General features: G+C 43.3%; 4 protein-coding genes and 1 pseudogene across 5 annotated transcripts; 2 read left to right on the top strand and 3 right to left on the bottom strand.

Annotated features, from left to right (window-relative positions):
- Positions 1-6,093: 6,093 nt before the first annotated feature.
- LOC308464768 (vomeronasal type-2 receptor 26-like) lies at positions 6,094-148,135 on the bottom strand (the record flags this gene model as incomplete). Its single annotated transcript, XM_080984360.1, has 8 exons — positions 6,094-6,995; positions 7,928-8,054; positions 8,615-8,842; positions 9,224-10,090; positions 145,150-145,253; positions 145,575-145,743; positions 146,089-146,316; positions 147,593-148,135. 8 exons carry the CDS (start codon positions 148,133-148,135, stop codon positions 6,094-6,096), a joined length of 3,168 nt encoding a protein of 1,055 aa, XP_080840486.1.
- Positions 24,643-31,500, top strand: LOC308464771 (vomeronasal type-2 receptor 26-like; annotated as a pseudogene). Its single transcript has 6 exons — positions 24,643-24,875; positions 25,796-26,084; positions 26,631-27,497; positions 28,217-28,444; positions 29,751-29,811; positions 30,603-31,500. The product of its transcript is annotated as a vomeronasal type-2 receptor 26-like (transcript).
- LOC308464770 (vomeronasal type-2 receptor 26-like) lies at positions 96,821-97,916 on the top strand (the record flags this gene model as incomplete). The annotated part of the gene is made up of 2 exons (XM_080984362.1): positions 96,821-96,874; positions 97,015-97,916. Exon 2 carries the CDS (start codon positions 97,017-97,019, stop codon positions 97,914-97,916), a length of 900 nt encoding a protein of 299 aa, XP_080840488.1. The 5' UTR covers positions 96,821-96,874; positions 97,015-97,016.
- On the bottom strand, positions 110,114-117,902 carry LOC308464769 (vomeronasal type-2 receptor 26-like; the record flags this gene model as incomplete). Its single annotated transcript, XM_080984361.1, has 6 exons — positions 110,114-111,015; positions 111,988-112,114; positions 112,913-113,140; positions 115,138-116,004; positions 116,505-116,796; positions 117,670-117,902. 6 exons carry the CDS (start codon positions 117,900-117,902, stop codon positions 110,114-110,116), a joined length of 2,649 nt encoding a protein of 882 aa, XP_080840487.1.
- A 35,345-nt stretch (positions 148,136-183,480) lies between the features above and the next one.
- LOC308464767 (vomeronasal type-2 receptor 26-like) lies at positions 183,481-207,474 on the bottom strand (the record flags this gene model as incomplete). Its single annotated transcript, XM_080984359.1, has 9 exons — positions 183,481-184,382; positions 190,018-190,391; positions 192,689-192,904; positions 200,973-201,108; positions 202,058-202,169; positions 203,730-203,957; positions 204,644-205,498; positions 205,828-206,119; positions 207,242-207,474. The coding sequence occupies 9 exons, from the start codon at positions 207,472-207,474 to the stop codon at positions 183,481-183,483; spliced, it is 3,348 nt and encodes a 1,115-aa protein (XP_080840485.1).
- Between the last annotated feature and the right edge of the window lie 2,096 nt (positions 207,475-209,570).

Here is a 209,570-nt window from a genome sequence, read left to right as displayed (position 1 = left end):
GCAGGTGAAAGTCTGTTCCCAGACGTCCTGGATGAAAACATCCTCTTTGTGCCAGAAGGGTCTTATCATCTGAATGAACTTCTGGAACCCTAATGGCTGACTTGAGTGGACTGTGAAGGATAGAGTACCATGGAACATCTGTATTTCCCAGTCTTTCTGAATAGACAGTGATGCAAAATCCCAGTGAGATGTAGCAACCCACACTTTACCCAGAGGTGGCCATCCCATTACAGGTACTATAAATGACAAGACTCTCAAAAACAGAAAGGATGGAGGTTCCCCATAAACCACAAATACATTAGCTTTTGTCTCAAATGCAATTGCATAACTTTCCCAGTGCTGGTAAGCCAAGCGTATCATCTCATCCAGATAGTTCCATTTTTCCAATCTTACTATGAAATCATAGCAGATGCCATGCTCAAAGAATAGCGGTAAAATTGTCTGGAGAAACTGGTCCCCTTTGTCATTATCCACAGCACAAACTACAATCCATGTCCATTTGAAATGTTGAAGTAATCGCACAATTCCTGTGTGCTGTTTGGCTTCATTTGGGACCATCTGGTATAAAAATGGGAATAGCATGTTTGCATCCTGTATCGCCAGAAAGGATCCATATGTGATCTAAAATAGAGTGTACGAGATGTTTTGTTTTGTTTCTGATGGATTACGAGAGAATGCAAAACTATAGATTTCACAGGTACTTCAGAGGCATAGCTATCCCAATAAATGTCTGCATAGCGTCTTCTAGAAGAAAACTTCAAGTAAGGGAAGACAATGTGGAAGAATAGCCAGTAATCTGCTTCATTATTGATAATTTCTTAATGTTTCTCCTAATATTTTAAAAATATCTAGTCCAGTCCTATAGAGCAGCAGAGAACAAGTATTTCCCTTCTTCTATGTAACAGCCATTAAGGTATTTTAGAGAACTATATTAACCTCCTTAGTCTGTTCCTCTCTGGACTAAAGTTACACATTTCTGTCAGCCATTGATTGCATTATGTGTTTTCAGTTGTGTATTAGGTACAAAAGAAAAAGAAAAAACCATAAAAACTCAAATCCTTTACATCCTAGACACATTCATACCTGTCCACTTCAATTTACAGATACTCCAGTTTTGTGTACAATTGGCTCTCAGCACTGCTTGGTTAATCCTAATCCAAACTTCCCTCTTGAATAAAACTTTGCAGGAACCTTGTCACAACGTTATCAAAATCAAGATAGTACGACCCATAAACCCATGCTCCCGATTTACCTGTGGAATCTTGTGGGTTGCTGAAATGGTGGCCATATTGGCAGAGATTTCGGAGATGCATCCTCCAACGAGAGCTATCAGATTGTTCCACTTGTGACACTTGAAGTTGGGGACAAATCCATGCTGTGTGGAAAGCAGGTTGAGCGTGGCCTTGTAGGTCATCCTTGCAGTGTAGTAGCTGTTGAGGACGCGGAACCCTAGAGAGATGTTGGATAAGACTTTGGGATTCTCATTGATTTCTTTGACAGCAAATGCCAAGGCCAGGATGTGCTGGTAGTTCTTTGGCACGGAGCTGTAATAAAATTACAACACAATGGACTGAAATGAGGAAAAAGAAGAAGAGGAGGAAGAAGAAGAAGAAGAAGAAGAAGAAGAAGAAGAAGAAGAAGAAGAAGAAGAATAAGAAATGCTCCCTGCATTTAAGGGAGTTACTCTTTGTACCAATAAAAACTAGTAGTTGAAAGTCAATAGGTGTGGCCTTGCCAACACAGTGTCCATAGGTGCAAGGAAGCCATAGAGAACATCACCTGAGGCCACAGAACCTCCGATCGCTTCCCTTGCTGGCTGCTTACTTCACCATGAGATGTTGTAAGTGGTTATGCCTCCCAGAAGTACATATAACTAAATAATGGAATGGGAAGAGCAAAGCTCTTTGCTCTGTATACTTTTCCAGCCTCTTATCTTCAACCTAGCAATTGAACAGAAAATGGAGCACTCAGAGGACAGAAGTGGAGCAATCTGAGGGAAAAGCAAGGGGAGAAAGTGATGCGCTGCAAAAGAGAGGAGAGACAGAAATGAGCAGGAATTGTGTTCCACAGAGAAAGAGTTGGAAGGTCCACATGTAAATGCATTCACATCCCTCAAGGTTGAGAAGGAATGAAGTGTGGACAGAACAGAAATAGCGGGGCAGTGACAAGGCATGATCCACCATGTGAAATTCTGTAGAAGGCTTACTAAATAACAAAAAGAAGCACAGAACTATTTATTTCAGTGGGCCTTGCAAAGGAAAACTTAGTAGCAGTACAAACAGTTACAGTAATAAGACAAACAGATACAGTAAGCCCACAATCTGTATTCAGCTTTACATGCCTGACAAAGGAAAAAGAATTGAATCCAAAGGGGTTGGGTGTCTGGGGGGAAAGACTTTGGGAATCCCCTCTGCCATTGAACCCAATTTGTTTTCGCCATACACAACGTTGGCTTTCAGCGTGATTCCCGGAACGTGACCCTCGTGTAAATTGGGGGTTTACTGTCTCTGCGTCTCTGTCCACCCATATCCACCCTTGCCCCTCATCTTGCCATGCTGAGCTTAAGTACCTCATACCTCTTCCATGAAACTGAAGAATGCTTCACCCCACCATTACAGTGTTACTGGGTTTCCATAAAGAATTACATCAAAATATAAATCACGGTACTGCTTAATGATGCATTTTCAATCATTGCGGTCTGACTATTTTAGACTCAGTAAGAAGGGGAATAAACAATGCCTTACATCGGTTCATCAATCAGTATCTGTGAAGGCTGTTCCCTGAAGGACTGGATATTAGACAAGTATATGACTTGGGAAACCATCTCTCCAATTACAAGGTCTCCTGTCTGGTAAAATTCGTGAGCAATAGGAAGAGGGTCATCATAAATGCTGCAGTTAATAGAATGTGCCTTACATATAGTGTGAAGCAGAAGTAACAGCAGAAACAGCACCAGCAGGATCCTGCTGAGAAATCTTCCCCTCCCAATGTAGATTCCCATGTTTCCACTACAGCCTTATAGGCAGTTGTTATCAGTTTGGCTAAAGTATCCTTTGAATAGGAGGCTGTTAGGTAGTCTATGCACCAGCGCTTTGGTCTTTTAGTTAGCCAACATATTTTCTTTTTCTTCACACATTATTCCCAGGAATGACTGGAGGTTGCTGGGATACAAATAATAACATTGTAGCTATTATTACTTCTTTTTAAAACAACCAACTGCAGCTGTTTAGTTATAAATTTCACTTTTCCTTGGTTTACAAAGAAAATAACTATACCCATGACTGTTACCCAAGAGAACATAAGGTACATTGTGGTGAGGCAGCGTTTCAGTTAAACAATATGCTAAACTATGTGCTAAACCATGTGCTAAACCATGCCTAGTCAAGGAAGTTCACATTTCACAAAAAGAATGTTCCTTGAAATTGATGACTGCATGGAATCATATCCAAACATGTAAAAGAAGAATGATGACACAAAAGACTGGCAGAACCCTGGCTGTGCCTAGATGTAGCCGTGAACAATAGGAAGCTGTTATGCCTTTTTAAAGATGCTATTGTTTTTTAATCCAAACAGAATGTGTGTATCTATTATGTAAGAGGATGGAAGCCAGCAATTTTGACAATGATGGAAATAATTCCTCAGTGTGTTCTTCGTATTCGCAGATCCATCATGCCTGACCAAATTGCTAAAGCCTCTCCCCCCTGAATTGTATGACTATTATTGTCTTCCTTGAGAGATAATAAGTAGGCAGCATTGCTTAGTCCTGAGCAAGAGTTCAGTTTTCCCAGAGATCATTCTTAGTTGGCAGAAAATGAAGGTCTGGGTTTGAACGTAGAGTCAAGTCCGAGAGTCCGTGAGATTCAGTCCCATCCCATCCTGCCCCCCACCTTGAAGATGGGTTCATCTCCTTCAGCACATCCCTTCCCAGTATTGTTTGCCCCCATGTTGCTATCAATATCAAATTGATATTAGGGGTGCCATATTTCTAAAAGTAAAGACCAGGACACCCCAAATGTTGTTGAGCTTTTTTTTTTATGCACTACAGTGGTACCTTGGTTTACAAACTTAATCCATTCCGGAAGTCCATTCTTAAACCAAAGCGTTCTTAAACCAAGGTTTGCTTTCCCATACAGCGGGAGTTTCCATTTACAAATGGAACACACTCAACAGAAAGTGGAACATGTTCTGCTTCCAAGGCAAAGTGAACAAACCAAAACACCTACTTCTGGGTTTGCAACGTTCTTAATCCAAGTTGTTCAGAAACTTAGCTGTTCTTAAACCAAAGAACCACTGTACTATCATTCTGCAGCGTCCAAACCTAGCAATTAGGAACAGAGCCTAGCCCAAGTAGCTCACAGTCAGAATTGGACTTCTGTACATGTCTGGGAAAAGTAAAAACCAGGACGCCCCAAGACTTTACATTACAGTCATACCTTGGTTCTTGTATGCCTTGGTACTCGTACGTTTTGACTCCCAAATGCTCAAAAGCTGGAGTAAGTGTTCCGGTTTTCGAACGTTCTTTGGAAGTCCAACGTCCGACATGGCTTCCACAATTGAGTGCAGGAAGCTCCTGCAGGCAATTGGAAACTATGCCTTGGTTTTCGAATGGTTCTGGGAGCCGAATGGACTCCCGGAATGGATTAAGTTTGACAACCAAGGTACCACAGTCCTATCATTCTGCAGCATGCATCATTAGCAATTTGAAAAAATCTAGCCCAAGTTGCTTACAGTCAGAATTTGACTTCTGTGTACATGTCTGGGAACAAGGAAGAGGCTGATTTTCTGAGGTCACAAAAAATACGTATTTGGGGCCCCTGTAATTCAGTCCGGTTGCCAATGGCTCTCTTGGCTTTTCAAGAATGGGCCTTTGCTGTGGTGGCTCCCCTTCTGCGGAATACTCTTCCCAGAGAGGCTCGTCTGGCACCATCATTACATGTCTTTATTTCGTTTAACATCTGTTTACTGAAGGCAGAAATTTTGCATGCACTGTGTGATGTAAGAGTTGGAGAGACAAAATCAGCCTCTAAGTGTGATCCAGCTCTGGAGTTGAGTGATATTTCATTTTAGTGGGCAGACATGTCTGCTCAGCTTTGTCAGTCAAAAACAAACCCTTGGAAAGAGGTTGGTTTATTCAGTTGAAACCTTGTGATAATCTGGATCGTCTTACATCTCTGTCAACTTCCATTCATCTTAGTGAACAAGAAGAGGGCCTAATTTCCCAGTATGAGAAGATAAATACATTTACCTACAGTAACTCAAGATGGGGGAAAGGCATTTAAGATGGACAGAATCCATACCCTCATTTTTTAAAAAGGAAAAGCACCTCTTTGAATATTTCCCATAATCTGACCCATTCAACCACTCAGTGTCTCAAAACCTCTGAGATGGGAAGAGATGATCATAATTTGCGTGGCCCACTCAATCTAGTTAATTTTGTTTTTGCCCCTCAGCCTTCTCAAAATCTGAGCCATAGGGTGGTGCTGTGGTCCAAACCACAGAGCCTAGGTCTTGCTGATCAGAAGCTTGGTGGTTCAAATCTCCGTGACGGGGTGAGGTCCCATTGCTCGGTCCCTGCTCCTGCCAACCTAGCACTTCAAAAGTACATCAAAGTGCAAGCAGATAAAAAGGTACCACTCCAGCGGGAAGGTAAACGGCGTTTCCGTGCGCTGCTTTGGTTTGCAGGAAGCGGCTTAGTCATGCTGGCCACATGACCCGGAAGCTGTACGCCAGCTCCCTCGGCTAGTAAAGTTAGATGAGCACTACAAACCCAGAGTCATCCGCTACTGGACCTAATGGTCAGGGTCACTTTACATTTACCTATGATGGTCCTATAGGATCAGGCACTGTTGGGAATTAGTTCACATAACAAATGTTTTAGTTTTATACAATAAAATGGTTTGTTGAAATAAATCTTCAAAAAGAAGTCGTGCCTCATTCTTTATGTGAGTACAAGGCCAACATGAGATGGGGTCAACTGAATTTGGGGAGGGAATGCATCAAACACTCATATGGGAATTCCAATGACATTTCTATTGCCGTCATATCTGATGAAATATGTGTAAGAGTTAAATAAAGAGATTGATCTGCATTATTTTATTCTTTCTTCCTTATCATTTGTTCCCTGCTGTTCAGCTCAGGCCTTAGCACCATAATGTAGCATTTGGGGGTAAAGATGCAACCCAGTAATCCAGCACTGGAGGCCAAGATGGAGAAGATCTCCACAGCCACCATGTATTTCCCTTTGGTGCTCAAGTAGGTTGGCACAAAGGACAACCAAACACTGCAAAACACCAACATGCTGAAAGTGATAAATTTGGCTTCATTGAAACTGTCAGGGAGTTTCCTGGAAAAGAAAGCTACTATGAAGCTGGCGGTGGCCAGGGAGCCCATGTAGCCCAAGACAGAGTAAAACATGGAAGCTGAACCCTCGTTACATTCAAGTATGATTTCCCCAATCACTGAATGCGTGTCCTTATCTGGAAACGGTGGAGAAGTACTTAACCAAAGAGCACAAATGGCAGCTTGGATGAAGCAGCAGAAGAAGACAATCGAATTGGTCAGGCCTTTCCCCACCCATTTCCTTATGCGGGATCCCGGTTTGGTGGCCATAAATGCCACAACCACAGTGACCGTCTTTGCCAACACAGTGGAAATGGCCAAAGAGAAGACCAGGCCAAAAGCCATTTGTCGGAGAAGACAGATCACCCTTCCAGGCTGTCCAATGAAAAGCAAGGAGCACAGGAAGCAAAGGAGGAGGGAGATGAGAAGGATGTAGGTGAGGGTCCGGTTGTTGGCTTTGACTATGGGAGTATCCTTGTGCTTCAGGAAAATGCCAAGTACTAAAGTTGTGATGAGAGAGAGAGAAATAGCAAACACCACTAAGATGATCCCCAGATTTTCTTTGTAGGAGAGGAAGCTCACAATCCTGGGAACACAATGAATTTGGTCCTTGTTGGGATATTGGTCCTCTGGACAATTGACGCAAGCGTCTATATCTGAAAAAGGGAAGAGGTGCTTAAGTATTTCAGAATGTTGACCAGCATCTATCTAAACACAAACAGCTATTTAAACATTCCTTTACACTAGGTAACACCAATCAAAAGCAATCAGCCACAAGAAGGTTTGAGCTTTCTATTTTTTTGTTCTTGCAGTTCTTTGACAAAATCCAGGAGAAGTGAATCTCATAGAAAGATTGTACAGAAAGTAGCCCACAGTACAAGTTCAAACTCACCTTAGTTGCTCCCTCCACTTTTGCCTCAGGACCCACCAACTATTCCTAGAAGGTTGCACAGAACAGGATGAGGCCCTGAGGATGCAAAAGGATTCTCACCCTGGCTTTAGAGTTGGCTGGAACAAGGAAAGGACCTCCTCATTGCTTGGGAAATTGTTGGCAACCGATGGGCACTTTGCTCATTTTTCCATCTCAGATAGGCGTCTAATCTTTCATTCATTCCTTCATCCATCTACATCTAGCTTTACATTTACTACATTTCTATCCAAGGAACTACAAGTGGCATACTTCATTCCCTCCACTTTATCCTCATAATGTCTCATGAGCTGCAAAATTGTGATCAGTCAAATGTAAGACTGCCTTACGTCCGGGTTTTCCCTAACACATCTGCGCATCGGGCTGCCAAATGGCGTCCAGGCAAATTGTTGCTGAATCAACAAAATGTCTGGGAAAACCTGAATGTATGGCAAGTGGGGGAGTTGTAGTTGTTGTTTTAAAAATCCTATAAAACCCCAATAACTTTGACCAATATTTTAAACAACTCAACCACAAGATGATTGTTTCTGAAAATTCCTTTAGTATTAGACTCCTCTGCATTCACCAGCATTCTCCAAATGTAATAAATAGCACGCACGCACACACACACACACATATATATATCCCATAAATTAGGTCATGGGAATTCCTGCCTCCCACCTTTCTGACTAGAGATCATTCCTTCTGGACACGGAGCACAATCATAGCAGCAAAACTTCTCTCCTTCCTTCTTTTTCCTACTGAAGCCAGGGTTGCAGTTGTCATTGCACACAGAAAGGGGCAGCGCCTGTGCAAAATCATATAGATGAGGAACAACAGATTAGCCCTTTTCAGTCCTTCACCTCCATGTGATTAGACTCATGCGAGGGCCAGAGAGACCCATTTGTTAGCGATTCCCAACTTCATCTCTTGGTTTGATCAGTCTAAGACTCAGCCTGAAAGCGGATCATATGAAAGACAATGCCATCTCCAGAGCTCCCAAAATATGAAGTGCTAGAAATAAGATAAAGATATCTTGAAGATAAGAGCAATGTCCATCTTTTTCCCTTCCAGAAATCATTACATGAAGTGATGATATTCTGTGACATTTTAGCAAAATAAAATATTTTATTTTCCAATGCTTTGTAACTGGCTTATGTGACAACACATTTTCACAAATCAATTAAATGGCACAGATGGCCAAAAGGACTCCTTGCTTTAATTTAAGGTTTGAGATCAATTTATGAGGTCAAGGATCATAAAGCATTAAATTTACAATAAGGCCCCTAAAGAACTTAGGGAATGGTGAGCTGCCCAGAAGGGAACATTCCCCTTTTATAAAGTCAAGAGTTTGAAGTTATAATTCACCTGATTAAAACTTGGATGCCACACAATTTGCTCATCATTGATGGTTAACTCTTTGCCTGCTGGAGCCTGAGGCTCCAGTCGTCCAACTTTCAATCTAGTCAGTGAGCCATTGGGGAAAGTGATCCAATTGGTAACATCAAAACCTTCAACCAGTTCTCCATGTTCATCAAAGTGCACCATATCTCCAGTGCTGCTGTTGAATACAAGGCTCTTCAGAAAGTGATGGACCTGGAATAGTGAAATATTAACATGAAATTAATGATATGAATAACTGTTCTTAACGCAGTATATATGGTGATGAAGTATTTCCACTTGTCTTTTATTATCATTAATATGAAATTAATTACATAAAGAACGGTCTTTACAGGGGACACACTGATTAAAAATGTCTAGCAAACCAGATCAGTAGTTGGGTTTCTATGGTGGGTATTTGGCAAGCTAGCATGAAAGTGATGTTGACTCTGAGTAAATGTGCACCAGGTCAGGCAGGCTAATATCTGTGGCTCTTGCCACCAGACACGGCTGGAGCTCATTGGGACTGGTGAGGTGAAAAGCCAGGAGATCAGTGGCAGCTGAAGGCAAAGCAAAGAAGTTCTGAGTTGTCATTACCTGCCACGGTTGCACATTCAGAAAGGCAAATCTCTCTCCTCTTGCCAATCTGCTATGTTTGGAGCTGGATTTGTATATGGAGATCAAAGCATGTGCCACAGCATAGACAGCTTTGTAGACATTGTAGCTGTGACCAGTCATGTGTTTTTCATACAAAATCCCAGGAAGGTTCTCCAGTTTCTCTTCCAAAGTGCAGGGTTCTTTCTGCTCAGCATCCACCTCCTGTCCATGAGATCCTTTCAGGGAGCAGGTGAAAGTCTGTTCCCAGACGTCCTGGATGAAAACATCCTCTTTGTTCCAGAAGGGTCTTATCGTCTGAATGAACTTCTGGAACCCTAATGGCTGACTTGAGTGGACTGTGAAGGATAGAGTACCATGGAACATCTGTATTTCCCAGTCTTTCTGAATAGACAGTGAATCAAAATCCCAGTGCGATGTAGCAACCCACACTTTACCCAGAGGTGGCCATCCCATTATTGGTCCTACAAATAACATTACTCTCAAAACCTGGAAGGATGGAGGTTCCCCATAAACCACAAATACATTAGCTTTTGTCTCAAATGCAATTGCATAACTTTCCCGATTCTGTAACGACAAGCGTATCATCTCATCCAGATAATTCCATTTTTCCAACTTTAGTATGAAGTCATAGCAGATGCCATGCTCAAAGAGTAGAGGCAAAATTGTCTGTAGAAACTGGTCCCCTTTGTCATTATCCACAGTACAAAGTACAATCCATGTCCATTTGAAATGCTGAAGTAAATGCACAAGTCCTATGTGCTGTTTGGCTTCATTTGGGACCATCTGGTATAAAAATGGGAATAGCATGTTTGCATCCTGTATCGCCAAAAAGGATCCATATGTGAGCTAAAATAGAGAGTATGAGGGTTTTGTTTTTGTTTCTGATGGATTATGAGAGATTGTAAAACTATAGATTTCACAGGTACTTCAGAGGCATAGCTTTCCCAATAAATGTCTGCACAGCATCTTCTAGAAGAAAACTTCAAGTAAGGGAAAACAGTGTGGAAGAATACCCAGTAATCTGCTTCATTATTGATAATTTCTTAGTGTTTCTCCTATTTTTTTAAGAATATCTACAGATACTCAAGTTTTCTGGACAATTGGCTCTCAGCACTTCTTGGTTAATCCTAATCCAAACTGCCCTCTTCAAAAAAACTTTGCAGGAACCTTGTCACAACGTTATCAAAATCAAGATAGTACGACCCATAAACCCATGCTCCCGATTTACCTGTGGAATCTTGTGGGTTCCTGAAATGGTGGCCATATTGGCAGAGATTTCAGAGATGCATCCTCCAATGAGAGCTATCAGATTGTTCCACTTGTGACACTTGAAGTTGGGGACAAATCTATGCTGTGTGGAAAGCAGGTTGAGCGTGGCCTTGTAGGTCATCCTTGCAGTGTAGTAGCTATTGAGGACGTGGAACCCTAGAGAGATGTTGGATAAGACTTTGGGATTCTCATTGATTTCTTTGACAGCAAATGCTAAGGCCAGGATGTGTTGGTAGTTCTTTGGCACGGAGCTGTAATAAAATTACAACACAATGGACTGAAATGAAGATGAAGAGGAAGAAGAGGACGAAGAGGAAGAAATGCTCCCTGCATTTAAGGGAGTTACTCTTTGTACCAATAAAAAATAGTAGTATAAAGTCAATAGGTGTGGCCTTGCCAACACAGTGCCCATAGGTGCAAGAAAGCCATAGAGACCATCACCTGAGGCCACAGAGCCTCTGATCCCTTCCCTTGCTGGCTGCTTACTTCACCATGAGATGTTGTGAGTGGTTATGCCTCCCAGAAGTACATATATATGAATAATGACATGGGAAGAGCAAAGCTCTTTGCTCTGGATACTTTTCCAGGCTCTGATCTTCAATTGAGTGATTGAACAGAAAATGGAGCACTATGAAGGCAGAAGTGGAGCAATCTGAGGGAAAAGCAAGTGGAGAAAGTGCTGCATTGCAAGAGTGAGGAGAGACAGAACAGATCCAGAATTGTGTTATACAGTGGTACCTTGGGTTACATACGCTTCAGGTTACAGACTCCGCTAAACCAGAAATAGTACCTCGGGTTAAGAACTTTGCTTCAGAATGAGAACAGAAATCGTGCACCAGTGGTGCAGCAGCAGCAGGAGGCCCCATTAACTAAAGTGGTGCTTCAGGTTAAGAACAGTTTCAGGTTAAGAACGGACCTCCGAAACGAATCAAGTTCTTAACCCGAGGTACCACTGTACACAGAAAGAGTCAGAAGGTGGACATGGACATAAACTCACATCCCTCAAGGTTGAGAAGGAACGAGGTATGGAGAGAACAGAAATAGTGGGGCAGTGACAAGGCATGATCCACCATGTGAAATTCTGTAGAAGGCTTACTAAATAACAAAAAGAAGCACAGAACTGTTTATATTAGTGGGGCTTGCAAAGGAAAACATAGTAGCAGTACAAACCGTTACAGTAATCAGAGGAATTAATACATTAAGCCCACAATCTGTATTCAGCTTTACATGGCTGGCAAAACAATAAAAATTGAATCCAAAGGGGATGGGTGTCTGGGGAAAAAGACTTTGAGAATCCCATTTGCCATTGAACCCAATTTGTTTTGGCCATACACAATGTTGGCTTTCAGCCTGATTCCCGGAACGTGACCCTCGTGTAAATTGGGGGCTTCCTGTCTCTGTCTCTCTGTCTACCCATATCCACCCTTGCCCATCACTGTCATGCTGAGGTTGAGTACTTCATACCTCTTCCATAATACTGAATTTTACAATTTACAATTTTATTGGGTTTCCATGAAAAAGTACATCAAAATATAAATCACGGTACTGCTTAATGATGCATTTTCAATCATTGTGGTCTACTATATTAGATCGGAAAGAAGGGGAATAAATAATGTCTTACATAGGTTCATCAATCAATATCTGTGAAGGCTGTTCCATAAAAGACTGGATATTAGACATGTATATGACTTGCGAAACCATCTCACCAATTACAAGGTCTCCTGGCTGGTAAAATTCGTGAGCAATAGGAAGAGGGTCATCATAAATGCTGCAGTTAATAGAATGTGCCTTACATATAGTGTGAAGCAGAAGCAACAGCAGAAACAGCACCAGCAGGATCCTGCTGAGAAATCTTCCCCTCCCAATGTAGATTCCCATGTTTCCACTACAGCCTTATATGCAGATGTTATCAGTTTGGCTAACGTATCCTTTGAATAGTGGGCTGTTAGGTAGTCTATGCACCAGCGCTTTGGTCTTTTAGTTAGCCAACATATTTTCTTTTTCTTCACACATTATTCCCAGGAATGACTGGAGGTTGCTGGGATACAAATAATAACATTGTAGCTATTATTACTTCTTTTTAAAACAACCAACTGCAGCTGTTTAGTTATAAATTTCACTTTTCCTTGGTTTACAAAGAAAATAACTATACCCACGACTGTTACCCAAGAGAACATAAGGTACATTGTGGCGAGGCAGCGTTTCAGTTAAACAATATGCTAAACTATGTGCTAAACCATGTGCTAAACCATGCCTAGTCAAGGAAGTTCACATTTCACAAAAAGAATGTTCCTTGAAATTGATGACTGCATGGAATCATATCCAAACATGTAAAAGAAGAATGATGACACAAAAGACTGGCAGAACCCTGGCTGTGCCTAGATGTAGCCGTGAACAATAGGAAGCTGTTATGCCTTTTTAAAGATGCTATTGTTTTTTAATCCAAACAGAATGTGTATATCTACTATGTAAGAGGATGGAAGCCAGCAATTTTGACAATGATGGAGATGATTCCTCAGTGTGTTCTTCGTATTTGCAGTTGCATCATGCCTGACCAAATGGCTAAAGCCTCTCCCCCCTGAATTGTACGACTATTATTGTCTTCCTTGAGAGATAATAAGTAGGCAGCGTTGCTTAGTCCTGAGCAAGAGTTCAGTTTTCCCAGAGATCATTCTTAGTTGGCAGAAAATGAAGGCCTGGGTTTGAACGTAGAGTCAAGTCCGAGAGTCCGTGAGATTCAGTCCCATCCCATCCTGTCCCCCACCCTGAAGATGGGTTCATCTCCTTCATTACTTGACTTCCCAGTATTGTTTGCCCCCTGGTGCTACCAACAACAAATTACTATCAGGGGTGCCATATTTCTCAAAGTAAAGACCAGGACATCCCGAAAGTTGTTGCGCTTTTTTTTTTTTTTTTTCTTCTTATGCAGTACAGTGGTACCTTGGTTTACAAACTTAATCCATTATGGAAGTCCGTTCTTGAACCAAAGCATTCTTAAATCAAGGCTTGCTTTCCCATACAGCGGGAGACTCAATTTACAAATGGAACACACTCAACAGAAAGCGGAACATGTTCTGCTTCCAAGGCAAAGTGAACAAACCAAAACACCTACTTTTGGGTTTGCAGCGTTCTTAATACAAGTTGTTCATAAATTAAGCTGTTCTTAAACCAAAGTACCACTGTACTATCATTCTGCAGCGTCCAAACCTAGCAATTAGGAACAGAGCCTAGCCCAAGTAGCTCACAGTCAGAATTTGTCATCTGTGTACATGTCTGGGAACAAGGAAGAGGCTGATTTTCTGAGGTCACCGAAAATACATATTTGGGGCCCCTGTAATTCAGTCCAGTTGCCAATGGCTCTCTTAGCTTTTCAAGAATGGGCCTTTGCTGTGGTGGCTCCCCTACTGTGGAATACTCTTCCCAGAGCGGCTCGCCTGGGACCATCATTACATGTCTTTATTTCATTTGACATCTGTTTACTGAAGGCAGAAATTTGGCATGCATTCTGTGATGTAAGAGTTGGAGAGACAAAATCAGCCTCTAAGCGTGATCCAGCTCTGGAGTTGAGTGATATTTCATTTAATAATTATAATAGTGAGGCTACAGGGAACCAGACAGAGGGCCTTCTCAGTAGTGGCGCCCGCCCTGTGGAACGCCCTCCCATCAGATGTCAAAGAGATAAATAATTACCTGACATTCAGAAGACATCTTAAGGCAGCCCTGTTCAGGGAAGTTTTTAATATGTAACGCTGTACTGTTTTTAACACTGATTGGGAGCCGCCCAGGGTGGCTGGGGAAACTCAGCCAGATGGGTGGGGTATAAATAATAAATAATAAATTATTATTATTATTATTATTATTATTATTATTATTATTATTATTTATACCCCGCCCTCCCCAGCCAAGGCCGGGCTCAGAGCGGCTTACAAGCAATAATAAAAACAAGTTGAATGATTACAACTCAAAAACAAAATTAAAATATTGAAAATATTTAAAATATTGAAACATTAAAATATTAAAATGTAGCCTCATCGCAGAAGGAGAAGGAAAGCAAAAAAGAAAGAAAGGGAGGGAGGGAGGGAATCAAATTGGCTCCACGCCAGAGGCCAGGTGGAACAACTCTGTCTTACAGGCCCTGCGGAAAGAAATCAGATCCTGCAGGGCCCTGGTCTCATGAGGCAGAGCGTTCCATCAGGCCGGAGCCAGAGTTGAAAAGGCCCTGGCTCTGGTTGAAGCTAATCTTACTTCCTTAGGATCCGGGACCTCTAGGGTGTTGCTATTTATGGACCTTAAGGTCCTACGTGGGGCATACCAGGAGAGGCGGTCCCGTAGGTACGAGGGTCCTAGGCAGTGAAGGACTTTAAAGGTCAAAAGCAGCACCTTAAATCTGACCTTGTACTCTACCGGGAGCCAGTGCAGCTTGAAAAGCACTGGGTGAATATGCTCCCATGGCAGAGACCCGGTGAGGAGCCTCGCTGCAGCATTCTGCACCCGCTGGAGTTTCTGGGTCAGCTTCAAGGGCAGCCCCGCGTAGAGCGAATTACAGTAGTCAAGCCTGGAGGTGACAGTAGTCAAGTCTGGATCACTGTGGCCAGGTCGGGGTGGGAAAGGTAAGGGATCAACTGCTTGATGCGGCGAAGGTGGAAAAATGTCGCCTTGGCTGTTGCTGTAACTTGCGCCTCCATGGAAAGGGAGGCATCAAGGATTACACCCAAACTCTTAACGGAAGGCAATGGCACTAATTGGGCCCCCGCAAGAGAAGGGAGTTGGTCCCTCATCCCCATGCCATCCCGACCCAGCCATAGGACCTCTGTCTTTGAAGGATTTAGTTTCAATCGGCTCCCACGAAACCATCCAGCCACAGCTTCCCAGCATCTGGTCAGTGTGTTCGGGGCCGAGTCAGTGTGGCCATCCATCAGCAGATAGAGCTGAGTGTCATCAGCATATTGGTGACAGCCCAGCCCAAAGCTCCGGATAATCTGGGCAAGGGGGCGCATAAAGATGTTAAAAAGCATCGGGGAGAGAATTGCGCCCTGCGGCACTCCACACACCAAGGAATGGCGCAACGACATTTCCCTCCCTAGTGCCACCCTCTGTCCCCGACCAGAGATAAAAGAGCACAGCCAGTTACGGGCTATGCCCTGTATCCCCACGTCTGCGAGGTGGTGGTCCAGAAGATCATGATTGACCATGTCAAAGGCTGCTGACAAAACTAAAAGGATCAGCAGTCCTGACCTGCCTCGATCCAGTTGTCTACGGAGATCATCTGTTAGGGCAACCAGAGCCATCTCAGTCCCAAAACCAGGACGGAAACCGGACTGAAATGGATCTAAAGCCGATGTTTCCTCCAGAAAACCTACCAAGCTGTTCTGCAACCGCTCTCTCATTTACCTTACCCAGATATGGAAGATTTGAAACTGGGCGGTAATTGGATAGGTCTAAGGGATCTAATGAAGTTTTCTTTAAGAGTGGACACACCAGTGCTTCCTTCAGTTCCCCTGGGAATGTCCCCGTGTCAAGAGACAAGTTGATGATTTCAACCAGGGGGGTCCGCGCGACATCTGGACACTCCCTAATCAGTCAAGATGGGCACGGATCAAGGAGGCAGGTGGTGGGCCTACCAACTTGGATCTATCCACATCAGCAGGGAGTATCCAATCGAAATGGTCCAACACTGGACCTGAAGTCAGTCGAGGGGCCTCTAGTTCAGTCACTGTATCTAAATTGGCAGGGAGGTCACGGCGGAGCAACAGGACTTTCTCCGCAAAAAAGCTCGCGAATGCCTCACAGCTGTGGGTCAAATTTGTGCTTAAATTTGGTTGTCCTCCTAAGGACGTTATTGACCTAATTATTCTAAAAAGTTGTGCCGGGCGAGAGCTAGCGGATGCAATGGAAGCTGCAAAGTAAGATTTCTTAGCAGCTTTCATAGCCATCTCATAGGCTTTCATAAGCGTCCTATAAGATGTTCTTGAGGCTCCGTCACGAGTCCTTCGCCATACTCGCTCTAGCCGTCTGAGATCCCGCTTTATTTTCCGGAGCTCCTCAGTAAACCAAGGGGCCCGGTTTCGATGGGGTCGCAGAGGGCGCTTAGGCGCGATCTCATCAATGGCTGCCAAGAGCCGGTTATTCCAGTCCTCAACAAGGTCATCTAATGAGTCGCCAGGAGGAGCAGGGTCCCGCAAGGCTTGTCGGAATCTATCAGGATCCATCTGTTTTCGCGGACGAGCCCAAATAGGTTCGCCACCCAAGCAGGGGAGGAGCGGGAAGTCAATCTTGGCTTTCAGAGCGTAGTGATCAGACCATGGCACTTCCACAGGGGGGAGCATGATCACATCTATGCCAGCCCCAAAGATCAGATTCAGCGTGTGGCCTGCTTGATGAGTGGGGCCCAAAACAATTAGTGGGCAGACATGTCTGCTCAGCTTTTTCAGTCAAAAACAAACCCTTGGAAAGAGGTTGGTTTATTCAGTTGATGATTTGTGATAATGTGGATCTTCTTACATCTCCGTCAACTTGCATTCAGCTTAGTGAACAAGAAGAGGACCTAATTTTCCAGGATGAGAACATAAATATATTTACCTACAGTAACACAAGATGGGGGGAAGGCATTTAAGATGGACAGAATCCATACCCTCATTTTAAAAATAAAAATAAAACAAAAGCACCTCTGAATAGTTCCCATAATCTGACCCATTCAACCACTCAGTGTCTCAAAACCTCTGTGCTGGGAAGAGATGATCATACTTCTCTTGGCAAAGTCAATCTAGTTAATTTTGTTTTTGCCCCTCAGCTTGCTCAAAATTTGCGGCATAGGTATGATGCTCCTATAGGATCAGGCACTGTTGGGAATTAGTTCACATAACAGATGTTTTAATTTTATACAATAAAATTGTTTGTTCAATTAAATCCTCCAAAATTAAGCCATGTCTCATTGTTTATGTGAGTACAAGGCCAACATGAGATGGGGTCAACTTAATTTGGCACCATCATTGCATGTCTTTAGGCACCTGGCAAAAATATTCCTCTTTGTCCAGGCCTTTGCCCATTAAATGATCTATTTCTTATTAAAGCTGTGCAGAGGGGGCTGTTATTATTGTATTATTATACTGTCTGTTGTTACTCTTTTTATTATGTGTAGTGGTTCAAGGGGTTGCTCGTGCGTAAGCCGGTGCAAACACCTGGCTGGGTTGCCTGAGTGAACCTTTTCTGTCCGGACAGCCACTCACCCGTGGCTGTCTCAATCGCTGGCAGTATCCGTCAGTGGGCGTTTCTTAAACTTCTTCCAGCAAAGAAGCTCTTTGACGCCTAGTCTCCTCCTACTCTCTCTGCGCGAAAGCCTTCTGCACAAGGAGGGCATAGGCAGCGGAGGACCCCTACTCTCCCCGCTGGTCCCTGGCAAGGAGTCATGGGACCGCCTCGCCGCTTCCCCCATCTGCCCCCCTTCTCCACTGGTGCTACGCTGATTCTCTTCCCCAGAAGATGGGCTGCCTCTCCCAATCCCGGGACGCTCTCTGGAATCCCTCTGGATCTTGCTCTCTCCCTCCGGCACTGATGGCAGTTCCCTGACATTATGTTTTTATTACTGATGCTCCATAAAATGTGTTCTTAATGTTGTACACTGCCGTGGGATATTTGGATAAAAGTCAGTATGTAAATCAAATAACAAACAAACAAACAAACAAACAAACAAACAAACAAACCAAAACACTCTCCCACCATCCGCTGGTGTGCCCTTCATTCCTCTTTTCTGTAGGGTTCGGGTGCATCATCTCGTTCTCCCTGGGAACTCACTGGCACATCTGAACCAAACAGATTGAATGCCTTGCACATCAGCTGGTGCAGTGTGTGTGCGTGTGTGTGTGATGCTTTCTGCAGCCAGTTGCGTGCTGAGGTCCACCAAAACACCCTGACCCTAATAACTCACACATCACACGGAATTTTTGTTTGAGGTTTTTGGCATAATTTTGGCCACAACTTTATTAACATACATAGATGTGAGTAGTTGCTTAGGCTTGGTTATGACTATCTGTCCCCCCACCTTGGGGACAGAACTGACTCCTGGATTCCAGTGAAAGTCAGTGAGGGGAAACAATATTGGGGAGAACTGGAGCTGCTACACAGGCCCTCAGCTTCTCCCCACATGCGCCCAGGGGCTTACACGACCCAAACCCGACAAAGGGGTTGGACAAAGGGATGGTAAGCCCCTGAATTCCTTTAACGGAATTCCCTTGCAACAGCAGCATTGGAGGGGCAGGCCCAGCCAATCCTTACCCCTCCACCAACCAATTTTAACCAATGCCTAACCGCCAAGCTTACAAGTTGTGACGATTTGCTACGCAGTAGGCAAAAACCAAATGGCACCAGCCAAACAGCCAGATGGACAAAATTCCTACCAGGCCCCTGCCCCAATGGCAGACGACCCCATGACAGGCATAGCAATATCAAAGCACAAGCCCAAACAAGGGAGGCTGGGCGGGTGATCCGGTGCCCACAGCGAAAGAGAAAGCAGATTGCTGTGTGCACAGCTTAAATAATCTCAGTTCCCACCCCCAAACAATTTTACCCCAGCAACTCGGGCAACCAGTCCTTGCCAGGCCCATTTAAACAAACTGCCTGGCAACAGCAGGGTGTCTTGCCTGGCCCCAACCGCAACACGTGCTCTCTATTAATGAGAACACGCTTTCCCAGGAGGGACTCACTGGCACCCCAAAACCAAGCAGGGTTGCAACCTCCCCCATCAGGTAATGCATGCAGAGTTTAATCTTATTTTCTGCCGTGGTTGGCCATGGCAGCCAGTTCTCAGAAGAAACAGGGGGCATGACATAACCAAGTACAATGAAACTCCCTGCAAGTCAGCTGATGTTGGTGTGGGAAGGAGAGCTCCCCCACCTCCTCCAACCTAACTTCCTACAGTTCTCTCCTCCTGTTCCAACTAAGCCTGCCCATCCAAGCTGAATCCTGTCACACACACCAATTGCCCTGATTTGAACAGGACATCACTGATTGACAGAAACCGCCCTGGCTACTTATGCCAGGAGGAGTATTCCAGGAGGAGGTGGGGAGAAAGCCCAGAAAGCAAAGTTGAATGAATGAATGAATGAATCAATCAATCAATCAATCAATCAATCTTTATTTGCATCAGCCATCGGCCATAGCAGTAAAACAACAATATGATGTGCAAAGAATAGAAATAAAAAGTCAATTATGTAAAATACAGTTTAGGGTTTTGAATCAATAGTCAAATAGTGGATCTTATTCTGATTGCCCCAGCTAAAAACCTTGCAGCCTTTGCTGTCACCTGCTCATCTTGATCTGCCAAGAGAAAGGACACTGTGGTAATGGCTGGGCGACCCAGAATGGGCAATAAAAGAGTGCAAGCCAGAAGGACATGCGCCAATAAAAGAGTGCAAGCCAGAAGGACATGCGCCACCGATTTGGTACTGCCATCTCCACAGGGACATAAGCGTTTTTCATGTGGAATCTGTTGGAATTGTCCCTCAAGTCCAGCCGAGGGCATGACATTCAAACTTGTGAGAGTAAAAGCGCGTCTATATTTTAGAATTGCTAGATAATGCCAGAAAGTTGAAATGGGAAGGTGGAAACTAGTCATGCCATGGGCAAAAGTAAAGACAGTGGAGGGGTGATGGTGGTTCAGAGTGGGGGGGTCAGTGGCGTGGTGGTGGTTCAGAGTGTCCCAGAGTGTCCGTTCTGCAGGGCTCATCACACAACCCTCCAATGGTAGACAAGCCAGAGGGATAAGTGAGTGGAACAGTGGATGTGACTTTTACCTTTGTATAGTAAGCCAGTTCCTACAAACACCCCTCTCTATTGTCCATCCAGACAAGGAAGAGGCATGATCAGAACTCAAGTATACATCTAATGCTATCTAATGCTATCAGATGCAGGTATCTAATGCTAGCAGGTCTGCTTAGCCCCACTGATATTAATGCACTCACCACAATCGTGCTCATTTATTTGACTGGGTTTACTTTGAGTACAACTATCAACGGATACAGCCTGTGAATCAGGGCCCATGGGGTCTGTGGCCTGGGACCAGAGAGAGTCCAGTTCGGACCCTGGGGCTGTGTTCACCCTTGACCTGATGCATTAAAGGGACAGAATTAAACATTTCATGGCACATGACTTTGGACTTGGGCACATAAACAGGAGTGGCCTAGCTGGATTGCAAGAGACATTGAACTACGTTGGCAACCTTTCATAAAACTTTCTGATCTGCGTTAAATCAGCCCTCTAAAGTTCACATCTGCCTTGGTATGGGCACTAGTGTAAACCTGTATAACTGAATGCTGTTCTTGTCATTTGGAGCGAACTCTCCAGGGGCATCTCCCAACGGCAAACGCTGTGTCAAGACCCTGCAATTAGAGATAATTGATGGAGAGCCCTTACAGCCATCGCATATGCTACATACGGGTGCAATTTTCACAGATCATCATTATTCCTGATTATTCAGTATTACAACTAACCTTAAAATAGCATTTGCTATACAGTTTTCTGTGCTGCATTGTAAACAGCGCTTTGACTTTTACGTGGTATTAACTGTGACCTGTGTTTACCTGGACGCTGTGCTTTCCACCTTGTGCCAAGTCCCAAAAGGGCAGCAAACCAAGATAAGGCTCTGCAATTAGCTGTAATTTTCACAGTGGAAAGCCCAATTAAACTTGTCAGCCAGGATTCTAATTATGAAGCAAACTTCAGCAAGCAGCTGACAATCAGGAAGAAAGAGAGAAACCTGCTTTTTTCTCTCATCTGCTGTCTGCCACACTTTAGTTTAATCATATCAACAAGCAAATATCTAACTGGGCCCAGAAACACTCAGGCAGAGCTGATCAACACACACAAACTGTCTCTCACTTAACAAGGCAAATATCCTATGTGAATCCCATCACAATGAAATGCTTATAATTTGAACACTAGGTTTGGACTCATCCATGAATGTGGGTCTGTCTCTGAAAAGTATTGGGAAACTTCTTCTAGGCTGGGATACTGCGGCCAGGCTGTTGCCCAGTGCCAGTGATCTGAAGAATGTGGCTCTGCCATTCAAACTATTTTACTGGCTGCCAGGACATTTGCACACACAATTCAAAGTATCCATAAGCCCCGCTCCGTGCCCAGCAGCTCTGTGGCCCATAGAGTGCAGCAAAATACTGGGCAAGGTTTTCCCCAGTATCTTCTCTGTGTGGTGGGCTAATGGGGAAAAAGTTGTCCCATAAGCCCTTGCTGCAGAGGGGAGGGCAGGCCTATATACGGCTGTTTCCCCTGGAGCTTTCAGAGCTTCCCTCCTACCCACCCTCAGGTTAGAGCCTTCACTGGGCAATTTTGGGTCATTGGTTGACAGGGCCAAAAAGATAACAACAACAACAACAACAACAACAACAACAACAACAACAATTTATACCCCGCCCATCTGGCTGGCTTTCTCCAGCCACTCTGGGCGGCTTCCAACAAAATACTAAAATACAATAACATATAAAACATTAAAAGCTTCCCTAAACAGGGCTGCCCTCAGATGTCTTCTAAAAGTTTGGTTGTTATTTTTCTCTTTGACATCTGGTGGGAAGGCGTTCCACAGAGCGGGTGCCACTACCAAGAAGGCCCTCTGCCTGGTTCCCTGTAACTTGGCTTCTTGCAGCGAGGGAACTACCAGAAGGCCCTCGGAGCTGGACCTCAGTGTCTGGGTAGAATGATGGGGGTGGAGACGCTCCTTCAGGTATGCTGGACCAAGGCCATTTAGGGCTTTAAAGGTCAGCACCAACACTTTGAATTGTGCTCGGAAATGTACTGGGGATTTTCTTTTCTCCAAACGTGATTGGCTTCCCCCCCTCCTTTTGCTTTCCCTCAGTGAAATTATGCCTTTCCTTTGATAGGCGGAAGAACATTCTTTGCATGAGGGTGGAAATGGCATTGGTCAGCATCAACCTAGTATAGAGGGTCCCCCATCAGGGTCCTGAGGGGCGGATTGACCATGGCAAACCCAAGCATGGTTTCGGTATCTGCCTGGCTGGAACCTGCACCCTGGTCCCCAAGGGAGACCTTGCTGGCTTGGCCTGCACCACGGCAAGGTTCAACACTGGCCGACTCCCGTTTGGAGTGATCCAAACCTAGCAGATCCATTCCATCAACATGGGGCTTGTGGAATGATGAACTGATCCTGGGACCCAGTGCCATGCCAACCCTTGCCCTGCCTGCTGCTGCCAACAAAGATTTGTCCTGATTTTATCCCATCCCTATTGTACAGTCTGGTTATTTTGTTGCTTTCACAGGCAACATAATGGGCCTGCCTGGGCAATGATATTTAATGTTCTAAGCAGCATGGGACAGGGATTTTTGAAGGACCACCTCCTCCTAGATCAACCTAGTTGCACAATCACACCCTTTTGACACCATGACTGCAAGGTGGTTTTAAGAAGTTAACACTCTGTGCTATGTGGTCTTGAGTACACAACTGCAATTTATCTAGGTCATCATCGCTGAACATCTGTGTTCCTTGCAAGAAAGCTCTTTGGGATGAGGCACAGATTTACACACCATCACCTAGTAGTATTACCATCTTTTTTTTTCTTCTGTGCCCCATGTCCTCTTCTTTTAGCTGTATCTTGACCTTCAAGTATTGCAGGTGACAATGTTCATGAAAAATTTCACCTGCTGATTTATATATAGCACACACAACCCTTAATATCACAGAAGCATAGGAGCCAACTCTACGAGTTTGAGGACACCTCAGCTCGTACCCCAAATATATTGGGATGGGACTGAGACCCCTGCCATCTTGAGGGGCCGGGCCTTGGCAGGACTACCAGTGGCAGGCCCCATTATATCTTTCTGTGGCAGCAACAGGTCCTGTTGGGTCTCACTGGGCCTACTCACAGTCTTGTACTCGGTCCTCGGTGTCTTCTAATTTTTTAAGTTTAAAACCAGCACCAGCAAAAGTCAATATATCTCTATAAGTGCCCCATTTCCTTTCCATATTAATTTTCTTTAGGGCATTTGCTTTGGTGGGGGATAGCCATAACAGTGTTTTTCTTTCCAACAAATTCTTACATCTCACCCAAACACCATACAGACTCTTTCTTATTCTCTTGACCAGTGGTGCAGTGGTGAATTCTGAAGTTCAGGAGTTCATTGTGACAGCCCCCAAAGACACACCCCAAAGGGGCAAAACCCAGCCCCTTCCCAGGGAGACCATTCTCCCGCTGAGGGGTAACAGTGAAAACTCAAGAAGGATCTTATATATTATGTACCCCACCCTATAAAAAGGTAAATATTGGAACTTAACCTTCAGTCACTCTGTCAATTGCATGACCTTACTGCCCTTTCCCTTCCCACATGCCACAACCACATGTATTGTATGTTTCAAGTTGTACCACTGCATTTAAGCCTCCATTGTCACCTCCTGGGTCCCTCACATTGCTCTCCAACTCTAAGATAACAAAAGGAAATTCTCCACTTCCATATGCATTGATCTATATTTTTTATATACAGTAGCAAGTCAGTTTCTGCTGTTAGCCCATGTAATATAGGATTTCTGAATCCTCCCCTCCCTCCCTTTAACTGGTGTACAGGAAACATCCCTGAAAATCCTGAAAATCATGTCTTCATTGGTGAGACATGTACACTTGGGGGAAATGGAGCAGGTGTGATTGAGGAAGAGTGTTGGGAAATCCAGGAAGCTCCCTTCAGATCAACAGTTTGCAGCTGGGCTGCTTGCTTGCCTGGGGCACTCGCAATTGCAAGAGAACTACTCAATAACAAATGTGCATTATTATTTTGATCTTACTGTAAGTCACAGTGCTCATTCCTCTAAAGAGATAACTTTGGAACCAGTAATTATCTCAAACTGCTGGGTTTTATCATCAGTCTTGCGAAATCCCATGTACACTTTATCAGGCCACGAACACAATCAATGTCAGAGTGTGGAAGTGTATATAAAATAAATCCTGTGTCATTCAGATCCCTGATGAGAAATTCTGCACATGCAGATTTTCATAGATCAGATCTTTGGCTTTTCCCTTTATCAAAACAATCTAGAGTCATTAAATGAATGTTCCTGTAATGCAGTTTATGGTAGATGAGATAGAAATCTGACTTTCGGCATCCCTGTTGGCCCCAAGATGGTCAGAACATTTCTGCTGCTGATCTTTCTCTTCCTGTGGCTGCAGTTGCCTCCAACTGAGAGCAAGGAACCCTCTGCTAGATGCACCATGATGGAGCCTTTCCAGCTTCCATACCAGAGTTATCAGAGAGGGGACCTAGTCATTGGAGGAATTGTTTCTTATTTTGGCTTTGTATTTGAAGAAATTGATTTCCATGAGCACCCAAACACAAAGCTTACAGATGAACTCTTGTAAGTAAAAATCTCTATCCTTCATTGTGGTGACCTCATGTATGCTACAATTACACCAAACATGCGATGGCCTCCTCAGAAGAGATTTCCATGTGACTTTTGTCAAGTAGGAATGTTAAATATCTATTTTCTTCTCTTTACATTGTCATCTGGTCTTCTTCTTCTTTGTTGCTTGATTCCATTTCTTGAGGTTTCTATCTTCTGCCTGTTCTGCTTTCTCATCACCTGATCCCATGGCTCTCACCACTTTCTCCCAACTTCTTCCTCATCCTCCCTCTTTGTTTCCTTTCACACCATTAATGTCTGGTTTTCTTTGCAGCAAAGCTTGATCCTCACATTCACAATCACTATCCTTTAATGTGACCATCACAGAAGCTGTGACACCTGAATACCATAGATTTCGGAATCTATTCTCTGCTGTGCAATGTAAACCATATTGGATAATAAAAAGATCAGTTGCAAACTTGATTTTGCAAAACAAAGTATCTATCTGGCTTATTTCCAGAGTAGACCCACTGAGATTAATACAACTAACTTAGTCTGATCTATTAATCATAATAGGCCTTCTCAGAGTATGACTTACATTGGCTACAGTATTTTTGGTACAGCCATAATTTTATTTAAAGGAGGGAGAGATAGAAACTCCATTACCATGAACTAATAGGTTCTGTTCCATCTGATGTGCTCTGATTTCTACTCCCGACCTACACCAAACACTTACTATCTGAGAGGCACCAGTCAGAATTTTTGACTTGGCAACGTCTCATCCAATGGGTGTCCGTTGGTTGCTGAAAGGAAATAAGGAGTTAATGGAAGGATGTGACAACTTATATACGTGCATGTGAGCCAGGAAGTTACCTATGTGCTTAAGAGGGAAAGGAGGAGAATACCTCTGACATATAGTATAACTCTTTTATTAGTGACACACCAAAGTACTACCAGAATACCCTCTCCCTGGTGTTTGCTGTGAAAGAAATAAACAAGAACCCTAATATTGTACCGAATATGACCTTTGGGTTCCACGTCTACGATAGCTACTTAAATGCAAGGATGACTTATCAGAACACCCTGAAACTTTTGTCCATCAGAGAAAGGATTGTCCCCAACTTCAAATGTGAGAAGAAAAATAAGATAGCTGTTATTGGGGGACTTGACTCTGACATCTCCCTCCACATGGCTACTGTCTTAAGCATCTACAAGATTCCACAGGTATAGTAAAACTGGGGACTGTCAAGCTCTTCTGCCTCTGGTACAATAGTTATCTTCTGGGTTCTCAATACTTTCTTTTGCTTTGGTTCATCTTTCTGAAAAAGGAAATGAGAAAGAAAAAATATATAAATGATACAAAAGTCTGTGGCTTTGCTTTTTTTTTTAGTAATATTTCAGTGTCCATGTTTGACAGGGAGCTATGCCGTAGTGGTTGGAGGAGAGGGGCTTTGGTGCTTGCCTGACTTTGTCTCCCATGTGTCACTGGGAAGCAGCAGGGAGCTTGGAACTGGGCAAATGCAGCAGCAGGAGTCTTCCTCCTGCTCCCAGGAAGCTGCACAAGGCCAGTTGCAAGAGGTCAGAGAAACCTGCTCCTCCTCCCCACCAACAGCACCTGGAGATATGCATAATGTTCTTGTGAGACCAACATGCATCCATAAATGGAGTCGAGAAATTCACATGGGTTTGTTCCTCAAGCAGATACTTGGGATGAACCATAACCGTTTGATCTAACTCTCCAATTCTTGTGGGGTTAATTTCTTCCTCCAGATTGCTTACTGTGTATTAGCTCCAGGGAGAAGCCCGGAGTTGCAGCCCCAGACCTTCTACCGAACGGTGCCCAATGAGAAATATCAATATGCAGGGATTGTCATGCTACTTCTATATTTCCAGTGGACATGGGTAGGAATTGTGGCATCCGATGATGAAAATGGAGAGACCTTTATGCAAAGCTTAGTGCCAATGTTTTCCCGGCATGGAGTCTGTACAGCTTTCAGTGAAAAACTACCAGCCATTTCTCAGGGTCTAGATAATTTCAGTTCCTTGGAAGTCATTCGGGCCAAGTCCTCTTTCCTGGTGGCCTCAGAATTCAACATAGTGGTTCTATGCGCAGAACCTGAGACCATTACAGTTGTGAAATGGATGCAATATTTCTTTTCATTAGCTGAAGATGTTGCAGAAAAGTCTACAGGCACTGTGTGGATTTTGACAGCCCAGTGGGCTTTCTCTTCAGAAACAATGCAAAGGTATTACAATATACAAGTCTTTGATGGTGCCTTGTCTTTTGCAATTCACACAGAGGAAGTCCAGGGATTTAAAGAATTCCTTCAGACCCTGAACCCCAACTCTCCAAATGGAGATGGGTTCCTCCAGGCTTTTTGGCAACGGGCATTCAGTTGTTTGTTTTCTGCTTCCAATGGGCACAAGGAAAACACAAAGACCTGCACTGGCCATGAGAGTCTGGAGAGCCTTCCTGGGCATATTTTTGAAATGACCATGACTGGCCAAAGTTACAGTATCTATAATGCAGTTTATGCCATTGCACATACTTTACATCAGATGCACTCATCCAGGTCAAAACGCAGAATGATGGCAGGCAGAGGTGGGCTCAATCCTCCAAAACTGCAACCTTGGCAGGTAAGATTTCCTATTCAGAGTAAACCTTTGCTGGGGGCTAATCTAATGGGCGATGACACACAGTCCATAGAATTAATACAGACGAACACAGAGACATATATATAAACACACAACCTCTTACAGCTTTTACCTTTCCTCTACAACAATCCCCACATTCTTTTCAATCCTTAACTGTTTCCCCTTTCCTTCAAGCTGAAGGAGCCACAATCAAGATAGGACCTGTACTTCCCTCCCTTCCATTTGCAGGAGTAGTTGAAGGAGTTATGGCACTCTGTACCCTTTCCCTGCCTCTCTAGGAACATTGGCTGTCAAGATGTGAATGCATCTCTTTCTGAGGAAAAGTAAATAAAGACAGAGACAGAAAGAGAGAGAGAGAGAGAGAGAGAGAGAGAGAGAGAGAGAGAGAGAGAGAGCAGGCTAAACCCACCATGAGCTGCTCTCCACTTTGTTTTCCCTCTCTCCCTGCACACCCTCCTTGCAGGAGGGGTAGTTCCAGGGCTTCCTGACATGGCACCATTTTGCCTTTGCACACGGACCCCAGAGCTGAACCCTCAGGCAAGGGGCAGGCCAGCTGTACTTGCTAGAAATACTTCAAATGTTGTAGGCTGCACGGTTTTTACTACTTTCCAGTGTGTGGAATATATTGATAAATATTTCTCCTTTGTAAAATCAATAAAACTCTCCTTTTTTAAACTTTGCCTTTGTTTTCTTCTGTCTAGCTGCACTCGTTCTTGAGGAGTATCTCCTTCAACAACAGTGCTGGTGACTTAGTGTCCTTTGATGAGAAGGGGGAGTTAGCAGGTGGATTTGATATTATTAACTGGGTTACTTTTCCAAACCAAACCTTCTCCCGAGTGAAAGTAGGAAAGATAGTTCCACAAGATTCACAAAACATAGACTTCAGCATGGATGAGGAAGCCATCACATGGCACAGATCCTTTAATCAGGTGGGACCATCGGATTTTTTAAAATGTGATATTGTGTGGCGAGTTCCCGCCTCCCTGCAAAGAAATAAAGACACAGGACACAAGAATTCAGGTTAATGGGTCAAATTAGGCCACAACTTTATTAATTACAGGAATTGAGCGGTATTGGCCTTAGGCATTGGTCCTAACTACTAAGCGGCTAAAGCCAGAAGGGTTAATCACCAGTGGGAGGAGTCCTGCTGAGGCACGTCAACTAGGACCTCCCCCAGGTGTAACCGCATGGGGGCGTGCCGTGGGCCCACACCTCCCCCTCCGGAATCCTTTACCGGACTACCCTTGTTTGGGGGAAGGTGATGGCGCTCCTTCCCCCTTCATTTGCATAACAATAGGACTGTAACCCCCACCAATGCCTAACCTCCAATACCGAAGAGTTGTGACAGTTTGCTACGAGGTAGGAGAAAACCAAATGACTGGTGCCAATCTGCCATTTGGGAAAATTCCTACCAGGCCCCTTGACAGCCACCAACCGTAGTTCATAGCAACGTCAGTGAACCTAGCCTAAAGGGTGGGATGGGAGGGGAAAAACCGTGTCAGCTGTAAGGAAGGAAAGAGGAGGGGTCTCGGTTGCAGCCGGGTTAAATAGCGGGGGGCGGGGCCTGGTATGAGGTGGACGGGGATTCCCTTGTTATCGTGGGGGCTGGAGCCAGCCCCGACGCGTGTGGGGGAGGAGCGTGAAGCCCGTAACCCCACCTCCTTGCCAGCACGGAAGTGGCTTTGTAGGAGTAAATTATACTGACCCAAGTGAGATTTACAGCTCAGAAGACAAGGGGAGGCTAAATTACCCATTAGTTTTAAAAGAAAATTTATTGTCCTGCGGTGCTTCTCTGAGCCTAATGTATGTGCTTCCTATTTTACCTTCCTTGTCAACTCCCTGTATTTCAAAGGCTGTTGTTTTCCCTGTCCTCTCTCCATTCAATTCAATATCCCTTCTCATTCACTCCCAATATTTACATTACAGTTTCTTTACACATACAACACACCGTTCTGGAATAATGTCAACCAGTCTTTGGTTAGAACTGTGTTGTTTACAAGGCACGAGAGAGCTACATCTTCTCCTCTTTTTATGGCTAGGTGCTGCCCCTTGCCTTGTGTAATGATCGCTGCCAGCCAGGCTACAGCAGGAAAAAGAAGGAGGGGTTGCCATTTTGTTGCTATGATTGTGCTTCGTGTCCACATGGGATGATTTCAAATCAAACAGGTAGGAGACATCATCTGCTATTTTGTATAATGCTTCCTAATATCTATTTCAACTCTTTCCCTCTATTAGCAGTTCAGTACCCCTAAACAGAAGAGCAGCTGCACTGATATCTGGAAGAAAAAAAGAGATAGTTGGGGAAACTAGATCCAGAACTTTTACAAGTGAGATCTGAGGAAATAGTTGTGGAATATGTCTGCTGTTATCTGCCTCTTCCCACATGCTACATTGATAGGAATGGATAGTTTTAGGTGTGTGAGCCAGAAAAAAGCATGAAATGATCTCCTTACCCAGAACTGTCCTCAGCCCAGTGGCGTAGCGTGGGTTGTCAGCACCCGGGGCAAGGCAAGTAATTTGTGCCCCCTAACCCGATAGTCCCTCACTCTCTCTCCGCACCGCACCGCATGCCTGGCACCCCCCCCCTCCACAGTGGGCAGCGACCCGGCAGCTCGGATCGGATTCGCACAGCCAGCACTGCAGTGAGAGAGAGTGAGTGAGCCAGGTAGGGGCAGAGAGTTGTGAGTCCGAGCGCACGCCCCCCCCCAGATATTGCGCCCGGTGCGGCCGGCCCCCCCTGCAACCCCACGCTACACCACTGCCTCAGCCCAGCCTCTGAGTCCAAAGTGGCTGTTCTCAAGAAGCCTCCATCACCATGAAGATCTCTCTGGGTGTGACCAACTTTAGCTAAGGGTGCAACCAAAGGCCGTGTTTCTGATCACTAACTGCAGATGAAGGACAGAGTAGATGAAAAACCCATGCACCTTAGCCCCATCAAAACATAGAGCCTATTGCAGATTATGCATAATGACAGGAGATTGTACCAACTGGTTTTAATATTCACTTATCTCTGATACTTAATCCAACTAATTAATGTCTTATTTGTGGGAACTCATATATCACTCATTTCATTTTCATTTTTTTCAGATATGGATTATTGTTTCCAATGCCAAGATGACCAATTTCCAAACAAGGACAGAGATCAATGCCTCCCCAAACGCCAACATTTTCTTTCCTACGCAGAACCTTTAGGGTTCGTTTTAGCTTCCTTAGCTCTGGTCTTTTCACTGGTCACAGCTTGGATACTTGGCGTCTTCTCTAGGAATGGGGACACTCCCATTGTCAAAGCCAACAACCGGGACCTCACCTACACTCTGCTCCTTGCCCTCTTGCTCTGCTTCCTCTGCTCCTTGCTCTTCATTGGCCAGCCTCACCCAGCTGCTCTTTACGACAAGCTGCTTTTGGCATCATCTTCTCCATTGCTGTGTCTTGTGTCTTGGCCAAAACCATCACGGTGGTTCTGGCTTTCATGGCCACCAAACCAGGATCCAGGATGAGGAAATGGGTGGGGAAATCTCTCTCAAACTCTGTTCTTCTTGGTTGCTGCTCCGTTCAAACCAGCATTTGTGCTGCTTGGCTCTGTATGGCTCCTCCATTCCCAGATGTGGACATGAGCTCTCTGGTGGAGGAAATCATTGTGGAATGCAATGAAGGTTCTGTCGCGATGTTTTATTCTGTCCTGGGTTATCTGGGACTCCTGGCCATGGTCAGCTTCACTATGGCTTTCCTGGCCAAGAGGTTGCCGGACAGTTTCAACGAAGCCAAGTTCATCACCTTCAGCATGTTGGTGTTCTGCAGCGTTTGGCTGTCCTTTGTTCCCTCTTATCTGAGCACCAGAGGAAAGCAGATGGTGGCTGTGGAGGTCTTTTGCATCTTGGCCTCCAGCGCAGGTTTGCTGGGTTGTATCTTTTCCCCCAAATTGTACATCATTCTTCTGAGGCCTGACTTGAACAGCAAAGACCACTTAATTCTGAGGAGCAAATAGGAATCAGCTTGCGTTGATGGTTTTAATTCTGCATTAATGCTTTTAATTTATGCATTGTTTGCTGGCATTTATTGGAAGAACACCAGACAAAGTCATTCCTTGTCTTTCTCAACTCTTATCCTTTTAACCTTTTCCATTCCCAGAAATAGCCTCCAACCTACATCTGTAATCAATAAAGCTGAGACCAATTTTTAACCCCATAAAGTTGTTCTGTCACTTTGTTATCCTGTCAATACACTGATCTTCCATTCGTAGGGTGCTAAAGGTATATCCCTTCATGGGGACACATCATTGGTGGGAAACACGTAACTTCTGCCAAGGCTATACTTTATATATTTAGGTAAAAGCTATATTGTATTTATTTATATGTAATCAGGAAAGGCTGCTGATCTCACGGTGTATTGTAGCTGTAAAAGCCTGTATAACATGGCAGAACATCATGGACAATTAAGATGCTGAATGACATTTGTTACCCACTGGTTCTCCTCTGCCTACAAATGAGACCCAGATTCTCTGAATTTATCTTCTCCACATAGAACAGATACAGAGTGGCTGGACTGAAGAGCATTTCAGCTGTCAGGAGAACCTACAAAACCCCGTGCAAAGGGCTTTACAAGTGCTGATGATGTTCTGATAGTTCAGGCTTGCAAAGCTGTGTTCATGAAGCCATGGAAACCCCAACAACCAGCTCTTGGGGGGCCTTGCATAGCTCCATATGCAGCACTATGAGGCCCCAAAGATCAGCTGATAGCAGGGGCTTGCAGAGCACCATGTTTGCTGAGCTTCAGGCCCAATGAGCAGCTGATCATTCATGTGGGGAAAATGGGTTCTCTGATGTCTCTGTGATATCGGATGATGGAGAGGTTTGCTGCCCCATCCCCATGTCACCTATGGCCCACGGGGGATGTGGGAGATGAGGATCCAGGTCACCTCTCAGATCAAGTGCCCCATAAGATCACCAGATCAACCATGTTGTTTACAATAAAACTTTAGGCCTCAAAAATTGATGGAGGTCAGTTTAGCTAAAAAAAACCACAGCCTGCAATTTTTAGCACAAGAAAGTAGAATTAAAAGTATTCATGATATGAAGAATACTATAGCACACTATAGCATTTCCCCTTTGGACATAACTTGGTCAGAATTGATTGCTATAGTAGTGTTTTAAGCATTTTAAAACTCATAGAGAAAGATTCTAATATACCATGGTTCTCCTCCTCCCATGTCATCCTCACAACAACGCTCTGAGGGAGGTTAGGCTCAGAGGCTGTGATCTTCCCAAGGTCACCCAGTGACCTTCATGGCTAAGTGGGGAACCCAGATCTCCCATGTCCTAGTCCAACACTCTAACCATTACATCAGACTGGCTCTCCACTGAAATTTATGGTCTGGCCATATGGTGTTTGTGAAACAGACTTGATTTAAAGGTTGTGCAAAGGTTCTTTTTACCTCTTTGAACATTTTGCTGCAAAACAGTTATTCTTTTATAATATATTTTCTTCTTATGTAGTTTTCTGGGTAACCTTTTTTCTCTCTTTTTGCTGACTCTCCATAAACTCTAATTGCTCTCCCTCCTAAGGAGGACCAGCTGAGACTTTGGCTGTGATGTGATAAACATGCTTCCCACCCCTGAATCACTGAGAAGCTGAGAAGTCTCCTGTAATTATCAAAGTAATCATGATCATTTCTTTGACTCTCTGGGGAGTTCCAGTAGCTGCATGAAAACTACGAATCAAAAGTTGCAGATACTATTAATAATCTCCTGTGATGTTCAGACTTTGGCCTTACACCAAGGCTCTGTCAGACTGATCACTGATTCATTTCCCTGCAAAAATCTGGCTTTCATAACCATCCCAGTGAGATGAGACTTTGCTCCTCAGTATGACTCAGATGACAATGTGCAAAGAGATGAATTGTCACCTACAAAATTCCCTGCAACATGGTAATATTTGCAGTCTTGGTATTTGTGCTGCTGCCTCAGACTGTGTGCAAGTTTCCTCTTGCTCCTACAATAGGATGGTACTTTCCATGATGTTAACATCAGTGCTGCTTCCTCCGGATGAGTGCAAGGCTGCTGTTGCTCCGTGTTCCATCAGTGACCCTCTTCCTATTCTTCACAAATATTTCCAGTCTGGAGATGTTGTTATTGCCGGCATTATGTCTCAAATCTATATAACTTCAAGCATAGCCTTCAATGAACGTCCTACACCTGAACTCTTTGATGACATTCTGTAAGGAAGTGTGTGTGTGTGTGTGTGTGTGTGTGTGTGTGTGTGTGTGTACTTAAAAACTGTATCATATATCTGTAATGAATATATTTCTGCATTTGACACATGATGAAGGTGATTGTCATAACACTAGTGGTCAAAATTGTGGAAAACTTCAGAAAAAGCTGTATTTCTAAGGTTTGATAGCTCATAAGAGCAGTATACCATTAGATTGAACATCTACAATATATCATTAGAAAGATAAGAGTATTTGCTTTGGAAGACAACATGATCTGTCCAATGAAGTTGATGATGAAGAATCATTGCTTCAACACTGGTGATCTTTGCTTCTTCCTGTACACTGGCATTAGTTTGTGTGTCTTCCCAAGTGATGTGTAAAATTTTTCAGAGACACCCTTGCGGGAATATTTCAAGGAGTTGGAGATGGTGTTTATCAGCGGTCCATGTTTCAGAAGCATACAGTAAGGTTGGTAGTACGATAGCTTTGTAAACAAGCATTTTGGTTTCCCTGCAAATGTCCCAGTCCTCAGACAGTCTGCACTTCAACCAAGAGAAAGCTGCACTCGCAGAGCTCAAGCGATGCTGGATTTTGGTATCAAATGTTGGCCCTTCTGGAAAGGTAGGAGAAGTTATCAACACTTTCCAGCCTTACACCACTGAGTTGGATTTGTGGCACAGCAGACGGGTTGTTTTGTGCTTGTTGGTGCAGCACTTTGGTTTTTTGGATCTTGAGCGATAGGCCAAGCTTTTCATAATCTTCTACAGAGATATTTAGCATGGTTTTGAGGTCATACAGACATATGTCCAAAATGTTTTCACAATATTGGCCACTAGTGTATGATGATTACTGCCGCTCTTTTCCTACCACGTATTTCGGGTGTTTATGAGACATGGGGGCAGATCTGATATCTCAAACCCACTTCTGCAGTGTGTGAGAACATATTTCCTTTTATATGGTAGGGTTATACCAGTGTTCAGTTTTTTAAAAAATGTTTGCAAGGCAGCATAAAAAGTAACATCCCCATTCACTTTTTAAGGCTTTCTGCTCATTTACCATGGTGAGCGAAGGATTCCTTATTTAATATTTGACTTTAATCAAAGCCAAGTGGTAATTCATTCAGAGTTAGAGGTGTTTTTATTATAAGCTTTTGGTAGCCAGACTTTTCTCCTCCCCCCCCCCCTTCTCCTCCTCCATAGAACAGAACTAGTAGCAAAGGGGCCAGCCCAGCTGTGAGGCAAATTGAAGCAGCTGCCTTGGGCCAGGGAATTCCTGCAGCTGCCATTGTACAGCTGCCACAGTGGTGTTTAGTGAGAACTCCTAAGATCAGAGTTTATCACCAGAAGACACCACCACTGTGCAGCCCCAGGAGGCCAGGCATTGGTAGGGGTGGGGGTGGGGGTGGGGTAGGGGGTCAAGTGGGGCAGAGGCACCTCCCTGTGAGATGTGGCCTCATGTGCATGTATCTGGACAGGGATAATTGTATTTAGCAGGACTGAAAGCCATGCTAGGAGTTAGATGTTCAAGGAAGCAAAACATCCAGGTTCGTGTTTCAATATATCCACACATTTTGGTGAAGGTGAACTGTTACGCACTATGTCACTCTCCATACAGGCCAGTGACACAACTGTACCAGCATATCCTGTCTTTGACATTTGCTGTAAAAGAGATAAATGAAAATCCCCAAATATTGCCCAATATGTCTCTGGGTTTCCATATCTATAACAGCCATTTCAGTCCAAGCTGGACCTACCAAGCCTCCATGGAACTTCTCTCTAGCCAAGAAAGACTCCTCCCCAACTACAAGTGTGATGTTCAGGAGACTCCAAAGGTGGCCATTGGGGGGCCAAACTCCGATTTATGTCTCTACATGTCAACCATCCTGTCTACGTACAAGATGCCCAGAGTAAGAGGTCTGCATGGAACATGGGTCATCATGAAAGCCATTTACAGTTGCCCTTCACTAAGTCTCATTGGGTTGTATGCTGCTAATTGAAGAACAAAATATCAAGGGAATGGCAAATAGTGGGTATAGGTTGGTATTTTTCAATCAAAAATTTAGGTTGTGGAAAATGTGTCTGCTTCAGTTCTACACCTCCTTAAAAACTCAGGTGAAAGAATTCCTCACTGAATTCCTCACTTTACTCCTGTGCAGGACTGCAACGAAATATCTGCTGCTTGTGGTAGCACAACTGTATGTTTGCTGTGCCGGCTAAAAAATCACTTATCTATTTCCCAATATAACTTTAACATTCCAAATCAACAGAAATAAGTGATATTTGAATCCTGCTGAAGTAGATTCCCCCTCTGCAAAACTATGGGTTATCTAGCGTGTGTGAGGTAAAGGTCAACTTCAGGCAGAAGCTGAACAAATAAGAAAGATTTATTTTGCAGAATAAAGTTAGTAAAAACAAAAGACATATCAGGTGATAAAATTATTTCAAGAAACAGTTAACTTATTAATTATTACATTAAATTTAGTTGATGTTACAGGCTTCAGAACAAGGTGGTAAACATATATCGTCTTTTTAATGTCATTTGCTTCTTTTCAGCTTGATGTTACAATTGGTAAACAATCAGCTCATTTCCATTTTTCATTACTTCAGTTTCTTAAACCTAATTGCATAGGTGTTACAATTTCAGACTTTGGTTCTTATACAAGGTAGTATTTCTGTCAGTTTCCCCACCTTCTATCACTCCCACTCCTGAGCTTCTCCAAATAGCACAACAGCCCCAGGGGATCACCCAGCCCTCTTAAGGCTTTGGGTGTCTTCTCTTTCTAGGAGATCTCTCCCCTCCTGACTGGAAGGAGACCCAAGCAGACGGGATCCTGCAGAGGATTGAGGGGGCCCATGTGCAGTGCAGCATGACATCATGACATCATGCACATGATGTCACACGGCACCCTGACGTCATGCGTGTGATGCCCCGAGGAGCTGGATGCCCCTTGAATATTGAGGGGGCTCAGCCCCCCCCCAAAGTACATTGGTGGGGAGGAAACTTCCTCGGCCCCTAGGAGTTGGTGTGCCTGGTATCCTCACAACTCTACTTCTCCTTCATCAAACTTAGCCCTCCAGTTAACTCTTGACTGAAAACTCTTACAGTACTCTACACAATGCCATGCTATCTAAGCTTAGGGGCTCCTTTCTCTAGCTATAAACATTTTCCTCAGGTGCTCCACCGCCTTGCTGACTGGCTATCTTGGTAGCCATTTACCTGTTATTTCCTTTATCCTCCTTTACATATGAAAGACAGCAAATTCTGCCGTAAACGTAACTGCATAATTGTTCTATTTGATGAAAAGACATTAATCTCCAAGTATTTCCTGAAAGAGCAGATTCTAAATTAAGAGAAATTCATTGGTACCTGGGGTTACAAACTTAATTCTTTCCGGAGTTCCATTCTTAACCCAAAACTGTTCTTAACCTGAGGGGCGCTTTCGCTAATGGGGCCTTCCACTGCACACGAGCCTCTGGCTCGCAACTTCCGCTTGCATCCGGGGGGGGGAGTTCATTACCCAATGTACTATTTCCGGGTTAGCCAAGTTTGTAACCCAAAGCGTTTGAAACCCGAGGTACCACTGTAAACAAAAAGTTGAATCCCCCTGGTTAATATATTGAAATCTGGTTTTGGTGGTTTGAGATCATCATTTGTTATCACCTTTCCTCCCTTGATTTTAACAATGACCCTCTTCAGCTCATCTATGGATCTTCTCCTGTGACGAATGATGACATGCAAGCCCTTTTCACCCACTGGATATTCCCAGATGGGGCTCAGCAATACGAGGGAATCCTCCAGTTACTGCTGCATTTCCGTTGGGTGTGGATCGGTGTGCTTTTTGTCCACGGTGACCCTGGAGAGAGATTTGTACAAAATATTCTCCCCATGTTTGCCCAGAAGGGTATCTGCTTTGATTTTATAGAAAGTTTCCCTAGGTTTACCTCTTCTGGAGAGTTTGATGAAATGGTGGAAGAAGGTTCGAAAACAATCAGCATTATTGTGGGAAGCACTGCCAATGTTGTAGTTGTGCATGGTGAAATTGAAACAATTATGGTAATGAGAACGATACCCAAACTTGCAGAAACAAATGATGTGCCAATACAAGGAAATAGAAAAATCTGGATTATGACAGCCCAGATGGATTTCACATCATTACCCATTCAAAGAGGTTGGGACATCACATTCTTCCATGGGGCTCTATCCTTTGCAGTTCACTCTAAGGATCTTTCAGGGTTCCATAAATTTATTCAGATGAGAAACCCTACCTTGGAAAAAGAAGATGGCTTTCTCAGGGTTTTCTGGGAAGAGGCATTTAATTGTGGTTTCCCTGACCCTGCTTCAGAGAAGAAAGATGGCAAATTCTGCACTGGGGAGGAGAATATTGAGAGCCTTCCTGGGTCTGTTTTTGAAACGAGCATGATAGCCCACAGCTACAGCATCTACAATGCAATCTATATTTTGGCACATGCTTTGTACACCATGCAGTCCACCAAGTTAAATTGCAGAGCAATGGCAGGTGGAGCAAGGTGGGAATTTACAGATCAACAGCCGTGGCAGGTAATGTTGTCTTCCAGTTAATACAGATATCTGTAATCAACTCTGGAGCTCAGCCAAAGGGGGGACATTTCTTGAATACCTCTGTCAGTAGGGGAAACTCATTGCGTTTCAAGGCCCTGAGCCCTCGCCCAGTTGTTGAATAATAAAACACATGGACACCAGTGTTTTAGATTAATTGGTGAATTAAGGCCACAACAAGTGCCTGAAAAGAGGGAGATCCGAGGAAACAGGAAACCAAGAAGGTGATTCCCAGCCACACAGCCACTTAAATGCAGCAAGTCATGCCCCACGGCTGACTGGATTGGTCGCCAGGTGTGACGCGGCCGGGACTCCGCTATGACGTGGGGGTAGTGGCTTTCCCCTTTCCTCTCAGGGAGGAAATGACTATCCATTAATCGTTAGGATAACATAATAGATGAAGTTACAGGTAGGTAGCCGTGTTGGTCTGCCATAGTCAAAATAAAAAAATTCCTTCCAGTAGCACCTTAAAGACCAACTAAGTTAGTTCTTGGTATGAGCTTTCTTGTGCATGCACACTTCTTCAGATACACTGAAACAGAAGTTGCCAGATCCTTATATAGACCAAGGTGAAAGCTGGACTATTTGGGACATATAGACTTAAGAAACAGAGCTGGAGCTCCACCTTTAAACAAGTAGGCCTGGCTGAAAGAAACATGGTCAGTATTGAGAAGGTACCTCTTCGAGTTTGGGTGTTAAGCATAAGAGACTTCCAAAGAAGCCGGCTGAAAGGGACTGAGAGAGATTTGAGAGCCTCGGATGTAAGGTCACCAGGCTAAAAAGATGGACTGGTTGGACTTTGGTTTGGGGTTTAAACCGGGGGAAGAAGGGTGGGGTTTAGAAGTCCAAAAGGGGCCTGATTTTTATTTTGTAGTGTAAAAATTTTATGTTCTTTATTATTACAAGAATAGGGAATCCGTGGATGGGAACTAGAGACAACCTTAGGAAAGGTATCTTTTTCTCTTGCTTCTTTATCTCTCTTTTTTCTTTTTTTCCCTTATACATGATTAAGGTATATATTTTTAAAGTTGCTGAATAAACTGAACTAAGCATAATAATGAACTGAGGGTTAAACCTATTACAAAGAAGTATATTAACAAATTATGGCTAAGTAAATTAACAAATTACGGTTAAGACACTAAGGATAAAAACTTGTTTGAACAAATAATTGGAGCTGGAATACAAGAAGGGGAGGCGCGGGGAAGTCATGAAAAGAAGTTATTGAAAATGAGACTTAAAAGGTAGAACCTTTTTTGTTGTTTTTTGTGTGTGTTTTTGTTTTTCTGTTTTGTTTTTTGTACCTTTTGAAACTTTAATAAAGATTATTTTTTTAAAAAAAAAGGCAGTGCTGTTTTCCTGGAAACTTTCCAGGAAAGTGATGAACAGCTTATCTACACAGCTTATCCTCCTATCTCGGGGATTGGCAAGGTTTATCGGCCATGGGACTGGCACAGCGCGATGCCGGAAATCTCGTCTGCGCATGTCCATGGTGCCAGAAACCGCTTCTGCACATGCCCAGATGCTGAAAATTATGCCTGCGCAGAAGCAATTTTCAGAGTCTGGACATGCGCAGACGCAATTTCCGGTATCTGCGCGTGCGCAGACACGATTTCCGGCACCGCTCAGTGAGTCCCCACACCACGCTGTCCTGTTTTAGCGCAGCGCACAGGGGACTCACCGAGTGGGCGGCTTAGTTCGGGGGCAGTTCGTGGGCTGGTAAAACAGTCTTCATGGGCCGCACATTGCCAACCCCTGACCTATCTAAAGGAACGTCCTGTCTAATATTTGTGGTCTAAGTTCTATGAAATTTAGGTCAAGACTTACTGTAATTCTTAAAAGAACCACATCTTACCTCCACAATAAACATTACTGCAATTGAAATTATCCTTCCCAAACATTTAAATGAATATTGTGTTCCACAATGTTGCTCTTTTGTATCTGCTCATGAGCAGGACTTTTTTCAGCCAGAACTCGCTGGAACTCAGTTCTCTCCCCTCTCAGGGGGGCGCCATAGCCATTCCAAGGGAACGAGGGAGGTGTTTGTGGTGAGTTCCAACACCTCTTTTTCTAGAAAGCAGCACTGCTCATTAATTCCTTTTTCCTTTTTAGCTCCATCCATTTTTGAAGAAGAACCTCATTAAAAACAGAGAAATAAAGACACTAGCATATATCTTTTAAAGAGACCATGAACTATACCTCTTAAATGCTGAAGATAAGCACTCTGTTCGTACCAATATTACTAATATTTAATCATTTTTGGCAACTTCATTAATTGTTTTTTTCCTCTTCAAACTTAGCTCCACCACTTTCTGGGAAGTGTTTCATTTAATAATAGTGCTGGGGAAGAAGTTTTCTTTGACCAAACTGCGAAATTAGTAGCTGGATTGGATGTAATAAATTGGGTCACATTCCCAAATCAGTCATTTCTGAGAGTCAAAGTTGGAACAATGGACCCACAAGCTCCCCCAGAAAAGAGGTTAACCATTCATGATGATGGTATCATGTGGCCCAGCTGGTTCAACCAGGTAAGAATTTATTCAGGATTTTCTCTAGTTTTTTGCTCAGTGTCCCAAAACTGTCTCATTGCAACACATTGAATCATCAATTATCAGAATCAGACTCGATCTGTGAAGGAAATATCAGGCTGTAGCACTAATAAAAGGAAAGCTATCTTGTTTCTAGGTTTATTATCTATTCAATATGGCCAAAAGTAGAAAAACTTAATCTGGCTTGGAACCCACTGGTGAAGAAGACCCCTGCAGCCAGCAGGATTGGACCCTCTACTCAGGAGCTGGTGAATGGAGAGCTCAATCCTGTTCAATTTGACTGCACTCATGTGTCCCCCTGCTTGGAGCAGACACACATATCCACAGTGCAGTGTGGGGCTATTTGAAAGCTCTGTTGCAAAGAGCTCTGTGCTGCTCTTTGCAGATACTGCCTGCCTTTCCTTCAGAATCAGCCCGATTCAGTTTCAGATTTAACCGAATCTGTTCCACAGCCCTAATTTGTACCCCACAATTACTGCAGGCAGAGTCAAATCAATATTTAAACATTATCATTGGTTTGCAGCATTATGGTAAGCATACAAAACACTTTCCCTTACATTGGCTGCTGAGCTAAATGATTAACAGTGAAAGTTAAAAGGGGTTTCTTGAGTGTCACGTTGCTGTATGTTAGCCATATTTCTAAGTCAGGAGAATGGTCCAAGAAGATAAGACAAGAGATCAACGCCCTTCACAAAAAAGATACAAGTATACAAAACAAAAGCAAAGGTACTGAATGTTGCCAGAGAAACCATTGGAAGCATAGTTTGAAAGTTCCAAGTTAAAGAAACAGTGGTTAGACTACCTGGACAGGGCAGAATTTCAATAATTTCTATTGCAACTGTGAGTCAAAAACACTTGAGCAATTTCTATATTCATGAGATAGTGACCCAATAAGCTTTCACCTGAACATTTTCTAATTTGAGAAGATATTGCCATGTTAATCTCCGAAGACGTTTGAAAACATACCAATATGGTTTTCATAAAGGCAAAGGTATCCCTGAAGGAGCGTCTCCACCCCCATCATTCTGCCCGGACGCTGAGGTCCAGCGCCGAGGGCCTTCTGGCGGTTCCCTCATTGCGAGAAGCAAAGCTACAGGGAACCAGGCAGAGGGCCTTCTCGGTAGTGGCGCCCGCCCTGTGGAATGCCCTTCCAGCAGATGTCAAAGCGATAACCAACTACCTGACATTCAGGAGACATCTTAAGGCAGCCCTGTTCAGGGAAGTTTTTAACGTGTGATATTTTATTGTATTTTTGGTTTTTATGGAAGCCGCCCAGAGTGGCTGGGGAGGCCCAGCCAGATGGGCGGGGTATAAATAATAAATTATTATTATTATTATTATTATTATTATTATTATTATTATTACTGGAGTAATGGTAGAAGTTCCAATGCTACAATTAGAGCAAGATTTAAAATCTATTGCTTAACTCTCGTGTTTAATATTAGAAGATACGTCAGTGAGATGCAAACACCCAAACGATTTCCTTCTTTCATTTATGAACAGGCACAACCCACTTCTCTGTGTAATGAAAATTGTCATGTAGGTTATAGAAAGAACAAGAAGGAAGGAAAGCCATTCTGCTGCTACGATTGCCTTCCGTGTCCAGAAGGGAAGATCTCAAACAAGGAGGGTAAGGAATACATCACACGCTTTAATTTTACCTGTGCATCAGAAGCTCCTTTCTCTAGTGGGAAAACAGTATGGAAGTAGCACATATATATTCTGGCATCTCTTAGATGCACTGTGCCAATTTGGGGAAAGAAGACCTTTTAAAAAAATAAGATTTGTTTCTTCCTTTTTCATTTTCAGACATGAATGACTGTTTAGAATGCCCTGGAGATCAATATGCAAACAATGAACAGGATGGCTGCCTCCCCAAAGACAAAACATTCTTGTCTTATGGAGAACCATTAGGGATCAGTTTGGCCACGTTCGCCCTCTTCTTTTCCTGCATCACAGCTTTGGTGCTTCAAATATTCACAAAGCACAGAGATACTCCCATAGTTAAAGCCAACAACCGCAACCTCACTTATATTCTCCTCCTTTTCCTCCTGCTCTCCTTCCTTTGTGCTCTGCTCTTCATTGGCCAGCCTGAGGAAGTGACCTGTCTCCTTCGACAAACTGCTTTTGGCATGATCTTCTCAGTGGCAATTTCTTGCATATTGTCCAAAACCACCATTGTGGTTCTGGCTTTCATGGCCACCAAGCCAGGGTCCCGAATGAGGAAGTGGGTAGGGAAGCCATTGGGCACCCCAATTGTTCTTTCCTGCTCCCTTATTCAAGCCACAATCTGTAGCATATGGCTGGCCACTTCTCCTCCTTTCCCAGACGTTGACATGCACTCAATGACTGAAGAAATAATACTAGAATGTAATGAAGGCTCCACTGTCATGTTTTATTGTGTCCTGGGATTCATGGGTTGGCTGGCCATGGTGAGCTTCGCGGTGGCTTTCCTAGCTAGAAAGTTGCCTGACAGTTTCAATGAAGCCAAATTCATCACCTTCAGCATGTTGGTCTTTTGCAGTGTGTGGCTCTCCTTTGTTCCAACCTACCTGAGCACCAAGGGGAAATACATGGTGGCTGTGGAGATCTTCTCCATCTTGGCCTCCAGTTTTGGGTTACTGGGCTGCATCTTTTCCCCCAAATGCTATGTTATTTTACTGAGGCCTGAGCTGAACAGCAGGGAGCAGTTAATAAGAAGACAGTTTTAAATAATCCAGAAGTCTGAATCATGCTCGTAATTCTGGATGTCTGTTCTTGCTATTTTATTTACATGTATATCATTAGAAATCTGGGATACTCATGTTCCTAGAAATTAAGGAATCAACAAGTAAACAAATAATTAAAGAATTAACAAGTAAACAATAAAAAGATCTGGAGCAACCCCAAAGAGCTCCTTTAGGAGAAACTGAGAGGATACAATCAGGACAGCAGTGAATTGCTTAATTATTTCCATCACTGCCACTGATGTGGATCTTTACTGATTCTGTGGCAATGCCTTTGAGCACAACTGGTTTGGCACATTACCTGGATTGCAACAAAAAATGGGATGAATCCATCAACCATCTACAAATCCCCCTAACAGTGCCCTCATTCCACTCAGAAGATGGGGGGGAGGGGAGAGACTTTGTCCAAAGCCTTACTGAAATAAAGATACAACACTACACTAACCTTTTCTGTAAGGAAATGTCAAAATAAAAAAATTCCTTCCAGTAGCACCTTAAAGACCAACTAAGTTAGTTCTTGGTATGAGCTTTCGTGTGCATGCACACTTCTTCAGATACACAGACCAACTGACTTCAGATACACAGACCAACTGACTATGGCAGACCAACACGGCTACCTATCTGTAACTGTAAGGAAATGTAACACTCTTTATTGCACCTGCAACTGGATCCTGCATTATTTTAAATGTATTTCCTCTCTCTCCTTAACTGGTATACAAGGAAACACCCCTGTGGTACAAAATCCTGAAAATCATGTCTTCATTGGTGACACATGTACAGCTGGGGGGAAAATGGTGCAGGTGTGATTGAGGAAGAGTGTTGGGGAAACTAGGAAGTTCCCTTCAGATCAACAGTTTGCAGCTGGACTGCTTCCTTGCCTGTGACACTCACAATTACAAGAGAACTACTCAATAACAAATATGCTTCATTATTTTGATTTTACCAGAAGTCACAGAGCTCAATGCTCTAAGGAGATAACTTTGGAACTGGTAATTATCTCAAATTGCTGGGATTTATCATTCATCTTCCCAAATCCCCTGTACACTTTTTCAGGCCATGAACACAATCAATGTCAGAATATGAAAGTGTATATAAAATAAATTCTGTGTCATTCAGAGCCCACATGAGACATTCTGAACATGCAGGTTTTCAGATCTTTGGCTTTTTCCCTTTATCAAAATAATCCAAAAGTCATTCAGTGAGATTTCTTGTAATGCAGTTTATGGTAGATGAGATAGAAATCTGACTTTCGGCATCCCTGTTGGCCCCAAGATGGTCAGAACATTTCTGCTGCTGATCCTTCTCTTCCTGTGGCTGCAGTTGCCTCCAGCTGAGAGCAAGGAACCCTCTGCTAGATGCACCATGATGGAGCCTTTCCAGCTTCCATACCAGAATTATCAGAGAGGGGACCTAGTCATTGGAGGAATTGTTACCTATTTCGCCTTTTTATCTGAAGAAATGGATTTCCATCAGCACCCAAACACAAAGCTTACAGATGAAGTTTTGTAAGTAAAAAAAAACCTATCCTTCATAGCGTACTCTTGGTGAGCTCATGTATGCTACAATTACACCAAACATACAATGGCATCCTCAGAACACGTTTCCACGTGATTTCCCCCCCAGTAGGAATGTTAAATATATATTTTCTTCTCTTTACATTGTGATCTTGGCCTCTTCATTGCTTTATTCCGCTTCTTGAGGTTTCTATCTTCTGCCTGTTCTGCTTTCTCATCACCTGATCCCATGGCTCTCACCACTTTCTCCCAACTTCATCCTCATCCTCCCTCTGTGTTTCCTTTCACACCATTAACATCTGTTTTCCTTTGCAGCAAAGCTTGATCCTCACACTCACAATCTGAATCACTTAATCTGACAGTCACATATGCTGTGAAACGTGAATATCATAGATTTTAGATTATATTCTCTGCTTTGCAATGTAAACCATATTTGATAATAAAAAGAGAACTTGCAAACTTGTTTTTACAAAACAAAGTAGTATCTATCTGGCTTATTTGCAGAGTAGACCCACTGAAATTAATAAACCTAAGTTAGTCTGATCTATTAATCATAATAGGTCTTCTCAGAGTATGAATAACATTGACTACAGTATTTCTGATACAACTCCAATCTTATTTGAAGGAGGGAAAGATGGAAATTCTGTTACTAAGAAAGAATATATCCTGTTCCACCTGATGTGGAACCTACACCACCTACACCAAACTCTAACTATCTGAGAGGCTCCAGTCAAAATTTCTGACTTGGCAACTTCTCATCCAGTGAGTGTCTGTTGGTTGCTGAAAGGAAAGAAGGAGTTAAGAGAAGGATGTGGCAATCGAGTCCCCCTTTGCAACATTAGCACAGGAGGAATGGCCACCTGTGAGGCAAGCCGCCTGTTAGCCGCCTGTGACGACCCATAATTTTAGGCAGCAGTGGTAAACCTGCAGATAAGAGATTAATTTACATACAGTATGTGTCTTTCAGGATATGAATGTTCTGCACAAAATTAAACACTTTTCAGATGCAATATTCTTAAAGCTGACTGAATATTGTTCCTGGGTTTCAGCTATGAACTGTCAAGAGTCACAATGCATATATGGTTTGCTTGTCTGTTTTTTGCTTATTTGTTCTATTTAATCTTTTGGGATTTGCCAGAGAAAGCCAGAAAGTTACCTATTTGCTTAAGAGGGAGTGGATGAGAATACCTCTGACACAAAGTATAACTCTTTTATTAGAGAAATACTGAAGAACTACCAGAATACTCTCTCCCTGGTGTTTGCTGTCAAAGAAATAAACAAGAACCCAAATATCCTACCAAATATGAGCTTTGGGTTTCACGTCTATGATAGCTATGTAAATGCAAGGATGACTTATCAGAACACCTTGAAACTTCTATCCATCACAGAAAGGATTGTCCCCAACTTCAAATGTGACAAGAAAGAACAAAAGATAGCTGTTATTGGGGGACTTGACTTTGACATCTCTCTCCACATGGCTACTGTCTTAGGCATCTACAAGATTCCACAGGTATAGTAAGTGTGGGGGCTGTGAAGCTCTTCTGCCTCTGGTACAATAGTTATCTTCTGGGTTCTCAATACTTTCTTTTGCTTTGGTTCATTCTTATGATAAAGTGAAATTAAAAAAACTGATTAAAAACATCTGGGGGAGTTTTGCAGTGGTGGTTGGAGGAGAGGGGCTTTGGTACATGCCTGACTTTGTCTCCCATGTGTCACTGGGAAGCAGCAGGGAGGTTGGAACTGGACAAATGCAGCAGCAGGAGTCTTCCTCCTGCTCCCAGAAAACTGCACAAGGCCAGCTGCAAGAGGTCAGAGAAACCTGCTCCTCCTCCCCACCAACAGCACCTGGAGATATGCGTAATGTTCTTGTGAAATCAACATGCATCCATAAATGGAGTCGACTAATTCTCATGAGTTTTTCTCTGTAAGCAGATACTTGGGATGAACCGTAACCATTTGTTCTAACTCTCCAATTCTTGTGGAATTGATTTCTTCCTCCAGATTACTTACTGTGTATTAGCTCCAGTGACAAGCCCAGAGTTGCAGCCCCAGACATTCTACCGAACGGTGCCCAATGAGAAATATCAATATGCAGGGATTGTCCTGCTGCTTCTACATTTCCAGTGGACATGGGTAGGAATTGTGGCATCCAATGATGAAAATGGAGAGACCTTTATGCAAAGCTTAGTGCCAATGTTTTCCCGGCATGGAGTCTGTACAGCTTTCAGTGAAAAACTACCAGCCATTTCTCAGGGTATAGATAATTTTAGTTTCTTGGAACGCATTCGGGCCAAGTCCTCATTCCTGATGGCCTCAGACGTTAACATATTGGTTCTGTGTGCAGAACCTCAGACCATTTCAGTTGTGAAATGGATGCAATATTTCTTTTCATTAGCAGAAGATGTTGCAGAGAATTCTACAGGCACTGTGTGGATTTTGACAGCCCAGTGGGCTTTCTCTTCAGAAACAATTCAAAGGTATTATGATATACAAGTCTTTGATAGTGCCTTGTCTTTTGCAATTCACACAGAGAAAGTCCAGGGATTTAAAGAATTCCTTCAGACCCTGAACCCCAACTCTCCAAATGGAGATGGGTTCCTCCAGGCTTTTTGGCAACGGGCATTCAATTGTTTATTTTCTGCTTCCAATGAGAGCAATGAAAACACAAAGACCTGCACTGGCCATGAGAGTCTGGAGAGCCTTCCTGGGCATATTTTTGAAATGACCATGACTGGCCAAAGTTACAGTATCTATAATGCGGTTTATGCCATTGCACATACTTTACATCAGATGCACTCATCCAGGTCAAAATGCAGAATGATGGCAGGCAGAGGTGGGCTCGATCCTCCAAAACTGCAACCTTGGCAGGTAAGATTTCCTATTCAGAGTAAACCTTTGCTGGGGGCTAATCTAATGGGCGATGACACACAGTCCATAGAATGAATACACACAAACACAGAGACATAGATATAAACACACAACCTCTTACAGCTTTTACCTTTCCTCTACAACAATCCCCACATTCTTTTCAATGCTTAACTGTTTCCCCTTTCCTTCAAGCTGAAGGAGCCACAATCAAGATAGGACCTGTACTTCCCTTCCATTTGCAGGAGTAGTTGAAGGAGTTATGGCACTCTGTACCCTTTCCCTGCCTCTCTAGGAACATGGGCTGTCAAGATGTGAATGCATCTCTTTCTGAGGAAAAGTAAATAAAGACAGAGATATAAAGAGAGAGAGAGAGGGAGAGAGAGAGAGAGAGAGAGAGAGAGAGAGAGAGAGAGAGCAGGCTAAACCCACCATGAGCTGCTCTCCATTTTGTTTTCCCTCTCTCCCTGCACACCCACCTTGCAGGAGGGGCAGTTCCAGGGCTTCCTGACATGGCACCATTTTGCCTTTGCACACGGACCCCATAGCTGAACCCTCACGCAAGGGGCAGGCCAGATGTACTTGCTAGAAATACTTAGGTGCTCCAAATGTTGTAGACTGCACAGTTTTGGACTACTTTCCATTGTGTGAAATATATGGATTGATACTTTCTCCTTTCTATAATCCACAAAAGCTCTCCTTTTTAAAACTGCCTTTGTTTTCTTCCGCCTAGCTGCACTCGTTCTTGAGGAGTATCTCCTTCAACAACAGTGCTGGTGACTTAGTGTCCTTTGATGAGAATGGGGAGTTAGCAGGTGGATTTGATATTATTAACTGGGTTACTTTTCCAAACCAAACCTTCTCCCAAGTAAAAGTAGGAAAGATAGTTCCACAAGATTCACAAAATGTACACTTCAGCATGGATCAGGAAGCCATCACATGGCACAGCTTTTTTAATCAGGTGGGACCAATGGTTTTTTAAAAAATTAGATATTGTTATTAAAAATACAAATTATGTTCATATGGGACAATGCAATATGTATGGGACAATGACAATAAAGATTATCGTATTGTATAAAGTTAATGTAGACATTCTTTATCATTAATAAGCAATTGTTTAAGTATAATCCATTTCCAACAAGTTATTTTACCATCAAATATGAGGTCAGAAGTAAATATTTTCTTCTTTAAGGTTCTCTTTTAAAAGTATATAATGGTGATATATTCCACTATATTGCATATGGAATATTGTTGACTTCCAACTCCCATCTTCCCTGATCATTGGCCAGGCTGGTTTTCAGACTGAGGAGAGTTGCAGTCCAATACCACCTGGTGGACCAAAGGTTCCACATCCCTCATATTTCAGTCTAACATTTTAATGCTTTGCACATGAGTGTAGGAGTAAATCATGCTGAACCAAGTGAGATTTACAGCTCAGAAGACAAGGACGGGATAAGTTACCCATTTGTTTTGAAAGAGGATTTATTTTTTTGTGGTGCTAATATATGTGCTTCCTATTTTGCCTTCTCTGTTGACTCCCTGTAATTCAAAGTCCCCTGTCCTCTCTCACTCCTCCATCTTTATGAAGATGAAAAATTCAATATCCCTTCTCATTCACTCCCAATATTTACATTACAATATATTTACGCATAAAGGTAAAGGGACCCCTAACTGTTAGGTCCAGTCGTGGCCGACTCTGGGGTTGTGGCGCTCCTCTCGCTTTACTGGCCGAGGGAGCCAACGTACAGCTTCCGGGTCATGTGGCCAGCATGACAAAGCCGCTTCTGGCTAACCAGAGCAGCTCACGGAAACACCGTTTACCTTCCCACTGGAGCGGTACCTATTTATCTACTTGCACTTTTGACGTGCTTTCGAACTTCTAGGTTGGCAGGAGCAGGGACTGAGCAACGGGAGCTCACCCCGTCGCGGGGATTCGAACCGCCGACCTTCTGATTGGCAAGCCCTAGGCTCTGTGGTTTAACCCACAGCGCCACCCATGTCCCTATATTTACGCATACAACACACCTTTCTGGAATAATGTCAACCAGTCAACTGATCTCTTCTCTTTGGTTAAAGCTATGTTGTTTACAAGGCACAAGACAGCTACATTTCCTCCTCTTTTTAAGAATAGGTGCTGCCCCTTGCCTTGTGTAATGATCGCTGCCAGCCAGGCTACAGCAGAAAAATGAAGGAGGGGCTGCCATTTTGTTGCTATGATTGTGCTTTGTGTCCAAATGGGATGATTTCAAATCAGACGGGTAGGAGACATCACCTGCTATTTTCTATAATGCTTCCTAAAATCTATTTCAACTCTTTTCCTCTATTAGCAGTTCAGTACTCCTAAAGAGAAAAGCAGCTGCACTGATAGCTGGAAGAAAAAAGAGACAGTTGGGGAAACTAAATCCAGAACTTTTACAAAGGAGATCTCTGGAAATAGGTGTGAAATATGTCTTCTGGTATCTGCCTGCTTCCCACGTGTTCCATTGTTAGGAATGGATAGTTTTAGGTATGTGAGCCAGAAAAAAGCATGAAATGATCTCTGAAGTGATGGACATGAGACAGGTGTTGGTAATGCAGGTGAGTTGTGCAGAAGCAAGCTAGCAAGCACGCTCCAAGCAAGCTGCCGGCTAGCTCTGTCGAGGCTCCTTTTATTAGCAGAAGTCAACAATTGGAAACAGTAGTGAAACCACCCTGAACATAACCTATTTCCATCTACGCACATTTCCAGTGTTAGCAAATACAAGTGTCAGCAGGAGTTTCCCTCAAATGTTCCCCCCGATACTTGATTATGTCTGCGTCCCCCATCATGCTCCAGCCAAGTGATACGTCTAGGAAACAAATTGTGAAAGGACAAAAGGTCAGGGGGGAAACCCTGTTTTCTAGCCATGAAGGCAAAAGGTCAGGGAAAGCGGGCGTAACGCTCCTTGACATACTGTTGCACATCTGGTGCGAGGTTTGCCTTCGCAAAGCGGAGCGTTACCTCTACATCTCCCTTTCCTTAATATTTTGATAGCTCTCTCCTTCTTTAATTGTGTTTTGATAATTAGGGTGATAAGTCAGGAGATAAGCACGAAGACGGGTGTATTCTGAGTCTGAATCGGTAAGGGCTAAAATGTGAGGCCAATAATGTGTTTTGCAAAGCTGGAGCAGAGAGGGAATACATTGTATGAAACAGCACCCAGAGATCAGGCAAATCATGATCAAAATGTTGTAAACAAAAACTTGTTTAGGCCATGGAAACTCAGGAAGCCAGCTAGTGAGCCACAGTCTGTCAAAGCCTTCATTCAAAGCAGGCATAGCATGAAAAGAAACAGCATGGAGTTGGCAGTAAGATGGGCAAATATATGAGTGAGTCTGATGTCTCTGGTTGTTCAGGCTTGAGAGAGCTGATGCTGTCCGGTGTCAGCCAGAGCTTTCATGTCACCCCAAGTGACTAGACATGGTTCTTTCCTGGTCTGCACTCGGCAGCACTTCGTCTCCCTCGGGTGGTGCTTTATTGGCATCTCCTGTAGGAAGCTGGAAGTTTGGAGTCGGATTAATAGGGCCCTGATGCCGGACCATGCTGGACGGCTGATTGGACTGCTGACCAAACACACTGAACTGGAAGTCACAACACACCTGTAGGGGTAGAAATAAAAGCATAGCCCCGCGCCCAGGCGATCAGGGGCCACAGGGCCATGCCACTGCAGATCTGGGAGCTGTTGAAAAAACAGGTTGTTAAGCTCGAGGTCCTTGGATTTGCAGAAATGCCTGTCTGCTGGTGCAAGCTGATCTGAATTAAAAGCAAGATGGTTAATTGAAAGCAACAAAATGTTTAATTTACACTGAAATTTGCCTAGGGTACTGCACCTCTCCCCATTTCCTAATTGTTTTTCCAAAAGCGCCATCAGGGAGCGATTGGCACGTTCCACAATCACTTCACCTTAAGAGCTCACCTTTGCTGCGGTTTCAGATCTCTGGTGGTAGCCCAGATAAAACGATATCATTTTTTTTTTTATTTTTTTAAAGATATGGATTATTGTTTCCAATGCCAAGATGACCAATTTCCAAACAAGGACAGAGATCAATGCCTCCCCAAACGCCAACATTTTCTTTCCTACGCAGAACCTTTAGGGTTCGTTTTAGCTTCCTTAGCTCTGGTCTTTTCTCTGGTCACAGCTTGGATACTTGGCGTCTTCTCTAGGAATGGGGACACTCCCATTGTCAAAGCCAACAACCGGGACCTCACCTACACTCTGCTCCTTGCCCTCTTGCTCTGCTTCCTCTGCTCCTTGCTCTTCATTGGCCAGCCTCACCCAGTGAGCTGCTCTTTACGACAAGCTGCTTTTGGCATCATCTTCTCCATTGCTGTGTCTTGTGTCTTGGCCAAAACCATCACGGTGGTTCTGGCTTTCATGGCCACCAAACCAGGATCCAGGATGAGGAAATGGGTGGGGAAATCTCTCACAAACTCTGTGCTTCTTGGTTGCTGCTCCGTTCAAACCAGCATTTGTGCTGCTTGGCTCTGTACGGCTCCTCCATTCCCAGATGTGGACATGAACTCTCTGATGGAGGAAATCATTGTGGAATGCAACGAAGGTTCTGTCGCAATGTTTTATTCTGTCCTGGGTTATCTGGGACTCCTGGCCATGGTCAGCTTCACTATGGCTTTCCTGGCCAAGAGGTTGCCGGACAGTTTCAACGAAGCCAAGTTCATCACCTTCAGCATGTTGGTGTTCTGCAGCGTTTGGCTGTCCTTTGTTCCCTCTTATCTGAGCACCAAAGGAAAGCAGATGGTGGCTGTGGAGGTCTTTTGCATCTTGGCCTCCAGCGCAGGTTTGCTGGGTTTTATCTTTGCCCCCAAATTGTACATCATTCTTCTGAGGCCTGACTTGAACAGCAAAGTCCACTTGATTCTGAGGAGCAAATAGGAATCACCTTGTGTTGATGGTTTTAATTTTTCCATTGTTTACTCGCATTTATTGGAAGAAGACCAGAAAAAGTAATTCCTTGTATTTATCAACTCTTATCCTTTTCATTCCTAGAAATAGCCTCCAACCTACATCTGTAACCAATAAAGCTGAGACCAATTTTTAACCTCATAAAGTTGTTCTGCCAATTTGTTATCCTGCCAATATACTGATCTTCCATTCATTGGGTGCTAAAGGTATATCCCTTCATGGGGAGAGATCATCAGTGTGAAACATGTCACTTCTGCCAAGGCTATACTTTCAGTCATCATCCACCTGTAGATACACATGTATGTACACATCCATCTGGCTTCACAATGTGAAGTTGCCACATTTCCAAGTGGGGCTTCAAATCATTTGAATGGCATTTATTACCCACTAGTACTCATTTGCCTACAAATGAGACCCAGATTCTCTGAGTTTATCTTCTCCATGCAGGACAGATACAAATGGGGAATTAGTAGCTGGATTGTATGTACAGTGGTACCTCTGGTTACAAACTTAATTCATTCCGGAGGTCCGTTCTTAACCTGAAACCGATCTTAACCTGAGGTACCACTTTGGCTAATGGGGCCTCCCGCTGCCGTCGCACAATTTCTGTTCTCATCCTGGGGCAAAATTCTTAACCCGGGATACTACTTCTGGGTTAGCGGAGTTTGTAACCCGAAGTGTTTGTAACCCGAGGTACCACTGTAATAAATTGGGTCTCCCATGTCCTAGTCGAACACTCTAACCATTACATCTCACTGGCTCTCCACTGAAAAATATTGTCTGTCCATATGGTGTTAGTTAATGTAATGCAATTTTTTGTTGATAAAATGGGTAACGTACTTGATTTAAAGGTTATGCAAAGGGTTTTGTTTGTTTGTTTTACCTCTTTGAAAAATCGGCTGTAAAGCATTTATTCTTTTATTATATATTTTCACCTTAAGTAGTTTTCTGGGTAACCTTTTTTCTCTTTTTTGCTGACTCTCCATAAACTCTTATTGCTCTCCCTACTAAGGAAGACCAGCTGAGACTTTGGCTATGATGTGATAAACATGCTCCCCCTCCCCTCCCCAATAAAAATCACTGAGAAGTCTCCTGTAATTATCAAAGTAATAATAATAATAATAATAATAATAAATTTTATTTATATCCCGCCCTCCCCAGCCGAAGCCGGGCTCAGGGCGGCTAACAACAATAAAACAGTACAAAAGTACAGCATAAACAACAGTCTAAAATCATTCGTTATAAAATTAATTAATTCAAGCCACTGGCAACTATTGGGCCAGAGCTCCGCGAAGATTGCCGAGGGAGGGAGTCAGGCTGTGCCCTGGCCAAAGGCCTGGTGGAACAGCTCTGTCTTGCAGGCCCTGCGGAAAGATGTCAAGTCCCGCAGGGCCCTGGTCTCTTGTGACAGAGTGTTCCACCAGATCGGAGCCACAGCCGAAAAAGCCCTGGCTCTAGTTGAGGCCAGCCTAACTTCTCTGTGGCCTGGGACCTTCAAGATGTTTTTATTCGAAGACCGTAAGTTTCTCTGTGGGGCATACCAGGAGAGGCGGTCCCGTAGGTACGAGGGTCCTAGGCCGTATAGGGCTTTAAAGGTTAAAACCAGCACCTTAAACCTGATCCTGTACTCCACCGGGAGCCAGTGCAGCTGGTATAGCACCGGATGAATGTGGTCTCGCAGCGAAGACCCCGTAAGGAGTCTCGCTGCAGCATTCTGCACCCGCTGGAGTTTCTGGGTCAGTCTCAAGGGCAGCCCCACGTAGAGCGAGTTACAATAATCCAGTCTGGAGGTGACCGTCGCATGGATCACAGTGGCTAGGTCAGGGCGAGAGAGGTAAGGAGCCAACTGCTTAGCTTGGCGGAGATGGAAAAATGCCGCCTTTGTTATAGCTGCAATCTGCGCCTCCATGGAAAGGGAGGTGTCGAAGATTACACCCAAACTCTTAACGGACGGTGCTGGCACTAATTGCGCCCCCGCAAGAGATGGGAGTTGTCCCCCCAATCCCATATCGCCCCGTCCCAGCCACAGGACCTCTGTCTTCGAAGGATTTAGCTTCAACCGGCTCCCACGTAACCATCCAGCCACAGCTTCCAAACATCTGGTCAATGTGTCTGGGGCCGAGTCAGGATGGCCATCCATCAACAGATAGAGTTGGGTGTCATCGGCATACTGATGGCAACCCAGCCCAAAACTCCGAACAAGCTGGGCGAGGGGGCGCATAAAGATGTTGAAAAGCATCGGGGAGAGTATCGCACCCTGAGGTACTCCACACACCAAGGAGTGGCGCGATGACAATTCCCCTCCAAGCGCCACCCTCTGTCCCCGACCAGAGAGAAACGAGCGCAGCCATTGAAGGACTGTGCCCTGGATCCCCACGTCGGCAAGGCGGTGGTCCAGAAGTTCATGGTCGACCATGTCGAAAGCTGCTGACAGATCTAGAAGAATCAGCAGCCCCGACCCGCCTCGATCCAGCTGTCTACGAAGATCATCTGTTAGGGCAACCAGAGCCGTCTCGGTCCCATGACCAGCGCGGAAGCCGGACTGGAATGGATCCAGAGCCGATGTTTCATCCAGAAACCCACCAAGCTGTTCAGCAACCGCTCTCTCAATCACCTTACCCAGGAACGGAAGATTCGAAACCGGGCGGTAATTGGATAGATCTAAAGGATCTAATGATGTTTTCTTTAAGAGCGGGCGCACCACTGCCTCCTTCAGTTCCCCTGGGAATGTCCCCGTGCCTAGGGACAAATTGATGATATCCCCCAGGAGGGCCCGCACCTCGTCTGGACATGCTCTAATCAGCCAAGACGGGCACGGGTCGAGAGGACAGGTGGTGGGCTTTCCAGCTCGGAGGAGTCTGTCCACATCGGCTGGGGATATCCGGTCGAAGTGGTCCAATACTGGACCCGAGGACAGTCGAGGGGCCTCCAGTTCCTTTATTGTATTCAAATTGGCCGGGAGGTCATGGCGGAGCAACAAGACTTTCTCCGCAAAAAAGCTCGCAAATGCCTCACAGCTGTGTGTCAAATTGTTATTTAAATTTGGCTGTCCCTCAAGGGACGTTAAAGACCTGATTATACTAAATAATTGTGCTGGGCGAGAGCTAGCGGATGCAATGGAGGCCGAAAAGTATGACTTCTTAGCAGCCTTCACTGCCATCTCGTAGGTTTTCATAAAAGCCCTATAAGATGTTCTTGAGGCTCCGTCACGGGCACCCCGCCATACTCGCTCTAGCCGTCTGAGGTCCCGCTTCATTTTCCGGAGCTCCTCGGTAAACCAGGGAGCCCGGTTTCTGCGGGGTCGCAGAGGGCGCTTAGGTGCGATCTCATCAATGGCTGCCAGGAGCTGGGTATTCCAGCCCTCAACAAGCTCAGTCAATGAGTCGCCAGGGGGAGCAAGGTCCCGCAAGGCTTGGCGGAATCTATCAGGGTCCATCAGCCTCTGCGGGCGAGCCCAAATCGGCTCGCCACCTAAGCAGGGTGGGGGTGGAAAGTCAATCCTGGCTTTCAGAGCATAGTGATCAGACCATGGCACCTTCATCGAAGGAGACATGATCACATCTATACCTACGCCAAAGATCAAATCCAGCGTGTGGCCTGCTTGATGTGTGGGGCCCGAAACAAACTGGGAGAGCCCTAGTGTCGCCATGGAAGACACCAGGTCCAGAGCCTGTGAGGAGGGAGTGGCATCAGCATGGATGTTAAAGTCCCCCAATACCAATAGGTTAGGGAACTCCAAGGCCCAGCCGGCCACCGCCTCCAATAGGCCTGACAGGGTGGCTGCTGGTGCGCTAGGTGGCCGGTACACCAGCCAGACAGCCAAGCTCTCCTCGGAGCCCCACACTAGGCCAACACATTCAATGCCAGGGATCGATGGTGATGGTAGAGCCCTGAAAGGACAATCTTCCCGGATTAATAATGCCACCCCTCCCCCCCGGCCCACAGTCCGCGACTGGTGGAGGACGGAGAAACCCGGGGGCGCCATCTCTCGTAAGGTAACTGTTGCCCCTTCGCGCACCCAGGTCTCCGTCACACAAGCCAGGTCGACCCCCTGCGAGATAAAGAAATCTCGCAGGGTGGCGGTTTTATTGCCTATAGACCTGGCATTGCACAGCACCAGTGACGGAGGTGAGTAATCCTTGCTCACCCTACCCTCGTCCCTCGGGATGGGGCGCAGATTGGAAGGGGTACGAGCGTGTCCATATCTCGATCCCCTTCGCCTATAACATCTGCCCCCACCGCCATACCTCCCTCGCCCCTCCACGGTAGCAATCCCAGGCCTCATGGTAGCCTCCATTGATGGCAATTAATGTTATTCTTTCGCAGCCTAAAACAATAAAACCTTATAACAATAAAAACAAACAAAAAACAACAACCCAGAAAACAATAAAACAATACAAATAAAAACTGCAAAAATTACAAATTCATCAAAATCTAACAAAGTCCCAAGCCCACCCAAACATCCATCCCACCCCCATATATAAAAAATCTAAAGGGAAAGGAAAATATTTAATAATAATAATAATAAAAATATGTTAAAAAGAACTCTGCACCCCTCCGGGTCCTGCTGGGCAGTAGCAGCATCAGTGGCAGCAACCATCCTTGTGGAGCCCCACCCTGGGCCAGATAGTAAGTGGCAAGAAGGAGCAGGGCCCTCAGGCACTCACACAGGGGAGGCAAGCAGCAGAGCAGTCCTTGTGAGGCTTCAGGCCCCGCCCCAGGCCAGATGGTAAGTGGCAAGAGCAGGGCCCTCAGGCACTCACCACAGGGAAGTCTTCCTGGGCAGCAGAGCAGTCCTTGTGAGGCTTCAGGCCCCGCCCCAGGCCAGATGGGAAGTGGCAAGAGCAGGGCCCTCAGGCACTCACCACAGGGAAGTCTTCCTGGGCAGCAGAGTAATCCCAATCATTTCTTTGAGTCTCTGGGGAATTCCAGTAGCTGCATGAAAACTATGAATCAAGACTTGCAGATACTATTAATATCTCCTGTGATGTTCAGAGCTTGGCCTTACACCAAGGGCTCTGTCAGACTGATCACTGATTCATTTCCCTGCAAAAAATCTGGCTTTCACAACCATCCCAGTGAGACTTTGCTGCTCAGTATGACTCAGATGACAATGTGCAAAGAGATGAATTGTCGCCTAAAAAATTCCCTGCAACATGGTAATATTTGCAATCTTGGTATTTGTGCTGCTGCCTCAGACTGTGTGCAAGTTTCCTCTCGCTCCTACAATACTCTGTGCAGAATGGTACTTTCCATGATGTTGGCATCAGTGCTGCTTCCTCCGGATGAGTGCAAGGCTGCTGTTGCTCCGTGTTCCATCAGTGACCCTCTTCCTATTCTTCACAAATATTTCCAGTCTGGAGATGTTGTTGTTGCTGGTATTATGTCTCAAATCCATATAACTTCAAGCATAGCCTTCAATGAACCTCCTACACCTGAACTCTTTGATGACATTCTGTAAGGAAGTGTCTGTGTTTGTGTGTGTGTGTGTGTGTGTGTGTGTGTGTGTGTGTGTTAAAAACTGTATTGTATATCTGGAATGAATATTTTTCTGCATTTGACATATGATGAAGGTGATGCTCATTACACTAGTGGTCAAAATTGTGGAAAACTATAGGAAAAACTGTATTTCTGAGTTTTGACAGCTCATAAGAAAAGTATAAAATTAGAATGAACTTCTACAGTATATCATTAGAAAGGTAATCTAATGCAGAATATAATGCCACAAACTGTGTTGAATAGCCCTGACCTGAATCCAATAGAATATCTGTGGAGCTGATTGAATAAACTTTTTAGTCAGAAGCAACCAAGGAATAAAGCACATATTTTATATAACAGTCATACAATCTTGGTTTCACATTAAAACGCCTGGTGAATTAAAATCTTTGCTTTACTCCATGGGATGTCATTGCAGAGCTGCAATTGCAGCAAAAAGTTTCTACAGTAACATAAATGGTGAAAAGTTATGAAATACCCTTTATCATGGTTTTGTGTGCATAACTTCTTTTATTTGGCTATTTGCTTCCTTTGGTGATCACTCGTAGCTGAGTAAGATTGTCTTCCATGAAGACGGTCTTAACAGTGAATCCGTATGTGACTGTGGAGTTCAATTCTGTATTCTCATGGCCTTCCACAGTGAGGACATAGATTTCCGGACGTTGATCACGGTGAGGGTTTGCTAAACATGCCTTCCTCTTAGCGTGTTTCTCAATTTCGTCCTGAGTTCGAGTGTCTTCAAGGTCCATGGCACCTTTCTTAAAAGCTGTTCTCCAATTGGAGCACCAGCATTACGCTTTCCATTCTTGAGTTTGGAATAGAGTCGTTGCTTCGGAAGACAATAGTCAGGCATCCAGACAACATGACCAGTCCAATGAAGTTGATGTTGAAGAATCATTGCTTCAACACTGGTGATCTTTGCTTCTTCCTGTACATTGGCATTAGTTTGTGTGTCTTCCCAAGTGATGTGTAAAAATTTCAAGAGACACCCTTGAGGGAATCTTTTGAGGAGTTGGAGATGGCATTTATAAGTGGTCCATGTTTCACAAGCATACAGTAAGGTTGGTAGTACGCAGCGGCGTAGCGTGGGTTGTCAGCACCCGGGGCAAGGCAAGTAATTTGCGCCCCCTAACCCGGGGCAAGGCAAGTAATTTGCACCCCCTAACCCCTAACCTGCCGCCGCTGCCAGCTTCTTCTTGCTGCTGCCTTGTCTGGTCTGGTGTGGTTCTCTTCAGCGCTGCGCTGGGCGGCCGCTGCACTGTCCCTCCCCCAGATAGTTCCTTGCTCTCTCTCCGCACCGCACGCCTGGCACCCACCCCCTCCACAGTGGGCGGCGACCCAGCGGCTCGGATCGGATTAGCACAGCCAGCACTGCAGTGAGAGAGAGTGAGTGAGCCAGGTAGCAGCAGAGAGCTGCGAGTGCGAGCGCGCGCCCCCCAGATGTTGCACCCGGTGCGGCCGGCCCCCCCTGCACCCCCACGCTACGCCACTGGTAGTACGATAGCTTTGTAAACAAGCATTTTGGTTTCCCTGCAAATATTCCAGTCCTCAAACACAATGCAGGAGAAAGCGCACTTGCAAAGTCACAAGCGATGCTGGATTTTGGCATCAATGTCGGCCTTTGTGGAAAGATAACTGCCCAGGTAGGAGAAGTTATCAACACTTTCCAACGTTACACCATTGAGTTGGATTTGTGGCACTGCAGAGGGGTTGTTTTGTGCTTTTTGGTGCAGCACTTTGGTTTTTGGGATCTTGAGCGATAGGCCAAGCTTTTCATAATCTTCTACAAAGACACATACTTTCCAAAATGTTTTCACAATATTGGCCACTAGTGTATGATGAATACTACCACCACCACCACCACCCCGCCCCATGTAATTCTGAGACCTGGGGGCAAATCTCATCATTCAAACTCACTTCTGCAGTGTGTGATAACCTTCTTCTTCTTATATGGTGGCTTATACCAGTGTTCAGTTTTTTAAAAAGGTTTGCAAGGCAGCATAGAAAGTAACATCCCCATTCACTTTGTTAAGGCTTTCCGCTCATTTACCATGGTGAGCGAAGGATTTCTTATTAAATATTTGACTTCAAGCAAAGCCAAGTGGTAATTTATTCAGATTAGAGGTGAATTTATTATAAGTTTTTGGTAACCAGACTTTGTCCTCCTCTTCTGTAGAGGAAAACTAGTAGCAATCAGGGCCAGGCCGCCTGTGACGTGGCAGGAGTTAGATGTTCAGCACAGCAAAACATCCAGGGTTGTGTTTCTATATATCCCTACACTTTCTATGTTTGTGAATGTGAATTGTAATGCACTATGTTGCTCTCCATACAGACCAATGACACAACTCTACCAGCACATCCTGGCTTTGGCATTTGCTGTAAAAGAGATAAATGAAAATCCCCAAATATTGCCCAATATCTCTCTGGGGTTCCACATCTATAACAGCCATTTCAGTGCAAGCTGGACCTACCAAGCCTCCATGGAACTTCTCTCCAGCCAAGAAAGACTCCTCCCCAACTACAAGTGTGATGTTCAGGAGACTCCAAAGGCTGTGATTGGGGGACCAAAACCTGATTTATGTCTCCACATGTCAACCATCCTGTCTACGTACAAGATGCCAAGAGTAAGAGGTCTGCATAGAACATGTGTCATCAATGAAAGCCATTTATATTTGTCTCTGACTAATCTCATTGGGTTGCATGCTGGTAATTGAATTGAATGGCAAATAATGGGTATAGGTTGGTATTTTTCAACCAAAAATGCAGGTTGTGGAAAATATGTCTACTTCAGTTCCACACCTCCTGAAAAACTCAGGTGGAAGAATTCCTCATTGGACACTTTACTCCTGTGTAGGACTGTAACAAAACATCTGCTGCCTGTGGTAGCACAACTGTGTGTTTGCTATGCCTGCTGAAAGAACACTTATATATTTCCCAAGATAACTTTAACATTCCAAATCAACAGAAATAAGTGATATTGGAATCCTTTTGAAGCAGACCCCCCTCTGTTAAACTCTATAACCACCATGGGTTATCTAGCGTGTGTGAGGTAATGGTCAACTTCAGGCAGAAGTTGAAAAAATAAGGAAGATTTATTTTGCAGAATAAAGTTGGTAAGACAAAAGATGTATCAGGAGAGAAAGTTCTTTCAGGAAACAGTTAACTTATTAATATTCAATTTAGTGGATGTTACGGGCTTCAAAACAAGGTAGTGAACTTAGAGATTATTTAAAATGGCGTTTGCTTATTTTCAGCTTGATGTTACAATTGGTAAACAATCAGCTCATTTCCATTTTTCATTACTTCAGTTTCTTAAACCTCATTGCATAGGTGGTACAGTTTCAGTTTCAGTTCTTATACAAGATAGTATTTCTGTCCGTTTCCCCACCTTCTATCAGTCCCACTCCTGAGCTTCTCCAAATAGCACAACAGCCCCAGGGGATCACTCCAGCCCTCTTAATGGGTTTGGGTGTCTTCTCTTTCTAGGAGATCTCTCCCCTCCTGACTGGAAGGAGACCCAAGCAGACGGGATCCTGCAGAGCTGCCATCTTCTTAAGAGGAATGAGGGGGCCCATGTGCAATGCGGCATGACATCATGACTTAATGCACATGATGTCACACAACATCCTGACGTCATGCGTGTGATGCCATGAGGATCTGGATGCCCCTTGAATATTGAGGGGGCTCAGCCCCCCAAAAAGTATATTGGTGGGGATGAAACTGCCTCAACCCCTAGGAGTGGTGTGAATGTTGGAAATCACAACATTATGATAATGAGAAGGATGCCCAATATTGCAGAAGCAGATGATGCACCAATACAAACCAAGGCAAAAGTTTGGAATAGAACAGTCCAGGTGGATTTCATATCATAACCTATGCAAAGGTGGTGGGAAATAGCTTTCCTCCGTGGTTCTCTATCCTTTGCAGTTAACTCAAGGAATCATTATTAGGATTTTTTTCTGATGAGAAAGCTTTATCAGGGTTTTCTGTGAACAAGCATTTATTTACCTGTTCTTTCCTGTATCCTCTTTTAAATACAGCAAATTCTGCCATAAACATAACTGCAAAATTGTTCTATTTGATGGAAAGACATTTCTGTTCCCCAAACAGTAGATTCTAAAGTATCAGAAATAAACAAAAAGCTAAATTAATATGTTGAAATTTGCTTTTGAGTCTAACTGGTGTTTTGAGATCATCATTTGTTATCACCTTTCCTCCCTTGATTTTAACAATGACCCTCTTCAGCTCATCTATGGCTCTTCTCCTGTGACGAATGATGACATTCAAGCCCCTTTCACCCACTGGATATTCCCAGATGGGGCTCAGCAATACGAGGGAATCCTCCAGTTACTGCTGCATTTCCGTTGGGTGTGGATTGGCGTGCTTTTTGTCCATGGTGACCCTGGAGAGAGATTTGTACAAAATGTTCTCCCTATGTTTGCCCAGAACGGTATCTGCTTTGATTATATAGAAAGCTTCCCTACGGCTACCTCTTCTGGTGAGTTTGGTGGAAGAAGGTTCAAAAACAATGAACATTTTTGTGGGAAGCACTGCCAATGTTGTAGTTGTGCATGGTGAAATTCAAACAATTATGATAATGAGAACGATACCCAGACTTGCAGAAACGAATGATGTGCCAGTCCAAGGAAATAGAAAAATCTGGATTATGACAGCCCAGATGGACTTCACCTCATTTCCCTTTCAAAGAGGTTGGGACATCACATTCCTCCATGGGGCTCTATCCTTTGCAGTTCACTCTAAGGATCTTCCAGGATTCCAGAAATTTATTCAGATGAGAAACCCTACCTTGGAAAAAGAAGATGGCTTTCTCAGGGTTTTCTGGGAAGAGGCATTTAATTGTGGTTTCCCTGACCCTGCTTCAGAGAAGAAAGATGGCGAATTCTGCACTGGGGAAGAGAATATTGGGAGCCTTCCTGGGTCTGTTTTTGAAACGAGGATGACAGCCCACAGCTACAGCATCTACAATGCAATCTATATTTTGGCACATGCTTTGCACACCATGCAGTCCACCAAATTAAATTGCAGAGCAATGGCAGGTGGAGCAAGATGGAAACTTACAGCTCAACAGCCATGGCAGGTAATGTTGTCTTCCAGTTAATACAGATGTCTGTAATCAACTCTGGAGCTGAGCTAAAAGGGGGACTTCTCCTGAATACCTCTGTCAGTAGGGGAAACCCATTCCACTTTTCTCTCTGGGAGGAAGTAACTATCAACTAATGGTTAGGAAAACATAGTGGATGAAATGCTGCCATCACTTTAAAGGGGGTTCACTTGTCCTTTGAATAGCAAAATATGGCTATAGATTGCTAGATACAAGATATCATGTCTGGAAAGTGATGAGCAGCTTATCTACATAGCTTCTTCACCTATCTAAAGGAACATCCTGTCTAATATTTGTGGTATAAGTTCTATGAAATGTAGGCCACTTCTTCTTCTTCTTCTTCTTCTTCTTCTTCTTCTTCTTCTTCTTCTTCTTCTTCTTCTTCTTCCTCCTCCTCCTCCTCCTCCTCCTCCTCCTCCTCCTCCTCCTCTTCTTTGCTTTATTCAACTTAGTAAAACGCAACACCAAATCGAAATTCACCATATATGAACCACAACAAGAAAGTTTTAATACTTGTTATAAAGACTCTTCTGCCTGGAAGAGAGGGGAGTGGTTGTGGCCGGGAGCCTGAGCACCGCCCCTAGCAGGGGGCATTTGCCCCCTGCCTCCACCCCACCTGGCTGGCGCCCACGCCCCTCGGCAGGCATCCAACCAGGTGCCTCAGAGGGGGCGTGTTCAGCAGACTTTTGCTGCGGCGCCAGCCTTGCCCCGGCCTCATTCTTCGCCGTCTCGTCGCGAGTCACCCACCCTCCACTCCCTTTGAGTTAGGGCTTAGGTCATTGGCCTTGCTATGGACCTTAGGTTGGTCGCCCTGGTTGTCTAGGGGGCCTGGTAGGAGTTTTTCCATTTGGCATTAGGCTTTTTGGTTTTTTCGCCTACCTCGTAGCAATCGTCACAACTTTTGTGGTATTGGTGGGTAGGTTAGGCATTGGAATAATGTGCTGTGGTGTGTCGAAGGGCTAGGTGTGGCCATCGCCTATGCCTTCAATTTTTGGGTATTCCGTTAAAGGAATCTGGCGGTCGTGTATTCTGTCCGATGCCTGCTTGGCGGGAGGCCATGGCACGACCCTCGGTGACATCAGGGGTGAGCCTATATTTGGATTAGCATCAACAGGCTCCACCTACTGGTGAATAAACCCACTTGTTTTAGAGATCCAGTGCCTAAGCCAATACCTTTTCACTGCTGTAATCAATAAAGTTGTGGCCTTTCTTTGCCCATTAACCTTATATCACGTGTCCTTGTGTATTCATTTCACACTGCGGGGGTCGGGTCCTCGAACCACAACATAGTCTTCAAAATCTTCCACCAGACTGATCGACTTCCCGTCTACTCCAAATGCCTTTATTTCTTCATTTACTTAGTGCACTAGCTATCTCAGTTTTTGATATTAGCTTGGCATTGATATTATACTTCTTTACGCTAAATCATTTCAGTACAGAAGTTATTCGAGGGCTGCCACAGACATTGTATTGTTACAGCATTCTTTAATATATCTTTTAAATAAACACCATTTGTTTATAAATAGTAGGTCTGTGTTGTCTCTTATTTTTTCTGTTAGCTTAGTCAGCTCTGCATATTCCACTAGCTTTTGTTGCCACTCCAATTTTAATGGTATGTTTTTGCCTTTCCAATTTGAAGCTATAAGGATTCTTGTGGCCACAGTTGCCTATAAAAATAATTCCCTTATGGTCTTGGTATATCAGGACCTACTATTCCAAGGAGGAAAGCCTCTGGTTTTATTTTATAAATGAAGAAGAAGAAGAAGAAGAAGAAGAAGAAGAAGAAGAAGAAGAAGAAGAAGAGTAGTAGTAGTAGTAGTAGTAGTAGTTTGGATTTGATTTCCTGCTTTATCACTACCTGAAGGAGTCTCCAAGCGGCTAACAATCTCCTTTCCCTTCCTCCCCCACAACAAACACTCTGTTAGGTGAGTGGGGCTGAGAGACTTCAAAGAAGTGTGACTGGCCCAAGGTCACCCAGCAGCTGCATGTGGAGGAGCAGGGAAGCAAACCCGGTTCCCCAGATTACGAGACTACCACTCTTAACCACTACACCACACTGGCTCTCTTGAATGAAACCCTGAACATTTTCTTAAGTTCCATATAGATCTCATCTCAAAACACTCTAATTTTTTTTTTTAACATGTCCAACACATGTGCAACATCAAACCCACTGCTTCTCCACACCTCCAACATTGATTTGATATGTTTTTGTACATTTTTGATAGTTTTAATGGAGTCATGTAACAACGATACTGCATTTCAAAAAGTTTTCTCTCAGTATGTAGCAAGCAGTGAATTTCATGTTAATTTTTCCAGTCCTTCATTAAGATGTTGTACCCAAAGACCTGGGCCATTTTATCATAATGGATTTAACCTCCTTGACTTCCCACGTACATTTTAGACAAAGTTTTCCCTTTTGAATTAATCAGGTCTTCCTCTAATCTATATGGTTCTGTCACAAATCCCTTTCTTTTATCGGCTTAAAATGTTTCAGATAATTGATGGTATTGGAACAAGTCTGTCAAGTGGTCTCTTATTTCTTCAAATTTTTTGAGTTTTAGTTGGTTCTCTTCTTTCCGTGGCAAGGTCCCAGACCCACCAGGGAAGTGGAATAAAGACACATGAAACAGTATTTTAGGTTAATGGGTGAAAAAGGCCACAACTTTATTGGTTACGGAATGTGAGTGGCATTGGCTTAGGCATGGGAAACCACACAACTATATCTAACTCCTGCACATCTGCAGGAGTCTTGGAAGGGATAACCACCAGTAGGGGGAGCCCTGCTGATGCACATCAACGAGGAACTCTCCCAGGGTCATCGCTAGGGTTCATGCCATGGCCCTAGCCCCCTGTCCGGGGCTTTGGACAGAGACCACGCCATGCCGTCGTGCCATGCCCCCAGATTCCTTTAAAGGAATACCCTTGAATTAGGAGGGGTAGGTGATGGCTACTACTTCCCCTCACCTTCAACCTAATACAGTACTCCAATGCTTAAGTGCCAAACCTTACAAAGTTGTGACAATTTGCTACGAGGTAAGCAAAAAACCAAATGGCCAGTGCCAATTTGTCAAGTGGGGGGAAATTCCGACCAGGCCTTTTGGACAACCAAGACGATCAACCAAGGTCCACAGCAAGGTCAAGAAATAAAGAGCCTAAGCTAAGGGAGGGAGGCAGGGAGAAAACAGGACAAGTCCTCGGCCACAGGCAGTTTAAGTAGCCCGTGCCACGCCCCCAGACCATCAGGATTGGATGACCTAAGGATGACGTGGACGAGGACTATCCAATGGCGCACGGGCTATCCCACCCTGTGCACGGGGGAAGGGCTGGCTCCCAGCCCACAACGTCATCTCCCCGGGAAAGGGAAATGGCTTTTTTAAATAGTACCTTATATGTGGGCCAAATCTCTTTCATATTTTTCTTTTTCACAGTATTTGCCTCTAGGGGGGATATCCACCAGGTGTTTTAGGTTCCAAGAGATCTCTGTATCTTGTCCAAACTGAATACAGAGATTTTCTTATGATATGGCTTAGGAAGTTCTTGTGAATCTTTACTTTATCATATGATAAATAAGCATGCCAACCATACCGATTGCCTTAGCCCTTCAAATCTAATAGGTCAGAATCTTCTAATGTATACTGCTCTCTAATCCAAGTTAGGCAGGCTGCCTCGTAGTATAATTTAAGATCCAGCAGAGAGAAGCCCCCCTTTCCTTGATATCAATTAGGAGTTTATGATTGATCCTTGGTCTCTTTCCCTGCCAGATGTATTTTGAAATGTCTCTGCCATTTTTGAAGGCAGCCATTTCAGGAATTGTTTGAAACAAAAGGAGTATTGTTGGTAGCACATTCATTTTCATGGTGGATATCATTCCCCCAAAACACATTTTCACTCTACTACATATATCTAGGTTTCTCTTGATTTCAGTCCATGATTTTATATAAATCTCTTGAAATATATAGATAATTTTTGAGGTTATCCATATTTCCAAGAACTCTACTTTTTGACAGATCTTTAGATTCAAGATTTTTTCCAAATCTTCTCTTTGTTGTATTGTTAAGTTTTTAACCAGGAGTTTTGTTTTCGAGCTATTAAGTTTAAATCCCACTCCCGTTTCAAAGTCTTGGATTATTTCTAAACTCTCTTTTGGGTTTTCAGTCAATACTGTAAGTCTTGGCCTGAAATTTAGGTCAAGACTTACTGTAATTCTTAAAAGAACCACATCTTACCTCCACAGTAAACATTACTGCAATTGAAATTATCCTTCACAAAACATTTAAATGAATATTATGTTCCACAATGTTGCTCTTTTGTATCTGCTCATGAGCAGGGCTTTTTTCAGCCAGAACTCGCTGGAACTCAGTTCTCTCCCCTCTCAGGGGGGCGCCATTGCCATTCCAAGGGAACGAGGGAGGTCTTTGTGGTTAGTTCCAGCACCTCTTTTTCTAGAAAACAGCACTGCTCATTAATTCCTTTTTCCTTTTTAGCTCCATCCATTTTTGAAGAAGAGACTCATTAAAAACAGAGAAATAAAGACACTAGCATACATCTTTTAAAGAGACCATGAACTATACCTCTTAAATGCTGAAGATAAGCACTCTATTTGTACAAATATTTCTAATATTTAATTATATTTGGCATCTTCATCATTTGCTTTTTTCCTCTTCAAACTTAGGTCCACCACTTTCTGGGAAGTGTTTCATTTAATAATAGTGTTGGGGAAGAAGTTTCCTTTGACCAAAATGCGAAATTCGTAGCTGGATTGGATGTAATAAATTGGGTCACATTCCCAAATCAGTCATTTCTGAGAGTCAAAGTTGGAACAATAGACCCACAAGCTCCCCCAGAAAAGAGGTTAACCATTCATGATGATGGTATCATGTGGCCCAACTGGTTCAACCAGGTAAGAATTTATTCAGGATTTTCTCTAGTTTTTTGCTCAGTGTCCCAAAACTGCCTCATTTCAACACATTGAATCATCAATTATCAGAATCAGACTTAATCTGTGAAGGAAATATCAGGCTGCAGCACTGATAAAAGGAAAGCTATCTTGTTTCTATGTCTATTTGCAGAAGTGTCTCAACTATAAAGAAAGTGTCACTAGTCAATGTAATTTGAGGAAGCCCAGTAAGTCTTTTAATTAGTATATACATATTGTTATTGTTCCTTCCTTCATTCTCAGGCCCCCAAACCATTCTGGGGCTGGGCCAGGGAATACCTGGGGCAAAATCAACCTCTTTCAGACAATATGGTCAAAAGCAGAAAGATTTAATCTTTCTGGGTACCCCCTGGTGAAGAAGACAGCAGGATTGGACCCTCTACTCATTAGCAGGCTCAATCCTGCTCAATTTGACTGCACTCATGTGTTCCTCTGCTTGGAGCAGACACACATATCCACAGTGCAGTGTGGGGCTATTAGAAAGCTCTGTTGCAAAGAGCTCTGTGCTGCTCTTTGCAGATACTGCCTGCCTTTCCTTCAGAATCAAACCAGATTCAGTTTCGGATCAGCCCAATTCCACTTGGGATTTGGCCAAATCTGTTCCACAGCCCTAATTTGTACCCCACAACTACTCCAGGCACAGTCAATTCATTATTTTAACCTTCTCATTGGTTTGCAGCATTATGGTAAACATACAAAACACAATCCCTTACATTGGCTGCTGAGCTAAATGATTAACAGTGAATGTTCACAGAAACCCCAGGTACAAACTATTATTTTTAGCACCTGGCTCTGCAAAAGTAAATTTTAACACACATGCAGGTGATGAACGCACACACATTTCCCCTTACTTTTTAGGAGGGCAAAAGTGAGTCTTATAGAGCAAAATATACAGTAACTCTGCAAGCAAAGAGCACTGCAAGAATCCATAAAAAGCAAACAATTACAGCTGCAATCAAAGTTATTCAACCCCCACTGCAAATCAGGATTATTATCAAAATTTACAGAAATTTAGGGTTAGGGTTAGGGTTAGGGTTAGGGTTAGGGTTAGGGTTAGGGTTAGGGTTAGGGTTAGGGTTAGGTTACAGAATTTCAGCTGTTTGCAAAAGTTGCTCAACTCAATGGATGCTTCAAGTGGTTTCCCCAAATTCAGCTGAAAATGCAACTCATACTGGCTTCTCCAGTCTCACTGTTATCCACCCCCAGAATAGAATCCATCACAACAGCACAAATACAACAGGTGTAGTCTCAAGCACACCTGATGCAACTAATCAAGGGCTTCAGCTGTGCTTGAGCTGTAATATATGAAATACCTGAACTGGCAAAAGGGTTTGTTTAGTGTCAAATGTTGCTGTATGTTAGCCATATTTCTAAGTCAGGAGAATGGTCCAAGAAGATAAGAGAAGAGATCATCACCCTTCACAAAAAAGATACAAGTATACAAAAAGAAAGCAAAGCACTGAATGTTGCCAGAGAAACCATTGGAAGCATAGTTCGCAAGTTCCAAGCTAAAGGAGCAGTGGTTAGACTACCAGGATGGGACAGAATTTCAATAATTTCTATTGCAAGTATAAGTCAAAAATAATTCAGCAATTTCTATATGAGATAGTGACCCAATAATCTTTCACCTGAACATTTTCTAATTTGATAAGATATTGCCATGCTAATCTCTGAAGAAGTTCAAATACTTACAAATATGGTTTTCATAAAGGCAAAGGTACTGGAGTAATGATAGAAGTTCCAATGCTACAATTAGAGCTGGATGTAAGATCATCTTCAGATAAAACAAAAAACCTATAGGAAGCTATTGCTTAACTGTCATTTTTACTATTTGAAGATAAGTCCCAAAAGATTTCCTTCTTTCTTTTATGAACAGGCACAACCCACTTCTCTGTGTAATGAAAATTGTCATGTAGGTTATAGAAAGAACAAGAAGGAAGGAAAGCCATTCTGCTGCTATGATTGCCTTCCGTGTCCAGAAGGGAAGATCTCAAACAAGGAGGGTAAGGAATGCATCACACGCTTTAATTTTACCTGCGCATCAGAAGCTCCTTTCTCTAGTGGGAAAACAGTATGGAAGTAGCACATATATATTCTGGCATCTCTTAGATGCATTGTGCCAATTTCGGGACAGAAAACCTTTTTGCTTCATTGAGAATTCTTTATTTCTTTTTCTTTTTCAGACATGGACGACTGTGTCGAATGCCCTGGAGATCAATATGCAAACAATGTACAGGATGGCTGCCTCCCCAAAGACAAAACATTCTTGTCTTATGGAGAACCGTTGGGGATCAGTTTGGCCACGTTTGCCCTCTTCTTTTCCTTCATCACAGCTTTGGTGCTTCAAATATTCACAAAGCACAGCGATACTCCCATAGTTAAAGCCAACAACCGCAACCTCACTTATATTCTCCTCCTTTTCCTCCTGCTCTCCTTCCTTTGTGCTCTGCTCTTCATTGGCCAGCCTGAGGAAGTCACCTGCCTCCTTCGGCAAACTGCTTTTGGCATGATCTTCTCAGTGGCAGTTTCTTGCATATTGGCCAAAACTGCCATTGTGGTTCTAGCTTTCATGGCCACCAAGCCAGGGTCCCGAATGAGGAAGTGGGTAGGGAAGCCACTGGGCACCCCAATTGTTCTTTCCTGCTCCCTTATTCAAGCCACAATCTGTAGCATATGGCTGGCAACTTCTCCTCCTTTCCCAGACGTTGACATGCACTCAATGACTGAAGAAATAATACTAGAATGTAATGAAGGTTCCACTATCATGTTTTATTGTGTCCTGGGATTCATGGGTTGGCTGGCCATTGTGAGCTTCACAGTGGCTTTCCTAGCTAGAAAGTTGCCTGACAGTTTCAATGAAGCCAAATTCATCACCTTCAGCATGTTGGTCTTTTGCAGTGTGTGGCTCTCCTTTGTTCCAACCTACTTGAGCACCAAGGGCAAATACATGGTGGCTGTGGAGATCTTCTCCATCTTGGCCTCCAGTTTTGGGTTACTGGGCTGCATCTTTATCCCCAAATGCTATGTTATTTTACTGAGGCCTGAGCTGAACAGCAGGGAGCAGCTAATAAGAAGACAGTTTTAAATAATCCAGAAGTCTAAATCATGCTCGTAATTCAAGGTGTCTGTTATTGCTATTTTATTTACTTGTATGTAATTAGAAATTAGGAATACGCATGTCCCTAGAAATTAAAGAATCAACAAGTAAACAAATAATTAAAGAATTAACAAGTAAACAATAAAAAAGATTTGGAGCAACCCCAAAGAGCTCCTTTGGGAGAAATTGTGAGGACACAATTATGGCAGTGGTGAATTGATTACTGATTCTGTGGCAATGCTTTTGAGCACAACTGGCCAGGACATGACCCTGTCTGCAACATAAGGGGTTCGGTCAGTCAACCAGCTACCAATCTACCTAACAGTTTCCTCATTCAAACCAAAGTTCCCCAGTTTCTTCACAAGCTTTACTGAAATCAAGGTACACTCTGGCCACAGCACAACACTAACCATTTCTGCCTTTTGTAAGGAAATGTAACACTCTGTATTGCGCCTGCAACTGGAATCTGTATTATTTTAACTATTTCCTCCCTCCCCCTAATAGGTGTACAAGGTAGCATCCTTGGGGTCTAAAATGCTGAAAATCATGTTGTCAGGGGTTCAGGAGCAGAGGCAAGGGCAAGGGAGGAAACAGAGAGCGGGGGGGAGGAGGCAGAAGAAAAGATGAGTGATGACGACGACCCGAGATCTCCGAGTCTTTCCAGTGAATCAGAAGATTCACAGAAAGGAGCACCAGTGGCCAGGGCAAGGGGGGAGCCTAGGGGGACACCCCAGGAAGATAGAGCCAGAGGGGACTCAGAGGGGAGCAGTTGGAAATCGGGACCAGCGTCACCGCCAGAGAGCAGGGAAGAGGAAGGGCGCCAGGGATCAAGCGCTGGCAGCTCACAACAGGGGGGAGGGCACGAGTCAGGAGTGGCCACACCTCCATCGGGGAGCGAAGAAACGGTCAGACGGAAGGTGGAAGGTTGGGCGCGCGCGCCAAGTTCAAATGCACAGGAAGGTGGCGCAGTAGGCAGCCCGGAAAGGGAGCCAGGTCCCAAAGCCCGCCGAAAGGAGGGAGAAGAGTCAGGGGGGTCAGCGTCAGCGTCAGAGGAATCCCGGAAGGAAGAGACCCCGGGGGGCAGAGGGACCCAGAGAAGAACAGTCAGGCGGAAAAGGTGGAGCAAGGCTAGGATATTAAGTTGGTGTACAAGGGGCGGAGACTCAGATGGAGCTTCGCCGATCTAACCATTAGACGTAGGGTTGCACGCAGCAGCTTGAGAATGGAAACTGTAACTCAATAAAGACTTTTATTTAATGATCGCTGGCTAGCGTGATCCTCTGTGAGCTAGGATCTGGAAGCAACTCTGACAGTAAGCTCCATCTCAGAAATTGTGGGCATCTACAGCCTCGCGGAGAGGAGAGAAAGCGGGTGCCTACTAGCGAGCTCACGAACGGCAGACAACATGACGGCCGAACAGCAGATAGCGGAACTCAGAGAAGCAGTGTCGCGACTGAATGCCGAGGCTCTTGCATCCAGGAAGAGAGAGGAGGACGCAGCTGCCGCCTACAGGGATCTCCAGGTCAGGTTGGAAGTGCTTACGAAGCAAGGGCAACTGACACCCAAACCGGAGGGGATTGGGTTGGGGAGACGAACAGGCGGTCTGGTCTCTCACTTCGATGGGAATTTGCAACAGTACCCCAACTTTAGAGCAGATGTAATGTGTGCACTGCAACTGCTGAACAAAGACTTTAGAGATGAGCAAGAGAAGGTGGGATTCATCATGTCCCATTTGCATGGAGATGCTAAAGCATGGCTGCGCAATTTGTGGAGAGATAAGGATCCGGCGCTCCAAAATGCGGATGCCTTTATTAAAGCGATGGATGGGTGCTTTTTATCAAGCATTGACGTGGATCTTGCTCGGCAGCAGATACATGGACTGAAGCAAGGGAGGGCCAGCGTAAGGCAGTACCATGCCCGCTTTTTCGCTTTGGTCAGTGCTCTGGAATGGGACAGAGATTCGGCTCCTGTAAGAGACCTGTTTTGGGAGGGATTGCACGGCTCGGTTAAAGATGAAATTGCGAGGGGGGAGAGACCCCGGACCACGCAGGAGATCGTTCAGAGGGCGCTGGCGGTGGGGGTGCGGCTGGAAGAACGTCCGTGGAGCAGTGGCGAAGGGCGTGGAGGGCGCGAACCAGCCAGGGGCTCCTCCTTCCTTCCCAGAGAAGCAGCGCGTGCGCAATCCACGCCTCCGCCAGGAGGAGGAGCGGAACCTATGGAGGTTGGAGGTGCAAGGGCTCAGTCAGCAGCCAGAGCCCTAGCACCGGCAGCAGTGAAAGCGAAGCCTCCTAGAGGGAACAGGAAGTGTTACATCTGCGATGATCCACAGCATATGGCGAAAGAGTGTCCCCAGAGGCTCCACAAGCACACTGCAGCCTCAGCAATGGTAACTGCAGCAACGCAGCAAGGACAACCACAGCAGGGAAACGACGGAGTCTGGTTGGAGGAAGAGGCACTGGGGCCCAGCCAGACGTGTCAGTGAAGCAGTCCCCAGAGATTTTACAGCCCATGGACCCCCTCCCGCCCAAACCAGTAGTGAGGCTCACCGCGTCGCTCCAGCTGCCCAATGGAATCACCATGGACGTGCCAATCACCATTGACTCCGGAAGCAATGCGGACTTTATAGGGCAGGACTTTGTCGACCGGCACGCTATACAGTTGCTGCCTGCCACGCTGCCCCTGCAGGTTGTCACGGTGGATGGCAGGGAGCTGCTAGGGGGGCAAGTGGTGAAGCAGACGCCACCAATGGTGATGCGACTTGGGAATCACAGGGAAATCATCAGCTTCAATGTCACTCAACTATCGGACACGCCCATTGTATTGGGCATGAGTTGGCTGGACAAGCACAGCCCGACGCTGGCTTGGTACCAGAGGCAGCTGACCTTCGGCTCTTCCTTTTGCGCTGAACACTGCATCGTGCCCAGGCAGGAAGGAGAGGAAGAGGAGTCACAGCGGCAGCTAGGCACGCTGCAAGCGGTTCCCCACAAGTACGCAGAATTTTTGGAGGTTTTCTGCGAGAAGGAGGCAGACAGGCTACCCCCCCACAGACCATATGACTGCAAAATTGACCTGCTGCCGGGGGCGGCGCTGCCCAAAGGGAAGCTGTATTCCATGTCTGAGGACGAACTGCAGGAACTCAAAGAGTTCATAGATCATAATTTGGAGCGCGGTTTCATCCGAGAGTCCAAGGCAGCGGGGGGCAGTCCGGTATTCTTTGTTAAGAAGCGGGACACGCCCCAAAAAAGACTTGTAGTGGACTATCGCATCTTGAACAGTGTGACCAAGCCATCGGACTTCCCCATGCCCCGAATCGACGACCTCCTCGCAAAGGTACGGAAGGGCAGAGTGTTCACCAAGTTGGACCTGCGAGGGGCATACAACCTCATTCGCATGCGGGAAGGAGATGAGTGGAAGACAGCCATGTTCATGCCCCTGGGCACCTACGAATATAGAGTTATGCCTTTTGGATTGCAAAATGGCTCCCACGTTTTTCAAGCTTTCATGCATCACGTGTTGGCGGGGCTCCTCTACAAGACGTGCGTCTGTTTCTTGGATGACATCCTGATCTTTTCGGAATCGCAGCAGGAGCATGACAGACACGTCAAGGAAGTGCTGAGCAGGCTACAGCAACATAGGCTTTACGCCAAGCTGGAGAAGTGCCAATTCGACGTGACGGAGGTGGATTTCCTGGGCTACAAGTTGTCTGATAAAGGGCTCGCCATGGACAGCGCCAAGGTCCGAGCAGTGTTGGATTGGAAAAGCCCACGCAACCGGAAGGAGGTCCAACGGTTTGTCGGCTTCGCGAACTTCTATCGCAAGTTTATCAAAGGCTTTGCGATGCAGACAGCGGCCATCACGGACACGCTCAGCTCCAAGAAAAAGAAGTTCATCTGGACAGAGCAGGCGGAGCAGTCCTTTCAGGCACTCAAGCGTCTCTTCGCGTCGGAAGAGCAGCTGCTTCATGTCAACCCCAGCAGGCCGATGAGGGTGGAGACAGACGCTTCGGACAGAGCCGTGGGAGCAGTCCTGCTGCAGAAAGACCCGCAGGGGGTTTGGAGGCCGGGAGCGTTTTACTCAAGGAAGCTCAGCAAGTCCGAACAGAACTACACCATCTGGGACAGGGAGTTGCTGGCCATTCATGCAGCGTTCAAAGCGTGGAGGCACTTCCTGATCGGCGCCAAGCACACGGTGCAGGTCTGCACGGACCACAAGAATCTAGAGCACTGGCGCACGGCACAGTTCCTGAACCAGAGGCAGATACGTTGGGCTGAGTTCTTTGCGAATTTCGACTTCCGAATAGAGTATGTCCCGGGGGACACCAACATCATGGCGGATGCTCTCTCCCGTAAGCCACAGTATCTGGAGGAGGCAACGCCAGCGGCCGCCATGCACATCTTCGCACCGACAGTGTGGGCGTGCGCGGCGGCAACGGTTGACCTGGATGCGGTGCGACGAGCGTTGCAGGATGACTCCTTCGCGCAAGCAAAGATGGCAGAGGTGCACAGGGGCACGGCAGCGACCGACGAGTTCCAGCTGCGAGATGGTTTGCTCATCCGTAAAGGGGCCATCTACGTGCCGGGAGACGAACTTCGCGCCAAGGTACTGCAGCAGCTGCACGACGCGCCCACTGCCGGGCACTTTGGCAAGGAGAAGACGGTGGAATTAGTAGCCAGAGACTTCTGGTGGCCCGGAATGAGAGGGGAAGTCGCGGACTACGTGGCGAGGTGTGACACCGGCCAGAGGGCCAAACCAGTGCACAGACCGCCGGCCGGACTGCTGGAACCGCTACAAACTCCGTTCGAACCATGGGAGAGAGTGGCCCTGGACTTTGTCACGGATCTGCCCAGCTCGAGGGGCAAGACGGCTGTGCTGGTGGTGGTGGACTTGTTCTCCAAGATGGCACATTTCATTCCGTGTGCGAAGGTGGCCACGGCGGAACAAACCGCCAAACTGTTCATAGACCACGTGTTCAAGGTTCACGGTCTGCCGCGGTCTATTCTGTCCGACCGAGGGCGACAGTTCATCTCAAACTTCTGGCAGAGGCTGATGGGCTTCCTGAACGTCAAGATCAACCTGGCGTCGGCTAGACACCCGCAGACCAACGGGCAAGCGGAGCGGGTCAATGCCATCATGCAGCAGTACCTGAGATGTTATGCGAATCAACAGCCTGCGACGTGGGTGGATTACCTGCCTCTCGCCGAGTTCGCCTACAACAACACGAAGCACGTGTCCACGGGGGTCACGCCGTTCTTCGCCAACAACGGGAGGCACCCCAGAACCTTCCCGGGACTGGAAAGAATGGGGGAGGGGGAGCCGCAGACAGCAGATGCGTTCGCGTCGGAGTTGCAGGAGGTCCACGATCAGCTGCGGCGGCACCTGGAGCTGGCTAAACACGCATACAAGGTACAAGCGGACAAACACAGAAGGGTTGGCGAAGAGATCCATGTGGGAGACTGGGTCTGGTTAGCAGCCCACGCAGTGCCGGCCAGGTCGTTGGCGAAGAAGAAACTAGGGCATAAACAACTGGGGCCCTACCAAGTCGAAGAACAGGTCAACCCGGTGGCTTTCAGGCTGGCTCTTCCGGAGGGTTCCAGAATGCATCCGGTGTTCCACAGATCGGTGCTCACTCCCTACAAGGCACCTCACAGGTTTCAGGAACCAGGAACGGCACCGGGTCCGCTCCGAGAGAGAACCGGGCAAGGGGGAGTGGCACAGGAGGAGCGCATCAACGAAGTCACGGAGATTTTGGACTCCAGATGGGGGGAAGAGGGGGTAGAATACCTTCTCGCCAAGGAGGGCACCCCGGCCAGTGCCAACAGCTGGGTGCCGGGCTACGCTTTAGACGAACCTCTGCTCAAAGAAGAGTTTCATGCCCTCTTCCCACATAGGCCAATGCCAGCAGACTTTTTCGACGACTGGCTTTTCACGCCCACGCTTTCAGCCAGCACGTTCCGGGGGTTCGACTCGGACGAGGAACCGACACGAGACGCCCGTTCCCCGGAGGGGTCACCCTCGGGATCTGCTTCAGAACCCTCGTATTGGTGGGATGATCGACCAGAGGAGCAGTTCCGCAGAAGGTGGCTGGAGGGTCCAGGACGAGCAACGTCTCCAGAAGGCAACGAGGGAGAGACGGACATGGACGTTTTCGGGGACGACCCGGGTTTCGAGCACGGCGGCACAGAGATGGAAGCGGAGGTGACCGTCGTCAACGAGAGCAGGGAGGAAGAACCGGAAGACTTCGGATGGCGGCCCGCCACGGGAAGCGAACTGTATCCGACATTCGTCCCCCTGACACGGCAGCACCCAGATCCCGCACCGGAAGGAGGGGAGGGGGGAAGAGGGGGCTTCGAGGGGGGGATGGATGTCAGGGGTTCAGGAGCAGAGGCAAGGGCAAGGGAGGAAACAGAGAGCGAGGGGGAGGAGGCAGAAGAAAAGATGAGTGATGACGACGACCCGAGATCTCCGAGTCTTTCCAGTGAATCAGAAGATTCACAGAAAGGAGCACCAGTGGCCAGGGCAAGGGGGGAGCCTAGGGGGACACCCCAGGAAGATAGAGCCAGAGGGGACTCAGAGGGGAGCAGTTGGAAATCGGGACCAGCGTCACCGCCAGAGAGCAGGGAAGAGGAAGGGCGCCAGGGATCAAGCGCTGGCAGCTCACAACAGGGGGGAGGGCACGAGTCAGGAGTGGCCACACCTCCATCGGGGAGCGAAGAAACGGTCAGACGGAAGGTGGAAGGTTGGGCGCGCGCGCCAAGTTCAAATGCACAGGAAGGTGGCGCAGTAGGCAGCCCGGAAAGGGAGCCAGGTCCCAAAGCCCGCCGAAAGGAGGGAGAAGAGTCAGGGGGGTCAGCGTCAGCGTCAGAGGAATCCCGGAAGGAAGAGACCCCGGGGGGCAGAGGGACCCAGAGAAGAACAGTCAGGCGGAAAAGGTGGAGCAAGGCTAGGATATTAAGTTGGTGTACAAGGGGCGGAGACTCAGATGGAGCTTCGCCGATCTAACCATTAGACGTAGGGTTGCACGCAGCAGCTTGAGAATGGAAACTGTAACTCAATAAAGACTTTTATTTAATGATCGCTGGCTAGCGTGATCCTCTGTGAGCTAGGATCTGGAAGCAACTCTGACACATGTCTTCATTGGTGACACATGTACAGCTAGGGGAAATGTGATTGAGCAAGAGTTTTGGGGAAACTAGGAAGCTCCCTTCAGGCCACCAGTTTGCAGCTGGACTGCTTGCTTGCCTGGGGCATTCGAAATTATAAGAGCACTACTCAATAATAAATATGCATTATTATTTTGATCTTACTAGAAGTCACAGAGCTCATTGCTCTAAGGAGATAACTTTGGAACCAGTAATTATCTCAAATTGCTGGGTTTTATCACCCATCTTGCAAAATCCCATGTACATTTTATCAGGCCATGAACACAATCAATGTCAGAATGTGAAAGTGTATATAAAAATAAATCCTGTGTCATTTAGAGTCCCGATGAAAAATTCTAAACATGCAAGTCTTCATGGATCCTATCTTTGGCTTTTCCCCTTTATCAACATAACCCAAATCATTAACTGAAAGTTCTTGCAATTCAGTTTAAGGTAGATGAGATAGAAATCTGACTTTCAGCACCCCCGTTGGCCCCAAGATGGTAGGAACATTCCTGCTGCAGATTCTTCTCTTCCTGTGGCTGCAGTTGCCTCCAGCTGAGAGCAAGGAACACTCTGCGAGATGCACCATGATGGAGCCTTTCCAGCTTCCATACCAGAATTACCAGAGAGGGGACCTAGTCATTGGAGGAATTGTTTCTTATTTCGGCTTTGTATTTGAAGAAAAAGATTTCCATGAGCACCCAAACACAAAGCTTATAGATGAACTTTTGTAAGTAAAAAACCATATCCTTTATAGTTTACTCTTGGTGAGCTCACGTATGCTGCAATTACACCAAACATACAATGGCATCCTCAGAACAATTTTCCATGTGGCTTTCTTCGAGTAGGAATGTTAAACATCTATTTTCTTCTCTTTACATTGTGATCTGGTCACCTTCTTTGTTGCTTGATTCCACTTCATGATGCCTCTATCTTCTGCCTGTTCTGCTTTCTCATCACCTGATCCCATGGCTCTCACCACTTTCTCCCAACTTCATCCTCGTCCTCCCTCTGTGTTTCCTTTCACATCATTAACATCTGGTTTTCCTTTGCAGCAAACCTTGATCCTCACATTCACAATCATTTAATCTGACCATCACAGAAGCTGTGACACCTGAATATCATAGATTTTGGGTTATATTCTCTGCTTTGCAATGTAAACCATATTGGGTAATAAAAACAGCAGTTGCAAACTTGGTTTTGCAAAACAAAGTATCAAAAGTGAGTTATATGTAGAGTAGACCCATTGAAATTAATACATCTAAGTTAGTCTGATCTATTAATCCTAATGGGCCTTCTCTGAGTATGATTAGCATTGGCTAAAGTATTTGTTGTACAGCCATAATTTTATCTGAAGGAGGGAAATGTGGAAACTCTGTTACTGTGAAAGAATATATCCTGTTCCATCCAATGTGCTCTGGTTTCTACTCCCTACCTACACCAAGCACTATCTGAGAGGCACCAGTCAGAATTTCTGACTTGGCAACTTCTCATCCAGTGAGGGTCCGTTGGTTGCCTAAAGGAAATAAGGAATTAAGAGAAGGATGTGGCAACCATGTCCTCCTTCACAAAATTAACATAGTAGGAATGGCTGTTTGTTTTAGCCACCTGTGAAGACCCATAATTTTAGGCACCAGTGGTACACCTGCAGATCAGAGATTAATTTACATATGTGTATTTCAGGATATGAATGTTATGCACAAAATTAAATGTTTTTTAGATGCAATGTTCTTAAAGCTGACTGAATACTGTCAAGAGACACAATGCATATATGTTTAATATTTTGAGATTTGCCAGAGACAACCAGGAAGTTACCAATTTGCATAACAGGGAGAGGACGAGAATACCTCTGACACATAGTATAACTCTTTTTTAGTGAAGTACTGAAGTACTACCAGAATACCCTCTCCCTGGTGTTTGCTGTGAAAGAGATAAACGAGAGCCCTAATATCATACCGAATATGACCTTTGGGTTCCACGTCTATGACAGCTACATCAATGCAAGGATGACTTATCAGAACACCCTGAAACTTCTGTCCATCACAGAAAGGATTGTCCCCAACTTCATATGTGACAAGAAAAAAGAAAAGATAGCTGTTATTGGGGGACTTGACTCTGACATCTCTCTCCACATGGCTACTGTCTTAGGCGTCTACAAGATTCCACAGGTATAGTAAGTGTGGGGGCTGTGAATCTCTTCTGCCTCTGGTACAATCTTTATCTTCCTGGTTTTCAATACTTCCTTTTGTTTTGCTTCATTTTTCTGAGCAAGGAGGTGGGGGGGAAATTACAAAACTATTACAAAAGCACGTGGGGGAGCTATGCAGTAGTGGTTGGAGGAGAGGGGCTTTGGTACTTGCCTGACTTTGTCTCCCATGTGTCACTGGGAAGCAGCAGGGAGGTTGGAACTGGGCAAATGCAGCAGCAGGAGTCTTCCTCCTGCTCCCAGGAAGCACACAACACCAGTTGCAAGAGGTCAGAGAAACTTGCTCCTCCTCCCCACCAACAACTGCTGGTGATATGCGTAATGTTCTTGTGAAATCAACATGCATCCATAAATGGAGTCGAGAAATTCTCATGAATTTGTTCTTCAAGCAGATACTTGGGATGAACCATAACCGTTTGCTCTAACTCTCCAATTCTGGGATTGATTTCTTCCTCCAGATTGCTTACTGTGTATTAGCTCCAGGGAGAAGCCCGGAGTTGCACACCCAGACAGTCTACCGAACGGTGCCCAATGAGAAATATCAATATGCAGGGATTGTCCTGCTGCTTCTACATTTCCAGTGGACTTGGGTAGGAATTGTGGCATCCGATGATGAAAATGGAGAGACCTTTATGCAAAGCTTAGTGCCAATGCTTTCCCAGCATGGAGTCTGTACAGCTTTCAATGAAAAACTACCAGCCGTATCTCAGGGCATAGTTGATATCAGTTTCTTGGAACTCATTCGGGCCAAGTCCTCATTCCTGATGGCCTCAGAAGTTAACATATTAGTTCTGTGTGCAGAACCTGAGACCATTACAGTTGTGAAATGGATGCAATATTTCTATTCATTAGCTGAAGATATTGCAGAGAAGTCTACAGGCACCGTGTGGATTTTGACAGCCCAGTGGGCTTTCTCTTCAGAAACAATGCAAAGGTATTACGATATACAAGTCTTTGATGGTGCCTTGTCTTTTGCAATTCACACAGAGAAAGTCCAGGAATTTAAAGAATTCCTTCAGACCCTGAACCCCAACTCTCCAAATGGAGATGGGTTCCTCCAGGCTTTTTGGCAACAGGCATTCAACTGCTTATTTTCTGCTTCCAATGAGAGCAATGAAAACACAAAGACCTGCACTGGCCATGAGAGTCTGGAGAGCCTTCCTGGTCATATTTTTGAAATGACCATGACTGGCCAAAGTTACAGTATCTATAATGCAGTTTATGCCATTGCACATACTTTACATCAGATGCACTCATCCAGGCCGAAAAGCAGAATGATGGCAGACAGAGGTGGGCTCGATCCTCCAAAATTGCAACCTTGGCAGGTAAGATTTCCTGTTCAGAACAAAGATTGCTTGGGGCTAATCTAATGGGGGATGTCACACAGTCCATAGAATGAATACACACAAACACAGAGACATAGATACACACACACAACCTCTTACAGCTTTTACCTTTCCTCTACAACAATCCCCACATTCTTTTCAATCCTTAACTGTTTCCCCTTTCCTTCAAGCTGAAGGAGCCACAATCAAGATAGGACTTGTACTTCCCTTCCATTTGCAGGAGTAGTTGAAGGAGTTATGGCACTCTGTACCCTTTCCCTGCCTCTCTAGGAACATGGGCTGTCAAGACATGTGGAAGCATCTCTCGGATGGGGAAAAGTAAATAAACAAGCAAACAAACAAAAGAAGGAGAGCAGGGAAAACCCACCAGGAGCTTCTCTCCATTTCTTTGCCCCCTTCTCCCTGCACACCCACCTTCCAGAAGGGGCAGTTCCAGGGCTTCCTGACATGGCACCATTTTGCCTTTGCACACGGACCCCAGAGCTGAACCCTCAGGCAAGGGACAGGCCAGCTGTACTTGCTAGAAATACTTATGTTCTCCAAATGTTGTAGATTGCACAGTTTTGGACTACTTTCCATTGTGTGAAATGTATGGATTGATACTTTCTCCTTTCTATAATCCATAAAAGCGCTCCTTTTTAAAACTTTGCCTTTGTTTTCTTCTGTCTAGCTGCACTCGTTCTTGAGGAGTATCTCCTTCAACAACAGTGCTGGTGACTTAGTGTCCTTTGATGAGAATGGGGAGTTAGCAGGTGGATTAGATATTATTAACTGGGTTACTTTTCCAAACCAAACCTTCTCCCGAGTAAAAGTAGGAAAGATAGTTCCACAAGATTCACAAAATGTAGACTTCAGCATGGATGAGGAAGCCATCACATGGCACAGATCGTTTAATCAGGTAGGACCACTGGATTTTTAAAAATGAGGTATTGTTATAAAGAATACAAATAATAAGGTTACTGTAGACATTCTTTATCATTTATAAGCAAATTGTTGACGTATAACCCTTGTCTAGCACGTTATTTTCCCTCATATATGAGATGAGAAGTCTATCTTTTCTCCTTTAGTGTTCTGGTTTAAAAGTACATAATGTAATGTTGTTGTTGTTTAGTTGTTTAGTCGTGTCTGACTCTTCGTGACCCCATGGACCAGAGCACGCCAGGCACTTCTGTCCTCCACTACCTGCCGCAGTTGATCAAACTCATGCTGGTAGCTTCAAGAACACCATCCAACCATCTCATCCTCTGTCGTCTCCTTCTCCTTGTGCCCTCCATCTTTCCCAACACCAGGGTCTTTTCCAGGGAGTCTTCTCTTCTCCTGAGGTGGCCACATCCCTGATATATAGGAATTCAGTATAACATTTTAATGCTTTGCGCATGAATGTAGGAGTAAATCATGCTGACCCAAGTGAGATTTACATCTCAGAAGACAAGAGAAGGCTAAGTTACCCATTTGTTTTGAAAGAAGATTTATTCTCTTGTGGTGCTTCTCTGAAGCTAATGTATGTGCTTCCTATTTTGCCTTCTTTGTCAACTCCCTGTATTTCAAAGTCTGTTTATTTCCCTGGCCTTTCTCCATCATCCATCTTTATGAAGATTAAAAATTCAATATTCCTTCAGTTTGTTTATTTATACAACACACCTTTCTGGAATAATGTCAACCAGTCAACTGATCTCTTCTCTTTGGTTTAAACTGTGTTGTTTACAAGGCACAAGAGAGCTACATTTTCTCCTCTTTTTATGGCTAGGTGCTGCCCCTTGCCTTGTGTAATGATCGCTGCCAGCCAGGCTACAGCAGGAAAAAGAAGGAGGGGTTGCCATTTTGTTGCTATGATTGTGCTTTGTGTCCACATGGGATGATTTCAAATCAAACAGGTAGGAGACATCACCTGCTATTTTGTATAATGCTTCCTATTATCTATTTCAGCTCTTTCTCTCTATTAGCAGTTCAGTACTCCTAAACAGAAGAGCAGCTGCACTGATATCTGGAAGAAAAAAAGAGATAGTTGGGGAAACTAGATCCAGAACTTTTGCAAGTGAGATCTGAGGAAATAGTTGTGGAATATGTCTGCTGTTATCTGCCTCTTCCCACATGCTACATTGTAGGAATGGATAGTTTTAGATGTGTGAGCCAGAAAAAAGCATGAAATGATCTCCCTACCCAGAACTGTCCTCAGCCCAGCCTCTGAGCCCAAAGTGGCTGTTCTCAAGAAGCCTCTATCACCATGAAGACCTCTCTGGGTGTGACCAACTCAACTAAGGGCACAACCAAAGTCCATGTTCCTGATCACTAACTCCAGATGAAGGACAGAGTAGATGAAAAACCCATGTACCTTAGCCCCATCAAAACATAGAGTCTATTGTGGATTATGCATAATGGCATGAGATTGTACAAACTGGTTTTAATATCCACTTACCTCTGATACTTTCACCAACTAATTAATGCCTTATTTGTTGGAACTCATATATCACTCATTGTTTCAGATATGGATTATTGTTTCCAATGCCAAGATGACCAATTTCCAAACAAGGACAGAGATCAATGCCTCCCCAAACGCCAACATTTTCTTTCCTACGCAGAACCTTTAGGGCTCGTTTTAGCTTCCTTAGCTCTGGTCTTTTCTCTGGTCACAGCTTGGATACTTGGCGTCTTCTCTAGGAATGGGGACACTCCCATTGTCAAAGCCAACAACCGGGACCTCACCTACACTCTGCTCCTTGCCCTCTTGCTCTGCTTCCTCTGCTCCTTGCTCTTCATTGGCCAGCCTCACCCAGTGAGCTGCTCTTTACGACAAGCTGCTTTTGGCATCATCTTCTCCATTGCTGTGTCTTGTGTCTTGGCCAAAACCATCACAGTGGTTCTGGCTTTCATGGCCACCAAACCAGGATCCAGGATGAGGAAATGGGTGGGGAAATCTCTCACAAACTCTGTGCTTCTTGGTTGCTGCTCCGTTCAAACCAGCATTTGTGCTGCTTGGCTCTGTACGGCTCCTCCATTCCCAGATGTGGACATGAACTCTCTGAGGGAGGAAATCATTGTGGAATGCAACGAAGGTTCTGTCGCGATGTTTTATTCTGTCCTGGGTTATCTGGGACTCCTGGCCATGGTCAGCTTCACTATGGCTTTCCTGGCCAAGAGGTTGCCGGACAGTTTCAACGAAGCCAAGTTCATCACCTTCAGCATGTTGGTGTTCTGCAGCGTTTGGCTGTCCTTTGTTCCCTCTTATCTGAGCACCAAAGGAAAGCAGATGGTGGCTGTGGAGGTCTTTTGCATCTTGGCCTCCAGCGCAGGTTTGCTGGGTTGTATCTTTGCCCCCAAATTGTACATCATTCTTCTGAGGCCTGACTTGAACAGCAAAGACCACTTAATTCTGAGGAGCAAATAGGAATCACCTTGTGTTGATGGTTTTAATTTTTGCATTGTTTGTTGGCATTTATTGGATGAAAAGCAGAAAAAGTAATTCCTTGGATTTCTCAACACTCATCCTTTTCATCTTTTTCATTCCCAGAAAAAGCCTCCAACCTACATCTGTAATCAATAAAGCTGAGACCAATTTTTAACCCCATAAAATTGTTCTGTCACTTTGCTATCCTGTCAATACACTGATCTTCCATTCATAGGGTGCTAAAGGTATATCCCTTCATGGGGAGAGATCATCGGTGTGAAACACGTAACTTCTGCAGAGACTGTACTTTATATATTTAGGAAAAAGCTATATTGTATTTATTTATATGTAATCAGGAAAGGCTGCTGATCTCACAGTGTACTGTAGCTGCAAAAGCCTGTATAACATGGCAGAACATTTTGGACAATTAAGATGTTGAATGACATTTGTTACCCACTGGCCCTCATCTGCCTACAAATGAGACCCTGATTCTCTGAATTTATCTTTTCCATGTAGAACAGATACAGAGTGGCTGGACTGAAGAACGTTTCAGCTGTCAGGAGAACCTACAAAACCCCGTGCAATGGGCTTTACAAGTGCTGATGATGTTCTGATAGTTCAGGCTTGCAATTTGTGTTCATGAAGTTATGGAAACCCCAACAACCAGTCCCTGGGGGGCCTTGCATAGCTCCATATGCAGCACTGTGAGGCCCCAAAGATCAGCTGATAGCAGGAGCTTGCAGAACACCATGTTTGCTGAGTTTCAGCCCCAAGGACCAGCTGATCATTCATGTGGGGGAAATGGGTTCTCTGGTGTCTCTGTGCTATCGGATGATGGAGAGGTATGCTGCCCCATCCTCAGGTCACCTGTGGCCCACATATGTCACAACCTACAATTTTTAGCACAAGAAAGTAGAATTAAGAATATTCATGAAATGAAGAATACTATAGTATTCCGCCTTTAGACATACAGTGGCTCCTCTGGTTAGCAACTTAATTCATTCCGGAGGTCCGTTCTTGTCCTGAAACCGTTCTTAAAATGAGGCGCACTTTTGCTGATGGGGCCTCCCGCTGCGCATGCACCGCCAGCACGCGACTTCATCTCACATCCTGGGGAAAATTCACTACCAGGGGCACCTACTTCCGGGATAGCGGAGCTTGTAACCCGAAGTGTTCACAAGGAGGGTGTTTCGTAACCAGAGGTTCCACTGTAACTTGGTCAGAATTGATTGTTATAGGAGTGTTTAAGCATTTTAAAGCTCATAGAGAAAGATTCTAAATCACTGAATTCACAGATTTCTAAATCTAAACTTGATTCCTGTATATTTGTCTATTTATTACATTTATATACCATGGTTCTCCTCCTCCCATGTCATCCTCACAACAACGCTCTGAGGGAGGTTAGGCTCAGAGGCTGTGATCTTCCCAAGGTCACCCGGTGACCTTCATGGCTAAGCGGGGAACCCAGATCTCCCATGTCCTAGTCCAACACTCTAACCATTACATCAGACTGGCTCTCCACTGAAAATTATGGTCTGTCCATATGGTGTTAATTAATGTAATGGAAAGCTGAAAAGCAGTTATTCTTTATATTTTCTTATTATGTAGTTTTCTCTTTTATTCTGACTCTCCATAAACTCTTATTGCTCTCCCTACTAAGGAGGACCAGCTGAGACTTTGGCTGTGATGTGATAAACATGCTCCCCACCCCTAAATCACTAAGAAGCTGATTAAGTCTCCTGTAATTATCAAAGAAATCACGATTATTCCATTGACTCTCTGGGGAGTTCCAGTAGCTGCATGAAAACTATGGATCAAGGCTGGGAGATACTATTAATATCTCCTGTGATGTTCAGAGCTTGGCCTTACACCAAGGGCCCTGTCAGACTGATCTTGATTCTTTTTCCTGCAAAAATCTGGCTTTCGTAACTATCCCAGTGAGACTTCGCTGCTCAGTATCACTCAGATGAAAATGTGCAAAGAGATGAATTGTCCCCTAAAAAATTCCTCTTGCTCCTACCATGCTCTGCGCAGGATGGTACTTTCCATGATGTTGGCGTCAGTGCTGCTTCCTCCAGATGAGTGCAAGGCTGCTGTTGCTTCGTGTTCCATCCGTGACCCTCTTCCTATTCTTCACAAATATTTCCAGTCTGGAGATGTTGTTATTGGTGGCATTATGTCTCAAATTTCTATAACTTCAAGCATAGCCTTCAATGAACCTCCTACAACTGAACCCTTCGATGACATTCTGTAAGGAAGTGTGTGTGTGTGTGTGTGTGTGTGTGTGTGTGCGTGTGTGTGCTTTAAAACCGTATTGTATATCTGTAATGAATATATTTCTATATTCTATATATGTCATCATATTTGACATATGATGATGATGATGAAGAAGAAGAGTTTGGATTTGATATCCCGCCTTTCACTCCCTTTAAGGAGTCTCAAAGCGGCTAACATTCTCCTTTCCCTTCCTCCCCCACAACAAACACTCTGTGAGGTGAGTGGGGCTGAGAGACTTCAGAGAAGTGTGACTGGCCCAAGGTCACCCAGCAGCTGCATGTGGAGGAGCGGAGACGCGAACCCGGTTCCCCAGATTACGAGACTACCGCTCTTAACCACTACACCACACTGGCTCCAGCGGCGTAGCGTGGGTTATCAGCACCCGGGGCAAGGCAAGTAATTTGCGCCCCCTAACCCGGGGCAAGGCAAATAATTTGCGCCCCCTAACCCAGGGCAAGGCAAGTACAGTAATTTACTCTCCCAAGCAGCAGCAGCAGCGAGGCTTCTCTTTCCCCCGCGCTCTCCTGGAGCTGCCTCTTTTCTTTCCTTTTTTCCCTTTCTCCAAGGCTTTTCGCTTTCTCTCCTTAATTGATTCCTCCTCCACACCGCAGCGTTTCCTAGCTGCTTCCCCCCCTTCCCCTCTCTCTCCTCCTCGCTCTGCTTGCCTTGCCCTGCACTGGCAGCAGCAGGCGCAGCCAGACCCCCGCCAGCCAGCCCGCCCGCCCGCCCACCCGGCTTCCTCTCCTTTTTTTGCCCGCGGCAGAAGGCTTCGCTCTCCCCCTTCCGCGACCTCCTCGCCAAGCCGAGCGAGCGCGGGCTCCCTAACCCGTGGATTTTAGTAGGGGCAGAGAGCTGCTAGTGCGAGCGCGCCCCCCGCCCATGTTGCGCCCGGTGCGGCCGGCCCCCCTGGCACCCCCCACGCTACGCCACTGACTGGCTCTCAGTGATGGAGATGAAGGTGATGCTCATTACACTAGTGGTCAAAATTGTGGAAAACTTTAGGAAAAGCTGTATTTCTAAGGGCTGATTGCTCATAAGAAAAGTATACCATTAGAATGAACCTCTGCAGTATATCATTAGAAAGATAATCTAATGCAGAATATAATGCCACAAACTGTGCTGAATAGCCCTGACCTGAATCCAACATAATATCTGTGGAGCTGATTAAATAAACTTTTAGTCAGAAGCAACAAAAGAATAAAGCAAAATTTTTAGAAACAATCTTGGTTTCATGTTAAAACACCTGGTGAATTAAAAGATTTGGTTCACTCCATGGGATGCCACTGTAGAGCTACAATTGCAGCAAAAAGTTTCTACGCTAACATAAATGGTGAAAAGTTATGAAATACCCTTATCATGGTTTTCTGTGCATAAGTTTTTGTTTGGCTATTTGCTTGCTTTGGTGATCACTTGTAGCTGAGTAAAATTTGTCTTCCATGAAGATGGTTTTAACAGTGAGTCCGTATGTGACTGTGGAGACCAATTCTGGATCCACATGTCCTTCCACAGTGAGGACCTAGATTTCCAGGCGGGAGTTGGTCAGGGTGAGGGTTTGCCAAATGTGCCTTCCTCTTAGCACATTTCTCACTTCCATCCTGAGTTCAAGTGCCTTCAATGTCCTTTACACTTTTGGTAAAAGCTGTTCTCCCAGCCAGTATTTCCCAATTGTCTGTGTTTATACCACATTTTTTTTAGATTGGCCTTGAGGGAGTTTTTAAACCTCTTTTGTTGACCACCAGCATGGTGCTTTCCATATTAAGGTTTGGAGTAGAGTAGTTGCTTTGGAAGACGATAATCAGGCAAAATGACCTGTCCAACAAAGCTGATTTTGAAGAATCATTTATTCGATACTGGTGATCTTTGCTTCACCCAGTACACTGACATTAGTTTGCCTGTCTTCCCAAGCGATGTGTAGAAAATTTCAGAGACACCGTTGATGGAATCTTTCGAGGAATTGGAGATGGGCATTTATAAGTGGTCCCTGTTTCACAAGAATAAAGTGAGGTTGGTAGTATAATTGCTTTGTAAACAAGCATTTTGTTCTCCGTGCGAATGTCCCAGTCCTCAAACACCCTGCAGGAGAAAGCGCACTTGCAGATGTCAGACGGTGCAGGATTTTGGCATCAATTTCAGCCCTTGTGGAAAGATAACTGCCCAGGTAAGAGAAGTGATCAACACTTTCCAACGTTACACCACTGAGTTGGATTTGTGACGGTACATAGAGGTTGTTTTGTTCTTGTCGGTGAAGCACTTTGGTTTTTTGGATATTGTACGTGTAGGATCAAGGTAATGGAAATAAGAAATAGAGTTGGGGCAATAACACAACCCTGTTTAACACCTGATCCCACTGTGAATGGTTCACTTTGAGAGCCATGGTTATCTGCAATTGTTGCGGTCAAATAATCATGGAGGAGATGAATGATGTTCACAAATTCATCTGGGCAGCCAGTTTTCAGAAGGACAGTCCCTAGGGCATTACGATTCACAGCCTTAGTCAGGTCAATAAACGCCATATACAGGGGTTGGTTTTGCTCTCTGCATTTTTCTTGTAGCTGTCAAGTGGTGAAAATCATGTTCACTGTCATTTGGATAAGATACAAGGATTTATTGGAAAATAAAACTCCAAGGTGGCTGTCACCAATGGAAGCGAAGGCCTTGAAAAAGCTCAATATGGAGGTCAAATGGCCAAAATATTGGGAAATTTTGGAACAAGATGGAGACAGATTGAAATTGCAGAGTTTTGAAAAATTAAAAAATAAAGTGCGAGGCTGGCTTCCTTATTATCAGATAATGGAGGCATACAATTTGGATAAGAAAATAGGCTTCCAGGTGGAAAAATCAAAATTAGAAATAGAACTGTTAGAACCCAAAACTAAGAATCTGTCAAGAATGTATAACTTGCTGCTGAAATGGAATACTCAAGATGAAACGGTGAAATCTGCTATGATTAAATGGGCACAAGATGTTGGACATAACATCATGTTCGCTGACTGGGAACAGTTATGGACCACAGGTATGAAGTTTACGGCATGTAATGCCCTAAGAGAGAATATTATGAAAATGATATACAGGTGGTACATGACCCCAGTCAAGCTTGCAAAAATCTACCATTTGCCCGATAATAAATGCTTGAAATGTAAAGAAACTGAAGGTACATTTTTTCACCTTTGGTGGACGTGCCCAAAGATTAAGGCTTTCTGGGAGATGATATATAATGAATTAAAAAAGGTATTTAAATATACCTTCTTGAAGAAACCAGAGGCCTTTCTCCTGGGCATAGTCGGCCAATTGGTGTTAAAAAAGGATAGAACTTTCTTTATGTATGCCACAACAGCAGCAAGAATACTCATCGCAAAGTATTCGAAGACACAAGAGCTACCCACACTGGAGGAATGGCAGATGAAAATGATGGACTACATGGAATTGGCGGAAATGACTGGCAGAATCCGTGACCAGGGAGAAGAGTCGGTGGAAGATTGGAAGAAATTTAAAGATTATTTACAGAAATATTGCAAAATTAATGAATGTTAGAGTGATGTTGGATTGAAGTTAAGTGGCTTCTAGCTGTACAGGCTTTAAAATTATAAATATATTAAGATTAAGGATTAGGATTAAAAAGGTTAAAAGAATGGAAAAATTGGTTTTTAATAGGTTAAAACTTAATGTTATAATATATTAAGATTAAGGATTGGGATTAAAAAAGAGGGAAAGAAATTGCTGGATTAACAAACTGAATTGGAATACAAAAGAGGGAGGTATGAGGAGGTCCGGGAAACAAGTAAATGTAAAAGAAGTCATGAAAAGACGGAATTCTTTTTAACTGTTTTTTTCTTTTTACTTTGTTTTTTCTTTTTTTCCTTTGTATTTTGTATTGTGTATTTTTCTTTTTATTCTTAAATTTTTCTTTTTTATTAATGTGATTCTTTCTTTGTGAAACTATAATAAATATTATTTAATATAAAAAAAAGAAAATCATGTTCACTGTCCTCCTAGAAGGTCAAAAACCATTTTGGGATTCAGGAAGGGTTCCCTCAGATATTGTAAATAGACGGTTTGCTAAGATCCTTGCAAGAATTTTGCCGGCTGCAGCTAATAAAGAGATACATTGATAGCAATCCCACTTAACAGGATCTTGAAGGGCTTGATTATTATGGTATTAATCTAAATAATACTGATGTTATGAGCCAGAGATACAGAAATACTTTCCAAAATGTTTTCACAATATTGGCCACAAGTGTATGATGATTCCTACCAACTTTTTCCTTCTAGGAAGTTCTGAGAGATGGGGGCAGACCTGAAAACACAAACCCACGTCTGCAGTGTGTGATAACCTTTTTATTTCTTATACGGTAGGCTTATACCAGTGTTCAGTTTTTATAAAAAAAGTTTGCAAGGCAGCAAAAAAGGTAACATCCCCATTCACTTTCTTAAGGCTTTCTGCTCATTTACCATGGTGAGCTAAGGTTTTCTTATTTAATATTTGACTTTAATCAAAGCTAAGTGGTATTTCATTCAGACTTAGAGGTGATTTTATTACAAGATTTTGGTAACCAGACTTTCTCTTCCTCCTCTGTAGAACAGAAAGAGTAGCAATCAGGGCCAGGCCGCCAGTGACATGGCAGGAGTTAGATGTTCAGGGTAGCAAAACATCCAGGTTTGTGTTTCAATATATCCATACACTTTCTATGTTTGTGAATGTGAATTGTTATGCACTATGTCTCTCTCCATACAGACCAATGACACAACTCTACCAGCATATCCTGGCTTTGGCATTTGCTGTGAAAGAGATAAATGAAAATCCCCAAATCTTGCCCAATATCTCTCTGGGTTTCCACATCTATAACAACTATTTCAGTCCATGGTTTACCTACCTAGCCTCCATGGAACTTCTCTCTAGCCAAGAAAGACTCCTCCCCAACTACAAGTGTGATGTTCAGGAGACTCCAAAGGCTGTGATTGGGGGACCAAAACTTGATTTATGTCTCCACATGTCAACCATCCTGTCCGTGTACAAGATGCCAAGAGTAAGAGGTCTGCATAGAACATGGGTCATCAATGAAAGCCATTTATAGTTGTTTCTGACTAGTCTCATTGGGTTGCATTCTGCTAACTGAAGAACAAAATATCAAGGGAATGGCAAATAGTGGGCATAGGTTGGTATTTTTCAACCAAAAATGCAGGTTGTGAAAAATATGTCTGCTTTAGTTCCACTCTTCCTGAAAAACTCAGGTGGAAGAATTCCTCATTGGACACTTTACTCCTGTGCAGGACTGTAACAAAACGTCTGCTGCCTGTGGTAGCACAACTGTATGTTTGCTATGCCTGCTGAAAGATCACTTATATATTTCCCAAGATAACTTTAACATTCCAAATCAACAGAAATAAGTGATATTGGAATCCTTCTGAAGCAGACCCCCCTCTGTTAAACTCGATAACCACCACGGGTTATCTAGCGTGTGTGAGGTAATGGTCAACTTCAGGCAGAAGTTGAACAAATAAGGAAGATTTATTTCACAGAATAAAGTTGGTAAGACAAAAGATGTATCAGGAGATAAAGTATCCTCACAACTCTACTTCTCCTTCATCAAACTTAGCCCTCCAGTTAACTCCTGACTGAAAACTCTTACAGTACTCTACACAATGCCATGCTATCTAAGCTCAGGGGCTCCTTTCTCTAGCTATAAACATTTTCCTCAGGGTGCTCCACCGCCTTGCTGACTGGCTATCTTGGTAGCCATTTACCTGTTATTTCCTTTATCCTCCTTTACATATGAAAGACAGCAAATTCTGCCGTAAACATAACTGCATAATACTTCTATTTGATGAAAATACGTTAATACCTTAGTATTTCCCAAAACTGCAGATTATAAATTAAGAGATATACAGTGGTACCTTGGGTTACGAACTTAAATAGTTCCGGAGGTCCGTTCTTAACCCAAAACTGTTCTTAACCTGAGGGGTGCTTTAGCTAATGGGGCCTCCCGCTGCAGGCGCACTGCTGGCGCATGATTGCCATTCTCATCCAGGGGCAAAGCTTGCAACCCGAGGTACTACTTCCAGGTTAGCAGAGTTTGTGACTGGAAGCGTTTGTAGCCCGAGGTACCACTGTAAACAAAAAGGTGAATCCTCCTGGTTAATATGTTGAAATCTGCTTTTGAGTCTAACTGGTGTTTTGATATCACCATTTGTTATCACCTTTCCTCCCTTGAGTTTAACAATGACCCTCTTTAGCTCATCTATGGATCTTCTCCTTTGACGACTAATGACATTCAAGCCCTTTTCACCCACTGGATATTCCCAGATGGGGCTCAGCAATATGAGGGGATCCTCCACTTACTGCTGCATTTCCGTTGGGTGTGGATTGGTGTGCTTTTTCTCCTTGGTGACACTGGAGAGAGATTTGTACAAAATGTTCTTCCCATGTTTGCCCAGAAGGGTATCTGCTTTGATTTCATAGAAAGTTTCCCTGAGGTTACCTCTTCTGGAGAGTCTGAAGAAATGGTGGAAGAAGGTTCGAAAACAATCAGCATTATTGTGGGAAGCACTGCCAATGTTGTAGTTGTGCATGGTGAAATTCAAACAATTATGGTAATGAGAATGATACCCAGACTTGCAGAAACGAATGATGTGCTAATGCAAGGAAATACAAAAGTCTGGATTATGACAGCCCAGATGGACTTCACCTCATTTCCCTTTCAAAGAGGTTGGGACATCACATTCCTCCATGGGGCTCTATCCTTTGCAGCTCACTCTAAGGATCTTCCAGGATTCCAGAAATTTATTCAGATGAGAAAGCCTACCTTGGAAAAAGAAGATGGCTTTCTCAGGGTTTTCTGGGAAGAAGCATTTAATTGTGGTTTTCCCAACCCTGCTTCAGAGAAGAAAGATGACAAATTCTGCACTGGGGAGGAGAATATAGAGAGCCTTCCTGGGTCTGTTTTTGAAACGAGCATGACAGCCCACAGCTACAGCATCTACAATGCAATCTATATTTTGGCACATGCTTTGCACACCATGCAGTCCACCAAATTAAATTGCAGAGCAATGGCAGGTGGAGCAAGATGGAAACTTACAGATCAACAGCCATGGCAGGTAATGTTGTCTTCCAGTTAATACAGATGTCTGTAATCAACTCTGGAGCTGAGCTAAAAGGGGGGCTTTTCTTGAATACCTCTGTCAGTAGGGGAAACTCGTTCCTCTTTCCTATCAGGGAGGAAGTGGCTATCCACTTAATGGTTAGGATAACATAATGGATGAAATTCTGCCATCACTTTAAAGTGGGTTCAGTTGTCCTTGGAATAGCAAAACATGGCTATAGATGGCTAGGTACACAATATCATGCTATCACAATTTGTACAAAGGCAGCCCAGTATCCCTGGAAAGTGATGAGCAGCTTATCTACACAGCTTATCCACCTGTTTGAAAGAACGTCCTGTCCAATATTTTTTGTGAAGTTCCATGAAATTTAGGCTAAGACTAACTGTAATTCTCAGAAGAACCACATCTTACCTTCACAATGAACATTACTACAGGGCTTTTTTCAGCCGGAACGCACTGGAACTCAGTTCTCTCCCCTCTCAGGGGGACTCCATTGCCATTCCAAGGGAACAAGGAAGGTGTTTGTGGTGAGTTCCAGCACCTCTTTTTCTAGAAAATAGCACAGCTCATTAATTCCTTTTTCCTTTTTACCTCCATCCATTTTTGAAGAAGAGATTCATTAAAAAGAGAAAAAGAAAAACACTAACATACAACTTTTAAATGGACCACAAACTATAGGTCTTAAATGTTAAAGTTAAGCACTCTATTTGTACGAATATTACTAATATTTAATTATTTTTGGCATCTTCATTAATTGCCTTTTTCTTCTTCAAACTTAGCTCCACCACTTTCTGGGAAGTATTTCATTTAATAATAGTGTTGGGGAAGAAGTTTCCTTTGACCAAAATGGGGAATTAGTAGCTGGAATTGATATAATAAATTGGGTCACATTCCCAAACCAGTCATTTCTGAGAGTCAAAGTTGGAATAATGGACCCACAAACTCCCCCAGAAAAGAGGTTAACCATTCATGATGATGGTATCATGTGGCCCAACTGGTACAACCAGGTAAGAATTTATTCAGGATTTTCTCTAGTTTTTTGCTCAGTGTCCCAAAACTGCCTCATTGCAATACATTGTCTCATCAATTATCAGAATCAGACTAAATCTGTGAAGGAAATATCAGGCTGTAGCACTGATAAAAGGAAAGCTATCTTGTTTCTAGCTCTATCTAATACATGAAATACCTGAACTCGCAAGGGGTTTGTTGAATGTTAAATGTTGCTGTATGTTAGCCATATTTCTAAGTCAGTAGAATGGTCCAAGAAGGTAAGACAAGAGATCATCGCCCTTCAGAAAAAAGGTACAAGTATACAAAAAGAAAGGAAATGCAATGAATGTTGCCAGAGAAACCATGGGAAGCATAGTTCACAAGTTCAAAGTTAAAGGAACAGTGGTTAGACTACCTGGACGGGGCAGAATTTCAATAATTTCTATTGCAACTGTAAGTCAAAAGCACTTGAGCAATTTCTATATTCATGAGATTGTGACCCAATAAGCTTTCAACTGAACATTTTCTAATTTGATAAGAGATTGGCATGCTAATCTCTGAAGAAGTTCAAATACTTACCAATATGGTTTTCATAAAGGCAAATGTACTGGAGTAATGATAGAAGTTCCAATGCTACAATTAGAGCAGGATTTAAGATCATCTTCAGATAAAACAAAAAACCTATAGGAAGCTATTGCTTAACTGTCATTTTTACTATTTGAAGATAAGTCCGAAACAATTTCCTTCTTTCATCTATGAACAGGCACAACCCACTTCTCTGTGTAATGAGAATTGTCATGTAAGTTATAGAAAGAACAGGAAGGAAGGAAAGCCATTCTGCTGCTATGATTGCCTTCCGTGTCCAGAAGGGAAGATCTCAAACAAGGAGGGTAAGGAATACATCACACGCTTTAATTTTCTCAGTGAAGCTCCTTTCTTTAGTGGGAAAACAGTATAGAAGTAGCAAATATACATTTTGGTATCTCTTTTTTGTTTTAATAAGATTTGTTTTTTGCATTTTCTTTTTCAGACATGGACGACTGTGTAGAATGCCCTGGAGATCAATATGCAAACAATGAACAGGATGGCTGCCTCCCCAAAGACAAAACATTCTTGTCTTATGGAGAACCGTTGGGGATCAGTTTGGCCACGTTTGCCCTCTTCTTTTCCTTCATCACAGCTTTGGTGCTTCAAATATTCACAAAGCACAGAGATACTCCCATAGTTAAAGCCAACAACCGCAACCTCACTTATATTCTCCTCCTTTTCCTCCTGCTCTCCTTCCTTTGTGCTCTGCTCTTCATTGGCCAGCCTGAGGAAGTCACCTGCCTCCTTCGACAAACTGCTTTTGGCATGATCTTCTCAGTGGCAATTTCTTGCATATTGTCCAAAACCACCATTGTGGTTCTGGCTTTCATGGCCACCAAGCCAGGGTCCCGAATGAGGAAGTGGGTAGGGAAGCCACTGGCCAGCTCCATTGTTCTTTCCTGCTCCCTTATTCAAGCCACAATCTGTAGCATATGGCTGGCAACTTCTCCTCCTTTCCCAGACATTGACATGGACTCAATGACTGAAGAAATAATACTAGAATGTAATGAAGGCTCCACTATCATGTTTTATTGTGTCCTGGGATTCATGGGTTGGCTGGCCATGGTGAGCTTCACGGTGGCTTTCCTAGCTAGAAAGTTGCCTGACAGTTTCAATGAAGCCAAATTCATCACCTTCAGCATGTTGGTCTTTTGCAGTGTGTGGCTCTCCTTTGTTCCAACCTACTTGAGCACCAAGGGCAAATACATGGTGGCTGTGGAGATCTTCTCCATCTTGGCCTCCAGTTGTGGGTTACTGGGCTGCATCTTTACCCCCAAATGCTATGTTATTTTACTGAGGCCTGAGCTGAACAGCAGGGAGCAGTTAATAAGAAGACAGTTTTAAATAATCGAGAAGTCTGAATCATGCTCATAATTCTAGGTGTCTTTTATTGCTTTTTTATTTGCATGTATGTAATTAGAAATTTTGGCCACCTCATGAGAATAGAAGACTCCCTGGAAAAGACCCTGATGTTGGGAAAGATGGAGGGCACAAGAAGAAGGGGACGACAGAGGATGAGATGGTTGGACAGTGTTCTCGAAGCTACAAACATGAGTCTGACCAAACTGCGGGAGACAGTGGAAGACAGAAGTGCCTGGCGTGCTCTGGTCCATGGGGTCACGAAGAGTCGGACATGACTAAACGACTAAACAACAACAACAACAACAATTAGAAATCTGGGATACTCGTTGTAGTAAAGTTAGTACTTCCCTAGTAGCTGTTGCTTTATTATGTGGGCCCGTTGGCTCCAAGGGCGTGAGAGGACTACCATGGGAAAGGAATTGTTGGGCTAAATTGAAGGTTTAACACCTGTGTTCAAAGCTATGAGACCATACCCTCTGTAATGTTATCTATCCTTGCTTGCTTGAGAATGTGCATCTGCCTATGCTCCACTAGTCTCCATGGGAAGGGAGGAAACACCTTGATCTAGGTTCTGAAGGCTTAATTGGTTCAGCTGCCACAAATTAGAATTATTAGCCCACAAGCTGGTCATTGGAGAATTCAAATGTAATCAAGGGTTCTGATTGGGCTTGGGGGTTTCAGATTCCATGTGCAAATTATGGATAAAAGATCTAGAGAGTGTTTTGAAAGCGCACGTTCTGCTTTTCGCAAAGAATCGCCCGGCTGCTGATGTCCACCAAAGCAGCCGTCTTTTCGTCCTTTTGTGCTTTTGCATTAAAGATTTTCTGAGACCTTTGGATGCGGATTTCTGAAAGACTTTAACTATCCTAGCTTTGCCTTAGAGTATAGAAGTGAGTATATAGTCAGCTATAATTTACAACGTTCTTATTTTTCTGTAGTTGTAATTTACCAAGAGATGTGCCTGCTTATTAGCATGTTCTTTATGTTTTTAAAATAAATTTTAAGAAAGAAATTTTCTTGTGCATTGTGTGTGCCTATCCGGGGGAATGGCTAATTCCAACGCCTAGACTTCTTGGGTGCGCTATATCAAAGGATTTCTGCCTGCAAGTTTGTGGAAGCAACTTGTAGTTTTTGGGTTAGCCGGTAACAAAGGAGCACAGCTGACTCCCTTGAGCTGTGGCTTCTGGCAACCCTGGGTTGAGGGAGTGGTGGCAGCCTTACCAGTTCTATTTTGGCCTGTTTCTGGAAAAGTATATGGGCTTGCCAGCCTTGCTCCAGAAGCCTGCTCTGGCCGGAGAAGCAAAGACGGGTGAGGGAGGGACAAGTAGCTGGGCGCCCGATTACTACACTCGTGTCCCTAGAAATTAAACAATCAACAAGTAAACAAATAATTGAAGAATTAACAAGTAAATGATAAAAACGGTCTGGAGCAGCTCCAAGAATTCCTTTGGGAGAAACTGTGAGGACACAATCAGGACAGTGGTGAATTGCTTAATTATTTCCATCACTGCCACTGATGAGGATCAGTACTTATTCTGTGGCAATGCTTTTGAGCAGAAGTGGCCTGGGACATTATCCTGTCTGCAACAAAATGATATCAGTCAGTTAACCAGCTATCTAACAGTTCCCTTATTTAACCCACATTTTACCAGCTTCCTCACATAAATATCAGGGAGGGGAGGAGACTTTGTCCAAAGCCTTACTGAAATCAAGATACACTATGTCCACAGCATTCCCCTGATCCACCAAGCATGTAACTCCATTAAAAAAGGAAATGTGATTCATCTGACATGACTTATTTTTGAGAAATCCACGCTGGTTCTTAGAAGACTTTGGATCTGATATCCCACTTTATCACTACCCAAAGCGGCTAACATTCTCCTTTCTCTTCCTCCCCCACAACAAATACTCTGTGAAGTCTTAGTAATCATAGCATCCTTTTGTAAGTGCTCACAGACTGTCTGTTGAATTATCTGTTCTAGGATCTTTCCTGGTATCGATGTCAAGCTCACGAGCCAGTAGTTTTAAGAAAAACACTGGGGCCTAATTTAAATAGTGGAGTGTTTGGTATCAGGTGGGAGGGGCTTGTGTGTTCTGCTCCAGAATCAGCCCCTCCCTTCAGGGCTTTCCATTGAGTTTCAGATAAGAGGGACCAACTTCTTCTTCTTCTTCTTCTTCTTCTTCTTCTTCTTCTTCTTCTTCTTCTTCTTCTTCTTTCCTCAGAGTTGCCTTATGTTGTATTTAGTTTCCCTCATTATGTCATTTTGTTACAGTTTTCTTTATTATGAAAGCTTAGTTTACATTTATGGGAGCGACTTACTTTTTCTCAAAGAGAAATAAACTCTGCTGAGGATATTGAATATTTACAGATAAATTGTAAAACATTAGCAGGATTATTTTTATAACCTGCAGTTTTATAAGACTATATATTTACAGTAGATAATTAAATGAACAAGTTAAGTGAATTTGGGTATGCAGAAGATATGAAAAAAATATGAAGGAACTGCAGAAAGAGAGGGAAGTTCGATTTTGAAATGTTAAATTGATTGTAAAACTAATGAAATGTATAAATTTGAAAAATATAAATAAAAAGCCAAGAAAAGGGGGGGGGACTCTGCTGCGGAAAGATGTGGAATGTCCAAAACTTGGGTGAGTGAGGGGATATTCCCATTTTTCCAGGACTATTGATTTTGTTAATCACCGCCCACCTCCACAACAGTAGTTATGAGATGGCGGTGGGCTCACTAGGGGCAAAATGGCTGCAAGCCAATGATCTCATCCCCTTCCTCCCTCTTGCAACATCCTGTTGGATGACATTCCCCCGTGAGATCTCACAAGGAGACAGGGAGTCCAAGTGCATCTCCCCCATGGCTCTCTTGCCCTACTTTGCCAAGTAAAGATGCCCCATGTGCGATGGGGCCCAGAGTGAGGTTTATGCCAAATGTGAATTACCTTTATGTGAACTTAACTCGTTCTTGGCAGAGGCAAGACACATTGAGCAAAATTCCACTGGCAACTAAGAGATAATAATAGCTGCAAAATCCAGGAAAATCACTTTCTGCAATCTTGTCGTGCTGGTTGCAACTTCAAAGGCATAAACACATGATAATAATCACTATCATTGTCAAAATTGCTGCTTTCCCCTCTCTGATGCAACGGCACCCAGAGCCAGTGAGCAAGGGCAAGAATAAACATTTGAAAAGAGGTATAAAACTCTTGTGTTTGTCAGAATTGGATCTAGGAATAGGTAGGGCTCAGACATCTTTTGTTATTACCATAACTTTTTATATGTTAGGTTTGGCTTCTACCAAGTTATTCCACCATGATTTCTAACCAGAAATCGTGATACCATGATCATATTTGTGCCTCGTACTTTCTCTTCCTTGCTGACTTCCACACCACATATTATTCCTGTGGAAAACTTAACCTTATTCAGCAGTATGAAATAATAGAGATGCCCTGAAATGTATTGTCTGTTCATCTGGGCAAACAGATTGAGAATTCACATGGTTATAATTTTGGCATCTTTGCACACCAACAGAATGTTTTATCATTTCATTTAATTTTGAAAGGAAGAAAGCAACAACAGCATTGCAATTCATACTCTCTGTCAAAGTATAAAAGCAGACTATTTGGAAACACTGATGAACAAGGAGCTATTATTAGGGTACCAGTGAACAGCTTCCCTAACCAGCTGTGCTGTATATTTTTGTAGCAACAATATCACCCACCATTCAATTGGGACTGGAGCAAAACTGATAGCAGTTGCATAGATTGTTACACTCAGAAACATGGCACTGCATCTTTGGAGGGACAGTTTTATGAACAGGATCATGCTGGTGGTAGCCTTCCTCCTTGTACTGCTGTGTCATACTGCATGCAACACACATTTTATTAATTTCAGCATGTTTGAGGATCCCCTCCCTATTCCTCATGGTTTTTATCAGCCCGGAGACCTTCTCATTGGTGAGATTGTTTCTCAAGTCTTATTCCACTCTAATACCCCATCATTCATGGAGCAGCCTTCACAAACGATGATTGACGATCCTTTGTAAGACACTCGTATTCGTCTTCGTATTCCTCTTCTTCTTTTCTCCTCTCTCTCTGTCTCTCTCTCTCTCTCTCTCACACACACACACACACACACACATATGGTGCAGGTCATTAAGGAATGCTGTGCTTAATTTTAAGTGTAAGAAATGTGGGACTGCAATTGTTATACATCATATTTGATACAACTTGTAAGATTCCTTCAGAAGCCAATTGAAAATGAATGGTCCCTCTGTTTTCTTTTCCTCCTCTAGGAAAAAAACACTTGGTGGTTTATACCCCTACTCACTTTTACCACAGAACTCCTGGTGTTTTTAATTTTCAATTTCTTAGTGCCATAGTAAAGAGTAAAGATATAACATAGTAAAGAGTGGGTGGTGCTGTGGTCTAAACCACAGAGCCTCTTGGGCTTGCTGATCAGAAGGCTGGCAGTTCGAATCCCCATAACAGGGTGAGCTTCCGTTGCTCGGTCCCTGCTCCTGCCAGCCTAGCAGTTCGAAAGCACGTCAAAGTGCAAGTAGATAAATAGGTACCGCTCTGGCCAGAGGCGGCTTAGTCATGCTGGCCACATGACCTGGAAAAACTGTCCGCGGACAAATGCCAGCTCCCTTAGCCTATAGAGCGAGATGAGCGCGCAACCCCAGGATCATCCGTGACTGGACCTAACGGTCAGGGGTACCTTTACCTTTACTAAAGAGATAACACAATGTTTCTTTCTCCTCTTGTTTTCTGACATCTAATTTGCTTATCTTTCTCTCCCAACCTGCAAAGAAACAAAGTTGGGTTTATTGCTGTAACTAGAGGCACACTGGAAAATGCACTAGAGAAGGACCCTTAATAAACCTGACTCTCTGAAAGAGTATGTGTGAGATACATATTTACCTCTAAAGAAAATATTGTCCCTAACTTTCAAATGTTCATGTCTTCTTCCTACTTTCAAATGTTTAAGCGCACTGGAAAAGTATTAGAAAAGCTTATGCTTGTATAAAATGGATTGATAGTACCGTCTATAATCCTGTGCAATTAAAAACTACACATCAGTCTTGGAAGATGCAGCTGAGTGATGAGGAAGAGTGAAAATGTGCTTTTGATGTGATTGTTACTTTATTAAACAGCTTTAACTCTCCTTACAGTTCAGTCCCAAAGAATTATCAGCACATCCTGGCCTTAGCATTTGCTGTCAAGGAGATAAACGAGAATCCCAACATCTTATCCAATATTTCTCTAGGGTTCCACATCCTCAATAGCTATTATGCTGCCAGGATGACCTATAAGGCGACAATGAACCTGCTTTCCACACAACATAGGTTTGTCCCCAACTTCAAGTGTGACAACCAGAACAATCTGATAGCACTCATTGGAGGGTGTATCTCTGAAATCTCGGCCAACGTGGCCATCTTTTCAGCAATCCACAAGACTCCACAGGTAAGCTGGGTGAATGAGATTTCACAACTCTGGCACACTATTTGGATTTCAGAAAACTCTTTGATTCAAGTGTCCATGGCATTTTGGTTTATCCAGTGGGTAACATGTAATTTAACCATATAGGCAGATGGATTCTGACCACATCAAAAAACTGTACTCAAAGAATGCTCATTGATGGTTCCCCATTAAAGTTGGAAGGGATTCAAACTGGGATGCTTCAGGGCTCTGTCTTGGGACTCTATGATTTGAAATAATTGTTAAACCCTTCCAATATGTATAGGTTTTATTTCAGCTCACCTATGGATCATTTTGGCCAGTGCAAGGTGTCAAACTGCTGTTACCATTGTTGTACCAGATGGTCCCAAATGAAGCCCACCAGCAAATGGGAGCTGTGTGGTTGCTTCAGCATTTTGGATGGACGTGGATTGGACTTGCTGCTGTGGATGATGACAAAGCAGACAGGTTTCTGCAGGCAATGGTGCCAATCCTCTCCCAAAATGGCATCTGTCATGCCCTCATAGTAAGAATACCAAAATGGAATTATGTGGACGAGATGATAGACTATGCTTTCCAACACTTGGAAAGTTATATTACTTTGTTTGAGAGAAAACCCAGTGTATTTTTTATTTATGGAGAACACCCGTGCTTTCAGATATTGGTAACGATGCTGTTTGTAGCACCCTTAATTGGCATTTCACCTGTGGGTAAAGTGTGGATTGCTACATCCCACTGGGATTTTGCAGCACACTCCATACAGAAGAACTGGGATATGCAAACCTTCCATGGTTCCATATCCTTCACCGTTCACTCAAATCAGCCATTAGGATTCCAAAGATTCATTCAAATGTTAAGACCTTCCTGGGCCAAAGGAGATGGCTTTATCCAAGACTTCTGGGAACAGGCATTTGACTGTTCATTAACTGTTTCTGAAGTGAGGGAGAAGGAGGAGGATAAAAAGAAAACCTGCACTGGGGAGGAGAAGCTGGAGAGCCTTCCTGGAATTCTGTTTGAAATGCACATGACTGGCCACAGCTACAGTGTTTACAATGCTGTCTATGCTGTGACGCATGCTTTGAATGCCTTATACGAATCCAGCTCCAGGTGGAGAAGAACGGCAGGAAGAGAGAAACTGGTATTTCAAAATGTGCAACCATGGCAGGTAACTACAACCCAACACTTTTTCTTTTTAAAGCCAGCTAGCTGTAAATCATCAGTGAAAGGAACTGTCTGCTTGAATAATTCATTTAATCCAAAAATGTTTGCGGCTGTATTTCTATTTCATTTTGGATCACGGTCATTCATATTATAAAATAGTGGCTGTTTAAAATTGAGGCAAACAGAAGGATTAGAATGTCAGGTAGATAAAGTCACCAAAAATGAAGTTTGTTGTTTTTTTACAAAAAAGTATGATATAAGCCTTTGTGACACTCAATGAAATCATTTCAAGACTTCATATGCTTTTCCAATCTAGGTCCATCACTTTCTGAGTAACATCTTATTCAATAACACTGCAGGAGACACTGTGCATTTTGATGACAATGGAGAATTAGTGGCTGGTTTTGACATCACAAACTGGGTGATGTTCCCCAATGGCTCAGTGGTTAGAGTCAAAGTTGGGAGACTAGAACCGCAGGCTCCTCCAGGCAAAGAGTTAACCATTCATGAAGACCAAATTATATGGCATCCAGTTTTTAATCAGGTGAGTTACATCTGGAAATACCTGATTATATTAAAAGAGAGTCAACAATACTTTTCAGTCTCCCATTTCAGCCTGAGCTGAAAAAGAATATTATGGTTTGTAAAGCTTGATTTATCTTCAAAGGAGGCTGTGTCAAGCCCTTCAAGTTCCTTTCCAAACTCATCTTGCCTCCTTTTTCAAAATCACGTCTGGACTCTCCAATGCCATCAGTCACTTTCAACAGCCCACTATTTTCAGAACAGTTCTTTCCAAGACACTCAGACACTTTCCGTTGTTTAACCCTCACATGGCTGGAATAATTTTATTGTTATAGTGAAGATGAGCCTATTGGCACCAGTCCTCCATTGTGCTCTCGTTGGCTTTCTGTGGCATCCTCCATATTTGGGTGGCTCGGTGCCTGCAGCAGGGGCCCTTCTCTATTCCTGCAGCCTTCCAAATCTATTGACATGGCCAACACAAGCAGAAATTCAGCAGAGAAGACCCCTAGCTGCATACACTAAGCCCCCAACAAGTGGGAGGTTGCAGAAAGGGCTTTCAAGGGTACGGCTGAGGGAGCAGAGCCAGCTAGTCTCCCCTCACATATATGAAGCAGGAGGAAAGCGAAGAGCACTCAATCTCTTATTGCTTATGCCATTAAGGTGCTGCCTGTTTCTGTGTGCAATGACCACTGCTAGCCTGGCTACAGCAGGAAAAAGAGGGAAGGAGAGAAATTTTGCTGCTATGATTGTGCTCCATGTGCAGAAGGGATGATATCTAGCCAGAAAGGTAAGGGGCACGACGCCAAGAAATTTCCATAGCAAGCATATTTATTAGATTTGTTTGGAGAACGTCTATCCCGCAAATGTTTATTAGGACAGTTTGCAAAACAGAATTCTTTAGATCTTTGGGTGAAAAGGAGCCCATCAATGTAATATTAACTTAAAGTAAATACATAAAAGATGGAGGGATAATAAAATCTGGAATTTAATAGCCAAAATGCCTGTCTGAATAAAAAAGAGGAAAGTGGCTTCCTGGGCCAGGGAGTGACATAAACACTGCAAAGGCCCTTTCTGAAGCCATAGGACCTATTCAATACAGTGGTACCTCAGGTTAAGTACTTAATTCGTTCCGGAGGTCCGTTCTTAACCTGAAACTGTTCTTAACCTGAAGCACCACTTTAGCTAATGGGGCCTCCTGCTGCTGCCGCGCCGCCGGAGCACGATTTCTGTTCTCATCCTGAAGCAAAGTTCTTAACCTGAAGCACTATTTCTGGGTTAGCAGAGTCTGTAACCTGAAGCGTATGTAACCAGAGGTACAACTGTATCTGGTACCTGGCATATAAGATACAATGTAAGACAACCAAGACTGTTTGGGAGACATATCAGTTGACTTCCTGAAATTTTTAATGCTGATTCATTCATTTTTTCCAGATATGGATGCCTGTATCAAATGCCCAGAAGATGAATATCCCAACAAATACCAAACTCAATGCATTCTCAAGGTTTTAAATTACCTCTCTTACAAAGAAAATTTAGGGATCGTCTTAATTGTCTTGGCCTTGTTTTTCTCTTTGGTCACAGTTCTGGTACTTGGAACCTTTGTGAAGCACAACAATACTCCCATCGTCAAAGCCAACAACCGGACCCTCACCTACATCCTCCTCCTCTCCCTCCTCCTTTGTTTCCTCTGCTCTTTTCTCTTCATTGGACAGCCTGAAAAGATTCTTTGCCTTCTGCGACAGATGACTTTCGGCATTGTCTTTGCTGTCGCCCTGTCCTCTGTCTTGGCAAAGACCATCACTGTGGTACTGGCATTCGTGGCCACCAAACCAGGATCCAGCGTGAGAAAATGGGTGGGGAAAGGGCTGGCAAACGCTATTGTCTTTTCCTGCTCCTTTACCCAAGCCGCAATTTGCATTTTTTGGTTAACTACTTCCCCACCATTCCCAGACAGGAACATGTCCTCGCTGAATGGGGAAATCATACTGGAATGTAATGAGGGATCAGCTGTCATGTTTTATTGTGTCTTAGCCTATATGGGCTTCCTGGCCATTGTCAGTTTCTTTGTGGCTTTTCTAGCCAGAAAATTACCTGACAGTTTCAACGAAGCCAAATTTATCACTTTCAGCATGCTAGTGTTTTGCAGTGTTTGGTTGTCCTTTGTTCCAACCTACCTGAGCACCAAAGGGAAATACATGGTGGCCGTGGAGATCTTCTCCATTTTATGCTCCAGTGCTGGATTACTGGGTTGCATCTTTTCTCCCAAATGTTATATTATTGTTTGGAGGCCTGAGCTGAACAACAGGGAGCAACTAATGAGTAGAAATAGAGAAAGGAAGGAAGGAAGATCATCTTCTTAAGTAAATTGCTTCGTAAATGTTGATGTAAGAGATATGATGAGAATTTGAGCAGGGGCACTTCTTTAAGCATAGAACAATCCTGATTTTGTGTGTGACAAGTTGAACTCGATTAATTTCTTTTTATATATAAATTTTATTTTCTATTTTACTTTAACAAATTATTAAATACGTAAACATATAATCCCTTTTGACTTCCCTTCCCCCCACTGTGGATCTTAATGTAATGATTCCCCCTTCTACAGCTCTTTCATAACTCTATTTTTATAAATCCTTTTTCAATCCATAGTTGGATTGAACAATATCCATTCCTTTAACCAGCAAAGACAAGACGCCTCAAAATATAATTTCAAATCTGGTAAAGAGAATCCACCTCTCTCTTCGGCATCAGTCAATAATTTATACTTTGTTCTTGGTTTCTTCCCCTGCCATATAAACCTAGTTTATAAATCTTTTTGCCATCTTTAAAGCATCTTGTATTTTTGATTGACAGAACAATTTTATGGGGTTAAAACTTGGTCTCAGCTTTATTGATTACATATGCAGGTTGGCCTGTGTGCACCTCTCACAATTTTTGAGGTCAGAAACCTCTGCCAGGAAAAGTCAATGCTTTTTCTGTTGACCAAGTCATTCTCTTCATCTCTCGCTCAACTTATGGGATAAAGACATTCCAGCGCATGTCCCACTGGCCCATTCAGGTGATGCATGCTCTGTCTTACAGACCTAGCTGCAGACCCAACGTCATAGATGCAGCATGAGGATGAGCACAGGGCAAAATCCTGTGTCCCAATCGCCAGATGTGTCTGTGATTGATAGATGAAATGAAAACCATTACACAGAGAAGATAAAGTCAGAGATTCTGGGTCTTAGGTGGCATTTATAGGTGCATGAGCACCAGTGGGAAATACATACCGAACACTTGTTTGGAAGTCCCACTTGGAAATGTGGCAAATTCATTTTCTGAAGCAAGCTGGATGTGGCTATGTATCTTCACGTGAATGATGATTGAAAGGGTTAAAAATGTTCATACTGTTCTGCCATGTTATACAGGATTTTTCAGCAACATTCTGTGATCAGCAGCCTTCCTTGATTACATATAAATAGATATATGTATAATATAGTTTTCAAATAAATATATAAAGTATAGACTCAGCAGAAGTTACATGTTTCACACTGACCATCTCTCTCCATGAAGGGATACACCTTTAGCACCCTACTATATTAAACTGATTTCCTCACTAAAATTTAAACCATGTGCATCACAGTTATCTTTAGGACTGCTTCATAAAATAGCGCTATCTTGCGTTATATTGCTGCTATTCATAAGTATAGCGACTGACAGATCAGATGATTTCTGGATTATTCTACAACCATTCATTACACTGAACCATGGTGCTATAGATCCATGACAGCAGCCACTGTTTTCTCGATGTAACGCAAGGCAGGTCATCCTCCTCAGACCGTTACAGGATGTCTCTGGGCTATTCACAGATCCAGTTTACAAAGTGTGCACTTATAGTCACAGGTACAAGGTGCAGTGGAGAGTAGTAGGGTAATTGGGGCACTATTCTGAAAATTCCCATATTTCCTCCCCGAATCTACCTGCAGGACCTCAGCAAATCATGTGATGGTTCTGTCTATTACTGACTCTGGCTCCACCTCCTGTTGGTCTCCTTGCCTTCTCCTTCCCTAATAGTCCCCATGAGCAGCAGCTGCCACTAACTTGCTGTTTCAAGGGCTGCAAGACAAAAAGTTTCAAAACATGCCAAGAGAAAAGGAATTCAGACTCAACATACCGTATTTTTCGCTCTATAACACGCACCCGACCATAACACGCACGTAGTTTTTAGAGGAGGAAAATCCATAGGCATGCCACCCGCAGGCATTCCCTCCAAAGGAACGCAAAGACATTTCCCCTTACTTTCTAGGAGGAAAAAAGTGAGTGTTATGGTGCAAAAAATACGGTATTCCTCCAAAATCCCTGCTTGAGAACCTTGCTCTATATTCAAAGCACAAATACACAAGATACTTGAACTGTGCATCGTTGATGATTACTGTTTTAATCATCTATTCATTTAATGTTTTAACCACTGTTACATTCCATTGGTTCCATGTCTTATTATGCATGGTTGTTGTATATAAAGTGCATTGTTAAACTATGGAAGTCACTCCCACAGGGGGCAGGGATGACCACCAGAAGAGATGGCTTTAAAAGAGCCCTAGACGAATTCACAGAGAGGACTATTGATGTCTCCTAGCCAGGATGGCTCAGCTCTGATGCCACAGTTGGAGGCAGCCATGTTCCTGAATACGAGTTGCTGGAAACCAAAGGAGGGGAAAGTGTTCTTGTGCTTGAATCCTGCTTGCAGCTTTCCCTTTGGGGCATCTGGGTGGCCACTGTGAGAACAGGAGGCTGGATGAGATGGGCTATGGACCTGATCCACTAGGCTCTTCCTGTGTTCTTATGTATTACAGTGTTTAGATTTGGATTATTCTGCAGACCACTTTCAGCACAGATTCACTTGTGAAAAATGCTGTATAGAAATAGCCAATGATAAGCGAGGGATGAAAAAGATGAAAAGGATACGAATTGAGAAATAAAAGGAATTACTTTATCTGGTTTCTTCCAATACATGCCAGCAAACAATAAGCATCAACGCAAGCTGATTCCTATTTGCTCCTCAGAATTAAGTGGTCTTTGCTGTTCAAGTCAGGCCTCAGAATAATTATATATAATTTGGGGGCAAAGATACAACCCAGCAAACCTGCGCTGGAGGCCAAGATGCAAAAGACCTCCACAGCCACCATCTGCTTTCCTTTGGTGCTCAGATAAGAGGGAACAAAGGACAGCCAAACGCTGCAGAACACCAACATGCTGAAGGTGATGAACTTGGCTTCGTTGAAACTGTCCGGCAACCTCTTGGCCAGGAAAGCCATAGTGAAGCTGACCATGGCCAGGAGTCCCAGATAACCCAGGACAGAATAAAACATCGCGACAGAACCTTCGTTGCATTCCACAATGATTTCCTCCACCAGAGAGCTCATGTCCACATCTGGGAATGGAGGAGCCGTACAGAGCCAAGCAGCACAAATGCTGGTTTGAACGGAGCAGCAAGCAAGAAGAACTGAGTTTGTGAGAGATTTCCCCACCCATTTCCTCATCCTGGATCCTGGTTTGGTGGCCATGAAAGCCAGAACCACCGTGATGGTTTTGGCCAAGACACAAGACACAGCAATGGAGAAGATGATGCCAAAAGCAGCTTGTCGTAAAGAGCAGCTCACTGGGTGAGGCTGGCCAATGAAGAGCAAGGAGCAGAGGAAGCAGAGCAAGAGGGCAAGGAGCAGAGTGTAGGTGAGGTCCCGGTTGTTGGCTTTGACAATGGGAGTGTCCCCATTTCTAGAGAAGACGCCAAGTATCCAAGCTGTGACCAGAGAAAAGACCAGAGCTAAGGAAGCTAAAACGAACCCTAAAGGTTCTGCGTAGGAAAGAAAATGTTGGCGTTTGGGGAGGCATTGATCTCTGTCCTTGTTTGGAAATTGGTCATCTTGGCATTGGAAACAATAATCCATATCTGAAACAATGAGTGATATATGAGTTCCAACAAATAAGGCATTAATTAGTTGGTGAAAGTATCAGAGGTAAGTGGATATTAACAATAGTTTGTACAATTTTCAGCCACTATGCATAACCCACAATAGATTCTACATTTTGATGCGCCTAAGGTGCATGGATTGTTCATCTGTCCTTCATCTGAAATTAGTGATCAGAAATATTGACTTTGGTTGTACCCTTAGTGGTACAATGTGCAAAACAGAAGACCAGACTCACTGGAAAGCACCCAGACAGAGCTTCATGATGATAGAGAATTCTTCAGAACAGACACTTTCAGCTTGGAGGCTGAGGACTGTTCTGGGTAAGGAGACCATTTTTGGCTCACACACCTAAAACTATCCAGTCCTAATGATGTAGCATGTAGGAAGCAGGCAGATTACACTAGACACATTCCACACCCATTTCTACAGATTTCACTTGTAAAAGGTCTGGATCTAGTTTCCCCAACTATCTGTTCTTTCTTCCAGATATCAGTGCAGCTGCTGCTCTCTTTAGGAGTAAAAAGTAAAGAGGTCCAGTCGTGGATGACTCTGGGGTTGTGGCGCTCATCTCGTTTTACTGGCCGAGGGAGCTGGAATACAGCTTCCGGGTCATGTGGCTAGCATGACTAAGCCGCTTCTGGCGAACCAGAGTAGCATATGTAAATTCCATTTACCTTCCCGCCAGAGCAGTACCTATTGATCTACTTGCACTTTGACGTGCTTTTGAACTGGTAGGTGGGCAGGAGCAGGGAGCAGGGAGCAGCGGGAGCTTACCCCATCGCGGGGATTCAAACCGTCGACCTTCTGATCAGCAAGCCCTAGGCTCTGTGGTTTAACCCACAGTGCCACCCGATTCCACACTCTTTAGGAGTACTGAACTGCTAATAGAAGGAAAGAGTTGAAATATATATTAGAAAGCATTTTACAAATTAGCAGATTATGTCTCTTACCCATTTGATTTGAAATCATCCCATGTGGACACGAAGCACAATCATAGCAACAAAATGGCAACCCCTCCTTCTTTTTCCTGCTGTAGCCTGGCTGGCAGCGATCATTACACAAGGCAAGGGGCAGCACCTAGCCATAAAAAGAGGAGAAAATGTAGCTCTCTTGTGCCTTGTGAACAACACAGTTTTAACCAAAGGGAAGAGATCAGCTGACTGATTAACATTATTCCAGAAAGGTGTGTTGTATGTGTAAATAAACTGTAATGTAAATATTGGGAGTGAATGAGAAGGGATACTGAATTTTTAATCTCCATAAAGATGGAGGAGTGAGAGAGGACAGGGAAGACAACAGACTTTGAAATACAGGGAGTTAATGAAGAAGGTAAAATAGGAAGCACATACATTAGGCTCAGAGAAGCACCACAAGACAATCAATCTTCTTTCAAAACAAATGGGCAATTTATCCTCCCCTTGTCTTCTGAGCTGGAAATCTCACTTGGATCAGCATGATTTACTCCTACATTCATGCGCAAAGCATTAAAATGTTATACTGAAATCCTATATATCAGCGATGTGGAACCTTTGCTCCACCAGATGGTATTGGACTGCAACTCCCCTCAGTCTGAAAACCAGCCTGGTCAATGATCAGGGAGGAGGAGAGTTGGAAGCTAACAATATTCCATATGCAAAATAGTGGAATATATTACCATTATATACATTCAAACCAGAACGCTAAAGAAGATCTAATACTTACCTCATGTATGATGGGAGAATAACTTGTTGGACATGGGTTATACTTCAACAATTTGCTTATTATGATAAAGAATGTCTAAATTAACCTTATAATTTGTATTCTTAATAACAATACTTCATTTTTTAAAAACCAATCGTCCAAAAAGATAATAAAAATAAAAACCAATGGTCCCACCTGATTAAAAGATCTGTGCCATGTGATGGCTTCCTTATTCATGTTGAAGTCTACATTTTGTGATCCTTGTGGAACTATCTTTCCTACTTTCACTCGGGAGAAGGTTTGGTTTGGAAAAGTAACCCAGTTAATAATATCAAATCCACCTGCTAACTCCCCATTCTCATCAAAGGACACTAAGTCACCAGCACTGTTGTTGAAGGAGATACTCCTCAAGAACGAGTGCAGCTGGAGAGAAGAAAACAAAGGCAAAGTTTAAAAAAGGAGAGCTTTTATGGATTATAGAAACAAGAAATATCAATATATTTCACACAATGCAAAGTAGTCCAAAACTGTGCGGTCTACAACATTTGGAGGACCTAAGTATTTCTAGGAAGTACAGCTGGCCTGCCACTTGCGTGAGGGTTCAGCTCTGGGGTCCGTGTGCAAAGGCAAAATGGTGCCATGTCAGGAAGCCCCTCCTGCAAGGTGAGTGTGCAGGGAGAGGGGGAAAACAAAATGGAGAGCAGCTCATGGTAGGTTTTCCCTGATCTCCTTTTGTTTATTTGCTTTTTCCCACCAATGTCGAGAAAATAGTTGGTGTTGATGGACAGAATGGGTGGGCAGTCATGGGTAGAAGCAAACCTTAATTTTTTCAAACATATTCTTAATTCTTGATTATTCCCCTTTCTCTTGCTCAACTTAGCACATTTATTAAGTGGATAATGAAACAAGTCTAGTTTCAGAACCATTTTTATATGGAAAGGAGCAAGGTGATTAGCATCTATACAGGGTGTTGTTGTTTTTCCCCAGTACTCACATTGCAATTTAACTGGGGTGCTGAGAGACAAAAATCAGTGGTTTGTGCCCTGTCAAATGGTGAGATAATGCCCGGGGAAGGTTCTGGGGAGGCTCTTCCTAGATACCATCTTTCTGAAATTAACACCTTATGGGGCCCAATTTAACATGCCTCCTTCTTCACCACTCCTGCTATATCAGAATCAGAAACACATACGACAGCAGGTCATTCTGCAACTCCTCCCACAACATTGTCAAGTTCCACAAAGAGTTGACATTTCTGTGGGAGAAACTGCACCAGGAGATGCTTCCACATGTCTTGACAGCCCATGTTCCTAGAGAGGTAGGGAAAGGGTACAGAGTGCCATAACTCCTGCAACTGTTCCTGCAACTGGAAGGGAAGAACAGGCCCTATCTTGATTGTGGCTCCTTCAGCTTGAAGAAAAAGGAAACCAGTTAAGTATTGAAAAGAATGTGGTGCTCCTAGAATGGTATACAACGGATGAACAGGTTAAATCAGTTATGATTAAATGGGCAAAAGATTTAGGGCATGATATACAAACGGCAGATTGGGCAGAGGCTTTGGAAAGAGATCTGAAATTGACAGCTTGCTGTACACTGAAAGAAAACTATATGAAAATGATGTACTGGTGCTGTTTGACTCCTAGTAAGTTAGGGTTAGGGTTAGTTCAAATACCTGCTGGAAATGTAAATAAGAAGTGGGTACCATTTACCATATGTGGTGGCCATGTAAGAAAACAAAATCATTTTGGGAAATGGTATATAATGAATTGAGGAAAAAATGTTTAAAATAACTTTTGTTAAAAAACCCAGAAGCTTTTTTATTAGGAATTATATGTACTGAGATCCCAAAAGAACAGAAAAGACTATATATGTATGCAACAAGAGCTGAAAGGATGTTATTAGCCCATAAACGGAAAGATACAACAATACCGACCAAGGAAGAATGGCAAGCCAAAATGCTTAATGTCAAAATTAACTGTGAGACTTAGGAACCAAAAGAAAAGGACTTTTAAAAAGAATGGGGGAAATATGCCAAAGAGATTATTGTAAGCCAATTAGCTGGACTCTACAAATCACATGTAAAGTAAAGAAGTTCATTGTTAATTTAGATAAATGGAAATTGGGCAAAATGTATTGATATGTAGTTTCCCCCCCCCCCAAAAAAAATAATAGGAACCATGAAAGGGAGGGAGGGAGTAATGAGATTCAGAGAATCTCATGAAATGAGTATATAAATGTTGTTGATATAAACTTGTGTCTGTAAAAACCAATATAATATTTCAAAAAGAAAAGAAAAAAGAAAGAAAAGAATGTGGGAATTGTTAATGCTGGAAGAGGGTGTGTGTGTGTTCATTCAGTGAACTGTGTGCAATCACCCATTAGATTAGCCCCAAGCAATCTTTGTTCTGAACAGGAAATCTTACCTGCCAAGGTCGCAGTTTTGGAGGATCGAGCCCACCTCTGCCTGCCATCATTCTGTATTTTGACCTGGATGAGTGCATCTGATGTAAAGTATGTGCAATGGCATAAACTGCATTATAGATACTGTAACTTTGGCCAGTCATGGTCATTTCAAAAATATGCCCAGGAAGGCTCTCCAGACTCTCATGGCCAGTGCAGGTCTTTGTGTTTTCATTGCTCTCATTGGAAGCAGAAAATAAGCAGTTGAATGCCTGTTGCCAAAAAGCCTGGAGGAACCCATCTCCATTTGGAGAGTTGGGGTTCAGGGTCTGAAGGAATTCTTTAAATCCCTGGACTTTCTCTGTGTGAATTGCAAAAGACAAGGCACCATCAAAGACTTGTATATCGTAATACCTTTGCATTGTTTCTGAAGAGAAAGCCCACTGGGCTGTCAAAATCCACACAGTGCCTGTAGACTTCTCTGCAACATCTTCAGCTAATGAAAAGAAATATTGCATCCATTTCACAACTGTAATGGTCTCAGGTTCTGCACACAGAACTAATATGTTAACTTCTGAGGCCATCAGGAAAGAGGACTTGGCCCGAATGAGTTCCAAGAAACTGATATCAACTATGCCCTGAGATACGGCTGGTAGTTTTTCACTGAAAGCTGTACAGACTCCATGTTGGGAAAGCATTGGCACTAAGCTTTGCATAAAGCTTTCTCCATTTTCATCATCGGATGCCACAATTCCTACCCAAGTCCACTGGAAATGTAGAAGCAGCAGGACAATCCCTGCATATTGATATTTCTCATTGGGCACCGTTCGGTAGAATGTCTGGGGCTGCAACTCTGGGCTTCTCCCTGGAGCTAATACACAGTAAGCAATCTGGAGGAAGAAATAAATTCCACAAGAATTGGAGAGTTAGAGCAAACAGTTGTGGTTCATCCCAAGTATCTGCTTGAAGAACAAATCCATGGGAATTTCTCGACTCCATTTATGGATGCATGTTGATTTCACAAGAACATTACGCATATCACCAGCAGTTGTTGGTGGGGAGGAGGAGCAAGTTTCTCTGACCTCTTGCAACTGGTGTTGTGTGCTTCCTGGGAGCAGGAGGAAGACTCCTGCTGCTGCATTTGCCCAGTTCCAACCTCCCTGCTGCTTCCCAGTGACACATGGGAGACGAAGTCAGGCAAGCACCAAAGCCCCTCTCCTCCAGCCTCTACTGCATAGCTCTCCCACGTGATTTTGTAATAGCTTTGTATTATTATTTTTTAACCTCCTTGCTCAGAAAAATGAACCAAACAAAAGGAAGTATTGAAAACCAGGAAGATAACTATTGTACCAGAGGCAGAAGAGCTTCACAGCCCCCACACTTACTATACCTGTGGAATCTTGTAGATGCCTAAGACAGTAGCCATGTGGAGGGAGATGTCAGAGTCAAGTCCCCCAATAACAGCTATCTTTTCTTTTTTCTTGTCACATATGAAGTTGGGGACAATCCTTTCTCTGATGGACAAAAGTTTCAGGGTGTTCTGATAAGTCATCCTTGCATTGATGTAGCTGTCATAGACGTGGAACCCAAAGGTCATATTCGGTACAATATTAGGGTTCTTGTTTATTTCTTTCACAGCAAACACCAGGGAGAGGGTATTCTGGTAGTACTTTGGTGTGTCACTAATAAAAGAGTTATACTGTGTGTCAGAGGTATTCTCCTCCTCTCCCTGTTATGCAAATTGGTAACTTCCTGGCTCACATGCACGTATATAAGCTGCCACATCCTTCTCTTACCACTTTATTTCCTTTCAGCAACCAACGGACACTCACTGGATGAGAAGTTGCCAAGTCAGAAATTCTGACTGGTGCCCCTCAGATAGTAAGTGTATGGTGTAGGTGGGGAGTAGAGACCAGAGCACATCAGATGGAATAGGATCTATTCTTTCACAGTAACTGAGCTCAAATAAAATTGTGACTGTACAAAAAATACTGTAGGCAATGTTAGTTATACTCAGAGAAGGCCCATTAGGATTAGTAGATCAGACTAACTTAGGTGTATTAATTTCAACAGGTCTACTCTGCAAATAGCTCAGTTTGCAACTGCTCTTTTTATTACCCAGTATGGTTTACATTGCACAGCAGCAGGTATAATCCAAAATCTATGATATTCATATGTCACATATATCTGTGACTATCAGATTAAATGATAGTGATTGTGAATGTGAGGATCAAGCTTTGCTGCAAAGGAAAACCGAATGTTAATGGTGTGAAAGGAAACACAGAGGGAGGATGAGGATCAAGTTGGGAGAAAGTGGTGAGAGCCATGGGATCAAATAATGAGAAAGCAGAACAGGCAGAAGGTAGAAATCCCAAGAAGCAGAATAAAGCAACAAAGAAGAAGCTGACAAGATCACAATGTAAAAATTAGAAAATATATGTTTAACATCCCTACTTGATAAAAGTCACATGGAATTGTGTTTTGAGCATGCTGTTGTATGTTTGGTTTAATTGACCTCACCAAGCTTGCACTATGAAGGATAGGATTTTACTTACAAGAGTTCATCTATAAGCTTTGTGTTTGGGTGCTCATGGAAATCTTTTTCTTCAAATACAAAGCCGAAATAAGAAACAATTCCTCCAATGACTAGGTCCCCTCTCTGATAATTCTGGTATGGAAGCTGGAAAGGCTCCATCATGGTGCATCTCGCAGAGTGGTCCTTGCTCTCAGTTGGAGGCAACTGCAGCCACAGGATGAGAAGAATCTGCAGCAGGAATGTTCCTACCATCTTGGGGCCAACAGGGATGCCGAAAGTCAGATTTCTATCTCATCTACCATAAACTGCATTACAAGAAATCTCATTGAATGACTTCTGGATAATTTTGAAAAAGGGGAAAAGCCAAAGATCTGAAAACCTGCATGTTCAGAATGTCTCATGTGGGCTCTGAATGACACAGAATTTATTTTATATACACTTTCACATTCTGACATTGATTGTGTTCATGGCTTGATAAAATGTACATGGGGTTTGGCAAGATGGATGATAAAACCCAGCAATTTGAGATAATTACTGGTTATTGAGCTCTGTGACGTATAGTAAGATCAAACTAATAATGCACATTTGTTTTTGAGTAGTGCTCTTGTAACTTTCAGTGCCACAGGCAAACAAGCAAGCAGTCCAGCTGCAAACTGGTGACCTTCCTGGGGAGCTTCCTAGTTTCCCCAACAATCTTTCTCAATCGCACCTGAACTATTTCCCCCAGCTGTAAAATGTGTCCCCAATGGAAACATGATTTTCAGGATTTTGGACCACAGGGATGTTTCCTTCTCCACACATTAAGGGGAGGGAGGAAAGAGTTAAAATAATACAGGCTCCAGTTGCAGGTGCGATACAGAGTCTTACATTTCCTTGCAGAAATAGTTAGTGTATGCAGACATCTGTTTTTCTAAACACTTCAGCAACCCCATATTGCATGGGCTAACAGCTGAGACTGACTAGTTATGCTATATAAAAATATAGATAAATGCATATGGAAGGGGGGAAAAATCCTTTTGTCATCTTAGAGTTGGAGAGCAATGTGAGGGACCCAGGAGGTGACAATGGAGGCTTAAATGCAGTGGTACAACTTGAAACATACAATACATGTGGTTGTGGCATGTGGGAAGGGAAAGGGCAGTAAGGTCATGCAATTGACAGAGTGACTGAAGGTTAAGTTCCAATATTTACCTTTTTATAGGGTGGGGTACATAATATATAAGATCCTTCTTGAGTTTTCACTGTTACCCCTCAGCGGGAGAATGGTCTCCCTGGGAAGGGGCTGGGTTTTGCCCCTTTGGGGTGTGTCTTTGGGGGCTGTCACAATGAACTCCTGAACTTCAGAATTCACCACTGCACCACTGGTCAAGAGAATAAGAAAGAGTCTGTATGGTGTTTGGGTGAGATGTAAGAATTTGTTGGAAAGAAAAACACTGTTATGGCTATCCCCCACCAAAGCAAATGCCCTAAAGAAAATTAATATGGAAAGGAAATGGGGCACTTATAGAGATATATTGACTTTTGCTGGTGCTGGTTTTAAACTTAGAAGACATCAAGGACCGAGTACAAGACTGTGAGTAGGCCCAGTGAGACCCGCTGGTAGTCCTGCCAAGGCCCAGCCCCTCAAGATGGTGGGGGGCTCAGCCCCATTCCAGTATATTTGGGGTAGGGGCTGAGGTGTCCTCAAACTCGTAGAGTTGGCCCCTATGCTTCTGTGATATTAAGGGTTGTGTGTGCTATATATAAATCAGCAGGTGAAATTTTTCATGAACATTGTCACCTGCAATACTTGAAGCTCAAGATACAGCTAAAAGAAGAGAACATGGGGCACAGAAGAAGAAAAAAGATGGTAATCCTACTAGGTGATGGTGTGTAAATCTGTGCCTCATCCCAAAGAGCTTTCTTGCAAGGAACACAGATGTTCAGCGATGATGACCTAGATAAATTGCAGTTGTGTACTCAAGACCACATAGCACAGAGTGTTAACTTCTTAAAACCACCTTGCAGTCATGGTGTCAAAAGGGTGTGATTGTGCAACTAGGTTGATCTAGGAGGAGGTGGTCCTTCAAACATCCCTGTCCCATGCTGCTTAGAACATTAAATATCATTGCCCAGGCAGGCCCATTATGTTGCCTGTGAAAGCAGCAAAATAACCAGACTGTACAATAGGGATGGGATAAAATCAGGACAAATCTTTGTTGGCAGCAGCAGGCAGGGCAAGAGTTGGCATGGCACTGGGTCCCAGGATCAGTTCATCATTCCACAAGCCCCGTGTTGATGGAATGGATCCGCTGGGTTTGGATCACTCCAAACGGGAGTCGGCCAGTGTTGAACCTTGCCGTGGTGCAGGCCAAGCCAGCAAGGTCTCCCTTGGGGACCAGGGTGCAGGTTCCAGCCAGGCAGATACCAAAACCACGCTTGGGTTTGCCATGGTCAATCCGCCCCTCAGGACCCTAATGGGGGACCCTCTATACTAGGTTGATGCTGACCAGTGCCATTTCCACCCTCATGCAAACAATGTTCTTCTGCCTATCAAAGGAAAGGCATAATTTCACTGAGGGAAAGTAAAAAGAAAAAAAGTCAATCATGTTTGGAGAAAAGAAAATCCCCAATACATTTCCAAGCACAATTCAAAATGTTGGTGATGACCTTGAAAGGCCTAAATGGCCTTGGCCCAGTAGACCTGAAGGAGCGTCTCCACCCCCATCGTTCTGCCTGGACACTGAAGGCCTTCTGGCAGTTCCCTCGCTACGAGAAGCCAAGTTACAGGGAACCAGGCAGAGGGCCTTCTTGGTAGTGGCACCCGCCCTGTGGAACGCCCTCCCACCAGATGTCAAAGAGAAAAATAACTACCAAGCTTTTAGAAGACATCTGAGGGCAGCCCTGTTTAGGGAAGCTTTTGATGTTTAATAGGTTACTGTATTTTAGTGTTTTGTTGGAAGCTGCCCAGAGTGGCTGGGGAAACCCAGCCAGATGGGCAGGGTATAAATAATAAATTGTTGTTGTTGTTGTTATCTTTCTGGCCCTGTCAACCAACAACCCAAAATTGCCCAGTGAAGGCTCTAACCTGAGGGTGGGTAGGAGGGAAGCACTGAAAGCTCCAGGGGAAACAGCCTTATATAGGCCTGCCCTCCCCTCTGCAGCAAGGGCTTATGGGACAGCTTTTCCCCCATTAGCCCACCACGCAGAGAAGATACTGGGGAAAACCTTGCCCTGTATTTTGCTGCACTCTATGAGCCACAACGCTTCTGGGCACGGAGCAGGGCTTATGGATACTTTGAATTGTGCGTGCAAATGTCCTGGCAGCCAGTAAAATAGTTTAAATGGCAGAGCCACATTCTTCAGATCACTGGCACTGGGCAACAGCCTGGCCGCAGCATCCCAGCCTAGAAGAAGTTTCCCAATACTTTTCAGAGACAGACCCACATTCATGGATGAGTCCAAACCTAGTGTTCAAATTATAAGCATTTCGTTGTGATGGGATTCACATAGGATATTTGCCTTGCTGAGTGAGAGACAGTTTGTGTGTGTTGATCAGCTCTGCCTGAGTGTTTCGGGTCCCAGTTAGATATTTGCTTGTTGATATGATTAAACTAAAGTGTGGCAGACAGCAGATGAGAGAAAAGAGCAGGTTTCTCTCTTTCTTCCTGATTGTCAGCTGCTTGCTGAAGTTTGCTTCATAATTAGAATCCTGGCTGACAAGTTTAATTGGGCTTTCCACTGTGAAAATTACAGCTAATTGCAGAGCCTTATCTTGGTTTGCTGCCCTTTTGGGACTTGGCACAAGGTGGAAAGCACAGCGTCCAGGTAAACACAGGTCACAGTTAATACCACGTAAAAGTCAAAGCGCTGTTTACAATGCAGGACAGAAAACTGTATAGCAAATGCTATTTTAAGGTTAGTTGTAATACTGAATAATCAGGAATAATGATGATCTGTGAAAATTGCACCTGTATGTAGCATATGCGATGGCTGTAAGGGCTCTCCGTCAATTATCTCTAATTGCAGGGTCTTGACACAGCGTTTGCCGTTGGGAGATGCCCCTGGAGAGTTCGCTCCAAATGACAAGAACAGCATTCAGTTATACAGGTTTACACTAGATCACATACCAAGGCAGGTCTGAACTTTAGAGGGCTGATTTAACGCAGATCAGAAAGTTTTATGAAAGGTTGCCAGAGCAGTTCACTGTTTCCTGCAATCCAGCTAGGCCACTCCTGTTTATGTGCCAAAGTCATGTGCCATGAAATGTTTTATTCTGTCCCTTTAATGCATCAGGTCAAGGGTGAGGAAAACACAGCCCCAGGGTCCACGGGCTCTGATTCACAGGCTGTATCCGTTGCTAGTTGCACTCAGAGTAAACCCAGTCAAATAAATGAGCATGATTATGTTGAGTGCATTAATTTCAGTGGGGCTAAGCAGACCTGCTAGCATTAGATACCTGGCTGGAATATACACCTGAGTTCTGATTATGCCTCTTCCTTGTCTGGATGGACAATAGAGAGGGGTGCTTGTAGGAACCGGCCTACTTTACAAAGGTAAAAGTCACACCCACGGTTCCACTCACTTATCCCTCTGGCTTGTCTACCATTGGAGGGTTCTGTGATGAGCCCTGCAGAACCAACACTCTGGAACACTCTGAACCACCACCACGCCACTGACCCCCACTCATCACCCCTCCGCTGCCTTTGCTTTTGCCCATGGCATGACAATTTTCCACCTTCCCATTTTGACTCTCTGGCGTAATCTAGCAATTCTAAAATATAGACGTGCTTTTACTCTCGCAAGATTGAATGTCATGCCCTCGGCTGGACTTGAGGGACGATTCCAACAGATTCCACATGAAAAACACTTATGTCCCTGTGGAGATGGCAGTACCGAATCTGTGGCACATGCCCTTCTGGCTTGCACTCTGTATAAAGATTTGAGGAATTAGGTTATCACCCCTCTTTTATTGTCCATTCTGGGTCACCTAGACACTGCCACAGTAGCCTTTCTCTTGGCAGATCAAGATGAGCAGGTGACAGCAAAGGCTGCAAGATCATTTAATGGGCAAAGGCCTGGGTAAAGAGGAATATTTTTGCCAGGTGCCTAAAGACATGCAATGATGGTGCCAAATTCAGTTGACCCCATCTCATGTTGGCCTTGTACTCACATAAAGAATGAGGCATGCCTTCATTTCTGCTGATTTAATTCAACAACCAATTTTCTTCTATAAAATTAAAACATCTGTTATGTTAACTAATTCCCAACCGTTCTTGATCCTATATGAGCATAAAACCTATGCCTCAAATTTTGAGCAAGCTGAGGGGCAAAAACAAAATTAACTAGATTGACTGTGCCACACAAATTATGATCATCTCTTCCCAGCACAGAGAGACACTGAGTGGTTGAATGGGTCAGATTATGGGAAATATTCAAAGAGGTGCTTTTGGTTTTGGGGTTTTTATTTAAAATTAGGTTTATGGATTATGTCCATTTTAAATGCCCTCCCCCCATCTGGAGTTACTGTAAGTAAATTTATTTATCTTCTCATACTGAGAAATTAGGCCCTCTTCTTGTTCACTAAGCTGATTGCATGTTTAAGGAGATGTAAGACGATCCAGATTATCACAAGGTTTCAGCTGAATAAACCAACCTCTTTCCGGGGATTTGTTTTTTCACTGAGTTGAGCAGACATGTCTGCCCACTGAAATGAAATATCACTCAACTCCAGAGCTCGATCACACTTAGAGGCTGATTTTGTCTCTCTAAGTCTTACATCATAGAATCCATACCAAATTTCTGCGCTCAGTAAACAGATCTTGAAATCAAAGGGTCATCAATTTCTCCACTGATTAATCCAATATATGTAAAGAAATGGTCCCTGTATCTTGCATTTCCATTGATCTGGTTAGTGGAGAATGCATATGGGAGAAATTATAGCAAACAGGTGTAAAAGGTGGATGGCTGTACTTAATTATAAAGATGCAACAAGACTTCAGTAAAAGTTCATGTAGCACAGTCTTTGGAATGGTCAAGTAGTACTCCAGCTTTGGGGTGTGGGTGACAAAAATGTTTTCAGGCTCTATTGTTTAATGCGAATGAAACAATATTAGTATCACCTCATACTGTACATTTGTAGACCAGTATATCTGAGGGATAGACCAGTTTCACTCTTGCTGTATGGTGAAGTAGTAGTTTTTGTGTCTTCCTCACAAATGAGTTGAGTAGTATAAGAGGTTTTATATTCTGTCATTCATCCAGATGTTTAATGTTGGTAAAAAACAGAGTATGATTTCTAGAAAACATCAGTGACAACATATGAATGGAATCAAATTGCCCAAATAAAGTTTGTTAAGGGAAGCCCTCTTCAGGGGAAGTTTTTAAGGTTTGATGTCATATTGTGTTTTTGTTTTTTTTTAATACATTTTTATTACTTTTTCAGGTAAGAATATACAGTCAGTATAAAGAAATAACAGTAAGAGAAAAAGAAAAAAAAAGAAAGAAAAGAAAAGAAAAGAAAAACATCTTTCCACAATATTTTCTCATAACCAACTGGACTTCCCCACGTCTCCCTCACCCTGCATTCTTTACAATAAAGATATCTGCAAATTGTTTCCTTGTTTCTTGCATTCCTTTGTACTTTCAAATAGTTATGTTTTGTGTTTAAAATACTTGTTGTCTAATTACATTGCCTTAAAACAAATATAATATTACTTTAAACATTAGTCTTTTCATAATTATAACATAATTTCTCATATACCAAATCTTATTGCTGAAGCTAAATTTTCCAAGTCATGCAAACTCTTAACATTCATATAGCTTATAATATTTTTGTAAATAATCTTTAAATTTTTTCCAGTCCTCTTCCATTGTTTCTTCTCCCAAATCTCGGATTCTGCCGGTCATTTCAGCCAGTTCCATATAGTCCATCAACTGCGTCTGCCACTCTTCCAGTGTGGGCAAATCTTGTGTCTTCCAGTATTTTGCGATGCTGTTGCTGCTGTTGTTGCATACATAAAAAAGGTTCTATCCTTCTTTAACACCTTCTGGCCGACAATGCCCAGGAGAAAGGCCTCTGGTTTCTTGGGAAAGGTGTACTTAAACACCTTTTTTAACTCATTATAAATCATTTCCCAGAAGACCTTCACTTTTGGGCAAGTCCACCAGAGGTGAAAGAATGTCCCTTCAGCCTCCTTACATTTCCAACATTTATTATCAGACAAATGATATATCTTAGCAAGCTTGACTGGGGTCATGTACCACCTGTATATCATTTTCATAATATTCTCTTTCAAGGCATTACATGCCGTGAATTTCATACCAGTGGTCCATAACCTTTCCCAGTCTTCAAACATAATGTTGTACCCAATGTCCTGAGCCCATTTTATCATTGCTGATTTGACTGTCTCATCCTGAGTGTTCCATTTAAGCAGCAAGTTATACATTCTCGAAAGTACCTTAGTTTTTGGTTCTAACAATTCTGTCTCTAATTTCGATTTCTCCACCTGGAAACCTGTTTTTTTGTCCAACTTAAAAACCTCTTGTATTTGAGCATAATGGAACCAATCTTGCACCCTAGTCTTTAATTTTTCATAACTCTGCAATCTCCAAGTTTCTCCAATTTTTTCTATGATTTCCTCATATTTCGGCCAGCCAACCTCCATATTGGGTTTTTTCCAGGCTTTAGCCTCTGCTGGTGATAGCCACCTCGGAGTCTTAGCTTCTAATAAGTCTTTATATTTTGTCCAGACCATAAATATTGATTTTCTGACAATATGGTTTTTGAACATTTTATGAACCTTTGCCTTGTCGTACCACAAATATGCATGCCAACCAAAAGCATTGTCAAACCCTTCCAGATCTAGGACATCAGTGTTATCAAGTAGTAACCAATCCTTCATCCAGCAGAAGGCCGCAGCTTCGTAATATAATCTCAGGTCTGGCAGGGCAAACCCCCCTCTTTCTTTTGAATCAGTTAGTATTTTAAACTTTATCCGGGGCTTTTTGCCCTGCCAAACAAACTTGGATATGTCCTTCTGCCACTTACCAAAACATTCCACTCTGTCCACAATCTGTAGGGCCTGAAACAAAAATAGCATTTTCGGCAGTACATTCATCTTTATAGCTGCAATTCGACCCAACAAGGAAAGTTTCAATCTTGACCAAGTTTCCAAATCTTTTTTGATTTCTGACCAACATTTTTCATAATTGTCTTTAAATAAATTCAAATTTTTAGCGGACAAATGAACCCCAAGGTATTTCACTTTTTTTACCACACTTAGTTCTGTCTCTTTCTGAAACCCATCTATTTCTGAAGGTGTCAAGTTTTTTCCCAAAACCTTGGTTTTTTGCTTGTTCAACTTAAAACCTGCTACCCGACCAAACTCATAAATCAGTTCTAAAACTCTTCTTGTACTAGATTCTGGCTCCTGTAATGTTAAAACCAAGTCATCTGCAAAAGCTTTCAGTTTATATTGTTTCACTCCGACCTGTATACCTTGTACCAACCGGTCCTCCCTAATCATGTTCAAAAGCACCTCCAGGACTGAAATAAATAAAAGAGGCGATAGGGGGCACCCCTGTCGTGTACCTTTTTCAATTTTAAACTCTTCTGTCATCACATTGTTCACTATCAATTTAGCTTTTTGCTCTGAATAAATTGCTTCTATACCATTTTCAAACCCCCGTCCCACTCCCATCCCTTCCAAATTTTTCTTCATAAACTTCCAAGAAATGTTGTCAAAGGCCTTCTCCACATCAATGAAAATTAACACTGCTTTAGTGTTAATATTCGTTTGCAAAAGTTCCAAAATGTCAATAATGTTCCTAGTATTATCAAACAAATGTCTACCTGGGAGAAAGCCTGCCTGGTCCTTGTGAATTACTTCATTTAACACTTTTTTAAGTCTGCTTGCCAAAATATCTGCAAAGATTTTGTAATCCACATTTAGGAGTGAGATGGGACGGTAGTTCTTAAGTTGAGTCTTTTCAGTTTCCAGTTTAGGTATCAACGTGATGAAAGCTTCTTTCCACGTTTCTGGTGCCTTCCTCCCCTCCATAATCTGGTTGCAAACCTCCATTAATGGTTGTATCAAATAATCTTTTAATGTCTTATAGTACTTGGAGGTAAGTCCATCTGGGCCTGGGGATTTGCCAAGTTGCATATTCTGAATGGCACCCTCAATTTCCTGTTGTGTTATTCTGTAGTTCAAAATTGTTGTCTTCTCCTGGGATAGTTTTGGTAGTCCATTAACTTTTAAAAATTGGTCTATCTCAGTCACTTCCTGAGGCCCTTGCGTATAGAGTGTTTTGAAATATCTCTGGAAACACTTTCTAATTTCATCTGGTTTCTGAATGTTTCTCCCTTCAACCTCTAGATTGGTAACAAAGTTCAATTTTTGTCTTTTTTTCAACTGCCATGCTAGCAGTTTCCCACACTTATTCGCTGATTCAAATGATCTTTGTTTCATTTGTTTAATTTTCCATTCCACTTCTTGATTTATCAATTTCGCATACTGTGCTTGATGAAACTTAATTTCTCTTAAGATCTCTTTAGATTTTGGTTTTAGTCTCAAATTTTTCTCACCGTCTCTTATCTTCTCTAATATCTTATCCTTTTTTCCATTCCAGAGTTTTTTCTTGATCGTGTTCTGTTGTATCAGAAACCCTCTCATTACTGCCTTGCTTGCGTCCCAGATTGTTCTCTTTTCCACCGAAGTATTCAGGTTAATTTCAAAGTAGTCTTTTAAGGTTTTTTGGGCCTTCTTTACAATCTCCTGGTCTCTTAGTAGGGCGTCATTCATTTTCCATCTGAAGGAACCGGTTGGAGTAAGTCTCAGTTCCACTTTTAAAGCGTTATGGTCGGAGCAGGTTTTTGGGCAGATTTCCACTTTTCTAGTCTTAGGAGCCAGCCCTCTAGTTGTCCATATTTGGTCGATTCGTGTCCATGACTGATGGGCCTCAGAAAAGAATGTTCCTTCTTTACCTAAGGGGTTCTTTGTCCTCCAAATGTCAATCAAATCCATACTGTCAGTTAGTTCAAAAAAAGTCTTGGGTAGTCTGCCATCCTTGGTTAAATTTTGGTTCTGTGACTTATCCATATAAGTAGAGACCACCCCATTCATATCTCCCATCATAATGATGTTGGTATAGTCCAGATAGTCCAGCATTGTCTCATGCAGCTTCCTATAAAATTCCGATTTCCCCTCGTTTGGTGCATAGATTCCAACTATTAAAAAATTTTCTCCTTGTGTTTGTATCTCAATTGCCAAAATTCTTCCTTGTTCATCTTTAAATAAAAATTTCGGTGACAGGTTCTCCTTTGCATAGATCACTACGCCTCTTTTCTTAACTTTGTCTGATGAGATAAATTCTTGGCCTAGTCTTTTGTTTATTAAAACTTTCCTGTGGAGCCTAGTCACATGTGTTTCCTGCAAACAAATAATATCCAATTGTTCTTTTTTCAATATAAGAAAGATCCTTCTTCTTTTTTCCGGAGAATTCCCGCCATTTATGTTCCAACTAAGGAGCTGCAGAGACATCCTGGTTTAATCTATAGGTTTTATAGGGATGTGTCTTCCTTTTCGTCCGGAGTTGGCACAGGTGTTGATTCAGGCTGGGGTGGCGGCCAAGCTCCTAGTATTCCCTTCTGAAGGTCCTCTCCGTGGTCGTGTAGAAACTTTTGTTGGTCCTATGTCATATTGTGTTTTAATTTGCTGAAAGCCGCCCACTTTAGAAACTGTTTTTGCAGGTCTTTGGACCATAATAAAGAATGTTTGCATGCACTAAGCATCTTTGTTGGAAGTATCTAAGAAAGTGTTGTGTCTTGAAAAAGTAAACCAAAAGTCCCCTTTGAATTTACTGGTCATTTATTTGACTCTTTCCTTTTGTTTAACAATTCATTCTTCAAAGGTCTGGCAGATTTTTGCATGATACCTTATCAGGGCTGGCCCAGGTTGTTTTGCCACCTGAGGCAAAAGAGAAAATGCCACCCCCTGCAGCCCCTCTTCCTCTGCAGCCCCTGCCCCATTGTGAAGGTGGCAGGGCAGCCAAAGGAGGTGCAGCAGGTGGGCCTGGATGAAAGCCGGATCCAGTCCTCTTTATCTTAAGCTGAATTGACGTACATGGCGCCTTTCCATCACACAGAACAACATTTAGCTACTACAACCCACAAACTCAAATGGGAACACGTGAACACAGAACAATTCAGTCTCACTAATGGGAGTGCTTTCCTTGGAGTAGTTAAAAGAATTTCCAAAAGACAATAAAGGCAGTCTGACTCTTTTAAATGACTGTCCAGGTAAAAATGAGTAAATTCCTAGAAATAACCAGCTTTTCCTTTCCCCCCTCAGATATGGATCCTTGTATCAAATGTCCCGAAGATCAGTATCCCAGCAAGGACCACAGTCAATGCATTCCCAAAGTTCTAAGCTTCCTCTCTTACACAGAAAACTTAGGGATTATCCTGGCTATTTTGGCCAATTCTTTCTCTTTCATCACAATTCTAGTGCTGGGAAGTTTTATGAAACGCAGGGACACACCCATAGTCAAGGCCAATAACCGGACCCTGACTTACATCCTCCTCGTTTCCCTTCTTCTTTGCTTCCTCTCCGCTTTGCTCTTCATTGGACAGCCAGGAGAAGGGATCTGCCTTCTACGCCAAATGGTCTTTGGCATCGTCTTCTCTGTGGCTCTTTCTTGTGTCTCGGCAAAGACCGTAACCGTGGTTCTGGCATTCATGGCCACCAAACCAGGATCTGGGATGAGGAAATGGGTGGGGAAAAGGCTGGCAAATTCAATTGTCCTCGTCTGCACTTTCATTCAAGCTGGCATTTGTATCCTGTGGAAAAAGAAAAGAGGATAACCACAATAAAACAATAGTTGGAAAATTCAGAAAAGATATCCTAGGAGCTTTGTATTGAATGATGCCACTTCAGAGGCCAAAAACACGCTTGGGAAATTGAAATCATTCCTATCATTGTCAAAATTACTGTTTTCTGTCTTGTGGCACAATTGCCATCCAGAGCCTGTAAGAAAAATCAACAATAAGCACATTGAAAAACCTATATAATTCCTGTGTTATTCAGAACTGGATCTAGGGATATGTAAGGTATTTTCATTCTTCTGCATAACCACTTTCCCACTGATTTTTAACAAATAAAGTATGCTGTGAGTGTCCTGGTTCCTCATATATTCTCCTGCTTGCCCTGTTTATTTTCTGCTTCCCAGATTCTTATTGTGGAAAACTGAACCTCATTGACCAGTATAGAATAGCACACATGCCCTGTAATTTGCATATCCGTCTTTTGGGGAAACATTCTGATAATTCACAAGTTTGCATTTGGATTCCTTTTGCTCACCGCAGTAAAATTACTGAAGCCTGCCCTGCAGAAACACATATTAAGTTGTTTAGAAATAAATTTTAAAAATTCACTGCAGGAAGGCTGTAGAGAAGCTGAAAAAGAGCCACATTGAATTCTGCAACTGGAATCATGGGAATACAGCTTTGGAAGGGGAGTTTCATCAACCGGATCTTGCTTGTGGTGATGTTGCTGCTCGTTCTACCGCGTCATACAGTATGCAATGCACATTCTATTAATTGCAGCATATATGACGATCCCCTCCCTATTCCTCATGAATTTTACCAGCCAGGAGGCATTGTCATTGGTGAGATTGTTTCTCAAGTCTTTTTCCTCTCTAATACGCTCTCTTTCATGGAACAGCCTGCCCTGATCACGATTGACGCACCTATGTAAGGCATCAATATTTTTCACACAATTTGAAATATGTATGAATTATAATTATTCAGAACATATCCTTAAGGAATGATGTGCTTTATTGAGCTTTTGATGTAAATGAAGTGACGCTTGGTTTGTTAATATGTGTGATACCTTCTACAATATCTTGTTTGGCATAAACCGCTAGTGTGTTTCCTCCAGAAATCTTACAGAAATGAATGGATGGCGTGCATTTCTGTATCGCAGCTGGAGCAAGACCCTCTCATACCTCTCATATTTACTTCTGAGGTGGTTATCTGGCAAGGAGCATTTATCTTCTTTCTGTTTGTCATTTGTTCATACTACATTTTAAATTTATTTCCAAACTGTTAGAAGTCCTATTCCTTTTTAAATGAGTTGCAAAATGAGGAAACCTTAAAACCAGTGCTGTTTTTCTAGAAAAAGAGGTGCCAGAACTCATCATAAGTGCCTCCCTTGTTCTCTTATAATGGCAATGGCGCCCACCTGAGAGGTGCCAGAACTGAGTTCCAGTGAGTTCTGGCTGGAAAAAAGTCCTGCTTAAAACTATTTCATTTCTGCTCTCACTATACTTTGTTGTCTTACATCCTTGATCTCAATCTCAGCCCGTCCCTTGCCATTTCAGACTTCTGGTTTTTCTGACATTTGGTTTCATATTGTTATATTTTAGAGAAATGAACATGTTTCTTATTCCTGTTTTAACACATCTAATTTGCAATGCTTACTCTCTCACATCATACAGGGAGAAACATAGGGCTATTGATGCAATACTTAACAGACTTTAGAGGGACAAAGCAAACCCAACCCTCTTATGGAAGTATGATTAGATAGGCCAATATTTACAAAAGAAACTTGTCCCTATTTCTTGTTCATACTTTTTTATTTAGAATCATAGAATTGTAAAGTTGGAGGGGACCATGAGGGTCATCTAGACCAGACCTCTGCCATGCAGGAGTCTCATGCTTGACCTACTAAGTTATCCAGCAGATATTCACAATTACAGTTTAAAAGTGTGCATACTAAATATGGTACTGCCCCTTTTTAAAGGTGATTTGTGAATTGACTCCAGTACAATACAATAGTATCTGGGAAAAGGATTTCATTGTCCTTTTCACTTGTAATATTTTATTAAGCATTAAGAAGTCCTGGAACTGTATGAGCATTTAGATCATTAATTGATTGGAGAAATATTTATTTCATAGGTCTTATTTTTGTACTCTGGTATATAATCTTGTGCAGTTATAAACTACAGTTTAATCCTAGAAACCTGCAGAGATGTGATGATGAAGTGAACAAGTTGTTGTTGTTGTTGTTGCTGCTGCTGCTGTTGTTGTTGTTGTTGTTGTTGTTGTTGTTGTTGTTGTTGTTATGGCTGTGGTTTTATTAAACAGCTGCTAATTTTCTTGCAGATCAGTGCCAAAGAACTACCAGCACGTTCTGGCCTTAGCATTTGCTGTCAAAGAAATCAACGAGAATCCCAACATCTTATCCAATATCTCTCTGGGGTTTCGTATCCTCAATAGCTACTACACTGCAAGGATGACCTACAAGGCCACCCTCAGCCTGCTCTCCACAGAACATAGGTTTATCCCCAACTTCAAATGTGACAACCAAAACAATCTGATAGCTTTCATTGGGGGATGTATCTCTGAAGTCTCTGCCAACGTGGCCATCATTTCAGCAATCCACAAGACTCCACAGGTAAGTTGTGTGCATGAGGACATGGAGGTTTCATAAGTATGACGCACTGTCTTGGTTTCAGGAAACTCTCTGACAGTGTTTGCCATGATTTTTAGTTACTGAATGAGAGAAATATGGGCTAGATGATTATAGAATCTGATGGACAGAGAACTTGTAGGACAACAGAACACATCTCATCAGAGTTTGGGGATATTTCAACTGGGATACTTCAGGACTTTGTTTTGAAGGTGTTGCTTCTCAGAAAAAATATTGATTGCTGAGACAAAAGGGTGGAGAGAATCCTTATCAGTTTGGAGGTGACAAAAGCCTGTGGGGGGTAGAAAACACTTCAGAAGACAGGAAAAGAACTCATGTTGCCTACTTACTCTCACAACATATTTCAGGTAACTCCAATTCTCTCAGCAAGAGATAAGCCACACCAGGAAATCTTCACTGAATCCCAAAGCCTTCAAGGTCGTCAGGAACCCTACAGGAATCTCCCAGTTGCATCTGTCTGCAATGTTCCCAAACACACAACTCAGATATTACTTCTACAGGTTCTGGAAACAGGGAGTAGAAGTGATTAGTTAATGTAGCTGGGGCTCTGATGGGACAGTGTAGGGAGCTCAGACAAACAGCCCAGTGGGGCATTTTTGTGGCAGCAGCCTTCCTGAACTGCTGCCTGAGACAAGTGGCTCAATGTGGCTCCTGACCAAAGATAGTCAGGTTCTCATGCAGGATCCCCCCATCTGAGTTTTGACAGGACATTGAATGAGATGGACTACAGGACTATTTTCTAATATGTAAATCTATGATGTAAATGCTTGTAACCCATTGAAAAATGCTTATTAATTTTATTTCAGCTGACTTATGGATCATTTCTGCCACTAAAAGGTGTCAAAAAGTTCTTCCCATTTTTGTATCAGATGGTCCCAAATGAAGCCCACCAGTACACAGGGGTTGTGCGATTACTTCAGCATTTTAAGTGGACATGGATTGGGCTTTGGGCTGTGGAAGATGACAGAGGGGACAGGTTTTTGAAGACAATGGTCCCAATCCTTTCCCCTAATGGCATCTGTTATGCCTATATAGTAAGAATACCAAAATGGAATTATGTGGATGAGATGATAGACTTTGCTTTACAGCATTTAGGAACCTATGCAATGGTCTTTGAGGATAACCCAACTGTGTTCATTGTTTATGGAGAACCTCCATCCTTTCAGGTTCTGAGAATGTTGATATTTGTATCACCCTTATTCTCTTTTCCAACTCTGGGCAAAGTGTGGATTATTACATCCCACTGGGATTTTGCATCACACTCTATACAGAAGAACTGGGAGGTACAAGCATTTCATGGTTCCATATCCATCACAGTCCACTCAAATCAGCCATCAGGATTCCAAAGCTTCATTCAGAAGCTGAGCCCTTTCTGGGCAGAACGAGATGGCTTTATCCAGGAGTTCTGGAAACAGGCATTCGGCTGTTTATTAAAAATGTCTGAAGAGTCAGAGGAGGGAAATGAAAATGAAATGATCTGCACTGGGGAGGAGAAGCTGGAGAGCCTTCCTGGAATTCTGTTTGAAATGGACATGACTGGCCACAGCTACAATGTCTACAATGCTGTCTATGCTGTGGCGCATGCTTTGAACGCCATCTACAAATCCATCTCCAAGCATAGAGGATTGGAAGAAAGGGTCAGACTGACATTCCACAGTGTGCAATCGTGGCAGGTAATTAGAAAGCAATATTTTAAAATTAGAGAGTTCTAGAATTGTAGAGATGGAAGGGGTCCCCAGGGTCATCTTGCAGGGTGTTGGACTAGATAACCCTCGGGGGCCCTTTCAACGCTACAAACATATGATTCTATGATTGATTGATTGATTGATTGATTGATATTCACAAGTAGCCACCTACATAAACCAGATGACAACTATAAGGACAACTTTGGGAAGTTCACTAAAGTAATCTTAGCACTATGTTGTCTCGTTATTCATTTCTCTTTCAATCAAGGTTCATGATTATCTGAGGAGCATCATATTCAATAATAGTGCTGCTGAGAATGTGCACTTTGATGACAATGGAGAATTGTTTGCAGGTTTTGATGTTACAAACTGGCTGATGTTCCCCAATGGTTCAGTGGTTAGAGTAAAGATTGGAAGATTAGAACCTCAGGCTCTTCCAGGCAAAGAGTTAACCATTTATGATGACCAGATTGTGTGGCATCCACATTTTAATCAGGTGAGACATGCCAGAAAGAAAAGTTTTGGCCACTTTAACTTTCTGTTTGCTTTTTAGCTGCTAGATTATTCAGGATAGCAATATTTTTTTATATACGTTACTAAGTATAATTGTTTAATTTACACTGAAATGGAGAATACCTGGGTGTATTGCAGAAAGAGTTTAACTGGAAGATTGCACTGAAGCTAAAGAAAAGCAAGAAGAGCTCTCTGAGCTCCTTGATGGCTTGATAATTAAATGTGATTGTTTGCTGGCAGCTCTGATGAGATATTTAACTTTAGATCACATGGGAGGGAATCAAATTGCAAATTTGCCATCTTGGAAGGGTGGTGGCTTGAGTCTTTGTTCCCAGGCTCTGTGTGAGTAAAGGTGTGTAAAACAGTCTCCTGGAGGAACAGCAAATAGCTGTGGTCCATTTGGAATTTTCTTTTATTGGTTATAATATTCTGAGCCTGTGTGGATACGCACCAGATATGGAATTATTTGGATGTTTCTTTTTGTTCTGTTCTGAATAAAGTTCTGAATAAATTTTATTAGATCATTTTGTAGAAAGTTCTGCAAGTAAAGTTTTAAATAATATATAATGGGTCTGGAAAATGTTTCTTTCGAAAAGGTTTTATGCATCCAATCGCTTCAAGCTGCACAATATAATATCTGCAATGCACATTACACGGTTCTTTTACGAATTGGGCCAGCTGGTTCATCTTCCCAACATAATTCTCTTTGTAGAGCTGAATGAATGAAGAGCACTAATCCAAGTCCCTTTATACTATTCTGTGCAGGTGCTGCCCCTTTCTGTGTGCAATGACAACTGCTATCCTGGCTACAGCAGGAAAAAGAAGGAGGGAGAGAAATTTTGCTGTTATGACTGTGCTTTGTGTCCAGAAGGAATGATATCTGGCCAGAAGGGTAGGAGACAATTGTGTATTGTGATATCATTCATCTTCTGTAACATATCATATTTGCTTTGAGAATGCACATCCCTTGAACATACAACCCAAACACAAGAACACTCTTCCTTGTGTTATTTCCAGGAGCTGGTATTCAGATGCATACTGCCTCATTGATACCCCTACTCTGTATTTATTTGTCAAATCCTCTTTTAAAGCCATCCAAGTTGATTTTCTACATTGATTTCAATCAGGGTTTACATCAAAAATATCAAAAGCCATAATCAACAGCAAACTCTCGCACTAAAATAGATTATTAGAATTATGCAGCTCAACCTATAGAAATATTTGAACACCTCTTTGTTTTCAGATATGGATGCCTGTGTCAAATGTCCAGAAGACCGATATCCAAACAAAGACCAAACTAGATGCATTGCTAAGGTTCTAAGCTACCTCTCTTACAAGGAAGATTTAGGGATCATCTTAGCTACCTTGACTATTGCTTTCTCATTGATCACAGTTTTAGTTCTTGGGATTTTTATCAAGCACAGGGAGACTCCAATCGTTAAAGCCAACAACCGGACACTCACCTACACCCTCCTCATCTCCCTCCTCCTTTGCTTCCTCAGCTCCTTACTCTTTATTGGAAAGCCTGGGAAAGCGATCTGCCTCCTCCGACAAACAGCATTTGGTGCCATATTCTCTGTGGCCCTTTCCAGCATTTTAGCAAAAACCATCATGGTGGTGATGGCGTTTATGGCAACCAAGCCAGGTTCTACAATAAGAAAATGGGTGGGGAGAAGATTGACAAATTCCATCATCCTTTCTTGTTCCTTTCTTCAAGTTGACATATGTACTCTTTGGCTAAGTACTTTCCCTCCATTCCCAGACACAGACATGCGCTCAGTGAATGAGGAGATTATACTGGAATGTAACGAAGGTTCCACTACCATGTTTTATTTGCTCTTGGGCTATATGGGTTTCCTAGCCATTATCAGCCTCGTGGTGGCTTTCCTTGCCAGGAAACTCCCTGACAGTTTCAATGAAGCCAAATTTATCACTTTCAGCATGTTGGTGTTTTGTAGTGTTTGGTTATCCTTTGTTCCAACCTACCTGAGCACCAAAGGGAAATACATGGTGGCTGTGGAGATCTTCTCCATCTTGGCCTCCAGTTTTGGGTTACTGGCCTGCATTTTTTCCCCTAAGTGCTACATCATTCTTCTGAGACCTGAGCTGAACAACAGGGAGCGACTAGTATGGAAAATAAAATGAAGGCATATGTCCACCTCTTCATGCTGTAGATGTCATGTCTATCAAATTCTCACACTGTGGCCTGCTAGGTTGCATTTTTCCCTCTAAATGCTACATCGTTGTTGAATAACTGAGAGTAAATAATATATCCTAGAGAAAATAAACTATATGAATAAACATTGCCATGAAATTTATTGTGTCCATTTCTTCATTCTGCATATATATATAGGGCTTTTGTTCAGCCGGAACTCACCGAAACTGAGTTCCAGCATCTCTTTGGTGAGTTCTGGCACCTCTGTAGCATTGCAGTGTCATTCCCAAGCATGACGCTCAGGGCTGCGGGATGGAGGAGGAGGATAGCATGGCGGTCAGGGCTGTGTGGCGGAGTCAGTGGGCAGCACAGCAATTGGGGCGGCGGGGCGGAGGTGGAAGGCAATCAGGTGAAGAAGATAAGTTCTCCTCAAATAGAGCTCAACAACTTGGGTTCGTTGATCCTCCTAAAAAAAAGTCAACAAGTTCCAGCACCTTTTTTTCCTAGAAACAATCCCCTGCATATATGTATATTATATATACAGTGGGGGCGGGGAAAATATTTGATCCCCTGCTAAATTTGCCCATTTGCCCCCTGATGAAGAAATGACCAGTCCATAATTTTAATGGTAGGTTTATTGTAGCTGTGAGAGACAGAATGACAACAGGAAGAAACCCAGAAACCCATGTTGCCCTGCCATGTTCGCCTCACCCCCAGAGCACTAATGGGCTTTATTTGTTTATTTTATTTTATTTACACCAGGATAAATTAATCTACTTTAAATTATCCAGGATGAGCTCTAGATGAATCAGGATGAAGAACTTGCTGAGCAATCATGGACAACTTTTCAGATCCTCAGCACCTGAGAACTGGTGTCACGGTCCGGGTTACAGGCAGTCGGAGTCCCGACTTGTTACGTCGGGACTGGGGTAGAGGTTGGGAAGCAGTCCAGGGGTCAGGAAGCCAAGAGTCCGAGGGTCAGGAAACCAGGAGTCAGGGAGCCGAAGCACAGCTAGGTGGGTAGTGTGTTGCTGTGGTAAAGAGCCAGAGGGAACTGCTGGTCTTATATACCCCTCCCGGCCCTTGCCACCAGGTGCTACAAGTCTTCTGTCAAGCCTCACCTGTGCGGCCGCACCTTGACCTTCCAGGCCAAACTCAGGAAGGCCCCAGTCCTGCGAGGCCCTACCAGTCACAAGGCCCGGCTCCTGCACACACTCCTTACAACTGGTAAGTTGCCAATATATATCCTATTTCTAAACGGGTTTGTGTTTGGTCATTATTTTTATTTTTTTCAATGTGTGTGTGCATGCAAGCACATGTGTGAACACTTGCAATGGATTGCTTGATCTTTTACAACATAGCGTATCCTACCCTTCTCATTTGAGATCATCCCAGCAGGACAAGGAGCACAAGCATAGCAGCAAAAGGTCTTCCCCTCCTTCTTTTTCTTCCCATAACCAGGGTGGCAGATGTCATTACATACTGAAAGCGGTGGCACCTACCCAAATATATAGGAACGGTTTAGCTTGAATTCATCTTTTTTCATATTCTATCAGATAATCAACCAGCAAACAGGAGGGCAAGTGATACAGAATGCAAAAGCCTACTGAAATGAGGCTGCATTTTATTTTATTTTTTAAGAATAATTTTTTATTAACTGACCAATCACATCAAATCAAACCAAATTACATAAATTCCAAATTACACAGCCAAATTTAAATTTTTTGTTGGGGGTACCCATATTTCAAGTTCCGAAGGGATCCAATCAACTTCTTGCTTCTTACTGCTGTTTTAATGTCCACAAATCTAACCTTATGATGTTCACAGTACTATCCAGTCCTTTCTTATTATTTTTTCACATTTCTTGTTGTTATTTTCATATATTTTTCCTTTCTCTTTGTGACCTCTGATAGTCTCCACAAGCTGGTTAGAACAGTTTGTAATCCTGCGTGGATATATATTTTTTTTATCCCGTAGCCATATCCAGACGTTTTCCATATAACATCACTTCCATACATCAAAACAGTCTTAGCGTCATTAATCTTCACCAATCTGCCTCCTTTCTCAAAACCTCTGAGGAGATTCACTAGGAATGCAGTCTAAAAACAAGTCCATTCTTCCTCCCGGCTATAAATCCTTTGGCAAGATGGCGACTCCGAATTAATTGTTGCGCCATCCCAAAAGCTCTTATTGCTTCTCGGTCTCCATAAAGCATACTTTTGGTTAAAGTTTATCTCCACACAGACCTTAATCATCCTGCTTGGGTCAGTTCAACTGACGGTTCTAATGAGGAGGGGTTCTTGTAAATCACATAGAAGGAAAGTAAAAAAGGTTCCCCCCCCCCCATTCATGGGGCTGCATTTTAATGTTGTATTTTAATCTTGTTTTTAAATTGTATTTCAATCAATTGTTTTTATACCTGGTGTTAGCTGCCCTGAGCCCGGTCTTGGCTTGGGAGGGTGGGGGTATAAATAAATTATTATTATTATTATTATTATTATTATTATTATTATTATATTTAGATTTATAGTGAAACCCATTCCTCTCATTCTGAGCTAACTTCTTTTAAGGAGCATATTCCTGTTGTTGGGGTTTTTTTTGGGGGGGGGGGAATCAGCTTATAGACACTAGGGGCCATCCTCTTTGAAGTCATTTACAAGTGGTTTGACTACATTCTGCTTTCCAATAGACTTCAAATGAATGAGTGTATGTGGAGGAAAGGCAGAGAGAAGGGGGGTGGGTTCTTCTGGCTTTGGGGTTCTAGGGTTCTTGAGATGGTGCTGCTGTAATTCCCCAAGGTGAACAGCCCCTCTCCTTCTATCACACCTCAAACAATTCTCCTCTCTACAAATGAAACACAAATCATTTTAAACCTACACACCTCTCATGCACATCACTGAATAGTAATGAATGCAATTTTCAGTTCATTCTTCTTCCCATTACACCGTTCTATCTTTACACTTCATCAAATTACTGCTGGAAAGAGTAGAAAAGTGAATTATGGGGGAGGTGAGAGGAAAGCCTCTGAGCTCCAGTACTCAGATCCTACCTGTGGAATCTTGAAAAGACCCAAGATATCTGCCATGCAGGACGAAGTATCAGAACTAAGTCCTCCAATTACTCCTATTACATTTTCCTGGGTGCCACATTTGTAGTTTGGGACAAACCAGTGTGATTTAAAGAGCAGGTCCAAAGTGGTGCTGTAAGTCCTCCTTGAATCAGTATAGCTGTCGTAGATGTGGAACCTGAGGGTGACATTGGGCAAGATCCTGGGATTCTCATTGATCTCATCAACAGCAAACACCAGGGCAAGGATGTGCTGGTAGAACTTGGTCACCATGCTGCAGATAAAGGGACTTGCTGTTTCATGGTGGAATCAAGGCTTGTGCTTCAAAAGATTATCTCATAGCCACAACAACCTATATCTCTCCCCCCCCCCCAAGGAGCTCAAAATCCCTTCTCCAGTTAATCCCTACAACAGCCCAAGGATGTAGATTAGGCTGAAAGGCAGGCACTGGCCCAAGGTCACCCATTGGGGATTCAAACATTGGTCTCTCATGTCCCAGTCAGACACTCGCCACTACACCACACTGGTTCTGGGTTGCTTTAGACTTGTGCTTCCACCACAATTTCTGTGCAATGAGCTAGCCTAGCTTGGATGCACTAACTCCCTGCCAATGAGTGAAGTAAGAACTGAGGGACTCACACCCATTCCTATCAAATGCTGTGCAGGATAAAATCAGCATCTCCTCTATTCAGGAAAGCCAGTTGTGGAGCCTGCAGCAGCTTCTCTCCTAGGGGGCTGAGACTGTCTTCTTTCTTCTCCATGATATGTGATATTTTCATTCCCCTTCCTGTACTTTGGGCAGGTATAGAAGAATAAGAAGGCTAAAAAGCATTTAACAGGGTAGGATGGACTGTCCTGAGAGGTATTTAGTGGGTGAAGTAGATAGAAGGGATTGTGACAGGTAAGGACAGTCCCCTTCTTCCTCCCTCCCTCCCTCCCTCCCTCCATTGACTTTTCCTTTCCTTCTCTCCCACTCCCACACATACCAGTCACTCATTCTGAAACCTCCCAATCACTGCCCAATCCTATGCATGTTTACTCATACATACGTCCCACTACTTACAGTGAAGCTTATGCTCAGATAATGTATATAGAATTGCATGCGTACTCTTGAGGGCTGGGGGTCATTCACCCGCTACACTTCTTCTTTCAAATTTCATTTAGCTACAGAGAATAATTAATAGATGGACCATTGGTTTGACTCAATTTAAGGCAGGTTTCTATTATCCTCTTTCTTGAAATGTACATGAGATGTGTCCCTCAGACTCCAATTTGTCATCTCTCCAAAATTATGTTGACAAATATGTTTCAATGGGTGAAAATATTGGTGCAATGGAAAGCTTCCTCACAGTCCCCTTCTAAAATGGGCAGACTGAGCCCCTATGTACCAGAGCCAGAACAGAGAGCAAATAGATAATATAAGGCTAATATTTCCAAATGTCCAGTTACCAGTACAAGCACAGCCTAATTACACATATTTTGGAGAATGTCCTTGTCTCAATCTTTAATATTTATTTTAAAAACCAAGTTAAAAAAGCAATTATTCATGCAGATATACAGACCTTCTAAATTAAAAATGAAAACTTTTGCTTACACTGGGGACTTAATCAGGGAGTGTTGAGAAGGGTATTGGTTGAAGGAAACTATGGAGAACACAGGATTTGACAGCTGAGACACTATCCCACTGATGAGGAAATCACCCGACTGGTGCTACTCATGTGGAACATCTTTGGGATTATTTCTGGCGCACTTAACAGCATGCACATAGCACACCATGTTCGGAAGCAGCAGAATCAGAAGCAGCAGCATCCCAATGCATGTGCAAATTCCTCTCTCTCTACGTATAAAACAAGCCACTGCCCTGATTGAAAAATGGTTTAGATTGCTGAAGACTCTGGGAATATAATTCTCACATGGACTTTGCCTAACCATTAAGCTCAGCTGTTTTTCAGAAGTGTGTCTTGAATTCTAATTGACAACACAATATTCAGACTTGCCCTATACATGGGGGTGGGTGGAGGAATTATCCAAATGATAGAGACCTGCCTCTCTCTTTCCCCTAATCTTAGCTGTCTGTGCAACATTGGGTTTCCTTATCATCATTTCAGTCTTTTTATCAATACCTTTTCGTACTCGCTTCTAGAAGGCTACTGGCACTCTGGGCAGATTGTGGACATTTTGATAATTGCAGAGTAGATCATGATTTCTGCAGTGTTTTTGGATACTGTTATGCATCAACAGGAGGAAAACTCCTGCCAGAAAAATATTTGTCAGATCATGGAATTTTACCTAAAAGATCATCTAGTCCAACTCTCCCACACGGTCCTGCAAAGCTGGCCATCCAACATCTACTTAGAAACTTTTAATGAAGGGGGTCCTACTAACATGCAAGACCACCTGTCCCCTTATGAAACAGCTCACACTATTACAAAGAATTGCTCTCTAAGGTCTCAGAACTTCACAATTCAGCAGATCTGCCTGATCCCTTCTAGCTGCACCAGCATTACAGACAAGGGGGATTTAGGCTGAGCTACAGTGACTCCTAATATTGAATCTATGAGGAAGCAGAGCATGCTTGGGATCAATATGTCAGTGCTACAATTCGTCTTCCCCTCCCCTTAGGACAAAACATTAAACATCAGTATAAAAATACTAATTCTTAGTGATGAATATCCTATGTGAGAAAAATAATAATAATAAAATCATTTTTAATCACTTATTTGCAAAAATTAATGCTTTCTCTGCTAATTCAATCCACTGCATTCTGTGCCCCCTGCGATATTGAATGGACAACCGATGCTGTGCAGTACTTCTTCGTGGGTTTGGGGAACAGGGAGACTATTCCAAACTATGTCCAGATGTGGGGAGAATGGGCTTGAACCAATGCTGGCCCTACTAGACCTATTTTAGATGGTGAATATGATCAACATAGGTTCATTGTCTTCAATGGAGTCACTCCAAATCGAACTTAGTTGGGTACAACCCACAGGGAATGCAGCTCCCCTTCAGATACAAAACATTATTGCAGGGATTTCTGAGCCGTTCTATGCATGGCATTCTTCTTGATGTATATGGAAAACTCTCCACCAGCACTGTTTCACTAGGGCCACAAATGAAAATGAATAAAAAGGGGCAGAGAGGTCTCATCAGGGTTAGGAAGGGTGTTGTGTACAGAAAAATCCCTCAATGTCTGCGAGTATCATAATGGGCTCAATGAAAGCCAATAGGCTGAAGCCAAAAACTGAGAAGACAGAAGTAGCTGTGGTTTGCTTGTTCCTATGTCCAGGAATGAGATAGGCAGCCTGTTCTGGAAGGACTGGGCTTCTACTCCAGAGGTACTACATGATTCAAGCTTGTCTTGCTTCTTATTATTCAGTTCTGGCCACAAGATAATTAAGAAACATTTAGGGGGAAAGATACAGCTCAGTATCCCAGCACTGGAGGCCAAGATGGAGATCTCCACAGCCACCAGGTTTTTCCCTTTAGTGTTTAGATGAACTCATGTACTGTAGTACTCTACAAAAGAAAAGAAGTTGCTTTTTGTTCAGATCTCAGCAAGATTCTCCTGATTGGGAGGATGTGGGGGGGGGAACGCCATCACCTCCCCCCAGTGAACGAAGGGTGGTCCGATAAAGGACTCCGGGGGGCGTGGCCCTGTCCGAAGCCTATGGAGGTGTGGGCCAAAGCCACGCCCCTGAGCGGTGACCCGGGGGAGCTCCTAGTTGACGTCCCTCAGCAGGAGACTCCCCCTCTATGGTGTTAACCCTTCCCATGTCTCCAGCAAATGGGCTGGAGCCGGATAGTCGATAGGACCAATGCCTAAGCCAATGCCTCTCATTCCTGAATTCAATAAAGTTGTGGCCTAATTCGCCCATTTAACCTTAAATTATGGTGTCTTGTGTCTTTATTTATCCTGGTGGGGGGCGGGAACTCGCCACGCAAATTATATGCCAGTTAATAACCTCACAAAATGCCCCTTCTGGTTTCACATGATTACATTGGTGTCAAGACCATGGAGAGTAGTGGAAATGAATGAGATGCCACATGTGTGGATAAATCATGGTCGATTGAGATATGATGAACCAGGACCAAACTGCAGAAAATATGGGACTCAGTTTATATTAACTTCATGTTTTCAATTAATACATATCCAACTGACAATGATCTGGAAAGAAGTATCTCTAATTTCCAGTGACAAAGAATTGCCTGGACCAGTGAGTCACTCTTGTCAGTTCTTAATTCTTTATTCTAATTAACTGCTCCCTGCTGTTCAGCTCAGGCCTCAGTAAAATAACATAGCATTTGGGGGTAAAGATGCAGCCCAGTAACCCACAACTGGAGGCCAAGATGGAGAAGATCTCCACAGCCACCATGTATTTGCCCTTGGTGCTCAAGTAGGTTGGAACAAAGGAGAGCCACACACTGCAAAACACCAACATGCTGAAAGTGATAAATTTGGCTTCATTGAAACTGTCAGGCAACTTTCTAGCTAGGAAAGCCACCGTGAAGCTCACAATGGCCAGCCAACCCATGAATCCCAGGACACAATAAAACATGATAGTGGAACCTTCATTACATTCTAGTATTATTTCTTCAGTCATTGAGTGCATGTCAACGTCTGGGAAAGGAGGAGAAGTGGCCAGCCATATGCTACAGATTGTGGCTTGAATAAGGGAGCAGGAAAGAACAATGGAGCTGGCCAGTTGTTTCCCCAGCCACTTCCTCATGCTGGACCCTGGCTTGGTGGCCATGAAAGCTAGAACCACAATGGCAGTTTTGGACAATATGCACGAAATGGCAACTGAGAAGATCATGCCAAAAGCAGTTTGCAGTAGGATGCATGTCAGCTTGTTAGGTTGGCCAATGAAGAGCAAAGCACAAAGGAAGGAGAGGAGGAGGGAGAGGAGGAGAGCGTAGGTGAGGTTCCTGTTGTTGGCTTTGACTATGGGAGTCATCTTGTGTTTCACAAATATTCCAAGCACTGCAGCTGTGATGGAAGAAAAGAAGACAGCAGAAGTGGCCAGACTGATCCCCAACGGTTCTCCAAAAGACAAGAAAGTTTCATCTTTTGGAAGGCATCCATCCTTGTCACTGTTTGGATACTGATCTTCAGAGCATTCAAAACAGTCGTCCATGTCTGAAAAAGAAAAAAGAAAAATACTATACTATACTTGTGAAGCCTTTTGCGCCCCGAAGAAATCAAGGCAAATGGTCAGAAAGCCTTGAATGATGGCTGCTGGATCAATACTGGTAATATATATATAGGTATTTGGCCCAATTATTTCTATATACAAGAGGGCTGTATTTACTTAGGATTCCAGAGCAATGCAGGTCTTCACTACAATTGGAAGAAGAGAAGTTCATCACCTGGATATCACCAATCATAAGTTCTCCCTGTTTCCATCATCTCCTGCTATGCTGAAATCCTTACCTCTGCATTCCATGAGCATATGAGACTATGCTCCAAAACAGGTACAACTCAGTGGTATCTTTGGACACCATTCTATTACCATCCTTCTCTACTTATTTTAATTTTCATGTACTGGATCATTCTTGACAATTCTTATAACTAGTATACACCCAAAATAAAGAAAACATCTCCCACCCTTCTGGTCTGAAATCTTCCCTTCTGGACACGGGATGCAATCATAGCAGCAAGGTAGCTTCCCTTCCTTCTTGGTCCGACTGTAGCCCAATTGGCAATTCTCACTGCACAGAGAAAGGGGTTGTGCCTGTCCAAAATGAAAGAAGATGGTAATTTCTGACTTAAACATGCCATACCTGTTCCTCAGTTGGGGCCAAATTTACTCCCCTGTTTCCCACACTGGCAGGAAGTCTGAAGTGCCCATCAGATCAGGATGACCATTCACATCCCAAGGAGCTGCTGCCCTTGGTCCTTCTGTTGTTCGCTTCACAGCAAATGCCCTCCCACTGTCTGATACTGAATGTCCCCTGCTGAACACTGAGCAGGCCACAAACACCCTGAACCCACTTTTATGGGGCCTTTCAGAACTTTGGCTCACACCTCACCCGTAGGTTCTTGGGTGTTTCTGCTCTTCATCCAAGTTGCCAGTGTTTCCTGGTTCTGTGTGTCTTCCTTTCTTCTCACAATTATATGTTCCAGACTTTGGGTGATGCCATTTGCTTCATCACTTCCTAACCATGTTAGTTTTTTAGCTGTGGCTCCTTTGAACATTATCTGAGAATCTCAGAGGCCCAAACAAGGTATTGTTATGTTATGCTACAGCAATGTTTGGGGTAACAATGAAGAACAGTGATGAGGTTCTTCTGTACTTTGTTTCGTTTTTTAAATTCAGTTATTAATAAGCCCACCTATCCAACTTCTTTCTATATCACATTTTGCCATTGTAAGCTTCCCACTCCCTGTGCTGTTTTCACTTGAATGTTGGTTCCCCGTCTTCTTCAGGAGGTGAGTTAAATCAAATCTAGTTGCATCTTGGAATAGCTGTTTCAGAGTCTGAATAGTGGACCCCCTTTTTTAGCATTGAGGAAATGTCTGGAGACACTCTGAAATGGACCTTACCTGGTTGAACCTGATGGGCCAGGTGATGGTATCATCATGAATGGAGAGTCTCTTGCTTGGGGGAGCCTGGGGGTTCATCATTCCAACCTTAACTCTGAAAAAGGAATCATTTGGGAATGTGATCCAGTTAATGATATCCAATTCAGTTACCAAATTCCCCTTCTGGCTAAATGAAACCTCTTCCCCGGCACTATTGTTAAATGAGACGCCTCTCAGAAAGTGGTGGAGCTAAATTAGTGAAGAGAAGAGGGAAGAAATCCACAAGGGTATTAGAAAGATACAGATGTATAACAGGATGATATTATTTCCCTCCATTTGTTGGCATCTGTCTGTCTCGAGAACAATGGAGTGTGGCCCCAGGGGTGAGGTCAACCCACTGTGTTAGCAGACTGAAGTGACCTCCCCGGGGTGCAAGCCAGGACAGTCCTGGGCTGCCCAGAGGACAAGGCTCCCCTCTCAGTCTTGCTGATGTGGTCGAAAGGAAAGCAGAGCAGGATTTCAGGGGTTGCCAGAAGGAAGCGTAGAAAATAACATCCATCCGCCTAAGAGACTCTACTCGGGATCTGTGTAGGGCTTCCTTTTTAGCCTTTTATTCTCTGGAAGGTAGCAGAAGCTAGCAGACGTGGAGAACATGCATTTCTACTCTGCACAAGGTCAAGATCAAGGATTCTGTTCGCAGTAATTCTAACAGCTCATCTACACCATACATTTAAAGAACTCTTGTTACAGTCATGGTTTTCCCCAAAGAATTATGGAAAAGGAAGTTGCTTAAAGGAGTTGAGAGTTGTTAGGAGACCATTAAGAAACTACCGTTCGCAAGGTTCCTTGGTGGAAGCCACGGCTCTTAAAGTGAAACAAGAATCATAGAATCATAGAATCATAGAGTTGGAAGAGACCACAAGGGCCATCGAGTCCAACCCCCTGCCAAGCAGGAAACACCAAGAGTGCTTTAATGTTGCAGATGTGCCCCTAGTGTTTTAAAATGAAAGATATAGCAGTCCTATCAGATAGCAGTCCTATCTATGCTGAAAGAGGGTAAGAAGAAAAAGAACAAAATATGGTGCTGGAGGAGACTCTTGAGAGTCCCATGGACTGCAAGAAGATCCAACCTATCCATTCTGAAGGAAATGAGCCCTGAGTGCTCACTGGAAGGACAGATCCTGAAGCTGAGGCTCCAATACTGTGGCCACCTCATGAGAAGAGAAGACTCCCTGGAAAACACCCTGATGTTGGGAAAGATGGTGGGCACAAGGAGAAGGGGACGACAGAGGACGAGATGGTTGGACAGTGTTCTTGAAGCTACCAACATGAGTTTGACCAAACTGTGGGAGGCAGTGGAAGACAGGAGGGCCTGGTGTGCTCTGGTCCACGGGGTCACGAAAAGTCAGACACGACTAAACAACTAAACAACAAGAGGAAAAAGAGCTTTCTAAACAGTCAAGGAACTATTTTTGCACCCTGAAAGATGGAGAACTATTCTATATTAGCAGTAGAGGGACATTACCTGCCATGGCTGTGGATCCAGCCTGTTCCCTCTTAGTTCATCCATCATCACACTGTGTTTGAATCTGGAGAAATGCATGTTTTGTAAAGCGTGTGTGACTGCCAAGACTGCATTGTAGATGCTGTAGCTGTGGGCAGTTATGCTCCTTTCAAAGACAGACCCAGGAAGAGTCTCAAGCTTCTCCGTCCCAGTGCAGAGTTCATTGTCTTTCTTTTCAAAAGAACAAAGAAATGCCTCTTCCCAGAAAGTTCTGATGAAGCCATCCTCCCTTTCTGTGACAGGGCTTCTCTCCTGAAGAAATTTCTGGAATCCTAGAAGATTAGCTGAATGAACTGCAAAGGAAATGGCGCCATGGAGAAAATGTATGTCCCAATTTCTTTGAAAGGAAAACGATGTAAAATCCATCTGGGCAGTCATAATCCAGACTTTTGCCTTGATGTCCACTGGCATATTCATTGTTTCTGCCAAGTTGGGCATTACTCTCAGTACCATCATGGTCTGAATTTCACCAATCGCAACCACGACACTGGCGGTGCTGCCCATAACAACAGTGATTGTTTTAGAACCTTCCTCCACACTTGCCACAAACTCATTCGAAAAGAAAAAAATTCCTTCCAGTAGCACCTTAAAGACCAACTAAGTTAGTTCTTGGTATGAGCTTTCGTGTGCAAGCACACTTCTTCAGATATACCAAGAACTAACTTAGTTGGTCTTTAAGGTGCTACTGGAAGGAATTTTTTTGTTTTGACTATGGCAGACCAACACGGCTACCTATCTGTCATTCGAAAAGGTTAGTTTGGGAAATGTTTCTATATAATCACAGCAGATACCTCTTCTGGCAAATATGGGAAGGAAGTTTTGTACAAATCTCTCTCCGTTGTCATCACTCAGAGTCACCACCCCAATCCACATTCAGCTGAAATGCAGCAGTAGCTGGAGAATCCCATCATATTGATGAGCCACATCAGGGAACATCCGGTGAAGGAACTCTTCTTGGATGTTGCTACTCGTCATGGGAGAAGAGCCATAGATGAACTGAAAATGATTGTAAAAATTATGCTTGCAAATTCCATCCACTTTGGTGTTTTTATATACCCTCTTATGGTGAATGAACACAGTTGAGACTGCATAGAGAAAATTTAAAACTTTTTAAAAATAAATATACATAAAAGTTGAACATTGGGGCCCTATATGGAGTGGCTAGATTTCCTTCAATTTACAGTGGTACCTCAGCTTACAAACACTTCGGGTTACAGACTCCGCTAACCCGGAAGTAGTATCTTGGGTTAAGAACTTTGCCCCAGGGTGAGAACAGAAATCGTGTGCTGGCGGCGTGGAGGAGGCAGGTGGCCCCATTAGCTAAAGTGGTACCTCAAGTTGAGAATGGTTTCAGGTTAAGAACAGACCTCCAGAACAAATTAAGTTGGCAACCAGAGGTACCACTGTATACATTCCCCCCCCCCCTCAGTCATACATAGAGTCTAAGAGGGACGCGGGTGACGTTGTGGGTTAAACCACAGAGCCTAGGACTTGCCGATCAGAAGGTTGGCGGTTCAAATCCCAACCACGGGGTGAGCTCCCGTTGCTTGGTCCCTGCTCCTGCCAACCTAGCAGTCAAATTGCAAGTAGATAAATAGGTACCACTCTGGTGGGAAGGTAAACAGCAGTTCCGTGTGCTGCTCTGGTTCGCCAGAAGTGGCTTAGTCATGCTGGCCACATGACCCAGAAGCTGTACGCCGGCTCCCTAAGCCAATAAAGTGAGATGAGCACTGCAACACCAGAGTTGGCCACGACTGGACCTAATGGTCAGGGGTCCTTTTACCTTTACATAGAGTCTAAGGTCTTTGCTGCCCCTATATTTTCAGCAGGGGTCACTTCTCCCTTAAATTTCCCATGTAAATGTAACCATCAGAACATATAAGCAAACAGTATCAGTCACTTGAACACAGAATAAAGAGCATAGTTATGTTTCTGTTGAATTATCCATAGGACAGCTCTTTCCACATCATGATAGGATTGAACCATGAAGAATTTGGAGGGGGGGGGATTAAAATGCATTTGTAAAGGCCATTGAGCCCAATCAAGCAATGATTATTTTTGATGACTGGACTGCATGTGAACCTCAATCATGGGTTCTGTGCTGGGATGCTTAAATATTAGAGAGGAGAGAATTAGCCTTCCCTGCACTGAGAAATCAAACATGTCATGCAGAATTCAAGACAGAATGGTTGTTCCTCATATTCTGGTGTATTATGGGCAGGGATGAGTTTTGCTCATTGTGGGTCATTCACACTTTGTAATATCAACCTGGGGCCTCAAGGGATAGAATCCAATAGAAGTGTGAACAGCATCCCAAATGGCCACACGCAATGCACACATCTCTGTGAATCCCTCAACCTGTAGCATGAAGGGATGCAGTGCAGGAGAAACGTGAATGGCTTCTCCAATGGCTCTCTTACCTGTGGCATCTTGTAGATACTCAGGACCGTTGCCATGGGGAGACAGATGTCAGAATTCGGTCCCCCGATGACGGCTACTGGACTGTTCTCAACACCACACTTATAGTTAGGGATGAGTCTGCCCCATCCAGACAGCAGCTCCATGGAGCCATGATAGGTCCAGCTTGCAACGAAATGGCTGTTCAAGATGTGGAATCCCAGGGTGACATTGGGCAAGATCTGTGGGTTGTCATTGATCTCCTTTACAGCAAATACCAAAGCCACAATGTGCTGGTAGAGTTGTGTCATGAGCCTGCAATGAGGGGTTCGTTTTGCATCTTCTACAGAAAAGGACATTGTCTACATTTCTACTTATCTCTTTAATGAGAGAGAAATACATCAGATGAGAACAGACTAGAGCTTGAGTACCCTTGACAAACAAAACTGGACATATAGATAAGAATCCCATATTATTTATTGAAATAATGATGAAATACTTCAATCATTTCAATCCAGAGAAGCTTCTTCTGATTCTTGTCTTGCTCAAGTCCCATGCAATATTTCAAATGCATAGAATAGGCTTCAATTATACTTCACACCATCTTTCACTCCAAATTTAGGGTGATCTACAATAGATATAGCACTCCCAATAAGATGCTAAGTTGGGGTTTTGAAATTCCATGCGATACTCCCTTGATTTCCTGCCCCCAGAGCCCTATGGCCTGCAAGTAGGAGCATCTCTGTTTGAACAATCTAAGCTTGATTACTACTACCCCTACAAATGCTGATAAATCAGTACAGGCGATTCAGGTGTTCACATGCTTGAATTTGCATGATATTAGCAAGGCATCATGAATTGGATCTGATAGTTCCTCAGTGAACTCAGGTGCCTAGAAACTTAAAGCAACAACTTTTATCAGAAGGGAAGCAGCCTGAGATTGAGTTGAAGAGGGGATTTGTTCTTCCGTTTTGACAGCCAGGTCTGGTATTCATCACAGTTCATTATTATTTTTAAAACTATGCTTGTTTTATTTCTTAAAGTGAATATTTGTTGCTCTTCAAAACCACCCCTTACCATATGCACATTATGAAAAGATCTCTCTTTTCCATGGAGGAACATTTGTATCCCCATTCAGCGGGGGGCAGAAACACCCCACAACAATGTCCTGGCTGCAAGGGTAATATTTTCCCCACACCCCTCTTTCCTTGGATCACATAATCCTCTTTCCACGCTGCCTTTTCCTGTGCCAGTTAATGGAGAGGTCACTCTCCTTGGGAAAAGAGGCAATATCCCTAAAAACTGGATGGAGAGGAAGAAAAGCCCAGCCCTTCTTCCCCTGATAACGGGTCCTCATTGGAAGGGTAATAGTTAATTCACATCATTTATCCTGGGGATCTAGGTTACTATTTCCATCACTCACCTTCTCCTTTGCAAGTCAGTGGAGTGATCTGCCCACCCCACCACAACCTTTGGGATACCAAGGCCATTTCTGGCAGGCTGAGATTTCCCCCACTTTAGTCTTTCCTGAGAGTGCATTATCTGTTTTCAGCCTCCACCCCTTTCCCCACAATTCCTATTGTGTCCACCTCAAGTCCCCTCAGGCAGGAGAACCACTGCAGGAATCATTCTGAAATATGACAGAACTTGTTCTTTAGAGGAGGTGAGCACGCCTACAAATTGCATCCAAATTATAGCAGGTTGGACAAATTTTCTGAAGCACAAGAGAAAATAAATAAATCTGCCATTGCTACTATTAAAGTTGGAAATGTGGTAAACTGGACTTGCTTCACGAACATTAATTTAAGACAATGGTTGGCACTCTTAGCAGAAATGGGCTCGAGCTCTCAGGTCTCCACTTCCCCGCCCCAGAAAAAAGCACATCAGATGCATAGGCACAATAATTACTTATAAGGAAAGCCGATTGCATCAACAGCAAAATATGAATACATTTAATATGGATGCATTATATTGTTAAATAAACACAATTCCTTACATCTGGTCATCAAAGAGTTTAGCAGAGGGACGTTCTTTGAATGTTATCTCGTTTATGAATGTATAGACCTGAGACATGATGCCAGCAATCATGAGGTCTCCTGACTGATAATATTTGAGAAGAATGGGAAGAGGGTCACTGGTGGGGCACTGAAACAAAGGAATCTTGCATGTAGTTAGAGGCAGCCGTATTAATAGTAAGATCACAAATGCTACCATCTTGCAGGAAAACTCTTTACTGCAAAGGACACTTCATCTCTTTATAATGCAAGAGTCCATGCCTTAATTTAGTACTCCAGCAGCTGAGTTGAAGAACGCAGAACTGAAGAATCAGTAACCAGATGAAAGAGCCTTGCATTTCTATAGCCTTAGTTTACATTTTGAATGTGCCCACTTGAACTCTCCTGGGTTGGGGAAATATAGCTGTGATTATGATTAATTTGATAATTAAAGGAGATATAACTTATGGCAGCTGTTGTTTATGACTCACTCATAATTGTTAAAGAAATCATGCCCCCCCCCCCATAGCAAATGTCTTCTTTGATCCTGCTCAAAGTTATAGAGAATCACAGGAGAGAGGGGGAAATAGAAGATTTGTACTCCCTCCCCCATGGAGATGGAAAAACTTTTGCTCTTTCCTCCATGTGTGATGGAGGTGGGCAAGGTTATATGTCAAATTAGAAGAGGCTTGGGGTGGTATTCAATATTCGTCCTTCTCAGAGTAGATCCATTGAATTTAATGAGCATGACTAACTTAGGTTAAATAATTCAGTATTTAGTTGAATGCAACTCTGGGTCTCCACTTTTTGCAAGAGCAGCAGTTCAGGCCAGTCTTAGCCCAGCCTCTTCAGAGTAGGTGCCTTGCATAAATTCAGTCAGTTGCAGTCGTTTTCTGGAAATGGCACCTTTTAGGTATTTAGGCATATTTAGTTTATGTATATTGAGTGGTAAAAAGAATATTTGTATAGTATCACGTAGTGTCCCTGTATAACCTTTAGAAGACATCTGAAGGCAGCCCTGTATAGGGAAACTTTTAAACGTTTGATGTTCTATTATGTTTTCATATATGCTGGAAGCCACCCAGAGTGGCTTTTTCCTCAGAAAAAAATTGTGGGGGATTTTGTCAAAATCCTTAATGAAATCAAGATACACTCTGTCCACAGCATTCCTCTGATCCACTAAGCATGTAACTCCATTAAAAAAAAAGAAAGAAAAAAAGAAATGAGATTCATCTGACATGCTTATTTTTGAGAAACCAACAGACTCACAGACTGACAGTTGAATTATCTGTTCTAGGAGCCTTTCTGGTTTTGGATGCAGCTCATCAGGTCTTGGAGATCTGAATTTATCTAAAATTGTTAGCTGTTCCCTTACCTCCTCTTTTCCTATCTTGGGCTACATCTCCATCCTTACATCATTTATTTTATTTTTTAAAAAAATGTCCAGTAGCACCTTAGAGACCAACTAAGTTTGTTCTGGATATAAGCTTTCGTGTGCATGCACACTTCTTCAGATACACAAAAGCTTATACCCAGAACAAACTTAGTTGGTCTCTAAGGTGCTACTTAACATTTTTATTTATTTATTTTGACTGCGCCAGACCAACACGGCTACCTACCTGAATCTAGAATCATTTATTTTGTTATCTCCTGGTTGGACACTGCTTTCCTTTTGGGTGAAGATAGAAGCAAAGTAGGTGTTGAGTAGTTCTGCCTTCTCTCTGTCACCTAATAGAATTTCTCATGTTCCTCACGCAGAGGACCTACCACTTGTTTGTCCTTCCTCTTGCTTTGAACATAGCCTCTGGCTTATTCTGATCTTCATCCTAAAACTGTTGGCTACTTCTGCATGCTCCTCTTTTATGATTCCCCATTTCTTACACATGCCCTTGTTAACTCATCTGTATGCTCCTTATGCAGCCACATCGGTTTCCTTAGATGCCTCCCACTTTTCATTCTTGCTGGAATTGTCTGCCTTTGGGCCTTCAACATTTCTCATTTAGAAGCTCCCATCCCTACTGGGCTCCTTTCCATTCATTCCAGACTCTGGGACCGCACCCAGTAGCTCCTTAAGCTACCGGGGCCTCTATGCATACTTTCCACTTTGGATCCAGGACATGGGCGCGAGTCAAAATGCCGGGGGTGGAAGTGGCGGCAGTATTGGCAGCGGCAGCAGCACTGCCCCTATCCTATACTGGGCTCCGCCGGCCACGGCTTCCTCAAGGCTGCCTTTCACCACCAGACTGCAGCTCCACTCCCAGCTCAGGCCTGAGCATGAGGTGGAAGTAGCAGGGAGAAGGAGGAGCAGGGGCAGTGGCCACCTCTCCTCCACTGGGCTCCAGCACTTGAGGAACTTTGAGGGCCATAGCTTCCTTGGTGCTAGCCCAGTGGGAAGGAGGGAGGGAGGGAAAGAGCTGCCCTTGAACAGCCCCCACCACTGCCAGAGGGGCAGAGAGCACCCAGAGGCCCTTTGCCTCCTGCTCCCCCTTTGGCAACAGCCACTCATGGCCCACTCCTTTCCATGTGCTGCCGCCACCTTCCTGCTGAGCTCACAGTTCCCAGGGGCCATGCGCTTTGCACACCCCAGTGGTGTCAGTAAGCCACAGTTATCCACTGGGGCTGGGCAAGGCGAAGCAAAGGGCTGTCTTCGCTTCTTCGCTCTGCCAACCTGGCACATCAATGTTTTTCACCTCCCTCCGCACGCTCTGATTGGAGGAGAGTCTGGCTTCTCCCAGCAGCCACCACAACTGCCTTCTTTCATTGCTAACCTTATTTAGACACTGAGAAGGGCAGAAAGTTGTGCTCTTCAGCGGTGGCTGCCCAAAGGAGGACACACGGATCCCAGGACATTCCTGGATCCAATCAGAGACCAGGCTGACTTCTTTAAATCTGGGATGCCCTGCTCACAAGAGAACAGTTGAGGGCTATGTTCTATGTATTCTGAGTTCTCCCTAGGCCTTCCTCCAGCTTATTCACTTCTATTTCTTCTATTTCTTCTCTAAAGGAAGTGGAATTAAGTGGAGGGATATTAGGTGGACCTAGGAGATCAGGGTTAAAATCACCAATCAGCCATGAGTTCACAGTGTGACCTTGAGCCAGCTGGCTGCCTTCTCCCAACTAGTTTTTATAAGCCAGTAGTGGGAAGGGTCAAATACAAATGGAACTCAAAACCCACAATTCCTCTTTGAGTCAGCTTTCCATTTTTCATTGAACTGGGAAGGTTGATTGGAACTCAGACTACTTGCTGAGAACAACACTGTGAAGACCTCAGGAGAACTTATAACACCTTGCCAACCTTTAGTCTCCAAGTACAGTGGTACCTCGGGTTAAGTACTTAATTCATTACAGAGCTCCATTCTTAACCTGAAACTGTTCTTAACCTGAAGCAGCACTTTAGCTAATGGGGCCTCCAGCTGCCACCGTGCCACTGCTGTGTGATTTCTGTTCTCATCCTGAAGCAAAGTTCTTGACCCAAGGTACTATTTCTGGGTTAGTGGAGTCTGTAACCTGAAGCGTCTGTAACCTTAAGCGTATGTAACCTGAGGTACCACTGTATAGCCTTTCCCTTACGTGCCTCCATCAACAGGGACACCTTATTGTCTGCAAGTCCAAGAGTGTTTCACCATGCAACAATTGTGCTGCTCCAATAACACTCATACCTAACCTCACGCTGTGGCGTAACAGTGAAAACTCAAGAAAGATCTTATATATTATCTCTCTCGTCCCCAATAAATAGGAAATATTGGAATTTCAGTTTGTCTCTGTCAGGCACTCTGTCAATTTCATGACCTTACTGCCCTTTCCCTTCCCACATGCCACAACCACATGTATTGTATGTTTCAAGTTGTACCACTGCATTTAAGCCTCCATTGTCACCTTCATGAGTCCCTCACATTGCTTTCCAACTCTAAGATGACAAAAGGAAATTCCCCACTTCCACAGGAATTGATCTATATTTGTTAATATACAGTAACTAGTCAGTTTGTGGGATTTCTGAAGGGTTTAGAAAAACAGATGTCTGCATACACTAACCATTTCTGTAAGGAAATGTAAGACTCTGTCTTGCACCTGCAACTGGAGCCAGTGTTATTTTAACTATTTTCTCCCTTCCCTTAACTCTTGTACAAGGAAACATCCCTGAAAATCATGTCTTCATTGGTGACACATGTACAGTTGGAGGAAATGGTGCAGGTGTGATTGAGGAAGAGTGTTGGGGAAACTAGGAAGCTCCCTTCAGGGCACCAGTTTGCAGCTGGACTGCCTGGGGAACTCACAATTACAAGAGCACTATTCAGTAACAAGCATGCATTATTACTATAAGTCACAGAGCTCAATGCTCTAAGGTGATAACTTAGTAATTATGTCAAATTGCTGAGTTTCACCATCTATCTTGCAAAATCCCATGTACATTTTATCAGGCCATGAACACAATCAATATCAGAGTGTGGAAGTGTATATAAAATAAATCCTGTCATTCAGAGCCCTGGTGGGAAATTTTGTACATGTAGGTTTTCATGGATCAGATCACTGGCATTTTCCCTTTATGAAAATAATCCAGAGTCGTTCAATGAAAGTTCCTGTAATGCAGTTTATAGAAGATGAGATAGAAATCTGACTTTCAGCACCCCCATCGGCCCCAAGATGGTTGGAACATTCCTGCTGCAGATCCTTCTCTTCCTGTGGCTGCAGTTGCCTCCAACTGAGAGCAAGGAACCCTCTGCGAGATGCACCATGATGGAGCCTTTCCAGCTTCCATACCAGAGTTATCAGAGAGGGGACCTAGTCATTGGAGGAATTGTTTCTTATTTCGGCTTTGTATTTGAAGAAATGGATTTCCAAGAGCACCCAAACACAAAGCTTATAGATGAACTTCTGTAAGGAAAAAACTCTATCCTTCATAGTGTACCCTTGGTGAGCTCATGTATGCGACAATTACTCCAGACATATGATGGCATGCTCAGAACATGTTTCCCTGTCACTTTTATCAAGTAGGATGTTGAACATATATTTTCTTCTTTTTACATTGTGATCTGGTCATCTTTCTTCTTTGTTGCTTTATTCCACTTCTTGAGGTTTCTGTCTTCTGCCTGTTCTGCTTTCTCTTCATCTGATCCCATAGCTCTTACCACTCTCTCCCAACTTCATCCTCATCCTCCCTCTGTGTTTCCCTTCACACCATTAACGTCTGTTTTCCTTTGCAGCAAAGCTTGATCCTCACATTCACAATCACTATCCTTTAATCTGACAGTCACAGATGAATTTGACATATGAATAACATAGAATTTGGCTTATATTCTCTGCTTTGCAATGTAAACCATATTGGGTAAAAAAACCAAGTATCCAAACTGAGTTATATGCAGAGTATTAATAAACCTGAGTTAGTCTGATCTGTTAATTCCTAATGGGCCTTCTCTGAGTATGACTAACATTGGCTACAGTATTTTTTGTACAGGCAGAATTTTATTTGAAGGAGGGAAGGATGGAGACTCAGGTACCGTGAAAGAATAGATCCTATTCGATCTGATGTGCTCTGGTTTCTACTCCCCACCTACACCAAGCACTGATCTCATCTAGTAAGTGTCAATTGGTTGCTGAAAGGAAATGAAGTGGTAAGAGAAGGATGTGGCAACCAGGTACCCCCTCCCAGCAGTAGCGAAATAGCTGTTTGCTTTAGCCACCTGTGAGAACCCACAATTTTAGGCACCAGTGGTACACCTGCAAATAAGAGATTAATTTACATATGTGAGTTTCAGGATATGAATGCTCTGCACAAAATTATACACTTTCTAGATGTAATATTCTTAAAGCTGACTGAATATTGTCCATGGGGTCAACTATCAACTGTTGACACAGAAAATGGATATATAGTTTGTTTGTTAGCTTATTTGTTTTATTTAATCTTTTGGGATTTGCCAGATTGAGCCAGAAAGTTACCAATGTGCTTAAGAGGGAGAGGAGGAGAATACCTCTGACACACAGTATAACTCTTTTATTAGTGACACACCAAAGTACTACCAGAATACCCTCTCCCTGGTGTTTGCTGTGAAAGAAATAAACGAGAACCCTAATATTGTACCGAATATGACCTTTGGGTTCCATGTCTATGATAGCTACATAAATGCAAGGATGACTTATCAGAACACCCTGAAACTTCTGTCCATCACAGAAAGGATTGTCCCCAACTTCATATGTGAGAAGAAGAAAAATAAGATAACTTTTATTGGGGGACTTGACTCTGACATCTCTCTCCACATGGCTACTGTCTTAAGCATCTACAAGATTCCACAGGTATTTGTATAGTAAGTGTGGCGGCTGTGAAGCTCTTCTGCATCTGATTCATTAATTATCTTCTGGGTTCTCAATACTGTCTTTTGTTTGGTTCATTTTTATGATAAGGTGAATTTTTGAAAAACTGATACAAAAGCACCTGGGGGAGCTATGCAGTAGTGGTGGAAGTGGAGGGGCTTTAGATGCATAACATTCTTGTGAGATCAACATGCATTCATAAATGGAGTCGAGAAATTCTCATGGGTTTGTTCTTCAAGCAGATACTTGGGATGAACCACAACCGTTTGCTCTAACTCTCCAATTCTTGTGGAATCTATTTCTTCCTCCAGATTGCTTACTGTGTATTAGCTCCAGTGAGAAGCCCGGAGTTGCAGCCACAGACCTTCTACCGAACGGTGCCCAATGAGAAATATCAATATGCAGGGATTGTCAGGCTACTTCTACATTTCCAATGGACATGGGTAGGAATTGTGGCATCCGATGATGAAAATGGAGAGACCTTTATGCAAAGCTTAGTGCCAATGCTTTCCCGGCATGGAGTCTGTACAGCTTTCAGTGAAAAACTACCAGCCATATCTCAGGGTATAGATCATTTTAGTTCCCTGGAACTCCTTCAGGCCAAGTCCTCTTTCCTGATGGCCTCAGAAGTCCACATAGTGGTTCTCTGTGCAGAACCTCAGACCATTACAGTTGTGAAATGGTTGCAATATTTCTATTCATCAGCAGAAGATGTTGCAGGTACTGTGTGGATTTTGACAGCCCAGTGGGCTTTCTCTTCAGAAACAATGCAAAGGTATTATGATATACAGGTCTTTGATGGTGCCTTGTCTTTTGCAATTCACACAGAGAAAGTCCAGGGATTTAAAGACTTCCTTCAGACCCTGAACCCCAACTCTCCAAATGGAGATGGGTTCCTCCAGGCTTTTTGGCAACAGGCATTTAACTGTTTATTTTCTGCTTCCAATGGGCACAAGGAAAACACAAAGACCTGCACTGGCCATGAGAGTCTGGAGAGGCTTCCTGGGCATATTTTTGAAATGACCATGACTGGCCAAAGTTACAGTATCTATAATGCGGTTTATGCCATTGCACATACTTTACATCAGATGCACTCATCCAGGTCTAAACGCAGAATGATGGCAGGCAGAGGTGGGCTCGATCCTCAAGAACTGCAGCCTTGGCAGGTAAGATTTCCTATTCAGAGTAAACCTTTGCTTGGGGATAATCTAATGAGCGATTACACACAGTCCATAGAATGAGACACAGAATGAATACACACAAACACATTCACACAAACACAGAGACACACAACCTCTTACAGCTTTTACCTTTCCTCTACAACAATCCCCACATTCTTTTCAATGCTTAACTGTTTCCCCTTTCCTTCAAGCTGAAGGAGCCACAATCAAGATAGGACCTGTACTTCCCTTCCATTTGATGGAGTAGTTGAAGGAGTTATGGCACTCTGTACCCTTTCCCTGCCTCTCTAGGAACACGGGCTGTCAAGATGTGAATGCATCTCTTTCTGAGGAAAAGTAAATAAACAAACAAACAAATGGAGATCAGGGAAAACCCACCATGAGCTGCTCTCCACCTTGTTTTCCCTCTCTCCCTGCACGCCCACCTTGCAGGAGGGGCAGTTCCAGGGCTTCCTGACATGGCAACATTTTGCCTTTGCACATGGACCCCAGAGGTGAACCCTCAGGCAAGGGGCAGGCCAGCTGTACTTCCTAGAAATACTTAGGTCCTCCAAAAGTTGTCGACCGCACAGTTTTGGACTACTTTGCATTGTGTGAAATATATGGATGGATACTTTCTCCAATCCATAAAAGCTCTGCTTTTAAAACTTTGCCTTTGTTTTCTTCCACCTAGCTGCACTCGTTCTTGAGGAGTATCTCCTTCAACAACAGTGCTGGTGACTTAGTGTCCTTTGATGAGAATGGGGAGTTAGCAGGTGGATTTGATATTATTAACTGGGTTACTTTTCCAAACCAAACCTTCTCCCGAGTGAAAGTAGGAAAGATAGTTCCACAAGATTCACAAAACATAGACTTCAGCATGGATGAGGAAGCCATCACATGGCACAGATCTTTTAATCAGGTGGGACTATTGCTTTTTAAAAAATGAGATATTTTTATTAAGAATAAAAATAATAAGGTTACTGCAGATATTCTTTATCATTAATTAGCAAATTGTTTAAGTATGACCCATGTTATTTTACCATCGCACATGAGGTGAGAAGTAGATACTTTCTTTTTTAGAGTTCTGGTTTGAAAGTATATAATGGTAATATATTCCACTATATTGCAAATGAAATATTGTTGGCTCCCAACTCTCCTCCTCCCTGATCACTGGCCAGGCTGGTTTTCAGACTGAGGAGAGTTGCAGTCCAATATCATCTGGTGGAGCAAAGGTTCCACATCCCTGGACCTAATGGTCAGGGGTCCCTTTACATTTACCTATTTCAAATTCTGTTGTCTTCCCTGTCCTCTCTCCATCCTCCATCTTTATGCAAATGAAAAATTCAATATTCCTTCTCATTCACTCCCAATATTTACACCGCAATATTTATTTTTGTACTATTTATTTATGTACACAAAGCCACTTCCGAGCTCGAGAGGAGGTGGGGTTGCGGGCCCACCCTCTCCCACGCACGCGGAGGCTGGCTCTCAGCCCCCGCGAGACCAGGCGAATCCTCGTGCGCGTCACTGACCCGGCCAGCCAATCGTCGGGCTGGGGAGGCGTGGCCTAGCACATTTAAGGCCGGTGTGCCCGGGGACCGCCCTCTCTTCCCCGTCCAGCTGCTCCAGTTTCCCATCCCACCCACCCTTAGGTTTAGCTAGCCTTGACCTTGCTATGGACTCCGGTTGGTCGCCGCAAGGGGCCTGGTAGGAATTTTTCCACGTTGCAAATTTCCAGCCATTTGGTTTTTTCGCCTACCTCGTAGCAAACGTCACAACTTTCCCGGTATTGGTGGTTAGGCTTTGGCAGGGGTATTGTTATGCAAATGAGGGGGGGAAGGAAGCGCCATCACCTTCCCCCAAGGCGAACGGTAGTCCGGTAGAGGACTCTGGGGGGCGTTGCTCTGTCCGAAGCCTATGGAGGTGTAAACCTAAGCCATGCCCCCGAGCGGTGACACCCGGGGGATCCTAGTTGGCGTACTTCAGCAGGACTCCCCCGGCTGGTGGTTAACCCTTCCCGGTCTCCATGCCGGGTAGTCGATAGGAACCAATGCCTAAGGCCAATACCTCTCAATTCCTGTAATCAATAAAGTTGTGGCCTTTTACGCCCATTAACCTTAAATAATGTGTCCTGTGTCTTCATTTCACAAGGGGGAGGGTACTTGCCACGCAACACACCTTTCTGGAATAATGTTAATCAGTCAGCTGATCTCTTCTCTTTGATTAAAACTGTGTTGTTTACAAGGCATAAGAGCTACATTTTCTCCTCTTTTTATGGCTAGGTGCTGCCCCTTGCCTTGTGTAATGATCGCTGCCAGCCAGGCTACAGCAGGAAAAAGAAGGAGGGGTTGCCATTTTGTTGCTATGATTGTGCTTCGTGTCCACATGGGATGATTTCAAATCAAACGGGTAGGAGACATCATCTGCTATTTTGTATAATGCTTCCTAATATCTATTTCAACTCTTTCCCTCTATTAGCAGTTCAGTACCCCTAAAGAGAAGAGCAGCTGGACTGATATCTGGAAGGAAAAAGAGACAGTTGGGGAAACTAGATCCAGAACTTTTACAAAGGAGATCTCTGGAAATAGGTGTGGGATATGTCTAGTGTTCTCTGCCTGCTTCCCACATGCTCCATTGTTAGGGGAGGGTGAAGATGTTCCAAACCCTCCACCCCATAGTTTTAGGTGTGTGAGCCAGAAAAAAGCATAAAACTATCTCCTTATGCAGAACAGTCCTCAGTCCAGCCTCTGAGCCCAAAGTGGCTGTGCTGAAGAAGCCTCCATCACCATGAAGATCTCTCTGGGTGTGACCAACTTTAGCTAAGGGTGCAACCAAAGGCCATGTTTCTGATCACTAACTGCAGATGAAAGACAGAACAGAACCTATTGCGGATTATGCATAATGACAGGAGATTGTACAAACAGTTTTCAATATTCACTTATCTCTGATACTTAATTCAACTAATTAATGTCTTATTTGTTGGAACTCATATATCACTCATTTCATTTTTATTTTCTTCAGATATTGATTATTGTTTCCACTGCCAAGATGACCAATTTCCAAACAAGGACAGAGATCAATGCATCCCCAAACGCCAACATTTTCTTTCCTACGCAGAACCTTTAGGGCTCGTTTTAGCTTCCTTAGCTCTGGTCTTTTCTCTGGTCACAGCTTGGATACTTGGCGTCTTCTCTAGGAATGAGGACACTCCCATTGTCAAAGCCAACAACCGGGACCTCACCTACACTCTGCTCCTTGCCCTCTTGCTCTGCTTCCTCTGCTCCTTGCTCTTCATTGGCCAGCCTCACCCAGTGAGCTGCTCTTTACGACAAGCTGCTTTTGGCATCATCTTCTCCATTGCTGTGTCTTGTGTCTTGGCCAAAACCATCACGGTGGTTCTGGCTTTCATGGCCACCAAACCAGGATCCAGGATGAGGAAATGGGTGGGCAAATCTCTCACAAACTCGGTTCTTCTTGCTTGCTGCTCCGTTCAAACCAGCATTTGTGCTGCTTGGCTCTGTACGGCTCCTCCATTCCCAGATGTGGACATGAACTCTCTGATGGAGGAAATCATTGTGGAATGCAACGAAGGTTCTGTCGTGATGTTTTATTCTGTCCTGGGTTATCTGGGATTCCTGGCCATGGTCAGCTTCACTGTGGCTTTCCTGGCCAAGAGGTTGCCGGACAGTTTCAACGAAGCCAAGTTCATCACCTTCAGCATGTTGGTGTTCTGCAGCGTTTGGCTGTCCTTTGTTCCCTCTTATCTGAGCACCAAAGGAAAGCAGATGGTGGCTGTGGAGGTCTTTTGCATCTTGGCCTCCAGCGCAGGTTTGCTGGGTTGTATCTTTTTCCCCAAATTGTACATACTTCTTCTGATGCCCGAATTGAACAGCAAAGACCACTTAATTCTGAGGAGCAAATAGGAATCACCTTGTGTTGATGGTTTTAATTTTTGCATTGTTTGCTGGCATTTATTGGATGAAAACCAGAGAAAGTAATTCCTTGGATTTCTCAACTCTTATCCTTTTAACCTTTTTCATTCCCAGAAATAGCCTCCAACCTACATCTGTAATCAATAAAGCTGAGACCAATTTTTAACCCCATAAAGTTGTTCTGTCAATTTGTTATCCTGTCAATACACTGATCTTCCATTCATAGGGTGCTAAAGTTATATCCCTTCATGGGGAGACATCATCTGTGTGAAACATGTAACTTCTGCCGAAGCTATACTTTACATATTTGTGTAAAAACTATATTATACATATATCTATTAATGTGTAATAAAAAAAGGCTGCTGATCACAGAATGTAGATGAAAAAGCCTGCATAACATGGTAGAACATTATGAACATTTTTAAATTTTTTAAACATCATTCACGTGAAGATACACAGCCACATCCAGGGTTTGTTTTTTTTCAGAAAATGAATTTCACACTGGGGCTTCAAATCAATTGAGCAACATTTATTTCCCACTGGCATTATTAACCTACAAATGCTACATAAAACCCAACTTCTCTGAATTTATCTTCTCTGTGAAATGGTTTTCATCTCGGCCTATAGAACATGGGACAATAGGAACCTTGTGCTCAGCTTGGGATAACAGCACTAATAAAAAGGTCACAAATTCTCTCATCTTGCAGTGTTCATTTTAGATACCAGTTCATTTCTTTACACTTTGTTATGCAAGTCCCCCTGTCTTGAAACGAAAGGATGTTAGGCCCTAACCCAGCCTCTTCAGAGGAGGGTGCCTTGCACAAATTCAGTCAGTTGCAGTTGGAGGTTGTTTTTTGGGGGGGGGAATGGCATATTGAGTTTAGGTATATTGAGTGGTTAAAAGAAGATTCACTTAATGTCTCTGTCCCTGTATAACCTTTAGAAAATATCTGAAGGCAGCCCTGCATAGTGAAACTTTTTATGTTTGATGTTTTATTATGTTTTTATATATGTTTTTAGCAACCCACAGTGGCTGGGTCAACCCAATCAGGTGTGTAGGATGATGATGATGATGATGATGATGATGATGATGATGATGATAGGGAATTGGTCTGAAATATGGGGTGTTGGGGGGAGGGGTAGTACCTCTGGTGGGGGACATGTCGTGCTCCTTCTGTGGTAGTTGTTCTACCTTTGTTCCCCACCCTACACTCAGCTCTTGCCTGTGGCTCCTAGAAGCTGTGAGTATGCGACAGCAGCCACACTCTGGGAATGGCTTTGACTGGCCAGCTAAACCAGGTGAGGGTAGCTGCTGAGTCTCAAACCACTGATGAGTTAGGGACTTACCCTGCAGGCAAAGACAGGCTCTGGTGGATTGAGCGGATGAGACAAATAGTGACTCCAATGGTCACAAAGGCTGTTTCTGCACATGCTGTAGAGGGAAGTGAGGGGCAGATGGGGCTTGTTAAACTGGGAATGTCGCCCATCTAGGAGAAGGAAACCTCTGATCCGATATCTGCACTGTCTTGTGGGATATCTTTGGGAGAAGAAAAGGCTAAGGAGTAAACCGTACACAAAGCTGGAGTGGAGTCCCTAAGATGGTTTTATGTCACCTTGCATGCCTCCTTCCTGCAACTCCTTCACCCAAGCTGGTGCCAAAAGTAATGCTCTGCTTTTCTTTGGACCACAACAGTGATGCTAAAGGGGCCTTGTCATCTGGGTAATCCAGGACCTCCTTGGGCTTGCATGCCAGGGAGGTCTTTTAACTTCAACCCCAGTGGAAAACTTCATTGTCTCTGAGACAGATAGTTGTGGTCCAGTTACAGCTCCACCCTCCCTAAAAATAAAGGTAAAGGGACCCCTGACCATTAGGTCCAGTCGTGGCCGACTCTGGGGTTGCGGCGCTCATCTTGCTTTATTGGCCAAGGGAGCCGGTGTACAGCTTCCGGGTCATGTGGCCAGCATGACTAAGCCACTTCTGGCGAACCAGAGCAGCACACGGAAATGCCATTTACCTTCCCACCGGAGCGGTACCTATTTATCTACTTGCACTTTGACGTGCTTTCGAACTGCTAGGTTGGCAGGAGCAGGGACCGAGCAATGGGAGCTCACTCCGTCACGGGGATTCGAACCGCCAACCTTCTGATCGGCAAGTCCTAGGCTCTGTGGTTTAACCCACAGCGCCACCCGCGTCCCTCTTGCCTGGTCCCTAGTCACTGCCTAGCCCCTTAGGCAGTGACTAAAGTAAGATGTGATAAACTAAACAATCCAGCAAAAAATTATCTGGATTAAAAATTCATTGATTACAAGAGTAGGTGGAATTTTGGCTCAGGTGTTGCGTGTGTATCTGTTCTAGCCTTCTGCAGGAAGGCTGACACTTTTCCAGGGTTGTGCCAAGGATTCTGACCTCAATGTTTTCCAGCTCCTTCCATGTGCTCTGATTGGAGGAGAGTCCGGCTTCTCCCAGCAGCCACCACAACTGCCTTCTTTCATTGCTAACCTTATTTAGACACCGAGAAAGAGCAGTGGCTGCCCAAAGGAGGACGCACGGATCCCAGGACATGGTGCAGGTGTGTTTGAGGAAGAGTGTTAGGGAAACTAGGAAGCTCCCTTCAGGGCACCAGTTTGCAGCTGGACTGCTTGCTTCCCTGGGGCACTCGCAATTACAAGAGAACTCCTCAAATAACAAATATGCATCATTATTTTGATCTTATTGTAAGTCACAGAGCTCAATGCTCTAAGGAGATAACTTAGTAATTATCTCAAATTGCTGGGCTTCACTGTCCATCTTGCAAACTCCCATGTACATTTTATCAGGCCATGAACACAATCAATATCAGAGTGTGAAAGTCTATATAAAATACATCATTTAGAGCCCAGATGAGAAATTCTGAACATAAAGGTTTTCATGGTCTTTGGCTTTTTCTCTTTATCAAAATAATCCAGAGTCATTCAATGAGATTTCTTGTAATGCAGTTTATGGTAGATGAGATGAGATACAAATCTGACTTTCAGCATCCCTGTTGGCCCCAAGATGGTTGGAACATTTCTGCTGCTGATCCTTCTCTTCCTGTGGCTGCAGTTGCCTCCAACTGAGAGCAAGGAACCCTCTGCTAGATGCACCATGATGGAGCCTTTCCAGCTTCCATACCAGAGTTATCAGAGAGGGGACCTAGTCATTGGAGGAATTGTTACCTATTTCGGCTTTTTATTTGAAGAAAAGGATTTCCATGAGCACCCAAACACAAAACTCATAGATGAACTTTTGTAAGTAAAAATCTCTATCCTTCACAGTGCAAGCTTGGTGAGCTCATGTTTCTACAATTACACCAATCATACAATGGTACCCTCAGAACACGTTTCCATGTGGCTTTTTCATGTAGGAATGTTAAACATATATTTTCTTCTCTTTACATTGTGATCTTGTCAGCTTCTTCTTTGTTGCTTTATTCTGCTTCTTGGGCTTTCTGTCTTCTGCCTGTTCTGCTTTCTCATCATCTGATCCCATGGCTCTCACCACTTTCTCCCAACTTCATCCTCATCCTCCCTCTCTGTTTCCTTTCACAACATTAACGTCTGGTTTTCCTTTGCAACAAAGCTTGATCCTCACTTTCACAATCACTATCATTTAATCTGACAGCCACGGTTGAATGTGACATATGAATATCATAGATTTTGGATTATACCTGCTGCTATGCAATGTAAAACTTATTGGGTAATAATACCAAGTATCGCAACTGAGTTTTACGCAGAGTAGACCCATTGAAATTAAAACACCTAAGTTTGTCTGATCTATTAATCCTAATCGCCCTTCTCTGAGTATAACTAACATTGGCTAAAGCATTTTTGGTACAGCCATAATTTTATTAGAAGGAGGGAAGGATGGAGACACAGGTACCGTAAAAGAATAAATCATGTTCCGTCTGATGTGCTCTGGTCTCGTTTGCTGTGAAAGAAATAAACGAGAAACCTAATATCGTACTGATTATGACCTTTAGATTTCACGTCACTGATAGCTACTTAAATGCAAGGATGACTTATCAGAACACCCTGAAACTTCTGTCCATCACAGAAAGCATTGTCCCCAACTTCAAATGTGAGAAGAAGAAAAATATGATTGCTTTTATAAAAAAAGATTTTTATTGAAGTTTCACAAATTATATAATAACAAAACAAAACATTAATACAAACAAACAAAACAAAGAACAAAAACAAGTATAGTTTCAATCCCTTATTTTCTTGTAACTTACTTCCCCGACTTCCTCGTACCTCCCCTTTCTGTTTTCCAATTCCCAAATTTTAATTCAGCAAATCCTCTTCCTTATTATCCATTTAAATTTTTTAGCCTTTCTTTTCTTTTTACATAATCATTACAGCTAGAAACCACATAATTTCTAAAACAATGTCATTCTAACATTCAATAATTTTACAATGTTTCCTAAGATAGTCCTTAAATTTCTTCCAGTCTTCTTCCGCTGTCTCTCTTCCCTGGTCTCGGATTCTGCCAGTCATCTCTGCCAGTCCCATGTAGTCTATCACCTTCATCTGCCATTCTTCCAAGGTGGGTAGTTCTTGTAACTTCCAATACTTTGCGATGAGTATTCTTGCTGCTGTTGTAGCATACATAAAAAATGTTCTGTCCTTCTTTGGCACCAGTTGGCCGACCATACCCAAGAGAAAAGCCTCTGGTTTCTTCAAGAAGGTATATTTAAATACCTTTTTCAGTTCATTATATATCATTTCCCAGAAAGCCTTAATCTTTGGACATGTCCACCAAAGGTGAAAGAATGTACCTTCAGTTTCTTTACATTTCCAGCATTTATTATCTGACAAGTGGTAAATTTTAGTAAGCTTGACTGGGGTCATGTACCACCTATAAATCATTTTCATAATATTTTCCTTTAAGGCATTACATGCCGTAAATTTCATACCGGTGGTCCACAACTGTTCCCAGTCAGCAAACATAATGTTATGACCAATATCTTGTGCCCACTTAATCATGGCTGATTTCACTGTTTCATCCTGTGTATTCCATTTCAACAGCAAGTTATACATTTTTAACAAGTTCTTAGTATTAGGTTCTAACAATTCTGTTTCTAATTTTGACTTTTCCACCTGGAAGCCAATTTTCCTGTCCAACTTGTAAACCTCCATTATTTGATAATAATGAAGCCAATCTCGCACTTTATCTTTTAATTTCTCATAACTCTGCAATTTCAGTTTGTCTCCTTCTTGTTCCAAAATTTCCCAATATTTCGGCCATTTGGCCTCCATATTAAGCTTTTTCACCACCTTTGCCTCCATTGGCGACAACCACCTTGGGGTTTTATTTTCCAACAAGTCTTTATATTTAATCCAGACGTTATATAATGCTTTCCTGACAATATGATTTTTAAAAGCTTTATGAGCTTTAACCTTGTCGTACCACAAATATGCATGCCACCCAAAAATGTTGTTAAAACCTTCTAAGTCCAAAATGTCTGTGTTCTCAAGAAGCAGCCAGTCTTTCAACCAGCAGAAGGCTGCTGATTCATAGTAAAGTTTAAAGTCTGGCAGGGCAAATCCCCCCCTTTCCTATGCATCGGTTAAAATCTTAAATTTTATTCTAGGTTTTTTGCCCTGCCAGACAAATTTCGAAATATCTTTCTGCCACTTCTTGAAACAATCCATCTTGTCCACAATTTGAAATGTTTGAAACAAAAACAACATTCTAGGCAATACATTCATCTTTATAGCCGCAATTCGACCAGACAAGGAAAGCTTCAAATTCGACCAGATCTCTAAGTCTTTTTTCACTTCTGTCCAACATTTCTCATAGTTATCTTTAAATAAGTTCATATTTTTAGCTGTCATATTAATCCCCAAGTATTTCACCTTCTTAACCAAAGTTAATCCTGTCTCATTCTGAAACCTCTCTTTTTCAATAGCTGTTAAGTTTTTCTCTAAAACCTTAGTTTTTAACTTATTCAATTTAAATCCTGCTACTTGACCAAACTCTTGAATTAATTCTAAGACCCTTTTAGTACTAGATTCTGGCTCTTGTAATGTAAGTACCAGATCATCTGCGAATGCTCTCAATTTGTACTGTTTAGCTCCGACCTGTACCCCTTTAACCAGCTGGTCCCTTCTAATCATATTCAGCAAAACCTCCAGGACCAACATAAAGAGGAAAAATATGATTGCTTTTATTGGGGGACTTGACTCTGACATCTCCCTCCACATAGCTACTGTCTTAGGCATTCCACAGGTATATAGAGTCAGAATGTTGATTTTTCTATCTCAGTGCTATCTACGAAGCTTCTATGGATCTATTGATGGTTACTAGACATAAACACAAGTTCAGTGTCAAGAGGCTTGTGACTACTAAATGTCAGGAAGACAGAAAGCTGCCTGGTTCTGGGGTCACATTATTGGTTGTCCAGCGCAGTATTATCTATACTGACTAGTAGTAGCTCTGCAGGACTTCAGATGAAGTTCTCTCAAAACTTTTGGCATGAAAATAGATCCTCCTTCTGCTGTCTGCTCAACTGCATTTTTACTATTATATTGGTTTTAATAACTGTCTTATGTAGATTTTATACTTGGCTATTGTTAGATGCCCTAGGCTCTTGTGGGAAGAAGAGCAGGAAATACTGCTAAGACTTTATGTAAAGAAGACCTGAGAGCACTCAGTGAAGATAATAAAACACATTTCTTTACTGCCACCATCTTCAGTATCATCCAGAAGACCTACAGTGCTTGAGCTCATGTGTTCAGCTGGCACTGTGGTGCTCAGTTGCCATATTGTTTTCACATTTTTCTCTCCTTGCCCACTGCTGATTTCTTCTCTCCATACTTGAGGATTTGCATTTGGGTAGAATTCCTTCACAAAAGTTGTCCTGACTGGTAGCTAAAATACATTATTTTCCTTCAGGGGGTTATGCATCCATAAATAGATTTCATTCCTTTTTACCCTTTTCAGTTCCACAAACATGTGTCTTTTTTTCTTAGCGGTGGCTGCCCAGAAGGAGGACACATGGATCCCAGGACATTCCTGGATCCAATCAGAGACCAGGCTGCCTTCTTTAAATCTGGGATGCCCTGCTCACAAGAGAACAGTTGAGGGCTATGTTCTATGTATTCTGAGTTCTCCCTATGGTCTTCCTCCACTTCTATTTCTTCTCTAAAGGAAGTGGAATTAAGTGGAGGGATATTAGGTGGACCTAGGAGATCAGGGTTAAAATCACCAATCAGCCATGAAGTTCACAGTGTGACCTTGAGCCAGCTGGCTGCCTTCTCCCTACTAGTTTTTATAAGCCAGTAGTGGGAAGGGTCAAATACAAATGGAACTCAAAACCCACAATTCCCCTTTGAGTCAGCTTTCCATTTTTCATTGAACTGGGAAGGTTCATTGGAACTCAGATTACTTGCTGAGGAACAACACTGTGAAGAACTTATAACACCCTGTCAACCTTTAGTCTCCAAGTACAAAGGTACCTCGGGTTAAGTACTTAATTCATTACAGAGGTCCATTCTTAACCTGAAACTGTTCTTAACCTGAAGCACCACTTTAGCTAATGGGGCCTCCTGCTGCCGCCATGCCGCTGCTGCATGATTTCTGCTCTCATCCTGAAGCAAAGTTCTTGACCGAGGTACTATTTCTGGGTTAGTGGAGTCTGTAACCTGAAGTGTCTGTAACCTGAAGCGTATATAACCTGAGGTACCACTGTATAGCCTTTCCCTTATGTGCCTCCAGCAGCAGGGAAACCTTATTGTCTGCAAATCCAAGAGTGTTTGACCATGCAACAATTGCGCTGCTCCAAGAATGCTCATATCGAACCTCACACTGTGGGGTAACAGTGAAAACTCAAGAAGGATCTTATATATTATCCCCCCCCCCATAAATAGGAAATATTGGAACTTCAGTTTGTCTCAGTCAGTCACTCTGTCAATTTCATGACCTTACTGCCCTTTCCCCTTCCCACATGCCACAACCACATGTATTGCATGTTTCAAGTTGTACCACTGCATTTAAGCCTCCATTGTCACCTTCATGAGTCCCTCACATTGCTCTCCAACTCTAAGATAACAAAAGGAAATTCTCCACTTCCATATGCATTGATCTATATTTGTTAATATACAGTAACTAGTCAGTTTCAGCTGTTAGCCCAGGCAGTGTGGGATTTCTGAAGGGTTTAGAAAAACTGATGGCTGCATACACTAACCATTTCTGTAAGGAAATGTTAGACTCTGTATCGCACCTGCAACTGGAGCCTGTGTTATTTTAACTATTTTCTCCCTTCCCTTAACTCTTGTACAAGGAAACATCCCTGAAAATCATGTCTTCATTGGTGACACATGTACAGTTGGAGGAAATGGTGCAGGTGTGATTGAGAAAGATTGTTGGGAAAACTAGTAAGTTCCCATCAGGGCATCATTTTGCAGCTGGACTGCTTGCTTCCCTGGGGCATTCACAATTACAAGAGCACTATTCAATAACAAATGTGCATTATTATTTTGATCTTACTGTAAATCACAGAGGTCAATGCTCTAAGGAGATAACTTAGTAATTATCTCAAATTGCTGGGTTTTATCATCAATCTTGCCAAATCCCATGTAAACTTTATCAGGGCATGAACACAATCAATATCAGAGTGTGAAAGTCTATATAAAATAAATCCTGAGTCATTTAGAACCCAGATGAGAAATTCTGAACATGAAGGTTTTCATGGATCAGATCACTGGCATTTTCCCTTTATCAGAATAATCTAGAGTCTTTAAACAAATGTTATTGGAAAGAGGTTTATGGTAGATGAGATAGAAATCTGACTTTCAGCACCCCCGTCAGCCCCAAGATGGTCAGAACATTTCTGCTGCAGATTCTTCTCTTCCTGTGGCTGCAGTTGCCTCCAACCGAGAGCAAGGACCACTCTGCTAGATGCACCATGATGGAGCCTTTCCAGCTTCCATACCAGAGTTACCAGAGAGGGGTCCTAGTCATTGGAGTGATTACTAATTATTTTGGCTTTGTATTTGAAGAAAAAGATTTCCATGAGCACCCAAACGCAAAGCTTATAGATGAACTTTTGTAAGTAAAAAACTCTATGCTTCATAGTGTACCATTGGTGAGCTCATGTATGCTACAATTACAGCAATCGTACAATGGTACCCTCAGAACACGTTTCCATGTGACTTTTTTCAAGGAGGGGTGTTAAACATCTATTTTCTCCTTTTTACATTGTGATCTGGTCACCTTCTTCTTTGTTGCTTTATTCTGCTTCTTGGTGTTTCTACCTTCTGCCTGTTCTGCTTTCTCATCACCTGATCCCATGGCTCTCACCACTTTCTCCCAACTTCATCTTCAACCTCCCTCTGTGTTTCCTTTCACTCCATTAATATCTGTTTTCCTTTGCAGCAAAGCTTGATCCTCACATTCGCAATCACTCTCTTTTAATCTGACAGACACAGATGCTTTGTTTTTTTTTTTAAATAATATTTATTAAAATTTTCAAAAATACAGAAAGTAAGAATTAAAATACATTCAGAACCTTATTTTCATATATCCACTTTCTGGGACTCCCCCCTTCCCCCACCCCTACCATATTCCTTTTTCATGTTGTTGGCTCCACAAGCTCTCGGTTCTGATTAAAAACTTAATTTGTTTAAACCATTATTCGAATTTAAAATTTCTACATTCCTCATCAATACCCTTAATAAAAAACCAAAAATTTCTTTCCCAGGGCCCACCCCATTTTTATTCCACAATTTCCCTTTTTTTTTTAATAATAAAGACACCCCACAGAATAGAAATATCAGAAATAAGAAATAAAAGGTATAATAGATGAAACAAAGCCAGTTCAAAAAAAAAAGAAGTTGACAAGCCTTTGGATTTTAGTTCTCCCCCTCTGTCCCCGGTTTAATTTCCCCCTGACCACCAAACCATGTTATCCGCCTGGAATTCTTACAATCCATAAATCGCCTATTTCCCCCAACTCCTTGCTGGCTTTTTTTTTTTTTTTTTTTTTCCTTTCATAATTATTTTTTAAAACACTTAACTTCAGATCTTTAATAAAGCTCCCCCCATTGTTCTTTCCAAATTGTAGTCCAGTTTCCTCTTGTTCCGCTGCTGAAACGTTCTAATTCAGAAGCTTAGTAAGTCTGCAGGGATTATTGTTATTCAGGAACAAAAACTTGCGTTCAGTCCCTTCCTTTCTTCAATAGAAAATTCTATTGTCTCCTTTAGCTGAACACCCTGTAGACAAAATATTATTTCCGTTTTGCAGCTTTCCCAGAAGATAACCAGTTCTGTAAAATTCCAATGGTATTTTTCCACTTACGACCATCTTTGTAATGTCCCGAAACTCCTCTAGGGGGATTGTTGTAACTTTGTTTTCTCTAGTCCAAAAGTCCGATTGTTATCCATGTTTTCGCCATTTTGTATCCAAGTTTTAAGAAGTTGTAGCAAATTGTAACAAATTTAGCCAGCAAAGTTCTCATAATAAAATCCTCTCTGCTTTCCGACTTTGACAGCTACTTTGACAGCTGTCAAAATCTCCGACTCTTTTCACCAGGCTCTCTCTTCAATCACCCCGGTTCCCGGGGGGGGGGTTACGTTTCTTCTCCCTCAATTCGTCCTCCAGCACAGTTCTTATGATTCCCCATCGTGGAATTCTTAGTTTTTATCAGCAATACAAATCTTTTTGGACCTTGGTTTCCCCGTCCTTGTCTTGGAAGGTTTACAATAGGGGGGGGGACTGACTTCCTTTTTGGATCCCCCCCCGCTCGTGTCCAATTCGAAAAGAAATTCTTTTTTTCCTCCTTTTAAACCCAGTTTCCAAATTACTCACGGGTTGTTGTTAAAAAGTCCGAATTTTCAATGGAAGAAGTCAGCGCTCTCCGCCGGATGGCATGCGGCTGCGCTCGGCAGGGATAGCAGAGGACTCAAAGCACCACGCTTCTCCCCGGCACCCGATCCGTAGCCTTTAAAAAGACTCCTTCACGAGTCGGGAGGGCGCTGACGGTGCCAGCCGAGTCTCCATGTCCACGGCCCTCGTGGCCGTGGTTTTTAAGGGTCCCCGCATCGCCGGTGCGGTAGGACCCAGCCCCTGCCGAGCAGGCTCCCTCCGGAGCTCGGAGGGAGTCCGCCATTCGGCGATGGCGCCAACCCGGAAGTCCCAGACACAGATGCTTTGACACATGAATATCATAGATTTTGTATTATACCAGCTACTATGCAATGTAAACCATATTGGGTAATAAAAAGATCAGTTGCAAACTTGTTTTCGCAAAACAAAATATCTATCTGGCTGATTTGCAGAGTAGACCCACTGAAATTAATGCAACTAACTTAATCTGATCAATTAATCATAATCGGTCTTCTCTTAGTATGACTAACATTAGCTACAGTATTTTTGGTACAGCCACGATTTTATTTGAATGAGGGAAAGAGGGAAACTCAGTTACCATGGAAGAATAAATGAGTGTCCATTGGTTGCTGAAAGGAGATAAGGAGTTAAGGGAAGGATGTGCCAATTTATGTACATGCATGTGAGCCAGGAAGTTACCAATGTGCTTAAGAGGGAGAGGAGGAGAATACCTCTGACACACAGTATAACTCTTTTATTAGTGACACACCAAAGTGCTACCAGAATATCCTCTCCCTGGTGTTTGCTGTGAAAGAAATGAACAAGAACCCTAATATCGTACCAAATATGACCTTTGGGTTTCACGTCACTGATAGCTACTTAAATGCAAGGATGACTTATCAGAACACCCTGAAACTTCTGTCCATCACAGAAAGGATTGTCCCCAACTTCATATGCGAGAAGAAGAAAAGTAAGATAGCTTTTATTGGGGGACTTGACTCTGACATCTCTCTCCACATGGCTAGTGTCTTAAGCATCTACAAGATTCCACAGGTATAGTAAGTGTGGGGGCTGTCAAGCTCTTCTGCCTCTGATACAATAATTATCTTCTGGGTTCTCAATACTGTCTTTTGCTTTGGTTCATTTTTTCTGAAAAAGGGGGCGAAAGATAAAAATATACCTGATACAAAAACATCTGGGGGAGTTTTGCACTAGTGGTTGGAGGAGAGGGGCTTTGGTACTTGCCTGACTTTGTCTCCCATGTGTCACTGGGAAGCAGCAGGGAGGTTGGAACAGGTCAAATGCAGCAGCAGGAGTCTTCCTCCTGCTCCCAGGAAACTGCACAACACCAGTTGTCAGAGAAATCTGCTACCCCACCAACAACTGCTGGAGATGCACATTGTGAGCCATAAATGAATTTCTTTCCCTTTTACCCTTTTCAGTTCCACAAGCATGGGTCCTTTTTTTCTTTTCTAAAAGGCTTCACAAAAAATTGTCAGCATATTAGTGGCCATTTCTCTCATTTTTTGGATTTCATTTTCACGAATGTATGCACTTTTGCGACCAGTGTGATTTGAATATAAATCTTTGCTTTTGTTGGAGAAGCCAATTGCAAAATTCAGAGAAGTACAAATGTCAGAGGATAGCTGTATTGTGGCTCACAAACTGTTGCAGGAATTCTGAATCAGGAGATTTTTAAAATTATTAAAATGTTAATTGAGCTGAATTCCTCTCCTATCCCTAGTTGCATCTCATCACAAAGGTTCTAACTAAGCAAGGGAGTTGCTTGTCCTGATTTTGCCCACTATCCCTGACCACTTTTGCTCACTTGTCAAGGAGACCAAGAAGTTCTGGAGAGCCATAGGTTCCCCCCTCATGAAATATACCATGATGTGCAAGAACAAGAGTTTCTGAACAGACGGTGCCTTCACAGTTAAGTTTCTTCCCAACAGAACCTGTGGGTATAGGTCCAGATCTTAGTGGTGTACATCGCCACAAAGTATATGAAAATATGGTACCTCTATTTATAACCATATGCTAGAACTCTCCAATTCTTGTGGGATTGATTTCTTCCTCCAGATTGCTTACTGTGTATTAGCTCCAGTGAGAAGCCCAGAGTTGCAGCCCCAGACCTTCTACCGAACGGTGCCCAATGAGAAATATCAATATGAAGGGATTGTCCTGCTACTTCTACATTTCCAATGGACATGGGTAGGAATTGTGGCATCCGATGATGAAAATGGAGAGACCTTTATGCAAAGCTTAGTGCCAATGCTTTCCCAGCATGGAGTCTGTACAGCTTTCAGTGAAAAACTACCAGCCTTATCTCAGGGTCTAGATAATTTCAGTTTCTTGGAACGCGTTCGGGCCAAGTCCTCTTTCCTGATGGCCTCAGAAGTCAACATATTGGTTCTGTGTGCAGAACCTGAGACCATTACAGTTGTGAAATGGATGCAATATTTCTATTCATTAGCTAAAGACATTGCAGAGAAGTCTACAGGCACCGTGTGGATTTTGACAGCCCAGTGGGCTTTCTCTTCCGAAACAATGCAAAGGTATTACGATATACAAGTCTTTGATGGTGCCTTGTCTTTTGCAATTCACACAGAGAAAGTCCAGGGATTTAAAGAATTCCTTCAGACCCTGAACCCCAACTCTCCAAATGGAGATGGGTTCCTCCAGGCTTTTTGGCAACAGGCATTCAACTGCTTATTTTCTGCTTCCAATGAGAGCAATGAAAACACAAAGACCTGCACTGGCCATGAGAGTCTGGAGAGCCTTCCTGGGCATATTTTTGAAATGACCATGACTGGCCAAAGTTACAGTATCTATAATGCAGTTTATGCCATTGCACATACTTTACATCAGATGCACTCATCCAGGTCAAAACGCAGAATGATGCCAGGCAGAGGTGGGCTCGATCCTCCAAAATTGCAACCCTGGCAGGTAAGATTTCCTATTCAGAATAAACCTTTGCAAAGTTGAGCCAAAGAAAGGATGATTATCAAGAATTAACAATATGTTTGAAAATATTAAGGTTTGTTTCTACCCATGGCTGCCCACCCATTCTGTCCACCAACACCAACTATTTTCTAGAACCTGCATTTGTTCCTGCACTAAAGAGGGACATATAGGGCTATTTTCAAATGTGGTCACCTGGTCTGTTTTTTAACTCGCTTCCAGTGATGTTCATTGATTATATTGGGCCTGCAAGATAAGGTCACTTTACGTTGAATACACACAAACACAGAGACATAGACTGCTTACAGCTTTTACCTTTCCTCTACAACAATCCCCACATTCTTTTCAATCCTTAACTGTTTCCCCTTTCCTTCAAGCTAAAGGAGCCACAATCAAGATAGGACCTGTACTTCCCTTCCATTTGCAGGAGTAGTTGAAGGAGTTATGGCACTCTGTACCCTTTCCCTGCCTCTCTAGGAACATGGGCTGTCAAGACATGTGGAAGCATCTCTTGGGTGGGGAAAAGTAAATAAACAAGCAAACAAACAAAAGAAGGAGAGCAGGGAAAACCCACCATGAGCTTCTCTCCATTTCTTTGCCCCCTTCTCCCTGCACACCCACCTTGCAGGAGGGGCAGTTCCAGGGCTTCCTGACATGGCACCATTTTGCCTTTGCACACGGACCCCAGAGCTGAACCCTCACGCAAGTGGCAGGCCAGGTGTACTTGCTAGAAATACTTATGTTCTCCAAATGTTGTAGACTGCATAGTTTTGGACTACTTTGCATTGTGTGAAATATGTGGATGGATAATTTCTCCTTTCTATAATCCATAAAAGCTCTCCTTTTTTAAACTTTGCCTTTGTTTTCTTTTGTCTAGCTGCACTCGTTCTTGAGGAGTATCTCCTTCAACAACAGTGCTGGTGACTTAGTGTCCTTTGATGAGAATGGGGAATTAGCAGGTGGATTTGATATTATTAACTGGGTTACTTTTCCAAACCAAACCTTCTTCCGAGTGAAAGTAGGAAAGATAGTTCCACAAGAATCACGCAATGTAGAATTCAGTATGGATGAGGGAGCCATCACATGGCACAGATCTTTTAATCAGGTGGGACCATTGGATTTTTAAAAATGAGGTATTGTTATTAAGGTTAATGCAGATATTCTTTATCATTAATTAGTAAATTGTTTAACTATGACCCATGTTATTTTACCATCGCACATGAGGTGAGAAGTAGATATTTTCTTCTTCAGAGTTCTGGTTTGAAAGTATAGAATGGTAATATATTCCACTATATTGCAAATGAAATATTGTTGGCTCCCAACTCTCCTCCTCCCTGATCATTGGCCAGGCTGGTTTTCAGACTGAGGAGAGTTGCAGTCCAATACCATCTGGTGGACCAAAGGTTCCACATCCCTGATATATAGGATTTCAATATAACATTTTAATGCTTTGCACATTTATGTAGGAGTAAATCATGCTGAACCAAGTGAGATTCAGAAGACAAGGGGAAGCTACGTTACCCAAAATTTTTAAATTTTTCTTTTGAATTGCTAATATCTGTCCTTGTGAGCTGTGAATTGTGTTATATTACTGGTGGCTTGTATGAGTCCACTGTTTTATTTGATTTGTTTTGTTGTGTTGTGCTTTATGATGGGCGTAAAGCCGAATAAACATTTTCATTCATTCATACGTTACCCATCTGTTATGAAAGAAGATTTATTGTCTTGTGGTGCTTCTCTGAGCCTAATGTATGTGCTTCCTATTTTACCTTCTTTTTTAACTCCCTGTATTTCAAAGTCTGTTGTCTTTCCTATCCTCTCTCCATCCTCCATCTTTATGCAGATTAAAAATTCAATATCCTTTCTCATTCACTCCCAATATTTACATTACAGTTTATTTACACATACAACACACCTTTCTGGAATAATGTCAACCAGTCAGCTGATCTCTTCTCTTTGGTTTAAACTGTGTTGTTCACAAGGCACAAGAGAGCTACATCTTCTCCTCTTTTTATGGCTAGGTGCTGCCCCTTGCCTTGTGTAATGATCGCTGCCAGCCAGGCTACAGCAGGAAAAAGAAGGAGGGGTTGCCATTTTGTTGCTATGATTGTGCTTTGTGTCCACATGGGATGATTTCGAATCAGACGGGTAGGAGACATCATCTGCTAATTTGTAAAATGCTTCCTAAAATCTGTTTCAACTCTGCCTCTGAGCCCAAAGAATCCTCCCTCATCATGAAGATCTCTCAGGGTGTGACCAACTCAACTAAGGGCACAACCAAAGGCAGTGTTCCTGGTCATTAACTGCAGATGAAAGACAGAGCAGAACCTATTGCGGATTATGCATAATGACAGAAGATTGTACAAACAGTTTTTAATATTCACTTATCTCTGATACTTAATCCAACTAATTAATGTCTTATTTGTTGGAACTCATATATCACTCATTTCATTTTCATTTTTTTCAGATATGGATTATTGTTTCCAATGCCAAGATGACCAATTTCCAAACAAGGACAGAGATCAATGCCTCCCCAAACGCCAACATTTTCTTTCCTACGCAGAACCTTTAGGGTTCGTTTTAGCTTCCTTAGCTCTGGTCTTTTCTCTGGTCACAGCTTGGATACTTGGCGTCTTCTCTAGGAATGGGGACACTCCCATTGTCAAAGCCAACAACCGGGACCTCACCTACACTCTGCTTCTTTCCCTCTTGCTCTGCTTCCTCTGCTCCTTGCTGTTCATTGGCCAGCCTCACCCAGTGAGCTGCTCTTTACGACAAGCTGCTTTTGGCATCATCTTCTCCATTGCTGTGTCTTGTGTCTTGGCCAAAACCATCACGGTGGTTCTGGCTTTCATGGCCACCAAACCAGGATCCAGGATGAGGAAATGGGTGGGGAAATCTCTCACAAACTCGGTTCTTCTTGCTTGCTGCTCCGTTCAAACCAGCATTTGTGCTGCTTGGCTCTGTACGGCTCCTCCATTCCCAGATGTGGACATGAACTCTCTGATGGAGGAAATCATTGTGGAATGTAACGAAGGTTCTGTCGCGATGTTTTATTCTGTCCTGGGTTATCTGGGATTCCTGGCCATGGTCAGCTTCACTGTGGCTTTCCTGGCCAAGAGGTTGCCGGACAGTTTCAACGAAGCCAAGTTCATCACCTTCAGCATGTTGGTGTTCTGCAGCGTTTGGCTGTCCTTTGTTCCCTCTTATCTGAGCACCAAAGGAAAGCAGATGGTGGCTGTGGAGGTCTTTTGCATCTTGGCCTCCAGCGCAGGTTTGCTGGGTTGTATCTTTGCCCCCAAATTGTACATCCTTCTTCTGAGGCCTGACTTGAACAGCAAAGACCACTTAATTCTGAGGAGCAAATAGGAATCAACTTGCGTTGATGCTTTTAATTTTTGTATTGTTTGGTGGCTTTTATTGGAAGAAGACCAGACAAAGTAATTCCTTGTATTTCTCAACACTCATCCTTTTCATCTTTTTCATCCCTCTCCTGTCATTAGCTATTTCTATACAGCATTTTTCACAAGTGAATCTGTGCTGAAAGTGGTCTGCAGAATAATCAAAGTCTAAACAAAGTAATACATAAGAACACAGGAAGAGCCTAGTGGATCAGGTCCATAGCCCATCTCATCCAGCCTCCTGTTCTCACAGGGGCCACCCAGATGCCCCAAAGGGAAAGCTGCAAGCAGGATTCAAGCATTTCCCCTCCTTCGGTTTCCACCAACTCGTATTCAGGAACATGGCTGCCTCCAACTGTGGCATCAGAGCTGAGCCATCCTGGCTAGGAGACATCAATAGTCCTCTCCTCTGTGAATTCGTCTAGGGCTCTGTTAAAGCCATCTCTTCTGGTGGTCATCCCTGCCCCCTGTGGGAGTGACTTCCATAGATAACCATGCACTGTATATACAGCAACCATGCATAATAAGACATGGAACCACCGGAATGTAACAGTGGTTAAAACATTAAATGAATAGATGATTAAAACAGTAATCATCAACAATGCACAGTTCATTTATCAGGTTTTTTCCAAAATATCTTGTGTATTTGTGCTTTGAATATAGAGCAATGTTCTCATGTGGGGATTTAGGAGGAATATGTTGAGTCTGGATTCCTTTTCTCTTGGCATGTTTTGAAACTTTTTGTCTTGTAGCCTTTGAAACAGCAAGTTAGTGGCAGCTGCTGCTCATGGGGACTATTAGGGAAGGAGAAGGCAAGGAGACCAACAGGAGGTGGAGCCAGAGTCAGTAAATAGAACCATCACATGATTTGCTGAGGTCCTGCAGGTAGCTTGGGGGAGGAAATATGGGAATTTTCAGAATAGTGTCCCAATTACCCTACTACTCTCCACTGTACCTAGTACCTGTGACTATAAGTGCACACTTTGCAGACTGGATCTGTGAATAGCCCAGAGACATCCTGTGATGGTCTGAGGAGGCTGGCCTGCCTTGCATTGCATTGAGAAAGTGATGGCTGCTGTCATGGATCTATAGCACCATGGTTCAGTGTAATGAATGGTTGTAGAATAATCCAGAAATCATCTGATCTGTCAGTCACTATATTTATGAATAGCAGTAAGATAAATGGGATCCTCATAAAAGAGGGTCCTGGTTGCACTCGGGACCCAAGAGCTCACCTAAAATGGTGGCGGGGGAGGAAGGAGCAGGAAGTCCTGGCCATTCCCCTGGGGTCATGCCAGCCAATAGCCAGTAGGTAGCATGATCCCAGGGGCTTTAAAAGCAGCAGTGTGATGCAAGTGGGGCACTTGCATTTGCACGGCTGAACACCCGCCTACCCTCCCTAGTTTAGGTAGAGTCGCTTGGCCTTGCTTTGGTTTGGGTCACCTGTTTTGGAACAGGGGCTGGGTAGGATTTTTTTCAATTTTGCAGATTGGCTTTTAGGCATTTGGTTTTCGCCTACCCCTTAGCAAATCGTCACAACTTGTAAGGTGGCAGTTAGGCGTTGGCTCAGTTGGATTGTGGGGAGGGGAGGTACGGCCATCACCTGCCCCTCCAGGAATTGGGTATTCCATTATAGGAATCTGGGGGTCCTGGATCTCATCCGAAGTCCGCTTGAGGGGCTAGGGCCATGCCAGGACCACAGGAACCCCGGGGTGAGCTTAGGTTGATCCTCACCGACCTTGCTCCCTCGTTTGGTTTACCCCATTGGACGATCACCCTGAGAGGTGGAGCCAGTTATAGTGGGAAGTCAATGCCTAAGCCAATACTGCTCATGTGATCGTATTTCAATAAAGTTGTGGCCAAAATTTGCCCCAAAACTTAAACTAATATAAGTGTCTGTGTGTATTTTGGGGGTGGGTCTTGGGGCCTCAAGACGCAACATAAGATAACATTATTTTATGAAGCAGTCCTAAAGATAACTGTGGTGCACATGGTTGAAATTTTAGTGGGGAAATCAGTTTAATATAGTAGGGTGCTAAAGGTGTATCCCTTCATGGAGAGAGATTGTCAGTGTGAAACATGTAACTTCTGCCGAGTCTATACTTTATATATGTATTTGAAAACTATATTATACATATATCTATTTATATGTAATCAAAGAAAGCTGCTGATCACAGAATGTTGCTGAAAAAGCCTGTATAACATGGCAAAACAGTATGAATGAATATTTTTAATCCTTTCAGTCATCATTCACATGAAGATACACAGCCACATCCTGCTTGCTTCAGAAAATGATTTTGTCACATTTCCAAGTGGGACTTCCAAACAATTGTTCGGTATGTATTTCCCATTGGTGCTCATTCGCCTAGAAATGCCACCTCAGACCCAGAATCTCTGAATTTATCTTCTCTGTGGTGCGGGTTCCGCGCTGGGAGAAAGCCGCCCGGCGCGGAGGCCCCCCCCCCCACTTCAGAAGCAGCAGTAGCGGGCGGCGGGCTCTGCTCTGCACCGGGTGGCTTTCTCCCGGCATGGAGCTGCCCAGTGTATTAAGCGACTGGGCTTATAAGACGAACCCCCAAATTGCAGCTGCAAATTTGGGGGGTCGTCTAATACGCCCAGTCCCCTAATACGCTAGAATCTACGGTAAGCAATTCACCACTGCCCTAATTGTGTCCTCACAGTTTCTCCCAAAGGAGTTCTTGGAGTTGCTCCAGATCTTTTTTATTGTTTACTTGTTGATTCTTTAATTTCTAGGGACATGAGTATGCCAGATTTCTAATTACATACATGTAAATAAAATAGCAATAAAATACACCTAGAATTACAAGCATGATTCAGACTTCTAGATTATTTAAAACTGTCTTCTTATTAGCTGCTCCCTGCTGTTCAGCTCAGGCCTCAGTAAAATAACATAGCATTTGGGGGTAAAGATGCAGCCCAGTAACCCACAACTGGAGGCCAAGATGGAGAAGATCTCCACAGCCACCATGTATTTGCCCTTGGTGCTCAAGTAGGTTGGAACAAAGGAGAGCCACACACTGCAAAACACCAACATGCTGAAAGTGATGAATTTGGCTTCATTGAAACTGTCAGGCAACTTTCTAGCTAGGAAAGCCACCGTGAAGCTCACCATGGCCAGCAAACCCATGAATCCCAGGACACAATAAAACATGACAGTGGAACCTTCATTACATTCTAGTATTATTTCTTCAGTCATTGAGTGCATGTCAACGTCTGGGAAAGGAGGAGAAGTGGCCAGCCATATGCTACAGATTGTGGCTTGAATAAGGGAGCAGGAAAGAACAATTGGGGTGCCCAGTGGCTTCCCTACCCACTTCCTCATTCGGGACCCTGGCTTGGTGGCCATGAAAGCTAGAACCACAATGGCAGTTTTGGCCAATATGCAAGAAACTGCCACTGAGAAGATCATGCCAAAAGCAGTTTGTCGAAGGAGGCAGGTGACTTCCTGAGGCTGGCCAATGAAGAGCAGAGCACAAAGGAAGGAGAGCAGGAGGAAAAGGAGGAGAATATAAGTGAGGTTGCGGTTGTTGGCTTTAACTATGGGAGTATCTCTGTGCTTTGTGAATATTTGTAGCACCAAAGCTGTGATGAAGGAAAAGAAGAGGGCAAACGTGGCCAAACTGATCCCCAACGGTTCTCCATAAGACAAGAATGTTTTGTCTTTGGGGAGGCAGCCATCCTGTTCATTATTTGCATACTGATCTCCAGGGCATTCTAAACAGTCATTCATGTCTGAAAATGAAAAAGGAAGAAACAAATCTTATTAAAACAAAAAAGAGATGCCCGAATATATATCTGCTACTATATATCTAGTGTTTTCCCACTAGAGAAAGGAGCTTCTGATGCACAGGTAAAATTAAAGCCTGTGATGGATTCCTTACCCTCCTTGTTTGAGATCTTCCCTTCTGGACACGGAAGGCAATCATAGCAGCAGAATGGCTTTCCTTCCTTCTTGTTCTTTCTATAACCTACATGACAATTCTCATTACACAGAGAAGTGGGTTGTGCCTGTTCATAAATGAAAGAAGGAAATTGTTTCGGACTTATCTTCAAATAGTAAAAATGACAGTTAAGCAATAGCTTCCTATAGGTTTTTTGTTTTATCTGAAGATGATCTTAAATTCAGCGCTAATGGTAGCATTGGAGGGCCTACCATTACTCCAGTACCTTTGCCTTTATGAAAACCATATTGGTAAGTATTTGAACTTCTTCTGAGATTAGCATGGCAATTTCTTATCAAATTAGAAAATGTTCAGGTGAAAGCTTAATGAATATAGAAATTGCTCAAGTGTTTTTGACTCACAGTTACAATAGAAATTATTGAAATTCTGCCCCGTCCAGGTAGTCTATCCACTGTTTCTTTAACTTGGAACTTTCAAACTATGCTTCCAATGGTTTCTCTGGCACCATTCAGTGCTTTGCTTTCTTTTTGTATACTTGTATCTTTTTTGTGAAAGGCGATTATATCTTGTCTTATCTTCTTGGACCATTCTACTGACTTAGAAATATGGCTAACATACAGCAACATTTGGCACTCAAGAAACCCCTTGCGAGTTCAAGTATTTCATGTGTTCCAGCTCAAGCACACCTGAAGCCCTTGAATAGTTGCATCAGATGTGCTTGAGACAACACCTGTTGTATTTGTGCTGTTGTGATGGATTCTATTCAGGGGGTGAATAACAGTGAGACTGAAGAAGCCAGTAGAAGTTGCATTTTAAGTTGAATTTGGGGGAAACCACTGGAAACATCCATTGAGTTGAGCTATTTCAATTCCTTTGCAAACAGGTGAAATTCTGTAAATTTTGATAATAAACCTGATTTGCCATGGGGGTTGAATAACTTTGATTGCAGCTTTTGATGGATTCTTGCAGTGCTGTTTGCTTGCAGAGTTACCTTCTTCATCACCTGCATGTATCTTAAAATCTACTTTTGCGGAGCCAGGTCCTAAAAATAATAGTTTGGAGCTGCAGTTTCTGAGTGCAGTCAAATGAGTGCAGTCAAATTGAGCAGAGTTGAGCTCTCCATTCACCTCCTGAGTAGAGGGTCCAGTCCTGCTGGCTGCAGGGGTCTTCTTCACCAGTGGGTTCCTAGAATGATTAAATCTTTCTGCTTTTGACCTTATTGCAACTAGACCTGGAAACAAGATAGCTTTCCTTTTATCATTGCTACAGATCGAGTCTGATTCTGATAATTGATGATTCAATGTGTTGCAATGAGGCAGTTTTGGGACACTGAGCAAAAACCTAATGAAAACCTTGAATAAATTCTTACCTGGTTGAACCAGTTGGGCCACATGATACCATCATCATGAATGGTTAACCTCTTCTCTGGGGGAGCTTGTGGGTCCATTGCTCCAACTTTGACTCTCAGAAATGACTGATTTGGGAATGTGACCCAATTTATTACATCCAATCCAGCTACTAATTCTCCATTTTGGTCAAAGGAAACTTCTTCCCCAACACTATTATTAAATGAAACTCTTCCCAGAAAGTGGTGGACCTAAGATTGAAGAGGGAAATGCAATTAATGAAGATGCCAAATATAATTAAATATAAGTAATATTTGTACAAATAGAGTGCTTATCTTTAGCATTTAAGAGGTATAGGCCATGGTCTCTTTAAAAGATGTATGTTAGTGTCTTTCTCCCTGTGTTTATAATGAGGTTCTTCTTCAAAAAATGGATGGAACTAAAACGGAAAAAATAATTAATGAGCAGTGCTGCTTTCTAGAAAAAGAGGTGCTGGAACTCACCACAAACACCTCCCTCCTTCCCTTGGAATGGCAGTGGTGGCCCCTGAGAGGGGAGAGAAATGAGTTCCAGCAAGTTCTGGCTGGAAAAAGCCCTGTAGTAATGTTCATTGTGAAGGTAAGATGTGGTTCTTTTAAGAATTACAGTAAGTCTTGACCTAAATTTCATAGAACTTAGACCACAAATATTAGACAGGACGTTCCTTCAGATAGGTCAGGTGTCGGCAATGTGTGGCCCATGGGCTGGATGCGGCCCATGAAGACTGTTTTACCAGCCCACGAACTGCCCCCAAACCAAGCTGCCCACTCGGCGATTCCCCCGTGCGCTGTGCTAAACCAGAACAGTGCAGTGTGGGGACTCACCAAGCAGTGCCAGAAATCACATCTGCGCAGGCACGAATTTCGGCACCTGGGCATGCGCAGAAGCGATTTCTGGTGCCATGGACATGCGCAGATGAGATTTCCGGCATTGCGCTGTGCCACTACGGCCCACAGACCATCTCCGTGGAAGTGATCCAGCTCATGGCCGATAAACCTTGCTGACCCCTGAGATAGGTGGGTAAGCTGTGTAGATAAGCTGTTCATCACTTACCTGGAATGTTTCCAGGAAAACCTTTGTACAAATAGCGATAGCATGATGTCCTGTACCTAGCCATCAATAGCCATATTTTGCTATTCCAAGGACAACTGAACCAACTTTAAACTGATGGCAGAATTTCATCCATTATGTTATCCTAACCATTAAGTGGATAGTCACTTCCTCCCCAAGAGAAAAGAGGAATGGATTTCCCCTACTGACAGAGGTGTTCAAGAAAAGTCCCTCTTGAACTTCTGCCTGTCCAGTGCGCTTCCCCTGTGCACAAAATACTGCTGTGCTCTCAGTGCAATCTTCTGGAAAGGCTTCACCTAAGGCAGGAACAGCAGAGCTGCAGCGGTGTTGCTCTCGTGGAGTAGAATAGGGAGTAATACAGTCCAGAGACAAGAGTCTTCTAATCTAAGAAGCTTTATTATTTACAAGCAGTAAATCACTCCACCAGAGGATTCGGACATCCTCTCCGTCTCAAAGCACAACTCTGACTGAAATCGAAACCAACTTCACAGAACAAAGAACAAAGAACTGTGACATGACATCCTGACTGACTTCCCGTAGGAGTCCCTTCCTCAAACACAAGAAGATTAACCCTTTAACCACCACACTCTACAGTCTCCCCTTTGGCTGAGCTCCAGAGTTGATTACAGACATCTGTATTAACTGGAAGACAACATTACCTGCCACGGCTGTTGATCTGTAAGTTTCCATCTTGCTCCTCCAGCCATTGCTCTGCAATTTAATTTGGTGGACTGCATGGTGTGCAAAGCATGTGCCAAAATATAGATTGCATTGTAGATGCTGTAGCTGTGGGCTGTCATGCTCATTTCAAAAACAGACCCAGGAAGGCTCTCTATATTCTCCTCCCCAGTGCAGAATTTGTCATCTTTCTTCTCTGAAGCAGAATCATTAAAACCACAGTTAAATGCCTCTTCCCAGAAAACCCTGAGAAAGCCATCTTCTTTTTCCAAGGTAGGCTTTCTCATCTGAATAAATTTCTGGAATCCTGGAAGATCCTTAGAGTGAACTGCAAAGGATAGAGCCCCATGGAGGAATGTGATGTCCCAACCTCTTTGAAAGGGAAATGAGGTGAAGTCCATCTGGGCTATCATAATCCAGATTTTTCTATTTCCTTGTATTGGCACGTCATTTGTTTCTGCAAGTCTGGGTAACATTCTCATCATCATAATTGTTCCAATTTCACCATGCACAACTACAACACTGGCAGTGCTCCACACAATAATGTTCATTGTTTTCAAACCTTCTTCCACCATTTCATCAAACTCACCAGAAGAGGTAGCCTTAGGGAAACTTTCTATGAAATCAAAGCAGATACCCTTCTGGGAAAACATGGGGAGAACATTTTGTACAACTCTCTCTCCAGTGTCATCATGGAGTTGAAAAAGCACACCAATCCACATCCAATGGAAATGCAGCAGTAACTGGAGGATCCCCTCATATTGCTGAGTCCCATCTGGGAATATCCAGTGGGTGAAAAGGGCTTGAATGTCATTAGTCGTCACAGGAGAAGAGCCATAGATGAGCTAAAGAGGGTCATTGTTAAAATCGAGGGAGGAAAGATGATAAAAAATAATGATATCAAAACACCAAGTAGGCTCAAAACCAGATTTCAATCTCTGTTTAATTGGTATATATTAACCAGGGGGATTCAGCTTTTTGGTTATTTCTGTTAATTTAGAATTTGCAGTTTGGGAAAATACTTGGATATTAATGTCTTTACATCAAATAGAACAATTATGCAGTTATGTTTATGGCAGAACAGGTAAATAAATGCTTGTTCACAGAAAACCATGATAAAGCTTTCTCATCTGAATAAATTCCTAATAATGATTCCTTGAGTTAACTGCAAAAGATAGAGAACCACAGAGGAAAGCTATTTCCCACAACCTTTGCATGGGAAGTGAAATGAAATCCATCTGGACTGTTCTAATTCCAATCTTTTGATTTGGTATGCATTGGTGCATCATCTGTTTCTGCAATATTGGACATCCTTCTCATTACCATAATGTTGTGATTTCCATCATTCACACCACTCCTAGGGGCCGAGGCAGTTTCATCCCCACCAATGTACTTTTCGGGGGGCTGAGCCCCCTCAATATTCAAGGGGTATTTGGCTTCTCATGGCATCACACGCATGACGTCAGGGTGTCATGTGACATCACGCACATGAAGTCATGATGTCATGCTGCATTGCACATGGGCCCCCTCAATCCTCTGCAGGATCCCGTCTGCTTGGGTCTCCTTCCAGTCAGGAGGGGAGAGATCTCCTAGAAAGAGAAGATCCCCTGGGGCTGTTGTGCTATTTGGAGAAGCTCAGGAGTGGGATTGATAGAAGGTGGGGAAACGGACAGAAATACTATCCTGTATAAGAACCAAAGTCTGAAATTGTAACACCTATTCAATTAGGTTTAAGAAACTGAAGTAATGAACCTGGAAATGAGCTGATTGTTTACCAATTGTAACATCAAACTGAAAATAAGGAACTGACATTTTAAATAAGCTGTACGTTCACTACCTTGTTTTGAAGCCCATAACATCCACTAAATTGAATATTAATAAGTTAACTGTTTCCTGAAAGAACTTTCTCTCCTGATACATCTTTTGTCTTACCAACCTTATTCTGCAAAATAAATCTTCCTTATTTTTTCAACTTCTGCCTGAAGTTGACCATTACCTCACACACGCTAGATAACCCATGGTGGTTATAGAGTTTAACAGAGGGGGGTCTGCTTCAGAAGGATTCCAATATCACTTATTTCTGTTGATTTGGAATGTTAAAGTTATCTTGGGAAATATATAAGTGATCTTTCAGCAGGCATAGCAAACATACAGTTGTGCTACCACAGGCAGCAGACGTTTTGTTACAGTCCTGCACAGGAGTAAAGTGTCCAATGAGGAATTCTTCCACCTGAGTTTTTCAGGTGTGGAACTGAAGCAGACATATTTTCCACAACCTGCATTTTTGGTTGAAAAATACCAACCTATACCCATTATTTGCCATTCAATTACCAGCATGCAACCCAATGAGACTTAGTGAAGGGCACGTGTAAATGGCTTTCATGATGACCCATCTTCCATGCAGACCTCTTACTCTTGGCATCTTGTACGTAGACAGGATGGTTGACATGTAGAGACATAGATCGGAGTTTGGCCCCCCAATGGCCACCTTTGGAGTCTCCTGAACATCACACTTGTAGTTGGGGAGGGGTCTTTCTTGGCTAGAGAGATGTTCCATGGAGGCTTGGTAGGTCCAGCTTGCACTGAAATGGCTGTTGTAGATGTGGAAACCCAGAGAGATATTGGGCAAGATTTGGGGATCTTCATTTATCTCTTTCACAGCAAATGCCAAAGCCAGGATATGCTGGTAGAGTTGTGTCACTGGCCTGTATGGAGAGTGACATAGTGCATAACAGTTCACCTTCACCAAAATGTGTGGATATATTGAAACATGAACCTGGATGTTTTGCTTCCTTGAGCATCTAACTCCTAGCATGGCTTTCAGTCCTGCTAAATACAATTATCCATGTCCAGATACATGCACATGAGGCCACATCTCACAGGGAGGTGCCTCCACCCCACCCCACCTCACCCCTACCAATGCCTGGCCTCCTGGGGCTGCACAGTGGTGGTGTCTTCTGGTGATAAACTCTTATCTTAGAAGTTCTTACTAGACACCACTGTGGCAGCTGTACAATGGCAGCTGCAGGAATTCCCTGGCCCAAGGCAGCTGCTTCAATTTGCCTCACAGCTGGGCTGGCCCCTTTGCTACTAGTTCTGTTCTATGGAGGAGGAGAAGGGGGGGGAGGAGGGGGAGGAGAAAAGTCTGGCTACCAAAAGCTTATAATGAAAATACCTCTAACTCTGAATGAATTACCACTTGGCTTGTTTGAAGTCAAATATTAAATAAGAAATCCTTCGCTCACCATGGTAAATGAGTGGAAAGCCTTAACAAAGTGAATGGGGATGTTACTTTTTATTCTGCCTTGCAAACTTTTTTTTAAAAAAACTGAACACCGGTAAAATCCTACCATATAAGAAGAGAAAGGTTATCACACACTGCAGAAGTGGGTTTGAGATATCAGATTTGCCCCCATGTCTCATAAACACCTGAAATACGTGGAAGGAAAAGAGTGGCAGTAATCATCATACACTAGTGGCCAATATTGTGAAAACATTTTGGAAAGTATGTCTGTATGACCTCAAAACCATGCTAAATATCTCTGTAGAAGATTATGAAAAGCTTGGCCTATCGCTCAAGATCCAAAAAACCAACAAGCACAAAACAACCCTTCTGCTGTGCCACAAATCCAACTCAATGGTGCAATGCTGGAAAATGTTGATAACTTCTCCTACCTTTCCAGAAGGGCCAACATTGATTCCGAAATCCAGCATCGCTTGAGCTCTGCGAGTGCAGCTTTCTCTTGGTTGAAGTGCAGACTCTCTGAGGACTGGGACATTTGTAGGGAAACCAAAATGCTTGTTTACAAAGCTATCGTACTACCAACCTTACTGTATGCTTGTGAAAGAGGGACCACTTACAAACGCCATCTCCAACTCCTCGAAAGATTCCCTTAAGAGTGTCAATGGAAATTTTTACACATCACTTGGGAAGACACACAAACTAATGCCAGTGTACAGGAAGAAGCAAAGATCACCAGTGTTGAAGCAATGATTCTTCATCATCAACTTCGTTGGACTGGTCATGTTGTTCGGATGCCTGACTATCGTCTTCCAAAGCAAATACTCTATTCCCAACTCAAGAATGGAAAGTGTAGTGCTGGTGGTCAACAAAAGAGGTTTAAAGACTCCCTCAAGGAAAATCTTTAAAAATGTTGTTTAAACACAAACAATTGGGAAAAACTGGCCTGCAAGCGCTCCAATTGGAGAATAGCCATTAAGAAAGGTGCCATGGACTTTGAAGACACTCAAACTCAGGACGAAAGTGAGAAACACGCTAAGAGGAAGGCATGTTTAGCAAACCCTCACAGTGATCAACTCTGGTCCGGAAATCTCAGTCCTCACTGAGGAAGACCATGAGAATACAGAATTGAACTCCACAGTCACATACGGATTCACTGTTAAGACCATCTTAATGGAAGACAATGTTACTCAGGTACGAGTGATCACCAAAGCAAGCAAATAGCCAAATAAAAGAAGTTGTGCACACAAAACCATGATAAAGGGTATTTCATAACTTTTCACCATTTATGTTAGTGTAGAAACTTTTTGCTGCAATTGCAGCTCTGCAATGACATCCCATGGAGTAAAGCAAAGATTTTAATTCACCAGGCATTTTAATGTAAAACCAAGATTGTATGACTGTTTCTAAAATTTGTGCTTTATTCCTTGGTTGCTTCTGACTAAAAAGTTTATTTAATCAGCTCCACAGATATTCTGTTGGATTCAGGTCAGGGCTGTTCAACACAGTTTGTGGCATTATATTCTGCATTAGATTACCTTTCTAATGATACACTGTAGAAGTTCATTCTAATTTTATACTTTTCTTATGAGCTGTCAAACCTTACAAATACAGCTTTTCCTAAAGTTTTCCACAATTTTGACCACTAGTGTTATGACCATCACCTTCATCATGTGTCAAGTGCAGAAATATATTCATTACAGATATACGATACAGTTTTTAAGTATACACACACAAACACACACACACACATTTCCTTACAGAATGTCATCGAAGAGTTCAGGTGTAGGAGGTTCATTGAAGGCTATGCTTGAAGTTATATAGATTTGAGACATAATGCCGGCAATAACAACATCTCCAGACTGGAAATATTTGTGAAGAATAGGAAGAGGGTCACTGATGGAACAGGGAGCAACAGCAGCCTTGCACTCATCTGGAGGAAGCAGCACTGATGCCAACATCATGGAAAGTACCAACCTGCACAGAGCATGGTAGGAGCAAGAGGAAACTTGCACACGGTCTGAGGCAGCAGCAGAAATACCAAGACTGCAAATATTACCATGTTGCAGGGAATTTTGTAGGCGACAATTCATCTCTTTGCACATTGTCATCTGAGTCATACTGAGCAGCAAAGTCTCACTGGGATGGTTACGAAAGACAGATTTTTTCAGGTAAAAGAATGAATGATCAGTCTGACAGAGCCCTTGGTGTAAAGCCAACTTCTGAACATCACAGGAGATATTAATAGTATCTGCAAGTCTTGATTCATAGTTTTCATGCAGCTACTGGAATTCCCCAGAGAGTCAAAGAAATGATCGTGATTACTTTGATAATTAAAGGAGACTTCTCAGCTTCTCAGTGATTAGGGGGTGGGAAGCATGTTTATCACATCACAGTCAAAGTCTCAGCTGGTCTTCCTTAGTAGGGAGCGCAATAAGAGTTTATGGAGACTCAGCAAAAAGGAGAAAAAAGGTTACTCAGAAAACTACTTAAAAACCAAATGACTGGAAATTTGCCAAGTGGAAAAATTCCTACCAGGCCCCTTGCAGCGACCAACCGGAGTCCATGGCAAGGTCAAAGCTAGCTAAACCTAAGGGTGGGAATGAAGCAGCTGGAACGGGGAAGAGAGGGAAGTCGCCGGGCGCGCCAGCATTAAATGTGTAAGGCTACGCCTCCCTGGCCCGCCGATAGGCTGGCCAGGGTGGTGACGCATCCGAGGATTCCCCTGCTCTCGCGGGGGCTGTGAGCCAGCCCCCGCATGCGTAGGGAGGGGGTGGGCCCGCAACCCCAACTCCTCCCCAGCTCCGAAGTGTCTTCACATTAATTAACACCATATGGACAGACCATATTTTTCAGTTGAGACCCAGTGAGCGTTGGACTAGGACATGGGAGAGCCAATTTATTACAGTGGTACCTTGGGTTACAAACACTTCGGGTTACAGACTCCACTAACCGAGAAGTAGTACCTCGGGTTAAGAACTTTGCCCCAGGATGAGAAGAGAAATCATGCGGTGGCAGCGCGGTGGCAGCACGGTGGCAGCGGGAAGCCCTATTAGCTAAAGTGGAACCTCAGGTTAAGAACAGTTTCAGGTTAAGAACGGACCTCCAGAACGAATTCAGTTTGTAACCAGAGGTACCACTGTACATCCAATCCAGCTACTAATTCCCCATTTGTATCTGTCCGAGATGGAGAAGATAAATTCAGAGAATCTGGGTCTCATTTGTAGGCAGATGAGTACCAGCGGGTAATAAATGCCATTCAATTGTTTTGAAGCACCGCTTGGAAATGTAACAACTTCACAATGTGAAGCCAGGTGGATGTGTACAGACATGTGTATCTGCGTGTGGGACTTCCGGGGGCGGCGCGAACGGCAATGGCGGTCCTCTTCCACTAGTGAGGAGGAGGCTCCGCAGAAAAGGGTCGTCCACTACGGCGAAGCGGAGACCCACTTTGGAAACCCACAGGCAGCAAGAGCCTGTGGTCTTGAGGCTCGGTGGGCGCCAGAAGCGACCTCCTAAACGGTAAAGGAACCCCATAAGGGGCTCCGGAACGTGGAGGGGGGTTGCGGCGCTGTGAGCCGTTTCGCGATCTGCAGAGCGAAGCCGCGCTGCTGCTGCCGGTGAGCGCTGATCCCTTTTCCTGCAAATTCTTGATTCGGAAGAAAGCAACAACTTGTGAGTAAAGACTGAATATCCTAAATTTGAGACTAAAATTTGAAATTAAAATACTGAACTTGGCTGAAAGCGGAGAGACGTGGAAACAGGAAGTCCGTCTTCCGCTGCCACTGAACTTCAAAAAGCAAGGAGCTGGAGGAGTGGAGGCTTAAAAAGAACTTTCAACCTTACTGATCTGAGCACCCACTGAATTTGCCAAACAAAGTAAGGACTTTAAGCTTATGATTTGGTACCTTTTATTTGTATTGATCTACCTTTCTTCTATTGGAATTACAATTGGAATGAGAAACCCTGGGTCCGGAGCTGCCTGAGCTCCCTGAGAGACTGAGCTGTCAGTTTTGCAGATTTGGCTACTGTATATAGAACTTGTAACAACCTGAGGGTATTTGGACCTGCTGATTTGAAACATCCTTTGAAAGACCAGTAAGCACTGGTAGAAACAAAGTGGCTGTTAACATCAACTCTGCCAAATATTGTTTTTGAAGGTTTCTGGACTTTAAATTGGACTTTAACTTTATTAGAACTCTTCCCTAAAGACACCTTAAGCTCCCTCTAGAGGATTTGAGACTTACAACAGTGACTGTACATTTACTTTCCCTTTCCTGGCCTCCTGTTTTCTCTGGGCTCTAGTTTTTCCTGTGGGAACAACTCAGCTTGACCTTGACTTTTAGATAACTTTGGAATGAGTGGCACAAGAAGAAGGGGAAGAACTAGACAAACAACACTGACAACTCTAACCTCAGCCTCGCAGATACGTAGATCATCTGTACCTACTCTGCCTTCAGAGGTAGAAGAAGCCGTTCTGTCACAGGCAAGGGAGGGAGAAACGGAGCAGTTACAATTGGAAGATATGGCCTCAGGATCATCTGCTTCTATCCTAGAGAAAATCTATGAAAAACTGGAATCTCTGGATAAGAGAGTGGAATCTCTGGACAAGAAAGCAGATGAGCAAACAGCTAAGATTGATCAAAATACAGAATGTTTAAATAGACTAACTGGACAAGTCGCACAGAACGTACAGGCAATTGGACGGTTGACGGAGGCCACAGCAGAAAATCGGAAATTGGCTGAGGATACTAGACAAAAACTTGAAAATTTAGAACAAGAGGTAAGACCACTCTGCAAACAAGTAGGTGAACATCAGATTTATCTTTCTATGATAGAACTGCGAAACCGTGAGAATAATTTAAGGATTAGGTCGGTACAAGAAGCAGAAGGAGGCAACCTAGCTGAGTTCTTAACTAAAGAATTTTCCAAGTTTTGGAATTTAGAGGAAAAAGATGTTAAAATTGTGTCAGCTTTCAGGCTTGGAAGATTTACAAAGAAGGAGAGGCCCAGAGATTGTTTGATAACATTGAGATCAAAGGAGGAAAGGGATAAGATTTTGGGCCTACACTACGAAAAGTCACTGGACATTCTGGACAGAAGAATTGAAATTTACAAAGATATTCCTAGACAACTGCTGGACCTCAGATCCGCCTACTCTGAACTTGTCAAACTTCTAAGGAGCAACTCAATTGCTTTTAGGTGGGAATTCCCCCAAGGAATATCCTTTACCTTCAGAGGGAAGAAGGTTAAAATTAGAACACTGGAAGATAGAGACAAATTTCTGTCTACATACGGAGAGGACCTTCAAAAAGGAATTGAACTACCCCTTGGGCCTGGAGCACCGGCAGTACCTGTGGAACCTGAAGATCCTGTGAATAAGATACCACCCCTAGAAAAATAACCAGATCTATTCAGGATGTCTCTGCAACTTTTGAGCTGGAATATAAATGGCTGTAACATTCCAGAAAAAAGGAAGAAAATATTTCATATATTAAAAAAAGAACAATTGGACATTATTTGTTTACAGGAAACACATGTGACAAGGCTCCACAGAAAAGTATTAATAAATAAAAGACTTGGCCAGGAATTTATATCTTCGGACAGAGTAAAGAAGAGAGGTGTGGTGATATATGCAAAAGAGAGCCTGTCACCCAAATTTCTATTCAAAGATGAACATGGAAGAATTTTGGCAATTGAGATACAACACCAAGGAGAGAAGTTATTGATACTAGGAATCTACGCACCAAACGAAGGGAAATCGGAATTTTACAGGAAGTTGCATGAGACTATGCTGGATTATCTGGACTATAACAACATCATTATGATGGGAGACATGAATGGGGTCGTATCAACCAACATGGACAAGTCACAAAGTCAAAATGTTACAAAAGACGGTAGACTACCTAAAACTTTTTTTGAAATGACAGACAATATGGATTTGATTGACATTTGGAGGACAAAGAACCCCTTGGGAAGAGAGGGAACATTCTTTTCTGAAGCCCAACTGACCTGGACAAGAATCGACCAAATATGGATATCTAGAGGTCTGGCACCTAAGGCTAGAAAAGTGGAAATCTGCCCAAAGACCTACTCCGACCACAACGCAGTAAAGATGGACATGACACTGTTACCAACCGGCTCTTTTAGATGGAAGATGAATGACAACTTGCTTAGAGATCAGGAGATTACCAAGAAGGCCCAAAAAGTTTTGAAGGATTATTTTGAAATAAATATGAACACCACGGTGGAAAAAAGAATCGTCTGGGACGCAAGCAAAGCCGTTATGAGGGGATTCTTGATACAACAGAATGCAGTAAAGAAAAGGACGCAAAATGAGAGAAAAGACAAGATTCTGGACAAAATAAAAGAATTAGAGAAGAAGTTAAGATTAAACCCGAAGTCACAGCCAACTTTGAGAGAAATTAAACTCTATCAAGCACAATATTCTAAATTGATAAACCAGGAAATAGAGTGGAAGGTCAAATTAATGAAACAAAAAACGTTTGAGTCGGCGAATAAATGTGGAAAACTGCTAGCTTGGCAGTTGAAGAGAAGACAAAGATTAAATACAGTCACAAATTTAGAGATCGAAGGAAGAAATATCCAGAATCCTGTGGACATTAGAAAGTGTTTCCAGAGATATTTTAAAAAATTATACACTCAAGGGCCGCAAGACGAGGCTGAGATTAAACAATTTTTGGCAAAAAATGGATTACCAAAATTGTCACAAGAAAATAGGACAATCCTGAACTGCAAAATAACACAACAAGAGATTGAACAGGCCATTCAGAACATGCAATTGGGCAAATCTCCAGGGCCAGATGGGCTGACCTCCAAGTACTATAAGACACTAAAAGATTACTTGATACAACCTTTGATGGAGGTCAGCAACGAAATTATGGAGGGGAAGAGGGCGCCGGAGTCGTGGAAGGAAGCGTTTATCACATTGATACCAAAGTCGGAAGCTGAAAAGACACAACTTAAGAACTATCGTCCCATTTCTCTTTTAAATGTGGATTACAAAATATTTGCAGACATTTTGGCAAGTAGACTTAAAAAAGTTTTAAATGAAGTAATTCACAAGGACCAGGCAGGCTTTCTCCCAGGCAGACACTTGTTTGCTAATACAAGGAATATTATTGACATTTTGGAACTTTTGCAAACAGATATAAACACAAAAGCAGTCTTAATTTTTATAGATGCGGAGAAGGCCTTTGACAACATTTCCTGGAAATTTATGAAGGGAAATTTAAAAGGAATGGAAGTGGGACGGGGTTTTGAGAATGGGATTGAGGCGATATATTCAGAGCAGAAAGCTAAACTGATAGTCAACAATGTGGTTACAGAAGAGTTTAAAATTGAAAAAGGAACACGACAAGGCTGCCTTATTTCCCCTTTGTTATTTATTTCGGTTCTGGAAGTGCTCCTGAATATGATTAGAGGGGACCGGTTGGTGGAAGGAATTCAGGTCGGAGAGAAACAATATAAGCTTAAAGCTTTTGCAGATGACTTGGTTTTGACCCTGCAGGAGCCAGAGTCTAGTACGAAAAGAGTATTACAACTGATTTATGACTTTGGTCGGGTGGCGGGATTTAAATTAAACAAACAGAAAACTAAGGTGTTGGGAAAAAATTTGACAGACACAGAGTCAGAACGGTTTCAGAAAGAGACAGAATTAAATGTGGTTAAAAAAGTAAAGTACCTAGGGGTAAACATAACAGCAAAAAATCTAAGTCTATTTAAGGATAACTATGAAAAGTGTTGGGCAGAAATTAAGAGAGATTTAGACAGTTGGACAAAATTGAAACTTTCTTTGTTAGGCCGAATTGCTGCTATCAAGATGAATGTATTGCCAAGGATGTTGTTTTTGTTTCAAACACTTCAGGTTCTGGATAAGACGGAGTGTTTTCAGAAGTGGCAGAGAGATATTTCTAAGTTTGTCTGGCAGGGCAAAAAGCCCAGAATTAAGTTTAAGATATTAACTGATGCGAAAGAAAAAGGGGGCTTTGCCCTGCCAGATTTAAAGTTGTACTATGAGGCCGCAGCTTTCTGCTGGCTAAAAGACTGGCTACTTCTTGAGGACACTGACGTGTTGGATTTGGAAGGGTTTAACAATACTTTTGGATGGCATGCATACTTATGGTACGACAAGGTTAAAATCAATAAGGCCTTTAAGAACCATATTGTCAGAAAATCACTGTTTAATGTCTGGACAAAATATAAAGACTTGTTGGAAAATAAAACTCCAAGGTGGCTTTCACCTTTGGAAGCCAAGGCCAGAAAAAGACCCAATATGGAGGCCAAATGGCCAAAATATTGGGAAATATTAGAAAAAGATGGAGACAACTGGAAATTGCAGAGTTTGGAGAAAATGAAGGATAAAGTGCGAGACTGGTTACATTACGCTCAGATTAAAGAAGTTTTTAAAAACGACAAGAAACTAGGGTTCCAGGTGGAGAAATCGAAACTAGAAACAGAACTGTTAGAACCAAAGACTAAGGTGCTTTCAAGGATGTATAACTTGCTGTTAAAATGGAATACACAAGATGAAATGGTTAAATCGGCTATGATAAGGTGGGCGCAGGACATTGGGTACAATATCATGTTTGAGGACTGGGAAAGGTTGTGGAGTACTGGATTGAACTTTACTGCGTGCAATGCTTTGAAAGAAAATGTAATGAAAATGATATATAGATGGTATATGACCCCAGTCAAACTTGCAAAAATATACCACCTGTCTGATAATAAGTGCTGGAAATGTAAAGAGAGTGAAGGAACATTCTTCCACCTCTGGTGGACCTGCCCTAAAGTGAAGGCGTTCTGGGAAATGATTTATAATGAACTGAAAAAGGTATTTAAGTATACCTTCACAAAAAAACCAGAGGCCTTTCTTTTGGGTATTGTCGGCCAAGGGGTGGCAAAGAAGGATTGGACATTTTTTATGTACGCAACAACAGCAGCAAGGATACTTCTTGGAAAGCACTGGAAAGCTCAAGATCTACCCACACTGGAAGAATGGCAGATGCAACTGATAGACTATATGGAACTGGCCGAGATGACCGGCAGAATCCGTGACCTGGGAGAGGAGAGGATGGAGGAGGACTGGAAGAAATTCAAGATTTATCTACAAAAATATTGTAATTTGAGTGAATGCTAAGCAGGATGCTAGATCATAAATAATTGAGCACCACTAAATTAGATGATTTAAGATGATAATGTGAGATTGAGAAAATATAAATTTCTTCGAGAACTACAAGATTATAAATAAATAGATGGGGCATAAGAATGTAAACAAGATGATAAATTGCTGGCAAAAAGTTATAACGATGAAAGTGGGAGCGGGAGATGTGAGGGAGTCCAAAGAAGATGTGAAACTATGTTAAGACATATGCTACATTGTTTATTATATCTATTTTGTATGTTAAACCCTAATAAACATTTATTAAAAAAAAAAGACATGTGTATCTGCGTGTGGATGATGACTGAAAGTATAGCCTTGGCAGAAGTTACATGTTTCACACTGATGATGTGTCCGCATGAAGGGATATACCTTTAGCACCCTACGAATGGAAGATCAGTGTATAGACAGGATAACAAATTGACAGAACAACTTTATGAGGTTAAAAATGGGTCTCAGCTTTATTGATTACAGATGTAGGTTTGAGGCTTTTTCTGGGAATGAAAAAGATGAAAAGGATGAGTGTTGAGAAATCCAAGGAATTGCTTTTTCTGCTTTTCATTCAATAAATGCCAGCAAACAATGCAAAAATTAAAAGCATCAACACAAGGTGATTCCTATTTGCTCCTCAGAATTAAGTGGTCTTTGCTGTTCAAGTCAGGCCTCAGAAGAAGGATGTACAATTTGGGGGCAAAGATACAACCCAGCAAACCTGCGCTGGAGGCCAAGATGCAAAAGACCTCCACAGCCACCATCTGCTTTCCTTTGGTGCTCAGATAAGAGGGAACAAAGGACAGCCAAACGCTGCAGAACACCAACATGCTGAAGGTGATGAACTTGGCTTCGTTGAAACTGTCCGGCTACCTCTTGGCCAGGAAAGCCATAGTGAAGTTGACCATGGCCAGGAATCCCAGATAACCCAGGACAGAATAAAACATCGCGACAGAACCTTCGTTGCATTCCACAATGATTTCCTCCACCAGAGAGCTCATGTCCACATCTGGGAATGGAGGAGCCGTACAGAGCCAAGCAGCACAAATGCTGGTTTGAACGGAGCAGCAACCAAGAAGAACCGAGTTTGTGAGAGATTTCCCCACCCATTTCCTCATCCTGGATCCTGGTTTGGTGGCCATGAAAGCCAGAACCACCGTGATGGTTTTGGCCAAGACACAAGACACAGCAATGGAGAAGATGATGCCAAAAGCAGCTTGTCGTAAAGAGCAGCTCACTGGGTGAGGCTGGCCAATGAAGAGCAAGGAGCAGAGGAAGCAGAGCAAGAGGGCAAGGAGCAGAGTGTAGGTGAGGTCCCGGTTGTTGGCTTTGACAATGGGAGTGTCCCCATTCCTAGAGAAGACGCCAAGTATCCAAGCTGTGACCAGAGAAAAGACCAGAGCTAAGGAAGCTAAAACGACCCCTAAAGGTTCTGCGTAGGAAAGAAAATGTTGGCGTTTGGGGATGCATTGATCTCTGTCCTTGTTTGGAAATTGGTCATCTTGGCAGTGGAAACAATAATCCATATCTGAAGAAAATAAAAATGAAATGAGTGATATATGAGTTCCAACAAATAAGACATTAATTAGTCGGATTAAGTATCTGAGATAAGTGAATATTGAAAACTATTTGTACAATCTCCTGTCATTGTGCATAATCCACAATAGGTTCTACTCTGTCTTTCATCTGCAGTTAATGATCAGAAACATGGCCTTTGGTTGTGCCCTTAGTTGAGTTGGTCACACCCAGAGAGATCTTCATGGCGATGGAGGATTCTTGAGAACAGCCACTTTGGACTCAGAGGCTGGGCTGAGGACTGTTCTGCGTAAGGAGATCATTTCATGCTTTTTTCTGGCTCACACACCTAAAACTATGGGGTGGAGGGTTTGGAACATCTTCACCCTCCCCTAACAATGGAGCACGTGGGAAGCAGGCAGAGAACACTAGACATATCCCACACCTATTTCCAGAGATCTCCTTTGTAAAAGTTCTGGATCTAGTTTCCCCAACTGTCTCTTTTTCCTTCCAGATATCAGTCCAGCTGCTCTTCTCTTTAGGGGTACTGAACTGCTAATAGAGGGAAAGAGTTGAAATAGATATTAGGAAGCATTATACAAAATAGCAGATGATGTCTCCTACCCGTTTGATTTGAAATCATCCCATGTGGACACGAAGCACAATCATAGCAACAAAATGGCAACCCCTCCTTCTTTTTCCTGCTGTAGCCTGGCTGGCAGCGATCATTACACAAGGCAAGGGGCAGCACCTAGCCATAAAAAGAGGAGAAAATGTAGCTCTTATGCCTTGTAAACAACACAGTTTTAATCAAAGAGAAGAGATCAGCTGACTGATTAACATTATTCCAGAAAGGTGTGTTGCGTGGCAAGTACCCTCCCCCTTGTGAAATGAAGACACAGGACACATTATTTAAGGTTAATGGGCGTAAAAGGCCACAACTTTATTGATTACAGGAATTGAGAGGTATTGGCCTTAGGCATTGGTTCCTATCGACTACCCGGCATGGAGACCGGGAAGGGTTAACCACCAGCCGGGGGAGTCCTGCTGAAGTACGCCAACTAGGATCCCCCGGGTGTCACCGCTCGGGGGCGTGCCTTAGGCCCACACTTCCATAGGCTTCGGACAGAGCAACGCCCCCCAGAGTCCTCTACCGGACTACCCTTCACCTTGGGGGAAGGTGATGGCACTTCCTTCCCCCCCTTCATTTGCAAAACAATACCCCTGCCAATGCCTAACCACCAATACCGGGAAAGTTGTGACGTTTGCTACGAGGTAGGCGAAAAAACCAAATGGCTGGAAATTTGCCACGTGGAAAAATTCCTACCAGGCCCCTTGCGGCGACCAACCAGAGTCCATAGCAAGGTCAAGGCTAGCTAAACCTAAGGGTGGGTGGGATGGGAAACTGGAGCAGCTGGACGGGGAAGAGAGGGCGGTCCCCGGGCGCACCGGCCTTAAATGTGCTAGGCCACGCCTCCCCAGCCCGACGATTGGCTGGCCGGGTCAGTGACGCGCCCGAGGATTCGCCTGGTCTCGCGGGGGCTGAGAGCCAGCCTCCGCGTGCGTGGGAGAGGGTGGGCCCGCAACCCCACCTCCTCTCGAGCTCGGAAGTGGCTTTGTGTACATAAATAAATAGTACAAAAATAAATATTGCAGTGTAAATATTGGGAGTGAATGAGACGGAATATTGAATTTTTCATTTGCGTAAAGATGGAGGATGGAGAGAGGACAGGGAAGACAACAGAATTTGAAATAGGTAAATGTAAAGGGACCCCTGACCATTAGGTCCAGGGATGTGGAACCTTTGCTCCACCAGATGATATTGGACTGCAACTCTCCTCAGTCTGAAAACCAGCCTGGCCAGTGATCAGGGAGGAGGAGAGTTGGGAGCCAACAATAATTCATTTGCAATATAGTGGAATATATTACCATTATATACTTTCAAACCAGAACTCTAAAGAAGAAAATATTTACTTCTCACCTCATGTGTGATGGTAAAATAACATGGGTCATACTTAAACAATTTGCTAATTAATGATAAAGAATATCTGCAGTAACCTTATTATTTTTATTCTTAATAAAAATATCTCATTTTTTAAAAAGCAATAGTCCCACCTGATTAAAAGATCTGTGCCATGTGATGGCTTCCTCATCCATGCTGAAGTCTATGTTTTGTGAATCTTGTGGAACTATCTTTCCTACTTTCACTCGGGAGAAGGTTTGGTTTGGAAAAGTAACCCAGTTAATAATATCAAATCCACCTGCTAACTCCCCATTCTCATCAAAGGACACTAAGTCACCAGCACTGTTGTTGAAGGAGATACTCCTCAAGAACGAGTGCAGCTAGGTGGAAGAAAACAAAGGCAAAGTTTTAAAAGCAGAGCTTTTATGGATTGGAGAAAGTATCCATCCATATATTTCACACAATGCAAAGTAGTCCAAAACTGTGCGGTCTACAACTTTTGGAGGACCTAAGTATTTCTAGCAAGTACATCTGGCCTGCCACTTGCCTGAGGGTTCAGCTCTGGGGTCCGTGTGCAAAGGCAAAATGGTGTCATGTCAGGAAGCCCTGGAACTGCCCCTCCTGCAAGGTGGGTGTGCAGGAAGAGAGGGAAAACAAGGTGGAGAGCAGCTCATGGTGGGTTTTCCCTGATCTCCATTTGTTTGTTTGTTTATTTACTTTTCCTCAGAAAGAGATGCATTCACATCTTGACAGCCCGTGTTCCTAGAGAGGCAGGGAAAGGGTACAGAGTGCCATAACTCCTTCAACTACTCCATCAAATGGAAGGGAAGTACAGGTCCTATCTTGATTGTGGCTCCTTCAGCTTGAAGGAAAGGGGAAACAGTTAAGCATTGAAAAGAATGTGGGGATTGTTGTAGAGGAAAGGTAAAAGCTGTAAGAGGTTGTGTGTCTCTGTTTGTGTGAATGTGTTTGTGTGTATTCATTCTGTGTCTCATTCTATGGACTGTGTGTAATCGCTCATTAGATTATCCCCAAGCAAAGGTTTACTCTGAATAGGAAATCTTACCTGCCAAGGCTGCAGTTCTTGAGGATTGAGCCCACCTCTGCCTGCCATCATTCTGCGTTTAGACCTGGATGAGTGCATCTGATGTAAAGTATGTGCAATGGCATAAACCGCATTATAGATACTGTAACTTTGGCCAGTCATGGTCATTTCAAAAATATGCCCAGGAAGGCTCTCCAGACTCTCATGGCCAGTGCAGGTCTTTGTGTTTTCCTTGTGCCCATTGGAAGCAGAAAATAAACAGTTAAATGCCTGTTGCCAAAAAGCCTGGAGGAACCCATCTCCATTTGGAGAGTTGGGGTTCAGGGTCTGAAGGAATTCTTTAAATCCCTGGACTTTCTCTGTGTGAATTGCAAAAGACAAGGCACCATCAAAGACCTGTATATCATAATACCTTTGCATTGTTTCTGAAGAGAAAGCCCACTGGGCTGTCAAAATCCACACAGTGCCTGCAACATCTTCTGCTGATGAATAGAAATATTGCAACCATTTCACAACTGTAATGGTCTGAAGTTCTGCACAGAGAACCACTATGTGGACTTCTGAGGCCATCAGGAAAGAGGACTTGGCCCGAAGGAGTTCCAGGGAACTAAAATGATCTATACCCTGAGATATGGCTGGTAGTTTTTCACTGAAAGCTGTACAGACTCCATGCCGGGAAAGCACTGGCACTAAGCTTTGCATAAAGGTCTCTCCATTTTCATCATCGGATGCCACAATTCCTACCCATGTCCACTGGAAATGTAGAAGTAGCCTGACAATCCCTGCATATTGATATTTCTCATTGGGCACCGTTCGGTAGAATGTCTGGGGCTGCAACTCTGAGCTTGTGACTGGAGCTAATACACAGTAAGCAATCTGGAGGAAGAAATCAATCCCACAAGAAGTGGAGAGTTAGAGCAAACGGTTATGGTTCATCCCAAGTATCTGCTTGAAGAACAAACCCATGAGAATTTCTCGACTCCATTTATGAATGCATGTTGATCTCACAAGAACGTTATGCATCTAAAGCCCCTCCACTTCCACCACTACTGCATAGCTCCCCCAGGTGCTTTTGTATCAGTTTTTCAAAAATTCACCTTATCATAAAAATGAACCAAACAAAAGACAGCATTGAGAACCCAGAAGATAATTAATGAATCAGATGCAGAAGAGCTTCACAGCCGCCACACTTACTATACAAATACCTGTGGAATCTTGTAGATGCTTAAGACAGTAGCCATGTAGAGAGAGATGTCAGAGTCAAGTCCCCCAATAAAAGTTATCTTATTTTTCTTCTTCTCGCATATGAAGTTGGGGACAATCCTTTCTGTGATGGACAGAAGTTTCAGGGTGTTCTGATAAGTCATCCTTGCATTTAAGTAGCTATCATAGACATGGAACCCAAAGGTCATATTCGGTACAATATTAGGGTTCTTGTTTATTTCTTTCACAGCAAACACCAGGGAGAGGGTATTCTGGTAGTACTTTGGTGTGTCACTAATAAAAGAGTTATACTGTGTGTCAGAGGTATTCTCCTCCTCTCCCTCTTAAGCACATTGGTAACTTTCTGGCTCAATCTGGCAAATCCCAAAAGATTAAATAAAACAAATAAGCTAACAAACAAACTATATATCCATTTTCTGTGTCAACAGTTGATAGTTGACCCCATGGACAATATTCAGTCAGCTTTAAGAATATTACATCTAGAAAGTGTATAATTTTGTGCAGAGCATTCATATCCTGAAACTCACATATGTAAATTAATCTCTTATTTGCAGGTGTACCACTGGTGCCTAAAATTGTGGGTTCTCACAGGTGGCTAAAGCAAACAGCTATTTCGCTACTGCTGGGAGGGGGTACCTGGTTGCCACATCCTTCTCTTACCACTTCATTTCCTTTCAGCAACCAATTGACACTTACTAGATGAGATCAGTGCTTGGTGTAGGTGGGGAGTAGAAACCAGAGCACATCAGATCGAATAGGATCTATTCTTTCACGGTACCTGAGTCTCCATCCTTCCCTCCTTCAAATAAAATTCTGCCTGTACAAAAAATACTGTAGCCAATGTTAGTCATACTCAGAGAAGGCCCATTAGGAATTAACAGATCAGACTAACTCAGGTTTATTAATACTCTGCATATAACTCAGTTTGGATACTTGGTTTTTTTACCCAATATGGTTTACATTGCAAAGCAGAGAATATAAGCCAAATTCTATGTTATTCATATGTCAAATTCATCTGTGACTGTCAGATTAAAGGATAGTGATTGTGAATGTGAGGATCAAGCTTTGCTGCAAAGGAAAACAGACGTTAATGGTGTGAAGGGAAACACAGAGGGAGGATGAGGATGAAGTTGGGAGAGAGTGGTAAGAGCTATGGGATCAGATGAAGAGAAAGCAGAACAGGCAGAAGACAGAAACCTCAAGAAGTGGAATAAAGCAACAAAGAAGAAAGATGACCAGATCACAATGTAAAAAGAAGAAAATATATGTTCAACATCCTACTTGATAAAAGTGACAGGGAAACATGTTCTGAGCATGCCATCATATGTCTGGAGTAATTGTCGCATACATGAGCTCACCAAGGGTACACTATGAAGGATAGAGTTTTTTCCTTACAGAAGTTCATCTATAAGCTTTGTGTTTGGGTGCTCTTGGAAATCCATTTCTTCAAATACAAAGCCGAAATAAGAAACAATCCCTCCAATGACTAGGTCCCCTCTCTGATAACTCTGGTATGGAAGCTGGAAAGGCTCCATCATGGTGCATCTAGCAGAGGGTTCCTTGCTCTCAGTTGGAGGCAACTGCAGCCACAGGAAGAGAAAGATCAGCAGCAGAAATGTTCCAACCATCTTGGGGCCGATGGGGGTGCTGAAAGTCAGATTTCTATCTCATCTTCTATAAACTGCATTACAGGAACTTTCATTGAACGACTCTGGATTATTTTCATAAAGGGAAAATGCCAGTGATCTGATCCATGAAAACCTACATGTACAAAATTTCCCACCAGGGCTCTGAATGACAGGATTTATTTTATATACACTTCCACACTCTGACATTGATTGTGTTCATGGCCTGATAAAATGTATATGGGATTTTGCAAGATAGATGGTGAAACTCAGCAATTTGACATAATTACTAAGTTATCACCTTAGAGCATTGAGCTCTGTGACTTATAGTAATAATGCATGCTTGTTACTGAATAGTGCTCTTGTAATTGTGAGTTCCCCAGGCAGTCCAGCTGCAAACTGGTGCCCTGAAGGGAGCTTCCTAGTTTCCCCAACACTCTTCCTCAATCACACCTGCACCATTTCCTCCAACTGTACATGTGTCACCAATGAAGACATGATTTTCAGGGATGTTTCCTTGTACAAGAGTTAAGGGAAGGGAGAAAATAGTTAAAATAACACTGGCTCCAGTTGCAGGTGCAAGACAGAGTCTTACATTTCCTTACAGAAATGGTTAGTGTATGCAGACATCTGTTTTTCTAAACCCTTCAGAAATCCCACAAACTGAATAGTTACTGTATATTAACAAATATAGACCAATTCCTATGGAAGTGGGGAATTTCCTTTTGTCATCTTAGAGTTGGAAAGCAATGTGAGGGACTCATGAAGGTGACAATGGAGGCTTAAATGCAGTGGTGCAACTTGAAACATACAATACATGTGGTTGTGGCATGTGGGAAGGGAAAGGGCAGTAAGGTCATGAAATTGACAGAGTGCCTGACAGAGACAAACTGAAATTCCAATATTTCCTATTTACTGGGGAGGAGAGAGATAATATATAAGATCCTTCTTGAGTTTTCACTGTTACGCCACAGTGTGAGGTTAGGTATGAGTGTTATTGGAGCAGCACAATTGTTGCATGGTGAAACACTCTTGGACTTGCAGACAATAAGGTGTCCCTGTTGATGGAGGCACGTAAGGGAAAGGCTATACAGTGGTACCTCAGGTTACATACGCTTAAGGTTACAGACGCTTCAGGTTACAGACTCCACTAACCCAGAAATAGTACCTCGGGTCAAGAACTTTGCTTCAGGATGAGAACAGAAATCACGCAACAGTGGCGCGGTGGCAGCTGGAGGCCCCATTAGCTAAAGTGCTGCTTCAGGTTAAGAACAGTTTCAGGTTAAGAATGGAGCTCTGTAATGAATTAAGTACTTAACCCGAGGTACCACTGTACTTGGAGACTAAAGGTTGGCAGGGTGTTATAAGTTCTCCTGAGGTCTTCACAGTGTTGTTCTCAGCAAGTAATCTGAGTTCCAATCAACCTTCCCAGTTCAATGAAAAATGGAAAGCTGACTCAAAGAGGAATTGTGGGTTTTGAGTTCCATTTGTATTTGACCCTTCCCACTACTGGCTTATAAAAACTAGTAGGGAGAAGGCAGCCAGCTGGCTCAAGGTCACACTGTGAACTTCATGGCTGATTGGTGATTTTAACCCTCATCTCCTAGGTCCACCTAATATCTCTCCACTTAATTCCACTTCCTTTAGAGAAGAAATAGAAGAAATAGAAGTGAATAAGCTGGAGGAAGGCCTAGGGAGAACTCAGAATACATAGAACATAGCCCTCAACCGTTCTCTTGTGAGCAGGGCATCCCAGATTTAAAGAAGGCAGCCTGGTCTCTGATTGGATCCAGGAATGTCCTGGGATCCGTGTGTCCTCCTTTGGGCAGCCACCGCTGAAGAGCACAACTTTCTGCCCTTCTCAGTGTCTAAATAAGGTTAGCAATGAAAGAAGGCAGTCGTGGTGGCTGCTGGGAGAAGCCAGACTCTCCTCCAATCAGAGCGTGCGGAGGGAGGTGAAAAACATTGATGTGCCAGGTTGGCAGAGCGAAGAAGCGAAGACAGCCCTTTGCTTCGCCTTGCCCAGCCCCAGTGGATAACTGTGGCTTACTGACACCACTGGGGTGTGCAGAGCGCATGGCCCCTGGGAACTGTGAGCT

Source organism: Podarcis pityusensis, assembly GCF_964106645.2.
Source record: "Podarcis pityusensis genome assembly, chromosome: 16".
Classification (NCBI taxonomy): Eukaryota; Metazoa; Chordata; class Lepidosauria; order Squamata; family Lacertidae; genus Podarcis; species Podarcis pityusensis.
Note: the sequence above shows the minus strand (reverse complement) of the source record. Positions and strands in the feature narration are given on the sequence as shown.